Source organism: Hesperophylax consimilis, chromosome 2, assembly GCF_061612785.1.
Source record: "Hesperophylax consimilis isolate HC1 chromosome 2, BYU_Hcon_1.0, whole genome shotgun sequence".
In the NCBI taxonomy this organism is placed as follows: Eukaryota; Metazoa; Arthropoda; class Insecta; order Trichoptera; family Limnephilidae; genus Hesperophylax; species Hesperophylax consimilis.
Window position 1 is genome coordinate 37,780,816 of NC_142837.1, and position 218,920 is coordinate 37,999,735.

The 218,920-nt window shown below is 34.5% G+C and overlaps 4 protein-coding genes and 1 long non-coding RNA gene across 13 annotated transcripts; 2 read left to right on the plus strand and 3 right to left on the minus strand.

The window, feature by feature from the left end:
- Window positions 1-230: 230 nt before the first annotated feature.
- nAChRbeta2 (nicotinic acetylcholine receptor beta2) lies at window positions 231-112,295 on the minus strand. 2 transcript variants are annotated; one of them, XM_089642565.1, is made up of 11 exons: window positions 112,087-112,295; window positions 110,329-110,528; window positions 109,085-109,213; window positions 107,758-107,919; window positions 106,216-106,372; window positions 99,953-100,080; window positions 91,750-91,925; window positions 81,536-81,688; window positions 74,766-74,896; window positions 72,349-72,461; window positions 231-2,817 (listed from the first exon to the last, which is right to left on the minus strand). In XM_089642565.1, exons 1-11 carry the CDS (start codon window positions 112,142-112,144, stop codon window positions 2,599-2,601), a joined length of 1,626 nt encoding a protein of 541 aa, XP_089498691.1. In that variant the 5' UTR covers window positions 112,145-112,295; the 3' UTR covers window positions 231-2,598. The 2 variants fall into 2 exon arrangements, with proteins under 2 accessions (XP_089498691.1, XP_089498699.1); XM_089642573.1 differs by lacking the exon at window positions 112,087-112,295 and adding an exon at window positions 111,453-111,540.
- Window positions 112,296-113,365: 1,070 nt separating this feature from the next.
- Window positions 113,366-125,976, minus strand: LOC149425977 (uncharacterized). The gene is made up of 3 exons (XR_016303777.1): window positions 125,612-125,976; window positions 117,549-117,688; window positions 113,366-113,633 (listed from the first exon to the last, which is right to left on the minus strand). It is a non-coding gene; the product is annotated as an uncharacterized LOC149425977 (long non-coding RNA).
- An 18,669-nt stretch (window positions 125,977-144,645) lies between these two features.
- On the plus strand, window positions 144,646-166,824 carry Zn72D (Zinc-finger protein 72D). 7 transcript variants are annotated; one of them, XM_089642612.1, is made up of 20 exons: window positions 144,646-144,786; window positions 145,031-145,182; window positions 147,217-147,419; window positions 148,178-148,343; window positions 149,452-149,554; window positions 150,936-151,071; window positions 152,108-152,366; window positions 154,645-154,964; window positions 155,714-155,827; window positions 158,450-158,629; window positions 158,888-159,079; window positions 159,656-159,807; window positions 160,421-160,619; window positions 160,706-160,826; window positions 161,971-162,080; window positions 162,379-162,474; window positions 162,816-162,968; window positions 163,321-163,416; window positions 163,563-163,638; window positions 166,153-166,824. In XM_089642612.1, exons 1-20 carry the CDS (start codon window positions 144,737-144,739, stop codon window positions 166,218-166,220), a joined length of 2,946 nt encoding a protein of 981 aa, XP_089498738.1. In that variant the 5' UTR covers window positions 144,646-144,736; the 3' UTR covers window positions 166,221-166,824. The 7 variants fall into 7 exon arrangements, 6 of the variants coding, with proteins under 6 accessions (XP_089498738.1, XP_089498748.1, XP_089498785.1 ...); XM_089642622.1 differs by having other exon boundaries at window positions 159,659-159,807; XM_089642659.1 differs by having other exon boundaries at window positions 154,693-154,964.
- An 8,117-nt stretch (window positions 166,825-174,941) lies between these two features.
- Window positions 174,942-178,574, minus strand: LOC149425979 (uncharacterized). 2 transcript variants are annotated; one of them, XM_089645389.1, is made up of 3 exons: window positions 178,447-178,574; window positions 176,616-178,335; window positions 174,942-175,295 (listed from the first exon to the last, which is right to left on the minus strand). In XM_089645389.1, exons 2-3 carry the CDS (start codon window positions 178,326-178,328, stop codon window positions 175,170-175,172), a joined length of 1,839 nt encoding a protein of 612 aa, XP_089501515.1. In that variant the 5' UTR covers window positions 178,329-178,335; window positions 178,447-178,574; the 3' UTR covers window positions 174,942-175,169. The 2 variants fall into 2 exon arrangements, with proteins under 2 accessions (XP_089501515.1, XP_089501507.1); XM_089645381.1 differs by having other exon boundaries at window positions 176,616-178,563.
- Window positions 178,575-182,402: 3,828 nt separating this feature from the next.
- Window positions 182,403-207,659, plus strand: LOC149425980 (poly(A) RNA polymerase gld-2 homolog A-like). The gene is made up of 9 exons (XM_089645401.1): window positions 182,403-182,518; window positions 182,823-183,359; window positions 186,043-186,330; window positions 187,529-187,822; window positions 188,924-189,067; window positions 196,151-196,279; window positions 198,282-198,459; window positions 203,014-203,123; window positions 205,116-207,659. The coding sequence occupies exons 2-9, from the start codon at window positions 183,002-183,004 to the stop codon at window positions 205,247-205,249; spliced, it is 1,635 nt and encodes a 544-aa protein (XP_089501527.1). The 5' UTR covers window positions 182,403-182,518; window positions 182,823-183,001; the 3' UTR covers window positions 205,250-207,659.
- Window positions 207,660-218,920: the final 11,261 nt, after the last annotated feature.

Sequence of the window (218,920 nt, forward strand, 5' to 3'; positions counted from 1 at the left end):
GGGAATGGGGTAAAAAAAATGTAAAAAAACACATAAACACTATTCTTAATATATATATTATAGATTAGTAAATTAGTCGAGTGTGTAAAATTTCATCAACCTACAGACACGTTTCTTTATATATGTTATAAATTAGAAATAAAGTTAACAGGTTATGTTTAGCAAACACAATTTAAAAAAAAAACATGGTTGTAATAATATATTTATTAGGTTATATAAGATAAGGGAAAACATAATGCAAAAATTTTCTTAAGTAAAAAACATTTCAAGTGAAGTAATTTTTATAATTATTTATTGTTAATTAATCAACTTTTTTATTTAATAACAAATTCTCACTACCTAAATTCTTATTAGAATTTTTTAAAGTTCAATTATTGTTTAATATTGTGTACATTTGTTAGTAACAATTTAAGTCATTCGACAAATACCTATATTATTGACGCAATAATTAGTTTTAAACCTAGACCTAGACCATTGGGGAATAACTGTGCAACCTTTTTCATTAAATACTTTACTTTTCCTCTTATTGTTAATATAATGAAATCATCTGTCACTCTCATAAATATACACTTCTTTGTATAAAGGGAACTTGATATATATATACTCATTAACTTTCTATTTTTAGTTTACAGAATAAAGAATAACACAAGAAGTGCCTTGCAATGATCCTAAATAAGGATGCCCCGAGGTAAAGTGTGCCAACTTCGGGGGAGGGATGATTCTACATGATTTTAGAAGTAAAAAAGATGGATAGTTTTGATACTCTCCTAACGAAGGAAGGGTGCTTCCGAAACCGGTAGAGTGCAATTAAAATTAAAGTGGTCTAAAACAAATTTATATTTTTTAATGTAAAAATATGAATTACTTTTTTCAAAATTCCAATGTTTTAAGGTAGCTTTAAGGTCAAATAGTTGAATTGTTTACATGGGAAAATAAATATTCTTCTATGGAAAAATATTCTTGTTTTGGAAAATAAACATAAGCAACTTAAAGCTTCCTTAAAACATTGTAATTTTGAAAGCCATTTGTGAGATTGATTCCATCAACGCTGGGCAGTTGGAACAAATGAAACATTTAATTTTATTGTTTATTCGATAGTAGGTTATTATTTGAATTACCAATATATAATGGTAATCAAAAGTATCGTAACTTTATTAAAACTTATAAAATATCGTCATGAATTTCTGGGGCTTTGTGCTAAATGTCATTCAGTATTGACTGAAGACTATTGATATGCAAGAGCAAAATTATTTTGTAAATGAACTAACTTCTTACGTAACACTGATTAAAATATACAATTCCGAAACACGATGTACTAGGTTGATTTATTTAAAAAATCTCGCCACCTTATTTGATCATCATCGTCTATCGTCTATAACCGCCATTTTGTCTTTTTTGTCATTTAAACGGTCCCTGTTAAACACTTTTCCTCGGTCCGTTTCAGCTTTCGACAAAATTATGATCAGCTATAAAGTATAACAGTCGTATTGTTACCTTTTTAAGCTGAACATGTGTTCAAAATCTAAAACGGACAGCGAATTGGAGTTTAACGGGGACCAAATTTGATGTGACGAGGGATGAAAAATCCCAACCATGATATTAGTGTCCATACCGTAGATAATAGAAACAAAGAAAAAGATCACATGAAATTCACAGCGGATTTCAATGAAAGTTTTGTGTTTGGTAGACAGAAGCAAAGTTGAGGATGTGATTTGAAGTAGATTGGGTGAATGCGACAAGAATTATGTGCGCGGTTTCATACTAATATTGGTTCATAGCTTATCTCCCTTGCTTCTATTACCCACAGTATAAAGTCTTGATAAAATGTTGGCATTAAGAAGGTTTTCTTCATTTGTGACAGGCAAACTTTTAGCATTTAGCTAGTCTCACACGATCCCAGTACTATAATAATATATATTATTTCGGCCAAGCCCACATACATTACGAGAGTATAGCACTCGTGTGAGGCTAGCATTAAGCTCTAGAATTGTATATTTTTGAATGTTACTTTCGCAAATACATTTGTTGGCGAATACTAATTCTTCAATCTATATTTAGAACTCTCGATGGCCGTGTGAAGAATGAGGTGGTTCTTCTTATGTGTATTGCCATGAAACTGCTGGTTAATGAGTATCCAAATATCATAAAGAGCAGAATTGAATACTTCGGCTCAAAATTCAAAAAGTTACGTTCACAAATACAACTATTATCGCATATTATTACTTCTTTAATCTATCGTTTGAATTCTCTCAGTGTTCTTAGGAAGAATTAGTTCTTCCTGAAGGGAATACCAGAGAGCTGCTGGTCCACGGGTTATTCGATTATCATAAAGAGAATAATTGCGTTCTTTTGGCTCAAAATTCAGGAAGTTACTTTCACAAATACAACTACTATCGCAAATTGTTACTTCTTCAATCTATTGGTTGAATTCTCTCGATATCCCTGGGAAATATGAAATAGTTATTCCTGAGTGGAATCTCAGACAGCTGCTATTCCACGGGTATCCGGTTATCATCAAGAAAAAAATTGAATTCTTTTAGCTTAAAATTCAGGAAGTTACTTTCACCAATACAACTATTATCGCAAATTGTTACTTCTTCAATCTATAGGCTGAATTCTCTCGATATCCTTGGGGAGCATGAAGTTGTTCTTTCTGAGGGGAATCCCGGATAATTGCTGATCAACGGGTATCCGGGTGTCATAAAGCGAAGGAGACTGGAATATGATGCCGAAGGTTCCTCCGATGCAGGCCAGAGTGAACACCCACAGGAAAAAACGGTCCAACACCATGGACACGAACTTCCAATCCTCGACGACCTGAGAACAAAAAAATCATTACATATGAAAACTTTTAATTTTTTTTTCTATGTTCTGCAAAATCCCCGATCGGGTGTAATAAAGATTTGTTATTTACGAACGTGCTTTATAACAAACTTTGTATGTTTATTTTTATAATTATGTTAACAAACTTAATTTAACTACGTTATTATATAACTGCCATGCACTTCTCAAGCTTCTTTGTTCAACTTTCAATGTACCTTCATCTTTCACACTTTCACGCGCACCTTTTATCGCTGTATTAATTTAGCTGTGTTCTGTAAGATATCGAATATGGCGTAATGAAGGTTTGCTAAATACAAACATACTTACAACAAATTGCTCAAGATCATTTTTTATTAATATCAACAAAGTTATACACGTTGCTCTGTAACTACTTTCATGATACCTTAATTACTTATTTGATGAATTGTTCAAATTCTGCGAAACATTCCATCCTAAGTTTTAAATTTGAAGATTTGTTCAAATTCTCAAAACAATTCGTCCCAAGCCTTCAGAGCGTGAATAAATAAATAAATCATTTTATGTGTTCATAAAAAAATCTGTATAATAAGTTTAATACATGATTCATGTTTTAACTGATTAGGGTTTCAATTAATGGACTGGTTAATAATTTATCATCTACTAAATAGAAAGAAGAAGTTCTATGTACATATTCTTCTTCCACGCACCTGGAAGGGACATTTTAGGGATAAAAGTTTTTTTTCATGTGTAATAACTTAATCGCTTGTTTAAATTTGTATCAGTTGAACGCCAACGTATCCTTAACGACATTAATACTTTTTTTCGTTGGACGTTTGGTCGTTTTAGGTATTAGGCCTTCCAAACTTTAAGTGGGCAGAGACGGTCAACATCTACTGTCAATAAGTTCAATCAATCTTCTCATAGTGCAATCGCTTCAAATTCCTCTATAAACTATCAAGAAGCATCATTGAAGTTAATATTGTTAAAATCATTGACTTAATCAATTTTACTTATCGTCTCCGGGGTGCTTTAATATAATGTTAACTCAATACAGTTAATTCTCAACCTTCCTTTTGCACACGTTGCCTCTTGTCTCTTTGTAATGTTTTTCATTTCAAAATATTTTCCTAAATAGTTTATGCCCTAGTGCCACAGGTTGTGGACATTTGCGATTTTATTGTAGTTTCAGATACAAAATAAAACAAAGGGTAGAGTTTTGCAGTCAATAAGGTCAAATTCACAATTAACCTTTAAACGCTAATTGCATCTTTCCTGTGGTTTCGACCCCATGAACAAAAAACGTAGTTGATTTTATTCCCAGTAAATTCGTTATATCAATAGATTTTAAATTGTCTGTAAATGTAGAAAGCCAATTGCAGCGCTTTTGGAATTTCTTTTATACATTCTTCTTAGGAAATTCTGTCAACAGGAGAAATAAACTACAACTCTCTGCGGTTCCGTGGATTTCGTCGAAAGCAATTTCTACAGAAACGTAACTACGTTACGACGTTAACTCGAATCTCGTACATCGAGGAGTACCCACTCACGTAACTACGTACTTAATATCCATGGAAAGGTAATTAAGCTTTCTGCGTTTATTGGTAATTACACAAGAAAGTGAATCACGTGAGGTTTTAGTTCGCTTGGGTTGGGTTGTTTCACTGAAATTTAAGTGTAACTTTGTTTTCAAATGGCCGTATATGGCCAAATATGAGTGTTTTATTGTTTTTTGTTTATTTTTTTTTATCTTCGTTAAACGCTTGTTCTATGTCCGTTTTATCATTTCAAGAAATATTGTGATCAGCAGAAAAACACGTCTGTCATTTGTAAGAAGTCTAGTCTCGCACCACTTTTTTTGCTGTACATAAAATATCATTTTTCCTTGCATTATGCGCGCATAATTTGGGCGTGGTATATACGATTAAATTTTGGGATGATACACTTCGCTATAATATTTCTCAGGAGAGAGGGTCAGATCAATTGGGGGACTGTAGTGTAATATGATTTCTTTGTATGGGATCTGTCAATTTAACAGATGACAACCACGTAATTATGACGCTTCATAAATTTTTCTGACCCCTTCGCCTGCCGTAGGTAGTAGAAAGGGTTGCATAATTTTCAAATATAGCCTGGCTAGCAGATCATAACGCATATTTTCACCACGCCTACACTTATAACACATCATATTTTTAGGTGTGACAGGTCTGTATGGGATTGTATGGCGAGCAATAGGATAAAACGCTTTGAACTTATAGCGTAATCTGTCACTCCCTTTATTGATAATGGATTTCAGCACTAAGTGAAAATATTTGATTTGATGACATGAATTCCATCGACGGAGCTAAGGTAATAAATATCAGGCGATTGTTCATTTTTCTCTTCCATCATAGTCAAGACAAGTAAAACATCAAGTTAAGACAGTTTCGATAAGTCGTAATTTCTTTATACAATGTGTAAAAACACCTGGCTCCAAATTGATGATTTCTTCTTCAATGTTAGCTTTCGAGACTTAGGTTTGTGGTTTGTTGTGGTAAACGCGAGATTTCAAAAAGCCCCAAAGGAAGAAGTCTGGCGCCGTTAGATCTGGTGATCTGGCTGGTCAGTTCAAATCGGGAAACCGGGAAATCACACGGCCGGAAATTTGATGTTTCAAAATCTTCATCGTTGCCCGAGCTGTATGAGCGGTAACTCCGTCCTGCTGGAATCAACAATATTGGAGCATTCAACAACTTCAGCAACTTGAGCCAAAAAAACTCTATAAAAACATCTTTCTTTAGCGTTCACTAGTTATGGTTACGGTGGTGCCCTCGCCATCCCAAAACAATAAGGTCTAAGATCACTTTTTCACAGCAAATGCCGCACCGAACAGTCACTTTGAGAGGTTACAATGGCTTTTCGTGCTTTCTTTTGGATTCTCACTGCCTTAGAAATGCAATTTTTGTTTATTCACATAACCAATAAGGGAAATAGGCTTCATCGTTCACTGTGATTTTGGATTCTAAATCATCCTCTTCTTGCACAAGGTTTAATAGAGCAAGGAGTAAGTTAACCTCACTTGACAGTCAGCAGGCAGCAATTGGTGAACGGTTTGCTCTTTGTATGGGAACATCTTCAGGTCTTTCATCAAAATTCGAGGCAATGAACGTCGAGCGATATTCTCGGTCAAACGATCAATACGGGGTCGGCCACTTCTTCTGATATCTCTAGTGGACCCAGTTTGCACGAGACGCTCAGTCAAAAGCTTAATTAAAAAACAACAGATCGGAAATTGGTCAAATGAGCGATAACAATAATTCCGCATTCTTTAGGTGTGTATCGCTCTATTGCTTATTGTCAACTAATTCTCTATCTGTCTACAACATAAATGTCAAAGTACAATGACATTTGGCGCCATTTGCAAAAATAGTGGCACATTCACATTATAACATTACTTTTGACCCATCTTGTATATGCTGATCGCATGTATTGTCGTATTTACATCTTTTTTTTTTTTTTTTTTTTTTAGTTTTTTTTATTAGTAAAAAAAAAGATACACCATTTACATAATATAACAATTACATAATATAATTACACAATATAGTAGGTTATTAATTACATAATATAAGTATTCGATGTACCCCCATAAATAAGCAGGGCTTGTGTGTATGGGGGTGTTGTTATATTTGTTTATATTTGGTACGATTCAGTTCAACTGTTCGGAATACTTTTTAAGGTGGCTTTTGAATTCGTTTATATTTGCATTCATGTTTCTAATTTTATCTGGTAATGAGTTAAAAAATTTAACTCCGAGATATTCATGGTTGAACTGTCCTATTGTTTTTTTACATTTAGGAGTAGGAAGTATTGACGTTTGTCTAAGATTTCTGTTATTTTTAAAGGGTGCAATTTTATTTTGAATATAGTTTTTATAAATTTGTAATGTAGAAGTATAATGGTAGAAGTTGGTATTATATTGGTATTGGTATTCGCATGGTAGAAGTATAATGCACTTAATTTTCTGACCTTAAATTGTTTGAATAAAAGTTCGGACGAATATGAATAGGGTTTTTAATATGGTTTTTATTATTAGTTTTTGTGATATGTAAATTGTTTGAGTTTGATTTTTATATGTACCGCCCCAGCCTATAATGCCGTATTGTATAATTGATTGACAGAAAGCGAAGTATGTGGTTCTAAGTAATTTTTCGTTTAAAATATCTCTTAAACATCTAAATATATATGTTTGTTTCCTTATTCTGTTGTTCAGAATATTTATATGTGGGGACCATTTTAAACGCTGGTCTATTGTTATGCCTAGGTACTTAATATCGGTCTTGCTTTCTATGTTTGTGCATAACATATTGCATTTGTGGTTTTCTGTATTTTTCACAGAGTGGATAATTATGTTTATTTCTTTAGGTGTTTCTTGTTTTTTAATGAAAAATGGTAAATAATAAGTTTTTTTAGAGTTTAAAGTCAACAGGTTTTCATCAAAACATAATTTTAGTTCATTGATATCTGTATTTGCCATGTTATTTAGTTCTGACCAGGTGTTTGCTTTTAGTAGTAGGACTGTATCGTCAGCGTAAGAGACAATGTCTCCATATTTGGAAATATTGAATATATCATTGACATATATAATAAATAACAATGGTCCCAAAACCGTGCCTTGGGGTATTGAAAAGTCGCTATATTTTGAATCGCTGACTTGATTGAGTAATTTTACTTGTTGAGGTCTTTTATATAAATAACTAGTTATCCATGCTAAGACTTTTCCACTAATCCCTACTGATTTTAATTTACTTATTAATTTTTTATGTTATATGCTGTCGAAAGCTTTTTTGTATCTTATATCGTATTTGTAAATAGATATGTGTAAAAACGTAATTACTAAAACAAATCGCGAAGGTTTTTGTAAACAATTGTGAATGTAATATTGGAAGACTTTCAGGAGTTTTCTCGAAAAGAATAGTTGTAGGTAAAAACACGTTTTTTATTCATAAAAAAACACCGGCCGAAATAATACTTCAGAATTAATATAGCTGCAGTTTAAAAATCGTGTGAATAAATTCTTCATTTACCATATTAAATTCTTTTCTTAGAAACCACAAGAGGATAAATATAAGCACTCGAGTGACTTTTGGCATACTATGCCGAGTTTGCAAAAGGTCTTGAGTGATGGCACGCCATAATATGCCGTTTTGGCTGGCAGAATTCGTGCATTTATATAAAAACGGTAAAATATATGTAAATTCTTTGCCATAAAGGACTTTAAACAGTTTGTTTTTTGAGGGCGAGAAATTTTCAATTCGAACGCCAATCACTCAACTCATATTCCAGTTTTTTTTATTTATTTAGAAAAAAAAAGTAAATATTCACAAGAGATGAAATTATATTACATTTCATATCAGACATCACTTTTTTTGTTTACCCAATTTATAGAGAAATATTCTCGGGTCAAACTGGGGAGCTAGTCTATGTGCTTATATATATAGATAATAATATGTACAGTTACAAAAATGGAAAAAAAATATTTTCAAAAATACTGTAAAATACTACAAAATATTTTACAATAAGAAAATTAGAAATAATTATAGAAACAGAATATCAACAAAAATCAACAAAAATATAAGCAACAGAATGTATCTGAAAATCATCGATAAAAGTAAGTCAATCTTCTCTGTAAAAATACAACGAAAGTTTTTTTTTAAATTTAAAATAATTTTTCTCACTTTTTATTGTATTCGGTAAATCGTTATAGTTATATCACAATTTCGTAGAAAACTAAAAAGGGCTTAGAATCAGCGTAATCAGGGGGCTTAACGTAAGAAGAAAAAATGGCACTGATTGGCTATTTGATGACAATATTACATTTGAATTTCTATGAAACACTTCAATCTTAATGTATTTGGATCGTACTTTTAACACTATTTAGTGAAACGGTTATACCAAATGCCGATCAGCGAAAAAAGCTATAAAAACGAATTGTCACATTGTGATGCTTTATTTATATTACGGAATAAAATATTCCGATGAAATAAAAAAAAGATTCTTTTAACGATTTATGTAAATTCGGTAAAATGTGCCATCAAGTTGCCAAAGTCTTTGATAGCGATAATATAAAAGAAACAGTCTCCACGGTCTGTACCGAATTCCTCATAAAACGTTATATTTGCTTGTAAAATAATACATTCTTAAGCGGTGATTTCTGTAAACCAAGCCATTCTGGGCTTCCGGGAAATATTAAATTACGTTCTTGTCAAAAACAACCGGATAACTTAGAATATCTTCTTAACACAAACGCTGCCAGCAGCTTTTGTTACCATTACATTTAATTGGAATCGGCATTTTTTTTAGCATCCTAAAAAAAACTTTGTTGTTTGTAATTATAACATCCGTAAACTGCAGGCACACAGAACCTACCTTTTGAGACATTTTAATATAATTTTTTATAAATGTTGATCGAAACACCGCCACCAAGTACAAATTTTTTTTTTTTTTTACTATCAATATAGAGTTGTTTTACATGTGTTTTTCGATATCTGTCTCACTAGGATATACCTGTGTTGAGACAGACGTATTGGATACATAAATTAGTATTTCCATATTATTTGATACATGCATAAATAAATTGAATTTTCCGCCATTGAAAGGAATGTCAACGTCAATATGCGACACAAGCGCTCCTAGCGGCCAGCGTTGTTTACACTGCCAATATACATATATAAAAATTTTAACAATTTATTTCTATGACATTAAGGACACTTTACAATACATCTAAAACTTATTGCTTATACAGGGTTATCCAATAAGAGGTGTTATTTTGAATAGCCCGCTATTTTGGTAGATGTTACTTTGAAGCTGTCGTTTTTTTAACATTCGACAAGTAGAAACTACGCGCTTACACGTTTAATACCCGCTTCAACAATGCATTGAAATTATTAAAATTAACTTGAGTGAATCAAATGCAAACCATCTTGAGTGATGAGGCCCATTTCCACCTTGGTGGCTTCGTTAACAAGCAAAATTGTCGCATCTGGGGCTCGGAAAACCCAAGAGTTATTGTTGAAAAGCCTCTCTATCCTCAAAGTGTGACTGTTTGGTGCAGTTTATGGTCCGGCGAAGTCATTGGACCTTACTTTTTAGAAAATGAGGCTGGAGCAACAGTTACGGTGAATGGATTGCGCTATCGAGAGATGATTAATGTGTTTTTATGGCCGAAATTGGATGGTATTGATCTGGACAACGTTTACTTTCAACAAGACGGCGCTACGTGCCACACAAGCAACGAAACTAGTGTACGCTTTAATATAAAAATAACACCTCTTATTGGAAAACCCATTAGTATTTAGGCATAACCCACTAAAAGCAGCAAGGCTTTTAGCTTCTTTAACATCTGTCGGTAATTCATTTACTAAAGTTTGACGTATTATTAATATTATAGGGTATTTTCTATCATCAATGTGATATTGAGAATATTTATAATTCTGCTTTGTATATTTATGTAGAAAAAATAATGGAATATATCTTATAGGCTGCTCAATTACCGTTGAAATATTTTCCGACCCGAAAATCGAATTCTAATATTGTTAAAAAAAATCACCTCTTAAAGTGGAATCGTGCCATTTTACTACGCATCATAGTTAGTATTCTCGCCGTTAGGCAACATACACCGTCATCTATAATGTATAATGTTGGAAGGATCTGTTCGAATTTGATACATCGTTTATTTATATGAAAAAATATTGTATTCCATAAAATTTTATCGAACAAATCCCAACACATCACGTGTCTGGATTCGATTATGGTATCAGCTTTTGAAGCTAAAAGTGGTTCAAATGCGTAAAAAAATTAGTATCGACTAAAGGAAATAACCTCTGATAGCGCCGTTGTAACTTCTCCCTCTTTGTCAAATAATACGGATGTATCGGAAAGAGTGGTGACATCATCAGGGAGCCTTGAGGAAAATAATTTCCGTCAGACCCCATGTAATCTTTGGGATACTGTAGGAAGGTATTTTTAATCACTTTTTCATCTTCAAAAATGTTTCTACTAATCTCAGACAAAACGCTTTTATATTCAGAGCTTGTACCCTATACAATGAGTATTTTAATAATATTGACATATTTTAGTGTAGTTTAGGAACATTTAAAAAAGATACCTTAGCTTTTTTAAATAATAATTAATAACATACTGCAAGTTATCGTGTTGTTGATATGAACCCTGTCCAGTTACAAGTGACTCATTTTATAAACATCTGTTCAGTTTAGTTGTAGGTATATACATATATTGGTGATTATTGGTGTTGTGTGAGGATAAAATTGATATTTTGTAATTTACTTGTGTTCTTATATCCGATGTTATGTTTACTTTATTTAGTATTTTGTATTTTCTGTAAATATTTTTTGCCCGCGGGTACTGGGCCCTTAGTTTTTTATTATAATTAAATTTTTAAGTGAAAACCTATCATTAGATATTATTTGTATTTTTTATAAGTTGATTATTTAAGAATGTAAAAAATCTGTTGGTTTTCCTAAATAAACAAAATAAAATAAAAAATAAGAATAGGAATGATTAAACATGGGAGCCATGTTGTAGGTGGGAGGAAACACAACTGTTGAACTCAAGAACAAGTAGTAGAAACGATACGTTATCACGTGACAAATATCAACCGTGCGTGTTTTACGACTATGCACAGGTGCCGAAGGGATCAATGACGCTAGCTAACATCTTCGATTGAAATACTGTTAGAACAAAGACAAGACCTTGGTGACAATATACAAGTAGATGGACATCTCCTCAATCTCTTCCCCATCTCCTTCCCCTTCCCACTACTTTCAGCCTCACAATATAACCCAATTGGTTGTCATTGTTTAACTGGCTCTAGACGATTGGGAACATTTAGGACGTATTTGGTAGGTTTTCAATATAGCGCATTAATTTATTACCAGTACAATTTTGATTATTAAATCGATTGGTTCACCAAATACCAATCACTATTAAAACGAGCTTTCAGATCCAATTAGCACAGAATGATCTTCCAAATAATTGATTTCCTGCAAGCAATTAAATCCCCCCATTGTAAAATTAGTCATTATTCCGGTAACAGATTTGCAAATGCTGCTGTATGAGCCACTTGGATGTCGTTTTAATTGGCTTAAATATTGTAATGCAAATTTGGATCTGTCCGAGATTGTATCTCTGGTTCAATTTACTCCGATTTGTTTTTAATTTAATTATCATTTTCAAAATTGGAACTGATTTTTTTACACATCATACATAATTTTATAATTAAGATTGATCAAGAAAAATGTTGTTATTAAAGAGTAAAGTAAAGTATGACCAGTCGGTGGCTGAGTTGACATCGCGTTTGGATGCAACCCAGGCGTAGTGTGTTCAATTCCTCTCCTGGCTAAGTCCTCCATCACAACAGAACAAACATTTTCCTTTTCAAATGTTTTCAAAATTTTACTGTGGTGGTTATTCGCAACCCGGGAATGTTTCATTCTTTTAAAAATAAAATAAAATAAAGAACATGTAGTAATTGTCCTTGTCCCGTTATGTTCTTTACATAAACTTTTATCTTCACAAATCCTACAATTATGATATTATCCCGTGATTTTTCAAAGATTTGCGATAGTAATAAATAAAACGATTCTATTTACTGAGTTCCAGATTTCGGGAATTGGGTTAATTTCCACTTCCAAGAAATATATTAATCCATTCACAAAAAAAAAATATTACAAATGGTCTAACTTTACAGTAATTATGAGTATTATGTTTAAAAAAGAATTCTTTTTCTACCTAATAATGTCTTGAAAATACTTCTTAGACAACACATTTTAAAAAAAACACTTTTCATGCAAATGGCTCATTGATTTGGGCGGTAACGTCACTTTGCCACTGGGTTAGAACCTCCCGTATGGAATGGGGGGGGGTTTATGGCAATCGGTGGGGTAACTCAATCAGGAAATGTACCCTCAAGTGAACCTCAATTCTCTTTGATCAAGTCCTACATCAGTTTGCTCAAAATACACATAATAATTATAGCATAAAAACTCAGGTCTGGGAGTCTAGCACAATGAAATCGATAACTTTACAATTTCGAAACGATAGGCGTAACTACCGATTTCTCGAGCATGGTCGCGCTGTAGATATCCAGACCGATATTAATAACACAAATTGATATACGCTGGCAACACTGGCGCATCTGTTTATGCATTGATATTCATTAACGTCAGATGGCTGATAAAAGTTGCAAAGATATTATATTATATTACTTATTATGTAATACCATTTTACAAATGTACTTAAAAACGAAATAAAATGTAATTTTGTAATGTTTTTAAAGGAATAAACTAATTGAATTGAATTGAATTGAAAAGATAAATAAATTGACAGTCCCTAATTGAAATAACAACTTTAATATACGTTAACGATCCGCATGTTCATTAGGTCTTTTGTTTCTTCAAGTTGGAACAGAATTCCATGAATCCAAGATTCCAAGATCCATGGATCGTGTTTATGTTTATTTCTTTCAATTTTAAAAGCTTAGTTAGTTCATCTCCATTCATTGATAAGCGAGTTATTTTGCATAACGAATGACGTTATCCAAATAGTTATAGATATTGACAGCTTATTCGACACGCCAAAAGTAGCGGTTTTTGTTTTGGGACTGTCGGAATCAAATTCTGACTATGCTCGCATTAATATTGGGTTTTATTGGTCATCCGCACTAGACCTTGTCTTAAATTGTGGATAATTACACCTGTATAGTTGTTGCTTGGGAACTTACTCGTTTTAAATATTCGCCTTCCAACTTAACTGCTAGTATTTTAAATTATTTTGTAGATGACATGGTGTTTTATGCCACTATGACTTACTTAAAGATATATACAAAATCTTATTCTCCTTGTCATTGTTGACGGGATATCATTATTAATTAATAAAGTCAACTTCTTTGTCGAACTGCGTGAATTAACACATAAATAATCCTCCCTCTATTAATTCCCCGACAGTTTCTGTACAGTACATGCCTCAAGAGAAACACAACCCTTACAAGAAGTGTTATTGCACGTCATATATTATTTTTATCCCCGGAATGAAATACGTCCCGTGTCAGCTGCACAGATCGTAAAAGCTCACGGAGTCTTGTTAACTCCCCCAAAGCTCCCCCCAGCCGCCTGCGGATGTGACCAACATTATACTAATATGGAATACGGCCTTCGTCCGCCTGATCTGCCTTCCTTTCGGTCCAGCTGGAATGATTGCTAACCCTTTCTGACCATTTGTACAATAGCGAACTTAGAAAAGTGTTGATATATGATTAATTTTACAGAGAAAAAAATCAAAAATCCTTTTGTGAATATTTTTTTTGTGATATGAAGGGAAAAAGTATTAATAAATCAAAACGACTTCCGGTGTTATAACAAATAAACTGAATACATTGTCCAAAGAAGCAATTCCAGCAGTCCACAATGGGGTCGTGATTCCTGAAGCAAAGGAACTCTTATGTGTGGCAGTAAGACTTGGAACTGTCAGAGGAAAGTGGACTAAATGCTCTTGAAATGAGATCCCAAAACTAAAGCCTGAGGCGTATGTGTGGTAAAACCATGCATTACCGTGTAAAAAATGTGAAGATACGCAGACTGCAAGGCTAATTTAAGCGTAATGATGCTAAGAAGTTTTGGGCATGTATAGCTAATGGACGAAGAAGGAGTGTAAGGTATGACGTGAATTTGAATATTATAAGAAGTCGGAGATGCCCGAGGATGACATGGCAAGATCAAGTTAATCAAATACTTGAGTCGTTGTATATCAAGAGTCATAATAACAGAATACGAAGTATAAATGTGAATAAAGCAAGGAGCTTGAGCCAAGATCGTGTAGTTTGGCGGTCCATCCTTTCTACATACTCCTGGATACACTGACCACCAGATTCCTATCCATCCCTCAAACCTTTTTCCTTCCTAGATCTTCATCTTTTTCCTCTCCTTGCTTTCTTTTTAAAAATCCTACACACAGCACTCTCAAAGATTAAATAGTCCCTGTGGGAGATATTTTTTTCTAAGGGCCTCCTTGTGGAGCTAATGTAAAAAAAAATATCTCGTGCATTTTATTTTGATTAATATGGCTCCTACAATCCAGCTTTAAGCTATCAATTGAATAAGAAGTGTTTTTTCTTGAAGTAGAACATACTGAAAGTAGAACATACTAAAAGTAAAACATACTAAAATTAGAACATACTGAAACTAAGTATCCTGAAAGTGTGTTCTCCTTGTGAAGTATGAATATTATCAAGCGTAAAATATTGTATACCACTGCTAGTAATTCAGGTCTGAGAGGGTTAAGACGTGGTAAAGATGTCTCCGTGGTGAATTAGTCGGACCAAATTGCTCCGAGCACGAATAGTCAGATAGTCAAATTGTCAAATTGTCAAGTCATTAGATGAAAATTCAACTAAGACCGAACGGAGTTTATCTTGCGGTTTGTTATGGGTGACAAAGCGGTATAGTGGCGGGATGGTAGTTAAATCATGATAATTGCGGTGACTGGGGATAGCGTCGGGAGCTGAATATCACCATGAAAAATGACCTTGGAAAACTATTTCATGATTTCGCTTTTGGACTAGATTATAGCCGTGATAAATCATGGGAAAAACTTGATGTAGAATATTATCATCAGAGTGAATTCTTAATTTATAGTAATGTTTCGTTCCATTGTTTCCAGGCGTCACTCGGTGTCCGGAAACGCGTAGTACAAGCTAGAAACTGGTGATTCTACATCACATTTGGAATCGATTTTGTTGTTTAATTTTTTTTATCTGAGCTCTTGTTTTCAAGTAAATCGAGTCCGACGTTGGAATTTTTTACGTCAAATTTTAATGTCTTTTTACATTATTTATAAACGCGGTGTAAATATTCCCCGACAAGAAAGGTCGGAACAGTGAAAAACTTGACTTATTACCGTGGCGTTTGTTTGGTTAAAACGGTCTTAAACCATGCTCAAGGCCGGCTTTACCACACCAACATTGAACCGGCGTGTAAGAATCTAATTAGTAAGATCGTAAATGTTTTGTTCAGAATATGGTTCACATACGCTTTGACAAGCTATTGTGTTAAGTTATTTTGTTATTTTGTACAAATATAATAATGTGATCAACTTAAAAGTATTGAGAGCTACACAGTGAACAGAAATAAATGGTGTGCTTTTTTGATATTCAAGATTACGTTTTATTTATCTTAGCACTTTTGAAAGAATCCGGTCAAGAATTCTATTATTATGTGGATATTTTATGTGAATACCGGACAAGAAACCCAACTTATTCCAGCAACCCCAATCGGGGGGTATGTTGTGAGGCTGGAGATGGGAAGGAGGGGAAAGATATGGGGTAGAGGAAGGTGAGGAAGAACCTAGCTATTCATATATGGTCACCAAACACGGCTAAAGGCATTTCAAGCAACGTTTTAATTCTAAATGGTGGTCTTTCACCAGGGTTATACTAAGAGTATCTCCCATTTTGGAATGTGCCGTAAATATACCATTTCAAAATAATACACTGTGAAATTTGATTTGAACCCGCTACTTCCAGATTGCTAGTCGAGCGTCTTACTCCTTGACCACGGAGGCGTTAATGATTTATTTAATTCATATAGATGGCCCAGTATTAAACTGCAACAAGTTCAAATCTGATATTTTGAGATGATCAATATTTTGATCTTGATCGTGTTTTGACTGTGAAATTTCAACGGCTTTCACTGAAAATATAATTCGAAATAGTTTTATAAAAACTGATTTGCACTTATAATATTTGGAAATTTGCAAATCAGTTTTTTGACTCTTAAAGAGTCAAACATTTTTTTATTGATTTTGTTGCTGTAGCTGGGAAGAGTTCCATTTGACGAATCTGTCTATACACATCGTAATTTATGGTTTTTCTGACTTGTGTCCATGTAATATTGAGCTACCGATATTATTCCAAAAATCTTTGACCGTCCAACTAAAAAGATTATTTCGTTTTAGTACTGTCAAATTGAAAAGCTTAGTCCATATTACATTCTTAAGTATAAGTGAATTCTCTGAAAAAATGTTACAAGGACAAGTGGCCCTTCTAAATAATCCCAGAAGTCTCGGGAACAGTAAATGAAACGGATACTTGGTACAGTTTTTGTACAAATCACTATAAATTTTAGTGTCGGGATCACAGTAAAAGTTATACAATGCCCCTTGAAGGCCGAAAGACTCTTCTGGTTTGGATGGCGTAAGACAACTTAACTATAAAGTGGAAATCTATTTTCTGAAGCAACAAAAATTCTCGATTCTCTGACCTCATTATATCGCACACAAGGCCGAATACAGTACCTCCAACAGGCTTTGGCGGGCAACGGATTTTGAAGTGTCACATGATTAAGTAAGTGCCATTAGTGGCGGCTCGTCTAAAAAGGGCTTTGGGTCAAAGACATCCCAAAATATTCTGCAATAGTATTAATATAAAAAACTAATTTAAGAAACTACCCGATTATTAATTTATTTTTAATATTCGTACGGTAATAGCGAGTTCCAGTGCCATCTAGCGTTCAAATGAGAAGCTGCTGTATGTACCTATCGTGGGTCACTTCAAGTTTTATCCCAAAGCTATCTCCTTTCTTTCTCTTTGCCATACAAACAAAGGAGGTAAACACTATCATGTCTGAGGTATGCTTAGTATCATACAAAATTTATTTACAAGGGATTTTCGGACATGACCGCGGTGAAATAGAGATATCTACGACCTAAGATTATTAAGGGATTAGAGGGAGATGTGAAAAATGTCAGTGGTGAGTTTTTGTGTTATAAATGATGGCCATCTTGAACTTGCAATTATTTTTATCCATTGTTGACTTAATTTCCATGGAATAATTTAAAATGTCAACTTCTGTGGATATCATATCAAAAGAAATCGCAAACAATTCATTCAATCATGACAAACGTGTTCAAATAAAGTGACAATTAGTTTATCAGTGCATTTGCGGGTGAAATAAAATGAACGTAGAGTTACTTTTGATTTCATTGTTTACTTTTTAAGTCCACTGATAAACAATTGACTGAGTTCGGAGTTAATACAAATTAAAAACAAAATAAATAATAAACTCATACATACAAATACAGAACTCATTAAAACGTCCCAAGTACACACACACTTTACACGGCAACACGATAAAATACATTTAAACACCATACATTCTCTATGGCAAGCAATCCATTGGTTACGAGGGGAGCAACATATATAATTGCTTCCCAGATGAAATTATAATGAAAAAAGGGTAGGTACATTTAAAAAAAAATTGTTCAGTTTTATGCTCAATCAATAAAACAATGAAAGTGAATAATATCTTTGGGTAATATATTTGTGTGTAATGTATTCGTTATTTCTAGTAAAATAAGTGAAAAAGGTAATTTTCTTTTATCTATAATAAAATAAAATTAAGACTCAATAGGAAAAGTTCTTTAAAAGAAAAAAACATGAATTAGTTATTAGGGGCCGTTCAAGTATTATGTAAGCACTATGGGGGGCAGGGGGGTCTTTGCTTTGCTTATTTTTGATGACACGGGGGGGTGGGGGCGTCGAGATAGTGATTACGTCGGCACTGCTCAGCAGTAGTTATTTTTTTTATACATTGGCAACCCACACATTGTCTATGTTTGAAAACCGAATACATATTCGGGGATTCCCACAAATAATTAATACGTTTAGGTACTCGCTTAGAAGCGAATGGGGGAATTACCGCGCGCTACTCACTTGTCAAAATTTCTTCCATCAATCTATTGTTTCGTTTCAGTACGATTGACGATTTGACGTGTTGTAAGCAAATCAAAATAAGTTAATATTTGTGTTACCGTTGATCCTCTTTCGCCAAAGTTGAATTGTTTATGATGTCGTTTCAAATAGACAAATCCAAGTTATACCAAAAATTGTTCGAAAGTTTTAATCATGGATTCGGGTGTCATGGACTGAAGACTGTTAATTGGAATTAATATGTATACCAAAAGTTCTAAAGAAGTTTGTTTTGTTCGTAATAGTACTTAATAAGATTATAATATTTGTACCTTACTCTATGTTGAATACTGTGTCAATAAAGTTGGTTAAAATGAATATTACGTGCATTAAAGTCCTCTATCCTAAGTCTATTTTAAAAGTGCTGCTTATGAATCAATAAAAAAACAGAATACATTAACAGAAAAATGCATATAGGTACCAGATTTACGTAAGCATGGGAGGGGGGGGTAAGAGCTTTGCTTACTTTTGGTGACAAGGAGGAAGAGGGGGTAAATAGTTAATAAATAATAGTTAATAATAATAGATAATAAATAATAATAGGTAATAAATCTGCTTACGTAATACTTGAACGGCCCCATATGTTTAAATAAATAATCTTAAATTGAGCAATATTGCACTACCGGCTTCAGAATAGGTGGGTGGCTGTTAATTAATTACATACTCGTACATGGGCGTTTTTATAATATTTACTACGCATTAGCAATATTAATAATATAACATTTCACATAAATTTTTTTTCGATTGACCTACCACTTCTGGAACCCTGGAGCCGCCTCTGGGCGCAATGCATATTTTTAACAGACTACTCTTTTATCCCTGCATCGTCTATCCAAAAATAATATGTGCACTTCATAAATAATATGTCTATGAATCTGGCGGAAGAACGGAAAATATGCATGAAGGCCCATAAATTCACGTAAGCTTGACTGCGTTCTGTTCTGCAGCCAGAAGCTGCGCCAAGCGTATTTTATATGAATTTACTCACAATTTTTCATCAACTTTATAAACTAGTTTATCTATCGTTAATCGATTTATTTTGTTATGTACATACTCTTATGTGCGTTAGCCGGAAATGGCGAAGAAAATATATATAAGAATTTCAAATCAGTTTTTTATACAATGGCTGTTTCCTCTAAAGTACGTTTGTGCAGTGAACTCCGATAAAAGTATAAAAAATGACGAGCTCGGATTATAATTTAACCACTCCTTAACCCCTCAATTTCTACCGATTTATTATAAGTTTTTCTTTAACTCTTTAAGTTTTTGAGTTCCAAAATATACAGGGTGTCCGGAAACTCGTAGTACAAGCGGGAAACTGGTGAATCTACATCACATTTGGAGTCGATTTTGTAGTATATATTTTTTTGATTTGAGCTTTCGCTATCGAGTAAATCGAGTTAGAAGTTGATTGTTTTTTTTTAATCAAAAAAAATGTTAAAACATCTGTTGTTCAACCCTAAACACCAGAAAAAACTTTAACCCTAAAATAGCCGAAAAATATATTTTTTTTGTTTTTTTTTTTTTTTTTGTGAAAATGCTCAAATCAAAAAACTTTATGTTTATTTGGGTTCCCCATGTGGTGTAGATTCTGCTGTATATATTATTTTTAAAAAATTTATTAATACATTTGTAATGCCGAAACGTTAATTATATGAAATTCCTTTGATAAAAAAAATTGCAAAGTAAACTCGTTTTTTTCTGTTATTTGATATGTTATAGGCATGGAAATGTGTATCTTTAAATGCAACTAAAGCATTTGTCTAGAGATTTTTGCTCTATTTCAAAGGGTCGTGTTATATTAAATATATTCTCCATTTTCGCTTAATTTATCGTATTTTTTTATATTAACGCACTCCCTCTAACATTCGTATTTACATATCTCTCTTTCAAACCATCTTTGAACGCTTACTATAGGGCTTTAAACAGTATTCGGTGCTAAAATGCCACCCGTCTGTAATTGGCAGCGTGTCTACAATAAATCCCGTACGTGCGTTTCAAAATCAGCTCCTATAAGGCTTTCTGTTCTAAAAAATAATTAATAAAAAAAACTTGTGGCGCTATAGCGATAACCGTGCAACCCTTAAAAATCTGTTAGCTGCACGGATGCACAGCGACTATGAGATTTGTTAACACTAAATTTGTATAGAATAGTATTTTACACGAATCAAGATTTTTTTGTGATTATGTATCGTTTTTAATTTTTAACCAAAATAAGTTAATTACTAATGGAGTTACTTTTTTTTATTATTATCGAGATAATCCAATTTAAATCAATATTTTAAAACCTTCGACATTATATTCATTACAGACGCCTTAACGAATCGCCAAATTGTATCTTTTTACAAGTAACTAATTTCTGAGGCAGTGATATGATGAAACTCTTATTTATGGAATAGATTAACAAAGGAGTCAATGAGGAGTTATTATGTTATTTTAGTGAGTTATTCTTTATTTTTTAATCTCCGATTTTTAATTCCAATTAAACTGGCCAAGAACCGCCACTGGTTTCAACAACTAATAACAGGAATATGTATCTATGTATATTTTAAAAGAAAAAATATCTCTGAATTTTAAAGCAGAGACATACAAACTGATTATAATGCTATACAGCCAATTAATACACCTATATTTTACCGTTCATCCTATATTTTAAGGATTTATAAAAAAATATCAAAACATCTTAATCTTTATAAACGCGCGAATTCTGCGAGTAAAAAATGGCATATTATAACGTGCGATCACTCAAGACGATTTGCAAACTCGGTATAACATGCCGAAAATCACTCGGGTGGTTAAAATGTGAAATTTTCGTTTTCCGATCAACCAAATGCTAGGTTTAAATTTTAAATATTTTATGCATCTTTTCAAATTGTAATATTTTTCGACTCCTAGTCCCCAGACAGTTCGATTATGAATATTAGTTGATAATATTGGATACAGAAGTTAGAAAAAAATTACCTAACTTGGCACACAGACACGCCTGCAACACACTAATTTCGATTCATCACTTCAGTTGTTATTTCCATTGTATGCAAAGAGAAAACTTATTGATAATACTGTAAATTTATTAGAAATCTAGTATTTTTTTTTCCTGTTAAATAAGGGACTGCAGGCCTTTAACTAATTAATTGACAGAGTTCCTAACAAATCATCAGTTAAAAGCGTTTTCTTCATACAAATATTGTTACTGATGTTGACATACAGATATCGTCGCATTCCGTCACGATATTTATTACGAAAAAAACACGTGTTCTCGATATATTCTGAATGACTAATATCTATCAAGAATTTGGCATACTATCACTTTTTTAACGGGATCATTTTTCTTCGTGTGTTTTGAATACATTTTATAGAATAAATCAAATCAACTTGAAAAATTGAAGCGTTATCTACAAATGATTTTTTTCAAAAACTCAAGTTTTTGTTAGAAAATTACTAGCCCCTCGGGCATTAAGAGATTTTTTCGTCAAGTCACTCTAAATGATTCATAATTTATCTAGAAATTTTCAATTTGACAATAATTTTCAAATTGATACGCTGCTTTTGAAAATTGCCTGAATAAAATAAAAAAAATTATCACAGATTTTTTTTTCTTGTAAACTGTACAAATAACACTTTATATATAGAATATAAAAAACATTTTTAATAACCCAAACTATTATAAAGGTTGCTGTTTATTTTATTTCATGTTTAAAAAAAATCATAAAAAATACATAAACTTTGACAAATCTTTCACAAACATTCAAGAAGTGACTTTTTGAAGTATAATGTAAAATTTTTAGTATAAATTAATGAGTGAAACCTCAAATTGTAATAATTTATTATTATTGAGTTATTCCAAAAATGAAATATTTACACTATACCTGCTGAAAAAGTCAATAGATGTCGCACAAAAATAAAAATAAGATATATTTTTCTACGGCACTTTCTAGATTTCAATTAGTTCGGGTTGAACATACTTGCAAACATATATAAAGTAGCAGCCTATAAAACCGTGCGGTGAGAAAATGAAGGCAATGTTGGTTGTTCTTATTCCAGTTAAATATGACCGGAGAAGATAGGGTACCATTAGCTCAGTTAGTAGAGAGGTGCCCCGGCAAGGCAAGCGTCCTGGGTTCCAGTCCTAGGTGTGACCGTATCTTTTTCTAATTTTTCTGTTTCAAATTTTTGTTTAGGAATAGCTAATATTGTCTGTAATAATTATAATATTACAATTATTTTGTAAACTTTAAAATGCAAGTACAAAGCGTGGCGTTTTTTTTATTTTCAGCACTGCTAAATCAAGTATCTCACTGTACAACAAAAGGAGAAAGAATCACTTTAATCAGGTTTGTTTTAATTCTCAGTTTGTGCCTTAAAGGCACTGCTATCAATGAACAATTTACTAAAAGGCACAAAAATACCCGAGAGGTTAAATTCACAAAAAACTTTTAATAATACCAAACAATACTTTTCAATGCTGTAACCCTATTAATATTGCTGTACCGAGTACTTCTTTGCTATTATTATTGCTGTACCAAGTTATTGTTTTAATACAAGATTGCCAGCTCGGTAACTAATACTAATACTATTATATTATTTAAGTTATATTTTTTAGTTTGTAATTAAATTTCTTATTTTCTTAATTATATAGTGTCATCAAATTTATCATCTAGTTTTATAGCTATTTGTTATTTTTTAGCTACATCAACTAGTGAAATTTTACAACCTATAAACCATAATGACTCACAACACTCCCCAACTGAAACACGAATAATAATACTCAATTGAGTTGGGCAATTTTTGTTAAAAATTTCTAATTTTTTCGCAATCAGCCTCGAAATATCTACATTTGTAAATTATTGTAATGTGTTTGTATATTCAATAAATAAAAAAAATAAAATAAAAAATTCTCAGTTTGTGCCTTAAAGGCACTGCTATCAATGTACTATTTACTAAAAGGCAAAAGAATACTCGAGAGGTTAAATTCAGAGAAAACTTTTAATAATACCAAACAATATTTTTCAACGCTGTAACATTACTGTACCAAGTATTTCGAAACATTTATTCAGTGAGAGGGAAAAATAAATACGATGAAATGCCTTCAGAATTACGTGTGCAACAATCGACTGGGCAAATTAATATTCTGTGTGTGGAATATTTTAGTAGCGTAGTTTATATGCTTGTTCAATGTAAATTAAGTGGACCCTGCAGAACAAAGCTAACAAACAAAATTAAATTAAAATTACTTCTGATTGGATTCATTGCAATCTGTTAGTCATATTTGTTTTTTTAAATATATTTTGCGTAAAATACCTGCACTTATTTACAACAAAAATATCACTAATCACAGAATAAGCTATTACAGTCTATATCAGGGCTTCCCTAACTGTGAGTCGCGACGCCACGGGGCGCCGCGGGATCATCCCAGGGGCGTCGTGAGGCAATCTTTATAACGTCAGTCCCGCGCCACTTCAGGCCGCCGCGCAGAAAAGTCTCACAGTGAACTGCGCTGTAAACCTATCGGTCTTTAACTTTTCTTCGCCTAACAGTTAATAGAATTGTCCTGTGACTCCAGCATTAAGCTGCAATATAATAAGGATAAGCTACTTGAATTTTGAAACTCAGTTTATCAAGAATATCGTTCCATCAGCACTGCAGCGTTCAGGGTTTTATTACCGTTTGCGACATCATACTTGTGTGAGACAGGTTTCTCTGCAGTTGCAGTAATTAAGAATAAGTACAGATCAAAAATAAATTAAGAGGCAGAGACGAGAGTGACGATTTCGAAACTTCAACCTCGTTTTGAGAAACTATGCTCAGAAAAGCAAGCACATCCTTCTCATTAATACCAAAGAAAAAAATTGCCTTTTTATCTTTTTTGTTTGCTTCCATTTTTGTTTTTATGTTGTGTTCTTTATTTTCTAATAAAAAATGTAGATACTATTTGGAGTTTTTCTGACAAATTGTTATTAGGTAACGTACCCATACTACGTGACCCGTTCAGGGGGGGATTCAAAATACTACGCTTGGTACAAATGAGCGGCGGGGGGCTTAGATTTTTTGTCACCGGGGGGAGGAGAGGGGGGGCGTCGCAAAAATATGGCAACTTCCCAAGGGCGTCACAGTTGAAAAAAGTTTGGGAAGCCCTGGTCTATATAATGAAACCGGGTTATAAAAGTTTCTTTGCCGGCTCCCAAAGCTGGGGGTCATTCACTTTGTATAATATTTTGTAATCACGCTTGAAGAATGTTTTAGTTTTTCGATTTTTGCAAGCGATTTAAATAACCAAACATATATCTATTGTTAAACATAAGCATTCGATAATTATATTGTATTTTAAGATATAAATTATTCTTTTCGCTTATTCTTATAAGTACAAAATTGTATATTTAACTAAAGCTTCTAACAGGAATTCAATCCTAACACTTTTTTCTTTCTATAAAATAATATTTTCTATAATTAAACAATGTAATATGAAATTATAATATGAACTGAATTTGTCAATTTGACTGGCCTAAAACAGGATCCATTCCTAGTTGGCTAGTCAAAGTTTCCGCATATGTTTTGTTGTATAATTTATTAATTATTATTAAAAAGTATGTTAGGTTTTACTATTTCTTTTTCAACTTCTCGGTAATCCATCTTAATAAAGAATCAATAATACTATGGTTTAAATATGTTCATTCATATAGATTAACAAACGCTGATTTTGAATAAGTATATAAGTTTTGTTGTATATAATAATACATATGTTCACTAAAAAACGATTAAAACAGTGAAACACTCAAACGCCCTGTGATTGGTCGGCGGTTTGTAACGAGTTGGCCGACCAGCATTAAGAATTCGGACAAATTTTTCCCTGATTGGGCTGCATATATATCTTGCTAGATATTTTAGTGTGAGAACCAGTGGCGGTTTTCTCTAAAGTGTGTTTGTGCGGCGAACCCCCATTAAAAAGATGAGAAAATAAAACAAACTTGTTTTATAATAATATAAGCACATTATAGATAGCACGCTATTAAAATTTCGCCTTCAAAACCCGCGCCACCGAAAAATACGATACCTATTCCAAGTTTGTGCGAGTTGAAATCCGCGCCAAACTCTTCATACAAAAGAATCTTAGCCGGTACAGACCCTATGACGGTGACATATACAAAATTTGGTCTTTCTTTGCAAAATTACGACAAAGTGTGTGCGTCGAACACGCGTTATGATATCACGTGACCTCCGGACATTGACGAATGTAACCGAAGAAACCCGAGAACTTCGCGGGCTGACCGGCCGACGTTTGACCTTTGAACCATGGGGATGCAAGTTAAGTGTTATTTTTTATGTTATATTATGGTATTTAACTTTGTAGTCATTTTTGTACATATTTTTGTTTTCTTGTTTCTGCACTCTCCAACCGTTTGCTTATGGCATTTGTAAATCTACTACCTATTGAAGTAGACCGATTTTGATTTCTTTTTTTGTATTTTAGATAAGTCGTTATATTCCTTAATTATATTTGCGAAAGTTTCGGCAAACGCCCCATTGTCGTCGCCAGTTATGCAATTTTGTGTTTTGTCTTCTCCAGTTCTCCATCTCCAGTATTCTTTCGGATTTCAAATTGAAAGCGTTTGCGTATATGTTTATTTATGCGTTTGCGTTTATTGATTGTCGCGAATATTTTCTCATCATTTTTTTATACAATGGCGGAATATCTGCAATATCTTGTAGAATGCTCTTTACAGTCCATTTTCAGTAAAACTCTTACATTACTCAAAATCATTTGCACGATACCAATGACATCGGTTGAAAGTGAGCGCTGTTTTTCCACACTCAGCAAAGTAAAGACATTTTCTAGAAATACAATGACCCAAGACCGTTTAAATGCCCTGTGTATGATTAGTATAGAGAAGGAACTGATAACCTCTATACCTGATTTTAATACCCGCGTAATTGAAGTGTTTTCAAATGCAATAAGTCGGCGCATGGATTTTTTGTATAAGTGAAAAAAAAACTAAATTTATTTCGTGCCACCTTTATTTGTTTTTTTTTTTATGTTTTAAAATATCTATTATATATTCTACGAAATTAATCTTCTCGAAAAAACAATAATAATTAGCAACATACATTGAGTGCTATAAAAACATTGAACAATTTAATTCCTATAAAACTTTTCTCATTATCTAATAATTGTGTCTAGTGTAAAGTGATTTAAAAACAATATTATGTAGGTACCCCTCCCACTAACTTTATTTAAGTTGTGTGACTGCTGCCGTATTCGACTATTTGACGAAGGACAACAGTAAGTAAATTTTAATTAGATATGTTTATCTTCTCTTGAATTTCTGAACCCCCTGTTAAAAAGACCACGAACCGCCACTGGTGAGAACTCACTCTTAGATGGTACTAGATTAGTCTATTAGGTTACCCATAGATTTTGTTTTGTTTTTGTTTATTTTTAAAGCGGTAATTCACCCTATTCCCAAGAAAGGTGACCGCTCCAACCCGGCCAACTACCGCCCCATAGCGATCACATCAGTTCTGTCCAAAGTGATGGAACGTGTGATCAACGACAAACTGCTCACATACCTCGAGAAGAACAAAATTATCAACGACCGTCAATACGGATTCCGGCGGAACCGCTCGTGCGGTGATCTTCTCGCGTATGTGACGCATGTTTGGGGGCGGTGCCTGGAACGTCACGGTGAGACCCAAACGGTCGCACTAGACATATCCAAGGCCTTTGACCGGGTCTGGCACCGAGGACTTGTCAACAAATTGCATTCTTACGGACTTCCCGCATCCCTGTGTACGTGGATTGCTGACTTTTTAAGGGATAGGTCGATTCAGGCGGTTGCTGACGGTTTCACCTCTTCCTCGCACTCCATAAATGCTGGCGTCCCACAGGGATCGGTTCTGTCTCCGACTTTGTTTTTGTTGCACATCAATGACCTTTTGACATGTGCACCGATTCATTGTTACGCGGATGACAGTACAGTTCATGATAGCTTTTTGTTTGACAAGCCCCCAAAGGGCACACAAACTCCAACGGCTCGGAGGGCTTTGAAGCAGAGAATGGACGGTTATCTCGAGAGTATTTCCTCCTGGGGTAAAAATAATCTCGTCGAATTTAATGTTTCAAAGACCCAATCCTGTCTGATTACGTCTAAAAGGGATCCAAATGATAATCTAGTCTCCTTCAACGGAAGCAATCTTCCGAACAGGCCTTCCATTGATATGCTTGGTGTAACTATAAGTGACCAGCTCAGGTACGGGGGCTCCATCGAAGCTAGAGTAAAGTTGGCCTCTCAGAAGCTGGGCGTACTGTACAGGGCCCGCAGATACTTTAATAGTACACAACTGCTCACCCTGTACAAATCGCAAGTGCGCCCTACTGTCGAATTTGGCAGCCATCTCTGGTCTGGAGCCCCAAAATACCTGAAAAAAACCCTTGACTCTGTGCAGAAACGGGCGGTCCGTTTGATAGATTCCCCAATCTTAACGACTGCAATCTTTAGAGCACAGGCGTCAGGTAGGTATGCTGTCCTTGTTCTATCGGTATTACAATGGAAGATGCTCTGAAGAACTAGCGTCATTGATCCCTTCGGCACCGGTGCGTAGTCGGGATACACGCCAAACGCGCGCCCAACATTTGTACACAGTTGACACTTGTCACATGAGAACGGGTCGCTTCTACGATTCGTTCTTAAGTTCAACAGCTCGGCTGTGGAACGAACTGCCGGCCTCTGTGTTTCCTCCCTCCTACAACATGGGACTCTTCAAGACCCATGTTCACTCCTTCCTCTCCACAAAAAGACCCTCCACACAGCATCCCCAAAGATGACATAGGCCCTGAGGGAAATTATTTTCTTCAGGGCCTCCTGTGTGGAGTAAATATAAAATTAAAAAAACCGTCGAGTGATGTAGAGTGTATTATAGAGTATGAGTGTATAATAATTAAGGTGGGAACCTCAAGGTCTGGGTCTATATTAACTGCCTGTTAATTAAGATATGAGTTCAAATTAAGTTCAAAGTGTTTGGTTGAGCCGGAGTTTTATTTAATAAAAAAGGTATGAAGAAACCCGGAGATACAACACACCTTAAACAATTTACTAGAATTCAGCTAGAGGTCAATGGTTTGGAGTTAAGTTTGAAGTTTTTTATTCTAGCACACCTGAAATCTGGTTGCATTTTTAAGGTTTTTATGGAAATAGTATCGGGTTTTCCAATAAGAGGTGTTATTTTGATATTCAATCGTAAAATATCAATGGTTTCGTTGCTTGTGTGGCACGTAGCGCCGTCTTGTTTGCCGTCAGATCAATACCATCCAATTCCGGCCATAAAAAATCATTAATCATCTCTCGATAGCGCAATCCATTCACCGTAACTGTTGCTCCAGGCTCATTTTCGAAAATTAAGGTCCAATGACTCCGCTGGACCATAAACCGCACCAAACATTCACACGTTGAAGATAGAGAGGCTTTTCAACAATAACTTTTGGGTTTTCCAAGCCCCAGATGCGACAATTTTGCTTGTTGACGAAGCCACCGAGGTGGAAATGGGCCTCATCACTCAATATGATTTGCATTTGATTAACTCAACTGAATTTTAATCATTTCAATGCGTTTTTGAAGCGTGTATCGTTCCATTTTTAATAATAACGTAGTTTTTTTTTTGTCAAATGTCAAAAAATGACAGCTTCAAAAGTAACATCAACCGAAACAGCGGGCTATTCAAAATAACACCTCTTATTGGAAAACCCTGTATTACTGAACAAAATCAAAAATGATTACTTTGTTTAGTATTTGTTTCACTTGATCGTGCCATGTCTTTTTCAGACGTCTCCGATTTCATTTACCATTTACTGCACATAGTATCATGAAATCTACATTTTTACCATTAAAAAACTACATTTAATTGACTCCGCATCTCATTCCAGTGCAGAGATAATGCTAAGTCTTCCTCAAGCATCCCCGGCTTTTTCTACCATTCAAAACCGTATAACATATTGTTACTGTTAAAACACTGCATTATGTCGACTTAGATTTGACTAAATATCTCATTCCAGTGCAGAAATAATGCGTTAAGTCTTCCTCGGGCGTCCCCGACTTACTCTACCATTCACTTTTATATACCACATTATTGCTAACATATAACTACATTTTGTGGACTTTTATCCATCTCCATATGTCATTGCAGTGCAGAGAGAATCCCTGAAGTCTTCCTAGAGATTCCCCGACTCCTTGTATTACTCAAACCATCCTCTAAACCAGGGGTCTCCAAACTACGGCCCGCGGGCCGTATCCGGCCCGCCAGTGTCTTCCATACGGCCCGCGACATCTTATGACCAGTGTCATCAAGGACCCGCGACAGCTAATAGCTAAGACCTTGCTCAGAAGGGGCGAAAACTCCGCGAATTTTTTCGTGCGAATAAATAAATATGCTCGTTGGCGAGGTACTTGGCACCGATACATTGCGTCCACAAGTATCGCGCAAATATATCAAGAGGATTTTTTTGAAAAATATTTATTTGATTCGCAATGATATCAAGGTCTGAGAAACGAGTATCAAAAATTATCTTCAAAGCTACATTATCTAAAGCTATATTTTCATCCCTGAAAATTCTATTGTCTACCCCCCCTCCCCCCCCCTCCCTAGAACAGAAAATATGGGTGTCTAGAAATTAAAACGGTTTTGGCCCTCCGAACTCACTGGAGTAGTCAATGTGGCCCTCCGGCTGAAAAGTTTGGAGACCCCTGCTCTAAACCAGGGATGGCCAACAGGTCGACCGGTAGACCGCGAAGCTGATTTAGATAGCCCGCGAGAGTAAAATCAAGTGAATAGGAAAATATGACAAAATAACATTATTTTGACATACATACATTCTATACTATACTATACTGAATAAGGTACCTGCTCACACGCTTCGGTCGCATCGCAACAACGCAACGGCAGTATCGTTGCGTGCATGTGCGTGAGTCAGGCAACTAAATGCGACCCGCCTCGCTACGCGCGTTTCCATTAAACGATTCCATGCCTAAGAAAGGTAGCTTTATATTTGACGTCGTTTTTCGGTTCTACCTATCTTTGCGAATCAAAATTTTCAACGATGAATGCAATACAAACCAAACATCGTTCCCGCATAACAGATGCCTACTTAACTTCGTGATAGCCAATCGCAGTTACTTCGTACACTCCCCAATATGATAAGCTTGTGGAGAATATACAGTGTCAAACATCCACCCTAAAACGTAAAGCTGAATGAAAATTTTTTATATGTTGCATTGCAATAATAAATTCTTACAAATTTATCACAAAAAAGTTTCATTTTGTCACTTTTAAACTCTATCTTGCAGTCGACCGCGAGAAATAATTTTTAACGCGAGTAGACCGAACAGGCCAAAAGTTTGGCCACCACTGCTCTAAACACTCCTGGCACTAATAACAACAAACTTTGAAATTTTCGGTGAAATCGGTGGTTTTGGAGTCTCTAGGTCACAAACAAAGAAACACACATTATTAATTATATAGTCCAATATTAAAAAATGAAGCCTATGAAATATATATTCTCAATTAAAGGAACATATTAGTTCCATGTGATTCTTTCTTCTGATTTGGAAAATAAAATCAGAAGCATCATTAATACTTATTATTATGACAAATAAAATTCTTCTTGTATGTAATTTCATATGGTATAATTAACTTTTACTATCCAGCCAGTATCTGTTTCTGTCTTCTGACCATTTCTTCATATATTTATTGATATATCCTTTATTATAACGGCGCTTTAGGTTATACGTACCATTGAATCAAATGAGATTATTTGGCGAATTTAGTTTACGACAAAAATTATACGATGAAATAATAAAATCCTTGTTGTTTTTCCACGGTTCTTTTTTATGAAATATTTCCTATCGATGCTAATTTGATTGTAAAGGAAACCATCTTTTTTGTTTGGAGAATATTAATCCAAAACATTATTTTAAACCAAAGTTTATAAATCAATTAATAATTATGTTTGAAAATAAAACGATTACATTGTTTGTAACCACGAAATCTTATTTACTTAATTTTGTATGACCGACCGGTTTCGCTAAGCACATACATCATCAGGGTACAAAATTAAAACTTAATTTATTGTAATCTTGTTTACTGTTGTTGCATGTGCTAAGCAAAGCAGGTCAGCCACAGCAAATTAAATAAATGAAATTGCTTGCTTACAAACAAATTAATTGTTTTATTTTCATTAATATATAAAACCGCAAAGTGATTAAGTATGTATTTTTTTATTAACCTTTTTTTTTCTTTTCCTTATATACACATTTTTCCTGAATCAATATTTTTTCTATAATAATAGATTAATTAAAATAATAATTCAATATAATATTTATTTACAGAAGTTATAAAATATATTAATTGTTATTAAAAACCACTTGAAAAACTGCTATTTAGCAGTTTAACGGGACTTTTCATTAATAGTAACTAACAGAGAAGTACGCAACATTAAAAAAAAGAATATATATTCGTTTTTCTTCGATGAGGGGTTAAAAAAAGTAATGTTTATATATATATAACCCCTCAGAGAAGCTTTTGGGCAGGCTTGATCGTAAAAGATATCAAGTTATTGTGAAAATAACATTTTTAAACAAAAAATTTTCAATTGCACTTAATAAATTTATGTTTAACGTCATGAGTCATTTGTCTTGATCTATGGTATTAAATGAGTTTGTTGACATTTTACTGTAATTTTTGTTGAAGTGTTTGCAAAATAAAATATGGTCGTTGACCAAGTGATGTGATTTTCATCTTAACAATAAATGTCAAAGCAAACAATTAAGGGTTATAATTTTTTTTTTAAATCAACAATAATTTTTATATAAATTAATTCAGTCGTATTTCATTTGCGATGTTTAGATATTATTTCAATAAATCACAAACTACAACCTTGTGTCAATTGTTACCGCATCTTAATAAAGCAAAACCCGTATCTTAAAAAAGCAAAAACAACTGCGTAGTGTGTTCAAGTCCTACATAAAAACACAAACAACATTATCAGCTTACTGTGGTGGTAGTACAATAATCAAATATTTTTAAGGTTAGTCGTAACCCGGGAATGTTTTTCTTTCTTTAGAAAAAAAGCACACACTTTCACTTACATTTTACAATGTATAGGATTTATGCAACATCATAACAAATAATGGTCGACACAGGGAAAAATTCTAAAAATACGATTTAACACAATTCATAAAAAAGTTCAAATACTTTTTTTTTATTTCGTACACGGAAAATAATAGAAGTTATCGAACAGGAATCATAAAAACCAACAGGAAAATAAAACAATTCAATAGTCGAAAGCAAAACAATTGATCTTGATGAAACAATACTCAAAGGCGAAATATTGGAAATTGAAAATAAAAATTCATTTGCTTTCACCGTCAATAATAAAATACGAACGTTTGTTTTCAACGGTGATATCGTGTATATTCAAATCTAATAATATTTGTAAATTTACTTTTACCTTCATTATGATAATAATGACAGAAGTAACTAAATTATTCATTTTTAATTATTGAAGACAATATTAGTGATTTCTAAACGAAAATCTGAAACAGAAAAATCAGAAAAGGATACGGTCACATCTAGGACTCGAACCCAGGCCCCTTGCCTTGCCGGGGCACCGCTCTACCACTGAGCTAATGGGACCCTAATGGTATTATTTTTTTTGATGTGCGACATCTATTGACTTTTTTGCAAGTCTAGGATGAATATTTAATTTTTGGAATAACTTAATTGAGTAAAACCTCAAATTTCAATATTTAATTATTGAAGACAATAATTAAATATTACACCGCTCTGAGCCAAATGACCGCTCTGAGCGATGCCCTGGCAAGGCGAGGGTCCTGGGTTCGAGTCCTAGATGTGACCGTATCCTTTTCTTACTTTTCTGTTTCAGATTTTCGTTTAGAAATCGCTAATATTGTCTTCAATGATTAAATATTACAATTTGAGGTTTTACTCAATAAAGTTATTCCAATAAATAAAAAATAAAATTATTCATTGTTGGTTTATGAATGTTCCCTTTGAATTGTTTTTCGCTTTCAATCTAATGTAATGTTCTAAAATAAATGCTACAACAGTTAAGTGGATCTTCAAATTAAACTGTGATGCATTCGGAGGCCTGAGAACAAGGAATTTTAAATATAAAATTTGTAAAAAAAATTTAAAAAATTGTTCGTCAGTTCCTCTTTTCAACACCTGCATAGAAATATTATAATTATTATATTGGTTTGTAAACAGAAGGATAACACTTTTTTCTGAAATATTTTTTTTACTAAAAATGGGAAAAAATGCAACGCAATGAATGTCTTATTTTAAGAGGAAAATAGACATTTTGAAGCTTTATAGCGCATTGTAAACATGTGGCTGTAATCCGAAAATATTAAACATCGGTTGCGGAAATATTACACGAGACGGTCCTACAATCTACCACTTAGAATTCCTTTGTAACCTATATCTCTGATAAATGTGTTGTTGATGCAACTATATGACTATCCCTGTAAAAAATATTCCTGCACTCCACCACTAACAGGGTTTCCCTGCCTAACAGGGTTTAGTTCCTACATTCAGTTACATTGCAACAATCTATCAATACATTACCAGTTTGTTAAAAAAACCAGTGTAGTGAACCCTTTAGGGCGTTTAATTCGATTCTATTACGGAAGCTTATGCAATGATAACCAGCAGTATCCCTCAAGGCTATAATATTGATAGAAAAGTCCAAGGGTAAGTCAGAATTTTTTACAGTCCACAACAAAACTACAAACTGATTCGTAAACAACATTTACTACTCCATGCATCGTTTATGGGAAAATGGTGGGGGTCATAACGGATCTATCGGCAGAATTCATTGCACGAGAATAAATTTTTCTGATTTTTTACACAACGTTCCGGATGAAATTTTTCAACCGATGTTTGAAGAAATCTTTACAGTTAGTAACTACAAACAACGCATTTAAAACAAAGTGTTTGTATGTATCTGCGTAGAACGCACACAGATTTAAAACTTTTCTTAGAAGATTAATGACGCCATAAACTGCTAAAAATGTGGATTGATGCCAAACGCCTCTTTTCTTTGACTTAACTATTTACAAGCTAAGTAGGGAAACGCTCAGTTTCTTGTGTTCTAGTTTTCTGTGCCCGCCTACATCACAAAAATGTCGACTGTGTGCAGAATCTAAGAAAAAGCTTCCGAGTATATCCGGGAAAGCTTTCAAATATTGTCAAAGGGTGTAATGTAAATGTCTAAAGATTTATTTTCATTTTGCATAGGTTTTAACGTGTGGCTTGGTTCAATGGAAGAGAGGGTGTGATGTTCGATATCTAGTGTGTGACTACAATGTTCTCAGAATCTTGTACACGATTTCGAACAGGTGGTCTAGCACAGTATCTTTACAATATCTTAACTTAACTACTATGATTTTTACTGACTTCACGAGTACGGTCGCGCTGTTGATATCAAGACCGATAATGCAATAAATCCGAATTCGATATACGCTGGCAACACTGGCGTATCTCTCTATTAATTGACAATTCAAATCCCGGCGTGTGCAAGAAAATTTCATTTGATGGATTTGTGTTATTTCACAATTTATTAATTTAAAATAATATATATTATACTAGCTGCACGTTCCAGAGTGGAAGATACTCTCACTGTCGCTCTTGTTTAGGACCACCATTCGGAATTGAAACATTGCCTGAAATGGCTTTAGCCGTGTTTGGTTACCAAATCTAAATAGCCTTCCCCCCCACTACCTTTGGCCCCACAACAAACCTCAATCGAGGATGCTATAGTCTCACTATCTCCAGAAGGTTTGGAGCATACACAATTGTAAAGTATACACATAGAAAAATAAATAAAAAATTTAATCACGATTAAATTCAAATTAAAGCTCTAATTTTTTTAAACCTATAATTTATTCTATGATTTTCACAATGGTATGAAAGATTTAGAAAACATATAGCATAATCTTTGTGTGTAGAGCAATCTATTGAAATAGATTTCAGGGAAACTGCAGAATTCCCTACACATTGTGTATGCAGTGTGCATGATATGTACGTTGTAGGTACCTATGAACTGGCGCCAGCTTTAACATGCGGGTTCTTGTTAAGTTTCATCTCTCCGCTCGTGCAGATTAAATTTTACACAAGTAGTCTGAAAGCTAAACTGGGTTGAAGCGGATACCAAAGAACTTTCGAGGATGTGTAACCTAATATTTTATTTAAAGTGTAAGATAGAATAGTATCTGATTTTTTATGTGTTGGGTTTCTAACCAATCCATCTGCCAGCATCTCCTTCATCACTGTGCAAGCCACATTTTCCGCTTACAATTATGATAGTAGGATATTTGTCAAAGGTTGCGGTCTTTTTTCGGGAATTGTTAAATTAATAAATACTAGCAGGTAAAAAAACCGCTAAAAAAACTCGGCTTTTGTTGGTTATTCCGTTTAAATTTGTTCATTAAAAATCCAAGGAACTCCAATTTACTAAGAAATCAACTCTAGTAATTCGATTTCAACTCCCATATACACATTTCCATCCAAATCGATTGAGAAATCCAGATGTATAATGTCTTTAAATTCGAGCTCATCTCTCCATACACAATTATTTAACCAATTTCATTGAGAACTCTAGAATTTCAAGATGGCTGCTGACTGAATCATTACTTCAGATTTGAGTTCATTTATGCCTACATAATTTTTTAACCAATTCGATTGAGAACTCTAGAATTTCAAGACGGCTTACGACTGAATCATGATTTCAGATTCGAGTTCATTTCTCCTCACATAATTTTTTAACCAATCCGATTGACAACTCTAGAATTCCAAAATGGCCGCCGACTGAATCGTGACTTTAGATTCGTGTTCATACTGATTTATCACCCTCCTAATCTACCAAATAATTTTAAACCAAATCGGATGGGACTCTAGAATTTCAAGAATGAACATTGTACACAATTTTCATAAAGTCTATGTGGCGTTTTGTTCAATTAATACTTGCGGTTCGTCCTGAGAGGTTCTATTATCCAAAATCGCAGATAAGTGGTCCCAGTGGCTAAATTAGAATGGAGCAGGATAGTGATGCAAATAGCTATCGATCGTGGTGGGATATTCTTAAGTTCAATTTGCCCGGAGTGAGGATTAGTTTCATTGAATTACGAATGGGAAATGTTGATCGAATTCTCCTTGAAATAGATCCGCTACAAATGTTGTTATACAGTTTCTGTTTCAATCAAAATAACTTGCAATATGTAAACACTATCAGAAAATCATTTATGTAATTCTACGGATAAACGTACTCATTAGTAGCATAAAAGCATGCTGCTATTAAGGAATTGCTATTTAATGGCATGTGTGTCAGTAACTTTGCTAGTAAGAGAATGCTATTGGATTTTTTTTTATACTCCACACAGGAGGCCCTGAAGAAAATAATTTCCCTCAGGGCCTATGTCATCTTTGGGGATGCTGTGTGGAGGGTCTTATTGTGGAGGGGAAGGAGTGAACATGGGTCTTGAAGAGTCCCATGTTGTAGGAGGGAGGAAACACAGAGGCCGGCAGTTCGTTCCACAGCCGAGCTGTTGAACTTAAGAACGAATCGTAGAAGCCACCCGTTCTCATGTGACAAATGTCAACTGTGTACAAATGTTGGGCGCGAGTTTGGCGTGTATCCCGACTACGCACCAGGGATCAATGACGCTAGTTCCTCAGAGCATCTTCCATTATAATACCGATAGAACAAGGACAGCATACCTACCTGACGCCTGTGCTCTAAAGATTGCAGTCCGTTTGTTAAGATTGGGGAATCTATCAAACGGACCGCCCGTTTCTGCACAGAGTCAAAGATTTTTTTCAGGTATTTAGGGGCTCGGGACCAGAGATGGCTGCCAAATTCGACAGTAGGGCGCACTTGCGATTTGTACAGGGTCAGCAGTTGTGTACTATTAAAGTATCTGCGGGCCCTGTACAGTACGCCCAGCATCTGAGAGGCCAACTTTACTCTGACTTCGATGGAGCCCCCGTACCTGAGCTGGTCACTTATAGTTACACCAAGCATATCAATTTACGGCTGTTTGTTTGCGGATGGAGTGCTCTAAGCATGTCTGAAAATGCTTACTTACAAGCGTGCTAATCTCAATCCGATCTCAATTTCTTTATAAGAATTTCAGTCGGAGAGACGAAATATCTTGCTTTTCGTTATCGTTCATTATCGGAGTCGCGAATGTCTTTGGAACACAGGGTCACCTCTTTATAAAAATAACGGTGACCGGATAAATCATCACAATGATAATTCGTCACATCTTTAAAAAGTTATATAAAGTCATGGAAAGTGATGGGTTTAGTAGGTTAGGTTAGGTTAAAAAAAAATTTCATAGTTTCTAATGATTTGTGTATAGATAACTGTGTTGAGTTATCATGGAACCAAAAATAACATTGCACTAAATAAAGCTCAAGAAACTTTATGAAATAACATGAGTGAAAGCCAAGAACCTACTTTTAAATAGCACGTATGTTCAATTGTTGGGTTTGGGAACGCTTAAATAAATATAATGAGATAATGTTAAAAACAATCATGTCATGTACGAGCAAATATCTACAGAGGAAGAGCATACTCATATGCTTATTTATGAGCCTTTAATGCTCTCTCTCCACTAAACACAGACAGAAAGAAAGGTATTGCATCGCGATGATCCGATCGATCATTTTTGGTTTGTGATCGGGTCAAAATGATCGATTCCATCACAATCGACTAGGGCTAGTTGAGAATGGTGATTTGAAAAAATGTTATTTTGGTTTTATACGCAGTGTAGGAATGGGTACTCTTTACTTGAAGTGTACCTTATATTACATATAAATAATATTACAAAAAACATCGAATTCTGCTTATTAAAATTTCCATTAATTTCTATATAAGTATAATAACATACATAGTCATATACGGTTACACTGTTGTAAAATGCGGAGAGTCCGATGTTTCGTAATTTTGTTAATGAGTAGATAGATACCTGTTATAAATATAGCCTGCTAGCTACCTACTTTACCGGGATTTTTCTCCTTGACTACTTACTTTAATGTAACAACCATTTATTATGCGCAAACTTTTTTTGTCAAATGTGGAGAGTCCGACGTTTAGTAATTTTGTTAATGAGTAGATAGATACCTGTTATAAATATAGCCTGCTAGCTACCTACTTTACCGGGATTTTTCTCCTTGACTACTTTAATGTAACAACCATTTATTATGCGCAAACTATTTTTGTACTATGCGGAGAGTCCGATGTTTCGTAATTTGGTTAATGAGTAGATAGATACTCGTTATAAATATGGCCTGCTGGCTACCTACTTTACCGGGATTTTTCTCCTTGACTTCTTACTTTAATGTAACAACCATTTATTATGCGCAAACTTTTTTGTACTGTTTTATACCTTACCACTGACACCACGGGCAGAAATCATAACAATCTATATTTGTAAACGCAAATATGTATGTTAGTCGTAAATCTCTAGTTTAAGCCGTAGTTGTAAGTCATATTATAGCGGTATTGATTAAATACCTACTTGGTCATAAAAAAAATATATATATATATATATTTAAGTCATTAGTTTAAGATATTAATCTTAATAAGTCACTAGCTATGAAACTCAGTGATAAGCCTAAGTGATCGGAATAAATTAAGTTGTTAAGCGCCCTTGAGGTGATTTTCTCACGAAAACGGCGCTATACAAATAATCCAATAATTATTATTATTATTACTGCCACGACTGTCGACAAAAAATTTAATTTTTTGAATACCGACAAACGAGAGCTACGAAAAAATATTACGACTATTTACTCCGCCTCATTCCTCCTCCCCCGCTTGTTAAGTTCAAATCATTTAATGTAGTTCTCTTCATTACCATCTTATATCGATTTAATTAATAATATCGTAATTATAATCAGTTATATTAACACTATAGATACTATAATAAACCACCACTATTAAATATCGTTGAGTCATTCTATTTTAATACAAACTATACACTCATCTTTGATCTTAATAATATATGTAATTCACAACTATAGGAATGCCCTAATTAGTCGATATTGAGGTATTACTATAGGTTAAGCCCACAAGGAACCAAAAATAATCCTCAACAATGCGGATAACATGGGAGATAAGAGTTTATAAACTGATAAAAAATATATGGTTACTTTTCGTATTACATGAGGATTCTTAATGCCGTAGAAAACTTTTTCATTGCCCATCAAAACTTCTCAAGTTGTCTTAAACAAATATTCACATTTAATTCGTTAGGATTGTGTATTTACTTGGCGATTTCTTTTGACGCTTTTCAAGTTTCGGTTTTCCCTTTACGTTCGTACCGTGGACAAATTTCTAACGTAAATGCTATTACAAGAAATACGGTGTTCCGTAACACGGGCGTTGGCAAGAAACACGGCATTTGTAATTACATAATCGTTAACACGACAGGACTTAGTGAATCCGATGTTTGACGGTGAAAAGGATTTCGCCGTCAAGGATGCCACAGATAAAATACAGCCTCAGACGAAACGACGAGCTTATTCTGAACTCAGTTTTAGACTAAAATGTTATCTTATAATTTGTAATGTAATACTGGTCTTAAATAATACATAATACTATATCATCGTGAGGAAACACTGTCGGGATTTTGTGTACACAATTCTAAAGTTTTCGTTAAAATCTTCCTTGATCACCGTTCTGGCAACACCATCAAGCTTTTATAATTGCTGATATCAAATATTAATTCAATGGGTGGTTCAAGTCAATGTCAAAATATTATAATAATGTTTTTTTAAAGCCGTACTTAATTGAATTATCTTATTTCGGCTTTTAAATCTCGAAAGGTTACTTTACGCACGTTACTCAGACAAACAAACTTCGCTTTTTAAAATACAATAATGAAATGAAAATTATTTTATTCTCACAATGTGCAGTCTGTTTCTGAAAAATTTCCGCCGTGAGGTACAGTCCAATGACTGTTGATGTCTCTTGACCTCACGCATGTTTCTGTCTTATGGGTTTTTAAATTATAAAAATCTCAATTATTCAGTCAATTATTAATGGTGACTTATGTATTTGCGCAGGAACACTAAAATGATATGTCAAGTATTAAAGCTATTATAAGGAGAATAGTAATTTTGGGTACTGCCTACTTCCCCACTTGGCTGCGGGATAAATTCTTAAAACCTACAAAGTTTCTATAATTTACCTGGCGCGAGATGCAGTTTTGTAATAGTCGTGAGAAAAAGATTGCTCATGATTTCAGATAAAATGAAATAATGAAAAGATAAAATGAGATCAAATAGAGGAGTCTGAAAACTGTTAAATAATGTCACCTAAAATTTATTAATGATACATTTAGTAAAAACTTATAAGATATTTTATTTTTTTTAAATTATACCATAGTTCATTAGCATTATCACGAGAATTTTGTTCCTTAGGACAGGCAATCTGCCTAGCTAGGAATTAATATCGACCATTATATATTGTACACATTAAAAAAAAATTAAACACATTGAGCACGAAAAATTGTTGCTATGAATTGAAAAATTAGAAAGATTCATTTATAACTATTTCTGTAATACAATGAAACTAGAAAGTTTATGATTTTGCATGAATCATGTGGTGACCGGATAAATCATCAAAATGATAATTCATCACATCTTTAAAAAGTTATATGAAGTCATGGAAAGTGATGAAACAAAAACTTTGTTAACTGGATTAAGTAGGTTAGGTTAGGTTAAGTTAAAAAAAAAACATCGTTTTTAATGACTTTATATCACTTTTTAAAAGTGTGTTGAATAGTCACTGTGTTGAGTTAGCATGGAACTGAATCTTGTATGTCATCAAAGCAATGTAGGCCTGTTATGATTGCTCATATACTTGTATATATCCTACGCATCGAGCCTTTAGATTCCATAGATTGCCCTAGTAAACTACAGGCCTTAAATTGTCATGTAACTATTATAGTAACTGTCTGACCTTTTTTATGTGATAATTAACCTGTCATCCCAAGATTACCTGTTTCATTGGACATTGTACTACTCAATCCACCCTGGAGATGGAGTTCTATCCTCGGCCGGCACTCTGGTGCGGCGAGCGTATATTACCCTAATACACACTAATCTTGTAACCTTATAACTTAACACAATACACAATGTTACAGTTAACAGGCCTCAGCACGGGTAAGCCACCCGGTGAGGCCAACATTACTGGATAATTATGAAATGTAAAAAAATATATTACACAAATAAAAATAAATAAAATGTTCATTAATCCTGAAAATTCATAAAAAATCGGAAAATGCGGAAAATTCGGACGTTTTTGTGCAATTTGCTATTACTTTAATCAGAAGTAGCTAATTTTTAGCTAGATTCATACCAATTTCTCCTTCATTTCAACTGTTTTTCAGTCAGTATTCATATGCTTTGTATTGCATTATAATTGGACAATAGTCAGTAATCAAATGTAATAAAAAATATCTATATAAATAAAAATGTAAATGTTCGTTTGTTCAAAATCTAAAAAAAATTCCAAAAATTCTTCACCGATTACTTTGAAATTATTTTGACGTAACGTTGCATTCAAATACGCGTGTATTTTTATATAACTACATTATATAGATGTCACCTGTGACAGGAAAAAAACTACTTAAAAAAAACTGCGCCATCTATTTATTTATTCATTCCTTTAGATTTACAAACAGTACAATATGATACAAGATATAATTAAAATATTTGTAGTGATTATAGATTATTTTACCTTATCAGGTCTAAATTATTGGTTCCCAACTGGGCAAATTGCCCGTTCCAAGGAACCAAAATATGTGAAAGTAAATGTGTGATTTGTCTATGTCTATAATATATCTCATTAATATTTTAATTTGTAATGTTTAATCGTTACAATCTGTGATGAAAGGCTTTAAATCACAGTGAAAAAAAAACAGATAAACCATAGCTGCAAAAAAATATGCAAATTATTTATGAAAACGGACATGCTAACGACATCTGGCGGAGAAAGAATTGATCCAGCTTGCTTGCAGTAGACACCTGTAATATTTGAAATTAAATCAAGGTTCCGGGACGAAAGCAGAGAGGTCGTAAAATCGTCTAGGACGACTGGTACTTCCCCTTTCCTAGGCCTAAAAATAAATATTGATTTTTGTCAACCAATAGATCTGAACAAAGAGCTATAAAATTTTGAGTAACCAATCAGTGAACGGAGAGGCGTACACCAAATACAGACAAAGGAATGAACTGTGGATCGGGCAATAAAAAAGATAATTAACGACATTTCGATTCTCACAGAAATTAGAGGTGAACGCACTTTAGGGTCAACATCGACTTTCAAGGTGACAAACTCCTGGGAATGTTTACAATAACTGAGACATTTATGGGGTATCGAACCATTGAAATCGGGTGCTTGGAAGTTTTACAAGTTGTAAAGCGCACACACAAAAATGCAATGAAAAAAATTATAAACGTGATAGTATAAAAAAAGGACGGGAAAAGCGAAGGAAAGTTACTGGCGGAATTTCAACTGTAGTGCAATTATTTATGATAGAAGGAGGGTGTCATGTTCGATAAAAATCGTACTAAAGAGAGGAGTGAGTGTTGGAAACAATGGAAATTAATCGTTATCAATTTAAGATGAAACGGACATATTGGTAAATCAATTTTGAATGAAAAATCTCGCAAAAAAAATACACATTTTAGAAAAGTGCGGCGATCGAATGGAAGGATAATACAGAGATTTTAGCTTCTACGAAGGTCCTAGGGACGTGAAAATCGAGTATCAGAAGAAGACAGTAAAACTAAACATATAGCGATAGATTAGATTCAGGAAAAGTAGACATTTTACATAATTATTAGGTTAGATATATATTAGAGTTACCCAATATTACGGAGGGATCGAAACAAGATAAAAGGTTGGCGGTCTCATGTATATTTTGAAGGATAAACAGTCGAAATCCGAACATGATTTTTATTTACGTTAAGGTAATAAACGATTAGGAAAGCGATTAACTTTAACGTTGGGCTTATGAAGTATTTAGATTAGGCAAAAGAGATTAAAATTAATAGGTTTGAAATTAAACTAAATTTACGAGTCTAGTACCAAAATTTTAAACGTAAACAGATGTCAATGCATATGTTTTATGTGAAATCTTGTAAGTGAGGGATGGAGAATGGGCGGAGATTGGGTCAGGCAATAAAAATGACAGATATCCCAGAGTCTAATTAGGTATATCTCCCATAGAAGTGTGGAAAACTATATATTAATTAATAATAAATGAAGTATGAAATTTCCCAGGAGACCACACACATCGGGAAAAGTGAAGAAAAGATAAAAGGAAGGGTAAAGAACGGAGATAGGAAATGATCCATGTGGAGAAAAGCGATACAATTCGAATTTATCCGTGAAATTAATAAATACGACTTGGAAAATGAGTAATTATAAGAGTTATGAGAAATGACATAAGAATCAAGAAGAAATTGTGCAAGAAAACGTCGCGGATAAAAATAAAATTCAAAGATAAAGGAAAAACTCAAATCTGCGACAGGGAGATAGAAAGTACGGGTGGAAATGGAAAAGCTCATATAAGTAACAATAAAATTAAGTAGAATTTAAACAAATCGAAATTCAAAAATGCGTAGTAAAGATTTCGACATGGATTTAAACAATTTTCGCACGAGATGCATAAAATTGAGATGTATATATATATTATTGAGGACGGACCTATCGCAAATTGAGAAAAAAAAGGAACACAAAATCATGAGAATTTAACTACATTTTGTATGAACACAGGACAAAGGGAGCTTGGGCGATTAACACAGACTTACCCGATTCGGACCCTATCGATTTAGATTTGTGAGATGGAAACTGACCACCGCCTTGAGCCGGAAAGCAGAACATCTTATGGAAGCACAATCGATATTGATGGAAGGGGTGTTCGGATTTACGAGTTGATAGGAGATAGAATTAAGCATCAAGAGAAATTCAGATACGTCTTTTGGAACCTGAGAGGGGTATAAAAGATGGAACACATCAGTCAGGAGACAGTCGCGCCGAGGATTCGAAAAGTTGTTACGTGGCAGTACTACGTCTTTGGTAGGATTAACAGTGAAAAATCTTTAAGTGTTAAATTTTAAATAAGCCCCTATAAAATTTTGTGAAAAGTACAAGTGCTAGAGTCAGTGAAATTTAATAAGTCAGTTAATTTAAATCAAACAGTGAAAATAAATACAGTTTAAACTCAGTGCTTTAAAAGTAAAGTGTGAAGTGCTTAAAAGTGTTAAAAGTGGATAGTGCAAAAAGTGTTAAAAGTGAATTATTAAAATTTAAAAATAATTATTTCATTCAAAGTGAAAACATTAGAATTTAGTGGAGAGTTTTATCGTTAATCTAGAGTGAACGGGTTCGCGGATTGATATTTAAAAATAGATTATAATTTTGCATCAATCAAACACAAAAAAAAAAAAGGATTCAATAATAATAATCGCTCAAACCTTTGTTCTAAAAGTAACAATTCGAAAAAAAAAAATAATTGTAGATACTTTAAAATATTGGTGAAAACAGTGAAATTTAGAAGAAAGTTTTAAACAGATATTTAATTTATTCAGAATCGAAATATTTAAAAGTTTGCGCAATTCGGGATGAATTTTCTTATAAATTTATATAAAAAAAAAAAATAAAAAAAAATTTAAAAAAGAGTGAAAACAACAAAAATAGTTCGACCTAAATAATTTATAATTTTCCGGCACATCTATATCACGAATTTTAAATATCAGCTAATTTATATGAATCGAGCAAGAATAAAATATTAAATAGGAATAAATAGTCGAAAAGATTAATTTTGAAAATATTTGGAAAATACAGTTAATTAGGTAGGATTTCTTTGACAAGATTTGTTGTGTGGCACCCAACTGGAAAAATCTTGGTGGGGGGTAAGTTTTCCTTTTATAAATAATTTTCAGGACCTAGGAGTGAGGAGATACAGCTGATTATGGTATATCAATTAAATTATTAAAAACAACAAAACAAAGCATTACACATTAATATATGTATATTATGTATTTATTTATATAAAATAAAGTAATATATTGTATATAAAGAATATATATATGAGTAATGTATTTATATATATGTATTTTACTTATTAATCGAAGCATCGAAATGGTAGCGATTTTTAATACCTACCCGAGGACATATCGATATTATTGAAAAAGGAAAATATGTATTTATTAATATTCAAGACTATGTAGAATCATATATCTTATATTTATTTATTAATATATGTAATCTTATTTAACGTATTTTGACAATCGAGATATGTGTACATATATATATTTATATTATTTTCACCTAATTTCTAGTAAATTTACTAAATTCGGGAAATGAAATAAATAGTTTAACTTCAATAAAGGATTTAAAAATATTTAAATTAACAATGCACAATAAAAGTAAAGAGGCACAAATGACTTCTAAGGAATTTTAAAATAAACAAATCTCACATTTAGGTTAGTGTGTCAGGAGATGGTTATATTATTTGTTTACAAATAAAGACGTACGGGGAACTGGGTCAACTGCATAGTTTGGAAACGACCTTGGCCGTAACTAGATAACTTATCAGAGTTATAAGGATAATCATCAGGATGTTATTGTGCAATGTGCAGCGATTTGGGTCATTCACAAATGCCTATCGTTCGCAAACGACAATTGAAAAATCACGGGTTAGCCAGATTTATATCGAAATATTACATAAAACATTTGAATACCATTGTTTAGATAGTCACATAGATTTTATTAGTTATCTGAACCAGCTGGAAGCTGCGTGCGCTCAAATACCTATCAATCACAAACGACAATTGAAAAATCACGGGTTAGCAAGATTTATATCGAATAATTATACAAAACATTTGAATGTTATTGATCGGGTGCTCATACAAAACCCCATCAGTTGCCTGAGACATTTGAGAGTCGAGTACTCTCTAATGTGGCAATCAACTACTTAAAGCAATTGGAAAATCACGGGATAGGATGAACTAAAATTAATATTGAACCCTGGAGGTAAAATTTAAAACAAATACAGTTCATCAATAGGAGGCAGTGGTCGCTCCTATAACAAGACCATTAACCAAACCAAATAGAGATGACGATTCTCTTAAATAAAAACGTCAAAACCAAACAAAAAGCCTGGAGTTCGATAGCTCTCCAAAACAAACTATCAAATAATATCTTATTCTACTAGTATTTATTAGTATAACCTTATTCTTACGTATATATTCGGTTACCAATCCTAGAGTTTCGCAGAACTCTTCGTGCGAGATCCGAGCTCGGAATGCGAGGTAGATAGCCTCGTATTGTGAATTATAAACCTTTCCCAAACTGTATGTATACATATATTTATTCGTATGTACTGTTTACTGGAGAATGCGGACCTGCATACAGCTTGCATTTTAGGTCTTATAGACCACTCTCGCATTTTCTTTTAAACGTGGAATGAGGATTCACGACCCGTAAGTCCACACCAACCGTGAGTATATGATCGTATATAGGACGAAACCGGTTCGCCCTAAGTAAATTGTAGTCCAAGGAGGGGTCGGAATTTGGGGGTATCGGGACTCGAGGGGAAACTTGAAGGCAGTACATGATGACGTGGAAGGCTTTTGGGACGCGATAACTTAGGTATCAATCAAAGAGCCGTGTCAAAGGATTGTGCAAATTTCTTGTTGACTCACGATCATCTCGTTTACTTGCAGGAGGATTTGGAGCCAAATTATGCCAGCAAATGGGCTATTCCGAGTTCGTCAAATATGCAATTAACTAATTACATTAACCTACTAAATCAATCTTTACATGTACCTTATAGCAGCAGAATCAAAAAGGAGTGGCGCCAAACAGACCCAAGAGTTTACCAAAATCAAATTTACTAACGATTAACCATTTGAGTTATATTTAATTACTTGTCCAAATAAACATGTATAATATCTTTTATCAGCGTTTAACTACGACTTTGTTAGGGTGCAGGGAATCAGAAAATTACAATAGGAAAATTAGCTCATTCAGGGAATTCATTTAAGTCTAGGTTCGCAATGGAAAGACCAATTAAATTGTGAAACTCAACACCTCGATCAGAACCAAGGGGGTTACCACAAAAAATGAAGGTAATTAAAATCCTATATCACAAATCAAAAAAATTACACAACGTTTGATGGAATTTAATTACAATATAAATACGGAAATATTTGCGTTCAAGTTCGTAAATAACGTATTAATTAGTTGAGTACATATGTCTATGAAGATATATAGTACAAGAGAGCTTTAAGTAGCTTTCTGTAGATAACAAAGAAAAGGGTCCCATTTTCATGAAGGCTTATGTGTTGTAGGGGAGGAATTTTCCATCCCTGCGAACACATATGCAAAGCCTTAGAGAAAAAATTAAATATCGGTCATAGCCAAGAGAGAAGAAAATTTTATATTGTTTTAAACAAATAAAAATAAAAGAAAATGGTGAAAAGGCGAAAATATTACAAATCTTATGATAGAATCGAACTTGAGCTGTTGTGTATGTTTCAGTTGTGTATGAGCAATAATTAAAAATAATAATTAATATTAATTAATAATTATTATTGGACGTAATGTTTTTCTATCTGCACAGACAGACCGAGCCACGGAAATGCGTGGCGAGGGACAGATATTAATAAATAAAATTAATTACACTAGTCATTAGTACCTACTAGTCCCCCCCCCCCTCTCCCCACTCTGGGAACCCCACTGCTAAATCGTATAATCGAAAATCGTCAAACGAGAAAATTTAACTCTCAAGACGTTACTAAAGGTAAGTGTTCGGAATAAGGCGGCTGATTACATTTAGATATCAAGCGAAAGAAAACAAGCAATTCCGCTGAGTAACGAGGAAGCGGAGAGATTTCAAACACCACCCGTCTTCCTTCTTTCACCTTTGTAAACCATGTTTTCTACTAGGATTATATTATATGATGATAATACGGGATGAGAAGAAATGTACATTGTTATTTACGTACCAGCGCAGACCCGTGAAAGATCACGGGATGGTTATAGAGGCGTTATTGCGTACTAATATCATGAAGTAAAAAAGTTGAACCATTTTTAACGCTTCGTGTCTCATCTAAATGCTATGTATCAATGGATATGGTCTGAATTCAGTTCCAATTTTGAATCTAGCAGTTAAAATAATTTTCTTTTCAAAATATTATATTATAAGTAAGTACTTTATCGCTTGTATGGATTCTCCTTAACACTTACAATTTGAAAAACGATTCAAAGCAAAAGTTTTAGAGTTTGCTGAACCGGATTACACATAGACACACAACCTATTAGTATCAATTTCAAATGAAATGGTTCAACTGAGAATTGAACCCTCATCCCAGGGACTGGCTCTTAACTCTTGACAAGCCAAGATGCCAAATGAAACGTCTATACACGTGGGTTTTCCGACGACCCCGTGCATTTTTCTGTCTTAAGGGCTTTTGAAATATTGAAATCCTTATTATTCAGTCAATTATTGATGGTAACTCATGTATTTGCGCAGAAATACGTAAAATACTAAAATCATAAGTCAAGTATTTAAGCTAATATAAGGAGGATAGTAATTTTGGGTACTACCTACTCCCCCCACTTGGCTGCAAGATAGTTAAACATGAAATATCTTAATGATTTTGATGTCTACTTTACCGCTTGTATGATATATAAGAAAAGTAGTTTTAAGATTAAAAATTCATTGAACTTGCTTAATTCAATTCATTGCACCCATGCACTATCAACCGATATTAATAAGTTCGATAATGTTTTCATTATTTTTCATTTATACAAAAATTTTCATTTATACAAAATTAAGCTCTTTATGTATGGCAGCTGTCATTGAATACTTTGGAATGTCATTGACCAAGACTAACGAAAATGGCAATATATAACTGGAAATTACTACCACCATTCCGGTCTATCTCCATCGAAATATTAAAGCATCTTCAATTGTCACTACTGAACACTGAAACTTCTACATTGATCTGAAAAATACTAGATTGGACCTGGCGGCAGACAAAGGAACTGCTAGGACACTGTTTTACTTTCAATGCCAAAATAGGGTATCGGTTTACCCAATTTCTACCGATTTATAACAAGTTTATCGTTAAGTCTTCATGTTTTTAAGTTACAAAATAGTACACATCTTACTTGATATTTGTTTTACCTTTTGTTTGAAAAAAATATTCAGGTTAGTTGGGTATTTTGAATTAAAAATTAATTTTGTGTTAAAAAGGCCGCGCAGTCCCTGCATACCCAATTTTTACCGATTTAAAACCATTTTCTCATTAACTGTTTAAGTATTAAGTTTAAAAAATATATACGTATATGTTATTTATGAAGATAATATAAATACATTTATTATGCCAAAACGTTAATTATATGAAATTCCGTCGATAGAAAAAAACGCAAAGTAAATTCCGAAAATTATTAAAAAAACACGTTTGTTTCTCATATTTAATATGTTATAGGCATGAAAATATTCACTGTGTATCTTTAGATGCAACCAAAGATATTAGAAGAACGAGATATGCTATGTTGGCCGCCGGACCGTAGCCGGAGTACTACCTAATTAGGGTACTTTGAACGGTATCGGGACGTGTACGCACAAAAATCTGTTGTATGTATTAGTGCGGATACCTTAGCGCAAGCGAAGGTGTGCAGTAGTATTGGTGAACAAAACCGGCGACACTCGGCAAAACAATTCCACTCAGTACGAACTGCCCATAGCACACCTCGTTCTTCTAATATCTTTGGATGCAACTAAAGCATTTTTGGAGATATTTTCGCTCTTTTGCAAACGAGCCCAGTTTTATTAAATATTGTCAACATTATCGTTTTTTTTTAATATTAGTGCGCTCCCTTTGACATTCGTATTCACATTTCTCCCTTTCAAACCATCTTTGAACGCTTACTACGGGGCCTTAAAAGTAAAACCATGTATTAAATCACTCTCTTTATCTTATGCTGCTATTCCTCCTTCATAATATACATATAATCCTGGTATCTCCAAGACTCGCATTAATAAATCCCTTCCTACAGCCCCTACATTAACCTCCTCAGAACGCTGCCCAACCTGGATGGTGACATAATCCTCCTCTCTTTACACTGTACAGGCTGTTGTATTTTTTCACATTTTTCTTAAAACCTTAGTTTACATATAAACTATAAGAATAATAATCATTGTTTAACAGATATTAATTTAAAAACAACAACATATTTTAACCCATCAAGCCTCGGATAGACATTACCAGCCACAAACATCATATTCCGTTAGAGCCCCTTATAGAAAGATTTAACCGGGCGTCCATTAAAACAAAAATAAATTATTAATATTTTTTACTTTTAAATTTGGTTGTTTACAGGTGATGTATATAATAAGCAGTAATTTTCGATTGAAGTACTTGTACATATTGAATTATTTTGCGGGTTGGGAATAAGACGACGTAGCTCAGTGGTCCAGAGCACCTGACCGGAAATCAGAAAGTGCGGGTTCAATTTCCCTCGGCGGCATTTATTAACTCGGGAGATATTTTCAATTTATATGGATATTTCAGGCGAGTAATTAATGCTTTTAGTAATTTGTTAATTTTTTTATTGTTTAAACGCATTGCGACATAAAAAGCGATATCGCAGTTTTGTTAGTGAATCCCTACAGAAATTGTGTGGTTTTAAAATATATAAAATTCAATTCCAGTCAAAATTTTTCGGTTATTTTTTTAACATCTTCTCTTTTGATATAAAATTTTAATTATTTAAAAATATCAATGTTTATTTCAAATACTGATTTCTGAAAGTAAATTTTATTTTGTTTTTACTGACAACTTAAAAAATAAAAAATATATAGCACATTTAAAATACCTCGAAAGCATTCCAAAATTCCATGAGAAAATTCGCCGTCGTTGTGACTTGAACATAAGAGAGCTTTTCTAGGGAACTTTCTAACAATGGTTTCCTTTTATTTTCCCTCGTCGCATCGGTCGTATAACAGCGGAATATTAAATCGCTTCGGCTTTGAAATGTTGAAATGCGAAACGGACGGGCGTTTCCATTCTAAAAACGAATATAAACGGTCTCCTCCGAGAAACAAAGACGGAAAAAGATTGAAATTCAATATACAGCATTCCACGCAGTCCGGCCGATGTCTGGCTCTGTGAAAGCTCGCGCCGTGGGGCTGGGATTCCTAGGATGGTACAGCCACTGGGTGTAACTGGTCACTTTACACGAGACGGGACTTTAATGCGGTAGAGAAGTCGTTATGGGCGTTAAATAAAAAATCTCCAAGATCACAAGCTGGGACACTCATTCAAAGCAGCCTCCAAACTTGTATGGAGTTTTACAAAAATATTCGTTTTAATTTTTTTTATTTATTCTTATTTTTTAAAATATCTTAAAATGTTTAAGTTAATTTAAAAAAAAAAAAATAAAATACATTTTTGGTGGTTCCCATACAAGTTAGAAGGCTGATTAGAATAAGTTTCCAGGCCTTGTGATCTAGGAGGTTTTGGTTGAAGAATTCGTCACCTAGGTTGGACACGGTTCTAAATGAAATATTTTACAAAAATGCCATTGTTTGAAATAAAAACCATTTCTTCTGATCATTTCTATGGCGAAAATCATTTTCAGGGCCATATTTTTTTAGTGACACCGCACAAAAGAGTCCCAACTGCTCCCAACTGTCTAAACTATGGCATCCTCATTTTAGGTATGTTGTGAGGCTGAAGGTAGTCTGAAGGGGAAAGAAATGGGAAAAAGAAAAGCGGAGAAGTACCTGGCTATTCAGATCTCGTCACCAAACACGTCCAAACTCATTTCTTCCAAAATAATGATTTTGTTTAAGATTTTATTAATTATCAATCTTTGAATTACTTTACTCACTCAATAATCCCACTTAGTAATATAGATTTAACGATTGCATGGTACACTTTTCTTTAAGTGTAACTTTAAGTTTGAAAAAATCAACCCGCATAAAAAATAATTTGAAATGATTCTTAATAAATAAGCAAAAATATTTTTTCTCCGTGTGTAATGTACCTAATCCAATTTCAGAAAAACGCGTATATGTCCACGTGTGTGTGCGTGATTGCCACCAAAAGTTGATGTATTTTTGATAGCATTATATATAGTGGTTCAAAAATTGATTGTGGAAGTTCCTTAATTAAACGCTGTATTATGCTGCAGTAACTTTGCAGTCAGAGTCGTTGATCGTTTAGAATTTTTTCTCTATAATTTATTTTTAAAACTTTTTATGGTTATACACATCAATGCAATATGATTTTATTAATTGAAGAAGACGATGAAACTAGTAAATATAAATGAATCTCGCATCTCATTTTAAGAATTTTCAATATTATTCTAAACCGATTTCGCTGTCTTTGTATGATTACCAAGTTGCACCAGAATAATTTTGTAACGTAGATATTGAATCGGAAAATGGGAATTAGTCTAAGAGTTATGATAATTCTCAAACATATTTACTTCGTTGTATCGCACAAAGATAAAATATTAGTATTTGCTACTCTACCTTAGATAATGATTTCATCAAACCACTCATTATTAAACCCAATTCATTTATTTATTATTATTTTAACTTATGATTGCAAGACAAGGTTTTTATGCAAAGCACAAAGTATAACAAATTATTTTAAACTATTATTATTACTTGCTCTGTAATATCGGGAAAGGGGTTAATTTCCACCTGCAAGATTTGCTTTCATAAATTTGTAAATAAATTGCTTCCATCATTCTTCTACATCCGTCCATAACAGCTACATCATCCAAAGACGTGGTATATATATTAAGTGGCTTAGGTAATATCGGTGATGTTTATCTGGGTGGGTGTCAGGCACGTACACAGGGTCCCGAGCACAAACAGAAACTCCGTCCCACAGTTCACGGCGCACAGATGTCGCGGGCCGCTTAGCATACTACCCCGCGTCAAACAGCCAACAAACTAAGTATTTCTGATTACTCGAGGAATTCAAGGATCTTCGACGCAAATTATTTTCACTTTCAAAGTGTGAAGTTGGAGTAATTAAACGTGTCAGCGTGTTGAGATGAAACCGATTGCCGTTGAATTTTTTAGCGATTTACTTCTTCCAAAGAATTTTAAGGCGTTATAATATTTTTTTAATGGAAAAACTGTTGAAGGATTAATAACTTTTGAAGCATTTTTTACTATTTTTATATCTTGCTAGAGCAATTTCGATGAGTTACCAAACTCATTGTAGGACGAGATGAACTTACAATACATAGATGGGAGTTTATAGGTATTTTGATATCAAAATTATAAGCTTCACATACGAAACTATACAAAAATAGAAACAGGGAGATTAAGTAGGACAAAATAGAAGAAACAAAAAATGAAACAGCCTGGGATATACACATAAGCACAGAGCCAATGTAGAAACCGGGATTTTATATCGGGAAGACAACGCGCAATGTCAACATTAGGATTAAAGAACATCTTAGATGCCTAAATAGCAATGGCTTTTCAGAATTTACCAATCATCTTATTGAAAAAGATCATACCTTCAATAAAAGCACCGGTGCTAAGATTGTCCATAAAAAAGACCATAGTAACAAATTGAATAACCTAGAAGCACTAGAAATAAAGAAAGCCATTAAAACCAAAAGTTTAATTCTGAATAATCAATTAGATTTGTAAAAAAGCCCAATACTGGGAATATTCCCTGTAAACTTTAAAATTCCCAGTATCCCTTAATCACCTTACAATTATTAATGCCTATTCTCTATTATTATAATATTTATGTACACTAATCGTTTTCTTTTAATATATTGTTGTTTCATTTTGGTTTTACTTTCTCTCTCCCTCTGTATGTATATATAATGACACATTTTGTATTATTGATTAGTTTAATTTTGTACTCTGACGATGCTCGAGTGAAGCGAAACCGGTCGGTCTTAAAATTAATAAAAATTCATGGTTTTAAACAAAAAATATTGTTTTATTTCATTAAAATGTTAAACCACAAAGTGATTGTTTGCTACGAAAAAATAAAAAACAATTTTTGTTACGATGCGTTCAGCAACACCGGAAGATTTATCCTGACTGTAAAAAAACAAACTTTCAAGAGGAAGTTTAATCAATAAACCAATTTTAAATATAAAATACTACATAATTGAACATTTGTGCATTTTTTAATTTTATTTATCCGACAAAAATGAAAGTTTAAAATCCTTCCATATTAACTCAATTATACAAATTTTTGTACCTTATGTTTGGCATCAAGTCGGCAAAGGTTGCCGGTGTTTAATCAAAATAATATTTATTATATTAGTTATTGGGATCAAATGAAATAAAATAAGAGGATATGCTTATTTAAATTCATGAAAAAAAATCTTCTTTGTGTCCTGGTTCACCATAATATCCATATATATATTTAACAGCGTGTAGTCTCAACACACGGCGCAGTGTTTCGTTTCATACAAGCTAGAGGGTAAAAACACCGGTCAAGAAATTGTAACCCACCCGTGGGTGTATTTAACCCTCATATTATTAAAATTATTGTGATTAAAAATATATATATATACAGGGTGTCCGGAAACTCGTAGTACAAGCGGGAAACTGGTGAATCTACATCACATTTGGAGTCGATTTTGTAGTATTTTTTTTTTTTATTTGAGTTTTCGTTATCAAGTAAATCGAGTTAGAAGTTGATTTTTTTTTTTAGAATCAAATTCTTATAAATTATTACTGAAGATCAAAGTACCCAACTAGTTAAAACTATTTGAAAGTAAAACAAATGAAGAAACTCGGATTTGAAGCATTATTTTGAAATCACCCTTCATTTAATCCGGTGTAATCATAAAATATTTCTGCTCTGCAGGGTTCAAACATCTGTTGTTCAACCCTTAACACCAGAAAAAACTTTAACCCTAAAATAGCCGAAAAAATTTTTTTTTTGTTTTTTTTTTTTTTGTGAAAATGCTCAAATCAAAAAACTTTATGTTTATTTGGGTTCCCCATGTGGTGTAGATTCTCCAGTTTCCCGCTTGTACTACGAGTTTCCGGACACCGTGTATATATATATATATATATTTTTTTTTTTTTAATCACAATAATTTTAATAATATAAGGGTTAAATACACCCACGGGTTGGTTACAATTTCTTAACCGGTGTTTTTACCGTCTAGCTTGTATGAAACGAAACACTGTGCGCCATGTGTTTAGACTACACGCTGTTAAATATTATAATTAATAACACTTTAACCTGTATTTATTGACAACTATCTCAGGGATCTCGAGTTCAGGCTATCTCTCAACGAACCATTAAAATGAAAACACTTTATACTGATATACCATTTATTTGGCAACAGAGTTATGCATAATATTACTAAATTATCTTAAATTATAATTTTTCCATGCAATAGCACGGAACAATTGTATGCTGAAAATTACTGGCTCTGTTACATTACGTTTGTTAAAGGTACCATATATTTAAAGCGCTTTTTGCTGTGAACCGATGTGGGACGCTTGGGCTGTTTCTCTGGTCCCCATCGCGTGATTCTACCCTCCAAAGTTTACAGTAAATCTGCATTCTGCCTCGTCGCTATGTGTGGGTGATCATCCACACAGCGGACGGCGGCTCGGCTCCTGACTCCCACAACTGAAGTCCACGGCTCTCGGAAGTAAGGTGACGAGTTCTCCTAACTCAAGTGGACTCCCGCCGCTCTGTGTATTCCCGCTTCCTCTCCTGTTTCGTCTCCCTCTGCCTCTTATTTCCCCCTTGTCCGTAGTTAATCATTCCTTTTATGGGCATGATTTTTGCATTAGCGCTTATCCCCTCTACGTCATCGATCACCATATAATGTGATCCTTCTTATTATTTTACACTATACTGCTGTGTGATCGATGTGGTGGTGTATCCTCTATGATTTGTAGTCGTGGGGATGCTTGATTAACGGAGGATATGGGCAACTCATAACAACGCCACAATGTGAGAATGTCGGCTAAGCCTGTTTTAATTCCGCGGATTACGAAACACTACTTAAAAGTTGAGAAGCCATTATAACTTGGTCGGGTACTTACAGGCCCATTAGAGATTACGGGTGAGCACCGACCACCTTTACCTTAACACACAGCTAACTGACAAATTCGCAAGTAACGAGATTATTACTTACTACCCGATCCTAAACACTCGAACCCTAAAATAACTCATTATTATTCACGAAATAATTGTTTTTCTAATGTTAATATTTTTCTAACCGCCCACATAAGGACGGACAAAGGAAATTACGGCGGTGAAAATAAGTTTATTTATTTTTATCAATTTATTAGAAACGAAAAATACAATTACAGAATAATGAATCTTTGATTGTCCAACTGGGAAGAGTTCTCGTCTCAGGACAGTCAAATTGATGACAACTTATATATATATATGCTAAAAATATACTATTTTTTTCCCAAACTAAAATATTTTTCCATTGAAGAATATTTATTTTCCGATACAAACACTTCAACTTTTTTACCCAAAAACTATCTGAAACAGTGGAATTTCGAAAAAAAAATTATCTTTTCTACTTTTAAAATCATGTAGAATCACCTCCTCGAAGCTAGTGCACTTTACCTCCAGATATCTTGTATTTAATATTAATTAAAATAGTATCTTACCATTGAAATTTTTTTGCGTAAAACGAATTGAAATTTTATAAAACGTTTTTCAATTATAAAATTAGCGGTAAGCACCTGATTTAATTTTTTTATACAATGAATTGTTAGATTAGGTATTCGTTTAGAAACATCTGATATTTTACTAATTTTAGTACGATTATCCGAAATAATTAAAATAAACCCCGCGGAAAAATCAATTTTTTGTGCCTGATAGTACAAATCTAGCATGCCAAGCATAAAGATTACATGTTAAAAGAACATCGTAAACGTTTTGACGTTCGAAATTCAAACTGCCATTTTTGGAGAGAGTGGCTTTCTTGCCTTCGCTTTCATACAATAACCTTTTTATCCTTACGTTACGTATCTACAATTGGCCATCCATTACCAATCTGCCATTTCCGTACGCGCTGGGAGATTTCACATCCCTCTTCCAAACATGACAAAAGATTTATGGGATTTGCTAAACACCTATTTTATCATCAGAAAAAATATTATGAATAATTTCAAAATTATTTTATAAAATACTGGTAGCAGAACACTTTCGGTTCTGAAAATCTTACACAGCATTTTTAATATGTTTTAAAAATCCGAGGAAAATCCAAACTATCTTTCCTCTGCAATATCTTATATCTAAACAGCAATTTTTTGCTGTAAAATGAGACTTATTTTGTCCTTATAATCTAATGGCAAATTATATTTTATTTTATTAGGAACATTAACAGGTTTATAACATAACATGCATAGAGAGAGAGAAAAAATAAGTAAAAGAATTAGGTTACAACCCAATAACCAATGTTCACATCATGCAATAAAGATAAAGAAGGTTAAAAATCAATAAACAAACAAAGAAAACAAAGAAAGGTTAAGAAATGTTAAAAACAAGGAAATAATAAAAGAAAATGTATATATATATATATATATATATACACACGTATAAACACATACATACATATATATACATACACATGCATATACACATATAAATACATACGTACACACATATATATACATAGTTGAATACATACATACGCAAACATACATGCATACATACATACATACACACACGTACATTTGATATGAAATACAAATAATATGTAAGAGAGATAATGAATAAATGATGAATGTAATGTATTAAATTTGGAAAAGGGTTAATTATTACAATACTCTGTTAACAATTTTTTTAAAAGCTCCTAAGGTACACGACAGGATATCAGCATCAAAATAAGTTTTATTATAATGATTGCAAGTTCTTAGTAAGAAAGAATTTTGCCTGATACTCGTTGAAGCAAATATTTAAATGTTTATTTTTTATTCCAAATATTAACGCATTTCAAACCGAGAATAGCAACTAACAAAAAGCAACCCTTTAAAAGTATGTGTTATGTCACTTATAAAGATGTACCTACTTCTGATAGCCTTTTTGTAACCACTCCCTCTCTCTCTCTCTCTCTTACAAATAACAAGAGTCCCAACTACTCCCAACCGTCTGGAACCAGTGAGACTATTGCATCCCCGAATGGGGTATGTTGTGAGGCTTAAAATAGTGAGGAGGAGAAGGAGATGGGAATAGGAAGGTGGAAAATTACCTAGCTATTCAGATCTGATCACCAAACACGGCTAAAGCCATTTCAAGCAATGTTTCAATTCTGAATGGTAGTCTTACACCAGGTCGATACTGAGAGTATCTTATAAGCTAATATATACGATTCCGTATATATAAGCCAGCGTTAGCAATGTAGTGCCCAAAAATATATTTATAAAAATATATCGACTTAATTTTATCCTATTTAGAGATGTTATTTTTAGTATAAAACAAAGAGATGATTACAAAAATTAAAAATAAAAAGTTCTGCAAAGCCATACAGTAGCCTGTCAGCAGGTTTTACCATTAGATTTAATCCTTACATCATAATATTATGACTACCATATTTAACACAAGTAAAAAAACAAGCACATATTTCGAATGCACCCAAAAAACTTGTACATAGAATAATTCCTCATAACTATAATCCAAAATTTCCTGCTTTCTAATATTACTATGTTGCATTATTTATAAATTCAAAAATCCCCTTCGAAGCCTCTCTATATTCAAATCCATCAGATTTGTAAGGCAGGCGAAGTAGCTATCTCCCAGCCAGAAGGAAGAGCGCTTCCCGGCGTAATATGAAAACGAGAGTTTTCCAGTTTGTCCCGCGAGTTTCAGAGATACAACTTTTCATATTATCATTCCTTGCACATTTCTTCAAAAAGGTTTTAAAACTTCGATGGAGCTTTTTGAAAGTTTTATAAAATAGTTAACATGCATGCTTTTGCATTTCAAACATATATAAAATTACAGATATTTTAAATAAAGGCATCTTTTTTATGTAAACTGATAAATAACTAATCACTTGATGCACGTAGAAAACTTACTGATAAAAAATGTCTCTTAAAATTATTCGTAATCCTCTTAAAAACGGCATAACAGCCCATGAACGAATGAATTGATTGGTATCCTGATAAACTTTGTAAAGTAAAATACCAAATGTTTTGTCACAGTGTCCAAACACGTATTCATAAAAATCCTAACATTTTTGTGTTTTTTCATGATATATTATTAAAAAAAACTATATCAAACATCATATAAAAGATATAATTTATGAATTTACTAAACGAAAGCGGCTTGCAGTCCCGTTTTTAACAGAATTTACAATAATTTGTTGAAATTTTTAATAAATCAGCATTACCCATTTTTCTCCATGAAGTGAATTTTAATATTAAATTCATTGACGACGTTACGTTGTATGACCACACCGAAGCTGCATTGACGACGTTACGTTATATGACCACGCCGAAGCTACATTGACGACGTTACGTTGTATGACCACACAGAAGCTGCATTGATGACGTTACGTTACATGACCACGCCGAAGCTACATTGACGCCGTTACGTTGTATGACCACACCGAAGCTGCATTGACGACGTTACGTTATATGACCACACCGAAGCTACATTGACGACGTTACGTTGTATGACCACACCGAAGCTACATTGACGGCGTTACGTTGTATGACCACACCGAAGCTGCATTGACGACGTTACGTTATATGACCACACCGAAGCTACATTGTCGACGTTACGTTGTATGACCACACCTAAGCTACACAATAATCATGTAGTTAATAGAAATGGCAACACCTTTCAAAAAACGATGTACTTCACTTTCCTGGACAGTTAAAAAAAAACCTATGCACAAATGTCCCAACAACCCGGAGTATCCGTATTTCGGAAGCTCGAAGGAAATTCGGAAATAGAATGGTTGATAAGTACCTACCCATTGAGATCTCGTCACTAAACACAACTAAAATCATTTCAAGCAAACATGTCTAATCTTGATGATGATCTTTCACCGGGGCGATACTAGAGTATCTGCCGCTCTGGCGATCGAGAAAGATTTGTGAGGTATTTCTTTCTCTTTCTCAGGTAAAAATAACGATTAGCAAAGGATTGCAAAAAATAACATTAAAAATAAATCTTTCGTTTTTCATGAGAAATTATTTTTGGGAGATTACAAGAAAGCACGTCTTTTATAAACCTTTATCCTCGAAAAAATGGTAGGCATTTGAATTATTATTTTAATATTTTGTATTCCACTTACATAAACCCAAGTTATTTATATTATCATCTGAAAAGGGGTTTGATTTTTAATGGATTATTTTTATTATTTTTATTTTTAAACTTCCGATTTAGTTGTCCGGGTTAAGTCTTCCCCAAAGGAAAAACTTAACCCTTCCACTCACTTTTCCACAAATGATCAGCTAGTCAATCAACACTATGTAAGTGCATTATATAAGTAAAATAAATACAAAACAATACAAGAACAACAACACGTCAAATCACCAGATATCAAATGGGAAAAAAAAATTCACCGTCTCCAGATATTTTCATATCAGAGGGTTCGGCTCGGTAGAACTTCTAACAGGGCCTATAAATCCTACTGATCCCTCAACATAAATATTTAAAAAATCTTTTGTTATCCTACATGTATTCAAAATGACCGACTTTTGCATCTTTATATATAAATTTTTTGATAGATCTAATACGCCTAAATTTTTAATTAGAGAGCTAGGTATAATGCCAGTAGCCGAAATAACGAATGGTAATATTTTTATAGTCTGAGAATGCCAAATTCTTTTTATTTCATTTCCTAAATCTGTGTATTTTCTTATTTTTTCACTAACAGATTTTTGAATATTACAGGAATTTGGAATAGCAACATCAATGATATAAGTTATTTTTTTAATTTTGTCATGTAAAACTATATCGGGTCTATTATGACATTATTATTATTATTATTATTTTATTATTATTATTATTTTATTATTATTCACTTGACATAAAGCATCAATCGATATTAAAATGTCAATTGAAATTGTCTATGAATACACCAATTTCTCCTCGTAAAGTCGTTTGTTATCTTGTATTCATTAATTCCAGGGATGCACAAACGGCGGCTCGTGGGCCGTCTGAAGATCGCCGGCACTCTATCTTCTTTTAAATGGAAATTAAATCTGTTTTTAACAACAGAATTTTCGAATAAAATTTTAGCTGATTTTAAAAATATTCAGTCCGTTTTAGATTTACTTAATAACCCCTTTGCCCATCTCATAAAGGATTCCACCGAGAGACAGACTGGGTTCTCATTGGCTCGCAAAACCTGGTTCGCCATCAATAGGTTAAGATGCTCTTATAGCCGCTGTGCCCACATGATGCACAGATGGGGCCTTAAAGAGTCGGCGATGTGTGAATGTGGTGCGGTGCAGACCACCGAACACGTGGTCAACGAATGCCCGCTCCATTCATTCCCGGGCGGGATTGATGAGGTCCACACGGGGATGCCTGAGACTGGCTCGCAGACAAAGATGTCCCCCACTGACCCCCCACCATACGAAAGCAGAATAACCCCTTTGGAATTGTGGTTGAAAATATGCAAACAGAAGCTCAGCCAAAGCTCAACCTAAGCCTCGACGAAACAAATACAAATTTGCCATAGTTCTAATAAGTTGTCTTGGTAAAGAAAAAATTCCATTTTGATGGAAAACACGTTAAAGTGTAATAGATTCTGATAATTTTTTGTTAATATATGGGAGTAAAAATTTTCAATAGTGAATTATAAACAAGTCGAAAATTCGAAACCGTTTGAAGGACCAAAATTTTAAAACATTTTTATGTTTGGCCAGTAAATCAATGTCAACTCACCATTGATTGTCGTAAATCAAATTGAATGTTTGTAATGATAAACTTAAATGTATGTATACCTCTCATAAATCCCCCTCCAATCCCCTCAATGCGCAACTGTTCGGCCCACCAGTATAATAAGTCTTCGTAAGTGGCCCTCCTTTTATAAAATCTGCGTACCCCTGGTCTATTCGCTAGGTACCATTTTCCCGGGTTATAAAGTGTAATACTTTCCCAAACAATTAACCGAGAGTTTTAATTACACTCGAGCAAATTCGGAGCAGCATTAATTAATGTAAATAAGTGCTTTGTTTTATTTATTAGCGAAAAAGTTGCCCGGAGCGCATAACTACGCGAGGTAACTGCCCGCCAGGGTCGTTGAGCTAAATCCCCGTAGACCGACCGTATCACCAGTATGATGGACGTATCAAGTCATCAAATTGCATCACGTAGTCGTATCAGACAAGCCAAGAAAGGGTTAACCTACAAAATGTTGAGTATTTATGTACAGCAGATGTTTCGTTTATTTTGTTTACGAAGTGAATGCAACGTGACCAGTTAGTAGCATAGAGGACAAATGCGTCGAGGTCCCGTCCAGACAAAATGGTTTCAATCCTCTATTAACTAATTCTTTCATCATTGCATAAGCGTCTAGAATTTTATGCACCTTTTTTTAAATTATCTCTAGATCACAGAATAAAGAAGAAAAGTGCCTTTCACACAAATGTTCCTTAGAAATTAAATTGTTATTATAGTTTCATTGTTTTGTATGAATATATATGTATATTTTTTAAAGACTTATTAGAAACAAGGTAAGTACCTACATATGATACAGTATTTACATGCATTATGTTTGTACATATCGGGAGATTTGAATATAATCTTCCATGGACATATATTTACTATGTATTATTTATGAATAACTGAGATTTTTTTCTGTAATATAAACACAATTTAAAGTTTATCCTTCTTTTTAAGTGATCTTTGGACATGTCTAATAAGAATATATAAGAGTTATTATAATTATTTCAAATGTTCACCTTCTTTCTTCGTTTTTACCACTCACACCTTCGAAATTAATAAGACATTTTAAAGACATACGTAATAGGTATTTTAACTATGTATAATTTAATTTAGAACCATATAACTTGTAGTGATATGTACTGTGAATGTCCAAATAAATGAATAAATAAAATGCCGACATTTCACAATAAAGAAAACTGGATAAATTTGAGAATAAAAACGCTTCCAACTTGACATACAGAATTTAGTACAGAGTATCTATCAAACAGTAAAAAAAAAAAAAAATTGGGAGATATATCTCCCAACCTAACACGGTCTATGCTATCTCTTTTTGTATTACAAAGAGATATATTATTTAAACAGTGTTAGAAAGAGAGATTATCGCTCTTTCAGTTTTTAATTATTATTATAATACATCTATTTTTTATTAATAGACGTTTTAAAAAAATATATAACTTTTTAAATTTTAGTTTGACTGAGGACTGAAACTTCGTTCCCAGGATAATAAATTATTATAAGCAATATTTAGTCGCCTGTAATATCAATACAAATTGAAAATATCTCCCGAGTAAAAATAAATGCCGCTGACAGGAATTGAACACGCACCTTCTGATGTTCGAGACCACTGAGCCACGTTTGCTTATTTCCAACACGCCAAATAATTCAATATGTACTTACTAGTACTTCAATCAACAATTAATGCTTATTTTATTTTTACATGACTCTTAAGTGCTGTGAACTTTTAAAATGTCTTTTATAACTTAAAAAAATGGTTTGATTGTGGATTTAACCTTCCTCCCCAAGGACTAAAGTCAACCGCGCCAAAAACTAAGCCAAACCCCGATTGAGTATATATTCACTCCTGTAACGTCATGCAATTTCAGAGAAATGCGTGTGTATAAGTTGATATAATGCATTGTCATCGACAACCAGCCTATCTGTCAAATTTCAGCTTGATCAGGAAGAGGTTAAATTTCCACTTACAAGATTCGAAATTGCGATGCGAAAATCAAATAGCTGTATTTTAAAATTAACCATAGACGCTCCCGAAATATTTGGAATAATTCTATTAAACAACATTCAGCATTTAAAAAATATTTGGCTTCCACTTTTTTGCCGATTTTTAATACTAATATCTGAAAGAGTTTTTTATGTGTTAAAAATCAGAGAGTTTATTTAATTTTTATTCTTACAATTCACGGATGAGAAGTAATTGCAAAATATCAGAGGCTTTAGAGGTTAAGTTAAAGACAATTTATTTATTTATAATTTTTTGAATCTCCCTTTTATCGTAAGAAACAATGACGAAAATGTATATCATCAGCCTTGACTTATTTAAGGTATTTTCTACATTCGCTGTAAAATGTAGTCTAAAAAATAACCTTTAACGGTTAATGTACTGTCAAAGGTATGCTAAAACAGTGAAAATTATAGCGCAAATAGCTCATATTCATGTTAATACGAAACCGCTGGAAGCGGTTTGTTATGAGAGATACCAAATACCAAGGCTGGTAGCGTGTTTATAGTATAATGTACCAGACCTGGGGAATCTGTAGAGCGGTAAATATTCATGTATGAATTTCCTTTACAAGGTATCAAAAACAAGGTTTCCCAACATATTACCACATTAAAACCTTTTAACAATTCAGGATGCCCTACATAGTATACCTATAATATGTAACATCATGGCAGAAGTAATAAAACTGCTGCTGGGATGGAAGAAATAAAATTACGCAAGGCACGGTACAAGGAACGCAGGAAACGTGAAGAGATAACGAAAACAACGAGTTATAACACTTGGTGACCGCTTGCCGCTTGCTGTTCTTACCTTTCATACTATTTCTATAGTAAATTATTCCAAACCTCATTCTATACAGGATGTCTCATCAACTATGCATCGAACGAGGTGGGATGATAGGCAGTGGCGGTTTGTCCTCAAAAAAATGGGTGGTGCGCATAGACGTACAAAAATGTTGTCAGTGTATCCCTACGCTTGGGAAAGAATGCCAGCAATTTCGAAACGTCTACCAACCTGCTGGAATTATCCATGTGTGAACGTGGTGCCATCTCGGCGTGACAAAAATGTAGTGTGTCTTTGGGTATTGAGTTCTGAGGCATTGATGAGCGCCACAGGGAAATTTCAATACAATTCAACATTCACGCTCCGCGTTTACAGATAAATGATGTTCTCAGGACACATTTGGTAAGCGGTGAAAGCATTTTTGTATTAAAAAAATACCATATGCCATCTAAAAAACAATTCGAAAAAAAAGTTAAGCGTATTTTAGATTTTTTTTTTAATACATCTATTTAAATTTAAGCTCAAACTCGTTGTCGATGACAATGCATTCTATGAACTGTTGGTGGTAATTACGCCCACATACGTGGATATAATATTTGTATTTCTATGAAATCCGATGACATTACAGCAGTTAATACCCGAAATTAATATCGGTAATTCCCAATCGAGATTTGGTTCAGTTGTTAGCGCTGTTGACTCTAGTGCCTGATGAAATTCCCCCAGTAAAATACGCAATAGAGGGTCATATCAAATCGGAGTTGACTCGTTTGGTAGAGTTGTTGACTCCAGTTCCTGGGTAGGAAGGTTAAAAGACATTTGAATATAGATGTGTAGTAAAAAAATGTTGTAGTAAAAAAAAACTTCTGCAGTTTATGCTTGTGCTAGCAAGGTATAACTAATTGATCACTCTAATAAATAAAAGTATTTGAAGTTTATTTAATAAGTTTAATTTAACCAGAACTTTTCGAGTTTATAGTTTTAAACACACTATCCCGATGGCACTCCCAGCAGGAAAATGTTGTACGGTGGGCAAGTACATACTCCCAGCCGATATATTTGCGGTCAGGAGTAAGGCAAGGAGGGTGTATGTCCCCCATTCTGTTTAATGTATACATAGACGAGTTGTCAAGTCGCCTGGACATCAGAGCGGGTTGTCGTGTTAACAGTATAATATGTATGAATCATATAAGCTACACGAACGACTTGATCCTCCTAGCTCCGTCGATCAAGGGATTAAGATTATTGCTAAACACTTTTGAAGAATATGGAAAACAGCATAATATGATGTACAACCCGAAGAAGACGAAATTGATTGCGTGCCACCACGAAAAAAGTCAAGATACATGTAAGATGCTCCCCGAATACCTTAACGAGGCAAAAATAAATACATGTTCAAACGTGAAATACTTGGGGCACATTATTAATCAAGACCTGTCGGACGATGGCGATATCGAACCACAAAGGAGAAGCCTAAGCATAGTGTCTAATATGATTGCCCGCAGATTTTGCAAATGCAGCAATACTGTTAAAAAATACTGTTCAACGCATTCTGTACTGGCCTGTATACGTGTGAGACATGGAATCACTACCGAACTTGCTCGATGGAACGACTCCGAATTCAATATAATGACGCCTGTAGAATAATATTTGGATACCGAAGATAAAGCAGCGCATCGACAATGTTCACGGAACTAGGACTGAATGGATTTACCGGCCTGATGAAACACCGGGTCACTGGAGCCAGGATGCGGCTAATGGCCTCCGCCAACACGTTGGTGACCGCAGCCTACCAGCACCAAGCGCCACTCCTGAGTGAGCGCTGGGCCCAAGCGCACTCAAGACCACACCCTGCATAGTTGTCCTTATTTAATAATTTATTATACAAAAAAATGTATATCTATATGGGACGTGTGGGATTGCACTAACCTCCCCACAATCTGGAATAAAATTATTATTATTATTTCTCACATATTAGGGGGTGGTTAACATTTTACATTAAAAAATGAAGTTATTTTCAATCTAAATCACCAAGTGGTGTTCCAATTCATAACCTTTTCAATGTTATATCATTTTTTTAATACCCTTTATGCCGTAACAAAGCCGTGGTTCTATTTTGAAGAAATTTATTATCGTACTCTGATTTATTATAAAAATGAATCTTAAAAAATATCCATTTGTTTTTCGTTCCAATGTATTGTAGACATGTTAGACATAGAATATAAATGATAAAGGAATTTCCGAAGTTTGTGATTGTAAGTAATTTATTATCAAAGTAGTCAGTATCCAAAAAAAGCCCGTATTGTTTATTGTTTCCGTGCTTTTAGTTTTATAAAAGCATTAATAATATTAACATCTGAAATAATCATAATAATGGACAGTGGAAGATTTTTAATAAATAAAATATATAATTTTTTTTTTAATCACGAAGCTAACGAATTGTATTTGACTTTAAGGAGATGCACTACGTCGTGAAATATTTTAAATTGAGCCGCTATCAATAACAACCCTTACGTAATCCGCCTGTTTTGATTTATGAATGAAAAAAACATGGCCAAAAAGTGTCTTTTATTTTGTGGATGTTCAGGCATAATTTTTTATTTTTCTATCATTTTATAAATAACTTAATTTTCCACATTATACAATAAAATCATAACCGAAAATGGGTTCGTAAGAAGAGATTTTCAACTTTAAAGCAGTTTTCATAGGCCTTATACATTATATTTTTCTGGGCTTATAAAAAGACTTATCTTAAAAATACTCGATTATTTCAAATGCCAAGATGTATTCTACTCGCAGTATTTAATTAAAGCATCTGAAACATTTCCAGGCGACCAAATTTTCAAACCAAAAACACATGATTTTGCATTACTACGTATGGCATCGCCTTAATAAAAGTTTTTAAAGGCTGGGTGCAAATAGTTATTAGATGGTTTATCTCGCCAAAATTTTAGTAAATTGGTTTCATACATTAGAAAAATCTATTTTATTATTTAGCCGATTATATGGATACAATTTACGTCTGCTTTGCAAATTAAACATATTTTTGTAGTGTTTCTTGAGTAAATGTTTCGAAAATTTATTCTGTATACTTTCTATTAAATCGATGTATACCTTATATTGGGGATTCCATTTTGTGAAAGTATACTAAGGTGAAACTTTAACTTAATCACAATTCTTTTATCAAATATTCCTTTGTCTGGTAGGTACCGTAATATTATTTTATTTATTGTTTTTGTGTTTAATTCGTTGAACTCACCCTTTTTTAAATTTAATTTAAATCAATGTTATTATCATAGACATATGAATATTAGTAGACCTGCCCTAAGTGATTAAAAGCGTATTATCCCCACTCCCCATACCGGTTCCATTGGAGCCGGCTGTGCTCGCGTATGGCCTCAAGTGAAATTTGAAAACGTGACGTCATCATTCTTGTGCGAACTATGGTCGAGGCATCATCGGTTCATTTTACGAAATAACACGGCAAAATGTTGACTTGTACTATGAAAACTTGTAAAAATAGATGTGAAAAAGAGAATAAACCCAATTGTCGTATTACATTCCATATATAAGCATTATTTTACTTTATTTTAAGCATATTCACATCGTATAATATGAATCAGTTGTTACTATCACATCGAGAAACGTCTGGACGCGAAACACAAAGCTGGTTGGTTGCTGGGAAGTAAATTAAGAACATTTATAAAAGTGTCTTAACTAAATACTTAAACCAAATATTCGACTCTGAAAATAGAACCGAATTTTTTTGCCGAATTTGAACTTCGCAAATTTGTTCATAACGTGGCGAGTAATTTGCGCTCCCATGTAAAAATGTCTATTCAATCAAAAGCCGATTTTACTTTTAAGAAGTAAATGGTGATATTATAATGCGAGATGCCTATTTACTGTCAGATTGATTTATTGACGAATCACAGTCAGCTTCACTCCCTTCGTTCTTCAACAGTTGATTTTACCCCTCGCCATTATCTTCTCGTCTATTAATTCCTATGTCTGTGGTTATTATTAAGTTATATAAGTGTTTTTTTTCTAATTATGCTTTTTCTGCGTTCAATGCCATTTTTAAACTGTGGTTAGGCCACGTCGAGCATATTTATTTATATGATTCTATTTATCCCCGCTAAATTTCAATGCTATATTATCGGTCAAACTACGAACGAATGATCCTAATCTGATAATATTAATACTCCAGCGTCTGGACGGTGTAGGCCCTCTGGTTGGTCAAATTTAAATTGTCTGTTTCGGTTAAATTCCGCTAACTTGAAAATTAAGACACGATTTCATACTAAAATAGGATCGCCTCATAATAATACGAGATTTCTTCGAAAGCAACGTTTCTGCTCATATAATTTTTGGATAATATCGAAGAAAATATGTTTTAGAAAGTTCATAATCCATTGGATTAATTACATTACAATGAAAATTATCCACAGTTACGTGATTATGCTTGACGTTTATAAAAAAAATCACGCGTCCCTTCAATGGCCGATACGCACGGCTATAGATGGCCGACAGAGAGCGCACCTCTGGCGGTTTAAAAACGAACCAAATGAATGGCGCGAATATTTAAATATGCAGCTCACAATATTTGACTACTTACGATTAACAAGCGTTAACTAAGAAGATTTCTTCTGGAAGCTTATCACTTTGTAATGGCATTTTTCATTATTATTTATATTTTTTTTGTTTATTAATTATAACTGATTTTATATTGACATGTTTTCTAATTTCTAAAATTAAAAATTATTTATTTGCGGTGCTTTATATCCTGAGTGAAGTATTTTAAGACCTGATTTTTTTTATCGAAAGTGTGATCATTATTCAAAAGATGATTTGCAAACTCAGATTCACTATTTCAAAGACCGTTTGAAGAGAATATGTTTAATTTTTTTATTTAGTATTTCAACTATCAATTTATTAGAATAACCGTTATTAAATGCTATTTGTCTTATGAATATATTGTTTTATAGTTATATGCTATTTGTTTTTTTCAGGTCTTAAAATACTTCACTATAAATAATTTTGAAATTTTAGAAATGAGGAAACATGTTAATATAAAAGCAGATAACAAGAATTTTTTTATAAACTCTCTTTTAAATATTTTCCCACTCAACTGGTCTTTCCCGTCTAACGATATTGTAATTCCTAATTATTATAAACCCAGCCTACTGTTACCCCTCCCCCTCCTTCCACTTCTTCTTTCCCAATTGCAATCTATATTTAATTTTTGACTTCGGTGTATACACAATAAAATGTAAACATTATATTTTTCATTTATTGGACAATTTGCATAGCGCCGCTTTTGTGAGATATCACCTCAGGGGCGCTATATTGTAATAATCTACCTTTATATATAATTTTTTACTCTCCCGATGATGTTGTATATATAATCTAACTTTAAACTTTATTAGATACAGTAACAGTTGTAGGTAAAGAATTACCACCAGTTGGAGTAAAATTAACACCTTTTAATTAAACCGACTGCTAATCTCATCGCACAATTCCCCTCCTTTTATTCATAAACACTGGTACAATTAATAAATATGTAATAATCTATTATTTAAGTCAACTTTTTTATAACTATCTTTAATGGTGACAAACTAAACGATATTGATTCAACTTATAGACATTGACGGTTGTAACACATATTTAAGCACTGCAAGTCTCCTATGAGCTAATTATATTAGGTACCTAAGATAACAGTTAATATCAGTTGTAGAGATGTAGTCAATAATAGTGTTTCATTTGAAATAATCCATCACAAATACGTAAAATTTCATTTATTCAAACAACTGTCATTCTTATTATGCGTAAATTTAGCATGTTATTATTAATTAACTCCTTCCTGTTCCGTGTTTTAACAATATATATACTCACCCTCTCTATGTGAATGTCCTAATATCTATCTATTAAATGTAACTGTTGTTAATATCACTTAAAATGGGCGAAGCCCAACCAAGTGCAGCCCGCAGGGCCTAGCAGAAAAAAACCCGCGGAGCGGGTTTTTAACTGCTAGTATAACATAAATAGGGCAAGGAAAAGTACATATTCCTTACTTCTCAGTACGTTCACGAGACCTAAATAATATAACACATTTAAATATGCTAAAATCAGTCACGTCATTATTAAATAATTATACCATTTACCATTTAATGTAGGAAAACACATTTTAAAGTACTCCACAGAAAACAAAATATCTATTACCATAATATTGATTATTCCGATTAGACAGATCGTTGTAGGAACCACTATCAAGCGAATTTTAGTGGGTTAAAAATGTAGCGACCAACAAGCCCACCATCTTGAAATGGAACCGGAACGTACCAAATTTACAGACAGCTGAAATTCTAAATGGTCGATCGCTATGCTCAGTCAATAACGTCTCTAAAATTTATTAAGGCCTCGTAGGAAGCGTTCAGATATGGTTTGAAAGGGAGATTTGTAAATGCGAATGTTGGAGGGAGCGCGCTAATATTTAAAAACGATAATAATTAAGCGAAAATTGTGAAAATATTTAATAAAACACGACGAAATTCTTAAGTTGCATTTAAAGATACACTGTGAATTTTTCATGCCTATAACATATTAAATAACAGAACAAAACGTGTTTTAAATAATTTTCGGAGATTACTTTGCGATTTTTTTCTATCGAGGGAATTTCATATGATTAAAGTTTCGTTATAACAAATATATAGATATTATGTTCAAAATTTTTAAACTTAAAATCAGCAGAAGGGTATGCGGGAGATTAAACTAGCAGCGTTCACGTCACCATCATCATCAGAAACTGTCTATCTACTGCAATATGAAATCCATCCAAATTTCTTTCCAATTTAATTGATTTAGGCTCTGAGCTGCCACATATTACAGTCTAACCTGGTTATAGTGGATTGTAGGTGACCTTAGGCCTTAGGTCCCTGTGAACTAATATTGTAAAATAATTTGTGCTGACCTCATTATCCTTGTCAGCATCCTTGATGTGCTGTGCGATGAATCTGACGCCCCGTAGAGCTGCCTGCACTTCTGGGGACATGATTCTAGGCAGCATATTCTCCGAATCTGCCACTGTGGAATATGGAACAACAATTTTGTTTAGGTGGTCAATGGCATGGGGACTAAATACATTGGTTTAGAGTAGTTTAATTTATAACATATTATTTAGGTCGTCAATGGCAATGGGGACTAAATACATTGGTTTAAAATAGTTTAATTTATAACATGTTATTTATGTGGTCAATATCAATAGGGACTAGATTCATTTGTTTAGATTAGTTCAATTTATAACATGTTATTTAGGTGTTCATAGGCAATAGGGACAAAATACATTGGTTTAAAATAGTTTAATTTATAACATGTTATTTAGGTGGTCAATATCAATAGGGACTAAATACATTTGTTTAGATTAGTTTAATTTATAACATGTTATTTAGGTGTTCATTGGCAATAGGGACTAAATACATTGGTTTAAAATAGTTTAATTTATAACATGTTATTTAGGTGGTCAATATCAATAGGGACTAAATACATTTGTTTAGATTAGTTTAATTTATAACATGTTATTTAGGTGTTCATTGGCAATAGGGACTAAATACATTGGTTTAAAATAGTTAAATTTATAACATGTTATTTAGGTGGTCAATGGCAATGGGGACTTAATACATTGGTTTAGATTAGTTTAATTTATAACATGTTATTTTGGTGGTCAATGGTAATAGGGACTAAATACTTCAGTTTAAAGTACTTTAATTTATAACAAAACAACCAAAAAAAAACCTACTAATAAACATAAAATTGATTTAACTGAAATTGTTTATGCAGTGGTTCATCTGTTGTATTTGCCAATTTAAATAAATTTTGAACAAAAACACGATTACATATAATCATAACATTATTACTTGCATATATTGTATTTTTTTTTAAAATAATGTAACCTAACATTTTTTAATGAATATTTAAAAAAATAAATAATTATAACAATAAAGGACTGTCATGGCAATATAAGCTTTTTGTGTAAGTCAGCACGTATGTGGAACGAGCTACCGCTATCTGTTTTTCCTCCTTCATCTAATCCGGTCCGCTTCAAAACCCGCATTTATAAATCCCTTCGCACAGCCCCTTTACCCCTCCTAATCCCCTACCCAACGATGACCAACCGGTTTGCGATATAGTTTCCTTGTCTACATTCAGTACAGATAAGGATATTTTAATTTATATTATTATATTGTTATTTCTACAGATGGCTTTGCCTTCAATTTTTAATATTTAATGCTTATTTTAATATCTCTTACTTAGTACTATTACTGTTGACGCAACTATCTTCCTTTATCATTATCCTTGAAATTTTACCATCCTATTACCAACAAGTACCTGTCATTATCCGACTGTACCCACATTTACAACAATAAACGTAACTGTCAAATCAGTTTATTACAACCCAGATGTTGTGAAAGTTGCGTGTGAAATAAATCATCTCCTGTGAGTGAAAACAACCATCAACATCGTTGACGAACATCAAAGGGGTAAGTCGGATTCCTTCCTTACTCCCTCCTGTTCACCATCTCTAACCATTGTTGTGTCAACTTCATGTTCACAATTAATTTTACAGTCCATTCTTGATTCGCCTTGTGATTACAATTACCATGTGTATATTGTAGGCTTCCCGCAGCATAACCACTATGCAGAGACATTGGATGTCTTGAGCCGTCATATAATTTATTTATTTAAATATAAACGGCATGACATGTGCCATTAACATATATACAAATATAATTTTAAAAAGTATAGATTATACAACATAAAGTTGAAAGTATAATATTCGGTATAAAATGTAAAGGTTTAGTATAAAGTTAAGAATAAAATATAATTTACGGTGTAATGTGTAAGGTTAAGTATAAAGTTAAGTTGATTATAAAGAATAAATTGTAAAAAATGTTGTTAATATTGACTTAGAAGAATTATTTGTCAACTAAGCCAGACATAAATGATTTTCAATTATCAAAATAACGATAATGTAAACAATGATCTATTCTTAATAACATATCTTTTGATTCTTGCATACGTAAAAAATATGTTTTTATGTATTTTTTATATGATAACAGACTTCCTTCATCATTGATATCAAAGCATTCATTTCTTAATCTATGCAGAAGTAATGTAGAGTCGTTTAACAAAAAATCAATGGCCAATCAATGTAACCACCATCAAACCGTGGCGGTAAGCGGTAGATAAATTTCATTTTACAGATAGGGGCGCTCTAGTGAAGTGTCAAAAATAGGTAATTTTCAATGATTTTCTATAAATTTTAGATTTAAATTAATATTGAAATGTTTTATAATCTGTATATTTTTAGTAGTTATGTGGTCAGCTTACCTGAGGCTCGGGGCATGTGAACCGGTCTGGACTCATCGTCAGAGCCTCTCCCGAAGGCTTGTCCCACGGAATCGAAGCCTTCTTGCCCACTCTTGTAGTCGGGGGTGAACGGGTCGCTGAGACTCTCACGGCTAAGTTTAAAAATACAAATATTTATTAAGAACGACAAATATTTTCAGATGGCAATGATATGTTTTTCAATTTTTCTATAGTTTGGATTTACTTTAGTACATGGAATTTTTCACAATAAAATAATGTGAAACAGGGCACAAATATTTTGATAATAGACCATTCTGATCAAAAAAAACTAAACAGCAGCTTTCCTTAAACCCTTTTATACCTTACATATACCAAAATTCAAAAACACATAGATTTTGAATTTACTCTATCATACCTAGGGCTAATAAAAATTTCAATTTTCCCTTTTCAATTTTTATTAGGTATAACTTGACTTGTGTGCTATTTTTTATTGAATATTAGCCACTCATGTTGGCGGTAGTTATTTTTATATTTTGAAAGGTAATATTTGTGTTGTCGACAAAGACATTCCTCTCAATTTATTTGAATGTATTTTTTAATTTTATTTTTTTAATCTATTTTTTATTTTTATTATTATTTTTTTTTTAATTATTATATTAAATTAATAATGTGTTTTATCTGTGTGTACAGTAGGTATATGATTCTTTATTTGAAATATACTCCCTAAGACCTAATGCTCAATCAAATGAATATAACAATCATTTTTAAAGTATTAAAATAAAATGGGTAAGCGTAATGAGTAAGATCAAGAAAGGGACGCTTAGATGGTTTGGGCATGTAGAGCGAACGAGCGAATAATGGAGTGTAAGGAGAATATACGATGCAAACGAGAATGATAGCAGAAGTCGTGATGACATGGCACGACCAAGTGAATCAAATACTTGAGTCGGGCCATGTCAAGAGTCAAAGTTATAGAAGAGTATGTATGAATGTGAATGAGGCAAGGAGTGTGTGACCAGACCAAGTTGTTTGGCGGTCTGTCCTCTCTACCTACCCCTGCAGGGAAACGGCGTGATGGTTGGTTAGTTAGTTAAAAAAAATTATACCAAAGTAATTCTAATACCTATACCAATTGTTTTCAAGCATCAAATGAAATTTTCGACTATTTCCAATTTCAAATAATTTCTGAAAGGGCTACCTGTATATTTTCCAATGTTTACTGTTGGAAATAAACAAGGGTTATGCTAAAAACATTTTTTTCACATTTTTTGCGTTTTGGAAATACTGTTATCGTTTTTTTATTATTTAAAACTCATAAATTTTAATTTAATTAGATAATGTAACAATTTTTCACACTATCATATATTCACAGTTTGTGCAGAAAATTATTATTTATAAATAACTACGTTAAAGCAGTTCAAAAACTATGTGCTTGTTTTTTTTTTGTTATTTAGTTATAAAATTACATTTTTATATCTTGTATAAACCTTTTAACTTATTTCTATTACATTAAGGGCACTTTACAATACTTATCTTAAACTTATTCTTTATCGTATTAAGGCATAACCCACGAAAAGCAGCAAGGCTTTTACCTTTTTTAACATCTGTCGGTAATTCATTTGCAATCTTAAATCCTTTAAAAAAGAGATTATTTTGGGTTCCCGACAATTTTTTTTTTGGAAGTCTAAAATCTCCACAGTTTCTCGTGGGGTAGTCATGTGTATTCCGAAATTAAAATTAACATTCTTAATCATGTATTTTGGGAGCATCTTATTTTTTAGCTTAAATATAAATATTAGGGTATTGTAAATTATTCGCTAACTCACACTTAACATTCCTAATTTTTTCTGCATACTAATTATCTTAGAATACTTACTACAATTCAATACTGTTTGCATACTCTGTTACTGCAATGAAATTCATTTTTTCTCATGTAAAACATTATGTTTATGCTGACGACACTGCATTAGTTATTTCACATGAGGATTTATTAATAGCGAGTACTTTACTGCAAATTGACTTTGTCACTCTTCAAAAATGGTCACATGATGTAGGTTTAATAATCAATGCTAAAAAAACTAAGCTTACGCACATCAGATCTCCTCATAATAACATCACCATAACTCCTAAAATTATTTCTCATGATTTTAATTGCATCCATAACTTTGTAATACAACCAGAGATGTGCAAAATGGGTACCCAAAACCATTTGAAATGCAAAATGGAAATGGGTCAAAATTTTTCCATTTGAAAATGCAAAATGCAAAATGGTTTTTAGAAAAGCATTTCAAATGCAAAATGCAAAATACCTATTTTCAAAATGCATTGAAAATGCAAAATGGTTTCTCAGGTCAAACAATCAAAATAATTATAGAATTTTTAAACAATTTTGTCATTTAATAATGGACATGAATGTAGAACAAACATATTACATGATGGTAAATCCAAAAACACAACAACTACAGATTATGAAACCACAAAAAATTTGCGCGGGAATAATGTTGCTAACATAAAAACATAGAAACTGCTATCTAACATTTAATATTACAGCGTCATGGCCCCATGTTCAGTATTTAAATCAGTATTTTTTGTAATGGTATCACTCAATTACCAGGGCTCCTACCAGGGAGCAACTTGACAAATGTAAATTATCTCTCATAGCGAGGTTGAGGACCGACTGATATTTGGGGCTTATGAAAAAAAGATGAGTGGAGATAGTAAAAAGAATGTTGCAAAAAAGCATTTAAAATGGAAAATGCATTGAGAAATGCATTTAAAATGCAAAATGCAAAATGGTTTTTAGAAAAGCATTTAAAATGGAAAATACTCATTTTGCATTTTGCATTTCCATTTGAAATGGATTTATTTGAAATAAGGACATCTCTGAATACAACCATGCTTATGTAAAAATATTGAACTTGTTTCAAAATACGTATATCTAGGCTTAACAATTGATTGTAATTTTAAATGGGATATACATATACAAAAAGTCTGCACACGGCTTAGAGCTATAGTGAGCAAACTTTATAGATTGAAGTTTTTTGTTCCACCAAATACCCTTAGAATAGTATACCTGTCATTGGCGAAATCCCTAATAAGATATGGAATAACTTCATGGGGACATTCAACAAAAACAAATCTTCTTTCAGTCCAAAATGTACTATATTCTTTGGTAAAATTATTATTAAACAAAACTAAATACGAATAAAGAAATGACGTACCAAAGTCATTACTATACAATTCTGTAAATTTATTATCTGTTCGTGCTATATTGTGGCTTAAAATTGCGAGTCAGCATACATCTCAATCTGAACATAATAAAATAGTGACACATGTTCATAATACAAGACTAATTGCAAACGATGGACTTGTAGTTCCCAGATACCTGAATAAATACGGTCAAAGAACTCTAGAATACCTCGTTCCAATAATTTACAACATTTTACCAAACTCATTTAAAAGCTGTGAATTGACTCACAGAAGGAAATGTATGTTAAAAAAATGGTTATGTGAAAGAATTTTTTGTACTAATGTAATTATTTGTATATTTTATGTACTTGTTAAAATTGTATATGTATTTAAAAAGTAATTGTTAAAAGAACCCGTTGACATACTGATATCAATCAGTTTAACGGGACATAATAGTAAAAAACAGTATTTTTGAAAGTTAATAAATGATAAAAAAAAAATTAAAAAAAATACCTCTATTTTGAATTATTTGCAATTTTTTTATGTTTATAAAAAAAATATTTTCTTTAATAGTCTGATGTTTCCAACGAATAAGAAACGTTTTGATTCCAAAAGCACCACTCTCCTTACGAATTAAGACAAATTTACGCCAGAATAAAGTGTAAGCAAAAACATTCATACATCACCACACGTGTAGATATTCTTAAAACTTTTTCCTCCCCGCTCAGCTAACTGCAACTAATGTTCTGGAGCTTCCACCCTTAAGTGATAGGTCAGGGGATGAAAACAATTATGTAACTTGTAACACGGGTTTCCTCTTGGCTTTCCGTGGAGAATAGAGCCTTCCATTTCACTTTCCTTTCTCTTAGAGGCTTTCAACCGCTCACAGCTACCGTCGCACTTATATAGTATATGTATATATTTCAAGTGCGTGCTTAGACTGCTTATCAACTTATTTGTACAATATCTTAATTGCCTTGTAAATTTACACGCATACGTCAAATCAAACGTATATTGTAGGGAACGCTTTGACAATGTTACTGTTATGCAGTCTGACATTTAATAGAAGAAAAAAAAGTTTTAACCTCTGGAAAACCGTTCGTGCACCAGTGACAAGATTTTTTTCCCGCCGACAAACCGTTCATGCGCTGTTGGCATTGGTATTTCGCCCTAACATGATTTTTTTGCGTTGCGATTTAAACCTTTATGACATGAGAAAATACATACAAATTTTTAACAGAATCGTCTTCACTTGAAACACTGAAGAGTTCATTTTAGATTCCATTTTTGATTTCCCTCAAAAAGGATATGGTGTTCCAAAGTTTAAATTGTAACACCAAGATGGCTCATAGAAAAATTAATGTGTGTTTAAAAAAGCACAATGTTCCGAGTACATATTTTTTAACTTTAACCAAACATGGTTCTAAAATAATTTTTAAGTTTTTTTTATTATTTAACTCTTTGTAAGGAAAGTCGATTTTTCCAAATTTTTTGAATAAGTGTATTAAAATAGGCATTTATTAAATGTTAAATCAAAATAAGACAAAATCTTATTCACAGATAAAACTTATACATTTTTTGAACGTTAAAAATCATGTTGTGTTTTTTTTCCCTTTGGACGTTGATGTGAGTTTAAAGCACAAACATATGGTTCGATGTTTCAGGTAATGTTTTTGGAAATGGTCGCAGGAGATGCGGCTTTAAACAAACTGTCAAACTTAAGAGGAAGCTACAAGCTAAAAATGTGTACATTCTTGGTATGCCTTATATCGTAGGTAATAGGCATTAAAATCGCTTGACAAACGGAGTCTAGAAACGTTCGATTTCAAGCAAAAACCTGGTTTTTATTTATTTTGTAAACAACTTTATAAGAAAGCAAAAAAGTTAATCAAGTGAAACTGTCACAGATAATCTTAGATATAATACCTACCGTATTTTTAAAAGTTGTTTCCTTTATGCATTCGTACATTTCTATTGAAAAATTATATTTTGTTACTCAAGCAAAGCGATAGGAAAACTTTCCATTTATCTAAAGCATATTTTTTGGTATTCATAATGTTCATCAATTCGTTATAAAGATTAATCAAAACATTGATCTGGCATTAACCTTCACCTTAAATGTGAAAAATATTGAAAGTTAATAACATATTTCAAAGACAGTTGTGAGTAGCTTTGTGTTGCCGTAGTAAAAAAAAATGTCGGAAATATTATTCTAAGATGTTGGTACCTACTTATGATCCTAATTGAATTGGAATAAACGAATATTTATTATAACAGTGACTACTTACTAGTGCTACCTACAATAGATGCAATTATTTTTTTATGAATCTATACCTAACACAGAACGTTTTTATGAATCTATACCTAACACAGAACGTTTTTATGAATCTATACCTAACACAGAACGTTTTTATGAATCTATACCTAACACAGAACGTTTTTATGAATCTATACCTAACACAGAACGTTTTTATGAATCTATACCTAACACAGAACGTTTTTATGAATCTATACCTAACACAGAACGTTTTTATGAATCTATACCTAACACAGAACGTTTTTATGAATCTATACCGACTGTACGAAGCTGAAAGACTCTTGAATGGTGAGTTCTGCCTTCTTGAAGTATGTGGAGCTTTTTTCCATGGGATTACAATTGACACACACATATTCATACATGCCCTTCAGTTATTTTGATTCTTGATAAGGCCCGACTCGGGTATTTGGTTCACTTGGTTGTGCCACGTCTTTCCCGGGTGTCCCCGACTTTTTCTAACAATATCATTATATTTTCCTTACACTCATTTCTTCCTTCATTCGCTCTACATGTCCAAACCATCTAATTTTCCTTTCTTAATCCTGCTCATTGCGCTTACATCAACCTCGCATTCTTTCCGAATCTCTAAATTTCTCACAAGGTCATCCATGGTTTTATCACACATACGTCTCAGGGATTTCTTTTCTACTTTCACCTCATTTCTAAGTCACTCTTCTTTCATCCATCCTCTGCCAGTTGCGTGCCTCACTGCCATATATCTGGGTTGGTATTAGGATTCTATTGTGGACTGCAAGTTTCGCTTATTTAGGCATTGTTTTGTTAGCGCCAATCGTGTTCATTCCTTCATTAATGTAGTGTCCTGCATTTACCCTTATTTCAATATCTCTATCAGCCTTCCCAAATGCACTAATTCATCCACCTGCTCCGAGGCATGGTGTACGAAAGAGAGAGTACGAGAATCTTATTTAAATAAATTATTATACAAAAATGCGTTTTTCACTATAATGTGCTTCCGGATTAAAAATTCACATATAGCTATCAAAAATAAAGAAAATTTATTGTAAATTGCTCTCTGCTGCGGAGAATCATAATAATGCTGTTAAAAACGGACAGGAAGCCACTTCCTAATAAAATGTTAGTACTTTACAAATATATAACACCTGTTATATATTCAATAAATGGTAAAATACAGTAATTTTTATGAACACGTGTTCTGACGTCGCGTTAATAAATTCCTTTTTAACAGGATTACGAATTATTTTAATAATTTTGCAAAATTTTATACTGGTAAGTTTTCTTCGTATGTAATTGAATGTTTACTCACCTGAGGTCTATTTCATTGGTGTATCCATTGGACATGAAGGTATCGTCATAGTCAGGCAGCGTGTACTTGGTCCTTCGCATCATCAGGATTTTAGGCATAAAGTGTAGAAACAGCTTCTTTACCCAGTTGGGCATGTTATGGGTGGATGGCGATCTGAGAAACCCAGGAACATTAGGATCATTCTTACATATTGTTTTGTATACTGACAATATTATAGTCTCACTGGCTCCAGACGGTTGGTAGCAGTTGGGAATCTTGTGCGGTTTCACAGAATTTTTTTTTTAAATACAGTAGCCACGTCAAAAGCCAACAAAATTGATTGTTAGTCACGTTATTACAAAAATATTAAATACAAACATAGCATAATGTATTACCTAATTTGATTTAAATGTAATTTACTGACACCAATTCTGCTTTAAACAACCAAGTATTAACCAGCGGTAACGGTTGGAAAGTACTTTAATCAAATTTAAACCGAGCTAACGTTGTGTTTTTGTTAAAGGGGTTTAGTGTTAGGAATCTAGGGAAAGTTTTTATTGGATTTTAATAATGATGACGTTTTTTAAATCATATTAAGTTGTCTTGTGCTAATATTTATTGTTTATTAATTAAAGCGATTCATTTAACTAATTTAGTAACCAAATAAATAGTACAATCACATTCCATTTAGCGATAAAGCGATATCATTAGATCATATCCAAGAAACATAGTAAAATCACATTCCATAGTGTGGTAGCGAAAAGCGATATCATTAGATCATATCCAAGAAATATAGTAAAATCACATTCCATAGTGTGGTAGTGAAAAGCGATATCATTAGATCATATCCAAGAAATATAGTAAAATCACATTCCATAGTGTGGTAGTGAAAAGCGATATCATTAAATCATATCCAAGAAATATAGTAAAATCACATTCCATAGTGTGGTAGTGAAAAGCGATATCATTAGATCATATCCAAGAAATATAAAAAGTACAAAAGAGGTTTATGTGTTATGTGTATATGAGAGAATATAAGACTATTCATGACCGTATCCACCCTTGTTTTTAACAGGAATGCTCGACTTCAATACCTTAGAAGCACGCTGAAAAATATTTAGGCAAACCATTTTTTTTAACTAATCTCTGGAACTACACTTAATCAAATACACATATTGATTGAGGTTAACTTATACGTGCCTAACAAGTATACTCGTGGGAGATCCCGTGCATTTTTTTATACTCCGAGGACTTCTGCCTATCAGAATGCGCCAATCAACAGAGCGAATCAACTGCTTTACGATTCTGCATTAACCATCGACGTTTTCAACGTCACTTATAGACAGTCCAGCATCTATCTTTTGATGTATGTCATAAAATAGTAAAACTGCCATGACATTGTACCTCAAATTTGCGTTATTCTCCGTCACATATTGGTGCATAACCGTTTTATGTAGAACTTGAATAATTCATATTCATTCTTCCATTAAAACAGGCACCGCAATCCCACTAGTCGTCTGTGTTGTCCGAACTAATCGAGATTAGTTATTCTCTAAGTGGGTAGTTACATTATCAGGGGGCGTCTGGATCACTCTAGTACACAAACCCCGAGAGGCATGTCGATGTGTTCGACAAGGCAGTAGAAGCGATAAACATTGATGGCCTAGTAATTAATGGGTCGCAAAAAATGAAATTAAAAAAAAAAAAATTATGTTAACGATAAATTCAAGGAAATCTGAAGACGGCCGTTAAAATTCCAGTCAGTAATAAGATTTTTTTTCATATTCAAAGCACAACATAAAGTAAGTAAGTAAGTATGAATAGTGCAACATAAAATAAGTAAGTCTGAATAGTACAACGACATAAATTAAGTAAGTCTGAATAGTACAACAACATAAAATAAGTAAAAAATAAATAGTAAACGTAAAAATTAAAAAACAAAAAATGAAAACTAAATACTAAAAAATAAAAAGTAAAAAGTTTAAAGTCAAAAGTAAAAAGGAAAAAGTAAAAAATAAAAAGTAAAAACTTTAAAATAAAAATTAAAAGGTAAAAAGTCAAAAGTAACAAGTAAAAATTAAAAGGTAAAAAAGTAATGTTAAAAGTTAAGTTAAAGTTAATAATTGAGAGTTGAAATAAAAAAGTGAAACCTCTCATAATGCGTATCACACTATTTGAGGTACGAAATGTGGTATAAAACATTAGAATCGTATAATGGGAAAGTTGCGCGGCCTTTTTCATACAAAACTTATGTTTGGATTTTAGGCCAAAATACTTGACCGAACTTAATAATAATCTGAACATGCAGTTCCGCAGATTTATACCAAACTGAAGCTAACAGGATGAAGATTGCCTTAATAATATAAACTTTCCTGCCATATAAAGGGTTTTCCAATAAGAGGTGTTATTTTGATATTCAATCGTTAAAGATCAATGGTTTCGTTGCTTGTGTGGCACGTAGCGCCGTCTTGTTGAAAGTAAACGTTGTACAGATCAATACCATCCAATTTTGGCCACAAAAAATCATTAATCATCTCTCGATAGCGCAATCCATTCACCGTAACTGTTGCTCCAGCCTCATTTTCGAAAAAGTAAGGTCCAATGACTCCGCCGGACCATAAACCGCACCAAACAGTGACACGTTGAAGATAAAGAGGCTTTTTAACAATAATTCTTGGGTTTTCCGAGCCCCAGATGCGACAATTTTGCTTGTTAACGAAGCCACCGAGGTGGAAATGGGCCTCATCACTCACGATTATTTGCATTTGATTCACTCAAGTTAATTTTAATAATTTTAATGCGTTGTTGAAGTGTGTATTGTTCCATTTTTATTAATAACATAGATTTTACTTATCAAATGTCAAAAAATTACAGTTTCAAGAGTAACATCTACCGAAATAGCGGGCTATTCAAAATAACACCTCTTATTGGAAAACCCTGTAGATGACTAACTTTTTTCACTATTCCTATTGTAAACAATTTTCATTGCGTTAATTACTGATAAAATAGCAAATTTACATAATAAATCGGTATGCCACAAAATGATATCGATTTTTATTACTCTGGCATATGACAGAACATCGATAGAATGACAGTTTATTAAAAGGTATATTTTGCTACTGATTTTGAAATTGCTGTTTCCAATTCGGACAGCCGATGTCCCTCAAAACCTTCAAACGGTTTAACAATTTACCAAGCGTAAATTCATAGATCCACTTGTCTCGCTGGGTTAATATCTGGGTCAGTCAAGGGTCAAATTTGTAGCAATATGGACCACCAGTTCCCGCGGGCTGAAACCAGGTGTGAGGAGTAACTCAATTAGGAGGTGAATTAGATATGTCGGGTCACACGCCAACGACATTACTGTAATGTGATCGGGTGCAATGGCGCTTCTTGCTGCGGAACTAAGTGTTTGATTCACATTTACTTAATTAGTAAATGACTGCAAGACGTCAATGAGTGAATTGATTAGTGTTATCCAAAAGTTTCCTGTATACATAAGCCAAGATGTTTGAACTGATGCAAATGTTAGACCAGGTGACAAAGATCTGAACTATATACAAGAAAATCTGTTTTTAAAAGGCGTAGAAATGTACATTTTTAATATCTGACGTGTACCTGGCGTCGCTCGACTGTTCTCTACTTTCAATAACTATAATATTCATGTTTTATATATATAAACCTTCCGGAAGAAATTTTGTAAATGATAGTGAAAACCCTATCAAACTCCGTTGCATTGTTTAGAAGAACTAAGACAAACAGACAGACGCGTATAATGACTTTGTTTTATACCATATAGAAGAAGAGATACCAAACGGCCTATAATTCCGTATTTAGTTCATTATGCTTTGGGATGTTCCGGGGTGTTCCCAAACGTTCTGGAATGCTCTCGAATACTCTCGAATGTTCTAGACTGAAATTTCTAGATTGCGAAATTTCCCGCCCTTATAGATATTGAAGATTCAAAAGCACGCTTTTCGGGTAAAAACGGGAACCTTTTTCATGGATGGGGAAAGAGGGCTACCACCAAAGATATTAGAAGAACGAGATGTGCTATGAGCAGTTCGTACTGAGTGGAATTGTTTTGCCGAGTGTCGCCGGTTTTGTTCACCAATACTACTGCACACCTTCGCTTGCGCTAAGGTATCCGCACTAATACATAGAACAGATTTCTGTGCGTACACGTCCCGATACCGTTCAAAGTACCCTAATTAGGTAGTACTCCGGCTACGGTCCGGCGGCCAACATAGCATATCTCGTTCTTCTAATATCTTTGGCTACCACACTATATAACTCCCTTGATCGTATCGGGACTCGTTTCTGAGTTTTAGCGGTACGCACATTGTACACTCGACTTAGGACGGGTTATTTCGTAGAATGTATTTTTATGTATTCCCGCCTTGAAGGCTTTTACATACATAAGTAATTTTCATGTACGTACGTATGCAGATTTGTATTTTACATGCATACGCAGATTTTTCAGGAGTACAATCATAAGTACTTATATCGTACATCCCAGAAAAAACTGAGTATGGACGATATAAGCAGGTACAATACAATTAATTATAGAAAGTTATCTTGTACAAAAGAGTTCAATAATTGTATATAATAACAAGAGTACAAAACAAGTACTATGAAATTCATTCAATTTTAACAATTCATCAAGTTTAAATTCAAATTCTGTAAAAATCTCATTCAAGTTCTGTTATTATCCAAGTACTGTGAAACAACCGGCACAGATTAAATTTTATTAGTTTGTACATGGTGTAATATAGCCAAAAAAAAACAATTAGAGATTTCCTCAATTTAACTGTACCTATAATAAGACAAAATAATAAAATGAAAAATATTATCACATATAAGAAAATTATATGAAAACAAAAAGTTACTATTATTGATAAGTAAAAAAAAACATTTGCGTCGTGTTCTTCGACTGTAAATGAAAGTGTCATATTAAGACAAGATAGTTCAATATAAGAATTACAAAATTTACTTGATAAAATTACAACATTTATGTAACAAAATAATAACGGAAATTGAATTTTAACTTTTAATTCAATTAGTTCCGTGAAACAACTTCTAATCATGGTTGTAAAAAAGTGTAGTTTCGGGATGTTTCAGAAAATTTGAACAGTTCAACAAATTTCACAGTTCATTTTCTAGGACTGTGAAAGTTTTATTCAAGTTCTATTATTATTTTAGTTCTGTAAAGCATCTAGTCCATGTTGATATTATAACAGAATTTCAATGGGACACTCACAGAACTTTGAAATTAACTTTGAAAATTGATGATTTGTTCAAATTCTCTGAAACAACCTATTCTATTTTACAAACAATCAAAAACCACAAATTCCGAAACGGTTCCAACTGTCTTCAACGTCATTATGACGTAGAATATGATAATGGCTGGTTAAACGGTTTTGTCAACAATTAAAAAACAAAAATGTCGTTTGGGCGGCAATTCAAAAATGGTATATTTTAAATCGATATAGAAAATGTATTCGTCAACATTGAAATAAAAGCAAAATGCCATCACTAACGTCATTCTTTAAAATAATAAAAAAGAAACAATGAAAATACCCTATTCAAAATTGAAACAGGGTTGAATCACACAACCCAGGAATGGCCAGGATTTTTCAAACTTCCCTTCCCTTCAACCTAACCTAATCTAAAAATTTAGCCAAAAATGGAGATCACATAGTACCACTGGCTGTTGCGGATATCCCATAAAAGTTCTCTTGCGTTTCTCTCCATATACGCTCAAATTACACTGCTAACCTGGTGCCATCTACCGTTTGTGAAGATAACTACATACTCGATAGCTCGAGCGTTGTGGCGGGGGGGAATCAGGGGGGGTTGTTTGAAATACCGAATAATTTGATCATCGTAATGCAGCGCCCGATCATGAAGCACAGTATGCAAGCAAGCGTCCCGAATTCAATTTTCATTACGGCTACTCAACTACAAGTCGTTTGGAAAATGGCATCAGTGATCTGGGTAAAGTTTTCTTTGTGTGTATATATCCTTGATTCCTCGATGGTGAAATCTATTAAGTTAAATATTATCCATTAATCATGTAATCATTTAGACTATTAATATTTTCTATTAATCGTGTACCTACATAATCATTTCGATTATTGATATTGTCTGTTAAGCGTGTACCTACATAATCGTTTTGATTACTAATATTGTCTGTGCGTGTACATAATAATTTTGATTATTAATATTGCCTGTTAATCGTGTACCTACGTAATCATTTTGATTATTAATATTGCCTATGCGCGTACATAATAATTTTGATTATAAATATTGTCTGTTAAGCGTGTACCTACATAATGGTTTTGATTACTAATATTGCCTATGCGTGTACATAATAATTTTGATTATTAATATTGTCCGTTAAGCATGTACCTACATAATCATTTTGATCACTGTGCGTATACATAGTAATTTTAATTGTCAATATTTTCTGTTAAGCGTTTACCTACATATTAATTTTGAATATTTTTGATTGGTGATATATATTTTTTTAAATCATTATATTAATCAATCACTCTAATTTTAAACGGGGACGTCCACTAGCTCCGGGCAGTCAGGATTCTAGTTTTTAAGCTTGATCTTAAAAGTAGAGTGGATTAAAATTGTTATCTTGCAGTTAATATAGATAATACAAATTATGTCATAATATCAAACTGTACCTATTACAATATCAAACTGTATTAAGATATCAAACTGTATTACAATATCAAACTGTATTAAGATATCAAACTGTATTACAATATCAAACTGTATTAAGATATCAAACTGTATTACAATATCAAACTGTACTAAAATATCAAACTGTATTACAATATCAAACTGTATTAAGATATCAAACTGTATTACAATATCAAACCGTGTTACAATAACAAACTGTATCACAATATCAATCTGTATTACAATATTAAACTGTATTACAATATAAAACTGTATTAGAATATTCAACTGTATTACGAAAAAGCAGAAATAAATTCAGTAATGAACCGACTGCACAGTGCAGGGAATAAATATCACATGAACACCAACGGTACTGAATGTCTATCAGCCTATAAAAACATTGTCACTAAATCTGTATGTCTATCTTGATAGCTTTGTAATGCATATAAATTTTCAATGTATCGAAATTTATAGAAATGTGCATCCTATAGTTTACTCTGTTTGTTGCTTTTAAGTTAATATTTTTATACTTGATACTTATTTTAATTGTTATATCTACTTCACTCTCTGATTATATCAAATGTATTTTTAATTTTATCATATGTAAAAACCTTAATTGGGCGTTTACAAACAAATAAATAAATATATCTAACTGTATTACAATATCAAACTGTATTAAGATATCAAACTGTATTACAATATCAAACTGTATTATGATATCAAACTGTATTGCAATATCAAACTGTATTAAGATATCAAACTATATTAAGATATCAAACTGTATTACAATATCAAACTGTATTAAGATATCAAACTAAATTACAATATCAAACCGTGTTACAGTAAAAAACTTTATTACAATATCAAATTTTATTACAATATCAAACTGTATTACAATATTCAACTGTATTACAATATCAAACTGTATTACAATATCAAACTGTATTACAATATCCAACTGTATTACAATATCAAACTTTATTACAATATCCAACTGTATTACAATATCAAACTGTATTACAATATCAAACTGTATTACAATATCAAACTATATCAAACTGAATTGCACTACTTGTATTGATAGTTCTGCTGAAATCGTAATGCCGAAAATTTGAGTGTAGTTAATTCTGATTGCACCGACTATGGATTGTTTTATGACCGCTGACAGTGCTGTGGGGTAAATGCGCCCCATAACTGAGTGGTATAATTCTGCCGTTTGGATAAACGCGTTATTGCCGCGAGGTCCCGCCAGCGTTTTGACGGATATGCAAAGCTCAATATCCCCCACTATCCCCGCGTCAATAGGCCCCCGAGAACATTTATTCCCTCATTGCTGCGGAGCTCGAATCCATTACTGGAATAACCCCATTTCTCGGTTTAAATATTCCTGGGAAATGGGGAAAAATTCGGCACTGAACGTTTTTCATGGTTATATTTGGAGATGCTTAAAAGGATGGTGCTTTTATTGGTTCGTTAAAGCTTTTAAAAGGCTCGATACGGATGAACTTTCAAAGGAACGTAAAAGAGATGGCAATAGGTTATATCTGCATTTTTAAACAATTTTACAGGAGAGCGAAAATTTATTTTTTAAAAGAATTATCAAAGTGCTTCCAATAATTGTATGTTAAAATGGGTGACCGGATAAATCGTCACAATGATAATTCATCAAATCTTTAAAAAGTTATATAAAGTGATGGAAAAAAACTTAATTAACTGGGTTAAGTAGGTTAGGTTAGGTTAGGTTAATTTTTTTTTTCATCGTTTCCAATGACTTTATATCACTTTTTAAAAGTTTGTTGAATTGTCACTGTGTTGAGTTATCATGGAACCGTTAAAATTTTGTCTTATCGATGGAAATACCACTAAAACACCTTTTAAAAAAAAAAAAACATAATGACCTACAAAAATCTGATAAGCGTGTCAAGTTAAATCACAAATTTGTTTTCTAAGATCTGAGGTTTAAACATTCAGAAAAAAATTCACCGAAGTTTTGACTAAAGAATTCCGGCTCACAAACACCGTTGTTCATATTTGCAACACCGGCGAGGGGCTCGCTTTTAAAAAACACATATTTGTTACAGCAGCGTCCATCGGGTTAAATCTTATATATAAAATTTAGACACAGTATTTGGAGAAGCAGTAAACTAAAACTTAGTTAACTTTAAATTTTCAACTTAAAATTAAACATAGTGGAAATGATAGACCTCTCCAGGAATTCTCGCATAGATTTTGCTCTGCAGGTGAAGTGATAATGAATTACAGTCATCTTTGCATTAATCGGCTGGATTCATCCGAATTATATTGTTCGACAAAAGAGGGCACCACTATTCCTGTTTGGTCGATTTAAGACTAAGGGATTAAAATATTTTTGTCACAATAATGTGGCAGTACTTTTGGAATTGCAATGTGCTAATTCAATATTATTCTAAATTTTACTCTCTTGAGAGCTGGTTGTGACAGATTATAATTTTATAGTGCGAATGCAAGTATTATTGTGCCGATTGCCGTCCGCTGCCGAATTTGAAGATTAAGGAATCGCAGCTAAACTTAATGCGAGTGATATTTTCGGTGAGTCTTCTATTTTTATGTATTTGGTGGCTGGATTATAATGTTTTACTTTTCCTGCAGAGTGAATTTAATAATCAACCCATTTTTTCATAGAGAATTAATTATTCCCTGATGGTCTGTGTGACTTACAAGCCAGATCATCACCAGTATTCTTTACAAAATGTTGGTAAAAAGAGAACTTTTAATGCTTGGTTTGCTGTTCTACCGCGGTTTATCACTGGCGTTAAAAAGATGAACTTTTCACCCTATCGCATCAGTAAAATCAAAGACTGCGTTTTCTTTCTTTTCCTTTTTGACATTATTTATCTTTTCTTTTGATGCGGGTATGGGTATCATCGCTATGGAAACCATTCATTGTAAAACCAACACCTCTGTAAAATCACCCCAAGTACTTCACTACATTTGACGGATTAGCAGGAGTGCCTGGTTCTGCCCGGTTCATGGGGTGAGGTTAGTCCAGGCCAATGCGTCTATCCACTAACTGCTTGGATCGGGAGAGGCCACTTGAAGGAGACCCTTTGCCTTCTCCAGCCGGACTCTCTCGACCCATCGCAACGCACTGCAGTGGTAGGCTGGTAGGCTCCCCTGACCACCAGACTCTTATCAACCCCTCATACAAATATGTTTTAAGAATTTCACGGCCAAAAGTATTTTTGCTATTAGTTTTTGGGGTGTTATGCCGTGTTGCGCTAACTCTTTCCTTAGCCAACGTTTCGGACAACGTCACACATCTGTCCTGATGATGGACATTGTAACGTTGTCCGAAACGTTGGCTAAAGAAGGAGTTAATAACACACCAAAAACAAATAATAAAAAAAACCATCATACATTTTTCCTTCCCAGAACTTCCTCTCCTTTCTTTCCTTAAAGATACTATCATCACAACATCCCCAAAAAGACATAGGTTCTGAAAATAAAATGACTATTCCAATTAATTAATAAATAGGGTATTTGAGTATATATGTATTCACCTGAAATGCACGTTGAGTACGCAGACCGTCATCCAGACGCTGAGCGACACGAGTATCATCGTGAAGAGCAGGTACTTGCCCAGCAGTGGGATGGCCAGCGAGGTCGGGGGGATAATCTCGGCCAACAGCAGGAAGAACACCGTCAGAGAAAGGAGGATCGATATGCACAGAGTTACCTGAAACGCCCTATCCAACTTAGCACCACAGGACCATCGATCCCAATCCTACCTCAAATTTCCACTTTTGAATTTGTATTGCATTTAAAACTGGCTAGATAACCATCATGACGTTTCAGAGATTATTCATTTGTACCTACGTCACATTTTTTACATCGTCACAAATCGGCATTTGAATTTTTGACGTTTTGAAGATTACGCTAACCACCGACTTTCGGCCTGTGGATACACGGAAGACAACAGGTCAACATTCACAATAAAATGACTGCGGTGTTTTCTATCTTTGAGATTTAAGTCACTGCTCGATAGCCTGCTTCACGCAGAGCTTTATAACTTAAAGCGTTCAAGAGAATTATATTATATTTTTGTAGTACTAATTCTGAATGCGGGGTCTTACAGTTTACCTTTTATGATTCTAATCAACCTAATTTTGTCTGTTAGCGGCCCATCAGCGTTGTGTGAAGTTTCGTGTTGGCTTGTTTGATAAATATTTACAGGGATACAAGGTTTTCCAATAAAAGGTGTTATTTTGATATGCAATCGTAAAAGATCAATGGTTTCGTTGCTTGTGTGGTGGTACTTAGCGTTTTGTTGAAATTAAACGTTGTCCAAATTGATACCATCCAATTCCGACCATAAAAAATCATTAATCATCTCTCGATAGCGCAATTCATTCACCGTAACTGTTGCTCCAGCCTCATTTTCAAAAAAGTAAGGTCCAATGACTCCGCTGGACCATAAACCGCACAAAACAGTCACACGTTGAGGATAGAAAGGCTTTTCAACAATAACTCTTGGGTTTTCCGAGCCCCAGGTGCGACAATTATGCTTGTTGACGAAGCCACCGAGGTGGAAATGGGCCTCATTACTCAAGACGATTTGCATTTGATTCACTCAAGTGAATTTTAATAATTTCAATACATTGTTGAAGCGTGTATCGTTCCATTTTATTAATGACGTAGTTTTTACTTGTAAAATGTCAAAAAATGACAGCTTCAAAAGTAACATCTACCAAAATAGCAGGCTATTCAAAATAACACCTCTTATTGGAAAACCCTGTATTAACAAAAAATGGCTCACGGGACGAATAAAAATCAAACGTATGATGCTACTAAAAAAATAAAATAATTACTAAATAAATATATGATCGTAGTATCCTTCAAGCTAGTCAAACTCTTTTATGTAAGGTCAAAACTCTCCTTTTGTTACTCATGGCTTGCATTTTATTTATCTGTATTCGTTCGCACGCAACTATGCACGACGGCTCCTCAAGCAGACTGTGAAAAATTGGTTCAACCACTCATCCAAGCTATGGACGATTCAACTTGGTTGGACGGTTGGGTGGTTGGATGGTGGTTAGATGCTCTGGCTGCAACCATTCAACTTGATAGCCACGCCTTATCGCACGCAACGCATCTCCACACGGTTCAGTATTACGTTTAACTCAACCAGATTGATTCAACCGCTCAACCAAATTTAATGGTGTGCAGGAACCATAAAGTTCATCAAAAACAAACGCTGACTGGTTAAACGTTCGGCATATAACAGAGAACCTTCAAATATTTAAAAAAATTAAAATGGTGCAGAATGCCGACCTGTGACGACCTCAAATGTGTCGTCTGTAGCGCAAAATGTATTATAATCATTAACTTATTTGACTGTGGACTGAAGCTTGCAACCTTTCGGATCGTTAGTTAATAATCTGATATTGTAGGGTCATCGTAGACATAAGAAACCATTGACCTGACCACAGTGGCAAGGGGAACAAATCAAGTTGCGCAGATTTTTGAACCTAAAAAGTCCTAGAAGGAGCAACTCGAAAACAATTTGAAGCCGTGGGGTGAGGTGAAAGATGTATTAAAAATACCAAAACCTACTTAGGTACATTTTTTAAATGGCATTACCCATTCATTGTATCCTTGTAAGTCGTATACATATCTGGGACCAAAATTATGAAATAAAATCCCCCAAGAATTAAATATTAAAACATGCAAAATATCCTTCATCGGTTCAATAATTACTAAATGGTTAATTGCCTTGGGGAGGGTTGAGTCTGAAAAACTATTAAATAATGTCAGCATTTGGTTCCTTAAAACGGGCAATCTGCCTAGCTAGGAACTTATATCGACCTACAATTCATAATAACACTTGTAATTATTTTTAATATACTTATACAGCTATTGCAATATTATTATTTTGTCATTTTTGCTAGATACGTGTATCTTAAAATAATAAATAAAAAAAATAATATCGAGTACCCCAAAATTCAGCTGTTATAACTTCATTAAAACACAAAAATTAAAATTATGATAGTTCATTATACACCACTTTGCATTTCAAAAGTATGTCATACAAGATGGCTACAAGGCGATTTCTCCTCACCCTAGATTTGGCTTCAATACCATTCATACAAAAGCACACTAATCCTTTGTCTGGGGATTTTTAGGTCCATGGTGCCAAGGTTTCACTCTTACAACGACTGGTAAATCAATGAATCCGACAGTGACAGGCAACTCGCATTGTACTATCACTACTTAGTCTTCAAAAATTAAAAATCTGGTTTCTTATGTCCGTAAGTGTTCTACAATATTCTTTCAACTCCAACTACTGTATTTGATAGATTCCGTCATTGTTGCTTCAAAGCCGAAATTAATCTTTCTTTTATTTACAGTGTGGTAACGATCTGTCACATAGTTTCAAATCATAATCTCGTGTAAATTTGTAAAACAAACCGTCTATCTAAAGATCGGGGGGTCTAGCACAGTGAAATCGATAACTTTACAATATTTGATCGATAGGCGTAACTACCGACGATTTTATATCGATTTCATGAAAACGGTCGCACTGTTGATATTCAGACCGATGTTGATAACGCAATTCGGCGGCTAGGTAAAAGTTAAAAATACTAGTAAATTGACAATGTCGAATAGAAATATTAACTTTAATATACTTTGGCAGTCCGCATGTACTTTTGACATAAAAATTATGTTAATTAGTTCATGAAGTCGGTAGTCATAACTAACCATATTTGTTTTCCACATTGGCACGGAATCAATTAATCGCGTCTTAAATTAATTAATGAAGTCAATGGATCGTCTATTTTTCCGATTTTTTTCAGTTCTAATAGGTGAGATAGTTCACCCCATTTATTAATAAGTTCGTTATTTTGAACAACAAACAACATTATCCAAACAGTTGTGGATATTGACAGCTTATCCGTCACCATAAAAGTAGTGGCTTTTGTCATTGACTGTCGGAATAATATTCTGACCGTGTTCGCAAATATCGCTAACTGACCCAAGTTGACGGATTTTACGAGTATGGTATTTACATAGAGCTTTATCGATCTCCGTGCTAAACCTCCGGATGTGAAAGCCGTACAAAATAAAATAGTATGGTTCAGTTTAGTTTCTCTTCGGGCTAAAATATTTTAGATTGTCATGGCACTTACCGATTCCACTTACCAATCAATTCATCAAAATACATAATATTTTTATCGGTTTTTATTTATTTTTTAAATGTGTTTTGTTAATATTTTGTTTAAATGTCCTTTTAAAAAGCAGAATGACTAGAAAATTATCCTTGAAGTGATAAAGCTTTTGTCAAAAATTAAAATATGCCTTATTGCTATTAAAATCTATTCTGCAATAAATAAAAGCAATAAAATGTATTTCAAAAATATTTGCCATGGCCATTATTGCAAATTATATCATTGATTCATCAGATCTATTTCTTTTCGTCATAGAAAAAGCTGAAAAATGTTTATTAAATCTTAAAAATAAATTATTGGTATTCTACAATAACTTTTTTAACATAAGTTATTATAAAATGGACTATGTTTTCTAACAACAACAGCGTTCTACATAAATAACAAGTAAAGCGCAAATAAATACGATGTCAACATATATTCTAAATGTAATGATTACAAATACTTAATTTTATCTAAATGCTTTATAGGCAATTAACGTTATAAAGGGCCAACCAAAGTATAAAGACGCCACTTCTAATTGGATGTTTTTGGTTTTCTAATCCCGAATTGGGCAAGGGTCGTTCATCTATTGTCAGGTTAGCTCTAGGGTCCAAAATATAATCTGCAGGGGGTAAAATTTATATCTTTAATTATTACTACAGGACAAATTAATGGATAAATTAATAAATTTTATAACCCATTTCATTATTTAATGTTTATGTTATTTGTACAAAATACAAAATGTTTTATGTAGCAATTTTAATGGTTTAATATTTATTAAGCATGATAGATGACTGTTTTTTTGTGTTTTTAACATTTTGATATTTTTTATTATTGAAAGTATATTAACAATCTTCAAAGAATATGAAAATATTAAAATATTCACAAAATACAAAGACATAATATTTTTTTATTTATTGTTGTTTGTTTATTTTTGTGTTATTTTATGTTTTCTTACTATTTTAAGATCGTTGAAGTTCTTTCAATACAATGAAGCGTGATGTTTTAATAAGGTAATTATCATTATAATATTTACTTAACAGGCATCTTTAATGTTTCAAAATTATTTATTAGTAGTTTGAATAGAGATTATTTTAAACTCAAAACAGATAAATGAAAGTACCTGTTATGAGATGTGTGTAATAATAATTAATAATGTTATTTTACTCTATAACACTTACACATTGAACGAGCTACAATCATTCATTTTCAATCTAGAATTTCACTCGTAGGGGAATCTTTTGGCAGTTTCTTACACCAAATGTAAAGCTACTGTTATTTAGTTATGATGGTCCAACTGGTGGAAGAGATAGCAATAGGACATGACAGGCAGCTCTATGAACAATCTAAAACAGTTCAAAGTTCAGTCTTCCCGAATCTCGAATTTCAGGATTCAAGTTTCAGGACATATTGAAAACTTGAACTGTGAACTGTTTGAATGAGATTGTTCAACCGAATGGGAAGGGTATATAGCTATTGGTAAATGTGGGGATTGCTAAACACAAAACAAATATTAAAGGGTATTACATTTCAACAAATTAAATTCTTCAAACTCAATTCACAGTCTTGTTAGAGACATTTATAGCGTGTAGGATTACAATACTTACTCAATTTCTTCATTTATCGATGATACCCTAAACCAAGATCTTTCTTAGCAATGTTATTACATTCAGCTTTGAGTTCATTTAATTCAACACGGACCTTTCAACTTTAGTTGGGCACTCGTAATAATGTTGGAATCTTGGCTGTCTTGACGCTTTTTTAATGTCCATTCCTTGGCGGATCATACGATTGGCAATATTTTCATTCCTCATGCTACTAACATTGTTTACAACATTTAATATTTACCTAAATTTCCTTTTTACAACAATCATTTTCCTTTAGAATTACGTAACACAATGCGGAAAGCTCAAACATTTCGGCATCAAATAAAGCTCACATTTTTATAATTTATCACAAAGTGTCGTTAGCAATCTCTTTTCAAAAAATTTACCTTACCTGTCTAAGAGTCCACCCACAACATAAAGTTAACAACCCTTAGTCGACCCAAGAAGATTTTTTTTTAAGTCAAACCTTTCGGTCCTCTAATTTCCTCATTTTAATAACCCCCTCAAGAGTAATTAATTAATATATTTTTTGCAAGTTTTTCCGATAATTTCTCCCACAGTAAATTAATAAATCCATATTTGTGTAAATAATTTCAAACAAGAATCTAACTTTTATCAAATGCAAGTGCCTAAATAATATATTATAAAGGTGTATTTCAAATAAACAACTTACCTTCTGCAACTAAATGTAAGTTTAAATTAATTTCCTCTGAGCTACAGATCGCATTATTATTAAAGTTTTACGGAAGGTTTGAAATTTTCATAAATGGATTAATAACCGTTTCAATTTTTATCGGAACAACTTTTCTTTAACTTTTGAAGGTTATACCCATCAATGTAATAAATCAATGAAGAAGAAGATAATATTAACAATCTAAACGAATCATGAAACGGAAGAAGACACAATATAAAAAGGTAACGGTCTCAACTAGGAATCGAACCCAAGATCTCTGTCTTATCCACTTGACCATTGGGACCTATTTAGTATACATCATATTTGTCAGTGTCATATTTAAAATCCAGAATTTACAATTGAAATTTTTTCCTAATGTTTCGGCAGCTATTTCTTAGAATAATCACAAAATTCTAAAGAATTCGTTTCTAACCTAGATAGTGTCTCGGATAAACATGTCCGATTTTTATCCGGTGTTAGTGCAAATCTTTAAATAACCGTTACCATCTTGGGGTAATTCGTAACAATTTCCAATATGTTTTTACAAATTATTCTTTACTTACCTTATTTCGTACATAAATATAATATACTAGAAAACTGTTACGTCTGAATTTGTCACATTGCTTTTATGTTTTTTTTTACAATTTTTTAGAAGAATGCACTGTTTTTGACTGCTATTAATGCAGTATACTCCATTTTTGTAAATAATCTGAAACGACAACTTTTGTAAAAAGTGTAGCTTTATGAAATAATGGTGAGCAATTTTTGGAGTCTCTAGTTAAATTAGTAATATTGACTTTGCTTCTTTTGAATTTTAGTAAACCTAACCAAAACTTTTCAAAATAAATGCAATAAGGATCGTAAATTCCAGCAAACTACGTGTAAAAATCTAATTCTCACTTCTGGTGGCAATTTTTCTTCAAACACACAAACTTACTAGTATTTTGCGTCACTATCATTAAAAATAATAATTACTTAGTTTTTACCACTTGTCTTGATTAGATGCAATCGACAGGTTACTTGAACAATGCTCACCTCCCAAGGTTTACTTGATTCGATGCCATACGTAGTAATGCAAATTCATGTTTTTTTGGTTTGAAAATTTGATCACTTAAAAATGTTTTAGATGCTTCAATTAAATACTGCGAGTAGAACACTTTTTGGCCTACTAGATGATCCAGTATTTTTTTAGATAAGTCTTTTAATAAGCCTAGAAAAAATAATGTATCAGGCCTATAAAAATTGCTTTAAAGTTCAAAATCTCCTACTTACGAACGCATTTTCGGTTACGGTTTTATTGTACAATGTGGCAAATTAAGTTTTTTATAAAATGATCGTAAAACAATTAAATATTTGTGCCTGAACGTACACAAAATAAAATAAAAGCCACTTTTTGGCGATGTTTTTTTCTTGTATTTATCAAAAAAGCCGGATGGTGTTGAACGGGAATTTAACCTTATCGCCATCTACATAAGGGGTGTTATTGTTAGCGGCTTGATTCAAAATGTCACACGACGTATGGCATCGCCTTAAAACTAAATTACAAATACAGGCTTAAAGATGTAGGGTGAAAATGAATAGTGGATAGGGGCGGGGGGTTACCATGGGAACTAATTTATCAGAGGATTACTCCATAAGGTTTTCTGATCATCTGATAGTATTATTACGCTAGCGTCTGGACGATCTAGGCCCTCTGATTGGTCGAATTCAAATCGTATGTTTCGGGTAAATCCCGAATAGGGGGTATTTTTATATATTAACTCCACACAGGAGGCCCTGAAGAAAATAATTTCCCTCAGGGCCTATGTCATCTTTGGGGATGCTGTGTGGAGGGTCTTTTTGTGGAGAGGAAGGAGTGAACATGGGTCTTGAAGAGTCCAATGTTGTAGGAGGGAGGAAACACAGAGGCCGGCAGTTCGTTCCACAGCCGAGTTGTTGAACTTAAGAACGAATCGTAGAAGCGACCCGTTCTCATGTGACAAATGTCAACCGTGAACAAATGTTGGGCGCGCGTTTGGCGTGTATCCTGACTACGCACCGGTGCCGAAGGGATCAATGACGCTAGTTAATAATTATTGTTCTATCTAAACAATAAAAGTGGTTGAAACTAAGTGATTATCATTTTTAATTTGCCATTATTACGTAATTAACTATTATTTACGGGTATAACCTTTTTATCTTGAATAATATTGCGATCCGCAGAAGACTTAAGCAACTATCTCACATTTGGCAAACGACACAAACTATGTATCTCCTGCAGCATTCATCCGTCAAATACCTTCTCCCCGGAGTCGGAAGGCAAGTAGAACACCAAAACCGTTAGGAAGGTGATGCCCACACATGGAATGATCAAGTTAACCGTGTAGAAGAGCGTCTTGCGGCGCATCGTCAGCTTGAATGTAATATCTGAAACAAAAATCCATAAGACAGGCAAACATTAAAATATCATGTTAAGGCGAAGCTTAATGCTAAATCACTATTTTGATTAATCTTTATAACAAAGTGGTGTACATTATAAATACCAAAAAATATGCTTTGGATAAATTGAAGGTTTTCCTATCGTTTCGCTTGAGTATAATACAAATAAGATTAAAAAAAAACTCAATAAAAAATATAAATGTTAGCTACTAAAAATTTTTTGTTCAATAGAAATATATGAACGCGTAAAGGAAACAACTTTAAAAAAATTCAGTACTATAGCTAAGATTATCTGTGACAGTTTCACCTGATATTTGCTTTCTTATAAAATTATTTACAAAATAAATATAAACCAGTTTTGTGCTTGAAATCGAACATTTCTAGGCTCTGTTTGTCAAGCGATTTTAATGCCTATTACCTACAATAAAAGGTATACCAAGAATATACTCATTTTTGGCTTGTAGTTTCCTATTAAAATCGCTTAACCCTTTCAGCACCGCACTCTTATATGGACCATATTTTATGCTCGATAACACCTTAAAGAATTGTTTTAAAAAATGTTTGTCTATTTTTTTTTGTCGAATAATTTGGATTTTTTCTATTTTGTTTTTTTTTGTATTATTTTTAGGCCTCTCAGGGTTATTTTTTATTAGTGAGGAAAGAAACCGCTCAAACCAATGTTTAATTATTAAAAATATTAATTTACAGTGTAGCAAGCGTGAATATAAAGATAACATAAAAATAATAATTTTAATGGTTTCCAGTCCAAGCTAAATTTCCAAAATGAGACATGCCATTGTACTTACTATTTATTTTATTTTACACCCAAAATAAGGATTTTTTTAAAATAATTTAATGACTAAATCCTTTAATTGTAAAATTTTATCATTGATCTAAAACAAATATTTGAAACAGAAAAATCAGAAAAAGATACGGCCGCATCTAAGAATTGACCCAAGACATGCCTTGCCAGGACTAATTCGGCCCAATTTCCTTTGGTAATTTTTAAAAGTCCTGTGTTCAAGATGTAGGTAACTACCAATGACTAAATAAAATTCCCAACTACCAGATTTCAAAATGTGTTCCACGCTTAAACAAATCCGATAACTGTCAAGCAATGACTTTACAAAATTTAGTGTCAGGGGGTTTTGTTCAGCACATTGAAATGCCTGGCAGCAGAAAATTTGAAATAGATCAAATTAATCAAAGCGTCGAAAATTACAACCGGAGAGGGCTGATGGTATGCCTCGCTGGTGTTGTCTTGTCGGCCTATGCCTACCACGTGGAGCTGATGACCGAAGAGGACACGAGATTTACGGCAATGTGCGACATCTCTGACCATGTTGCTTGCACTAAAATGTTCACATCTGAGTGAGTATTAACTATCTCGCAGCAAAGTGGGGGAGTAGGCAGTATCCAAAAATTAATATCCTACTTATATTAGCTTAAATACTTGACATATCATTTTAGTATTTTACGTATTTCTGCCCAAAAACATAAGTTGCCATTAATAATTGGGATTTCTATAAATTAAATGCCCATCAGACAGAAAAATGAGTGGGGTCGTCGGAAGACCCACTTGGTTACAGACGTTTTGTTTGGCATCATGTCCTGTCAAGAGTTAATCATTCAATAAATAGGGTGTTTTCTTTAGTCATTTTATAATATAAATAATTCCTCCAACATAATTAATTCACAAGTCCTTACAAGACGTCATGTACTTCAGACATGTATCTTTCATTTTGTATTATAATACATTGTGAATAGCGCACAAGATTCCCAACTGCTCGGAGCCAGTGGGACTATGGTATCCCCGATTATCCCGGATAATATGTTCAAACGATTAATTAATGAACGATAAACAGCTGTATAATTTGAAAAAATCTTCCGTGAAAACATACATGTCGCCGACGGGAACTGATTGCAGCCTTACCGGTCAGGTGCTCTAATTGTAGTGTTTCAAGCTAATTATTATTATTTAAAAATAATATGCTATCCTTTGAGCTATACCTAATAAACCTTGTTTCTTAAGCATTAGTTTATCATTAAAAATAATAATATTTGACAAGTAAAAATATTTTCACCAATAAATGAAGATATAATGTGTCTCGACGCCATCTAGTAGGAGATTTAACATTATCAATGCCTTTCCCACAAAAATATTGTTGGTTGTTTTCTATTGAAAAAATCTTACAAGCAATAATTGTTGAGTGAAAAATACCAGCACATATTGAATAATTTGGCGGGTATTGAATAAGTCGACGTAGCGCAATTGGTAGAGCACCTGACCGGCAATCAGAAGACTGCGGGTTCAATTCCCGTCAGCGGCGTGTATTTTTTATCAGGAGATACTTAAAAAATAATATGATAATGTTTTTTTTATTCCAGATATGCCAAAGGATTCGGAGTTCTTGGTAAAATTTTTGGCGTAAATTCCATCTTGAATTCATCAAATGCTTTATACGGGATATTATACTACAGTACCCTTGGATTTTTATGTTAGTAGTATTCTATCATGATGTATCTGTGATTCAATCCTATTCTTTTTTTATATGTATTACATATTTATTATAATTAATCAAATTATAGTATAATAGTATTACAGAGTATTGTTAGCTAAAATAATTCATACAATTAGTTTTCACTGTTTTTGATTTTTTTAATTTTAGTCTTCTATAGAAGCTGGCGCTTGTGTCTAGAAAAGTGGCGAGCATCAATTATATTTAGGACGGGTTGTTTCGGAGAATTTGAACAATTCATCAAATTTCAACGTTCAGTTCAGTTTGGTCAAGCAACTAGCCTATAATGATATATATATATATATATATATATATATTTTTTTTTTTTTAAAGAAACAAGCCAATTGAATTGGCTTGTCAACAGGTGCTTAAAGTTTAGTTTCATATACATTTTTATAAGTTATAATTTACAGAATCAACAATTTGTTTATACAATTTTTCATACATATTAAAGTAAATATTTTTTTCTCGATAGCATAATATCTATATATATATAATAACGGAACTTGAATAGGACTTTCACAGAGCCCGGAAATGAACGTTGAAATTTGATGAATTGTTCAAATTCTCCGAAACAACCCGTCCTTAGTGTTTGTAATTATGAATATTAAAATTTATAATTACTTAAAAAGATAGTTTTAGAGAGGCATACCAATATTTTATTTGTTAAAATTAACAAAAAACTATTTATTCATAATCACATTGCGTGTGTACGGGCGCCAATACAAATATCGTCTTAATATTGTAAACATAACAGTCATTCCCGGAACTATTTCTACTTCATTTCATTAGTAATTCCCCTCGCCTAACGTCCAAAGATACAGGCTTTGAGTAAAATTATTTTGCTCAGCTCAGGGCGTCCTCTGTGTAGAGAATATAAAAAATCTTTACTCCAATTTATTAATAAAATGTGGTACGATTATAAGTAATTAAGAAATATTGTACTCACGTTGAACAAACTAGCCCTAGGTTAATTTATTTGCTTTTGAAAACAACTCACATGGTCACGCAGAAATCGTTGTATCTCCCTTATTATCATGATGAGAAATAAAATCTAAACGGTATTAGAAAGAGAAAGAACCACGCTATATATTGAAAATTAATGAGAGTAGAATTAAAAAGTACACCTCTTTTGATCTAATTCAGAACGCAATTTGAAAAAGATATTATGAAATTTCACGAATTATTTTTTATATGAAACAACAAAAAAAATATGTGATAGAAACGTAATACATTTGTCTAATAAAATATGTGTGTTTTCATATTTATTTTTTGTTATCAGTTATTTTAATTACGAAAACGTAAAGTATGGCATTTATTTTTTTATGTTTACATTCAATAATATTTGAAAGCGTATTTAATCAAATTTTAAAAACAGTTTTTAGTTTTCGGATACTTTCGGAAATAATTCAATTATTTGGATTTTATCATAAGCGGAAATACTTCGATTTTCTGTCAAATTATAGCCAAAGCCTGAGGAGCTAGAAAGCAATATGCATGCATTCTAATTTCTACCGATTTATAACAAGTTTCTCTTTAAATCTTTAAGTTCCATAAAAAATATATGTTATTTGTTAAGATAATATCTAAACAATTGTTATGCCAAAAAGTTAATTTTATTAAGTTCCCTCGATAGAAAAAAATCGCAAATTAAACTGAGAAAATTATTAAAAACACGTTTATTCTGTTATTTAATATTTTATATTTATGAAAAAATTCACAGTGTATCTTTAAATGCAACTAAAGCAATAGGTATTTTTCAAAAATAATTAAATTAGCGCCATCTATGACCGTTTATATTATAACTATATAGACCGGTCGGTGGCCGAGTTGACATCGCGCTTGGGTCCCACTCAGGCGTAGTGTGTTCAATTCCTCGGCTGGCTAAGTCCTCCATCACAACACAAGCAACATTTTCAGCTTACTGTGGTGGTAGTAGGAGATTTTCAAATATTGTCAGATTATTCGTAACCCGGGAATGTTTTTCTTTCGTTAAAAAAAAAAAAAATTATTTTGTTTACCCGCCACTCTTCATTCTTTTCAACTAGTATCTTTGATTTCAGGTTTAACGACAGACGTAAACCTGGCTGCCCTACATGTAATTCTTTCACTAGCCGGAGCGACGACATCGTTCTACCTATTGTGCATTATGATATTCTTTATGAAAAATATCTGCGTCGTCTGTGCCTCTACCTGCTTAATTAATCTAATCCAAACCTCTTATGCTCTCGAGAAATGGAAAATCATCGAAGAAAACACAGCTTAATTGATTTTTCTTTAGTGCTTTCTCCAAATTAAATAATAAAGTGCAATATTTGTCCTTGCTTGAAAATAAATTTTACTATAAATATTCACCAATTCTGTGAAAAATGATTGTAGGATTTGTGAAGCTGAAAACATTAATAAAAATTAATATTAAAAATTCACAGGATCAGTGCTTTTCAAAAACAAACATTGTTAATTTTAGAGAGACTTTTTTAAAATTATTTAACTTTCGAATGTTCACCGTTAGTAAACTTGAAAAATCATGACTTTTGTTTAAAAATTAAACAATTTTCGGTACCTACTTTACTGCTTGTCTGAATTGTTCCCACAATTAGTTCCAATTTTGTAAATATTTAAAGCAAATCTAAGTTCTAGAGTTTATCAAATCGGAGTTACAGAGACACACCTGAAAATAGTATTTCTAGTCCTATCCCATTACACGAATTATGAAATATTTTTGGCTAAATGTGGAAGAGCAATATGTATGGCTGCTGCCAGTTGTACCTTTACGTGGATAACAAAATGTTACAATAATGTAAGCTTACTAGGTAAGCAAACGATGTAGAAAAGAGGATATTATGTTTTAAGAGAGGAACCACCAGAATATGTCCCAATAAAGTTCCTACTTCTGAATTACAGAAAGAACAATCTGGGGGGTCAAGCTTGTAAATTTTAGAAAGGTTAGGTTAGGATAGGTAACAACCATAATATGTCTCAATAAGGTTCCCAATTATGAATCACAGAAAATACAATCTGCAGGGTCAAGCTTGTAAATTTAAGAAAGGTTGGGGGAACGGAGCACTGTCCAATTCTAATTCGAATATGAGAGGAATTAAAGTTTAATAAAAATGAAGGAATTGACGGAATTATGGTTTTTATGCAATAACTCTCGATTGAAGCGTGGTTTGGTGCAGACGATTGCAAACATTGTGTCAAAATTATGAAACCTTATTTGTAGGTAACTGACAGACAGGGTGTCCCTGTTTCACAGTAAATTAGATTTTTTTTAAGTTTTGGAAGAAATTTAAAAAAATGAAACAGTGCAATTGGCCTTACTGCCACTTTACCGTAAGATGGGCTGACGATTTGAAGAGAGATGCAGATATCAGATGGGTTAGAGCTTCCAAAAAGCGACGCAAGAAGTCTTACGAAGAAGAGAAAGAAGCAGAAGATGAAGAAGATGCAGAATAAGAAGCTGAAGAACAATACGTAGAATAATAACAGGACGAAGACGAAGATTAAGACGAAGAACAATACAAAGATGGATAATAAGAAGAAAAAAAAGGTATGGAAGAAAAATACTCGTTCCTAGAATTATTTGGCGAAGTAATTAGTTCACCTGAGAAGGGCTCCTTGCAGCAGGGGTAGAACTCCTCGTTTCTCGTGGCTGGCACCTCCAGTATGTCCCACTCCACGGACAGGTAGAACTCGCTCAGGTCGATGCCGATGTGCACCAGGTTGCTGCCGGACTGTTGGCCCATGTGCTTTAGGTCCACCTTGAATCATAAATAATACCCTTTGGTTTAAATGCTATAGAAAATAAAATAAAATAATATCAATAATAGAAGAAAATACCATTTTCAAATTATTTTACCAATGCATGGGTGCTTAAAGTTTTAGTGCTTAGTCTTAGGATGGGTTGTTTTATAGAATTTGAACAATTCATCAAATTTCAACCTTAATTTGCGAGTTCTGTGAATGTTCTATTAAAGTTCTATTATTATATCATTATAGGCTCGTTACTTGACAAAACTGAAATAATAACTACTTGAAAAGAACTCCCACAAAACTTGAACATTAACTTTTAAATTTGAAGAATTGTTCAAATTCTCCGAAACAACCTTAGCGTCTTAATTTTAACGTCTGCAAATCCGAGTCTTAGTTTTAGTCAAGACACGAACCAGTGTACACTATTAACGCTTTCTGGAAAATTCAATCCGAGTCTTAGCTTTAGCCAAGACATGAACCAGAGTAACGCAGAACATACGTAGCGAAATTTGTATTTTTGCGCGTGATGATGATTTCTATACATTGAGTTTCGAATAGTTTTATTTGAATATTAGTTTAAAAATCTACGTGATTTGTTAAAATCATAATATATTTTGAAGTTTTCAGAAATTTTATTTCCATGGTTGTATGAAGGTGGGCATATTATTATTATTATCTCGGGTAAAGTTCATCGTCTAATCAACACAGATTTACAATTTGTATAAAGTGTGCTTTAAGTGGGTGGTGTACGTAAATTTTAATGGTTCTTTCATCACTTCCGCGAAGAGAGGTGCATGATTTGAGGGAAAGCAACAATTTACTGTTATATTTCTTTATACTGTTGAGAGTTGAATAAAGAAGGAAAGTGTATGTATTTAGTATGATGATACATGTTATTAAATCATTTTTATACTATGTAATAAGTTAGAGTGCGCTGAAGTAGACACTTTCGTCGATACAATAAAGATTCTGAAAAAATGTCCTGCTATTGCTAAACTAGTTATATGGTGTATCACTTTTATCCCTCTTTGTGCCTCTTGCATCTCTTTCTATTATTTGTCATTTGGATGAGTTTTTTAAAATAATTTTGTAATTTTATAAATATTATTCATCCTTTGAAAGAGTAGGTTTTTGCAATTTTGTGTAATTAACGTGCAGGTTTAAAATTCAACAACAGCTCTGGCCTCAATTCTCGACAAAGACCCACTCGTTGTTCGAGTGGAATGACTTTTGTACCGTCGACGAGACTCAAGAATAAGAATGTCGACCAATGTATGTGCTTTCGACGGCGATTCCGAGCGGTCTGGATTGGAGAATCAATACCCTGGTAAAGAGTATTTCTAAAAAAATCTCGCACAAGGTTATCGATACTATAAGAAATTAGTAGTTGAACCTGGATTCCATTATAGGTCCAGGAACCAAACTTCATGAAGCAGGTCTGCTCGTCGAAGGGGAAGTACTCAACGTTGATCTCGCAGGAAGACTTATAGATCGCGGGAGGCTTCCAGAATACTTCGCCAGTGTACTTCAGGGTTGCCTTTGTCATCAAGGTCACCTGAAATTCAGAAAAAAGCCTTTAAAGTTAAATGAAACCATACCTAGTTAGTTTACCCTTAACTGTTTCAAGACTACTTCTGTGTTGTGGGTTTGGAATAATTTTTGTCTTAAATTAATGATGAGGATGCATACAGAGACGTAATTTCAGGAAATAACTGAAAATTCACTAGTTTTTCAGTTACAGCGATGGGACATATTGTCCCTTCAGTCTTTAACGGTGAGACATATTGTCCCTTCAGTCTTTAACGGTGGGTCATATTGTCCATTCAGTCTTTAACAGTGGGACATATTGTCCCTTCAGACTTCTTACCAAACGGTGTGTCATATTGTCCATTCAGTCTTTAACAGTGGGACATATTGTCCCTTCAGTCTTTAACGGTGGAAAATATTGTCCCTTCAGTCTTTAACGGTGAGACATATTGTCCCTTCAGTCTTTAACGGTGGGTCATATTGTCCATTCAGTCTTTAACAGTGGGACATATTGTCCCTTCAGTCTTTAACGGTGGAAAATATTGTCCCTTCAGTCTTTAACGGTGGGACTTATTGATCCTTTTAGTGAAATATGCGTAAATGGGCTACGACAAAAGAAGAAAACACATGTTTATTCTCCAATTGTTATCTATATTTTTTATAATAAAAACCTGCTACACATAATAATAACTTGCCACTTGCCACGTGGCAAGTTATAAAACAATTTCGCAAGGAAGTCTCTTTTTCTTGAAATATGTGAGAAAATTTGTAAAGTTATTAGACTAACGGGACATTGTATATCGCATCATAAAAATTATTAGACTAACGGGGCATTGTGTACCGCATCAAAAAACGAAACTCGTGGTCCCAGACATAAATTAGGTATAAATTAAACTTTAAATATTTTTGAAAATAATATCATTGCATTTGTTATTCCGAAAAGTTAATTACATGAAATTCCCTCAATAGAAAAAAATCGCAGAGGAAGCACCAAACTATTATTAAAAACACGTTTTGTTCTGTTTTTTTTTTAAAGTTATAGGCGTGAAAAAAATCACAGTGTATCTTTAAATGCAACTATAGCATTTATCAAGAGATTTTTGCCCTATTTCAAACGAGTCGTGTTTTATTAAATAATTTCAGCATTTATTCTTTTTTTACAATCTCACAATTTTAATGATTCAAAAGCTCACCTCGTAGTTTCCATCCCAGTTGTTGTAAAGGACGATGTCAGGTAACCAAATGTGTTCTGAAGGGACATACAGCATCTCCACCCCACCATATTCTTCGGGGTCCCATCTTAATTTGTAGTCAAACCATTTCTAAAACCAGAAAGCAACATTTTTTCAATCTTTGAAGACAATTTTAACCACTCTCAAACGAAAAATGTGAAACAGAAAAGACAGAAAAAGGTTCGGTTGCATCTGGGAATTGAACCCAGGACACCTGCCTTGTCGGGGCGTTGCTCTGATCACTAAGCTAATTCTGAACTCTACACAAATGATTGCAATAAGCTAAAAAATTTTTTAGAAACCTTTATGAAGTTGGAACTCAACAAACTAACGGTAAACAACAAAGGTTACAAATTGTAGCATTTTTTACAATCATAATTAAGAGATTTTGAATCTCACATATTCTATTCCCGAATTGCCAATTATTTTCTGTTTGTATTGGGCTAGTGCTACTAAGCAATTCACTACCGTGCAGAACTGTAACATAATTTCTCCTGTTTGACCAACAATTTGGTCGTCATGACCCGGTTCGTGCGGTTCGTGCGGACTTTAATTAGGTCGTAGCCAATATGTTCTTAGTGCAATTAGATTTCGGCTAATGAACAAGTTACAGGCATTCACAAGGATTTTTAAGGTTGACTTCCATGAGTTCACTTAACCGACAACAGCCCGGCAATAACGGTTTTGGCCTGATGAAGCTATTGCTACCTAGTCCCTACTATCAAAAGGGTAAAAGAATTTCACTCACTCGGCTCCTGGCTCTTTACGTTGACCTCTATGAGCTGACTAAGTTTTAAATCGATATTAAATGATTCTGGTCGGAATGGTCCAACTACTAAGTAAGTCAAAATAATTATAAGAATTCACCTGCTTAATCCACAAGTTGGTAGTCATGACCTAGTTCTTAGGGTTGAATTTAATAAGATGAGTTAGCTCGAGATGGGCGTCTTCGTGTTTTTGATGTCAGGTCGGATGGTACTAAGATACTAAACGTGCTATGGAATCTTACCTGCTATACTCACAAGTTGCCTCGTGGTGATTTGATGCTTGCAGGCCTTTAGTGCGGGTAGGATCTCAGTGTTATCGATGACATGTCAATAGAGTATTTTGCTACTAAGGCCGTTCTTGAAGTTGACTTCCATAGCTGACGGATATAGCTACTAAACAAGTCACACACGTCATTCACAAGAGTTATAAAATCTCACCTGCTCTACCCACAAGTTGGTCGTCATGACCTGGTTCTTTAGATTGACTTCCATGAGCTGACTCAGTTTGAGTCCCAGCCACACGGTGAGGGTCTCCGTGTTATTGATGACAGGTCTGATGAGGCGGTTGTAGTTACTGAGCAGATCATCATACAGTCTTTTGGCATCTGGATTTGCTTCAATGTGCTTTATTGTAGCCGCTGAAAAAATATTCAAGTATTTACCGTTATATAAATGAAAAAAAAAGTTTTAAACCAATTTAAATTCTGTTTAAAATTTATTTTTAAAATAATTAATTAATTTATCTTTATTTTCATTAAATCAACAAGTAAAGTCATTTGTTTATTTGCCCATTTGTATTTTTATTTATTTTATCTCATTAAAATCAACAGTTTGCAATGCGGTCGGTTTATTCTTGTGAAATGTAGTTAACTAGAAATTAGTTAAAGTATTACCTATTTTACAAATACATTGCATTTCACAAAATAATATATTAACAAATGAACATGTATTACATTTATATAATTATACACAAATTTCGACTACCATAAAACGGACATGTGTCTAGTGTGGTAGTCGAAAACCATTTGAAAAACTTTATACAAATATATTTTACGAATAAAGGAAAGAAAAAAACTTTACTGAGTTATATAGATCGACCGGTTTCGGTTGCACTCAACCTCTTCAGGACAATGGAAATATAAACTTAATCAAAATACAGAGAACAATTACAAGGTAAACAAAAGGAAAATAGAAAGCATGTGCGAGAGGGAGAGAGCAATAAAGACACGCTGCTGGAGGGGTAGGCAGAGGGGTAAGTTTATATTTCCATTGTCTTGGAGAAGGTTGTGTGCAACTGAAACCGGTCGAATTATATGTATCTATAAAGTTGTTTAAAACAAAGTCAAAAAAATTTAATTCATGTAATGTCAAGCGGTTAGTTTTAAAAACAATTTTGCTTCAGTCAAACAAATCCCTAATAATTTAGTTGTTTGTTCCATTAAATAATTCACCGATTAATCTTTTTTGTGAAGTAGGTATATATTATGCTAAATCAATTAATATATTATCATTTTTTATCCTTAGTTGTTGCTTTAAAGTTATAAATTGCTTGTATTGCTTACCTCATTTTTATGTTATATTGTTTTCTTTTTTTTTTCTTAACGTTGTATTCATTTATTGCATCCTGAGGTCTGTACATGGTGTCCGGAAACTAGTGAATCTACATCACTTTTGGAGTCGATTTTGTGGTAGGTATACTGAGTCTCAAGTTAATGTTTTTAAAGTCAATTTTTTTAAGCTACGCCATGGTGGCTGCTATCAGCCATTTATTGCCTTTTGAAAAAATATACCTTATCAAAATTTCACCAGTATCAAGCTTGTGCCACTAGATTCCGGATATCGCGTGTTTATAGGGAAAACATATAGCAAAACCTCCATTTCACTAAGCATATAATAGAGTAGATAATTCAAATTAATAGACTAGAGTTTCCAAATATTTTTTTCGACATTTTTTTGTATCTCTTTCATCGATTTAAAATTTTTAGATATTATTTTTTCAATCTTTACCTGTTTAGGTTCCTTCACATCTAAATATTTTCCACTAATATTATTTGTGAATATCTATTCCACAATTTACAATATGAAAATATATATTGTTTTTGGTTAATGGTGTTAATAATCTTCAATTATTAAGTTAGCAACAAAAATAGATACATTATTTTTAATCACTTTTAAAATAGTATTAAAAATACTCACCGCTTTGACTTCCTCTGACAGCCAAGAAAATCAAAAACAATTTCACAAAATAACCCATTTTCAGATTTTTTTAAATTTCGATCACTTTTTCATTTTTTTCCTTTTTTTACTGCAACACTCCCTGTCACGACAATAACCAGCTAAATTAAAGCTATTTTAGTAAATAAACAGTGTTTTTTTAGGTTAAAGTGCTTCAAAAGTGGGCGGACACGAGAAGTCTTTGCAGTAAGTAGCGATTCTGCCCTCGGCTCGGTCCATACAGCATCGTGTTTTCCATGGAAATCGATAGAAAAGTGACGCCAGCGCCGCGCCTGCGCTACGGCAAAACACGCAACACTGAAACTGAAAGTTTTGCTTCCCGCCATAAAATATCCTCATTTTCAGATATAATACAGGGTTTTTTAATAAGAGGTGTTATTTTGAATAGTCCGTTATTTCGGTAGATGTTACTTTTGAAAATGTCATTTTTTGACATTTGACAAGTAGAAACTACGCCATTAATAAAAATGGAACGATACACGCTTCAACAATGCATTAAAATTATTAAAATTCACTTGAGTGAATCAAATGCAAATCGTCTAGAGTGATGAGGCCCATTTCCACCTCGGTGGCTTCGTCAACAAGCAAAATTGTCGCATCTGAGACTCGGAAAACCCAAGAGTTATTGTTGAAAAGCCTCTCTTTCCTCAACGTGTGACTGTTTGGTGCGGTTTATAGTACGGCGGAGTCATTGGACCTTACTTTTTCCAAAGTGAGGCTGGAGCAACAGTTACGGTGAATGGATTGCGCTATCGAGTGATGCTTGATGATTTTTTATGGCCGGAATTAGATGATATTAATCTGGACAACGTTTATTTTCAACAAGACTGCGCTACGTGCCCCACAAGCAACGAAACCATTGATCTTTTACGATTGAATATCAAAATAACACCTCTTCTGGAAAACCCTGTATTATCAAGGCAAATGGATGTGCGTGATCACGTGTTCCGCATAACTAGGATTTTAGTAAAAGTCAAATATGTATGTAATGTAATGTCAGTAATCGGGAAACGGGCTGCAATACCGTTTTAACCAGATTACAAATAATTTGAAGATATTTTTATTAAATCTGTAATTCTACTCATTTTTCACCATGTGCAGCGGAATTCATGTAAAAATGGTTTCTTTCAATAAAACTAAAATTTACTTGCGCTTTTATATTTTTAATGGTATTATTTTCAAATATAATAATATAGAACACATTTTCTGAGAACACTTATTTAGTAATACTAGACTAGAACATGTACTGTACAGCTTATAAAATAGGCTTTAAAAATAGTTAATTAACTAACGGCCCTAAAAATAATAAATTAAATCACTTAAACTTCACATCAAGTAAATTAATCTAACTAAACACATGAATTTTACAATAAATAAATTACTTAAGTTTTAATTAAGTATCTGCTTCCAACATACTGTCGCGTGAACACCAAAGAGTGTGTGGTTATATGATTTCGTCATCTTCTGGTCATGCTTCTGGGAAGAATCTTTATTGCGCCCCCTGGCAACTGAAAAATATAAAAAATATATATTACAATCATAAATTATAGAAACAAAATCAAGCTTTTATTTGAAAGGTGTTCGCTCAAATGCGATATACGTAATTAGATCGTTCTAAAAATGAAACAGAATACACGTAGAAAATAAATATGGGTTCCATCTGGGTATCGATTCTCCAATCCAGGGCATCGATTCTCGATGAAATCATTCCACTCGTTGTTCGACTGGAATGACTTTTGACGTTTGGCGTATGAGAGTATGTACCTTTGAAGAGATTCAAGAATAAGATTGTCAACCAATCTACGTAATTTTGACAGCGATTGCGAGCGGCCTGGATTGGAGAATCGACACCCTGGGCGCACGTAATCGCCGTCAAAAGTACATACATTGGTCTACATTTCTTAAGTTTCGCCGATGGTACGTACTTACATAGGCCAAACGTCGAAAGTCATTCCACTCGAACAACGAGTGGTTCGACCCACGGTCGTTCGAGTGAAATGACTTTTGACGTTTGGCGTATGTAATTACCAAAATGCATAAATGACGACAGAATTCATACATTGCTCAAAATATTGGCAAAATAAATATATTTACAGAGCACCAAAAAAAACATATATACTAACTAGGTCGAGTGAGGTATGATTTTTTTTCTTTCATGCTGAATCGAATGAGACTACCCTCAAGTATAATGAAAGGTTTATGGTAAAGATAAATGAAAATAACACAATTATCCTCAGGATAATTTGTCAGTTTTTTTTAAAAAAAACAGCAATATTACCGTAGAGTGAATTGTTTCGCTTTTCGGAACAGCTCATATGATCTTATAGAAACCGTTGTGTCTCTCTTACTGTAATTTTTAACTGTGTCATATTTAATATGAACTCAACGGTGTTAGAAAGAATAAATACCAAGCTTTATATTCAAATATAGAAGTTAACCACAGAATAATTCAAAATAAATGTACCTACACTCTATTAAACCAAAGGTTCCAATCGCAATTACAAAAAAAAAATGACACTTTGTGATTTTTTTTAAATGAAAAAAAAAGTGAGGTGTAATGTTTATAATTCTAAAAAACTGTCTAGTAAGATATGTATTTTTTTCATTATCAGTAATTTCAGTTCAATGTTTAGACGAAAAAAAACGAAAGGTGAGCCATTTTTAAAACTTTTTATTTGATTTTAAAATTTGAAATTTTTTTAAGTAGGTATGTGTTTAATTTAAAAAAATAACATTTCTTGGCGTTTTTCATCACCTTTCAAAAACATTTATTTGTTATTAATTTCGATTATGTTCAGAAATATCCAAATTATTCGCTTTGACTTTCTGGCATCATCTTTAAGAATTATAACGATCAATATGTCAGAGGCCTGAAGGGGTTAAAATAAAATCCAAAAAAAAATCAATTAATTATAGTTTTTTTGCCATATTTTGGGTTCTGATTATTTTACTGTCTGAAAGTTTGCTTCAAATAAAAAAAAATTACTTAGTCAAAACAAGCGGCTCCCAAACTATGTTGTAGGAACCCCTGTTGCATATTCAAACATTTTATTGCCGAGTTCTACAAAATTAACGGAAAAAAATCTCCATTCATTAATAACGCAGGAGATTTGTAAGATTTATTTCAAACTTCATTTTTTTTAGTCCTAACTACCCAAAATCTGTGGAAAAAAGGGGTATGTTTTGGGGCTGACGAAATCGCGATGAGAATTATCTGTAAAACATCTATCACACGTTGGGAAACACTGGTGTAGTTAATATAATGCAATCCACTGCGTCACAATGTGGCATAACTCATCTCAAATATCTATGGAAATGATCTGACGGAAATGGCTAGACGCGAAGAGATGGAGATGGATGACCACTATTCTAAGGAGGTAGTTACTTACTTAAAGCAGGTTATTATTGACAACGCGTGTGGCACATTTGCAACAAGACGCAACACGTGAAATGGTAGATACTCGTACATATGAATTAATGATACTACTTTTATATACTTTTGAGTTTATCTAAGCATTAACGGTGTAATTTTCCTCTTCCACGAACTGTTTTTTAACATGAATATTTTAATACATAATATTTGACGTTAACCCTACCTTAATGTGTATTACACAATTCCACCAAAATACTCATAATAAGCCATCAACACTAAATAGTATTAATAAGCACTCGACAATAAATCGTTCTAATAAGCCCTCGATCCTAATTAGTTTTAATAAGCCCTCTACATTCAATAGTTCCAAGGAGCCATCGACTTTAAATAGTTCTAATAAACCCTCGACACTAAATAGTTTTAATAAGCCTTCGATAATAAACAGTTATAATAAGCCATAGACACTAACTAGTTTCAATAAGCCATCGACACTAAATAGTTTCAATAAGCCCTCGACAGTAAATAGTTGTAATAAGCCCTCGACAATAAATAGTTGTAATAAGCCATCGACAGTAAATAGTTGTAATAAGCCCTAGACAGTAAACAGAGCTAATGGGCCCTCGACAGCAAATACTTCTGATAAGCCCTTAACAATAAATAGCTTTAATAAGCCATTGACACTAAATACTTTTAATAAGCTCTCGACAGTAAATAGTTCTGATGAGCCGTCGACAATAAATACTTCTAATAAGCGCTCGACAATAAAGAGCTCTAAAGAGTCCTCGACAATAAACATTTCAAATAAACCCATGGTAATAAACAGTTTTAAAATTCCTTCACAACAAATAATTGTAATAAGTCCTCAACAATAAATACTTTTAATAAACCGTGGGCAACCAATTGAAGATATTGTAATAACTTAATGAGTAAAACCTTAAATTGTGATATTTAATCATTGAAGACAATATTATCAACCAAAATTTAAAACAGAAAAATCAGAAAAAAATACAGTCACATCTAGGAATCGCACCCTAGACCTTAGCCTTGCCGGGATCTGCTCTAACCATTGAGCATATTTAACTATATTATACTTCGAATAAGAACTACCAACATCATCTTGGTTTTCTTAACGCATATTTTTTGTTGGCTACTATCTTTCAGTATGATTGCAAGATTTTTCCCGAATAAATGCAATCTAGATAGCGTCTTGGGTTCAATTCCTAGATATGACCGAATCTTTTTCCATTTCAAATTTTCGTTGAGAGCCAATATTGTCTTTAAGGCGATGCCATACGTAGTTATGCAAAATCATGTGTTTTTGGTTTGAAAATTTGGTCGCCTAGAAATGTTTCAGATGTTTTAATTAAATACTGTGAGTAGAATACATCTTGACCTTTGAAATAATCGAGTATTTTTTAGATAAGACTTTTTATAAGCCCAGAAAAAATAATGTATAGGCCTATGGAAACTGCTTTAAAGTTCAAAATCTCCTACTTACGAACCCATTTTTGGTTATGATTTTATTGTATAATGTGGCAAATTAAGTTATTTTTAAAATGATCGGAAAAAATTAAATATTTATGCCTGAACATCCACAAAATAAAATAAAAGGCACTTTTTGGCCATGTTTTTTTCTCGCATAAATCAAAACAGGCGGATGGTGTTAAGCGGGAATTTAAACCATATCGCCATCTACGTAAGGGTTGTTATTGATAGCAGCTCAATTTAAAATATTACACAACGTAGTGGGATTATATTAGATATTACGAAATTGTGGTTTTACTCATTAAGTTATTCCAAAAATGAACCACTGAGCTATTTCAACATATTCCCTTCGGTCATATTTAACTGTATCATACTTCGCTTAAGAATTCCCATATTTTCATTTTAATATTCTCATATTTTTATTGACATCATTAAATTATTAGTTAAATTTTTGTTAAGAATTAGCGCCATCTAGCGGGTAAACTAATAAAACTAATCTAGTGCCACCTATGGGTGAGCTCTTACACTAATATCAAGGATATTACAGATAGTAATGATGACTCACCCAAATAAGGTTGTATGCGGGCATGACATTTGGAGGTCCTGTCCTACGGCGTGGTATGGGCAGCAGATTTACAGGGATGGGAGGCAGGTCTGCCGAACTAATCCTCCTGATCGACACCTGGTCTAACTCCACTGAAGGTCCTGAATTCAATAAATAATTTGTCAAATTATTATAGGCAATAATTTTTTATCCTTTGTGCTATGCATAAAAAACCTTGTCTTATAAACATTAGTTTAAGGCGATGCCATACGTAGTAATGCAAAATCATGTGTTTTTGGTTTGAAAATTTGGCCGCTTAAAAATGTTTCAGATGCTTTAAATAAATACCGCGAGTAGAATACATCCTGGCCTTTGAAATAATCGAGTGTTTTTTACATAAGTCTTTTTATAAGCCCAGAAAAGTTCAAAATTTCCTACATACGAACCCATTTTCGGTTATGGTTTTATTGTATAATGTGGCAAATTAAGTTCTTTATAAAATGATCGGAAAACATTTAAATATTTATGCCTGAACATCCACAAAATAAAATAAAAGGCACTTTTTTGCTATGTTTTTTTCTTGCCTAAATCAAAACAGCTGGATGGTGTTAAGCGGGAATTTAAGCCTTATCGCCATCTACGTAAGGAGTGTTATTGATGGCGGCTCGATTCAAAATATTGCACGACGTATGGCATCGCCTTAATATTAAAAAAAATATATAAATAATATATTCTTTTGGTTGATAATAGCCGTTTCAATTCTCATTTTTTTATGTGAAACCGCATAAAAGTCCCAACTGCTCCCAACCGTCTGGATCCAGTGAAACTATGGAGTCCTCAATTAGAGTGTTTTGTGAGGCTGAAGATAGTACGGACGGACGGGAAAAAGATGAGGAAGAGGAAGGTGCGGAAGTACCTGGCTATTCAGATCTGGTCACCAAACAAGGCCAAAGCCATTTCAAGCAACTTTTTTATTTCTAAATTGTGGTCTTACACCAGAGCGATACTGAGAGTATCGTCCACTCTGGAACGTGCCGCAAATATCCTACATATTATTTTAAAAGAGTAATTTGTGAAATAACTTAATTTATCAGATTTGATTTACTTTTCACGCCCGGATTTGAGGCCGCGACGCCTAGCTTGCTAGTCGAGAGCCTTAATCGTCGACCACGGAGGCCGCCAATGGTATGGAAAGGTAGCCTTATAATATTATCTTTATTGTTGGGAAGTAAGAGCTTCATAGATGCACGCACAGATGGCAGTGCATAGAGCTTGCTTGGAAGTCCGCAAGATGGAGCCAGTGGCCAGTAGTCGCCAGGGCCAGTGGTAAGGCTCTCAGAGAAACTTACTGTTTCAGATTCCAATTAGCCAGCTACTAGTTAGGTCGACTATCGAGTCACCTTTATAATACGCGGAGTATTAATAAATCCCTGATTAATCTAAAAGAACCACTTATTTATTAACTCCTTCCAAGACGAGTTGGAGACCTGCTTGTACGAACACAACAAATATACATTGTAATATTATTTTTAATGATTTAATTGTGAATTAATATAAAATGAATCAAACAAAATTTATTTGCGCACTCCGGGATTTGAATCCGCGACATCCGGATTGGTAGTCGAGAGCCTTACCTCCTCGACTACGAAACCGTCAATATTATATTATATTTTTGTGATACGGAAGAGAAAAACTTACATTAGATATATTTTTAATTAGATTTGTTTGTCTTCCAAAATAAAACGATTGTTTCTTTTTCGTTGTGATCTTAAAATAGAATTATTTAAATTATATTACCCGTTTACAAACTGATATGAGTTAAGATATGATTTGAAATTTTCATGGCTAAAAGTATTATGTCCATCAACTTCCCTGATGATGAACACTGTAAGGCTGTCCGTAACGTTGGCTGAAGTAAGGCATATGATTATAAGTAGTTTATCGGGAGTTTTTCGTCTCATTTTGTAAACAGCTAATTTTGTTTTAAGAAACCTGAAAAAATCGTTCCAATGTGATTCTTATTTGATTATACATAATTCATGACACATTTAATTACTTAAAACGTACATGTATTGATTTAAAAGTGCTACATTCGTTCTACAAATTTCCAAAATGTGTTTAAAACAAAACTTCGTGTTTAATCCACCTTTATCTATGGGAAGTTAGTGTAGTTTACAAAATATTACTTGTGCCAAAAGGTTGTTCAACTGTTGACGAACAGTTGAACATATTTCCGTTTTTACGTGAAAATTTCCTGAATCAGCTCTTGTACCTTCAAGTAGTTCGAGTCTGGAAGGAAGGCACCCTTATACCTAGGCTTCCTTGATTGACCTGATTAGAGCATAGGTACCTATTTATTTATTTATTTATTAGCTGACATCGTCCAAATTACAAAATAATAACACAAAAACAGTAAAATGAAAAATACAGGAGTAGAAAAAGGTACATGAAAGCAAAGACATATAGCAGATATGATATAATATAAGAAAATAAAGTGAAGTCGAATCAAGTCAAGACTACGCCGTGGGTCAGGACCACAGGACACTTATAATATTCCGTCACTTGTTTAGCGACTGGCAAAAATCATTCAGACTTATCCCAAAAAAGTTAAGGTTTTGACTTGAGTTTACCAGTCTACACATTCTGGACAATGGTGAATAATATCCATAATTTGTCGAATGATGGTTGAGGAAGAGCAGTTCATTATTTCTGAGTCTGTGCGAGGGGATATTGAAGGGAATGAGTTGCAGTAGAGTAGGTAAATCAATAATACCATTTATAATTTTGAAGAAGCAAATGAGGTAATTTCTTTCCCGACGGACTTCCAAAGGAGAGAGGTTTAGAGTTAGTTCAATTTCATCATATGAGTATTTGCCTTTTTCTAATCCTAGCCTCCTAGCAATCCCTCTTGCGTCGAATGTGGACAGCATAAAAAGGAGACCAGATAACACAAGCATATTCAAGATGGGGGCGAACCAAGGAGCAGTAAAGAGTTCTAAGGGTATTTACGTTTTTGAAATCCGAAGTGATTCTAGTGATGAAACCAAGTAGTTTGAGGGATTTATATTTCATCTCAATTTGCCCGGATCTATCCACACGGTATAAATTTGATTTTTTTTAATTAACGTTTGCGTATTTGGGTTCATGAACCGTTCTTTTGTAAGATCTCGTACCGTTATATGGCAGTCACATCAAGTCCGTGAACCTAACATAGACCTTAGCGGCGTTGGGTCTAATAAATATGTAAATCAGGAGAGATGTCAAGTGCCGCTGGAGACACTGAGACTAGCGACCATTGCAACAGAAATACGACGGTAGACAATCACGACAGAACCGCCATTGAAATATTTATTATTTTTCACATTTAGGCTTCCATAATGATTGCAATTTTGATGATAAATTTTAATTGCAAGCATAAAAATGTTACATTGGGTGAAAAATTATGAAATATCAGATGAATAAAAATTACGTCATAATGTGTTCAACGAATGCCCGCTGCATTTCTATCAATCAAGCCCTGTTCGTAAAAAACCATAGATATTCCAATATATAGACAGAAAAATTATCATTCGGAGTCTACTCATTATACTATACACCAATGAAAAACTCTGAAAGTTTATTCCATAGATTTTTGGAGTTTTTCATTGGTGGATATAGTTAGGCAATCATATGATTTTCGTAGGAGTTATACCTCCTTGCCTGAGGCCCTAGACTGGCTAACTAACAGACAGACGCGGATAGTGACTTTGTTTTGTAATACAGGGTTTTCCAATAAGAGGTGTTATTTTAAATAGCCCGCTATTTCGGTAGATATTACTTTTGAAGCTGTCATTTTTTACATTTGACAAGTAGAAACTACGCTATTAATAAAAATAGAATGATACACGCTTCAACAACGCATTGAAATTATTAAAATTCACTTGAGTGAATCAAATGCAAATCATCTTGAGTGATGAGGCCCATTTCCACCTCGGTGGCTTAGTCAACAAGCATAATTGTCGCATCTGGGGCTCGGAAAACCCAAGAGTTATTGTTTAAAAGCCTTTTTTTCTCAACGTGTGACTGTTTGGTGCGGTTTATGGTCCGGCGGAGTCATTGGACCTTACTTTTTCGAAAATGAGGCTGGAGCAACAGTTATGGTGAATGGATTGCGCTATCGAGGGGTGATTAATGATTTTTTATGGCCGTAATTGGATGATATTGATCTAGACAACGTTTACTTTCAACAAGACGGTGCTACGTGCCACACAAGCAACGAAACCATTGATCTTTTACGATTGAATATCAAAATAACACCTCTTAATGGAAAACTCTGTATTTGGAGATTAACATTACTTGGCTAACATAATTTATCTATAAATATATTGAATCATAAACAAAACATCAACATTAATTTATTCCGTTTTAAAATTAATTTTATTTTCAATCTCAGTAATTTCATTCGGGGTTTTGTTATAAAGTTGGACGGACTGGTACATAAAGATTTCTGGTTCTTGATTTCTTCCTTGTTAGCAATCTAATTGTCATTTATTTTAACTATAAACTTATGTTTATAAGACAAGGTTTTTTATGCTTAGCACTAATTAGTCACCTGAAATATCAGGCGATTATATAAGATTAGAGATTAGATATTTCAGGTGACTAATTATTTGTTATCCTTTGTGCTATGCATAAAAAAATTGTCTTATAAACATTAGTTTATCATTAAAAAAAAATAATAATATTTGACAAGTCAAATATTTCACCAGCAAATTTAGATATAATATGTCTCAACGCCATCTAGTGGGAAATTTAGTACTAACAAAGCTTTTCTTATAAAATAAAGTTGGTTGCTTACAGTTGAAAAAATATAATAAGCAGTAATTGTTGATTGAAGTACTAGTACATATTGAATTATTTGACGTGTTGGAAATAAACAGAAGTAGCTTAGTGGTCCAGAGCACCTGACAGGACATCAGAAGGTGTGGGTTCAATTCCCGTCGGCGGCATTTATTTTTGCTCGGGAGATATTTTCAATTTGTATGGATATTTCAGGCTACTTATTACTGCTTATAATAATTTGTTAATCTCAATGTCTTTTAGCTTTTTCGTGGCCGTCTGACGATTTTGAATCTCAATTCATAGAGAGATGCGCCAGTGTCATTTCATTTAAAATAGATATTGCGTTGTCAACATCTATTGTAAATACAAATTGTCTATTTCGATTTCACTTGAACCTTCCTCAGGGTTTAATAAAAAATATAATATCCCGGTATTTTCATGGTTATTTTGTTTAGTATATAAATTGATACTATTTGGTCGATGGATACACCCCTATAAACGCGAGTCGAGACTAAACATCCGCAAGTCGTAAACCGGGTTAAGACGTGCGTCTCATGCCCCAAACTATACAAACGCTAAGTACCGTGCTGACGTACCAGATAAGAAAACAATTTAAAATGTTTGCTCTACATTTTTGCGCGCGTAATAATTTTAGAGGTCAATCTAAGTAGGTTAACGGCTTTCAGGAAGAAATATATTTCTTACTAGCCGTAGTCCCCGGCGTTGTCAGGGAACTACGAAGAGTTTTTTTTAAGCAGTTGGAATTGCGTTGGTTTTTTTTTTACATTAACTCCACACAGGAGGCTGTAAGGAAAACAATTCTACTCAGGGCCTATGTTATCTTTGGGGATGCTGTGTGGAGGGTCTTTTTAGCAAAGGAAGTTCTGGTAAGTAAAAGGGTACCCCTCCCACTGCGGTACAAGGTTGTTTCTCAAGGAGTCCTGTTGGAGAAGTCAAAAGGTCTCCCTCAATCAGTATCTCCCGATCCTGCCTGCCATGCAGTTGGTGGACAGACACTGCCATCTCCAAGACTCGGATAAACCTCACCTCCTAAACCCGGGCACCCCTGCTAGGTCACCAAACTTAGTGAACCACTTAAACTCAATAAATGGTTCCCATAACAGCCTCCCGAATTAAAGTTTATACATAGGATTCAGAGATGTGCTTTAGTTCAAATAAATCCATTTCAAATGGAAATGCAAAAAGCAAAATGGGTATTTTCCATTTTAAATGCTTTTCTAAAAACCATTTTGCATTTTGCATTTTAAATGCTTTTCTCAAAGCATTTTCCATTTTAAATGCTTTTTGCAACATTTTTCCTACTTTCTCCACTCATCTTTTTTTCATAAGCCCCAAATATCAGTCAATCCTCAACCTCGCTATGAGAGATAATTTACATTTGTTAAGTTGCTCCCTGGTAGGAGCCCTGGCAATTGAGTTTTTTATTTTTTTTTTATTTTATTTTTTTTTTTTTTATAGTGAATACTTCACAAGAGTCCCAACTGCTCCCGTCTGGAGCCAGTGAGACTATGGCATCCCCGATTGGGGGATGTTGTGAGGCTGAAGGTAAGTGGGGAAGGGAAAGAGGAAGGTGGGGAAGTACCTGGCTATTCAGATCTAGTCACTAAACACGGCTAAAGCCATTTGGAGCAACGTTTCAATTCTGAATGGTGGTCTTACACCAGGGCGATACTGGTAGTATCTTCCACTCTGGAACGTGCCGCAAATATACTATATATTATTTTAATTAATTAATTGTGAAATAACACAAATTAATCAAATAAAATTTATTTGCGCACGCCGGGTTCGAACCCGCGACCTTCGGAATGGCCGTCCAATGCGTTACCACTGGACTATGCCGGCCGTCAAATGAGTGATACCATTACAAAAAATACTGATTCAAATACTGAACATGGCCATGACGCTGTAATATTAAATGTTAGATAGCAGTTTCTATGTTTTTACGTTGGCAACATTAGTCCCGCGCAAATTTTTTGTGGTTTCATAATCTGTTTGTTCTACATTGATGTCCATTATTAAATGACAAAATTGTTTAAAACTTCTATAATTATTTTAATTGTTTGACCTGAGAAACCATTTTGCATTTTAAATGCATTTTGAAAATAGGTATTTTGCATTTTGCATTTGAAATGCTTTTCTAAAAAGCATTTTGCATTTTGCATTTTCAAATGGAAAAGTTTTGACCCATTTCCATTTTGCATTTCAAATGGTTTTGGGTACCCATTTTGCACATCTGTGATAGGATTACATGTCGAGGTGTATCCCCATGGATTGTTCTCTATATCTGCCACAACGGAGACACGATGTGATGCTGCCATAAATTTCTCCCCACGCAACAATCAACAATCCATTCCATCAATGAACCTCTCAATGATACCTGCCGAGGTCTTATTCAATGAAATAAACATTCCCATTGACCGGCAAACGTAGTACGGAGTCAAGCAATCCACGTTACAGCTGATATACGTTACGCGTGAAAATGCACGTAACTTACCTTTCATTATCTCACTATCGAGACAAAATCGAAAGTGAATTGTTTGGATGGGAAAATAAACAATGGAATTTTGAAAACAAAAAAAATCTTTTACCTTCATGTAGAATCACCTCCCGAAGTTAGCGCACTTTACCCCCCCGGACACCCTATAACACACCCGATAAGAATTTGGGATGGTTTGGAAGAAAATAATACTACCTGGTAACAATGTATTGAATATTAGTCGGGGACGCTCGAGAAAGACTCTGCACTGGTATGAGATTTGGAGTCGAATTAAAATCGGCATAATGTAGTTGTTTTGACAGTAACAATGTCTATTACGTGATACTACACGAAGTTAAATAATGGCAACTGTTAAGCAACGGATTTAATGGTAGAAAAATTTAGGCACGAAGAAGAAACGAATCAAATAATTATTCGCGTTAAAATGAACGGATGACGAAAAAGAGGCGTAAGGAGAACGTATGACGATAGTAAAGTATATTGGAAGTGAATGATTAAAGAAGTCGAGGATGACCGAGTATCACATAGCACAATCACATAGGTCAGCTAGTTGGAAGTAAATATGGCCTAATTAAAATTTAAATGAATACTACCTAGTGATAAATATTTGAAAAATTACATTAATTTTTGTATATTTGAAAGGTACCGTTAAAAAGCAATAACGTCAAATAACTCTAATCAGTTTTTCAAAAACACTAGACATTTTTTTATAACCAAGTTTAAAAATGAATACAAAATGATTTACCTCCATCTTCCGAGTCAATGCTGTAGAAGGGGTTTGAAGACACTGAGCAAAAGCTCACCACAACAACAACCAAGCATAATGCAATAGTACGCATTTTTCTTGGTATTTACAAAAAAAACTTATTGATTCCACAAAAAAAAAACAAATCTTCGATAGCTCTCCTAATTTTTCCTCAGCTCTGCGAATCGCTCGTGTCGTTGTGACGAATAAACTCACAGTGCGATCTTCGTAGATTACTTGGTGGTTTTATATGTAGCCCAAGTCGGTTAGGTACTTGATCAATATGTGTACCTACCCAGCATTCACAGTTATCTCATAGTAAAGGACCTTGTTCTTTCAATTGCTCATACCGGAACAGTTTTCAACGTCACTATTACTTCGCATCTAACGAACCAATCAATGGCTAATTTATCTACTTCTGCGGCTGAGGAAACTGCTCGAAGAAACTGAATTAAAGCGTGCATTACAAATAATGTCATGCAGAATGTGCCGTCTTTTATCTGAACATTGGAGAGCATGTTCCGATTTCAAAAATAGACTGCGAACGTCGTGTCTGTGTAAGTACCTACTGCGTACCCGTTTATTATATGTACGACGCAGATTTCTTCATCGCGTTGTGAAAAACTAGTTGTGGAAAAGCGTATTGTTTATATGCATAATATTTTATCGATCTCTACAAACGTGAAGAAAGGTTACTAAGCGTAATCCATATTATGTACTTATGGATAATATACAATTGCAGGCGTACTTTCTGTTTTTGGATTTTGTGACTAAATTATACCAGAAATGAAAGTTGCCCACCACTACTGCACTCTGGCGGTAAATTTTCGTACCCTAGGGGGTGCAGATTTTTCAATGAAAAATTTCCCCTAAGTATTTGAATATTTGCCCAGAATATTTAGAAATTTCCCCAGAATGATGAACGTATAACAAAATTATGCAAACATTTAAAAATTTCCCTAGATTTTTGTGCTTTTTCCTAAAATAGTTTCCGAACTCCCCCTAGAGGCCCGAAAGTCAGAGGCAATATTTAATCACATTTTGGCCCCCAATTGGGAAGGGGCCCGGGCTATGTGCCATACTTGTGCACTATGAAGACACAGGACATGGAAAGAAATATTCAACAAACATCTTAGGGCACCCTTTTCAGAGGGGGGCCCAGCGTGAGTGGTTTATTTATGGCCCCAGCTAAATCCCAAATTGTACACATCTAAGACACGAGACTTGGAATGAAATATCACAAATCCTTTCAATAAAATTATAGAAACATTTGTTTGTGGTTTGTTTTCCTGTTGGTTTATTTGCTTTCAAAGGGAACCCCGAACTCATGTGTACCCATGGGCCCCTTCGCGGCTTAAGAAGTCCCTGCCTAACCCCAAAAGAGAAGCCCCGACAAAGCCGCGATCGCATTGTTGCTTTTTTATGTAAAGATGTCAAGCTATTTGGAGAATTGTAAGATTATTGGTAGGTTCTGTAACAGGGGCGGTTCTAGACTATTCGTGAACACAAACTTGGATGTTTCGAAAGCACTCCCTGCTACTGTACATGTGGAAGGAGTTTAATAATAAAATGGTTGTTTATATATCATAGATTTATTAATACTCCACGTATTAAATTGTTGACTCGATAGTCGACCTAACTAGAAGCTTGCTAATTGGAATCTGGGCCAGTGAGATTCTCTGAGAGCCTTCGCACTGTCCATGGCGACAACTGGCCACTGGCTCCATCTTGCGGACTTCCTCGCAAGCTCTATGCACTGCCATCTGTGCGTGCATCTACAAAGCTTCCTAAAAACAGACATGTTTTTTTTCAAAAGCGTGGCAGAAAACCACTGTTATTGGTGCTCTACTCTATAGCATAAATCACAATAAACACCTAAAAGTAAGGTTGTATTCTAGTGTGGTTGTTATATTTATTGTTGTCCACAACCTAAATACGTGCAAACATTTTCATTATATAATAAGAACACGTTATTTTATTTAATATAGATCAGGATAATGTGACCACAAAAATTGAACCAACTGTTTGGGGAAACATGAAACATTGGGGCAGGGCCACAATGTTTTTATTTTCCGTGGTACAAAAAACGTTGTGGTTCCAAAATAATGTTTTTGTTTTTGTCCGATATTTTGAAAACATTTGATTGCTGGAGACCAGACTTTAAAATAAAAAATATATGAATTCTCAAATAGGTATATACTAGCAAATAATCTATAGTATAAAATTACACAAAAATTGTGTTTCTATTGTTCTCTTTTTTCCTCTGAAATTATATGATTTGTAAGTAGGTACTTAAATTCCTACTTATTTAATTATAAACCAAATATTGCATGTAACATTAGTTTTATTTCAAATAAGGAATGATACTATTCATCCAAAGTCACTATCCATGACAATTCTTTTTTCAAACTTTCTTACGATAGGTAGGTACCAAAATATTTAAAAAATGCGAATTAAAAGATCCAAATACACATTGAAAAATAATCTTTTCTGTACCAAGTGGCAAACATCGTGAACAGAAAACGGAACGTACAAACAGACAAACCATTTGTTGTAGGTAAATAATAATATTATGTGTCTGAAAACTTGTCGTAAAACTGTGTTTGTCATAGCCTCGTTAAGGGCTAAAATTGTAGCACTTACCTGAAGTATATGGCCTTTGAAATCTTGAACTAGACTACGTCATTCGCTCTTCATGCGTCAACATACTATATTACATTTTATTAGTCAGCGACCTTTAATAGTCCACGTGAACTGTTGTGAACTCGAGTCAATAGGGTACTGAACTGCGAACACAAAACACTTAGGTTTAGGTAGGTACCTACTAGCCTCCGGCCCTTATTAATTTAACAGCCAACGTGATCTTTATAGTTCTTAGTTCCTACCTAGGTAGCCCTGAAAAATTAATAGGACCCGGTAATGGAACATCAAACGATAACATTATTATTTTTTAACGAAAAACTAATGTTTATAAGACAAGGTTTTTTTATGCACAGCATAAAGGATAACAAATTATTGTAAGCAGGTATTTCAGGTGACAAATTATTGCTTATAATAACTTGATAAAATTATTAGGCTTATAATAATTTGATAATATTATTAGTTCTGAGAGCGGCATAAAACACGCTGATATGAGATTTATTATTTATTTATTTATTGTGCTTGTGTCTTTTTCGTAAAAACTCTATTTATTTTTAAAGTAAATTAGATTTAATCACGTTGTCTTTAAGTTCTACAAGAGTTTTTTTTTGTTATTATTGTGACAGCTGTTTCGGCGTTGAACGCCAGTATCAAACTGTGGTTATGCCATATTTAGAAAATGTATTTATTTAATTATATTTATCCTCCCCAATTTTGATTTGTGTGATTTTTTTATGTGACATATGTCGCCACCCGGTTGGGCAGCTTTTAGAGGCGGGTTAAGGTATGGGCTGTATGAATGGATTTATTAATGCCAGTCTTGAAAAGGCCCGGATTATGTGAAGGAGGAAAAACAGGTGCCGGAAAATCGTTCCACATACCCGTATTACACAAAGACAAGTCGAGGAAGTTCCGCTCTTATTATGTTAAAATACCTGTAGAACACATTGCGTCTGCGCATTAGAGATGACTATCGGTTCATTAACAATAGATTGTCAATCCAACGAACCTCCCACCTTTGCACAGAATCAAGTAGGTTTATTTATTTAGTTATTCAAACGCCCTAAAATGGCTTTTACAATACAGTGATAATCGAATTACAAGCGTACAGTGGTAAACAGGATAATAATAGCAATACATTAAAGAACAATTAATGTATACACAAAAACACTATTGCAAATGATACCGTTATTAAAAAGTGCAGTGAGACAATGCATAATTCAAAAGCAATATATAACAGTGTAACAATAGTTGAACTAATTTATACTAGGCTTGTATTAGACCTGTCATAAGTCGAAGTGTGAGGTGTCTGTGATAATAGTCAGTAGTGAGTTTATTGTTACCCACAAAATTAATTGTACTTGGAATAGCTGAGTAGGCATCGCAACTTGGCATTAATAATTCAGGGCTGTCAGCGATTCAATGATACTTATGGATAAGAAATAATAATTTTTGATAAAATAATACATATGTTAACTAACACTATAAGATATCTGAAGTAAATAGTTTAGATTTAGTCAAATATGATATAGGAGCCATGCAGAAGAATATTATCATTCCTGTGTTTGAGGTATGTTATCACATTTTGATCGGGCAGTTTTCGGTCGCGTACTAGTGCTGGTAACGGGCAGTGTTGCCAAGTTAGCATATTATATGCTAAATTTGGCATAATTACTCCATGTTTAGCATAACTTTTATGCTTTTAGCATATAGCATATTTATTTGGCTTATTTTTACAGAAACATGAAAATAATAAAAACCAATTTTTTAACTAACAAAAATGATATCGATTGAAAAACTGGTGTCTCAATGGAGAAACATATTTCACATTAAATGTGAATCCTTGACTTCCACTGTAGAGTGTTGGAATGGAGTCATGCTATATAAATATGCAGCTAATAATAACCCCTTCGGTGATTTATGTCAGTTTGCAATGTCTATTTTAACATTGCCGCATTCAAATGCGGATATTGAACGTGTATTTTGCCAAATGAGTCTGGTCAAAACAAAACTCCGAAATCTTTTGGCGATGAGAACCCTGAATGCCATTTTGTACGTGAGATTTGGCCTAAAGAGAGCAGGAAAGTGCTGTTATTTTTACACTGTTCCTGACGAAGTACTACGCTGCATTGGGACCAAAGAAAGTTACGACTCCGTCTCTCAGCCTTCCACATCAGCTGCTGTTAATGATGAAGAAGAAGATGAAGATATTGATATTTTATTTCACTGATTTTATTTCTAAGTTAAATTTATGTTAGCTTTTTTTGGCATTTTTTAAAGTAATTTAGTATTTTTCTGGCATATTTTTCCCATCACTATATTTCTCAATAAATACTAAGTTAAATTTATGTTGGCTTTTTTTGGCATTTTTTAAAGGAATTTAGCAGATTTCTGGCATATTTTTTCCCATCACTTTAGCATATTTTGAAGTAGTTGAGTTGGCAACACTGGTAACGGGTGATTTTTCGCGTAATTTCGAGCTAACGTAGACCTCTAGAAAAATTGCGATAACTTCAAAAATATTTGTTTGATTTCAATAATTCTTTTTGCAAATTATTTATTTTATTTCATTTTATTTTATTATATTTAGAAATGTATTCTTCATCGTTAAACTAGTGCAGAATTTCACATAAAGTAGGAAAGTTTTGAAAAAAAAAATATTTTTTTTACATAACATCCTTTATTTTACAAATTATACACAAAAAATATTTCTAAATGTAAAATAAAAATTATTATTGCATGGCTACAACCCTACAGACGCTATATAGCGAAAACTCAAGTATATTGGAACCCGTATTTTAACGTGACCCGCGCTCCACTAACAATCTGTCAAAAACGTATAAATACGTGATCCGCTCTCTAGCATTAATTTGCTAAAAACGTATTAATACGTGATCCGATTACAATGTGTTATTATAGCTTTCTTATAACTATATTCCGTGCAGTTGAACACATCTACTACTTCTGAAAAAACATTGCCAACTGCATACAATCTAGGTATAAGCGAGTATCTAAATGACTCAGTGCTGATATTTTTGTTGCAATTAAAAAGAATTTTGGATCGACTAGTTCTTATAGGTATATAGAAGGTAATTATACTTAATAAATCAGGGCTGTCTATAATACCATTAACAATTTTATAAATAAAAATCAAGTCTGGAACAAGTCGTTTATCTCAGTGGCGGACTAAGGGGGGCCCCCCAGGCCCCCGGTCCTGGGGGGCCCCCAAAAACCTCCATGTTCCCTTGATCAAATTCTAAACAAGGCTTTAAGGCACCAGGAAACTCTAAAAAAAAATGTCTTTTTTTAAATTTAATTTTTTGAAAGATGCTCTTGTTAAGAATGCTCTCACATTTTTTTTAATTCGAAAAATTGATGGAGATAGATCATTTTATGTGAAACCGTTTGAAACAGTTTGTATGTTGGATTATCCTTCAGCAAAACTTTGAATGCGTTTTTCTCGAAACTTTTTAACACGTTTTTCAACCTGGTTGACAACATGTTAAACAAACTATACATCCGATTTGCATGCACCATTTACCTTTAGCTACCATCGGCTAGGGGCCCCTTTACTCTAGAGGCCCCTAGCCGATGCGTGGCCCCAAGGCAGTTGCCTACACTGCCTTACGCATAATACGGCCCCGGTCATGGTGACTGAATTTTCAAACAGTTCTTAAACCTTTCGAAAATCCAGTGTCTATGACACCATGTAGTTTTTTATCATATAATAAAATACACCATTTTGTTATCTATATAATAAAATATATGATCAAACCACGATCGTAGACAATGATGTAACTTTTGGCACTAAAAATGGATATTGAAAAATGATAATGATATGGACATTAATGTTGAGAGACGATGAAAAGGGAAGTTAAAAATAACGATGCCGGGTGAATCAGCTGATCAACCGGGTGATCATGATGCTGCATTATCGATTCAAGAAGGAATACGTCGGTCAATGTTTTAATACATTGACCGATTTATTCAAGAATTGTCGCAACTCTTGATTATTAAAACATTGTTTATGCTAGAACCTTCAGATGACGCTCTGGCTGTAGCAGTGTATAATCTGATACAAATTTACGATGAATTTAACGAGGAGCAGGTTTTCCAAGAAACGTTCACGTTGTTGCCAAATGGACAGCCCAAGAAATCCTCAAATTTATAGTAAAATGTGACTTTGGTGAATCGTTACCCTGTACAATCATCTCTCATACTTCAATACTTCTTGACCATTTGCATCATGCGAGAGGAGTTTTTCCAAACTCAAGCTAATTAAAAAATTATCTTCGATCTACAATGAATCAAGAGCGACTCGTTAATTCGTCCGTGCTTTCAATTGAAAGCAAAGTTTCAAAAGAAATTGATTTCACTGAAGTTATTGAGGAGTTCATTAAAATGAAGGCATGAAAACACTTTTAATAAGCTACAACAATTACATACTTACTGAAAATAAAACTACCTATTACTTTATTTTTATCAGTTGTTTTTTTGCGGATAGATTCGTATTTTATTTTCCTCGTCCATATCCATATATAAATTTCGCTTGCAAGATTTAAACTAAATTTTTTTTTATATAAGTGGATTGTTCTCACGTAAGTGTGATCATCTGTAAAACCCAGTATAAATAAATAAATAAATAAATAAACAAACACTTATACATACAAATTTGAACTAAATAAAAAGCTTGTAAAATTACATCAGCTTCTTAAACTAGGGGGGGGCTCATTCATCTTTGCCGCCCGGGCCTCTGACGGGCTTAGTCCGCCACTGGTCTATCTGAGAGTTTTAATAAGGTTAGTTCTTTCATCAAGTGATTGTACTTTATTGTTTCAATTGGTAGACCGAGTTTATACTTAGGCCAGCGCCACACTTGACGGAAATTCCGTCGCGGATCTTCCGCTGGAGTCAATCCGTTACCATACGTTGCAGCCACACTGAATATTCAGTGGCGGATTATCAGTCGACTGCCAACGCTTATACAGCGTGGTCGTAATGGATCCGATAGAAGTGATAGCTATTTATGAGGCATATAGGCATTATGAGGTAAATATTGGGTTCATCCCATAAATACTCTTCGACTAGAAATTGGGCAATTTCATACCTTGTATATGCAACTAAGAAATTATCCAGATAAAGTATTCGAATATTATCGAATGTCCATACAATCATTTGATGTATTGCTGAATTTAACGAAGGACTATATTACCAAGCAAAATACAAAACTTAGAACGGCTATATCTCTCCCAAAGGCAAACTCTATTTTGCACTTCGATAATAAATCTTTCAGTGTCGAACATCCTGTGCATTCGTCGTCGCCGCGTGTTATCCGCCGAATGTGGCGCGATGCATACAAATACTTGGAATGCGACTTTGCCGATCTTCCGCCGACGGAAGATCGGTGCGCGGAGGACGGAACAGACGCGAGTGTCGGCGGTCCGCCACGGAGCGACCGATCGTCCGCGACGGAACGACCGATCTTCCGCGTAGTGTGCCCGCTATTTGTAATTTATATGCAATTACATGTATTGGCGTTCCGTCGCGGAAGTTACGCGACGGAATTTCCGTCAAGTGTGGCGCTAGCCTTAATGAGTCTTAGGAATTTATGCTGAATTTTTTCAATGGAGTCAGAGTGGATTTTGAAGTGAGGGGACCAGATAGAAGAATTATATTCGACTTGACTACGAACTAAAGAAGAACATACGATTTTTAATGTTGAAATATTACGAAAGTCTCTGCCATTTCGAAGAATGAAACCAAGCATTTTTAATTCTTTGTTGGTAACTGAATTTATTTGTGAAATTAAGTTTTTATTCGAAAATTACGCCAAGATCGTTAATTTCACTGACAGAGGTGAGGGGAAAATTATTGATTTTATATTGGTAGTTAAAAGGTTGAGTTATTTTGAAAAATCTTATTATGTGGCATTTATTAATGTTAAGATAAAGTTTGTTAAGTTTGCACCAAGCTTGTAATTTGTTCAAATTTATTTGAATGTGAATACAGTCAATTATTGTTTTTATATTTTTAAATAGTTTTAAATCATCGGCGAAAAGAAACACTTCAACATTATTATCGAAAACAGAGACAATATCGTTTATAAAAAGTAATAAAAGTAATGGGCCTAAATGCGACCCTTATCAAGTATCGTGGGGCTCCAGCACAGAGGTGGCTCCAAAATTAATTTGTTGGGCTTACTTGAGATTTTTATAAGGTTAGCAACTGGTCACATGGTCATTGAAGAATATCCTAGCCCTATACAAGACGCCTAATTTTTTTTAAGCCAGATTTACTCGGGCTTCTATGGATCCCCGGTACTTGAACCGGTCTGATGTACATACTTTAAGCATTTCAGTAGAGTCTTTATTGAAGAGTGTTCTTCCATCCAATTGCACCAGACATTAATCACTCTCTTTTCCAAAATCAGACACGCTTGGGTTTTTGAGACGTTGAAACTGACCAGGTTGGCCTTCTGAACCCGGGCACGAACATTCTCGAGGCGGTGGTCAACTTTTTGTCTCAAAACTTCCCGAGCTGTACGGACATCAGAAGTGGAAGGGGGCTTGTCAAAAAGATATCCCTCGTAAACGGTGTTGTCGTTAGCGTAGCAATGAATTGGTGAACATTCAACGAGATCGTGAATGATGTGCAACAAAAACAGCGTTGGTGACAGCTCAGATCCTTGTGGCACCCTCGCATTGATTTGGTGCAGAGAATAAGAAGCACCGTCAACTACGGCAAAGGAATTGTTCTTCCTTTGAAATCAAATTCTGAAATCACTTCCTCTATCAAATGATGTTTAAAAATTTAAAAAAAATTTAAATATATATAGGCTCGTTGTTGTCAAGCGGGCGTAATTTTTATCAAAAATTGATAAAAATTTAATTAAAATGGATTTTAAACCAATTCTATTAATATTATTGCGACGCATATGCCTCTTTGAATACAGTTGAAAAATCCCTTCCCGTCTGGCTAGCAAATACCAGTACCTATATAATGTTATAAGTGTGTTCGTTGTTCAAATAATTTTCAAATCTTTAACTTTTCAGTGCTTTCCAAATTTATTGATTTTATTTTTAAATTTAACGCCCAGATGGCTTTTACATGTAGGTGGTACAATTTTGGTGACAGACAATTTCGAAACATTAGAAAGAAATAATAAAATAAAATTACATTAAAAAATAATACATGCAAGAATTAAAAATAAAAAGAACAAGAACATAAATTAAAAAATACAGCGATTTGACTGGTTTAAAAATCCATTAATATAGTGAATAGTGTTGTAAGTGAATTAAATCTTTTACGTGATCCACAAAATTCGCAAAGTTAATATTAAATATATCGACATCACCTATGTATTGGTTTGCCATAGTGTGAAACCTTTGTATTGTAAGAATATCAAATAGCACTAAATCAAGGTGACGTCAAGGATAATGAAATTTGTCGTATTCATCACTGGATTTTGTACGTGAAATTTGAGACTTGTTATTCTTAAATTTGGTATTTTTTTAGGATAACTGGACGCGCATGAATATTTTTTTAAATAACACTTTGATTCAACTTAATTACCATGAAAGACAACATACGAGTATGTCAGGGGAGATGGAAAATTCTGCATTAGTTCCACTTTTCGTCAATCAAAATCAAAATTTCATGCGTTTAAGACGGTTCGTAAATGTTTTTTTTTTATTTACTTGTTTGACGTCTTTGTATTATTTGTATTGAGCGTGGCCAACGATTCTAAAAGTTTATCTTAAATTTAAACGTTTTTAATTATTGAAGAACACATTTTAAAAATCAGCATCTCGTCATTGTTTTGTTTTTGCAATTTATCAAAGTGTAAAAATCCAACCGTAGCCGCCCTCGATTCTATTATTAGTCTCGACCCGCATTTTTAGGATTATGTTTGAGTTATTTTAATAATTTATGCTTTTTTCCTAACCTTCAAACCTAACTTTGATTTAGAAAAAATGTTACTTTAATGCATCTTTTACCGTCTCCCACCACATAAATAGTTATTTCTTGTAGTAGTTAAGTTAAAAAGCAGCGGAATTCGACAAGTGTATCGAAACTTTAACTTTAATTAGAGAATAATAACAATCATCTACAATCAGTGGAGGTTCGTGCAATGAGGCAGGGAAGGCTGTGCCAACCCTAAAAAAAAATCGAAGAGAAACGGGGAAAGATACACGTATCCATACATCCAAAATATAGTGTAACTTTAATTTAAATGTTATCAATATATAAATCGAACAAGTCTTATAGTTACTCCAATTCAAATATTTTCCTAGATATTTTGGTATTTCACTAGGACTGGTTGTTATTATACAGGGTTTTCCAATAAGAGGTGTTATTTTGAATAGCCCGCTATTTCGGTAGATGTTACCTTTTGAAGCTGTCATTTTTTGACATTTGACAAGTAGAAACTACGCCATTAATAAAAATGGAACGATACACGCTTCAACAACGCATTGAAATTATTAAAATTCACTTGAGTGAATCAAATGCAAATCATCTTGAGTGATGAGGCCCATTTCCACCTCGGTGGCTTCGTCAACAAGCAAAATTGTCGCATCTGGGGCTCGGAAAACCCAAGAGTTATTGTTGAAAAGCCTCTCTATCCTCAACGTGTGACTGTTTGGTACGGTTTATGGTCCGGCGGAGTCATTGGACCTTACTTTTTCGAAAATGAGGCTGGAGCAACAGTTACGGTGAATGGAGAGATGATTAATGAATTTTTATGGCCGGAATTGGATGGTATTGATTTGGACAACGTTTACTTTCAACAAGACGGCGCTACGTGCCACACAAGCAACGAAACCATTGATCTTTTACAATTGAATATCAAAATAACACCCCTGTATTATGTTACTCATCACATCTAGGTACCTACTACACAACGTAGTACAATAATACGCTAGTGAGGCAGAGATAGAGCCCGCCTCAGAGCCACTGATTTCATGCTGGCGGAGGGGAATGGGGAAGCACATGGAATCCAAATGAACGGCTGCCGACATGGTCCCGCGTTGTTTATTTTGAGGCGGGCCTCAAAAAACGAACACTTCCATAGTGGAACTGATCATTCTCTCACGCTCTAGTGACTAAGTTTTGTGATTATTTGTGACATTCCTTTCGATTCCGGTAAATTGAATTTATTTAGTACTTGATAACGGCGTTTTGTATTTTATATTTTGATCAATATTGATTTAAAAATATATTTTTAAAAATGTTACAAGAAGTAGGTTCCGTTGTTCAGTTTACGTCGATTTTCGAGATGCCAGAAAACGTTGATAGTTTATGTTGGTGAAATTATTTTGTTACATTCTAGCAAATAAAATGTTCGTGATTACATAAAACGTGAAACCATGAAAATATAATTATAACATTTTTAAGTTAATTCAGTAAAGCTGTATTAGTTCCATGTAGCATTCTGTGTTCAAGTTGAAGTTATAAATCATCGTCAATGTTGTTATTCAAAATACATTTTTATGTGACACCTCACAAGAATGCCCCTGTCTGGGGAGATATGTCGCCACCCGGCTGGGCAGCCTTATTAGGCGGGTTAAGGTAGGGAATGTAAGATGTAGGGAAGAATTTATTAATGTGGGTCTTGAACAGGCCCGGATTGTATCAAGGAGGAAAACAGAATTTTGTATGTTTTTTGAATTCTAGAATATATATATATTTTTTTATTTAATTACTTTAATATTACATATAAACAGAGTGATCAAGTATTGCCCATCTCACTAGGTGTGAAAACGCCTGTGTTGAGATGGCAATTTACAGAGCGGTTGTTAACATAGGTACTATGAAACATGACACAATAATAAAATAATATTACATATAAACAGAGTGATCAAGTATTGCCCATCTCACTAGGTGTGAAAACGCCTGTATTGAGATGGCAATTTACAGAGCGCTTGTTAACATACTATGAAACATGACACAATAATAAAATAATATTACATATAAACAGAGTGATCAAGTATCGCCCATCTCACTAGGTGTGAAAACGCCTGTTTTGAGATGGCAATTTACAGAGCGCTTGTTAACATACTATGAAACATGACACAATAATAAAATAATATTACATATAAACAGAGTGATCAAGTATTGCCCATCTCACTAGGTGTGAAAACGCCTGTTTTGAGATGGCAATTTACAGAGCGCTTGTTAACATACTATGAAACATGACACAATAATAAAATAATATTACATATAAACAGAGTGATCAAGTATTGCCCATCTCACTAGGTGTGAAAACGCCTGTGTTGAGATGGCAATTTACAGAGCGCTTGTTAACATACTATGAAACATGACACAATAATAAAATAATATTACATATAAACAGAGTGATCAAGTATTGCCCATCTCACTAGGTGTGAAAACGCCTGTTTTGAGATGGCAATTTACAGAGCGCTTGTTAACATACTATGAAACATGACACAATAATAAAATAATATTACATATAAACAGAGTGATCAAGTATTGCCCATCTCACTAGGTGTGAAAACGCCTGTTTTGAGATGGCAATTTACAGAGCGCTTGTTAACATACTATGAAACATGACACAATAATAAAATAATATTACATATAAACAGAGTGATCAAGTATTGCCCATCTCACTAGGTGTGAAAACGCCTGTTTTGAGATGGCAATTTACAGAGCGCTTGTTAACATACTATGAAACATGACACAATAATAAAATAATATTACATATAAACAGAGTGATCAAGTATTGCCCATCTCACTAGGTGTGAAAACGCCTGTATTGAGATGGCAATTTACAGAGCGCTTGTTAACATACTATGAAACATGACACAATAATAAAATAATATTACATATAAACAGAGTGATCAAGTATTGCCCATCTCACTAGGTGTGAAAACGCCTGTTTTGAGATGGCAATTTACAGAGCGCTTGTTAACATACTATGAAACATGACACAATAATAAAATAATATTACATATAAACAGAGTGATCAAGTATTGCCCATCTCACTAGGTGTGAAAACGCCTGTTTTGAGATGGCAATTTACAGAGCGCTTGTTAACATACTATGAAACATGACACAATAATAAAATAATATTACATATAAACAGAGTGATCAAGTATTGCCCATCTCACTAGGTGTGAAAACGCCTGTGTTGAGATGGCAATTTACAGAGCGCTTGTTAACATACTATGAAACATGACACAATAATAAAATAATATTACATATAAACAGAGTGATCAAGTATTGCCCATCTCACTAGGTGTGAAAACGCCTGTTTTGAGATGGCAATTTACAGAGCGCTTGTTAACATACTATGAAACATGACACAATAATAAAATAATATTACATATAAACAGAGTGATCAAGTATTGCCCATCTCACTAGGTGTGAAAACGCCTGTTTTGAGATGGCAATTTACAGAGCGCTTGTTAACATACTATGAAACATGACACAATAATAAAATAATATTACATATAAACAGAGTGATCAAGTATTGCCCATCTCACTAGGTGTGAAAACGCCTGTGTTGAGATGGCAATTTACAGAGCGCTTGTTAACATACTATGAAACATGACACAATAATAAAATAATATTACATATAAACAGAGTGATCAAGTATTGCCCATCTCACTAGGTGTGAAAACGCCTGTTTTGAGATGGCAATTTACAGAGCGCTTGTTAACATACTATGAAACATGACACAATAATAAAATAATATTACATATAAACAGAGTGATCAAGTATTGCCCATCTCACTAGGTGTGAAAACGCCTGTTTTGAGATGGCAATTTACAGAGCGCTTGTTAACATACTATGAAACATGACACAATAATAAAATAATATTACATATAAACAGAGTGATCAAGTATTGCCCATCTCACTAGGTGTGAAAACGCCTGTGTTGAGATGGCAATTTACAGAGCGCTTGTTAACATACTATGAAACATGACACAATAATAAAATAATATTACATATAAACAGAGTGATCAAGTATTGCCCATCTCACTAGGTGTGAAAACGCCTGTTTTGAGATGGCAATTTACAGAGCGCTTGTTAACATACTATGAAACATGACACAATAATAAAATAATATTACATATAAACAGAGTGATCAAGTATTGCCCATCTCACTAGGTGTGAAAACGCCTGTTTTGAGATGGCAATTTACAGAGCGCTTGTTAACATACTATGAAACATGACACAATAATAAAATAATATTACATATAAACAGAGTGATCAAGTATTGCCCATCTCACTAGGTGTGAAAACGCCTGTTTTGAGATGGCAATTTACAGAGCGCTTGTTAACATACTATGAAACATGACACAATAATAAAATAATATTACATATAAACAGAGTGATCAAGTATTGCCCATCTCACTAGGTGTGAAAACGCCTGTTTTGAGATGGCAATTTACAGAGCGCTTGTTAACATACTATGAAACATGACACAATAATAAAATAATATTACATATAAACAGAGTGATCAAGTATTGCCCATCTCACTAGGTGTGAAAACGCCTGTTTTGAGATGGCAATTTACAGAGCGCTTGTTAACATACTATGAAACATGACACAATAATAAAATAATATTACATATAAACAGAGTGATCAAGTATTGCCCATCTCACTAGGTGTGAAAACGCCTGTGTTGAGATGGCAATTTACAGAGCGGTTGTTAACATAGGTACTATGAAACATGACACAATAATAAAATAAAATCTTTTTTTTTAATTTTCAATTCAAGTATTATAAGACAATATGTTTAAAAATACTCAATGGATCTGTTTATTGGAGGTAATCGATGATTTTACTTTCAAATGAACTTTTTATTTGCGTGTTTCTAATGTCAGTAAGTAGAGAATTGAATAGTTTAGTAGCATTGTATTTAAAACTTCTTTGGCCATAAGAGGTTTGACAAACTGGGATGTTAAAAGATTTTACATGTGACTGTCTTAGGGCTCTAGTGCTTATTCGTTCTTCAAACATATGTGCATTTTTAAATTGATGAAGCAGGATATTTTTTTAATACAATTTTTCCACGTTAGGAACATGTAGTGCCTTAAAAATAAAATCAGTGCTCGTCCTCAATGGGACTTTGAGAATAACCTTCAGAATTAGTTTTTGAATCTTTGCTAAAGGTTCCAGGCAAGTATTTGACTGATAATACCATATTCAAGGGATGATTGTACAAGAGCACAGTAAACTTGTTTCAGTTGTTTTCTATTTAAGATATCCCTAACATTTTTAAAGAAGTAGATGAGTTTCCTCAATTTTGCCGTTAGGTTTGTAACATGTAGATTCCATTTAAGACGATCGTCTAATTGAATACCAAGATATTTAATGCTATCAACTCTACTTATAAAAGGACAAGTACATGGGATTAGTAAGGGGTTACAGCTGTGTAGTTTGAGGCTTTGTTGTGAAGGTATGAGCTTATTTGATATTCTAAATGTTAAAAATTTTGTTTTATCCTTATTCAGGGTTAATATGTGGGTATCTAGCCAAATTTCAACAGTACGAAAGCCATTTTCTGCTTTTTTATAGACATCATCCCAAGATTTAGCATAAAATATCAAAACTGTATCATCGGCAAAAGTATGATGTATTAATATTATATTGATGTATAATATTAATACATTACATATTTTTATCCATTAATATTATAAACTATATTTAAATCTTTTTAGAAAATTTCTCACAATTATGTATTTTATTACCTTTCTAAACCATCGCAGACGGAGTTAAGAGCCGCTTTAACATTTCATGTGTTATAAAAAAATCAGTAAGGTCATGGCCGTATGTGGGTTATCTTATATTCGATTATTTCCAAGGCAAAAATGCGTTCTACTGGCAGTATTTAATTAAAGCTTCCATAATATTTCTAACCGATCAAATTTTCAAACTAAAAACACGTGATATTGTATGGCTTTGCATTAATTCGCATTGCATCGCCTTCAACTTACGCTTTTTGCAAGATATGCTTTACAATGTTAAGATGAATTATTTGTTTTCGCCCGTACAAATGCAATATGAATATAAATAAATAGCTGTGTCCGTATAAAAACTATTTTTTTACAGAGAGGCATACAAATACAATATTGGGCTGAATCACCTATACAATATTATATTTTTGTTATTTGTTTTTGGGGTATTATGCCGTGTTGCGCTAACTCCTTCTTTAGCAACTTTAGCCAACTGTCCGAAACGTTGGCTAAAGAAGGAGTTAGCGCAACACGGCATAATACCCCAAAAACAAATAACAAAAATACTTTTGGCCGTGAAAATCTTAAATCATATTTAATATTATATTTGTTTGCCTTTCTTGAAGGAATTGTGTTTTTATATGGACATAACCATTTATTCATATTCATATTGCGTATGTACGGGCGCAAACAAATAATTCGTCTTTATATTGTAGAGCATACTTACTAAAAGCGTATTTCAGTAAAAATAATTAAATTATCGCCATCTATGAGCACGTAGACTATGACGAACTTCGCATTTAACTTTAAGGTTAGGTTAACCTTAAAGCGATGCACTACGTCGTGTAAAATTTTAAATTTAGCCGCTATCAATAACAACCCTTACGTATATGGCGATAAGGTTTAAATTCATGAAACATGTTGAGATTTTGTATCGAAATAAAGTGATGTAAACAATATTATTTGTGTTTTAATAAAAATAAAAAAAATAAAATAAAAATTTAAATTCCCGCTTAACACCATCCGCCTGTTTTGATTTATGCAAGAAAATAAAACATGGCCAAAAAGTGCCTTTTATTTTATTTTGTGGATGTTCAGGACGTTCATTTTACATTATTTTTTTCTGGGCTTATAAAAAGACTTATCTAAAAAATACTCGATTATTTCAAAGGCCAAGATGTATTCTACTCGCAATATTTAATTAAAGCATCTGAAACATTTCTGGGCGACCAAATTTTCAAAAGAAAAACACATGATTTTGCATTACTACGTATGGCATCGCCTCAAGGTTAAATGCGAAACTCGTTATATTCTACGTGTTCATAGATAGATGACGTTAATTAATTTATTTTTAAATGCGATTTGTGTCAAGGTATTGCTTTACAATATTCAGGCTGTTATAACTCTACTTAATGGAAGTTAATAATTAATACTATTCAAGTAAAAGAAAAGGAGGAACGAGTGAAAAAAAGAATTTACTTAGTTTCAAACACTATTAAAATTTATTTAATAAAATATATAAAGAAGGGTTAGTCTTAATCTAGGCTTAATAATAGTCTTAAATTATAATTCTTATCTGGAACCGCGGATCTCCACGTTCGCACTTATCACCGACAACACAAGCGGCAACTTGGGTTGGATCCGAAGGGCGGAAGTAGTTCAGCCTGGGCCAAGGCTCCGAAGGGCGGAGTCAGCAGACAGCGACTCCTGAGAGGGCAGCTTCCTGGCAGGAAGATCCTCGGCGCCGCTCCAAGGGGGAGAGCAGGAAGTTTCTCGGCGGAGACGAGACGGTAACTCCTGCTAGGGCAGCTCCCTAGTCGGCAGAGCCTCGGCGCCGCTCCAAGGGGGGGAGCAGGATGATGACTCCCAAGACGATGACTGTCGAGTGCGGAATGGGAACTGTCGAGAACTAGGCGAGATCGTGACCGCCGAGAGGGCAGCTTCCTGGGCGGAGGCGCCTCGGCGACCGCCCCAAGGGGGGGCGAGATTATGACTCTCCAGTGCCAAAAAATCAACTGTTGAGGAATGGAATCTGTTGTCAGCTGCGCAATCTGGCGACCGTAGCGCGCCTGTCGTGGGGTGCTGGAACTAAAGTGGTTCCGCTTTACACCACTTTGGTACGTTGTCTGAGTCTGTGGCGCTGGTATCTCCATCCTCACCGCTAGAGTTATTATTATTTTAAAAGATGTTAAAATTACATTTGTGCAAAATACCTTCAAACAATTGCAATAGCCTAGCCTTGGGCGAAGATTTTTACTGCCGGGTCGCTGGCTTAACGATACACCCATTTCAGATTTACGACTTTATGGGTGTATTTCTAAGTTGGCTTCCTAAATTTTTATTGCAGGTTCCGGCCAGGCTATTGACTAAATATTTAAGGTCTAATAATCCGGACTGCCGCTTCAATCTGCGTGTGAAATTACAGAGACAAATGCTGGCGCACGTGTTTCTTTGGTCTTTCTGTGAATTCAAGTCACGTAGATACCTAGGGACATATCAAGGCATATTATTTGTTTGCATATTTTTTTTATATTTACACTGTCACAACCATCCCTTTAGTAATAGAAGAAAAATAAAAATAGTCCCTTTTGTAGCCGCCTGAACAAGAAATAGTGATTATTTGTCGCCAGCTATTTTTGTTACAGGCAACATTTACACCATCAACCAGTATTCTCAATTATCTTGTGTTGACACACCAATCTATTTTCTCTATTGTTTCCGGTAAAATCCCAGCGCCATCTTTCCGTTTGACGCGCTTAGTGCCATATCGCGTATGTGAATTATGGCCGCAAATAATTATTTCGGTTTTACTCATGGTGGAACGCAGTACGGGTATGATTAACTTTTATTTATTAAGTTTCTTCGTGCTACTGATTAGTTAGTGCTGAATTTCCACTGCATATAGTGTCTTGCACCAGTTTTTTGTCGATTTACGAAGCGCCGCAAAGCAAGATGGTGGCCGGTTAGTATCGGCGATCGATTTGTCTGCATTAGAGAAATTTTAATTGTGATAAATTAATCGCCGGTTAGAGTGATTTTGAAGTGATTAATTTACGAAAGTTAAATTTTATTGCAGGACTGCAACAGCTGGTGCCGCGTACGCCGGTGGACAGACTGGCTATGCAGTAGCACCCGCTGCAACTGCAGCTACTTACGGAACCCAAAGGGCTGCGGCCGCGGGTTATGACACGGCCTACCAGGCTGCAGCAACTCAGGGAACCTACGCAGGTAGCCTATTTACCCTTTTCATTAAGTCAAATGTCAATCCCGCCTACCTCCAATATCGAAAAAGTGTCTACCAAATCGTCGTATCATCTTTTGTCTTCCAATTACGTTTTAATTTTCACCTTGGTGCGTTTACCTAAAAGTTTCATAATGGTTGTCATATTTGTAATTTCACAGACGCTTTTTTCAATCAATACTAATGTCTATCTGATACAGATGTCAATGCCCCCCTCCCTTTTTTCGTTGTCACAAAAACATAACATTGATTGTTTACAGTGGTATTAATCATTATTAGCACAAGTGTGGTACAGCGTTGCCACTCCCCCTAAAATTGCATTGTTATCTATTTGGTAAACTTTTATCTACAACTACTGTTTTTAAATATGCATTTATAACCTTTATTTCAAATTAATGATAATAATAAACGACTATTTGAATTTACGATTATAGAAAATAGTGATTTTAATATTATTTTTCGTAAACAAATATAAAAGTAAAATCCTTTGTAACTTGACATAACAATTCATTGGCATTCTACAAACTTTTTAAATATTTTGCATTCATTCTGCATCATGCATAATTGAGTCAACGGTGGTGATTCAACAAATATTGGTTATAATTTAAACTAAACTACTTGTAACTGATGCCGTGCTGCATCTTCCTAACTGAAGTGAAAGCTGAAACATCAGTAATAAACTACGAACCTATTATTGTGATAAATTTGTTAAGTACTATGCCGTGTTGTGCTGCCTCCTTTATTTAACTTTTCGGACGGCGTTACAGTGTCGGAGACTTTGGTTACAAAAGGAGTTTGCGCAACAGGGCACAATAACCCAAAAATAAATCACGATAATACTTTTGGGCACGAAAATTTACAAACCTAAGTAAATATACAGAAAATAGACACGGTTAATGTGAATTCGTGAAAGTAACATTCAAGTTCTGTTATTGTATCATTATTGGCCAGTTGTTTCACATAATTGAAATATTAGCCAAACTTGAATAGAACTTTCACAGAACTTGAAAATCGATGAACTGTTCAAATTCTGTCCAACAACTGGCCCTTGGTGTCAATCGCTACATCAAAGTCTTTTTCAATGTTTTAAAGTCATATCAGCAGTTATTTACTTTTCTATTGATCAATTCTGATATTTTTCATCTGTATTTGCCAAAACAAGACAGTGTCAGGCTTGTGAGTGTTCGGAGTCATGAATTACGTGCCCTGAATAAAATGCAGTTCAAATGAAATGTTGGTGACATTTCAATGACTGATTTGAAAATTGGAACAAACCTGATTTCACAAAAAAAAATGGCAATGTTGTTTTAATTTAACAGAACCGTTTTCATTTGAATATGTAAGCAGTTTTCATTTATGCTAAGTCACTGTTATTTTCGACTTATTGCTTTGTAATGGTAATTCACTCCTTTTAAAGTGTTGATAATCGTTTGTATGTACCAAAATTTTGTATTAATTTTGTTCATTTGTATCAAAAGGAGCCAAAATGGTAAATGTTAATAAGCAAAATAAATATGTTTTTGAACTGTCAAATGGTGACCGGATAACTCCACAAAATGACAATTTAACACACCTATAAAAAGTGCTATAAAGTTATGAAAAGTGATAAAATAAAAACTAGATTACATTTGCAACTATTTAACCTAGTTCTTGTTTTACTTTTCATAACTTTATGGCACTTTTTAAAGGTGTGTTGAATTGTCATTTTGAGGAGTTATCATGAAACACTGTCAAATGTATGTATTAGACTTAACCTGATCTACTCGGCTGTTGCATATGTGATACACTGGCGGCTATGAAGTTTCACAAAAACACATACGTTGTGTCAAAACGTGCTTTGTGGTAGGATAGATTACGTTGAAACAGCCAGCATTGTATAGGTTAACAGCATGTCCATGTATGCAGAAAGACAAAAGCCCACTGTAAGTGAGCTTATCTATTCCAAATCTAACATTTGAACGAGGTGTTTCGCATTTTTTAAATCTGGCAAACTATTTTTAAATGTCTTTTATCAATCTCAGGAGCTCAAGCTGGAACATACCAACTAGCTTACGGTCGCACAGCCGCCCAGCAGACGTACGACGCCAGCAAGAGCGCGTACTACCAGCAGGCGGCGGCAGCAGCAGCCGCTACGGCGTACCCCGCCGCGCAGCAGCAGACCCCGCAGTACGAACCCGCCCCGGCTCCTAAGCCTGCGTACACCACCAACGCATCGTACGCCCAGGTAAAACAAACCCTACCAATTAGCTACCCAGCTGTTGCATACGTGGTTCATCAGCAGCTATCACCGTAGGCGGATGTCGCATATGTGACCTGTGAAGTTTCACCAAAGGTGGTTGGATAGATTCTATGATAATGAAAGTACTTGTATGAATTTGTAGTAGAACTCTACGTTAACTTTTTTATTAATATTATTGATGTCAGTATTTGCTGACCAATAGTACTTTTTAAAACTTGTTAATTAAGCATATTTCCCACAACCATTCTTTGTGTAAACTTTGCTCAAATAACACATCCATGTATTAAATATTCAAAAATAACAATAATATTTTTGGGAAGATGTTAATATAAACTAAATAAAATATTACAGAGTAGATAAAAATAGAAAAATATTTTATCAATAATATCGACAACTTGTCATTGTTTCCGAGCATGACTGCAGATCGCCAACAAACAAAAAACAGTTCACGGTAATGACAAGTTGCCGACATTAACAATTAAGCTTTTAACAGTGTGCTTGTCCTAGGGGCACGTCTCCTTCTCCAAAACCAGCTTCACAACATACCCCTACTGGGGATGCCATAGTCCCACTGGTTCCAAGTGACGTGATATGACATTAAGAACACTAAAATGTGCTATATAAAATTATTTTTGCTCTATTTTTATTTCCTTTTTACGGCATATTATCCGTTGCCTAATTATCAACTTCAATCGTGACCACTGCAGAATTTGACTAATGTGTTTTTGTTGTTGTCATCGCAGAGCAACGCAGCCCGATCAGCGCAGCCAGCCAAGGCCACCCAGTACGGCAGCACGTACGGGGCCGGCGGGGGCAGTGTAGCCACTGTAAGCTACCCGCCCTCGCAGTCTTACCCGGCGGCGCCCCCACAGCCCAACACCCAACACAATACCACCACGCCCAATAAACGTAAGTCTCGAGCATTTGTCTTTTCTGATCTCACTTCTGTAAAAATCGAAGGCTGTAGACTACTGTAGAGGTTATATGGAGCGATTCATGCTTATCCGACATATCGCCCCTGAACCTCCTTTTAAAAATTGTGTCAGAACCAGAGATATGCAAAATGGGTACCCAAAACCATTTGAAATGCAAAATGGAAATGAGTCAAAACTTTTCCATTTGAAAATGCAAAATGGTTTTTAGAAAAGCATTTCAAATGCAAAATACCTATTTTCAAAATGTATTGAAAATGCAAAATGGTTTCTCAGGTCAAACAATTAAAATAATTATAAAATTTTTAAACAGTTTTGTCATTTAATAATGGACATCAACGTAGAACAAACATATTACATGATGGTAAATCAAAAAATGCCACGACTACGGATTATGAACCACAAAAAATTTGCGCAGGACAAATGTTGCCAACGTAAAAACATAGAAACTGCTCTCTAACATTTTATATTACAGCGTCATGGCCCCATGTTCAGTATTTGAATCAGTATTTTTTGTAATGGTATCACTCCATTGCCAGGGCTTCTACCAGGGAGCAACTTGACAAATGTAAATTATCTCTCATAGCGAGGTTGAGAACCAACTGATATTTGGGGCTTATGAAAAAAAGATGAGTGGAGATAGTAGGAAGAATGTTGCAAAAAAGCATTTAAAATGGAAATGCATTGAGAAAAGCATTTAAAATGCAAAATGGAAAATACCCATTTTGCATTTCCATTTGAAATGGATTTATTTGAAATAAAGCACATATCTGGTCAGAACTCGCTCGCTTGTAGATTTTTTACGAAGCTGTTTACACTTGTTGTTTCAACATGCGCCCCACTAAACCCTGACCCAGCAACCTGCCCCCTCCCCAGTCGCAAGGAAGCGGGGTTTTTATTCAAATGATTTTTAAATGAGAGAGGGAACGGGGCATCCGAAATCTGATTTTTCGTCGTTTGATTTTTAAATGAGAGTGGGTACGGAGCCTTACACACACTCGTTGTTTGTGGGAAATACGAATCTATCAGTGTATTTGACAAATAGTTTATATTATAATGTATGTTATAAGTGAGTATTGTTTCAGAAACAACAGCAGCCAGCAGCACCACCTATTCGGGTTATGACGCTGCCCTGTACAGCGCCGCAACAATGTACGTAGCTCAGCAAAATAAGGGGGCTGCGGGAGGGTATGTTCATGCTTTTTGTTATGCTCAAATCACCCACCTCTGTGTTGTTACCCAACCACCAATAGTTCTTATCCCTTCATTCATCTATCTTGTCCTTCACTGCATATTATTTAATTACTGAATATTTTGTACAACCAGTAACAGTAAACAGTACCATCTCCTTTGCTGTCATGGTGAGAAATATAATCTAAACGGTATTAGAAAGAGAAAACACCACGCTTTGTATTAAAATCTGGAAATTAACCAAAGAACAATTCAAATGTACAACCAAGGATTCCGACCGTGATTTGAAAAAAAAAATTGAATTTATTTTATTCATAATTTTTATTTGGTGACAATAACGTTCGTAATGCATTTGTCTAGTAAATTTTTTTTTTCGTTATCAATAATTTTAGTTACTGAGCTGATTTGAAAAAACCTTCACCTTTAAAAAATAGTTTTTTGTTTTCGGATACGTTCGGAAATAATAGTAAAATAGTAAGATTTTATTGCATAGTGGAAATACTCTGAACTTCTGACAGAATAAGCCAGAAGCCTGAGGGGTTATGTGAGAATTTTATATGCTCGTTTTACTGTTACAATCTGCCCATTTCTTTAACCAAATGTTGCTTAATTCTTGAATTAAATTGTTGAAGCTTGAAATTAGGCACCTTACAAAATGAATAGACATGGATCTTCTTATTTGGAATGCAAACAAAACGGCATGTTGTAACATTATATTGGAATATCATAAATTAATACTTACTGTAAAACAATGCATAAAAGGTTTGCATTTGTTAATAATTTGATCCCTTGTTAACGAAATTTACTAACCCATCATATTCAATTAACATCTGAATTCTGACTCAGCATTTTTAGCTCTTTTGGCCAGATTCGTAGCAGGATCCAGACAGAAGTGCGTCCATCAAATTCTTGTTAAAAGCTAGTGACTTTAATATCAACACTATTTTAATCGATTTATAGCTTTCGCGTAACGCGAAAGGCCAGCGCGTTGCACACGACCGGTGGCTAGCAGCTTTTGTGCTCAAAAGGGGGGGGGGAATCAACTCCTTTGCCCGCCGTTAATTCTGATAGTGGCCGCAAGACGCCGTTCGCGTGGGGGCAAGCACTATCTTGCTATGATTTGGAACAATTTCATAACACAGTTGAATGTTGCAAGAGCAGAATTGTTGGCAATAATATTTATATTGTCAAAAATAAAAACCTGAAAAACGTCGAAGCATAATGATCAAGGATATAAGTTTTATTTTGACTCCATTAATAAATATTAATGCTATGTTGGGCACAAAGTTAATTCCTCTACAAGTTTCCCCTATTTTTTTTTTTAAATCATTAAGAGTAAGATGGGGTTAATGTTACAATGCATATTGTTGTATTACAGGAGCAGCGGAGGTGGCTGGCAGGGGTACAAAAACGGAGGCGGAGCTGGTGGGGCCCGTATGAGGCCCAAGCAGCCCCCGAAGCCCCAGCAGTTGCACTACTGCGATGTCTGTCGCATTTCCTGCGCTGGACCGCAGGTAATTATTATTCCTATATAATAGAAAGTTATTGAAGTTTCGGGCGGTGTTCTAAATTAATCTTACAAAAAATTTCACTGCACAGAAATCTAAAAAAATATCCAGATCCTAGTGTAAAAAGTAAAAATCTAGATAGAATGCTCAATGATGAGCATAATGCATTGAGACGTATGTTGAGGTATCACACTACGCTATAACGTTGCTCTCCCTACGGCAGGAGAGGGGGTCAGACCTTTTCAGCTGATAGCCGATCATGACGCTCCTTAAATTGATCTGACCGCTACGGCGGGAGAGGGGGTTGCCTCATTTTCAAATACCGCTGGCTAGCTGATCACGGCAAATCGCCACACCCACACTTATAACACATCATCTGTCAGTATGGGATTGTAAGGCGAGTGATATGGTGTAGCCTTTTTGTCCCCCCTTATTCTGGTGTCACATTTAGAGCTTTGTTTATTCACTTCTTTATTTTATTAATATTAATAATAATAGTATCATTAAATATCAGTCCAGTAAAAATTGTGCTGGATGGTGTTTAACCCTTGAGACGTTGATTTGCACGGATCGAACCTTCTACAAGCTTCCATTTTTTCAAAGACAATAACAAGCACTATTTCATTCTCTTTCTGACATTAAAGACATAATTAATTTTTAGATGAGAGGAAGAGAGATATATGCATTTTAATAATGTGCAGTCGTTCTGGGACAAATATGGTCTTAGGAGAGTATAATGCGCGCACGGCATTTGGGACTGTTTGGGTCTTAGAAGGTCCCAAGGGTTAAATCCATCAATGAAATGGCCCCACCCTACATCTCTGAACTGTGCGTCTCGGAAAACACTGGTCTGGGGCAGTCAACTCTTAGATCAGAAACATCATCATTATTATTATTGACACTTTATTAATTACATTGGTGATATACTATGCCTAAGAATTTATTCTCCCTATGATTTTATGGCTGTTCTTTAGCTAGTGTGTATATCCTTTCTGACATAATATGGCAGATTATTTAATTCTGACCTCTCCCCTCCTTGTAGACATACCGTGAGCATCTTGAGGGCCAGAAGCACAAGAAGAAGGAAGCCAGCATGAAAGTGACTGCGGCGACTGCTGCCTCCACCACCGGCCGCGGTGCCACCAACTCGCTCCGCTGCGAGCTGTGCGACGTCACATGCACTGGCAATGATGCATACGCTGCGCATGTGCGCGGTATTAAGCACCAGAAGGTTGTCAAGCTACACACGCGGCTGGGTAAGCCGATACCATCGCAGGAGCCTAAAGTTGTCGGGGCTGCAGGTAATTATTTAATTTAATATCAATCTTAAATGGTTTTGTAAACAACCCAGTGAAGTAACGTTATTGGCCATGTTTACAGTTGTTACGCATAGTTAGTTTCTTTCTATTATGAAAATTTCACACACTTGTTATGTGGGCTGCAAATTTGACCTTTTTAAAACCTCTTATTTCAATGCAAGTCATGGAAGTGGAAATTATCCACTTCCTGAAATCCGATTGAGCTGACACTTCGCAGACAGACTCGTTGTCGATGGCAATGCATTCTATCAACTTTTGGTGGCAATCACGCATGCACATGCCGACATAAACGCAGTTCTCTGAAATATGATTACATTTCAGCAGTTAATATATGAAATACCAATCTTTTTTGGCTCAGTTGTTAGAGCGGTTGACTCCAGCTCCTGGGGAGGAATGTTCAATCCTCGGTCAAACAAAAAACCTTTTTTTTTTTTTGGTTTTCAAGTAACTGAAAAAAAAAACAATGAAAAGTGTGATGGTTTCATGGTACATGAGTAGTACGAAAATAATTGATTGTTAAGGTTAAACGCAACGCTCGTTGTATTCTACGTGTTCACAGATGGCGTTAATTAATTAATTTTGTTTAAATACGCATTTGCAAGGTATTGCTTTACAATATTAAGACAAATCATTTGTTTGCGCCCGTATATACGCAATATGAATATGAATCAATAGTTTTGTTCGTTTAAAGACTTAATTCTTTCGAGAAAGGCACACAAATACAATATTTTACCGATGATTCAATCCAATATTGTATTTGTATGCCTTTCTCGATAGAATTGAGTTTTTATATGGACAAAACTATTTATTCATATTCATATTGCGTATATGAGGGAGCAAACAAATAATTTGTCTTAATACTGTAAAGCAATACGTTGCAAAAGCGTATTTAAACAAAATTAATTAATTAAAGCCATCTGTGAACACGTAGAATACAACGAGCGTTGCGTTTAACCTTAATGGATAGTAATTTCTTTAGAATGAAATTTCATTTAAAAAAATTTGCAGAATTTAGATTAAGTTATGTTAAGCATGGCATTGATATAAGTAAATTAATTCATAATTATTACTATTTTAAATCTAAATCGGGTTGTATAAATATAAAAACAAATTTGGTAGTTTCAGTTTTTCGGAAGCTTTAATATTGCATTTCATTGATCAGTAATATGTACATAATGTTTTAGCATTTTTGGAAGAAATATTTAGGGGCCTTTTCTCAAATCCTTAAAGAGTTCATCATGATATTTGCATCCCTCCCATGTCTAAATTTACGCAAATATATTTCCTCATTTATAATTTATTTTCAATAACATTATTGATTTTACCCATGTGGTTCCAATCTCATTGCTCATTCTAACTGTTACCTCGTTAACTTGGCTATGTCTAGTAACTAGATTTGAAGACTAGTAATGTAGTAACTAGATACCCGACTAACAACCGACTACTACCCTTTAATTTAATAAAAGCTCTGGTATGGAGAAGAACTAACCTTTTGGATGATTTAATGCCTTCCTCCAGAGGTCACCAAGTCTCCTGCGGTGGCCAAATCATCACGTGACGGTTATACTTTTTACATAGTTTCATAAAATGTTGTGTGATATAAATGTTTGCAGAAAAGTATCCTGTACTATTTGACATGAGTATGTATTACTATAGATGCATGGTTGTGCCTTTGGTGGTTTTTTGTCTCTGGTTATAATATTGGGGCGTGATCTGCCATGAATATTTCTGAAATTTTAATGGCAATGGTTAATAGATTATTACTTACAATTAGGCAGTAGACATTTACGCACAATTAAAAGGTAATTATTTATTTATCCAGGGAGAATGTTAAAGTTAGAAATGGCAAAGGAATTAAATTGAACAATGGCACTTCACCGATGCATAAGTTGTTTTGTATTCCTTGTCTACAAATGATGTAAGGTGCTTTCTTTGTCCATAAAGTATTAGAATTGTCAGCGTGAGTTTGATTCAAATTGTCCTCGCAGCTTTTGTTGGAGACATTCAGAGGTTTTAATCGGTTTGACTTGTTTCTATGATAGAAAACACCAAGCTTAAGGCATACTTTAGAGTGCTTCGTTTTAACCTCTCCCGCCTTCCTGTAAACAGCGCACATAACAGAAAAGCGCCCGGAGATGATTGATATCTTCATCCAGAGGCTAGAAGAAGTTGAGAAAGGGGGAGTGGCTATACATAGCGCCTTTAATGAAGTATGATGATGTCCTAAACCTTAACCCGTCATTTCTCCTTGACCTTGCAGAGAAAGCAACCGTGACGGGCACAGCTAAGATCAACTTTGTCTCTTCAGGGGGGCTCAGCACGGTGGGAGGTGCCGCAGGAGGGGCCTCGGGCACGGAGGCGATGGGCGAGGCGGAAGGAGAGGGCGCCGGAGACACCTCTGGCACGGAGCCCGAAGCCGAGGTGCAGCCTGTGGGACAGGACTACATCGAGGAGATCAAGGGAGACGATGGGAAAGTGCTGAGCTTCAACTGCAAACTGTGCGACTGCAGGTTCAACGATCCCAACGCCAAGGAGATGCACATGAAGGGGCGCAGACATCGTCTTCAGTACAAGAAAAAGGTTAACTTTATGCTGTCAAAACTTATGATATCATCTATACAAAGGAGACTCTGTTTGTGGCGGGCGGGTGGTATGGATTTGATACAAATACATATCTACAATTTTATTCCGAGGTTGATGAAATTTTGCACACCTTCAAAACGTAAAAGCCCAGCCGGGCGTGAATTTAGAAATAAATTAATAAAAAAATAAAAACAAGAGGAGGGTCAAGAAATCTTCAAAAAAACTCTGCATGAAGCCCGGGCAACACCGGAGAATTCATATTAAGATATTAATAAAATATTCCAATACATTAGAGAACTTGTTGCTTTTTTAACCATATGTAACTGAAGCACTCTAAGGACGGGTTGTTTCGGAGAATTTGAACAATTGATCAAATTTCAACGTTCATTTTCGGGTTCTGTGAAAGTCCTATTTAAGTTCTGTTATTATATCATTGTAGGCTAGTTGCTTGACAAAACTGAAATAAAAACAGAACTTGAAAAAATCTTTCACAGAACTTGAAAATGAACGTTGAAATTTGATGAATTGTTCAAATTCTCCGAAACAACCCGTCCTAAGTTTGAGTTATTCTCTCTGATCCAAAAACATAATGATTAGAAGTAAAAGGTTTGAGGAATTTGTCGAGCCTGGCACTTGTGCCAAGAGTTCCATTTTTCAAGTGATTTGAATTTGTATGAAACATTCAAAAATGTATTCTCTATAACTTTTTGAATATCAAATGTTGTATTATTATTTGTTGTCTCCAGGTTCAGCCAGATCTAGTGGTTGATGTGAAACCTTCTCTCCGCCAAAGAAAGATGCCCGGACAAAAGATGCAGAGGATGCTCGATGAACTCTGGGCCCGCAGGCGTATGCATAAAGTAAGTCATAAATGTTTACCTTTACATTCGTACAATTAGACAAATAACTTTTCATTCACTTTTTTTTTTTTTTTAACTTCATTTCATGTTTGTCAATGTTTTTTAAGTCATTCTCTTCTCACAAAATCTTCAAATAGGTAATATTTACAATCTATATGCCAGAAAGACGCGATTAGAGCCTCGTTTAACTCTTAGGCGTGACATTTCGATGCTAGGCGTTCCTATACGTAAGACAACTGTTGTGACGTCCGTATACAGGACATGACCGCTGTAACATACAATGAATTAAAACATTTCCTGTATTAACACATTGTAATCGGATCACGTATTAATACGTTTTTAGCAAATTGATGCTAGAGAGCGGATCACGTATTTATACGTGTTTGATAGATTGTTAGTGGAGCGCGGGTCACGTTAAAATACGGGTTCCAATATACTTGAGTTTTCGCTATATAGCGTCTGTAGGGTTGTAGCCATGCAATAATAATTTTTATTTTACATTTAGAAATATTTTTTGTGTATAATTTGTAAAATAAAGGATGTTATATAAAAAAAATATTATTTTTTTCAAAACGTTCCTACTTTATGTTAAATTCTGCACTAGTTTAACGATGAAGAATACATTTCTAAATATAATAAAATAAAATGAAATAAAATAAATAATTTGCAAAAAGAATTATTGAAATCAAACAATATTTTTGAAGTTATTGCAATTTTTCTAGAGGTCTATGTTAGCGCGAAATTACGCAAAAAATCACCCGTTACCAGCACTAGTACGCGGCCGAAAACTGCCCGATCACAATGTGTTAACATCAATAGGATATACAGTAGAACCTCGTTAATTCGAAATCCAGCGGACATCAAAAATCAAATTTCGAATTAACGAATTCCCACGTAATTCGAAATTTTATGAAAAAAAAAAAAAAAAATACTCCGAAAATCGATTTTCTCGGCCGCCTCTTCAAATCCGGGTGGTATTTTAGTTGTAAATTCGTATTAATACCAATTATTTCTTTATTTTCGCGGTCGATTACCGTAGCGGCCGGCCCTGTAAATTCAGATATTCGCTATAAATTCGTAAAAATGCTATATATTTACGCGTAAATCGAGATTTTGCTGCCGATTTCGGTCGCGGCCTACCCTTTAAATTGAGATATTCGTAAAAATACGATATATTTCCGCGTAAATCGAGATTTCGCGGTAATTTTCCGTCGCGGCCGGCCCTTTATTTCAAATATCTGAATTAGAATTCGTAAAAATACGATATATTTCTGCTTAAAACGAGGATTCGCGGCCGTATTCCGTCGCGGCTGGCTCTTCAAATTCAGATATTCGAAATAAATTCATAAAAATGCTATATATTTACGCGTAAATCGAGATTTCGCTGCCGATTTCGGTCGCGGCCTACCCTTTAAATTGAGATATTCGTAAAAATACGATATATTTCCGCGTAAATCGAGATTTCGCGGTAATTTACTGTCGCGGCCGGCCCTTTCAAATTTCTGAATTTGAATTCGTAAAAATACGATATATTTCCGCGTAAAACGAGAATTCGCGGCCGTATTCCGTCGCAGCCGGCTCTTCAAATTCAGATATTCGAAATAAATTCGTAAAAATATGATATATTTCCGCGTAAATCGAATTTTATCGGCAGTTTTTCGTCGCGGCCGGCCTTTTAAGTTCAGATATTTGAAGTAAATTCGTAAAAATATGTCATATTTCGGCATAGATCGAAATTTTTCGGCCGATTTCCGTCGCACCGTATATTTTCAACGCGGATATTCGAAGTAAAGTTAGTAAAAATACGATATATTTACGCGTAAATCGAAATTACGCGGCCGAGTTTCGTCGCTGCCGACCCTTTAAATGCAGATATTTAGCGTAAACTCGTAAAACTATGACATATATCCGCGTAAAATGTATTTTCTCGTCCCTTTAAACTCGGATATTCGAAATAAATTTGAAAAAATACGACATTCCAGTGTAAATCGATTCAGATTTACAAAATAATAATACTAATTAGGACGATGTATAACCACGTAAAAATATATTTTTCGGTGTTTTACTGCCACGGCTTACTTTTAGATTCAGATTTACGAAATATTATGATTTATTTTCGCAAAAATCAAATTTTTTCGAATTACACAAACAAATTTTCGTGCGCGGACAAAAATAAATTTCGAATTACGAATTAACGAATTTCGAATTTAAAAAAATTTTGTATGAAAAAATTTTTCAGCGGAATTTTTTTTTGCGAAAATTTCGAATTACGCGTTTTTTCGAATTATCGGGGTTCGAATTAACGGGGTTCTACTGTAATATGAAAGTGTTTGTATCTAAACGAGCACACCATCCCATCTGCTACAAAATTCTTGATTCATCCAAACACCACAAAGTTCAAGATTTTGACTACCTTGGACTAGGTCAAGGATCGTGTCGCAGACTGTAAACACCAAAACAGTTGAACTGGCATCCCCAATTGGGGTATGTTGTGTAGCTAAAGGGGGTGGGGCGTTGCTGTCCACGTCTCTCTGTGCAATGCAGGAGTGGAGGTGGCTCAGCAACGTGGCAGCTTCGCAAGAAGAAATGTAAAATAATTCATATTTGATTTGTCTTTTCCAGCAGGACTTTATGCAGTGCGAGCTGGAGGAAGAGGAGCGCTACTGGGAGGAGAGGCGGCGCTACAACTCTGAGTGTGACTACATGGACTGGTGGAGGCGGGCCGCTCCTGTTCCCCCGCCGCACTCCCGCCCGCCTCCGCTCATGCACCCCTTCGGCCCGCACCACCCTAACGGACCACACGTGAGTACACAACATGCCCTTTATGCTGTGTGAGCTAGAAAAGAGGCAGCGCTACAACTCTTACATGGACTGGTGGAGGCGAGCACAGTGTGGAAAGCCACCAGCAAACCAGTAATTAATCGCACCCATTCTGCGCATGGCGAAAGATGTGCGTCCGTGCACCTTCCCCTCAATCCTATTCATTTCTTGATTATGCTTATTTCATAACTATAAATGCCGATATAAATATTCTAATAATGTGATTTTGTTATTGTACAGATGATGGGAGGTCGCCGTCCAGAGTCGGCTGAAGATCGCCACATGGTGTCCCGCCACGGAGAAATCTACCCTGCTGAGGAGGAGCTGCAGGTCATCCAGCGGGTCGTGTCACACACGGAGCGCGCCCTCAAGTCCCTGTCCGACACGCTCACGGAGCTTGCCCTCAGCAAGACGCCCAACACTCCGGCCAAGGTTCGTCCAGCTAGCTCTCTGCATTATACTCCAAATACGGTAAAGTAAACAACTTTACAAATCATTGTACATATCCACTTGATGTTTTGTTTTTCGGTCTTTTGAAGACTGAAATACAAATAATCCCACTAGAAGTTTTTTTTTCCGGTCCCTTGGAAAATCTTTAAAACAGTTTCACTGTATTTGATTCCGCACAGGGAAATGTTGCAAAGCTGAGAAAGTGAGAAAAGGTAATTTTGGGAAGTATCAGGTCATGCATATCTAAACACTTTTATTTTCAATTTTAGATATTTTGAACGGTCCCCTGTTGACCACCGATTCACAACCCGTTACAGTTTTTGATCAAATTGCGAAAGTCGTCTAGCATAGCAGCATAACCATTTGATAATTTATCAGAATTTTTTCAAACGCTGAAATCAGCAACAAGTCTAAAATTAAAATTGGAGCCAATTGTCGATTTCATCTTCAATCATATAAACATGGTTATGCCAAGGGTTCAAACATCCTAACCTTAGTTCTGTAGATGATTGTTATCAGTGTGTGTGTTTTTTTTTTTATTAAATCTGATTATTTCAGAAGCCTGCCACTGTAGCAAAACCGGAAACTCCTAAACCTGCGGCAGCGGCAGCACCTGTCGCTGATAAAGCGGCGAATCTCAATGGTGATAAGAAGGATGAAGCTGAAGCTAAAGAAAATACAGCCAAAGAAGACGGACGCGATAATCAGCTGTAAGTTACTACATATTATTTTTACATCTTTACAAATCATTGTACACATCCACTTGAACATCCGCTTAAAAATATAAAGCACTATCAAGACCAGAACAAATTTTTCCTTAAAAAAATATTGCGCCAAGTATTCTAAGTCACTCAGTTTTTACAACAACTCAAACAATCACATTAAAAAATTCCAATTTCATAAACACTCGGACGAGGCTTATTTACAAAAAAAAATGCCATAAAGGGTGAGGTGAGGGTTGGGTAGGAAGCTAAGGATCAGTGTGTCCAGGAGTGACACAAGGCGATGGGTCGAGGGACCAGTTAGAGAGGTCAAAGGGTCTCCACAAACCAGCCTCTCTTTTTAATATATATTTTTTTATGTTGATTTTTATGCCACCAGATGTTGCATAAATTATTATGTCTTCCTTTACTCTGAAAGCTCTGTTGTAACCTCTTTTTTTATAGGGTCATCTATAAGATAGGAGAAGTGGTGCTATATTTATATAACATATATAATAGAAACAAAGTAATTAGAAATAAAAGCAGGAGGCTCCATGTTTGTATTAAGTATGGAACTACCAGCTATATCTAACTCCATACCAATGTGTTATCCCCCTTGCAGGTTCTCGTTCCTCCAAGAGGGTGAAGGTGGGGGTGGGGTTGTCCGTGTGCTGAAGGGCGTGATGCGCGTGGGCTTGCTGGCCAAGGGCCTGCTGCTGAAGGGCGACCGCAGCGTGCGGCTGGTGGTGCTGTGCGCTGACAAGCCCACCATGACGCTCCTCAAGCGTGTGGCCCTGGAGCTGCCAGCACATCTGGCCAAGGTACCATTCATCACCTCTATAAATAATGCACATTACCACCATGGGAGTGGCAGGACCATAGTCATTACTACTTTTCTGTCTTTTAGGTTACAGACGAGTTCAAGTACAAGGTGGAGCTGTGCCCGGCCGAGGGAGCGGTGAACATCACTGACGGGAACATCACGGTACTAGTCAGCCTCACGTCCCCCGTAATGCGCGAGCCTAATGGTAAGGGTAATGGCCTTCTATCAACCACAGCGATCTTCGATACACCAATTTCATGTCACTTAGTATTAGGAAGTGATTTATATTTAGTTTCCTAAATAATGTCCATTCACATGTTACTGTGTTTCAGTACTATGATGCGATCTGATTGAAATTGGTATTCGAAATCGGTAATAAGGGGCAGGCGAGAAGGCTACACGAAAAAGAACAAATTATCTGACGAAGCTATTTCACGTATTGGAATCACTAGTGGTGTTAAGTATTGTTTTGGAACGACGGACCTCTCAAGCACCGTCTTCTGAAATTGTTTGTAACTTCATTGGAAGTCTTCGGTCCGAGTGGGCGCTCACTCTTCATCTCCTTTTCACATCATCTCTGATCTCGTGTTGTATTGTGCAAGCTGACTGATTTCTCTGTGGCTAGCTCTAAACATGCTTTGCTTACCAACAACTTGCTGCCATATTGTACTTGTATTATTTTACTTAATGTTTTGTTGATTGTCTTTTCATGTGTTATATACCTATACTATATACTTGTAGTTGATAATGCCCGCTTCAACAGCAACAGCAATCCGTACTTGAGTAAAACCATGCCATGAGTGCTTGCTGCAGAGATCTGAGGGGAGATATGTCAGTTTGTCAATATGCCTCGAAGTTATCTGCTCAACATATTCCTGATTCCACACACGAACGAGGGTGTGGTGGAATCTCGGCAACTTTGGGCGAGATACTTTGTTCGTGATTTCATTTAGCCTGTTGTTAATGTGCCACTGTTTCCAATTATAGTTTTAGGTTATTTTATCATGTCCCAGAGAAGAAAGGATTTTTGATCATCTATATCACGCTTACTGGGCCAGCCTCTCCCGTTGGCCACAGTGTACCATGTGATATACTTCCGTAGTGGGGCAAACATCCATATCACCGTTGTAGGGTCTCAATCTCTTACACTGATTCTAGCTGACTAGCTGATAATAGGGGGATAGTTATCATTTCCATTTTATATACACTTTTCTTTTTACCGCTATTTAGTTTTTTTTTTTTTTTGGTTAACTTAGATTGTTTTTACAAAGTTTTGATGAATAATTAATTGGCTGCTCCTGATGTTTGCCCCGTTACATATAAATGGTCAAACACCCTTTTACCGTTAGATGTCGGTGTCGGGAGTGCAGAAACACCCAAGAGAGACGACAAGGACGTTCTTCCCAGACAGAAGTGTCTCGACGCTCTGGCTTCCCTAAGGCACGCCAAGTGGTTCCAGGTACAGACATTTAACACCTCCAACTATTCACCAAGTCGTACTGCCATGTTTATTATATTGTTATTGCTCCCGCTCCACCCAAGATGGTTGGAACTCTTAATTATCATTCTTCCAATCTTTAACAAACTTTATAAACTAGCAAACAAACACTTTGCATTATTAATTGATGTCATCCAATGATTGCAATGCTCTTTGGGAGTGACTGAAATTCTGTCCATGTTGACACAGCAATAAAATGGAGGCACTTGAGCGAAGGTGTGCGAGCTGTTCAGTCGCTTTAATGTTCTCTTGTGTGCAGGCTAGGGCAGCCAACCTGCAGTCTTGTGTCATGACCATTCGCATCTTGAGAGATCTGCTCCGTCGCATTCCCACCTGGACACCGCTCAACGCTTGGGTAAGTCTAATAAACACAATTCTCATCAAGTATTACTAGCTTTAGTAAAGCTCATCTATTTATATCTTACCCAGCTTGTTGGACAACATGGCACTTTGTTGTAAAGTGGTGACAATTACTTGTATTCTATTTATATCTTACCCAGCTTGTTGGACAACATGGCACTTTGTTGTAAAGTGGTGACAATTACTTGTATTCTATTTCAAAGTCAGCCTTTTATTTGCAAATCCCTACCCAATGTGTACATAGTGGTCAATGTTACTGTCTTAGCGTCCAGTAAAGAGCCCAGATATGCATATGAATAATAATTGATTGTTCTGATGAACTCTAATTGTATGTAGGCCATGGAGTTGCTGGTGGAGAAAGCCACAAGCAGTGCTGGGGCCCCGCTGTCCCCCGGAGAGTGCCTCCGTCGGGTGATGGAGGTGGTAGCCGGTGGCCTTCTTCTGGAATCTGGACCAGGCATCCTGGATCCTTGCGAGAAGGAGCACATTGTAAGTACACACCTTTTTTTTCACTTAAAACCTTTTTCTGTTTTCTTTTATCCAACCTTTTTTTATAATGTACATATGTTTGTGTGCAAAAACCTTTTTTTTTTGTGCTTCTGATACAATTTTTTTTTAAATCTAACCATAAAATATGAATTCACTTATAGTAAGATCCGATAGTCTTGCATGGTTTTTGTATTAATTTCTTCATTAGCCCTGAAGCCATACAGCTATTTCACAAGGTTTTGCATGTATTGATTTACACCAGAAAAATATTACTTTGGTCTCGGTTCTAAACACAAGTTTGTGGAAGAGGTTTACAAGTTAACGTATAACTAATCATCACCTTATTTTCCAGGATGCTGTGGGAAATCTATCCCCACAAAGGCGTGAGGATCTCACTGCATCAGCGCAACAGTTCTTGAGGCAGATTGCTTTCAAACAGATTCACAAGGTAATAATATATCTTCCATCAACTAAATTGATAATATTTGCAACTCGTCAATCTATCTAGTCAAGTAGGTATGCTGATTTATCGGTAGCATCGGTGTGTTATCCTAACTAGGCAATTTCTTTACTTGTATATTATGATTGTTGCAGGTGTTGGACATGGATCCGCTTCCACGTCCCTGGCAATCTCGCAAGAGGAGGCGATCACAGACCGAGGGAGGGGAAGGTTTGTAATTCTTCTGCTTTATTTCTTAACTCTTCCTTTGGTCATCAAATTTAGCCAACAGTAACAACTTCAGTCTATACCAGCGGTCGGGGAACCGGGGTAAATTACCCCAAATGGGGTAAAAGTGTTTTTTTGGGGTAATACGGAAATTTGTCTAGTTTGCTATTTTGGAAGACTGTAAAAATATTACTTTTGATGACATCAAGGATACAGTTATAAAACGTCTTACCAAACTCAGAGAACGGTTCTCTGACTGCTTTCCAGATCTTGATATACAGTAGAACCCCGTTAATTCGAACCCCGATAATTCGAAAAAACGCGTAATTCGAAATTTTCGCAAAAAAAATTTCCGCTGAAAAATTTTTTCATACAATTTTTTTTTTAATTCGAAATTCGTTAATTCGTAATTCGAAATTTATTTTTGTCCGCGCACGAAAATTTGTTCGTGTAATTCGAAAAAATTTGATTTTTGCGAAAATAAATCATAATATTTCGTAAATCTGAATCTAAAAGTCAGCCGTGGCGGTAAAACGCCGAAAAATGTATTTTTACGTGGTTATACATCGTCCTAATTAGTATTATTATTTTGTAAATCTGAATCGATTTACACTGGAATGTCGTATTTTTTCAAATTTATTTCGAATATCCGAGTTTAAAGGGCCGAGAAAATACATTTTACGCGGATATATGTCGTAGTTTTACGAGTTTACGCCAAATATCTGCATTTAAAGGGTCGGCCGCGACGAAACTCGGCCGCGTAATTTCGATTTACGCGTAAATATATCGTATTTTTACTAACTGTACTTCGAATATCCGCGTTGAAAAAATACGGCGCGACGGAAATCGGCCGAAAAATTTCGATCCATGCCGAAATATGACATATTTTTACGAATTTGCTTCAAATATCTGAACTTAAAAGGCCGGCCGCGACGAAAAACTGCCGACAAAATTCGATTTACGCGGAAATATATCATATTTTTACGAATTTATTTCGAATATCTGAATTTGAAGAGCCGGCCGCGACGGAATACGGCCGCGAATTCTCGTTTTACGCGGAAATATATCGTATTTTTACGAATTCAAATTCAGATATTTGAAATAAAGGGCCGGCCGCGACAGAAAATTACCGCGAAATCTCGATTTACGCGGAAATATATCGTATTTTTACGAATATCTCAATTTAAAGGGTAGGCCGCGACCGAAATCGGCAGCGAAATCTCGATTTACGCGTAAATATATAGCATTTTTATGAATTTATTTCGAATATCTGAATTTGAAGAGCCGGCCGCGACGGAATACGGCCGCGAATCCTCGTTTTACGCGGAAATATATCGTATTTTTACGAATTCAAATTCAGATATTTGAAATAAAGGGTCGGCCGCGACGGAAAATTACCGCGAAATCTCGATTTACGCGGAAATATATCGTATTTTTATGAATATCTCAATTTAAAGGGTAGGCCGCGACCGAAATCGGCAGCAAAATCTCGATTTACGCGTAAATATATAGCATTTTTACGAATTTATTGCGAATATCTGAATTTACAGGGCCGGCCGCTACGGTAATCGACCGCGAAAATAAAGAAATAATTGGTATTAATACGAATTTACAACTAAAATACCACCCGGATTTAAAGAGGCGGCCGAGAAAATCGATTTTCGGCGTTTTTTTTTTTTTTTTTTCATAAAATTTCGAATTACGTGGGAATTCGTTAATTCGAAATTTGATTTTTGATGTCCGCTGGATTTCGAATTAACGAGGTTCTACTGTACATACTTTCAATTGGGTTGTAGATCCTTTTAAATGTGAAATTGCTAACATACCAGAAGAACCTTCGGGTTCGGCAGAAACAATACTTGAACTTCGATCTAATACTGAAGCACGTATTCAATTTGAGAGCAAAGCCAATCTGTCGTCTTTTTGGATGTCAAAAGCTACGAAGGCTTTCAAAATTGCACATGAGGAGGGGGTAAAAAAGTTGCTGCTATTTGCAACAACCTATCTTTGTGAACAAGGCTTTTCCACTCTAATGAACATAAAAACGAAGAACAGAAATCGATTAAACGCCGAAGACTGTATTCAAATTGCTCTTACATCAAAAAGTCTCAATTTTGAAGTAATTATATCAAACATGAAGCAACATCATTTCTCCAAAAACTGAAAGGGATACCTGAAAATCTGAATTTTTGTTTGATCCAATTTGAGAATTTTATTTTGTTTGTCTATTACATACTTACTATTTTCATGTAACTTTTTTTTCCCTGTAAATTAATTCCATAAATAATGTTTATTTAAATATACATTGATTGTCTTCTTTTCAAAATGGGGGGAAGGGGTAATATCGACTTAGGCAAAAATATTTTGGAGTAATGGTTTAAAAAAAATCCCCGGCCGCTGGTCTATACCAACAGACTCCATCTTTCATTCCCCCTGATTTATCTCTCCCCCTATCAATTGAATGCAATTTGTGGTTTGCGTACGTAATAATTATTAATATTGCCTTTATTTTCCCAGTGGACGGAAAGATGGTTAAGACCGAAGGCCAGGAGACAATGGATACAGAAGAGACCACCGCAGCATAAACAATACACACTTCTTTGAACCCAAAACCCAACTCGTAGAGTGGCTAATTGAATAATACCTTTTTACTAAAAACTTTGACTTATTTTTATTTTAATTGTGATAATATTTGCACTAGCAAGTATAAAACTCCAACATATTAATACATATGTATGTTAGGTTCTTTTATTTAAGTTTTTTTTATATGCTTTTGATATTTCTTAATGGAAGAAAGATGGTTTTATTTTTGATTTACGAAATTTAATTTCTCAAACGAAAGCATGTCACTCCGTTCTCATATTACTACTTTATTTGATGCCTTGCAAAATAGGTCTATTTTTTAAATAATATAAAGTAATAAATGTATCGTTAGTCTTAGATGGAAATAAGTAGTTGGAGGTTTTAAATTACTGTTGTCATAGAAGTCAAGGAAAACGGTTAAAGAATATGTAATTGTTTTTTTGTAGAAGTTATATCGAGCACCCTTATCTCTTAAGACATATAATTATTAATATTCTTAAACTCGACACTTCAGCGTAACACACACACAACACACGTGTTATCAAAAATATTCTTATTTAATCATAAATAACATATGTGGTCAATAAACTTTAGAATACAACCAAATTTGTTTTATTCCTTCAATTTTGTTCCCCTCTCAACCCCCTGTACAGCATTTAAGACACTGATGAGCTCATACATTGCAGGTTCGATTCCTGTTTACATTTATTGTCACAGCGATCTAAATGGGCATCCTAGTATGGATCATCTAACAGTGACAGGGGGGTGTAACCAAAACCTCCTAGATCGCAAGGCCGGGACACTAATTCAAAGCAGCCTCCTAGCTTGTATTTATTAAAACATCTTAACCACTCAGAACATTAGAACGTCAAGAGACGTAAATATGATAATAGCGGTCAAGACATGAGAATGTCTTTTCGAGATTTTACAAAAATTGATTTATTTCCATCACTAGTATACGGATTCCCATGATTTAAAAAACAGAGTATCGATAATGAATGACGCTACGCGTCTGTATTCAAGAATATCTATGGAACGTAGAGGTGCATTATCTAAGCCGATTGAAACTGTCAAGATATTCGTTAATAATTTATTGCGTTTCTAAATAATTTATTAAAAATATTATAGTTTGGACGGTTAATATTTTGAGGTGACTAATAGTTTTTAAATATATTTCTTCAATATATAAAGTGTTATTTCTTTATACTACTCAGAAAAAAGTACATTTTTCAAGGCTTTGAAATAATGGTAAGCGATTTTTACACATTTTTGACGTTTTCATAAAATGTATATTTAGAAACGCAAATATTTACGTATAACAACACAATGCAATAGTGGATTTCATAATCTTTCCAAAACATTTTTTAGAATGAGGCTACGTTTCCCAAAATGTGAGTTATGAAGCTTTTAGTAAAACTCGTAAATAACACAAAAATTATCACGTTCTGCTGACAGTTCTCAAAGGGACACGTAATAAATAAAATTCTATGTCTGAGAGGTTAAAATGTTTTAGTTAATTTTGAAATTATTTTTTTTTTGGAGGTTCCTATACAAGTTAGGAGGCTGATTTGATTCAGTCTCCCGGCCTTGTGATCTAGGAGGTTTTGGTATAACTCTGATCGAAAATTGGAACCGAAATAATTTTGACGTCATATGATTGCCCATCTATATCCACCAAAAGTCTATGGAATAAACTTTCAGAGTTTTTCATTTGTGTATAGTATAATAAGTAGGCTCCGAATGAGAATTTTACTGTCTATATACATATTGGCATATCTATGGTTTTTTAGGTCAAATTTGTTTCATACAAAAAGCCCGAAGATATCGATCTAGTGAGTGGTTTATTTGTGAAGAGTGGCTGATTAATACATAGATAGATTAGACATTGGGTACATTTATTTGAAACAGTTCATAGCAGGACTACCGTTGTAACCAAAAGGCAGCTAGAGATTGTGACTTGCAAATTCCTAGCTGCCTTCTTGCTTACGACGGCAGAGTATGTGTATACAGAAATAATTTTAAAAATGAAATTGCATGATGTATCCATGTACACCATAATCATTATTAGTAGGAATCTTAGCAACTAGTGGAAATAGTTCTATTGTATAAAAAAATTCAAATAAAATTATTCTAGACAGTGATGCACAACCCGCAAGTCCGTCAATTGGCCATATATAATGCTATGTATAAACAGGACAAAATATCTGCGAGCTGAGCCGCAAATTATGGGAAAGGAATGAAGCAATCACAAATGGCGCAAAACGCCGCCGATTTCTGTGGCTCGGCTTGTGGAAATCTTGTCATGTTACTGTTACCTCATACAGTTTTGAAACAAACAATGAAGAACCAGTCTATAGCTTAAGAAATCAAAGATCTCTGAAATGTGGGGAAGATTGATAATGAAATTTGAAAAATATTTTACCTGGTGCATATAATTAACTTACTCGAAAAAAGAGTTGTGCATCACTGTTCTAGATGTATACTGGTATTAGAATTTATTACATTCTGCCTTTATGAACAATATGTTGTGTACATCAAGAAATATATTTTTAAATTAAATAACCTAACTTTTAATCTGAAGTCCAGATTAGTTATGAAGGTTCATACATATTATCTACAACAACTCTATATTCTCCGGACGAACTTTTTTATTTGAGTTATGATAAAATGCTTTGACAGATTTACTGATAAACTAAGTTGTAGGAGCATTTACAAAGTAGGCATTGGTCTACAAGCGAAACCCTTCTATATTAATTACTGTTCCTTGTGGACCGCATTAAGTGAAAACAAATCTGTCATTGACAAATTTTATAAATAATAGTAGATTAAAAATAGTTTTTGTAATTGGTATTCTCGTATTTAGCACTTCTTACAGTAACATGGACCTTTACCATCATTACACTGTGGATTCGGTGTTTTCTTAGACTTGGGCTTTGTTTTATCGTCAGTCATATTGCTGGCTTTCTTCTCGATAGACAGACATTCTTCACGTTGAGGTGGAGTAGAGCGAGCCCTCTTACCAAATTTTTCTTTTATAACCGTAATAGACAATCGTGACGATGTGTTTATGATGGAATACTTGCCCCGTATGTTCACAGGAATTATAAATGGTTTTCCGTCATCTAATATTATTGCTCTGTTTTCTAAATTGTCCATGTACACATAGGCATCTTGACGATTTGGCTTGGTTTTTTTGGGTTTTCCAAAACAATTTGTTTTGGAAGCTGATGACGTTTGTGAACTGGTTGCTCTTGGTTGACTGGTATCGGACTGAGATTGATATCCGCTTTCTGCACTCGGTGGCACGAGACGATTGCTGGTCCTGGAACCCACTCCATCGAGGGTCGAGCACAATGAAGGATCAAGCGTGTATGTCCTTGAGATAATCCTTGTCACACCTTCCGGAGATGTAACACAATATCTCTTTTCTAGCCCAGAAGCTTCAGATCGTGGCATTTTGAAGCATTTGTGGTGTCACTCGATTTGAATGGCTATTTTTTATGAAATTAAGAATTTAATTTTGAAAATTAATCAAATAATACCATTAGTAATTTGCTCATCCAGAACTCCTAATTTTTTTTATCATTTGGACCATGCGTTATTCTACGTTAAACGCATTTTAGAGATTGTAAATCACAGTGATTTTGTAAAATTATAATGCAATTAAAAATGATGATAGCCCAGTGAGCTATCAAAAGTCTGATGACATAATGTTATGTTTAGTTTATTTCAAATTAGGAATAATAGTTGATATTTAGTTATTTAAATAAATTCAGCTAAAAAATTGATTTTAGTACCTATCTACTATTGCATTTTTAAAATCTTACAAAGCACCGAGTTTCAACATCAGCGAGTATCAAGTACTCTGTAATATTAACAATACCTGCAACTTCTGACATTTTCCATACATTCTGACACTCCTGGCGTTGTAAATTGTGCGCCTTAGTTTTCTTTCATACATTTTAATGGATTTTATGTAACGTTAATAAATTATAGAAATTGAAAATAAAATTAGGTAGCCTATGTACGTTTTTCCTATTTTTTTTGCTGATAAATAAAAAAATATTAAAGCGGCTATTAATTATGTCTTTGAAATGTAATAAAATATTTAACGAACTCCCTCATTATATATCTCTCTCTTCTTGACATCCTGAAAACGACATAGGATTATTTTTGTTATAAGTAATTATCACATCGAGCCAACCTACTCAATCTGTTTCTCTCTAGTGAGCCACTCGGGTACAGAGTGGAGGCGACAGCGCCCTTAGGATCCTCTGACCACTGCCTGATTACCACCTCTGTCCCATCCTCCATGAACCGTCAACCTGACAAACGTGTAAAGAGGAAGGTATGGCACTACAGGGCAGCAAAATGGGACGGCATGCGGTCTTTCTTCGGCGCCTTTCCTTGGAGTACTGTATGCTTAAGCTCCGAGGACCCATCAATTTGTGCACGCGAGGTAGGAGAAGTAATCACATTAGCAATGGATTGCTACATTCCCTTTTCCGTCAAATCCTCTGGAGCGGGCACAAAACCGTGGTTTGACCATCGCTGTGCTGAAGCTATCAGACTCAAAAATACGGCTTTTAATGCACTCCGGAAGATTAGCTCCATGAATAACCTTTCGGAATACCGAAAACAGGCAAGGGATTGTAAGAGAGTTCTAAATAGAGCTAAGAGCGATCACGACTAGAGAATTGTAAAAAAGCTGGCTGACTGCCCCACTGGTAGCCGTGCTTTCTGGTCACTCGCTAGCTCGATCGGAAGAAATTTCTGCAGAACCACTTTCCCACCTCTGACCAAGCCTGATGGTCAGCTTGCTAACTCGACCCGCGAGAAATCTGAATTATTAGGCAAAATTTTCGCGGAAAACTCAACTCTTCAAGATAACAGAGAGATTCCCCCTTCCATTCCGCACTGCGGTTTTCAAATGGAGGAACCGAAGATCCGGAACAGAGAGGTTCTCCGAGTCTTGAACGAGCTGAAAGTCGACAAAGCCAGTGGGCCGGACGGAATACCTGCCTTGGTCCTCAAGAGGTGTTCTGCAGAAATGACTCCAGTGCTCGCGAAATTATTTAGGCTCTCTCTCAAAGGTGGAAAGGTGCCAGATCTTTGGAAAAAGGCAATCGTCCACCCAATCCCAAAAAAGGGGGACCGCTCCGACCCTTCTAACTACCGCCCCATAGCCATCACTTCCATACTCTCGAAGGTATTAGAAAGGGTGGTTAACAACAAATTGCTCACATATCTCGAGAATAACAATATCCTAAGCGATCGGCAATATGGATTTCGTCGAAACCGATCGTGTGGCGATCTACTCGGATATGTGACGCATATTTGGGGGTGGTACATGGAACGTTTTGGTGAAACTCAAACCGTTGGGTTGGATATCTCCAAAGCCTTTGACAGAGTCTGGCACCGGGCGCTTATCGGGAAGTTACCATCGTATGGGATCCACCCAACCCTGCATAGTTGGATTGCGGACTTTCTGAGGGGAAGAACAATTCAAACCGTGGTTGACGGCTCTTCTTTCTCACTGCACCGAATCAATGCGGGGGTGCCAAAAGGATCTGTGCTGTCTCCGACGCTGTTTTTATTGCACATCAACGATCTCGTTGAATGTGCACCAATTCACTGCTACGCTGATGACAGCACCGTTCACGAGGGTTATCTTTTTGACAGGCCCCCTTCCACCTATGATGTCCGAACAGCTCGGGAAGTTTTGAAGCAAAAATTTGACCACCACCTCGAGATGGTTCATGCCTGGGGTAAGGCCAACTTGGTCAGTTTCAACGTCTCAAAAACCCAAGCGTGTCTGATTTCGGCAAAGAGGGAGATCAATGACTGTCTGGTGCAATTTGATGGGAGCACTCTCCCCAATAAAGACTCCATTGAAATGCTTGGAGTTACTATATCAGACCGGCTCAAGTATCGGGGATCCATAGAAGCCCGAGTAAATCAGGCCTCCAAAAAGTTGGGCGTCTTGTACAGGGCTAGGAGATTCTTCAACAGTGACCAGCTGCTGACCCTGTACAAGTCTCAAGTCCGCCCAACTATTGAATTTGGGAGCCACCTTTGGGCTGGTGCCCCAAAATACTTAATAAACCTGCTTGAATCTGTGCAAAGGCGAGCGATCCCTCTGATTGACAATCCGTTGATAACAGACCGATTGCCTTCTCTAATGCATAGACGCAATGTAGGCATGTTGTGTCTGTTCTACAGGTATTTCAATGGAGCCTGCTCCAAGGAGCTAGCAGCATTGATTCCTGATGCACCGGTGCACGTGCGCGAAACTCGACGGACACGAACTGAACACCCGTTCACGGTTGAGATTGGCTTCATGAGAACAGGCCGTTTTTACGACTCGTTTTTGTGTAAGTCGGCTCGTATGTGGAACGAGCTACCGACATCTGTTTTTCCTCCCTCCTATAATCCGAGCCTCTTCAAGGCCCGCATTAACAAATCCCTTCCTACAGCCCCTACCTTATTCCGCCTCACAATGCCGCCCAACCGGGTGGTGACATAGTTCCCCTGTCTGTACACTGCACAGGCAGGGACACTCTTGTGAGGTGTCAATAAAAAAAAATAAAAAATTACATCTTTGTCTATATTTATGCCAATATTGATCAAAATATAAATTAGAAACCGCAAAACACCATCACCAACAACTAAATAAATTTAATTTGCCACCATTGGAAGGAATCTCAAAGTCAATATGCTACACTAGCGGCCAGCGTTGTTGATGTTGCCACTATTTCACTGGAGTTGGACTTTTCATAAATATACCACTCACTAGATCGATATCTTCGTACATTTTGTATGAAACAAATTGGTCCTAAAAAACCATAGATACGCCATTATATAGACAGTAAAATTCTCATTCGGCAATTCTTATAATATCCACCAATAAAAAACTCTGAAAGTTTATTCCATAGACTTTCAGAGTTTTTCATTGGTGGATATAGTTAGGCAAAAATATGACATCACAATATTCACGGTTCCAATTTTCGATCGGAGTTATACCCCTCCTGGACGTATTATTAACACACTTTAATCGGGAAGAGTAGTTCTACCCGTTCGCTCGATTGATGCTTAACGTCGGGAAGGGTAGTTCTACCTTCTGCGCCCGCCTCATTTCAATGGCAGAAAAGAAGAAATTATCTGATGTTTTTATATGAACATTATATACCAATCTCTTTATAAAGGTCCCAACTATATGTACATAATTATCAAATTGCAATGCAAGTCCTTTTTTTGTATTTATCTTGGAGTCTTTTGTGTACATCGATATTTCAACTAAAATGGCTATTATTATTGAACACCTGACACTTGATAGGTATGGCGTTTGAAGATCAATTAAATAAGTAATTTAGATAACATATTCTGTTATTCTAATAATTCAATTCCTGGAACCAGGGTTTTTATGACCATGCAACCCGAAACAAATCTTTCTATCTCTGTTCCGCACCCACTCAACTTCTAGGTGCGAGCGAGAGGAGAGTGTCGAGCATTTAAAAACAGCAGGTATCGGCAAACACAGTTAGGCGGACCATAATAAATATTTACAAGTGCGTGCCAGTTTTTAAAAAGCAAATTGTCCTACGGTTGTGTTCCGAGGAGATAATATTTATATTTGCTTTTTCTAACCTTTCAAAATGGATTCTGAAAATTACGAAAGTGATAACGAAATCGTCGCAGATAATTTATCTGCCTGTTCTAGTAATTATTTGCCTGAATTCCATAGTGAAAGAGAAGAATCTAGTGGAAGTGAAGAAATTCCTTGTAGGAAAAGAATGTCAGTGATGCCATTACAGTTCAGTGATTCTGAAGAAAGTGATATGGAGGAAGAACAAGGAAATATTAGATGAACAATTTTTAGACGTAAACTGTAACTGATTATATAAAGGTGATTAAAAACTAACCTAATAGTGTATGGTGAAAAAAATAAACAATATTATGTGAGCAATACGAGAAGCATTCTACGCTAAGTGATTATTCTAAATTTCATTTGAAAAAATAACCAATATTATTAGCACGTTCCGATGGTTTTGGTCCGCTGTATCGTGCGAGAGGCAATTGCACACGTGGTATTTCAATGAGTAATAATGTGTTACTCTGACGATACTTGAGAAGTGGCAGTTGTTTTTGTTTTTATAATGATTTGGGCTTGGTGAAAATATAATAATTTGTAATTTTATAAAATTGAAACCTAGTTTATACTTAAAAAATTGAATACTAATGACTCAACAATGACTTTGTTTTCGATTTATTATGTTGCATTAGAAATAATACTTGGTTTTCAGCTACAAATTATATAGCTTGGGTATGCTGAGTTAGTATGTAGAAAATTTTATTGAAATATTTCCATTATTTACGAAGATATAGCGATTTAAAACAAATTAAACAAATTCGCGCGGGACCTTTATTTTCGCCCGTTTTCAGCGGTCAGCCGGCGAAAAAATAACCCGATCAAAGTGTGTTAATATTATAGGGTATTTGATACTATTTATGTAAATCCAAATATGGAATTAAATCAGACAGCCGGTATATTCGAAACCGATAACATCTGAAAAACATGAGAGAAGTCACAGATCATCAATTATTTTTTTGTTAATTGTCATTTTTATATTACATGTAAACTAACTTTTTACTGAAAATAAACGCATATTATTAGTACAGTCACAGTCGCATGGTTGAAATTAAAACAAAGAAGACTTGTGAAATAATTATTTATTATTGCGTTGAATTTTTGGGCATTTATATACAAATTCGGAAAATAGCAAAACTACACTTTATTTACAAATACATATAAATAATCTTCTTCTTTTTAAATACTTAAAGGTTGAATAGTTAAAATAAAAGCATCAGCCAGGATAATACAATATAGATATAATATAATATGTTTCTATGGGTAAAACAAACCTAAGTATATAATGTGGGGATGCAAACAGCTAGGAAATGAGATCGTCGAGTGCTTTATCCCGATTACAGTTATTTTTAAGTAATGCCTCAGCCACATTACTTTCAGGAAATCCTAAATCCATCAGTTGGCCCATGACTAACAGGTATTCAACAATCTGGAAACAAACAAAAAATAATGATTTATTGTTGTAAAATATGACACACATCTAATTAAATGATTAGGTACAGCAAATATGTGGTTTGTATTTCCGTAAGGACCGATAATTACATTTTAATTTAAGAGATTTAATACTAAATTGATAAAAATAAGGTTCCATGATATTTCATCAAAATGACAATTAAAGACACCTTTAAATAGTGATAGAGTCATTAAAAGTGATGAATAGGTAACTATTTACCCTAGTTTTTGTTTCATCACTTTTCATGACTTTATATCATTTTTTGTAGGTGTGTTGAACTCATTTTGATGAGATGCCCGGTCACCACATGAAGTATAAAAGATCATGTGGGCAGTTTTACTATTTGGTGACATACGTCAAAAGATAGTTGCTGACCTCTCTATAAGTGACGTTGAAAATTCTGATAGGCAGAAGTCCTCGCTTTCGGAGTATGAAAAAGTGCATGTGATCTCCCACGAGTATACTTGTTAGGTTAGGTTAATATTAGATATCATTTTAAAATGTTAATTTCTTCGATACATGGTTACGAAGACGTGCATTAGGCATTTATGTTAAAAAAAAACATCACTTTAAAGAAGTTCTTGTAAAATATAGGCCATAAAATTCAATTTGAATAATGGCATAACCTTTTTAACCTAACTTTATGGCATAACATGGAAGTAGATTTTACAAATGCTATTATTATACAATTACTTGTCTAAAGCTGACGAAAAATAAGACAAATATGTTGAATAACATAAATGTGATAGTAAATTGATCATTTTATGAACAAAACACGATCTGTGAAGATATTTCAATAGACATAAAAACAGCCTTCAACCGAGGCTTTGGCGCTTGAAGAATATTTTAATGCACATGCGTGAAGTCGCAGTAAACATTGTTGCTAAATTTAAAAAACAGTAAAAGATATTTTTTAATTGGTATCAACCCGAATCTTAACTTTCACATTCTTTATAGACTGTGTAACAGAAACACCGTTTAACGAATATGAAGTGTTTTTTCTTTAGTAAGGCTGTATGAGTTGCACTACGAATTAATGTCCTACCACCTCACAAAATATACCTGACCCAACTCTTTTTGTTTTTATTACTGCAAATGTTTTGAGCTGTTGGTGTGTTGGCACTACATTGTTCAGTACTAATTGGTCGAAGTCATTCATTCATATTACCCACCTCAACACCTCATTTAAGTACATCATACAAACACATTTTGTCCGTGTCCTACTCAACACTAGTCATGACTCATAATCCAATCAAAAGATGAAGATAAATGAAAGATAATTGAGGAAATAATCACCTTCTTATCATCAACTCCAATTCTATCACAGGCTCTTGCCACTCGGGTCAGGGGAAAGCCCATAGCGCTGATGTGCTTACACATAGACTGAAGGTTGGGGGCCAGGTCAGGGAACATGTCGGGCAGCTCCTCCTGGGGGCTCAGCCTCTCGGATTGGGGTTTTACCGCCGCGGACTGCAACGCGGGACTGCAGTTGTGGGATCTGTCTCTTGCTCGCTGACGAGCCTCTGTCACTTCTTCATCCAACTCCCTCACAATGTCCGGAACACTCCGCGATCTAGACCCAATCGTCTTCCTAGGTTCTTCCTTAACCTCTTCATTAGGAATGACCGCGATATTCTCATTCACCGGAGGAGAATAAGTAGTATTAAATGTCGTTACAGGGTAAAATGCGTAGTTTCCATAATACTCGTAAGGATTATTCAAGGACTGATTGAATTGATTGCCGCCTTCATTGCTGATATCGAGGTTTCCTTCACTTTGCTCGTTATGCGGGATCACTTTATCATTAATCTGGCTATACCCGCTCACATTTGGTATTTGTTGAAACATAGCGTTAGAGACTGTGTAACCGTAATCAGGAGCATAATATTGCCCCACGTTGGTCATCCCCGTGTGAGAAAAGGTTGATTGTTTATTCCCACTACTATCGTAGTAACCATTGTTCATTGCCATCGATCCCGGAGTAAATGTGTACGGCCCCATGGTAGAACTCAGGTCTTGCGTGTTAACATAAGCTGACTTGGGAGAATATAAGTCGACATTGTTAGTGGAATGTGTGGCGGAATATGTCTGTGTGGGGGTGAAGCCGTTACTAGACTGACTCAGCATGGGTTGATTACCGTAGCTTTCGTCGGTATTGGTGTGATGAACGATTGACTGATTGGTATTTAGAACTTGGGCGAGTAGTTCCAAATCGTTGATAGTTTTCAGCTCCATATTGTCGAAAGGACTCGACGTGTCATTCTCAAAGTCGGAAAAAGTGAGATTATCTACATTATTTTTCATATAAGATGGTCGTATGTAAGACAGTTTGTGAAGACTTTTGTTACTAATGCTTTGTTGGAATTGTTGAACGGGGTCGGGATCGTCCAAGAGATTCGTTGGAGCACAAGTCCTGTGAGGAGAGACGGGGGTCGGCTGCAATATATCTGGCTTGGAACTCTCCAAGTATTGGTTGGATGAGTACATATTGACCATACAGTTCCCGTACGAAAGAGTGTTTTCCGCGTGACCTTCGGAATTAGTGATTTGCTGACACACCTGAGTTTGTTCACTGCTGTGACTCACTGGTACTGTAAGGTTCTCCTGGGGCTTGCTCTCCTCCGTGTCATCGGGAGATATCTCACTAATCTCCTCGGTGCTGGGATAGGACACTTCAGAAATACTGAGTTGTTTAAGCCTCTCTTCATTTTCTGTGGCGGCTTTTAGATCTTGCTCTCGCTGTTTAGCTTCTTCGAGTAGTTGCAACCGATGATTTCTTTCATTTCGTTCAGTTTCTCTCGCATTTTGCCACTCAATTAATTTCTTAAGCACATTATTTTCGAGACTAAAGTCATAATTTATCGATTCAACCACCTCAGAAGACTTAGTGGTGCTTTCGATTATTCCGTAGGGTAGCGTTATTATCGGAGGAGGCTTGTACTTTTCGGATATTTTGACGGGAACACCGTCCATGTAGTCTAGATAATTTCCAGAAAGATTCTGCGACATGTTTATCCTAAACAAAAGGTGCAAAAATTCGTTAATTTCTTTAAATCTAGATGTATTCACTATTGGGTATAAATCACTTTCACTTTCAACGACCATATAGATGAATTATTAATGCTACCTTGTCGATTTTTTTGTAAATTAAACTCATTATTTTTCCTTTACACCATTACAAAATAATATTCCACCTGACAATACTAAATGACAGCAATATCTGAGAGTTGCCATTTGCAATAAAAACAATTCCTTTTGTCAACATTTGTCATTATTCGCAACAGCGTCAGAAATCAGAGTGACCAACTTGAGGTTAGTTCTGTAGTTGTCAGATTGTCACTTGTCTAGAGGTGGGTACTGTGAGTACTTTCCGTGACTGGGTACAGTGAGTACAGGTACAAAAAATACCTGGTAAAAATACTGGGTACACAATACGCTTAAGTATTTTATACCTAATACGAGTATCTGGGGACATTGGACGGCGAGTCACGGAGACCTTAGGCGTGCTGATGCTGAGCAGTGTTGCCAACGGATCTTGGCCTAATGTCGCCGTTTTTCAAACATTTAGTAGCCTAATGTAGCCGAATTTCAGTTGCAGTAATTCTAAAGAACTCGCATAAATTCTGCCCACATATTCCCCACAAATATTCTACGTGAGCTTGATTCCCCCTTTTTTATTATTCTAAATCCTGGGGGGGGGGTTGTTAGAGAATTTCTGTAATTCCCCACAAAAATAATTCAAAATGGGTACTCCCCACAAAATATTTGAAATCCATGGGGGGGGTGGCTACGGAATTCCATTTCGAAAAATTCCTGACATTTTTCCATTAAAATTAAAATATTTCATTTCAATTTTTTATTATTTGTAATTTGGCTGATTTAAGTAACTTGTCTCTGAAGTAGCCTAATCGGCGACCAGTCGCCTTTTAGATTTTTTCGTCGCCGATTCTTGTTCTGAGTAGCCTAAATGGCGATAAATCGCCTTCGTTGGCAACACTGATGCTGAGCACTGATCATGGAAGTTGAGGGGTAGGGAGGGGAACAGGGAGCTATAACTCCGATCGAAAAATTGAACCGGAATTGATATTGTCTTAAAATCTCTTCCTACAACCAATTCTAAACTCATGTTGAAAGAGAAAGGGGCCTTTTTGGCCCGGAGCTCTGTATGCCATTTATTCAAAAAGTCAAAAGATATTGTCTTGAAGAATGTTGCAATGGTAAATATTTTGAATAGTTCTATAAATTTTGAGGTCATCAGCAAAAAGTACGATAGATACATGATGGAAAATTTTAAGATCATTTATAAACAAGATAATAAGACTGTGGAACTTCACTTGTTGCATTAATTTTTTCTGAGAGGGAGGATTTTATTCTAACAATTTGTTGTCTTCCCGTAAGATAGCCTTCAAACCAGGCTAATATATTGCCACGTATACCAAGCTTTCCTAATTTCCAAATGAGAATTTTATGGGAAACTGTATCTAATCTATCGCTGCAGCAGCTGGTCCAGTTTCTTCACCACCTATGATTTTTGCTGCACAGTCTCCATGTTCTATATTCGTGTCTCCTGTTCCTGTACTTCATTTTACTAAACTTAACTTCACTTTCTTTTTATAATATGGATATTTTTTGTAATACCTGCATCAACTGTAAAGCGCCCCTGAGGTGATGTCTCACAAAAGTGGCGCTATACAAATTATCCAAAAATAAAGGCTTTACTAAAATCAGTATACTACTTGTTTTTTTTCTTTGAAAGTTTTGGATATAAAATTTTCATAAATAATTAAGTTGGAAAAAGTACTTCTACCTGGCATAAATCCAAACTGGTAAAGGTGATATCACAGGTTTTATTTGTGTAAAAAGTTTGCTAAGTACCAGGCTTTCAAAGAGTTTCGGTATAGTGGATTGAATGCATATAGGTCTGTAATTACAAACATCACTTTTATCACCCTTTTTGAAAATCGGAATCAGATAACTAATTTTCCACTTATCCGGAAAATTCCACAGCAAAAAGTACGATAGATACATGATGGAAAATTTTAAGATCATTTATAAACAAGATAATAAGACTGTGGAACTTCACTTGTTGCATTAATTTTTTCTGAGAGGGAGGATTTTATTCTAACAATTTGTTGTCTTCCCGTAAGATAGCCTTCAAACCAGGCTAATATATTGCCACGTATACCAAGCTTTCCTAATTTCCAAATGAGAATTTTATGGGAAACTGTATCTAATCTATCGCTGCAGCAGCTGGTCCAGTTTCTTCACCACCCATGATTTTTGCTGCACAGTCTCCATGTTCTATATTCGTGTCTCCTGTTCCTGTACTTCATTTTACTAAACTTAACTTCACTTTCTTTTTATAATATGGATATTTTTTGTAATACCTGCATCAACTGTAAAGCGCCCCTGAGGTGATGTCTCACAAAAGTGGCGCTATACAAATTATCCAAAAAATAAAGGCTTTACTAAAATCAGTATACTACTTGTTTTTTTTCTTTGAAAGTTTTGGATATAAAATTTTCATAAATAATTAAGTTGGAAAAAGTACTTCTACCTGGCATAAATCCAAACTGGTAAAGGTGATATCACAGGTTTTATTTGTGTAAAAAGTTTGCTAAGTACCAGGCTTTCAAAGAGTTTCGGTATAGTGGATTGAATGCATATAGGTCTGTAATTACAAACATCACTTTTATCACCCTTTTTGAAAATCGGAATCAGATAACTAATTTTCCACTTATCCGGAAAATTCCACTGGATAAAGATAGATTAAAAAGTTTGGTTAGTGGAAAAGCAATTACTTTGATATATTCTATGATAAATATTGTTGGGATACTATCCGGTCCCGCAGATTTGTGGATATCTAAGGATTTAACTTTAGTAATTGCATTAGAATGACTTATGGTACACTGTAGATATCAAGACTTTAACCTAGAGTTGTTGTTAAAACAGGAGCATTATTAGAATCTGTTGAATAAAAAATGTTTACCATCAGTATTATTGCTATGGCTGCCATAAAGGTGCATAACACTAAGGAAATCAGAATCATCTTCGATATTAGAATCATTGTTTGATTACCCACAATTTTTAACTTGACATCAATTCACCTTGACTGGTTTCTGTTTAAACATAAAAATAATACCAACGCACTAATTTTTCTTATAGGTTAGTCACGCTCTGGGATTATTTATAGTTATTTATTCTGAGTCTCATGCTATAATGTTTTACAATAAATTATACTATTTGTTATATGGATCTTTTATTTAAGATTTACGGCAAGCGTCCCACCTCATTCTCTTCTAATGCCAGCGAATATTCTGATGCTGACGAATCGGCATCAGAGTATTCGGGATCGGACTCATCCTTTGGTACTGATACATTGGCATCCAACGCGTCTTGTTCATAGCACTAAATTAAATTACCTTATATTGGCGCACAACGTGGTTTTTGTTTTGCCATCATTTTAATTGCTTCACAAAATAGTAAAATAATTATGTTACAAACTTCACAAAGATCTGTATTTTATTTTAAAGACAAAAGATTCTTGTTATTGAATTTTTATGTTTTTTTTAAAGTGAAAAATCCAATACAGGAGCATTTCCGGCAACTCCTCCGCCGTATCCTTCCTGGAATACTACGGAAGGTTCATAAATTCAACCACTTCGTGACTCTATCTTCGAATGCGGTGAAAGCAACCCGTAATCTGCAAGTATTTTTCGATCAGGGGGTTCGGATGGGGTCCGGCCACCCTCCACTATCTTGTAGCGGTTGTGGAAGTTCCCAGTGGTACAAGGCAATCTCACTAATATCGGATAAACGATTTATTAAAATCTGCCAATAAAATCTCCACAACGGCGCAGGAACTAATACAAAGTTCAAGATGTGAAGGATGTGAAGAGTGAAGATGTTTGAGTGGTTTATTTCAAGGAAAATGTCAAACACCATCCCATAGATGTAATATTTTAAAGTACGAAATACTTCAAGACCTGTGGTACAAATACTAATCCAAGTATTTTGGAGATTTGTTGCAAGTATAAAGTACGACATGAATGTACCTGGTACTCAGTTTATTTATGCTGGTACTTTTACTGGGTACGATAAATACGCCTCTCCTCTACTTGTCAGGTGTCGGGGCCGCAAGCCGCAATCGCATTTTCTGCCGCGAAGTGCGCAAAGTGAGGTTTTTTGTTCGGTTTTCGGTAAGGCTAATTTTTATAGCATAAATCCTTACTATTTTATGTTAGTAGTTTTACTAGACATTTCTCAATAAATTAATGCAATTGACATCGTGGGATGACGCATGTTATCCTTGTGTTCATGTTAAATCTAGATGTGGGTAATACTTTAACTGAATGTAACACGAGTGAATTAGACACCATTCCTTGGGCAATTATTATTAGAAATGCGTAAATATGTATTATAAAGTTTAGAATTTCTCTGTTTTGATATTACATTCACTTCTAGTTGACCAAATGTAAATACTAATCTATCTTCTCTTTTCAGATCGGGTTGTCACCAGTTGATTGTCAACTGTTAATATAGTAATAAATCAAATCGTTATTACAGTTTTTGGCTTTTTATTATTTATTGTGTCTGATTTCGTGTTAACATAAATAAAAATATTCGTAATATTAGTGTTTATTTTTAATGGCTGACTAAATTGGGGTGAATTAATCTAACAAATGTCAGTGTGTGGAAATGGCGGGGCTTCGGATGTGACATATTATCACTATTTGTACTACCATCCCAGCGTGCCAACCAACATGATGTTCTTCGGAGAGCTAAACGGGAGCCAGTACTCGGGGGATACGCTGCACCCCAAGGAGCGGATGGGGCCCCCGTTATACTACCAGTCGCAGACCCTCCCGCGCAGCCTGCATGGGCAGAAGAAAAGCCAGCACTGGGTGTCGAGGCGCCCCTACCGGACCCCCGTGCACCACGGAGACCAGGGGCACATGTCCCCGGTGCCCTCTGAGTGTGAGTCGGATGATTCTGGGCGCTCCAGCACCACTTCTTCCTCCACAACTACTTATGATAAAGGTAAATATTCCTGTAAATTATTAAATTTTACTCCTGAACCTCTTGTTCGCTAGCATATCCTTAATGATATTATTTTAAAAAATCGTTTCTCTGAATATAACTATTTTATAGCTATATATATAGCTTTTCTGGGGAAACCATTTATGGTAAATTATATACTATTGTTGCGCAGGTTGGAGATGTGTTCGGTGTTGAAAGTAAACCATGTAATCATAGATTTATTACAGCAAGGATTATTTAAGTAATCGCTGCGCAAAAGGAGTAAGTTATTTTGATTAGCGTGTCAAACTGTAGTGCGTAGTAGACTGGCTGAATACCTTCCCGCTGTCGCTTATATAAGGTACCAATACGATTCATGTTGCACCCAAGAACGTTTCTGAACATTCTATTTGCTATGGCTACAAACATTGCCACCCATAACGCTGAGCAATGGCTGAAATTTCCGGTATTTTCTATGACGGACTAGGTACCTTAGCGCTTGACACTGTGTTCTAAGTAGTAATTGACACCGTCCTTCTCGAGTAGTGGCGTACCACTACACTATTTTATACATATTAACTGGTAAAACTGTACAATTTATAAAAACACAATTTTGCAAAAAACAAGTAAGCTGGTAAAAATTTTGTATCGGAGATCAAGAATTTAATTCTTCTTTTGTCTATTTTGTCATAAGTACACGCTTTCACACTACAACAAAATGTGTACTATGTAGGTATATGTATTTTTTTTTAAACTTTTTCGTTACTTCCTCTCAACTGCAGATTTTCTCTGCCTGCTGTGACGAATCAAATTTCGCCACAAATAAATTTGAGTTATAAACTGAGTGTGTCCCGCAGTGTGCGCCCAAAGTCAAAGAAAGTGTTTACACACGTGGGACAATGTTTTTCATATCATAAAAATAATAATGTAACGCAAAAACATCGTAAGCGACAAAGATTGAGGCGATGCCATACGTAGTAATGCAAAATCATGTGTTTTTGGTTTGAAAATTTGGTCGTCTAGAAATGTTTCAGATGCTTTAAATAAATACCGCGAGTATAATACATCTTGGCCTTTGAAATAATCGAGTATTTTTTACATAAGTCTTTTTATAAGCCCAGAAAAAAATAATTTATAAGGCCCATGAAAACTGCTTTAAAGTTCAAAATTTCCTACTTACGAACCCATTTTCGGTTATAATTTTATTGTATAATGTGGCAAATTAAGTTATTTATAAAATGATCGAAAAAAAAAATTTGCCTGAACATCTGCAAAATAAAATAAAAGACACTTTTTGGCCATGTTTTTTTCTTGCATAAATCAAAACAGGCGGATGGTGTTAAGCGGGAATTTAAACCTTATCGCCATCTACGTAAGGAGTGTTATTGATGGCGGCTCGATTCAAAATATTACACGACGTATGGCATCGCCTTAACAAATGTATCGCTAAATACCCGGAAAAAACAAATTTACCGCCATTTATCTCCAAAGCAGAGCAAATTTTACGATTTTCGTAATGTAAGGTGGATGGTATTCAATAAAATAAATGTTTGCTATAAAGTTTTGTAAAGAAGCAAAAATCGTCTCCTGTAAAATTTCATTGATGTCAGTTACCATCTTTTGACAATCATTATGAATAAAAGGCATTCCCCGTTAATGTAATTGTTTTCGCAGTAATTTATCTGCATTTCTGAGCTGAAATGAAGAGAACTAGCTCTTGAGTTTGGTGTAGGAGTAAAAAAAAATATCATAACAACAAATTTAGAATTGTGGAGTTTTATTTAGTTGATTGCTTTATTTTTTAAAGGCATTTTGTCGATAATTTCATTTATGATGGACCAAGTCCTTGTACTATCATTTTCAGTTAGTTCCAGTTTTTGGTTATAGTAATTTTCTTTTGTGTTTTTTTTTATCAAATATGCAAGTTTTTTTTTTATACGCCTTGAAATATTTTTGTAATGTTATGTTTTTGTTTCATGCATTTTTGTGTAAACTCAATTTTTTATCAAATATTTTGCAGCATTCTTCTATGTCGCTACATTGAAATTTATTTTGCCATTCTTCGTCATTACTTAATACAGGGTTTTCCAATAAGAGGTGTTATTTTGATATTCAATCGTAAAAGATCAATGATTTCGTTGCTTGTGTGGCACGTAGCGCCGTCTTGTTGAAAGTAAACGTTGTCCAGATCAATACCATCCAATTCCGGCCATAAAAAATCATTAATCATCTCTCGATAGCGCAATCCATTCGCCGTAACTATTGCTCCAGCCTCATTTTCGAAAAAGTAAGGTCCAATGACTCCGCCGGACCATAAACCGCACCAAACACTCACACATTGAGATTGAGAGAGGCTTTTCAACAATAACTCTTGGGTTTTCCGAGCCCCAGATGTGACAATTTTGCTTGTTGACGAAGTCACCGAGGTGGAAATGGACCTCATCACTCAAGATGATTTGCATTTGATTCACTCAAGTGAATTTTAATAATTTCAATGCGTTGTTGAAGCGTGCATCGTTCCATTTTTATTAATGGTGTAGTTTCTACTTGTCAAATGTCAAAAAATGACAGCTTCAAAAGTAACATCTACCGAAATAGCGGGCTATTCAAAATAACACCTCTTATTGGAAAATCCTGTATGATTCAAAATTTTTTAGTTAAGCCTAGTTTAAAATATTTATCTTTTCAAAAGTAATCTTTATAGGTTTGCGACATGATCATGAGCCCAGCCCCGTGAGGGTGAGCCACAATCACGCCCCCCCCTACTTCCCTCGCTACCTGAGCGCCCACGAGGTTGTGCTCCCCCCACAGCCCACCGTGTTCTTCCACAACAAGCGGCGCTATGACGGCAGCCGCACCGCACTGCGGGGACACCGCCCCCACGGGGCCCCCTTCCTGCAGCCCCACTACGCACCGGTCATCGCGCCGGACAAGTACCTGTCCAAGAGACACCTCATTCAGGTTAAAGAAACTCCCAAGATGCTGCTCAATGGTAAATAGTTATTTATTTATGTACATAACTGTTCAAATAAGCAAAGCTAGCAGTCCACAGTATAGTGCTGATACCAACCCTGATGAATGGCAATGAGGCAAGAGATGTTTAAATGATTCGGGCATGTTGAGTGGATATTCGTAGAACGGAGTGTAATATATGACGCAAAAGTGAATTGAGCAGCAACACTACAATTATCATCATAAGTTGTTATTCCATCCAGCTCCTCAATAAGGAACTCCATTGAAAAATATTCTGACTTAAAAATATATATTCACATAGATTAATAAATGCTGATTCTGAATTTATAAGTTTTATTATGTATTATATGTAGAATTTATAAATCGTCTTTTAAAAATGAATAAAACACCATCACATTAAAACATGGTTCCATGATAACTCAACACAGTGACAATTCAACACACTTTTAAAAAGTGATATAATGTCATTAGAAACGATGAAAAAAAAAAATTTTAACCTAACCTACTTAACCCAGTTAAAAAAGTTTTTGTACTTCACTTTCCATGACTTTATATAACTTTTTAAAGATGTGATGAATTATCATTGTGATCATTTATCCGGTCACCCTATATTATATAGATGTTACCTTTGACAGATAAAATCATGCTTTTTTTTTAAACAGTCCATCTGTTGGATGTAAAAGCAACAGGCGCTATTGTTTCTCTATCTGCACGGACAGACTGAACCACAGGGGTACAGCTAGTGTTAAGAATAAAAATGTTTTGACTACCATGTAAAACACAGCGCCGGTTGGAAAAAAAACCTAGGCTTTTGAGACTGGTGGTGTCACACACCCCGTCCATAGATTTGGTGCGATTTTGGGAAACCAGAAAAATTACAACTTTATTTTAACTATTAAAACTGACTGTAATAATAATAAAAAATACCGGTATTTATGTTTGAAGGTAATTAATGATTAAAAAAAATGTAAAAAGGGGACTGGAGTTCCTTATTGTAGTCTGAAACGCCAAGAGAAGAGGGATCAAGCAAATACGTGAATGATTCGGAACACGTCATGAGTCAGAATAACAAAAGAGTGTGTATGAATGTAAATGAAAAGAAATTTTTGCCAGTTAGACAAACAGATTTCTGCTTGGCGCGCTTGTCTAGCTCTCGGAGCCGGAATGAAGCTGTTTAATATAGATATTAAAAACGGTTTTTAATATTTTCATTTTAGGTTCAAAGTGGGACAAATTGTCCCAAGAAGTCTGGAATAAGTTTATGGTATGCCAGCAAACGGAAGAAACCTTCACCAACAAGATGAACCTATGGAGATTCCTGTATGTGGCGATTAAGAACCAGTTTCCGCGGTATAGCCTATACCTGGTGGGGTCCACGGCCTCAGGGTTTGGCTCGAACAGCTCCGACATGGACCTCTGCCTGCTGGTGAGGCCCCAGGACTCGGTGGATAGCAGGGCACAAGCCCTGGGGCACCTTGATACCATCCTGGAGTATATTATTAAGACGTGCGGTAAGTCAATACATTTTGAACACATAATTGATGAAATATCACCGACGTCCGGAACGTCATTGCAGGATCACGAGGAGTGGAGGAGCCTTGTCCACCAGGTACGCTGTGTTGATTATCTTTTGGTTAACCTGGGTCTTGAAGAAACATGAGTTGCACTTGTGATTTGTACAGGGTTGGCAATTGTGTTCTATTAAAGTATCTGTGGGCTACTGCAGGTACAGTACAATACGCCCAGCTTCTGGAAGGCTAACTTAAATCTAGCTTCGAGCCCCCTTAGATCGCTTAGAGTTACACCAAGCATATCAATAGAAGGCTTGCTAGAAAGATTGTTTCCATTGCTATGGGGTGGTAGGTGCCGGGTTGGAGCGGGGGAGAAATTTTATTCAGGGTCCCAACCTCAGCAATTACAAAACAACTAAAGAAGACTAAGGACGGGTTGTTTCGGAGAATTTGAACAATTCTTCAAATTTCAAAGTTAATTTTCAAGTTCTGTGAAAGATTTTTTCAAGTTCTGTTATTATTTCAGTTCTGCCAAGCAACTAGCCTATAATGATATAATAACAGAACTTGAAAAGGACTTTCACAGAACCCGAAATTGAACTGTTGAAATTTGATGAATTGTTTAATTTATTTTTATTATGATTATTCATATATATTCTTTATAAAATTACCTATATCTGACTTTATAGACTACCTGGTGAAAAATAAAAATAAATTTCTGCATTCGTAAAACAGAATTATCTAGTACTATGGAATGTAGCTATCACTTTGTGGCTATCCATTATGATTAAATAAAACAATATCAAATTTCCTCCACCCCCACTTCAACACCTAATATAATATGTTCACCCATAATTTTGTAATATTATTTGTGTTAACTTAGTATATATTTTGCCTCGAGGAAGGAACGGTTGTTCCGAAACCAGTCAGCATTAATAAAAAACATATTGGTTTAAACAAAGTTCTATTGTTTCATTTAAGATTTAGTCTAATTACTCTAATTCTATGCAATCACTAAATACTATCTCTAGAACCCCTGAGAAGAAGGTGGCTAAAATATCTCCATTATTTATGTAGATGTTGAATTTTTTGTTGTTACAGATATGTTCGTGCAGCCAGAGATGATAAAGGCCAAAGTACCTATTCTAAAGTTCCGAGACAACATGCACGGGCTGGAGGTGGATCTCAATTGCAATAATGTGGTTGGAATTCGTAACACGCACCTTTTACATTGCTATTCCCAATGTAAGTACATATTTATCTAATATTTTACTTTATTTTCGTTAAGACTTTGTAATCAAGTGCTGTATATGCTTTACGTGCTTAACAAGTTCACCACCAGCCTTGGACAGTGAAGGCTTCGAAATCTCCGATATGTAAACTTGAAAAGCTGTGTCACCCGTATTCAATACTCTATAACTTTTAAACTAGAGCAAGTAGTTGAAAACCCCACACAGACATCAATCCTTGGATAGTGAAGGCTTCGAAAACTCCAATATGTAAACTTGGAAAGCTCTGTCACCCGTATTGAACCCACTATAACTTTTAAACTAGAGCAAGTAATTGAAAACCTCACAATCAATTTTTGATTCATTTACAAGGCCAAGCAATGAAAGAGTTTCTCGAGTAAGTAACATTGAAAATGTCAACAGTCAATGCAGCATTTGATTAGCGCGTTCTGATAAACACTCAATTGTCCCGCATTTTATGAAAAGTAGTCAGGATTGCCCCGGAAACAAAAAACACAGCCATTCAACCTGCTTTGGGTTGGGATATCTTATTTTACAAACTCAGTTACTATACCGTCGTCTAGCTTGCTCTCGTTGATCATTTTACCATTATTGTTGTTTTAGCACGTTTCGGTTAGTCCTCTGAGTATCCCAGCAACTGTGGCATGTGTTTCGTTTCATTACATTTTGTGTTTGAACAGATTTAAAATCGTAAACATGACACATTAACTTTAGAGTGCTATTACTCACGAAAATAGCGACGCTGCGTGCTTTAAAGCGCGTTTGTCGGTACTCAGGAGAGCGCTTGTTACATTGGAGTGCGGCGCATTGCCGTTAGCGCGTGTCTGGATAACTGTATTTATTGTTTATCCTGTCAAAATAAATAAATCCCAAAGTGAATCGATATTTTTCACCATATCAGATGTTAGTTTTATAGCGGACGGTGTATCAAATGACTGCGACATAGAGGACTACGAGACCTTTGTTTGACAAAAGCTTTTACAAAAGTTTTTACTAAAATGCCTATTTTTTTTTAATTACTGTACCTATTTGCGCTCCTTCTTATAATGCAAAAAGAACGGTTTCATAATAAGTCATCAAAAATGACAGTTCAACACACCTATAAAAAGTGTTATAAAGTTATGAAAATTGATGAAACAAAAAATAATTTGTTGTCACTTTTAATGACTTTATAACACTTTTAAGTGTTGAAATGTCATTTTGATGAGTTATCCGGTCACCAAAACCAACAGCCTATTTCAATTTATTTTTCACCACATTAATTCTTCAAATTTTTAAAATATTTTTTTTTTGTTGTAATTGTGTGGTGTTTTTATTAGAAACATAAAATATCATTTCAGATTCAGATCTAATAATTCTTTGAAACAGCGTTAAATGTAATCGTTGAAGAATGGAAAGAAGGAATGAATATTAATAAATTTATCTTAGCAATATTGTTGGATTTTCAAAGTGCATTCAAAACTATAGATCGAGAAATATTGATAAGAAAGCTTGAAGAAATTGTTTTCTCAACTCTAGCCATTAAATTAATAAAAGAGTATTTGAAAGACCGAACACAGGTAGCAAAAATTAATAATCAATTTTCAAAACCAATGAAAAATAAATTAGGAGTACAACAGGGATCAATCCTTGGACCTCTATTGTTCATACTCTATATTAATGACATGGTGAAAATATTTTCAAAATGCAAAGTACGACTATTTGCCGATGATACACTAATATGTATAATTGGAGATAACCATAGACATATGAATATTAGTAGACCTGCCCTAAGTGATTAAAAGCGTATTATCCCCACTCCCCATACCGGTTCCATTGGAGCCGGCTGTGCTCGCGTATGGCCTCAAGTGAAATTTGAAAACGTGACGTCATCATTCTTGTGCGAACTATGGTCGAGGCATTATCGGTTCATTTTACGAAATAACACGGCAAAATGTTGACCTAATGCTATGAAAACTTGTAAAAATAGATGTGAAAAAGAGAATAAACCCAATTGTCGTATTACATTCCATATATAAGCATTATTTTACTTTATTTTAAGCATATTCACATTGTATAATATGGATCAGTTGTAGAAACATGTCTGGACGCGAAACACAAAGCTGGTTGGTTGCTGGGAAGTAAATTATGAACATTTATAAAAGTGTCTTAACTAAATACTTAAACGAAATATTCGACTCTGAAAATGAACCGAATTTTTTTGCCGAATTTGGACTTCGCAAATTTGTTCATAACGTGGCGAGTAAGTTGCGCTCCCATGTAAAAATGTCTTCATTCCAAAGCAGATTTTACTTTTAAGAAGTAAATGGTGATATTATAATGCGAGATGCCTATTTACTGTCAGATTGATTTATTGACGAATCACAGTCAGCTTCACTCCCTTCGTTCTTCAACAGTTGATTTTACCCCTCGCCATTATCTTCTCGTCTATTAATTCCTATGTCTGTGGAGATAACTATGAAGAACTAATACATATTTTAAATAATGAACTAGATAATGTATCAAGATGGCTAAAAATAAATAAGCTTAAATTAAATACAAAAAAACAAAATGTATGGTAATTGGATATAAGAAGACATCCAGTGAAAGCAAAATTAAAATTGATGGTGAAATTATTGCAAATGTTACCAATATAAAATACTTAGGAGTTAAAATAGATTCCAAACTCAACTTTAACAAACATGCTGAATATGGTGACCGAATAAATCATCACAATGATAATTCATCACATCTTTAAAAAGTTATATAAAGTCATGGAAAGTGATGAAACAAAAACTTAACTGGGTTAAGTAGGTTAAGTTTAAATTTTTTTTTTTTTATCGTTTCTGATGACTTTATATCACTTTTTAAAAGTGTGTTAAATTTTCACTGTGTTGAGTTATCATGGAACCACTGAATATACTCAAAAGAAAATTGGAAAAAAGATATCTTTTTTGGGAAAAATTCGCCAAAACTTTCCGGAAAAACTGCAATCACCATATTTAGAACTCCATTATTGCTCCACATTTTAACTACTGCTACTATCCTTTTCCTGTGTAACGACCGAGAACAAAATAAATTTCAAATTCTCCAAAATAGGGCAATGAGAACAATACTTAGACGAAATAGATATTCAAAAGTAAATAAAATGTTAATGGAACTTAATTGGCTAACGGTGAAACAGATGCTGACCTTGAACACGATGATATTTGTACATAAAATAGTAAACAACCTGTTACCCAAATATTTCTGAAATAAAATTGTATACAACAAGGACATATACAAACATAAAACAAGGACGTGCAATGAAATCAGGCTACCAAAAAAGGACAAAGCGAATACATACTCAGAATAGTATACTATATAAAGGGATTAAGTACTATAATGTGCTGCCGGAAAAGTCTGCACCAATTGGAAGGTTCAAGATGTTGTATAGGAGCCACATCAAGCAGGAGAAAATATAGCATATATGCATGTAACATTTAATTAGTAATTTGTAACCTTAAATGTACAAATTACTAAAATAAAAAAATAATTCTTTTACTTGTTTAGTTGCAAAAGGAATCATTAAAATTTGTAAATATTTGTCAAAGTTATTGAATTTTTATTTAATACCATACTTTTATCTTCAAAATGTAGCAATTTACATACACCTTCCAAAATAAGCGGTTCCATGATAACTCCTCATAATGACAACTCAACACACCTTTAAAAGGTGATATAAAGTCATTAAAAGTGATTTTGTTTCATCACTTTTCGTAACTTTCTAATACTTTTTATAGGTGTTTTAAATTGTCATTTTGATGAGTTATCCGGTCACCAAAATAAGCATAGCACTGAAACGGTTAAGCAAAAATAAAGGCAATTTGACTATAGAATATGTAGTCATGTTAGTTTTTACAAAATATATTTTTTTAATTTTATAGCATGTTTTATACATCGATGGCCTGGCGCGCACATCTGTTAAGTGGAGCAAAAAACAATTACCCCCGTGTTTGTAAATTATTTATCGAGATTACCTTGTAAATAGATGTTTCGTGGGAAATTTAAATTACTTATTTCGTCTAGAATGGATAAAAAACGGATATTCTCATTAATCTTGTTGCTTTAGATCAAGGCTGCCCAACCTTTTTAACAGTTGGGCCAAATTGACGATTTTGAATCACTGGCGGGCCACTGAATACCTGACGGTTCCTATTTCCATGGGGGGGGGGGTTGTTAGAGAATTTCTATAAAACATAATTCCTCACAAAAAAAATTCAAAAATGAGTGCTCCCCACCAAATATTTGAAATCCATGGGGGGGGGGGGGGGGGGGTTACGGAACTTCGCTGAGTAAAAAATTCCGCGCACCCGAAAACATCATATGTGATTCCCCACAACAATTTTTCGAATTCCATGGGGGGGGGTTGGCTACAAGATTCCATTTCGGACGCAAAAAATACTATATCAAAACCGGTGTATTTTTGTATAAAAAGTAAGTTCAACAGGTTAGATTTTTTCGTCGCTGATTCTCGGTCTGAGTAGCCCAAATAGCGATACTTTTTCAAATTGGCGGATTGGCGGGTTTTTTGAAAATGGTTCACGCGGGCCACTTATAATTCGTTCGCGGGCCACATTATGGCCCGCGGGCCTGGGGTTGGGCAGCCTTGCTTTAGATGTTATAATTACCCTGGATATTCTTATTAATTGAATTTTCAAATTTCACCTAACACATGTGTGCGCTAGGCCATCAATGTATGCAATATAATCTGCCAATTTCACTAATTAGATACTTGCCCAGTTTTTGGTGTGGCGGATTAACTAATCTAGAACTAAACGTACAGTTCGAGAGATTAACCTCAAAAAATGTTTCCTTAAAAAAAAATTTCCTTTGGTTTCTAAATTGTTAAAATCAAGCATTCCTGTTAAGAACAAGAATGGATATAGGACTTGATAGTATGTGTATTCCCTTATAAAGTTCATGCATAAACGTCTTTTGGAATCATTCTAACACTGTAGGCGGCCGAAAAAATAACAGTTTTCGTTATTATTCCCTCAAAATATTTTCTGTGTGGTTACTTCAAAGTTTTTGTTTTTTTTATCTTACAAACCGATAAAAATGAGAAAACTTTTGTAAAGTAATGCAAAATAGTTTTTCTCAAGGTTCTGAGTTTTATTGACTTTGAAAACCTATAAAAACAAAGTGTTTATTATTTTTTATTCATTTATGATTGGTTACTGTTTTTAAATTCACTTTTATATTTGTGCTGGTGGTGTGAAATCGGTCAATGTCTCGTCTTTTTTTTTATAAAGAACATAATATAAGAAGCATTACATGGATGCAGTATTCTTTTTGTAATTTTCTTCTTGTATAAATAAGTTAACAATACAGTAGAACCTCGTTAATTCGAAATCCACGGGATATCAAAAATCAAATTTCGAATTAACAAATTCCCACATAATTCGAAATTTTATGAAAAAAAAAAAATACGGCTAAAATCGGGTTCCTCGGCCGCCCCTTCAAATTCGGGTATTATATTTGGAGTAAATCTAATTTTCGCAGTCGATTACCGCCGCGATCGGCCCTTCAAGTTCAGTTATTCAAAGTAAATTCGTAAAAATACCACATATTTCCGCGTAAAACTAATTTTCTCGGTCCTTCAAACTCGGATATTCGAAATGAATTCCAAAAATTACGACATTCTAGTGAAAATCGATTCAGATTTACAACAAAATAATACTAATTAGGACGATGTATAACCATGTAAAAATACATTTTTGTGCGTTTTACCGCCACGACTGTCTTTCAGATTCAGATATACAAAATTTTATGATTTATTTTCGCATCAGTTGAATTTTTTCGAATTACACGAACTAATTTTCGTGCGCGGGCAAAAATAAATTTGGAATTAAAATTTAGAATTTCCAAGGATATTATTATTTTGGCAAAAATTTCGAATAATGCGTTTTTTCGAATTATCGGGGTTCGATCCAACGGGATTCAATGCCCAGAGTTACTAAATAATTAAGATTCAATATGTACCTCACGCTCTCCTGCCCTGTTCAAAGTAGATCAATTCAAAACAAACTATTTTATTTTAATAATAACATAATATCGAAAGTGGACATTGTCAATTGCGAGCTAAAAAATATAAAAAGTCCATAAAAGAGTATTTCTCTGATATTTCTTGACTATGTAATTTTTCTGTCGTTTACAAACTAGGCATCACAAAAATCACACATCTTCGAAAATAAGTATCAAGCGTAAGATTCTCCGAGCCCCGAGCCAATATGTACATCCAACCCAAACAATATTGATATCAATTGAAAGTACATTTAACGACCTCTTATCAGACAATAGTTTCATTTCATAAACAATAGAAATTTTCCGAGTACTGCACGTTAAAAATGTTTTGCGCCTATGTTCTTTATTGGTGCCACAACTTGTGTCATCTTCCTGGGCTATAACAATTTAAGTCAAATGTTGGTCATTCTCTCTTCAGATGTTGAACAGGACACACATGAATAATTGCTCTAAAAACATCACTGCTGATGAAGCCTCTTAAGTGGTGGCACTACTGCAATCAGGGATGCGACAGTGTGATGTTGCTCGGCAACTAAACTTCTCAACTAAGCCTTTTGCTACTCAACGGGTTTTACAACAGTTTCAAGAAACTGTTGTCTTCATCAAGGCGACGACGCTGCACATCCGAAAGAAAAAAATTGCTTTATTGTCTCATAAGATTATGCAATAGGTGCGATTTTTGTAACACCGAGTGTGTTTATAATTCTGTTATGAATTGAATTTGTTTTATGTACATCCTGTCTTATGGTTACCAATAAACAGCAACCGTGACGTATGCACATTGAAAAAAAATGTTTTTCTGAATTATTATTATCATGAGTGAGTTTTTTTTGTCTTAGTTTTATACAATTCTGCATTGAAATTAATTGAGGTTATATACTATCTTATATACTATTATAATATGACATGAAATTTTTCCAATAATAATCAATTACTTCCGAAAAGTAAATTATATTTTTACTGTAAAAAATATTTCCAATTTTTTGGTTTTAAAACTAAATAAAGTTATTTATGAAAGTTTTTATGTTTTCAGTGGATTGGCGCGTTCGTCCTCTGGTGTTGATAATCAAACTCTGGGCGCAGTATAATAATATCAACGATCCCAAGAATAAAACTGTATCAAGCTACTCTCTGGTACTCATGGTATTACACTATTTACAATGTAAGTATTAAATATATTTGATAACCCGCCATATATCTGCGCAGAGGCGTACATTGCCGACAGTGTGTCTCCTAAGGATAATTAACAACGCCGGGTACACGTCAGCTACACGGGTACACGTTAATATTATTATTATTAGGTTTTTTTTACTTTTCTAAATTCTTTAAAAGATATTTGAGAGGCAATCGGTCGATTGTTACTGATATCATTTTTGCATCCTTGTTTATAAATCGGTGTAAAAGTAGTGTACTGGACACCTACGCCAGTGACATTGACTGTAAAATGCTGGTTTCCTCTCGGGGGTACCTTGGGTAAGGATTTGCAATGAAACACAACTTCGCGAATGTCGTCGGACAACTGACTGGTCGGGCCAGTTGTTTGCGTATTTATTGGGTTCGAATTCAACATTTTCTACACGTGTTAATGTGGAGCAATTATTCTTATATCTAAACAGAAATATTATAACGCGTCATAATGCCGAGAATTAATTACATTATAAGGTCCCACAGTTGGTCGTGCGAGTAATTCATCCTTGAAATGGCGATATGACACGTGTACGGTGATTTAAAATCTTATCAAGATGACTCATCTTGCGAGAAAAGCCCCAAAGGATTCGGCATCGTAAAATGTGTGATAACAGATAAATATTCATTTGCTTAATTATTTAGGTACATCCATCTGCTGTTCGGTACAAGTAGCTTCTTTAAGGGATGTGATATTTGTTCAATATTTATTTAATTTAATACGGTACTCAGAACCTACCCAACAAAACATGCCCAAATATTTTTTTTTAATTATGCTAATTTGTATGTCCTCCATATTTGTAATTGAAATACTATGTACGTACTAACCGCTTTAACCTCGTAACACCAAATTACAAAGGTTATACCCAGATCACTGCAGTGAATTCGCAACCTTCACATTTAACATTTTATAAACGAATTGAATAAAGTCACCCATTTTTATTTCTCTTTTCAAATGTGTAAATTATTTAGTGATAATCGTAGTTCACGATCTGTTAAAAATGTTACCGTTGAAGGCGCGTACATATTGACTGAATTCAACCACAAAGACAAGACATCCTCAGGATACGTAAAGGCACTTTTTGTCGCTTAATATTATTTTATTAGACATGTACACGGCTTAACCATCTAAGGGGGTATTTCACTATCTCTGATTATGTTCTGACTAAGCACTAATCCGCGGATTAGTCATTTTTTCGTTTTCACTATATCTGAATAACGCTAACGCTCAGGTTAAAGTTCGATTTGACTAATCAGTGCTCGAACCTCACGTTAGGCGCTATTCCTCGAATCAAAGATGGCGTCAAAACATTCGAGTTTGACAGCGGAGAAGTGAGTCGAATTTTGTTGAATGAATTTGAATGCTTGTATGATCCATCCTGAATTATTTGATTGTGTTCAAAATAAGAAACAATGTATTAATTCCACACGAATCTATCTAAAATGACCTGATAATCAACATAACATAACCAAAAAAATGCACACTTCGCGGTGTGCGGACTGTGACGCATGACAGCCGCGGCAGTAGATGGAGTAACTGCAAACATTTTGCGATGTTGCCAGACTATTTCGAGTGTTATCTATCCGGAAGCTCGGAAACAATGGTGAAACGGTCGCCGTTGAATAACGAAGTTATTCTGATCTTTAAAGCCAGCCAACGGATAGCTAGTCAGATATTTAGCCCGACATAGTGAAATACCCCCTTAGTATCAGAATACCGATCTATCGGCGAACCTAAAAAATTTTACATATTGTATAAAAAAAAAACAACACAGGAAACACTGTGAAGCGAGGAATCAAAGTCCATTAGAGGAACCTTTTATCATTGAATATATTCATTTGTGAAACCAAAAAAAGAATCACCCAATTAGGCTCACATTACCAAATCATAAATCAGGAGATGTCACTCAGGACTATGGATATGCTTACTGACATTATAAGGTTTGAAGGTTTAAATATGTATGTGGTATGTATTTCAGGTGGTGTATCCCCCCCGGTTCTGCCGTGCCTGCAGGACGAGTTCCCAGACAAGTTCAATCCCGTGCAGGATATCCACCACATAGATATGTTTGACGCCATGCCGCCCTACCACTCCAAGAATGAGCAGCCGCTCGGCGAACTGTTGTTTGGGTTCCTCAAATACTTCACTGAATTCGAGTAAGTACTTTACTGGTGGCAGTTCTAAATGGAAGACTTTCACATCAGACAAAGTTGGGGAAATCAACTCTGGAGGCTGTGTGGGGGGAGGTTAGGAAAATATTTTATTTTTTTGAAATTTACGCTGTGTTTATTACCTTGCTCAAATGGGCACTAGTTTCTATGTCCGGCAGTGAACGTTTGTGGTCTTTTTCACTGGGGGTTTATAAATTCAAGGGAAGATAAATTTATATATCTATTTCATCAAAATGTACTTACTGTTTTGGCCCTTCGTTGACTTGTCGAATATGGCGGCAGTTGCATAATTGTGTGACGGGTACTTAGTCACTAGATACTAAATACTTAGACACAATCTCGATATAGTATAAAACAAAGTCAATATCCGCGTCTGTCTCTTTGCGCGCTTAGTTCTTCTTAAATATGCAACGGAGTTTGATAAGGTTTTCATTATCATTTAAAGAATTTATATCGGTATATCGATGGAAGATTCTCCGAGGAATTAGCGTCATTGATCCCTTTGGCATCGGTGGATAGTTGAGAAAAACGCTAAATACGCACCCAAAATTTGTACACGATTGACATTTGCCACATAAGAACTGGTTGTTTCTACGACTTAATTTTGAGTTGAACAGCTCGACTGTGAAACGATTTGCAGGCCCCTGTGTCTCCTCCCTCCTATATCGTGAGACCCATGTTCACTCCTTCCTCTCCTCAAAAAGACCCTCCACACAGCATCCCCAAAGATGATACAGACCCTGAGGAAAATTATTTTTCTCAAGGCCTCTGGTTTATTGTAACTAATACATTAACCACTCAGAACATTAGAACGTCAAAAGACGTAAATATGATAATAGCGGTCAAGACTTTAGAACGTCTTTTCACGTAAACGCGCGAGATTTTACAAAAATCGATTTATTTCCATCACTAGTATACGGATTGCCATGATTTAAAAAACAGAGTATCGATAATGAATAACGCTACGCGTCTGTATTCAAGAATATCTATGGAATGTAGAGGTGCATTATCTAAGTCGATTGGATCTGTCATCTTGTTCGTTCATAATTTATTGCGTTTCTAAATAATTTATTAAAAATATTTTAGTTTTGACGGTTAATATTTTGAGGTGACTAATAGTTTTTAATTATATTTCTTCAATATATAAAGTGTTATTTCTTTATGATACTCAGAAAAAAGTACATTTTTCACAGCTTTGAAATAATTGTCAGCGATTTTTACATATTTTTGACGTTTTCAGAAAATGTATATTTAGAAACGCAAATATTTACATATAACAAAACAATACGATAGTGAATTTCATAATCTTTCCTAGAATGTTCTTCTCTTTTTTAGAATGAGGCTACGTTTCCCAAAACGTGAGTTATGAAGCTTTTAACAAAACTCGTGAATAACACAAAAATTTTCATGTTTTGACGTTCGCAAAGGAACACAAAGTAAATAAAAGTCTTTTTCTGAGAGGTTAATGCATTTAATAAAGATGAATTAAAAATTACATCAAAAAAATTTAGTATCGAAATACTGAGGGGTGCGATGCATAAAGATGCAATCTTTACACAGCATTGAAAACCTTCATTATTTGTCACTTATAAAAAGTTAAAAACTGTGAAATCGACAAAATGTTTTAAAAAATTTATGCAAAACTTACCAGTGCGTGCGCACTGTGATTCGATCTCTACTCTATCTTGCGTGTAATTATCAGATGAAAACTGACCTCAGACACTGAATATATCTGTACCCGAGAAGCATACGGATGCAAGTTCAAAAAGCTAAATGTTCAGGAGAGCCAAAATACTTTTTTTTCTGTAAGTTTGGTCTCATAACTTCTGCGGATATTCATGATAGTTGATTTTTATTTTTTATCCTATTGAATCAATTAATTTTGTATCGAAAATGAGAAAATAAAATAAAATATTTTATATGCAAAGCCTAAAAAAAATGTTTTAAAAAAAGCATTGTGGACTTGAGTCCTGCTTCAAAATGATATTGAATATTTTGGTATGACACATGGTATATTATAAAAGGATCAATATAATAACTATATAACAGGTAAATATAAATATCTATTTTATTTATAATTATATTTCCCTATAAATCAAATAGATATTTATATTTTATTTATAGGTAAATATAAATAAAATAGATCAATGTTGAAATTTCATTTGGAAGTAAAATAATAACTATATAACAGGTATATATAAATATATTTTTTATTTATATATTTTTTATTTAATTATAATTATTATTACAAATTATTGGAAATTTCCATATCTTCATCATCTGACAGAGAAAAAAAAAGATTAAAAAAATAAGTGTAAAAAAAGTGCAGTGGCTCTGGTACCCACTGTAACATCTTTTGTAGAACACCAAAATTTGGTGTATTTAATGCGATTGGATTTGTGTTTACCTGGGGCAATACCTCCGGGGTGCTCAAAATAATTCCATGATAAATCAACACATCTACAATTCAACACACCTTTAAAAAGTGATATAAAGTCATTAGAAACGATGAAAAAAATAAAATAAACCTAACCTAACCCACTTAATAGAGATTTTGTTCTTCACTTTACCATCACTTTTCATGACTTTATATAACTTTTTAAAAATGCGAAATTATCAAGAATTGTCATTTTGATGATTTATCCGGTCACCGCTCAAAACACCTCTCCTTTTTCTTCTAATATAATAATATTTAAATTCAGTTTCCTGAAAACCATTTTTATACAGTAGCATCCTCGACACATTTACGTCAGCTCGTAGCCATAATACCTTTGATATTAGGAAACCCTAACCATTCATATTCTTCTTTCGATAAACAAAAGGTGATTGTGAACCAGTTTTAAAGGGAATTTAAATATTTGAATTTTTCTAAGTTCATTGAGTGTACAATGTACTGATTATTAGTTTTGCAATATCTGATGAATTGTTCCCGTTAATTTTTTTTGTCGTGCGGTAAAATATTTGGAATTGGGTAGTTTTTTTTGCCCTTTCAATCGCTGAATGGACAGAGTCTACTTCCAGGTGAGTGTGACCACGTAATAAAAATTTAAGATGAATGATCTTGAGGTTTTTAATTTTTTTTTGAAACTTGCCATACGTAGGATATGGCTATTGTTATATTTCTATTTTGACCTGCACAGTTGTCAGACCATACGGTTATTTCTTCAACATTATCCCCCATATCGCTGTATATCCACTTTAAGAGGCAAAAAGCTACTTCATTTGCCCCCTGTTTTCCATCCCTATATAGTCCATTCAGTAGTTTAATGATGAGGTAAGGTAAATGTAAGTAAATAAATAAATAAGTGACATGGTCAGGTCTTCAATAATAATATCACCACCTATGTTTCCATCAGTCTCTTAAGAAGAAATCTGTTTCTTGAGCCCCGTCATACATTCATACACGGAAATACTCTTTTTCATCATTATTTATTGCAGGAATGCAATAAATAATGATGAGAGCACTGGGATTGTTCTGTTTAGTTCCACAGAAAACATAGAAATTAGAGGCAGAAGGACGCAAAATGGACTTGAGTCTACATTCGAATGTTTACTTCCATGGAAAGCGTAGTAATGTTACAGGCAGAAAGATGCAAGTCCAATGTACATCTTTATGCTTCTACGGTGTGAATGTGCTAATGGTTCTTGCATCCTTATATATTTTTGAAAATACCATAAATATTCAAGATAGGGCTTGCATCTTTCTGCCACTAATGAACATGATAATTTACTTCATGTCTTCATCAAAAACTCATTTCTTCAAATTTTGGACTTGCATCCGTATGCTTCTCGGGTACAGATATTTTCTTAACATTTAACACTTCTAAAGTTGTTTCAAAGAAATAATGACCTTTATACTACTTGATTCTCAAATATTTTCAATTATTGAAAACAATATTAACGTTTTAAACAGAAAATCAGAAAAAGATACGGTCACATCTAGGACTTTTCTGTTTCTGTTTTCTTTTTCATTTTTCGTTTAAGAATCGCTAATATTGTCTTCAATAATTAAATATAACAATTTGAAGTTTTACTCATTAAGTTATTCCAAAAATCAAATGATTTTTGACATTCATGGACAATTTATTTCCTAAGCTGTCGTAGAGGCCACATTCATGAAATACAAGTAGAATCGACTGTGTTATTAGTTTCTCCACAGTTTACAAAGCATAAAAAGTTAAAATAGCATCGCAAAAAACTCCAGCGTGGATGGTATTAGAACGGGTCTCCAGAGTACCATCGGCATTCCACTGGTAAAGGGTTAGTGGGAGTTCACTGCACAAACTCTCTTTAGAGAAAACTGACACTGACCTGCGTCATCACAATGCTACAACCAGGCTGGAATTTAGCCTCTTCCGCAAATGCTCTCCGCTGTCTGCGTTGCCCATCCTTCTCAGTCCTTCCACATCTGCTATAATCTTCTTCCACCAAGATTATCCTTATCTCGCTTCCACTAAGGCACCCACACATTTATAATCTTTTATTTTTGACATCTATGTCCAGCATTGCACAGTAATTATTGTTAATTTTTTGTTTCAGTTTCACCCAAAATACTATATCAGTTCGCACCGGATCCTGTGTCAGTGTGGAAAATTGCAGGGCTTCCCGGCGCAATGAACCTCACCAGTGGAAACTACTTTGTGTTGAAGGTAATCATTTGTTTATATAATATTTGTCAGAAAGCAGGCGCTCCTGGCAGGTTTAATCATACATACATATATGTATAGGGTTTTCCAATAAGAGGCGTCATTTTTTGACATTTGACAAGTAGAAACTACGCCATTAATAAAAATGGAACGATACACCCTTCAACAACGCATTGAAATTATTAAATTTCACTTGAGTGAATCAAATGCAAATCAACTTGAGGGATGAGGCCCATTTCCACCTCGGTGGCTTCGTCAACAAAGAAAATTTTCGCATCTGGGGCTCGGAAAACCCAAGAGTTATTGTTGAAAAGCCTCTCTATCCTCAACGTGTGACTGTTTGGTGCGGTTTATGGTCCGGCGGAGTGATTGGACCTTACTTTTTCGAAAATGAGGCTGGAGCAACAGTTACGGTGAATGGATTGCGCTATCGAGAGATGATTAATGATTTTTTATGGCCGGAATTGGATGGTATTGATCTGGACAACGTTTACTTTCAACAAGACGGCGCTACGTGCCACACAAGGAACAAAACCATTGATCTTTTACTATTGAATATCAAAATAACACCTCTTATTGGAAAACCCTGTATTTGGATCATGGAAAGGCTAACTAGGTCAGACAAGAGTCCCGGGAACTACATCACTACCAACAGGGAAATCTCTTAATCATCCGCTTCTAATGCGAAGTCATAGAAATTGAGGAAATCATTGTCTCTTCTGTCATGGTGAGAAATTGATCTAAACAGTGTTAAAAAGAGAAAACACCACACTTATATTAAAATCTAGACGTTAACCACAGAAGAATTGAAATGTACACCTCTATGAAAGCAAAGGTTCTGACTGCAATTTGAAAAAAAATTAGGAAACTCTGTGAAGTGTTTTAATATTATTAATTATTTTTATGTGAAATGACAAAAAAGTGAGGTGATACTAACGTTTGTAATACATTTTTATTATAAAAAGTGTTTTTCACCAATCACCAATTTTAGTTACAAAACAGGGAGTTGATGAACCATTAATTTTTTTTTTTTATGTTTGCTTACAAAATTTTATTACTGAAAAAATTATATGTTTATTTCTGATAATTAATTTTGGAAGCATATTTCAATACCAATTTCTTTTTTGGAATATTCCATTTATTTAGATTTTATTGCAAAGCGGAAATTCTCCGATCTTCTAACAGAATATGCCAGAGGCCTGAAAGGTTAACCCTTTGCACTCCTAATTTTTTTTTTAATTACCTACTACCAACTCCTTAATTAATTTACAAAAAAGGGATAAAAAGTGGCCTCAATAAAAAGTTAAACAAAAATTTTTAAAATATGTAATTTTTATTACTCTTTCTTTACATAGAGTACAAAAAACATAGAAATATATAAAATTAACAACTTAATATGCCCTTATTCACTACTAACGAAATATTTGCTACTAAAAACAGTAAAAACAAATGTAAATACACAAACAGAACAAAATATTATGTGATAACAAGTGAATAGGTATAATAATCCTTTGTTATGTGTTGGGAGAAATCCCTCAGCGCTTCCTATTGTTACGCAGGTAGACAGGCAAGTACCTACCTACTTACATGCGTCGCAACCAAATAACTGCGCAGTGCATTTACAAGGTTAAAAATAATACGATTTTAAAAATTATCTAAAAGGCGAAACTTGACGAGATATATGTATTTTGCGTATTCGGAATATTCAGAATGAGATATAAAGTGTTTAAAAGAAAAAAAAATACATTTGATAATTTAAATTATTTTTCGAAATTGCGTTACTATAATGTCGAGTATGACTCGACATAGGAGTTGGTGTAAGAAATATAATGTCGAGCCACACTCGACAAAGGAGTTGTATGAGTTAAGAACTGTATGGGATCACTTCTAAATACTTGCACATTATTATTTAAGAGGAATAAACTGTAGAAATGGACAAACTTCGCACCGTATCCAGTCTAGCTTCTTTTTATAATGTTGTTGTATGTATTTCAGAACCATTTGACATGAGCAACACGGCCCGGTCGGTGTACGACGCTGATGTGTTCTCCCACGTCCTCAAAGTGTTTGAGAAGACCAGCCAAGCGTTGGAACAGCGCCTGTCCATCTCCTCTCTGCTGCCCCCGTGAAACGGAATACTCCTTCCCTCCGCCATCTCTCAATAAGGTATTATTATTAAAGTAAACTAAAATTGTACTTATGTTATTCAATGGGAAAATAATAACTCTGTACTTAAAGGTAAATTAGGCTACGAGGAATCTTGGAGACCTCGTTCCCATTATTACTTATGGTCACAATTAGAAGAATCTACTTCTACCGTTATTGTTTCACTAAAGTAAGCACAAAAAACATAAACAATTAATTAGTATTGCAGAAATAACCAAACGTCCCACGATCTTATCTCTAGTCTCGATCAAATAATTCAGATAATAATAATGTAGCGAGAAAATATTGTAAACAAAGAAAGCGGCTGTGATTTTTGACTGTATTTTTAGTGTTATTTTTTTTATAGTCGTCTTGCAGGGCTTTTCGTAATAATATAATATGTACGACGGGGATATCAGCGCCTTAAACAGCTTCGCTCATTCTTTTTATATATATACATACTTATATTGTAAATTCTATCAAAATTTCCTTGACGCCCTTTAAAGGAGCGGTCATTTAGTACAAAGATTTATATATATCATTTTTGCCGGTGTATTTGTAATATTAACGTTTACATACCTGGCCATTAATTAAATGCCAGTCAAGGTGTAGGTAAGTAGGCACTTAAAATAACAGTGTAATTGTAAACGTGTTATTTTTTTGTATTGCAAATTATTTTTAAAAAATGTGTTCATTACTAAGTACCAGTTTAGCATTATTAATGTTATTATGTAAACCAAATATTATGTGCCTGAATATTATAAAATGTTTAATATAAAAATGCTAACAATTCTTAGTGGTGTATAATGTTATCTAATGGTATTTACACAGGAATATTTCTTGTTCTCGCTATTGAGTAAATATTATGGTTACCTGGCAGCCATTTTACTAAAGTCATCACGTAAAGTTAGGAAAAACGTCTTGGAACATAGTTCATATATTCACATATTCATTCCTGAGATTCTTAAAATAAACTTGAAAATCATACAAGACTCTTTTTATAATTTCATGTGGTCACATTAATAAACTTGAAAATCATACAAGACTCTTTTTATAATTTCATGTGGTCACATTAGTAAACTTGCTGCTATGTCATAAGACTTGTGTTGTGATAACATAGAATATCAGTCTTCCTTTTCTTTGTGATTTAACCTTCATTATACCCATGTCACGTACAGTAGAACCCTGTTAATTCAAACCACAACTATTTAAAAAAATGCATAATTCAAAAGTCACCGCACGAAAATTTGTCCTGTGTGATTTGAAAAATTCGATTTGTGCAAAAAAATATATCATATTTTTCGTAAATCTGAATCTGACAATCAATTCAATTTATGCTGTTATCATCGTAATTCGTATTATTTAGTAATCGGCCTTGTTTTTTCAATTTACACATAAGTACGTTATATATTTGCGAATTTACTTTGAATATCTATATGAATGCCCGGCCACGACAGTAATCGACCGTGAAATTTCGATTTACAAGGAAATATGTTGTATTTGCTTTGAATATCTGAATTTGAAGCTCTGCCGCGATGGCAATCAGTCGCAAAATTTCAATTTGTTCGGAAATGTCGTATTTTTACAAATTTACTTTGAATATTGGAATTCGAAAGCCCTGCGGCGATGGCAATTGGCCATGAAATTTCGATTTACACGGTATGTCGTATTTTTATGATTTTACTTATCTGTATTTAATTGGCCGACTGACGGTTATCGGCTTCGAAAATTCGATTTATATAGAATAAGTCGTATTATTACGAATTTACTTCAAATACCTACCTGAATTTTATTCATTAATACGTAATTTGATTTTCATTGTCCCGTGGATTTCGAATTAACAGGATTCTACTATATATCGATAAAATATTGCGGACGATTTTTAGTATAATATTCGTGCGGTACACCACTTTGTGGTAATTAGACTTATTTTTTGTTCTGGTTACTTGGTAAAAAGGGATGGATAGTAAAAATATATAATATTTAGTTTTGGGAAAGTTTATTATCGTTGCAATTGTTCATAGATTTATTTATCGCGGCCACATTATGTTTCTTATTGGCCAATAAAACTTAAAACAGTCATAATTATTGTGGACAAGAACTTTTTGCATTCGTCAGCCATAAATGCCCAAGTTTATTATCTTCATAATTTTTTAATTTATTGTAGAATTATAATCAAGAAACAACGGTGAAACTTTTGGACTAAAATTATGGTAAACAAAAAGCAATAAGTCTATTCGCAATAGTTTTACAATCAGTCATTAGAATTTTATCAAAAAGTAAAGCCAAGCTAACTATATATTATATTTATTTTCTGGTTTACTTTGAATCAGGACTGATATTTAATTTAGAATTAATCTTATACACATTCCTACGTTATATTATTATATGAATCAAACGAAATGTATGAATGTTACTGTTAATAATTATTTATATATCTGTAAAAAAAAAAAATCTTATGCTGCTATATTTCGTAACATTAAAAAAAAAAATATTTAAAAAAAAATCTCATTTAGTTAAGATTGGCAAGACATAAAACATATTTGTGTATGGTTAAAATACTTTTGTCGTAAAATAAACGTTCTTTAATAAATATTCACTTTTTCGTTCATATTCTTCGATAGGAGAGTTTTATATATATTTTTGTATGTGTATTCTATTTGTTTTTGTTCATAATATTGACGGTAAAGAAATGGAACCTTGACTTTTACCATATTGAGACATAATTGGATTGAATCTCCTTGATTAACCAGGTTCGCTTTGACCTTATCTATGCGGCCGTTGTGTATTGAAATATTGTATACAAAATATTGTGTCAAAACGTGCCGTTGATGGCACAGTTGGCGTTGTAAAGGTTAATATCGGATAATTGTAATTATTATGTTCGTTGTGAGTCTCATTAACAAACTCATAATAAGGAACGAAATTATGTCAGATGTCTTTGTAAATTGGTAAGAAATATTTGTATTTTCAAATTACCAACAATTTTTAAGGTGTTCCATTTCTTTACTGCGAGTATAATCTTTGTAACATACTGAGGTGAAAAAACGAGGATTATCAATACATCATTATTCCTAAACCTCGTGTTTGCAATATTGTAAAATGATTATTGAAATCAATCTTTATATTATGTACTTCTTTTTAATTACTGTGCATGTTATCTTTCTATTTTACTTCATTTTTCACCATCATCAATCAAATCTCCCATCTCTCGAATTTCCCATTCAAATCGTCAATAAAAACACATATTTTGGATCAAATTATTATTATTACTATACAAATTTAATTCATTAAAGTTTGTTATTTCTTTGATTCTTTAAAAACTGATGTGTTTAGAAACCAATTTGTCGATTAACCCATCATTCATTCTTCAAGAATTATTTAATAAATCTTAATTTTGCAGTTTTATTAAAATATATTAACCTTTCGGACACAGCCGTATCAACACTTAACGGGTAAGGTAATAAATCAGTTTTTATACACTGGTATAATCGCCCATTGATACGCTATAACTTTGGTTGCTGATAAAACGTCACCCAAGATTTTAGTGCCCAATAGAGTCATTCTTTATCACTTTCAAGTACAAAAAATCAGGGTTACCAACTAATAGCGTTGAAAGGGGTATAGTCGACACAACAATATACTTGTTTCTAAATAATAATTGCCTTCTTTCCTTCAATAATTGGACTTTAATGCATCATTGTCCGTTGCACGTTTCCTATGCCGCAATACCTCTCCGCCCCCAATGTCTTTATTCAATCTTCTGCATTTACTTTGGTGATCTGTACAACTAATGTATCCTATAGCAACAGAAATTCAGCCACTTGGTCTCTAACATTGATGAAAATTCTGATTATTTTATTGCATCCTACAAATTCAAAATTTGTAATTGCATTAATTCCCATATTGTCATTAAGAAAAACCACTACTTAATTTCAAGTTAAAAAAAACAATTCTATGAATGTTTTTATATAGTGTATCTCGGACGGCAGGAATTTATACATACCTACCTAAAATGTTAAATTTGAAATATTATGTTTCTGTTCACACTCGTTAAACGCTGACTTTTATGTTCTTATTTGTCTACATGTGTGCTGTAACCTTTCAAGGTTGAATTATGCTTGCAACCGCAGGACTTGAGTAATTCATTGTTCCTCATGGCTCTCACACATTTCACTTTACAAATAAGAATTATTAACACTAAACTTTTAGCCCAATAAATAAGCAAGCGACTGGCAATCGTCTGACGACATTCATATAGTCAGCGTTTAGTCATTACCCCAAGTATCCTCAAGAGGAAGCTGACGAGTTATGGTCAATGTCACTTGTGTGAGCATACAGTTAAGCACAGAGTTGCAGATTTAGGATAAAAATGCATGTAAAAAACATATATTTGGTGAAAATGTCACACTTTTGGTATTGTATACTAAAACGACAATATTATCAGTGACTCATTGTCATGTTCATTTTTATTAAATTCAGACATGTCACAATTTATTATTATTTAAGGCCCTTCGTAGATGGAGATACTTACAAGCAGCTACGTGGTAACTGTGACGCAACCACAAGTAGCCTTCTTCTTTCGTATGGGGGGGTGTCAGAGGGGGACATCTAGGTCTGCGAGCCAGTCTAGGGCTTCAGGCGTCGCCATGTGGACCTCATCAATCCCGCCGGGGAATGAATGGAGCGGGCATTCGTTGACCACATGTAATTGCAGTAGCCTACCGATATGCTACTCTGTAAAACTGGCTTCCGGACTCAGCGCTACCCGAATTATACTGAACTTGATCACTAGCAACGAGAACAATAATATTGTTCTTTTTTATATTTACAAACATAAAAAACGATATAAAAGAAGATTTTGGGTTCACTCGTACAACGAAATTAATGTTGATTGTAGGGCAGTCGTCGCCGCCAAGGAACTACATAAGAATGATGTCAAATTGACTTTTCTTTCAACCGCAATCCACGCCTCCTCTGCTAAACCTTTTCTAACGTAATCTGGTAAATTATAGTTATATAAGCATGAATATTTTCCCATCTCCAGAACAAATTTAACATTCAAATCATGTTCGGACGTCATTTCTACCAAACGAGTGGTAGTTGCGAATGCAACTTGCGTAGTGTACTACCAGCACTGTCAATAGGATACTCACGAGCATTGCGTATGCTATGCGCACAATACTCGAGTTTCTTGTAAGTATCTCCATGTACGAATGGCCAAACACTTGTATTGTTGACTTGTGTATTTTTGCCATTGGCATTATATCATGTGTAAAGTTGATATGTAACATTAAATTGATTGTAAATTTGACATTAAATTCACTCTATATAAAAAAATTAAAACCAAATAATTTTTTTGGGATATTGATTGTTTTAGATTCACTTTTATACTCTCCCATTATTTATTTACAAATTTGTTTGATTAACACAACTACTGGTTTTTTTAAAAGCTTTTTGTTAAGCAAAAGGTAATTTGAAATAATAATCAGATGGTACTTTTTTACTGAAATGGGAGTTAAATTTAAAAATTCAGTGGACATGCATAAATATTATAATCTGGGGAATTTTAAATCTTATTTCAAGGTATTTAAATCAACTTGCACAGGTCCACTGGCTTTTTAATCTCAGTTATAAAGAACTGATTTCATATAAAAATTTATTCAACAAATATTTTCTATTCAACAAGAAGTGATTTATACGTGTAAAGAATAAAGCATTGTAATATTTCAAAATAAACTCAATTTTTCAAACATGTTTTTTTTTATTGTGTTGAAACACGTTTTCCTTGAATGAAAAATGTTATTTTGTGTTCCTTTTCGATGCCTGGAATCCATTATGAGAGATAGCTTGCTCTTTCGTCCTTTTTCTCGACTTACCACACTTTCCCTCTCTACTACTGGCAACACCGTTAGTGGATTCCAGGCATCGATGGAAACAAAATTTAAATTATTTTACTTTATATTCTTACCTTTTATCACATTGTTGGCGGTTTGGCAAATAAATGCTGTCACTACAGTGTTGCCAGTAGAGAGAAAAATGTGGCAAGTCGAAAAAAGAGATAAAATATAGGGAATATACACGCGCAAAACGTTAAAAGAGCAAACTCTCTCATAATAGATTCCAGGCATCGATGGAAACAAAATATAAATTATATTGGTAAGTAAAATTATTTTACTTTATATTTCTTACCTTTAACACATTGTTGGAGGTTTGGCAAATAAACATTGTCACTACAGTGTTGCCAGTACGCTGCCTTAATTCTTGTATGTTCAATAGACCATTTAGCAAATTTTACAAGAGACCTTTTTTTTTGTTTTTACAGGCAAATTCTAAAAAATTCTCGATTTTGGTCATTTCGTTTAATACATATGTGTTACAGGAAATTATTAAAGATCATTTTTCGAAGATTGAAGCTATAATATGCCCATATTATGACTTTAAAGGTGGACGTTGAACATGGCTTGAAAATGATGAATGATTATTTTGGATATTGAACATATCGTCTGGAGATTGAACAATTTGGCTCCCATAAGTTTGAGGTATTTTTTGTTCAATTAGCCAATTAGTGGTAAATTGTATATACAGGGTGATTTTCAGATTTCAAATACTTTACTTTTATCTTAGTTAGTAGTTGACTTAAAGTATTACTTTAAAATATACAGAGTCCTTGAGTTGATTTTTCACAAAAACTGCTCTATATAAATCATCCAATATTTTGGAAGTTTGAAAACAATGCACAAGTACAAATGTACCTACCGCTAATATACTACTATCGGCTGTCGGTGCATGCGTGATGTGAAATATTCTTACATCGTACGTATTACGGCCTCCGTGGCCTAGGGGTACTCTTGACTAGAAATCTGGAGGTCGCGGATTCAAATCCCGGCGTGCGCAAGTAAATTTTATTTGATTCATTTATGTTATTTTCACAAATTATTCATTTAAAATAACATATAGTCTATTTGCGGCATGTTCCAGAGAGAAAGATATGGTGTAAAGACCACCATAAGAATTGAAATGGCTTTAGCCGTGTTTGGTGATCAGATCTGAATAGATACTCACATACCATCTCTCTTCTCCTTCATCTCCTTCCCCTCCACATACCTTCAGCCTCACAATATACGAATATACCCCAATTGGAGATTCCATAGTCTCACTGGCTCCAGATGGTTGGGAGCAGTTGAGACTGTGTGCGGTATTTCATTAAAAAAATCCCGAGTGATGCGTAAAATTATTAAAGTTCAATTTTTAGTTGAAAATTTGTTTTTTTTTTATTGTTTCGTTACCTACATTTGATAAATGTAATTTTTAAAGTTTACTTACTTTAGAAAGATTTTTTTTCTTTCGGAAGGTCTTATTTGCCGTGAGTGTTGCGGCGTGAATGGACTGTAATTGCGGTATTTTGTGATATTGTTTGATCGACTTACCAATATCTCCAAACTGTCGGCACCTTCCACTTTGCTCTGCTTTAATCACCGGTGGGGGTAATTGTTAGTATTGGAGGAGGTCAAGGAAAGGGAATAGTGATATTGGATTTTGCGATATGGTTCAATGCGTTATAGATTGCTATTTTTATGCACTATTTCACGGCGGTATTTGCGGTATAACATTTGCCGTTTTTAGCGCGGCGCGGTGGTTTTAATAACTCAAGATAGGTTATGCGGAAAGCGGTTGCACTTGCGGCGCGGTTACTTAAACAACTGACTTGATGTAGGTAAACGCGCGGAACGCGGGCGGGAAACAACTCGAACCAAATACTATGCAACAATAACTGGCCCGAGCATGCCCCCCGCCTTGACCAATGGTCAAAGTAACTAATACAACAAAGAAAAAAAATGAAAAACAAAAACACGTTATGAAAGGATTCAATAAACAATACTGAACCCGCGGTAGAACTAAATTCTAAATTAACTAAATCTAAGATAACGTTAAAGTTATTGTGTAGGCAGGGGACAGAGTTTAACGACTGCCCTGCGATATGTTCCGGAGTTAGTCTTAACGTCCGCAACGCGGATCACCCCATCTACGCCGGGGTGGACGTTTACCACTACGCCAATAGGCCATTGTAGTGGTGCGATATTGTCACTCTTAATTATTACCACGGTGCCTTTCGTTATTGGATTCGAATTTGTATTCCATTTCTGACGCGATTGCAGCGTGTTCAGATACTCCATTCGCCATCGATTCCAGAAAGTCTGGACGAGACGATCGACAAGATGTTTTCGTTGCAGCAAATTTACTGGCGCATCTGACAAATCAGCAGCGGGTAAAGATTGTAATGGAGTGAGCGTTAAAAAATGCGCGGGTGTTAAAGGCAATGGAGCCGAAACATCGGTAACGCTGAGCACTGATAATGGGCGTGAATTTAGAATAGCTTCAATCTGATGAAGAACCGTTTGCATCTCTTCGTACGTGAGAAGAGATGTACCCACAACTTTATTTAAGTAACATTTAATGTACTTAATGTTACTCTCCCAGATCCCACCGAAGTGGGGTGCTTGTGGAGGATTCATCTTCCACTCGATACGGTTTTCCAACAAATTTTCTGAGAATTCTTTCTTGTAGTCCGGTGACTCTAAAAGTTCGAATAAAGCCTTCAAATGCGATTTAGCTCCTACGAAATTTGTCCCATTATCAGAATACATTACATTTACAGGCCCCCGACGGGATAGAAAACGTTTGAACGCGTTGAGAAAGACTTCAGTCGAGAGGTCTGAAGCGAGTTCAATGTGAACCGCGCGGGTCACCAGACAGATAAATAAGCAAATGTATGCCTTTTGGCTTCTAACACCCCGACGTCTATGCGGGATTATTTGAAGCGGCCCAGCGTAGTCGACCCCCGTGTGCAGAAAGGCCTTAGCTTCGCGGACACGGCAAGCGGGTAAATCTCCCATTATTGGGAATTGCGGTTTGGGATTGACTTTAAAGCATGTATTGCACTGATGCACGCGTTTCCGAATCAAATTGCGCGAAGAAAGTATCCAAAACCTTTGCCTCAACAGAGACATAAGTAAGGTGGGTCCCGTATGCAAGTTCTTAGTGTGGTAATAATCTACTATTAAATCAACTATATGATCATGAGCGGGTAATAAAATAGGATGACGACTATCAAATTCGAGTTCGGCGTTTCTCAATCTGCCTCCTACTCTTAGGAGACCGTCCTGAATAAATGGATTTAATTTAGCAAGAACTTGCCGTACTTTCTTGCCGTCGTTCACTGACTTCATATCATCGGAAAAATGTACTTGCTGAACTGCCTTTATAATAGCGATTTCTGCAATGTCAATATGGCTTAACTCAAATTTACGCGGCAATTTCCTAATGAAGCGAAACACGTAAATGACAATTCGAATCAATTTCGACCACGAATGAATGCGATTAGCCAATGTGCATAATAAAGGTGACACGATTGTCTTGAGGCGATTATCGGTTTTAGGTTTCATTTCGGGTGGATCAGCTACACGAGAGCACAAGCCAAAAGTAGTTGGCTGTTCATACTGATTGGGTTTCAATTCCGGTAACTGTTCTGAATTTGCGTGCTTAAATGGTGAAATAGGCCACTCGAAATGCGGCTGGCAAAGCCATTTTGGACCATTCCACCAAATGTCATTTGCTATCAATTGCGATGGTAGCATACCTCTTGACAGGCAGTCGCTAGGGTTATCAGCACCTGCGACATGATAAAAATGACTACTGTTTAAATTTTCGTGTATTTTTGCTACACGATTGGCAACAAAGGTTTGCCAGCGGTGAGGTGATGAATGAATCCAACTTAAAGTTACAGTCGAATCAGAAAAGGCAAATGTTGAATGAATAGTAAACCTAGCGGAGTAATTATCAATTACCTTTTTTAACAGGTGCGATAACAATAATGCAGCGCATAATTCTAGGCGTGATAAGGAGACGATTTTTAGCGGCGCTATCTTTGATTTTGCGCAAACTAATTGAACCTTAATTCGGTTATCAGGAGTGGTCACATGAGCGTATACCACTCCTCCATATGCCTTTTCGCTGGCATCCGCAAATCCAACAAGTATTAACGTGCATCCTTCCGTGACTCCTATATGACGTGGAATACGAATCGACGATATTGACGGCAATTCCGCGTTGAACTGCTGCCACTGTTGTGATATCCTTGCGGGTGGGATTTCGTCCCAATCGATTTTCAAATTCCACAGCTCCTTTATTAGAAGCTTGGCTTGTACAATTATAGGTGCTACCAGACCCATCACGTCAAAGAGTCTAGCGACAGATGATAAAATATTGCGTTTCGTACAAGTTCGATTGTCTGGAGTAACTTCAAATGCGAAAATGTCATCCGAAGGATGCCATCGTAGCCCAAGGATTTTTAGCGATGCATCATTATCGAAAGTTACACTTTGCGACAGGCGAAGTTCCAATGGAACGTTTTCTAAAACTGTGCTGGAATTGGATGCCCACTTAGCGAGTTGAAAACCTCCTGACTGGAAGAGCTCAATCAACTCTTCAGCCGCGCGGATAGCTTCTTGCTCATTTAAAGCAGAGCTAGCGATGTCGTCTACATAAACATCTCTATTAATAATATCCTTTGCAAGAGGGAAGCGAGCGCCTTCATCTAACATTAATTGTTTGATTGCTCGAAGGGCTAAGAACGGACTACATTTAAGACCGAATGTTACGCGATTGTATTGGTAAGCCTGAAGCGGCTTTTGCGGATCGAATCTATATAAAATTCGTTGATAACGACGATCTTCTTTGCGAACATTTATACATAAATACATTTGACGAACGTCTGCGGATATTGCGATAGGAAAAAGGCGTAAATTCAGAAGAATGCAAAATAAATCATTCTGTAGGCTTGGTCCCGTGTGTAAAATATCGTTCAAAGATAAACCAGTTTTTGTCTTTGCGCTTGCGTCCAGAACCACTCTCACCTTTGTTGTCAATTTATCTTCACGCCTAACTGCGTGATGCGGGATGTAGTATGCGTTTTCTGACGGTAAGGCTTCCACCTGGGACAGATAACCTTTATGAATATGTTCTCTTATCACTTCATCATAAAGCGGTTTTAGTTCTGGCAGATGATTAAATTTTCTTTCTAGTGCATAAAACCGATTTTGCGCAGCTTGCAATGAATCACCTAAGTCACAAGGGTTGCTTTTGAATGGCAAAGCCACTTCATAAGAACCGTCCTCGAGGCGAGTTGTGGTGCCTTTAAAAATGTCTTCAGCTTCTTTTTCTTCGAGGCTGTGAACTGGTTCCGAACCAATATCTTCGATTTCCCAGAATTTTTGCATTAAGTTCTCAATTTCGTGCGTAGCGCAGAAAGTTAATGCGGTGTTTGGTTGAGAATTTACTGGGGCGTCACCCATAAAAACATAACCTAATGTGGTTTGAATCGCGACTGGAAAACCGGGGGTGATTATCTTATTTGGTAGCAACAGTTGAGAGAACAGACTGACGCCAATTAGCAAATCGATTGGGCCTGGCATTGCCCAGGTGTCGTCTGCCAGCGGAACATTTATAAATTTATATGACGTCAAGTCCACCTTGCAAGTAGGTAAATGAGCGGTAATTTTTTCTAAAACTAGAGCGGTTATGGAGTATTTGAAGTAGGGATCAATCCTAGATTGAATTGTCAATGTGACACTTCCTCTTATTGATTGCGTTTTGCCACCTAAACCCTGGACTGCGAAGCGCGTTCCTGAACTGACTGCCAGGCCTAATTTTTCACAACATTGTGAAGTTATATAATGTTTTTGTGAGCCTGGGTCTAGAAGACAGCGGACGGTATTCTCTTCACCGTTTCGATCAACAGTGTGAACTTTGGCGGTAGCAAGAACTTCAGTGGTTGCCCCTTGTCGCGTGGTTGCTGACATAGTACATATCGGCGGTTCTGCATCGTTAGGTTGAGTTTCTCCATTGGATGTAGAGGCGTTTGCTTGACTGGGTTTATCAAAATGAAGAAAAGTATGGTGCTTGCCATGACACTTATGACAAGTGCCTTTTGATTTACATTTTGTAGATGTATGTTGCGGGCTCAAGCAATTAAAACACAAAGATTTTTCCTTTGCGAAGGAAAACCTTTCCTTTGGTGATAATTTTAAAAATTGTGTACAAGTGTACAGTTGCGTGTGGTTCTCATTTTGACAATAAAGGCATTTTGATTGCGTACTCGTGTAAGTATGATGTGTGCGGAGTTGAGCTGTGCGACCAGTTCCACCGGAACTGGTTGAATGTGTGTTGGCGGTGTTAGGTCCACGAGTTGTTGAAGTTCGTTGCAGAATTTTGACCTGATCTTGCACAAACGACACCAATTGCTTGCAGGTGGGAATCTCAATTTCTCGAACTGAGAGCTCAAATGCTTGTGCAGTTTGCGACTCTAACTTCTGCAAAGCGCACTGTAGTAATATAAAATCCGAAAGGTCTTCTATTCCCAATTGTTTTAGTGCGGCGATAGATGCTGAATATTTTTCTATAAAAACTGTCAGATTGTTTGCGTTGTGAGCTACGGTTTTTGAATGAAATATGTTATTCAGATAATAAGTGGCAAGAGATCGCTTATCTTGATATTTATTGACTAGCGTATCCCAGATTATTTTATATGTGTCTCCAGTTGGCACTAAACCTGACGTAACATTTTTCGCGGTTCCAGTTAATTTTCCAATTAAATATTGTACGCGTTGCGAATCGGATAGTTGTGAATTTAAATGAACATTTGTTTTGAATGTTTCATAAAATAGGTGCCAATTTTCCATCCGTCCATCAAACGTAGGTAATTCTATAGCGGGTAACTTAATAAAATTATTATTATTAGTCGTAGCAGCACACGCAGATGTAGATGTTTGCGGTTTTGTAGCTAAATTTGGTTTAAAATTATTTCGTGCGCGAATAATACGTGTGTATAATTCTTCAAACTGTTCCCAGCTTGGATAATCTGGTTCAGAATTCGGGTCTGACGTAAGAGTATTCTCGTTAATTTGATCAATAATTAATTCAAATTTATTTTTATTTTCTAAAATACTTTCAGATTCGGACATAAATGCTTCACCTGAGCGTGACGCGTCGAAATTGATTGGCAAATTATTTGCAAGCAAAACTAAATTTTGAACCCTTTTTAGAATAATATCTCTTTTACCTTTTAGTAAAACTAATTGTCTTTTTAGTTTGTCTTCCATTTTTAGAATTATTTGCAAACTAAAAGTTTAATTATTTATAAAATAATGCGCAAGAAACACAAGTGTACTGGGCGACAATTTGTACTAACGAATTATAGTGGAGAAGTTATTTTCCAAATAATTAAATATATTGTGCCATAAACTCAAGCGATGTTTACGTACGTACTTAGGTTGGCATTAATACATAGACGAATATATTACGCTGGAATATCTTTGCGATTTGCACCGAATAAATTTGCTACAACAACATCGATAAATAATTTAATTACCCAAGATATCAAGGAGTACCTATACCTAGGCATGTAATTTCAAATAGCGGGCGAGTATTGCTAACTGAATTCTTACACAAAATGAATGTAATTTGCGATTGAATAGGAACAAATGGTTCTAGAATTACCAAATGTATACCAAATGTATTCCGGCTCGAAGGACCAAATGTTGCGGCGTGAATGGACTGTAATTGCGGTATTTTGTGATATTGTTTGATCGACTTAC

What these genes read in the sequence shown, in the direction of transcription:
- nAChRbeta2 (XM_089642565.1), bottom strand. Translation starts at nt 112,144, where the DNA reads ATGGGTTATTTTGTGAAATTGTTTTTGATTTTCTTGGCTGTCAGAGGA. An exon ending in TGTCAGAGGAAGTCAAAGCG is followed by an intron (nt 110,529 to 112,086) that starts GTGAGTATTTTT and finishes ATATTTTTTCAG; the next exon opens with CGGCTACAATAAAGCACATT. An exon ending in CCAACTTGTGGGTAGAGCAG is followed by an intron (nt 109,214 to 110,328) that starts GTGAGATTTTAT and finishes TTCTGGTTTTAG; the next exon opens with AAATGGTTTGACTACAAATT.
- Zn72D (XM_089642612.1), top strand. Translation starts at nt 144,737, where the DNA reads ATGGCCGCAAATAATTATTTCGGTTTTACTCATGGTGGAACGCAGTAC. An exon ending in AACTCAGGGAACCTACGCAG is followed by an intron (nt 145,183 to 147,216) that starts GTAGCCTATTTA and finishes TATCAATCTCAG; the next exon opens with GAGCTCAAGCTGGAACATAC. An exon ending in CCCGCAGGCGTATGCATAAA is followed by an intron (nt 155,828 to 158,449) that starts GTAAGTCATAAA and finishes TGTCTTTTCCAG; the next exon opens with CAGGACTTTATGCAGTGCGA.
- LOC149425979 (XM_089645381.1), bottom strand. Translation starts at nt 178,424, where the DNA reads ATGGTCGTTGAAAGTGAAAGTGATTTATACCCAATAGTGAATACATCT. An exon ending in TTGGAGTTGATGATAAGAAG is followed by an intron (nt 175,296 to 176,615) that starts GTGATTATTTCC and finishes GTTTGTTTCCAG; the next exon opens with ATTGTTGAATACCTGTTAGT.
- LOC149425980 (XM_089645401.1), top strand. Translation starts at nt 183,002, where the DNA reads ATGTCAGTGTGTGGAAATGGCGGGGCTTCGGATGTGACATATTATCAC. An exon ending in GTATATTATTAAGACGTGCG is followed by an intron (nt 187,823 to 188,923) that starts GTAAGTCAATAC and finishes TTGTTGTTACAG; the next exon opens with ATATGTTCGTGCAGCCAGAG. An exon ending in GAAACTACTTTGTGTTGAAG is followed by an intron (nt 203,124 to 205,115) that starts GTAATCATTTGT and finishes TATGTATTTCAG; the next exon opens with AACCATTTGACATGAGCAAC.